This window comes from Pristiophorus japonicus, chromosome 16 (assembly GCF_044704955.1).
Source record: "Pristiophorus japonicus isolate sPriJap1 chromosome 16, sPriJap1.hap1, whole genome shotgun sequence".
Taxonomy (NCBI): Eukaryota; Metazoa; Chordata; class Chondrichthyes; family Pristiophoridae; genus Pristiophorus; species Pristiophorus japonicus.
Genome location: NC_091992.1, coordinates 32019605 through 32234949, shown reverse-complemented (window position 1 = coordinate 32234949; position 215345 = coordinate 32019605). Strand labels below are relative to the sequence as shown.

Here is a 215345-nt window from a genome sequence, read left to right as displayed (position 1 = left end):
TCAATGCCTTGTATACTTTTGTGTTAACAGAAGTTTCTGGCTGTTCTATAGGAATCCGTTGGGTTATGCTGAAAAACTTTGCAGGCGATCCCTAGTCTTTACTGAATTAGCTGATCCCAGGCAGGTTTAAGGATGAGGCATTAGAATTGACCCAAGGAATTATGGGCTAGAGAAAGGAAAATAAACTGCACCTGTTCACTATCCTGCAACGTCTGCTGAAAATGTGTGTATGTGGGTGGTAGATAAGGACAAGATCAGAGTCGGTTATAATATCCTCCGGTCAAATTGATTGCAGACACATGCTATCAAAGTTCACAGGTAATGGCCAGTTGGGTGAGATATCAGAGAGCACCCAATGTATCACAGTAAGGGGTCAATGCCTTGAATAAAGAAGAAAAAAGTTGTCAGGAGAATACTACAAGCCAGTTAACTTATATCATACTTTGAGTGTATTACTGTCTTTATTTTCATCAGAATTATTTTTTAAAGAAAGAACTTGCATTTCTGTAGCATTCCTCAGGAGAAAGCATTTCACAGCGAATAAATTACTTGTGAAGTGTAGTTGCTGTTGCATACGAAAACACAATAGTCAATTTAAACACAGCAAAGAATCACAAGCAGCAGTGTGATAATGACCAGATAAACTGGTTTTTTGATGTTGGCTGAAGGATAATGTTGGCCAGGACATTGGGAGAAGTCGGCTCTTCCTCAAATAGTGCCGTGTGATCTTTTACATCCCCCTGAAAGGCAGAGGAGACCTCATCTGAATGACGGTGTCTCTAATAATACAGAACTGAAATGTCAACTGAGGTAATATGCTCAAGTATTAGCTTGACCTTCGGACACTGAGCCAAGGGTACTACAAGCACTGAACCAATTAACACCATCCCTTATGAACAGCTGTACATTTAGCTTAAAAATAACTGTCATGGTCCTCGATCATTTTTGTGGGTGGAAGTATGTGAATGAGGTCAAAATTAGATCATAATATCCATAGTATTTTCACACATTTCAATCGGTATAATGCTGTTTCCATTATCCATCTACAGTAGAATAGCTGCACCCTTTAGCTGCTGCAGGTCTTTAAGATCCTGCAGCACCACCTGATGCCCCACTCTCCATCAGATTTGCTTCCAATGACAGGTGATTTCGCACCAGGAGCTCGTCTCATGCAAATGATGCTGACCGTGGGAATATGCATAGCGTCAGCACATTAGGGCTGGATGGGTGCTCGTCTTGCATTAGCCCCTTCTGGTCAGACATGTGACATTGTTCTCTTTGTTTGTCATCTTTAATTTAAAATATACAAACATTATTTTCTTGGTTTTCGGACAATGATTGCTTGATTTTTTTTCCATTCATTAGCCCTGAGGCACTGCATCTATTTTTAGTGCATCTATCTGCTCTTGATTGCTATCCAACAACTCTGCTGGAAGTCTACATATGTGGACATCAGGTGAAGATATAATTTGGGCTCAGCTGTGATGACATCCTGTAATAAAATAATCTATCGACAGTTAGTGTCTAGGCTTATACATGAATAATGCCTACTTGGGTAAGGTACTGGAGGGTGATCGGCTCCCATGGAACCATATGCAAGGAAGGAGTCAATGACTTCAGGAGGGATGGGAGAAAATTACCAAAGATTGGTGGCATTACTTTTAAGTAGCAAAGATACAGTAAGCAGAATAACATACTGGTGACAAAAATCCTCACAATTAACTCACTTCTGCAGCTCTTGCCAATTATAATTCTCTTAACATTTGTGAAATAAACTCAGTATCACTGGTGAAATATCTCAGTATATACAAAAAGTGCAGTATAAACTTCTAGGTCCTGCAATTTTTCCCTCTGAAAAAATTCGTCTAGACTATCTTTTGCATAAAATCTAACTGGACTACATTGTCATGCAACCATGACGTCAGTAACCAAGGCAACACTACCTCAGATCCACAAGCATAATCCTCAGCTGAAAACTACAATTTAAGCTTGTGCTATTCCTGAACATTCTACAAGGACAAACACAAAGCAATAAATGCCCATGAGTAAATAACACACACTCATCAGCATTCAAAAAAATATTCAACCAACATTCAGAATCCTCAACAAAGTGCATGCAATTCCCACAAAAAAGTACCATAAAACCATATAAATCTGACAATATTCTCAGTAACACTATTACAAATGCTTCTTTGATGGTTCAGATATTTTATCCAGTAACTAGCAATGTCATACAGACCACAAAGGTCTCAGGTTTGACCTGCAATCTATACTGAGTTTGCTCATTTTAGGCAGGGCTACAATGGGGGTACTAACATTGGTCCAAGTGCCCCAGATTTAGGGAAGGAAACATTGGTGAGAGTTCCCCCTCTATCCACCAACCTTTGCTGGAAGTGCTAATGCCAGACATCAGTTGGCAACAGGATTGGGTTTAGCTGTGATGTCTGCCACAACAAAATAGTCTGCTGACCCTCACTGTCAAACATGAATGAGGTATCAAAGGACAGCTGGCACAGAGTCAATGGAGAGGAGTGGAGGAGAGACATTTCTTAGATAACAAAGCAGTCTGTGCCCACATGCAGCAAGATCTGGACGATACTCAGACTTCAGCTGGTAAGTGACAAGTAACATTCGTGCCACACAAGTGCCAGGCAATGACTATCTCCAACAAGAGAGAGTCTAACCACTGCCCCTTGACATTAAACGGCATTACCATTGCCGAATCTCCCGCCATCAACATTCTGCGGATCACCATTGACCAAAAACTTAACTGGACCAGCCACATAAATACTGTGGCTACAAGAGCAGGTCAGAGACTGGGTATTCTGTTATGAGTGTCTCACCTCCTGCCTCCACAAAGCCTTTCCATGATCTACAAAGCACAAATCAGGAATGTGATGGAATACGTTCCACTTGCCTGGATGAGTGCAGCTCCAACAACACTCAAGATGCTCGACACCATCCAGGACAAAGCAACCCACTTGATTGGCATCCCATCCATCACCTTAAACATTCACTCCCTCCACCAGCGGCGTACTGTGGCTGCAGTGTGTACCATCTATAAGGCTTCTTTGACAGCACCTCCCAAACCCGCGACCTCTACCACTGAGAAGGACAGGGCAGTAGGCTCATGAGAACATCATCACCTCCAAGTTCCCCTCCAAGTCACACACCATCCTGACTTGAAAATATATTGCCGTTCCTTCATTGTTGCTGGGTCAAAATCCTGGAACTCCCTCCCTAATAGCACTATGGGAGTACCTTCACCACACAGACTGCAGCAGTTTAAAAAGGCGGCTCAAGGGCAATTAGGAATGGGCAATAAATTCCCTCCTTAGAATGATAGAAACTTACAGCACAGATGGAGATCATTAGGCCCATTGTGCCTGTGCTGACCAAAAAAGAGCTATCCAGCCTAATCACTTTTCAGCTCTTGGTCCGTAGCCCTGTCGGTTCTGGCACTTCAAGTGCATATCCAAGTACTTTTAAATGAGATGAGGGTTTCTGCCTCTACTATCCTTTCAGGCAGTGAGTTCCAGGCCTGCACCACCCTCTGGGTGAAAAAAGTTCTCTTCAATTCCCCTCTAATCCAATTACTTTAAATATATTCCCCCTGGTTATTGACCTCTCTGCTAAGGGAAATAGGTCATTCCTATCCACTCTATGTAGGCCCCTCATAATTTTATACATCTCAATTAAGTCTCCCCACAACCTCCTCTGTTCTAAAGAAAATAATCCCGGCCTATCCAATCTTCATAAGAACATAAAAATTAGCAGCAAGAGTAGGCCATACGGCCCTTCAAGCCTGCCCCTCCATTCAATAAGTCATGGCTGATCTTCGACCTCAACTCCACTTTCCCGGTCAATCCCCATATCCCTTGATTTCTTTAGAGCCAGAAATCTATCTATCTCAGCTTTGAATATACTCAATGACTCAGCATCCACAGCCCTTTTGGAGTAGGGAATTCACAACCCTTTGAGTGAAAAAATTCCTCCTCATCTCAGTTTTAAATGGCTAACCTTTTATCCTGAGACCCCTAGTTCTAGACTCTCCAGCCAAGGGAAACAGCCTCTCAGCATCTACTCTGTCAATCCCTTTCAGTATCTTATATATTTCAATGACATCACCTCTCATTCTTCTAAACTCCAGAAGTATAGGCCTAATCTACTCAATCTCTCTTCATTGGACAACCCTCTCATCCCTGGGATCAATCTGGGCAATCTTTGTTGCACCGCCTCTAAGGCATGATAAGGAGACCAAAACTGCTCAGTACTCCAGGTGTGGTCTCACCAAAGCTCTGTACAATTGTGGTAAGACTTTCTTATTCTTGTACTCCAACCCCTTTGCAATAAAAGCCAACATGCCATTTACCTTCCTAATTGCTGACTGCATCTGCATGCTAACTTTCTGTGGTTCCTGTACGAGGACACCTAAATCTCTCCGAACTCCAACATTTAACAGTTTCCATTTAAAAATATTCTGTTTTTCTATTCTTCCTACCAAAGTGAATAACCTCACATTTCTTCACATTATACTCCTTCTGCCACCTTATTGCCCACTCACTTAAACTGTCTATATCACTTCGCAGATTTTTTGTGTCCTCCTCACAGCTTACTTTCCCACCTAGCTTTGTATCATCAACAAACTTGGATACATTGCACTCGGTCCCTTCATCTAAGTAATTAATATAGATTGCAAATAGCTGAGGCTCAAGCACTAATCCTTGCGGCACCCCACTTGTTACAGCCTGCCAACTCTTTCCTCATAGCTAAAATTCTCCAGTCCTGGCAACATCCCCGTAAGTCTTCTCTGTACCCTTTCTAGTGCAATCACATTTCTCCTATAATGTTATGACCAGAACTGTATGCAGTACTCTTAACTGTGGCCTAATTAGTGTTTTATACAGTTCAAGCATAACATCCCAGCTCTTATATTCTATGCCTCAGCTAATAAAGGAAAGTATCCCATATGCCTTCTTAACCCCATTGACTGTCCTGCTACCTTCAGGGATGTCTACACTTCTCAGTATCCTACCATTTATTGTGTATTCCCTTGCCTTGTTAGCCTTATCCAAATGCATTACCTCATACTTGCCAGCAATGCACACATCCCATGGATGAATTTTTAAAAACTTGGAGGCTGATGGTAAAGAAATATATCATTGCTAGCCACGTAACAGAAATAAACACATACATATAGACCTGCTCCCGAAGAATGAAAGTGCATCATGATGTAATAAAGGCCAGACATAACATAATAGTGATAACAAAATTACCATAGACAATAATATAATTACAATGTAATACACAAAGGGAATTTCTGAAAAGTTTGAAAATCACACATCATAATCAACCTTCTTAGTGGCGTTGAATTGCTTTGAAGAGGCTTCAAAAACTGATTCAAAGGCATTCTGTTTACATCTAACAACTTCCCATTCCTTCCCAATTCGTTTAAAAGGACCATGCTTAGTCAATGAACAGCTAACAGGCTCTAGCTCCAGTTTGCCATTAGCCATAACACCCACCTCAAGTTTGACCTATTAGCAGTTGCACAGGCTCAGTCCCAAACTTTGTGGTTAGCAATATTCTTCTTGTGTGACTGAACATCTTGGCACAATTACTCATAGCACAGAGGCCAGCTATTCACAACTGCACGTCCAATTATTGTGTTGCTCTCAACCCCAGTTAAATGTCATATGATTGTTGAACCTTGGAGAAGAATCTTGTTGGTCTTAAACCTCGCTAAAACTGAAAAAGAGCTAACCAGATTGCTTAGAGTTTGAGTTGAGATTGAAGTTTTCATGAAACTATCTGTCTTGATCACTGATGGCTAACTGCCAGACACTACTTTTAATTACAGAATATAGGCATAACATGTTTGCTGCAGTAAGAAAGAATGAAGTTGCATTTATGTAGTCCCTTTCACAACTTAGAACATCCCAAACTCTTTTACAGACAATTAATTGTTTTTGAAGTGTAGTTACTGTTGTTTTGTAGGCAATTGTAGCAGCCAATTTGCACGCAACCAGGTTCCCAAACAGCAATGAGAGATAAATGACCATATAATCTGTTTTTTGTGGTGTTGGTTGAAGGATAAATATTGGCTTAGACACTTGGAGAACTGTACCTTGAATAGTGCCATGGGATCTTTTATGTTCACCTGAGAGGGCCTTGGTTTAATGTCTCATCTAAAAGGCGACATCTCTAACAGTGCTGGACTGAAGTGTCAGCCTAGATTATATGAGCAAGTCTCTGAAGTACACGTTTGAACCAACTTTCCCGTTTAGCTGCGTGGCCGTGCAGCAGTCTGAAGATCCCGCGCAGGCTGCTCATCGGATTTTCAATGGGAAAAACCGTGCTTGTTTGAAAATTTGAATGGATGCGCAGTCAGTTAGTGGTCCCGCGCATGGGGAAAAAAATTACAAGGAACATTGGTTTGAACCCACAACCTTCTTACTTAGAAGCAAGAGTACTACCACTGAGCTATGTCTGACACTGCCTGACACTAAATACCTATAGAACCTAGAATACAGGACTTGGGTGCAAATTTTAATACAGAATATAATATGAATACTATACAATAAGGAATCAAAGGTACTGCACTGAAATAAGGAGCTGGCGTAGAGGCAGAAGCCAGTGAATCGAGCAATAGAGGCTGCAATAACATAAATGTGCTTTCCATATTAGTTGATTGTTGAAGGCAGACAGTAGCTGAAATTATATTTTTGTTAAAGAGTTTTCCTAAGCTCCACCCAATTGGCTTTGGCAAAAAGTGATAACACGTGAAAGACAGCAATCGGGAGTTGGTCCTTTTTATTTAAAAGGTAACCAGGAGCAATTTGAAATGCATACACATTAATGCTGACATTGAAAATGTCAAAAAACTGAAATTTATATTCCTGTAAAATGGAGATCCAGGAGGCAAACAGCAGAGAGGAACTGACAGACACTGGCAGTCATGTGTTATGCTCTCTCTTGAGGAGACCATGGTGTTGAGTTACAAATCTGCACAACTCCCTGGATTTAATTGATCATCACAAGTTAGAATAGTGTTGATGTGCAGCTAACAAAACCATAATAGATACATTGTAGACAGTGTTGATTTTCGATGCTACTTCTCAAATATCATTGTAAACTAGCTTAAAATTACATTGCAGCTACTCTAAATAAATTGAGTAACTAAGAAAATAAACATGATCAGGACATGGAAAGAAACAAATAATGCTACCCTTTTAATACCATTTATTTTCTACCTAGCTCCATAGCTAGGGATGCCAGGAAAGTTGGCTACACTCGAAGTAATGTCTAGACACGCAGAAGCTGCTTACCCTTAACTTCTCTGACTGACATTCCTTCTGTTTTCCCTTACAAGCTCTCTCCAGGGTTTCCCCTGCCTAACAGCTTCTTTGATTGGATCTTGCCCACTAAAGATTTTCTTGTGTGAAATTGGATCTTGGCCTTTCCTTCGAAGAGACTTATCTTTCCATAACTTGACTCCATTCATTTTAGACACCTCTGACATGAACTCAACGCAGTCTGTTGCAATGGCTATAGCTGCCATCATCCTGCCGCTGGCTATGGATTTCTGTCCATTTTATTATTCCTAAGTATTGGGGAGCTGGGCCTGGTCTGCAAATCTGCTACCATGCACAGCTTCACCAGTCAAAACTCCAAGAAAAGGCAGAGGGCCCAACTTTATTTAATGTGGAAGTCTCTCTCCTCTACCAAAAAGGGACATTTAACATTTCTGTGCATGTACATTGTTAGTGGTGTCAGTCATGACTCAGTTGATAGCATTCTCGCCTCTGAGTCAGAAAGTTGTGGGTTCACAAATTGGCTGCTGTGTTTCCTACATTACAAAAGTGACTGCACTTCAAAAGTACGTCATTGGCTGTAAAGCACTTTGGGAAATCATGAGGTCGCAAAAGATGATTATATAAATGCAAATAATCTTGTCTCTGAGTCAGAAGGTTGTAGGTTCAAGTCCCACTCCACGGATTTGAGCACAAAATCTACGCTGACATTCCAGTACAGTACTGAGGGAGTGCTGCAATGTTGGATGTGCAGTCTTTCAGTTGAGATATTAAACTGATGCTCCTCCTGTCCTCTCAGTTGGACATAAAAGATCCCAGGGCACTATTCAGGGAAGAGATGGGAAGTTCTCTGCGGTGTCTTGGCCAATATTTATTCTTCCACCAAAACCCAATAACGGATTATCATTATCACATTGCTGTCTGTGGGACCTTGCTGTGCATAAATTGCATTTTGTACGTTACTACAGTGACTGCACTTCAAAAGTATTTAATTGGCCATAAAGTCACAAGAAGAAATAGGAGCAGGAGTAGGCTATTTGACTGCCCGAGCCTGCTCCGCCATTTAAATAAGATGACTGATCTGATCATGGACTCAGTTCCACTTCCCTGCCCTCTCCCCGTAACTCTTTATTCCCTTATCGATCAAAAATCTGTCTTATCTCCGCCTTGAATAGATTCAATGGAAATATACTCTCTGCATCCAACTTGTCCAGCTTCCTTATCGTATATGATAAGATCACCTCTCATTCTTGTGAACTCCAATGGGTACAGACCCAACCTACTCAACCTCTCTTCATAAGTCAACCCCCTCATCTCCAGAATCAACCTCGTGAACCTCTGAACAGCCTCCAATGCAAGTATATTCTTCCTTAAATACGGTGACCAAAACTGCATTAGGTACTCCAGGTGTGGCCTCACCAATACCCTGTACAGTTGTAGCAGGACTTCTCTTCTTTTATACTCTATCCCCTTTGCAATAAAGGCCAACATTCCATTTGCCTTCCTGATTACTTGCTGTACCTGCATACTAACTTTTTGTGATTCATGCACAAGGACCCACAGGTACCTCTGTACTGAAGCACTTTGCAATTTTTCTCCATTTAAATTATAATCTGCATTTCTATTTTTTCTGCCAAACTGGATAACCTCACATTTTCCTACATTAAACTCCATCTGATAAATTTTTGTCCACTCAATTAGCGTGTCTATATCCCTTTGCAGAATTTTTGTGTCCTCACAATTTGCTTTTCCCACCCATCTTTGTATCATCAGCAAGCTTGGCTACATTACACTCGGTCCCTTCATCCAAATCATTAATATAGATTGTAAATAGTTGAGGCCCCAGCACTGATCCCTGCGGCAGCCCACTAGTTACTGTTTGCCAACCGGAAAATGACCCGTTTATCCCGGCTCTCTGTTTTCTGTTAGTTAGTCAATCCTCAATCCTAATAATATATTACCCCCAACCCTGTGAACTTTTATCTTCTGCAGTAACCTTTTATATGTCACCTTATCGAATGCCTTATGGAAATCCAAATACACCACATCCGCTGGTCCCCCTTTATCCACCCTCCTCGTTACATCCTCGAAGAACTCCAGCAAATTTGTCAAACATGATTTCCCTTTCATAAAACCATGCTGACTCTGCTTGGATGAATTATGCTTTTCCAAATGTCCTGCTACAGCTTCCTTAATAATGGACTCTAGCATTTTCCCAACGACAGATGTTAGGCTAACCGGACTATAGTTTCCTGCTTTCTGTCTGCCTCCTATTTTAAATAGGAGCGTTACATTTGTGGTTTTCCAATCCGCTGGGACTTCTCCAGAATCCAGGGAATTTGGTGGATTACAACCAATTCATCCACTATCTGTGCAGCCACTTCTTTTAGGACTCAAGGATGCAAGCCATCAGGTCTAGTGGACTTGTCCACTTTTAGTCCCGTTATTTTACCGAGTACTACTTCTTTAATGATAGTGATTGTATTATGTTCCTCCCTCCCTATAGGCCCTCGATTATCCCCATTGGAATGTTTTTAATGTCTTCTACTGTGAAGACCGATACAAAATATTTGTTCAAAGTCACTACCATTTCCCTGTCCCCCATTATTAATTCCCCAGTCTCATCCTATAGGGGTCCAACATTTACTTTAGCCACTCTTAGCTTACTTTCATAATCTATCTTCTCTCTATTTATTATTTTTTTTAGTTGTTCTTTGCTGGCTTTTAAAAGTTTCCCAATCCTCTGGCCTCCCACTATTGTTGGCCACATTGTATGCCCTTGTTTTCAATTTGATACCATCCCTTGTTTCCTTAGTTAGCCACGGATGGTTACCCGTTCTCTTACAGTCTTTCCTTCTCATTGGGATATATTTTTGTTACATAGAAACATAGAAAATAGGAGTAGGCCATTCGGCCCTTCGAGCCTGCACCATCATTCAATAAGATCATGGCTGATCATTCCCTCAGTACCCCTTTCCTGCTTTCTCTCCATATCTCTTGATCCCCTTAGCCATAAGGGCCATAGCTAACTCCCTCTTGAATATATCATGTGAACTGGCATCAACAACTCTCTGCGGCAGGGAATTCTCTGAGTGAAGAAATTTCTCCTCATCTCAGTCCTAAATGGCCTACCCCTTATCCTAAGACTGTGTCCCCTGGTTCTGGATTTCCCCAACATCGGGAACATTCTTCCTGCATCTAACCTGTCCCGTCCCGTCAGAATCTTGTATGCTTCTATGAGATCCCCTCTCATCCGTCTAAACTCCAGTTGATCTAGTCTCTCCTCATATGTCAGCCCAGCCATCCCGGGAATCAGTCTGGGGAACCTTCGCTGCACTTCCTCAATAGCAAGAACGTCCTTCCTCAGATTAGGAGACCAAAACTGAACACAATATTCCAGGTGAGGCCTCACCAAGGCCCTGTACAACTGCAGTAAGACCTCCCTGCTCCTATATTCAAATCCCCTAGCTATGAAGGCCAACATACCATTTGCCTTCTTCACCGCCTGCTGTACCTGTATGCCAACTTTCAATGACTGATAAACCACGACACCCAGGTCTCGTTGCACCTCCCCTTTTCCTAATCTGCCGCCATTCAGATAATATTCTGTCTTTGCGTTTTTGCCCCCAAAGTGGATAACCTCACATTTATCCACATTATACTGCATCTGCCATGCATTTGCCCACTCACCTAACCTGTCCTAGTCACCCTGCAGCCTCTTAGCATCTCCCTCACAGCTCACACCACCATCCAGTTTAGTGTCATCTGCAAACCCAGTTATGAAATATCTCCTTAAATGTCTGCCACTGCTCAACAACCATCCCATACTTTAATCTATTTTCCCAGTTCACTTTAGCCAACTCTGCCTTCATACCTTTGTAATCTCCTTTATTTAAGCTTAGGATACTGGTTGGAGATACAACTTTCTCACCCTCCAACTGAATTTGAAATTCAACCATTGTTATGGTCACTCATTCCTAGAGGATCCTTTACTAGGAGATTGTTTATTAATCCTGTCTGATTGCACAGTGTCAGATCTAAGATAGCCTGCTCCCTGGTTGGTTCTGCAATGTACTGTTCAAGGAAACTATCCTGGATACACTCTATGAACTCTTCCTCAAGGCTACCCTGGCCGATTTGCTTTGTCTAATCAATATGAAGGTTAAAATCGCCCATGGTTATTGCTGTTCCTTTTTTACAAGCTCCACTATTTCTTGATTTATACTCGGTCGAGCAGTGTAGCTACTGTTAGGGGGCCTATAGACTACGCCAGCGACTTTTTACGCTTATTATTCCTTATCTCCACCCAAAACTGATTCAACATGTTGATCTTTTGAGCCAATATCGTTTCTCACTAACTGATCTCATCCTTCATTAACAGAGCTACCACACCTTCTTTTCCTTTCTGTCTGTCCTTCCGAATTGTCAAATACCCCTGAATATTTAGTTCCCAGCCTTGGTCGCCTTGCAGCCACATCTCTGTAATGACTATCAGATCATACCCATTTGTATTTATTTGTGCCGTCAACTCACCTATTTTGTTACACATGCTGCATGCATTCATATAAAGAGCTTTTAAATTAGTTTTTTTTTACCCTTTTTTGTGCTTTGACCCCTTTCTGATTCACTTTTATGTTTATACATTCTGTCCCTTCCTGTCACGCTCTGGTTTTAATTTTCCCCCAGTGCTACCCTGCTCTATTGCCTTCTCCTTGTTCTTTGACTTTTAAAATTTTCACTCAGCTGAAATCCTCCCTCCAAAGTCAATTGGGAGGTTCTGAAAGGCGCTGTATAAATGCAAATATTGTCTTGTCTCGGCTATGTTGTACTCTGCCAACTTTGTAAAGGGGTGGAGGGTGAGGCCATGGGGAGAGCACAACAGCTAAATTACTAATTCAAATTCTTGAGTTTAAGTCTTTCTTTTTTTAAGTATACTCCACCATGGGTTTATTACTGTAAATGCACGGGCCAGTGTGCATATTGTGGCCTCCTTCGGTAAAGATTTACATCTATATATGTATAAGCCATAAACACTGCCATGAGCATTTTTTGTTGCTGCTGCTTTGCACATTTTGAAACGAGCGCCTGAACTCCCGCGCAGTGAAGCGCATGCCCGCGCCGGCGCCGGCCCCGCCTCAGTCACGCGCAGACTGCTCGGAACTACTTTCAGCAGCGGCCGAGGGGGGGGGAGGCGAAAGGTTGCTTTTTAATCCGTCGCCACGTATCTTAGACCGGGCTGAGTGAGTGGGGAAGGTTGTGCTTGCTCAAAAAACAACATTTTTAAAATAAATTTTTAAATAAAAAAAAAATTAGTCCGATTGTAAAATTACAAAGAGTGAAATCCGACGGTGATTGAGTGCGCTGGAGGAAAGTGTCGCCGAGCACAGAGGGAGGGACTCTTTGGCCGGGGCGGATGGCGGCGGCGCTGTGGCTGTGACGCGCTCCATTTTTATTCGAATATTTTGGTGGACGGGAGTTTGCGGGAGCGAGGCTGCGCCAGTCTCCGTGCCCCGGCCACAGGCTCCAGCCCAGCGGCTCTCCGCCCCGCGCATTTCATCTCATTAATTATCAGAAGAGTTGGAGGATTTGCTGGTCGGTCGGCGATTGTTTTGTTTGTTTGTTTGTGTCGGTGGGTGGGTGGCGGTTAGTGCTGTCAGGCTCTCGGCCCTCCCTCTTCCCTCCCTCTTCCCTCCCTCTCTCTCTCTCTCTCCCTGCCCTGCCCCCCTCTCGCTGCTGTTGACATGGCGCGTCTGGTGGCCGTCTGCAGAGATGGCGAGGAAGAGTTCCCCTTCGAGAAGAGGCAGATCCCGCTCTACATCGATGACACCCTGACGGTGAGTGAAGCAAACGCCGATGGTGGTGGTGTGGTGGGGATGCCGAGTGCAGGGAACTCCAGGCTGGGGCCCCCCAAGGACGGGCCTCCATTACCGCCAGCCACTCCAGGGCCTCGGGCTTTTTTTTTTGCACTAGGCCCGGGCGTCCCGACTCCAATCGCAGTTCTCTCCTCCCCTTCCTCCTTTCCTGAGTGTGTCTCGGACATGGTGTCACAGCTCTGCAGAGAGGCGGCAGCACTTCTCACTAGGCCCACCGAGCGTCAAATCGTGTCCGCAGCACTAAAACTTGCGCTTTTCTCCTTAGGCCTCAGGCTCTGTAAGTTGCAAAGTTCTGAAGTGCGTTGATTTATCTTTACAACTGGCATATTCTTTTTTTCCAAAGGTTCAAATACAGACTGCCATACTCCGTCGAATTATTCCTCAATATTTATGTTTGTTTAGTTCAATTTTGTGTGTGATTGGATTGTTAGGATTTATTATATGTTTTACATTGCACAATTTAACTCTTACCACATAATGTTTTCAGGTATTACATTTTTGTTAATGTGTAATAACGCTTATTGCGTGGCACAGAATTGGCTTATCAAAATTTGCAAGTGCTACTTGCTTGCATCTTTAGGAAGCCATTAAATTGCAATAAACCAGAAATCAGTGTGCAATTTCCCACACGTAAAATGTTTGCTCTAGAAATACTGTATAATTGCATATAATTTATGTAGATAGTTGCATTTTCATATTTAAAATAAAATTGCTAATTGTTTGATACAACTGCTTGCGGTACTCATTTTAGCTAATCTTGTACCATTTATACACAGTGTGGCGCATATGTAAGAATCCACATGAAGTGTGCTGCATTTATTGATTATTAAAATATATCCTTTGTCTCAAGACATTGGTCTTTTCTAGCATTGTGAGCACTGTGCACATATGGTACCTTGGCTTAAATCGAAAAATGGGCTGCTTTTAAAGAGATGGTTTAGGTACAGTCGAGGTGTGTTGCCACAAGGAGTTATGGTAGGGCAACTAAAGAGAGTAAGATGAAGCAGAAAGAGAGTGTGTATGACTGATGTCAGGTTGTGAATAGAATGGTTGCCAATCTGGCTGAATATAGAAAGTTCAGAGAGGCAAAGAAAAGGAAGGAAGAGAGAGTATGAGAATAGATTGGCAGCTAACAAAATGGAATTCAAAAGTCTTCTTCTATAGGCACAAATAATCGGGTAGTAAAAGGAGGGGATGGATTCAATTGGGGACCAAATGGAGACCTATGCATGGAGGCAGAGGGTTTGGCTGAGATACTAAATGAGTACTTTGCATCTGTCTTTACCAAGGACGATGCTGTTGCTAAAGTCATAGTGAAAGAGGAAGTAGTGGAGATACTGGACGAGATGAATAATTGATAAAGAGAGGAGGTACTAGAAAGGCTGTCTGTACTTAAAGTTGCTAAGTCACCAGGACCGCTTGGGATACATCCTAATCTTCCGATCCTCCTTAGATACGGGGTTTTGTCAGAGGACTGGAGAATTGCAAATTTTACATCGATGTTCAAAGAAGGGTGTAAGGATAAACCCAGCAACTACACGCCAGTCAGTTCAACCTCCGTTGTGGGAATGTTTGTAGAAACGATAATCAGGGACAAAGTTAAGTCACTTGGACAAGTGTGGATTAATCAAGGAAAGCCAGCAGGTATTTGTTGAAGGCAAATCGTGTTTAACTGACTTGATCGAGTTTTTGATGAGGTAACAGGGTTGATGAGGGCAATGCGGTTGATGTGCTGTATATGGATTTCCAAAAGGTGTTTGGTAAAGTGCCACAATAGGCTTGCCAGCAAAGTTGAAGCACATGGAATAAAAGGGACAGTGGCAGCATGAATACAACATTGGCTAAGTGACAAGAGACAGAGTAGTGGTGAATGGTTGTTTTCCGACCTGGAGGAAGGTACAGTGCTGGCTTTCCTTATTTAATCCATACTTGGGTGTACAGGGTACAATTTCAAAATTTGCAGATGACACAAAACTTGCAAGTATAGTGAACAGTGAGGCAGCTAGGGATAGACCAAGACGACCTAGACAGGCTGGTGAAATAGGCAGATATGTGGCAGATGAAATTTAACGCAGAAAAGTGCGAAGTGATACATTTTGGTAGGAAGAATGAGAGGCAATATAAACTTAAGACAATCCCAAAGGGGGTGCATGAACAGAGACCTGGGGGTATATGTACACATCATTGAAGGTAGCAGGGCAGGTTCAGAAAGCAGTTTTTAAAAAGCATATGGGATACTGAACTTCATAAATGGAGGCATAAGTACAAAAGCAAGTAAGTTATGAACCTTTATAAAACAGTGGTTCAGCCTCAACTGGAGTGCTGTCAAATTCTGGACACTGCACTTTAGGAAGGATGTGAAGGCCTTCGAGAGGGTGCAGAAAAGATTTCCGAGAATGATTCTAGGGATGAGGGACTTCAGTTACATGGATAGACTAGAGAAGCTGAGGTTGTTCTCCTTTAGAGCAGAGGAAATTTGAGAGAAGTGTTCAAAATCATGAGGGATCTAGACAGAGTAGAGAGAGAAACTGTTCCCATTGGCAGAAGGGTCAAGAACCATTTGTGGAAGGGTTGAAATCCAGAAGAGACAGATTTAAGGTGATTGGCAAAAGAACAAAAGGCAACAACAGGAAAAACTTTTACGCAGCCAGTGGTTAGGATCTGGAATGCACTGCCTGAAAGGGTGGTGGAGGCAGGCACAGTTGTAAATTTCAAAAGGGAATTGGATAAAGTACCTGAAGGAAAAAAAATTGCAGGTCTTTGGGGAAAGGGAGGGGTTGTGGGACTAGCTGAAGTGCTCTTACAGAGAGCCGGCCATCATCATAGGCTGTCCCTCGAACGAGGATGACTTGCTTCCACGAGTTCACAGATGTTTCGATGAAGGACCTGATGTTCCAGTCCTGAACTCCAATTGAGGAGGTGGAAGATGCCTGTGCGTGAATTTTTTTAACGTGTGGTGACTGTTGCACACCAGCCACCACATGGGCTTGACAGAGGTAGGCCTTTATCCAGTAGCAAGGATTAACCAGGATGACTGGAGACCTGCTCTGCTGCATGGACCTAGTGCGCGCATGTATTGGAGTGTGGGCTGCCCCTAGCCCCTCGGCTCTTCTGGGCCCCGTACCCTCAACTGTCGCACCTCCACCACGATCTCTCTCCGCTCTTCCGCATTAAACATTCGCCGCATCTCGCCACTCATCCGCCCCGACCTTCCCAATCCCCTGTACCTGGGCCCTGCCAATGTTCCTGCCCACTCTCCAAAACGGCAACCAGGGTTTGATGACGTCGCCCATCTGGAGAGCCGGTACAAGCTGAATGGCCTCCTTCTGTGCCATTCTATGATTCTAAATGGTTCTTCATGCTTGCTTTTAGATGATGTGATGAAATGAGGCATCATGGCTGAGATCAGCCATTGCCATGTACACGCATTGTTTCCAGCCACTCGGTGGATAATGATGGGGTCGGTCCCCTGTTTTTCCTCTTGTGTGCACTCTTTCTCTCTCCTCCTCCCCCCCCCCCCCCCCCCCCCAGAGAGGTACTGGGGTCAATTGTGATCCCCCAGTGCATGCTCAACTGAATTTTGAAAGTCATTGCTGTGCTAGCTATCAAACTTATGATCTCCTGGTTTGCATGATTTGGTGCTGTGCTGGGCAATGTCTTGATCATGGGAGCTACAAACCAGTTTCTGAAGAAACAACTAAGGTTTTTTAAGTAGAACCATTTCAGTTCTATATTTAAATTACAATATTGGTGCCTAAAAGACTATTTTGTGAAGTTGCTTTATTCCACAGATGTGTTCAGTCATTTTGTGCCATCTATTCTTGGTCTTTTTTTAGTTTGCTTTGAAATTGATTTTGTGCTGTATGACTTCACACTACCATAAACCTTTCATACCTATGGAAATTTATAGATTTACATGTTAAGGTTATGCAGTAAATTTATGAAGAATACACATACAGAATGATTCAAAAGTGCAAAACCCGTGAGCTATTAATGGTACGGGTCCAGTTTTATCAGAAGAAATTTGCAGCTATATAAGGTTATTTGAAATGGGACAAAAGATGCATTTTTCCAATGTGTTTCTTAAATGTAGTGATTACCGTCCACTGACCCAGATGATCTCCATTATGTCTTCACCTGTTGGTGGGGGTGGAAAACATCAGGGTGTGTCACTTAGTTTCAGATCCCTCATCCTCTCCACCACTGAGTCCACTTGACACCCATTCATCTACATAACATTGGACGCCTCAATCCCGACTACTTTTTCCTGCTAAAACCGTTATAAATACATTTATCAGCTTCAACTATATTTTTGTGTTCTCTGCCTGTGTCTTTCTCCAAACTCTGGTCTAACCTGCACCAGGTCCTACTTGCCCATCACCCATCTCCTAACCTATATTGGCTGTGCAGCTCTCCATATGCATGAAATTTGAAATCCTATCTACACAATCTCCTCCAACCAGATATTCCCATCTTATTCCCCCACCTCCCTCTGGAACACTCAATTTTCCCACACCGCTTCATCTTATTACTTGTGGCAGAATCTTTAGGTGACTGGGCCTAATTCTGTTAAATTGCCTTCATAAACCTTTCTACTTTTTAAAAAAAAACATTTCTTCAACCATACTTTAGGCCACCCCTGCCTCACTTGGTCTTGCACCTGTGAAGCACCATGTAATGCTCTTTGTACTGTAAGCTCTACATTAATGAAAGTTATTGTTTAACTTGATGTGTTGATTATTCTGAATTTTGAAGGAAGGATAGTAGTCAGATATGGGAACGAGAACCTTTTTTCAAATAAACTTTGCTGTCCCAAATTGAGGCCAGTTATGCTCCTACTGCTCTGATTTGGGATCTTCTAGCTCTGGAAAAGTCTTCTGATGTCTGGGGCATGGCCGTTTAAATTTGACTACTCTATCAAAACCTTTCATAATTTTAAAGATTTCTATTAGGTCACTGCTCAGTCTTCTAGAGACCCAGTCTGTTCATCCTTTCCTGACCAGTATAACCTTGCATTTCTGGTATCATTCTTGTAAATCTTTTTTGTAGCCTCAGCAGTGCCTCTATATCCCTTTTTGTAATATGGCAACCAGAATTACACAGTCCTCCAAGTATGGTCTAACCAAGGTTTAATACAAGTTTAGCATAACTTCTCCACTTTTCAATTGTATCCTTCTAGAAATAAACCCAAGTGCTTGGTTTGCTTTTTTTTTTGTCCGAAGGCACTTCACAGGACCGTTACCAAACACAATTTCACACCGAGCCACAAAAGGAGATATTGGGGCAGATGACCAAAAGTTTGGTCAGAGGTATTTTTTAAGGAATAACTTGAAGGAGAAAGTGGTAGAGGGGGAGGGAGTTCCAGAGCTTGGGGCCTAGGCAGCTGAAGACATGGCCATTAATGGTGGAACAATTAACATAGTGGATGCTCGAGGACAGAAATTGGAGGAGCCAGATTTCTCAGAGGGTTGTAGGACTGGAGGAGATTAGAGTTTGGGATGGATGAGGCCATGGAGGGATTTAAAAATCAAGGTGTTGCTTAACCTGGAGCCAATCTAGGTCTGAGAGCACAGGGGCGGTGGTGAACGGGACTTGCTCTGAGCTAGGACATGGGCAGCAGATTTTTAGATGAACTCAAGTTTATAGAAAATAAAATGGGAGGCTGGTCAGGAGTGCGTTGGAAGTGTCAAATTTGGAGGTAACAGGCACGGATGAGCTGAGGCAGGGAAAGTGTTGGGTAATATTACGTAGGTGGTCTAAGTGGTTGGAAGCGCTACTCAGTAAAATATGACACCAAACTTGCGAACAGTCTGGTTCAGCCTCGGAGAGAGATGGAGCTTGGGGAGTTTGTGGCGGGGACTGAAGGCAATGGCTATGGTCTTCCGAATATTTAGTTGGAGGAAATCTCTGCTCATCCAGTACTGGATGTTGGACAAGCAGTGTGACCATTGAGACAGTGGAGGTGGTGGTAAGGTAGAGCTGGGTGTCATGAGCATGCACGTGAAAACTGACAGTTCTGAAGGGCCGCATGTAGATGAGAAATAGGAGGGGGCCAAGGATAAATCCTTGGCAGATGCCAGAGTTTACAGTGCTGGAGCGATAAAATAAGTCATTGCAAGCGATTCTCTGGCTACGACTGGATAGATAAGAATGGAACCTAGGAAAACGTCCCAATGTGCTTGACAGAAACTTAATCCGACACACATTCACTGAGCCAAAGAAGGAGATAATAGATGGGGTGATTAGTAGTTGGTCAGAACTTTGAGCTTGGGCATTGCCACCAATAGTGGAGAGAAGGGAGTGGGGGGAGGCACAAGAGGCTAGAGTTTGAGGAACGTAGCATTCTGAGGGTTGTAGGGCTGGTGGAAGTTAGCAATATGGAGGTAATTGCACACTGGAATGAAAATTTTACATTTGAGGCATTGGTGAACCAGGTGCCAATGTAGGTCAGTAAGCACAGAAATTATATACTAGCAGGATGTGGTGCGGTTTAAGAAAGACTTGCATTTATATAGCGCCTTGCACGACCACGGGACATCTGAGTGCTTTACTGCCAATAACATTTTGGAATGTAGTCACTGTCGGATTGTGGGAAATTTACGCACAGCAAACTCCCACAAACAGCAATGTGATAATGACCAGAAAATCTGTTAATTTGAAGGATAAATATTGGCCAGGACATTGGGGATAATTCCCTTGCTCTTTGAAATAATGCCATGGGATCTTTTATGTCCACGAGAGAGCGGACGAGTCCTCGGTTTAATGTCTCATCTGAAAAACAGCACCTCTGACAGTGCAGCACTCCTCAGCACTGCACTGGAGTGTCAGACTAGATTTATGTGCTCAATTCCCTGCAGTGGGACTTGGATCCACAACCTTCTGACTCAGAGGCAAGTGTGCTACCCACTGAGAAACATCTGACACTGTTAAGTTATAGGCAGCAGAGTTTTGGATGAGTTTAAGATAATGGGTGACCGGCCAAGAGTGCATTGGAATAGTCAAGTCTAGATTGTTTGTAATGGAGAGGATTGTGTAATATTGGGTGAATGCTACATTGTCAGATCTTTTGGATGAGATATTAATCTAATGTCCTGTCTACCTGTTCTGGTGGATTTAAAGGAGCCCATGGTGCTGTTTGGGAAGGAGCCGGGCAGTTCTTAGTGTCCTGGCCAACATTTAAAGTTCACCCATCGCCACCAAAGCAGGTTAACTGGTTCATTAGCCACTTTGTGAAGCAAGAGAAGCTACTGTATTTACCTACAACACAATTGACTACACTTCCAAAATATTTAATTGGGTAGTTTGGAACCTCCTGATGACAAAGGGCAAAATGAATGTTTGTCTAGGTTGTGTTGTGCATGATCCCAGAGCAAGTAAGTGACACATTATAGCGAAGGTGGCTCCCTTCCCTGATAGGCAGATTAAATGGGAAATCCAGGTACAAATGACTTCATAGTTCAGTAGTTTTGTAAATGCACACTGGGTTCATCTCCAAGCTGTGCTGTTTTGTTCCTGTTTTTATGATTTAAAGATATACAGGTAGTAGATGACTGGTACTGATCACAAGTTTATGTATTAACTTTGTGATTTCTAATATTTTAAACTATGGAAGTTGAGCTTGAGTTTTGATTTCAATGAATGCTGCTAAATTATACTGCCCTCTCCAAAGTATCCACTTTTTAATATCCAAATGTTTTTATTCGGTTGCATTTGCCTTTTGTGATTACTACAGCTACCAATGTGCTTTGTGTTGATTGATCTGATTGGATTAATTATTGTGATGTCATTACTGTATGAGTGAGGGAAACATTGTGGCTTGTAAATTATTTGTATGACTCTAGGTCATGGATCTTGACTTGCTATTTGATCATGGACATTGTAACCAATTCTGTTTCTGCCCAATACCCCAGTACTTGCATTATTCACTAGAAAGTCATTGCATCATTATCAGTTCTGGAAACTGTTTACTCTTTCTCCCCGTCCCCAAGTACAGGGGCAATGAGGCCATTTCTGCTCCAGCTGCTGTAATGCTTGGTTCAGCATTCTAAACAATAAAAATGGAAATTTGCTTATTTAATTGGCATAAATCAGTGACACTCCAAAAGACAGATTAGATTTGGGCAATGTCAGAGTTTCCTCATATTGCGGACAGTAAGTGTCACCCAGTGCAGCAGTAACCTGTACTGACCAGAGATTCTCGGATTCAATTCCAGGTCCAAGTTAGCTGATCCAAGCACTTCAGCTTGGAGGTATAGAATCGTTAGTTTACAGCACGGAAGGAGACCATTTCGACCCGTGTCCATGCCGGCCAACAAGCGGCTATCCAACCTAATCCTGCTTTTCAGTTCTAGATCTGTAACTCTGCAGGTTACAGCACTTCAGGTGCATATCCAAGTACTTTTTAAATGTGGTGAGGGTTTCTGCCTCTATCACCCTTTCAGGCAGTGAGAAATTTCCCTTCAAATCCCCTCTAAACCTTCTACCAATTACTTTAAATTTATGCCCCCTAGTTGTTGACCACTCTAAGAGAAATAGGCCCTTTCTATCCACTATCAAGACCCCTCATAATTTTATACACCAATGAGGTCTCCCCTCAGCCGCCTTTGTTCCAATGAAAACATGTCCAGCCTCATCTGTCGTCTTAGGTTAGATTCTCCACTCCCGGCAACGTCCTGTAAATCTCCTCTGTGCCCTCTCCAGTGCAATCATGTCCTTCCTGTAATGCGGTGACCAGAACTGTATGCAGTACTCCAGCTGTGGCCTAACCAGTGTTTTATACAGTTCAAGCATGGCCCCCTGCTCTTGTATTCTATTACTCTAGGTGCAAAGTAGTAGTATAAAAAATTTAGTGAGTGGAGTTAAAGACCTTGATGTGACAACTGCCATTCCTGTTGATGTCTGGACTACAAGAGATGGTATAGTGAGTCACAAGTTTATTGTAAAGAACAGCATTGAGTACATACAGGCTACTTGCATTCTACTAGTTGCTGCCTAGTTTGACTGACGACTTTTTCATTGAATTTTGCAGTCAAACTAAATGTAACTTTTTTGACCATGGGAATTGTATGCAAATTGCTAAATGTGCTGCTGGTATAAAATGCCAGCAGCTTTATTTATACTTCTGAAGGAAGAGACCAGACCATCCTTTAGGTTTGTTTTTTTTCTGAAATCTTGGAATAAAATGTTTCTGTTGCCTTGGTTTATCTTTGTACAATAAGTGTTTCTGCACTTCTCAATAGAACTGCAGAAACCCCACATCGTGGCTTGCCAAAAAAAATAGCTTATCTTAACACTGGCAATCCAGCTCCGTGCTTAAATGAAATGTCTGATGCAGCGCTGAGCCATACATGTTTCTGTAATTATAAATTTGTAAGATGGTTGATCAGGTTGATATTTGTGTTTTTGATTTTAAACTAAAACTACATGGTGGGCTGCTGTGTAAGATTTTGCAATAAAAGTGTAATTGTTAATCCCGTGCATTTTGCTTCCATTCACATTATACATAAGGATGTAAGTTTAAGATCACAGGAAATGTGGTTCTGCTTATGTAAATAGGACTGTGAAATAGAACAGTATGTGACTATTCTAGTTTTACAAGATTTTTTTCCTTGCCAGTTTTCTCCTCTCCTCCACTCCCTTCATTAACTCTAATGGCCAAATGGTCATGCAAGAATGAGCTGTTACTGAGAGTATCAGCAAGCTATTTGACTGCACTCCGTATTGAGGCTGAGCTTGATTCTGCCTTGTTTACTGTATTGTGCCAGCAGAGGTTACTAGATAACAATCAAAACGATGATTACTTTTGGCCCAAATTTCCTCAGGAGTTGCTCCGATTTTTTTTTTTTTTGGAGCAACTTGATTTTTCTGGAGTATCTTTTTAGTTGCAATTCTGACCATTTAATTTGCGCCAGTGTAAGTGAGTTAGGTTTTGTTTTTTTTTCCAAAAGGGGATGTTATCAGCCACTTGTGCCGGTTTTGACCATTTAAGCAAGTTTAGCCAGCTAAAAGTTACTCCAAATTAACTTAGGCCAGTGTAAGTGGGCACTCTTGTATGTTAGGGATGCATGCAATAAAGGTACAGCAGTTATCATGGGTGACTTTAATCTACATATTGATTGGGCTAACCAAACTGGTAGCAATGCAGTGGAGGAGGATTTCCTGAAGTGTATTAGGGATGGTTTTCTAGACCAATATGTCGAGGAACCAACTCGGGAGCTGGGTGATGTGTAATGAGAAAGGACTACTTTGCAATCTTGTTGTGCGAGGCCCCTTGGGGAAGAGTGACCATAACATGGTAGAACTCTAAGATGAAGAGTGACAGTTAATTCAGAAACTAGGGTCCTGAACTTAAGGAAAGGTAACTTCGATGGTTTGAGATGTGAATTGGCTAGAATAGACTGGCAAATGATACTTAAAGGGTTGATGGTGGATAGGCAATGGCAAACATTTAAGGATCACATGGATGAACTTCAGCAATTGTACATCCCTGTCTGGAGTAAAAATAAAACGGGGAAGGTGGCTCAACCGTGGCTAACAAGGGAAATTAAGGATAGTGTTAAATCCAAGGAGGAGACATATAAATTGGTCAGAAAAAGCAGCAAACCTGAGGACTGGGAGAAATTTAAAATTCAGCAGAGGAGGACAAAGGGTTTAATTAAGAGGGGAAAAACAGAGTACGAGAAGAAGCTTGCCGGGAACACAAACTGACTGCAAAAGCTTCAAATAGATACGTGAAGAGAAAAAGATTAGTGAAGACAAACGTAGGTTCCTTGCAGTCGGATTCGGGTGAATTTATAATGGGGAACAAAGAAATGGCAGACCAGTTGAACAAATACTTTGGTTCTGTCTTCACGAAGAAAGACACAAATAACCACCTGGAAGTATTAGGGGACCAAGTGTCAAGTGAGAATGAGGAACTGCAAGATATCCTTATTAGGCGGGAAATTGATGGGATTGAAGGCCGATAAATCCCCAGGGCCTGATGGGCTTCATCCCAGAGTACTTAAGTGGCCCTAGAAATAGTGGATGCACTGGTGATCATTTTCCAACAGCCTATCGACTGGATCAATTCCTATGAACTGGAGGGTAGCTAATGTAACACCACTTTTTAAAAAGGGAGGGGGGGAGAAAGCGGGTAATTATAGACTGGTTAGCCTGACATCAGTAGTGGGGAAAACGTTGGAATCAATTATTAAGGATGAAATAGCGCATCTGGAAAGCAGTAACAGGATCGGTCCAAGTCAGCATGGATTTATGAAGGGGAAATCATGCTTGACAAATCTTCTGGAATTTTTTGAGGATGTAACTGGTAGAGTGGACAAGGGAGAACCATGGCTGTGGTGTATTTGGACTTTCAAAAGGCTTTTGACAAGGTCCCACACAAGTGATTAGTGTGCAAAATCAAAGCACATGGTATTGGGGGTATATACTGACGTGGATCGAGAACTAGTTGGCAGACAAGAAGCAGTCGGGATAAACGGGTCCTTTTCAAAATGGCAGGCAGTGACTAGTGGAGTGCCGCAGGGCTCAGGGCTGGGACCCCAGCTATTTACAATATACATCAATGATTTGGATGAAGAAACTGCGTGTAATATCTCCCAAGTTTGCAGATGACACTAAACTGGGTGGTGGTGTGAACTGTGAGGGGGATGCTTGAAGGCTGCAGGGTGACTTGGACAGAGTAGGTGAGTGGGCAAACGCATGACACATGCAGTATAATGTGGATAAATGTGAGGTTATCCACTTTGGGGGCAAAAACACGAAGACAGAATATTATCTGAATGGCGACAGATTATGAAAAGGGGAGGTGCACCGAGACCCGAATGTCATGGTTCATCAGTCATTGAAAGTTGGCATACAGGCGCAGCAGGTGGTGAAGAAGGCAAATGGTATGTTGGCCTTCATAGCTAGGGGATTTGAGTAGAAGAAACATAGAAACATAGAAAATAGGTGCAGGAGTAGGCCATTCGGCCCTTCTAGCCTGCACCGCCATTCAATGAGTTCATGGCTGAACATTCAACTTCAGTACCCCATTCCTGCTTTCTCGCCATACCCCTTGATCCCCCTAGTAGTAAGGACCTCATCTAACTCCTTTTTGAATATATTTAGTGAATTGGCCTCAACAACTTTCTGTGGTAGAGAATTCCACAGGTTCACCACTCTCTGGGTGAAGAAGTTCCTCCGCATCTCGGTCCTAAATGGCTTACCCCTTATCTTTAGACTGTGACCTCTGGTTCTGGACTTCCCCAACATTGGGAACATTCTTCCTGCATCTAACCTGTCTAACCCCGTCAGAATTTTAAACGTTTCTATGAGGTCCCCTCTCATTCTTCTGAACTCCAGTGAATACAAGCCCAGTTGATCCAGTCTTTCTTGATAGGTCAGTCCCGCCATCCCGGGAATCAGTCTGGTGAACCTTCGCTGCACTCCCTCAATAGCAAGAATGTCCTTCCTCAGGTTAGGAGACCAAAACTGTACACAATACTCCAGGTGTGGCCTCACCAATGCCCTGTACAACTGTAGCAACACCTCCCTGCCCCTGTACTCAAATCCCCTCGCTATGAAGGCCAACATGCCATTTGCTTTCTTAACCGCCTGCTGCACCTGCATGCCAACCTTCAATGACTGATGTACCATGACACCCAGGTCTCTTTGCACCTCCCCTTTTCCTAATCTGTCACCATTCAGATAATAGTCTGTCTCTCTGTTTTTACCACCAAAGTGGATAACCTCACATTTATCCACATTATACTTCATCTGCCATGCATTTGCCCACTCACCTAACCTATCCAAGTCGCTCTGCAGCCTCACAGCATCCTCCTAGCAGCTCACACTGCCACCCAACTTAGTGTCATCCGCAAATTTGGAGATACTACATTTAATCCCCCTCATCTAAATCATTAATGTACAGTGTAAACAGCTGAGGCCCCAGCACAGAACCTTGCGGTACCCCACTAGTCACTGCCTGCCATTCTGAAAAGTACCCATTTACTCCTACTCTTTGCTTCCTGTCTGACAACCAGTTCTCAATCCATGTCAGTACACTACCCCCAATCCCATGTGCTCTAACTTTGCACATTAATCTCTTGTGTGGGACCTTGTCGAACGCCTTCTGAAAGTCCAAATATGCCACATCAACTGGTTCTCCCTTATCCACTCTACTGGAAACATCCTCAAAAAATTCCAGAAGATTTGTCAAGCATGATTTCCCTTTCACAAATCCATGCTGACTTGGACCTATCATGTCACCTCTTTCCAAATGCACTGCTATGACATCCTTAATAATTGATTCCATCATTTTACCCACTACCGATGTCAGGCTGACCGGTCTATAATTCCCTGTTTTCTCTCTCCCTCCTTTTTTAAAAAGTGGGGTTACATTGGCTACCCTCCACTCCATAGGAACTGATCCAGAGTCAATGGAATGTTGGAAAATGACTCAACGCATCCACTATTTCCAAGGCCACCTCCTTAAGTACTCTGGGATGCAGTCCATCAGGCCCTGGGGATTTATCGGCCTTCAATCCCATCAATTTCCCCAACACAATTTCCCGGCTAATAAGGATTTCCCTCAGTTCCTCCTCCTTACTAGACCCCCCGACCCCTTTTATAACCGGAAGGTTGTTCGTGTCCTCATTCGTGAATACCGAACCAAAGTACTTGTTCCAATTGGTCCGCCATTTCTTTGTTCCCCGTTATGACGTCCCCTGATTCTGACTGCAGGGGACCTACGTTTGTCTTTACTAACCTTTTTCTCTTTACGTATCTATAGAAACTTTTGCAATCCGTCTTAATGTTCCCTGCAAGCTTCTTCTCATACTCCATTTTCCCTGCCCTAATCAAACCCTTTGTCCTCCTCTGCTGAGTTCTAAATTTCTCCCAGTCCCCAGGTTCGCTGCTATTTCTGGCCAATTTGTATGCCACTTCCTTGGCTTTAATACTATCCCTGATTTCCCTTGATAGCCACGGTTGAGCCACCTTCCCTTTTTTATTTTTATGCCAGACAGGAATGTACAATTGTTGTAGTTCATCCATGCGGTCTCTAAATGTCTGCCATTGCCCATCCACAGTCAACCCCTTAAGTATCATTTGCCAATCCATCCCAGCCAATTCACGCCTCATACCTTCAAAGTTAGCCTTCTTTAAGTTCTGGACCATGGTCTCTGAATTAACTGTTTCATTCTCCATCCCAATGCAGAATTCCACCATATTATGGTCACTCTTCCCCAAGGGGCCTCGCACAACGAGATTGTTAATTAATCCTCTCTCATTACATAACACCCAGTCTAAGATGGCCTCCCCCCTAGTTGGTTCCTCGACATATTGGTCTAAAAAACCATCCCTTATGCACTCCAGAAAATCCTCCTCCACTGTATTGCTTCCAGTTTGGTTAGCCCAATCTATGTGCATATTAAAGTCACCCATTATAACTGCTGCACCTTTATTGCACGCACCCCTAATTTCATGTTTGATGCCCTCCCCAACATCACTACTACTGTTTGGAGGTCTGTACACAACTCCCACTAACGTTTTTTGCCCTTTGGTGTTCTGCAGCTCTACCCATATAGATTCCACATCATCCAAGCTAATGTCCTTCCTAACTATTGCCTTAATCTCCTCCTTAACCAGCAATGCTACCCCACCTCCTTTTCCTTTTATTCTATCCTTCCTGAATGTTGAATACCCCTGGATGTTGAGTTCCCAGCCCTGATCATCCTGGAGCCACGTCTCCGTAATCCCAATCACATCATATTTGTTAACATCTATTTGCACAGTTAATTCATCCACCTTATTGCGGATACTCCTTGCATTAAGACACAAAGCCTTTAGGCTTGTTTTTTTAACACCCTCTGTCCTTTTAGAATTTTGCTGTACAATGGCCCTTTTTGTTCTTTGCCTTGGGTTTCTCTGCCCTCCACTTTTCCTCATCTCCTTTCTGTCTTTTTGTTTTTGCCTCCTTTTTGTTTCCCTCTATCTCCCTGCATTGGTTCCCATCCCCCTGCCATATTAGTTTAACTCCTCCCCAACAGCACTAGCAAACACTCCCCCGAGGACATTGGTTCCGATTCTGCCCAGGTGCAGACCGTCCGGATTGTACTGGTCCCACCTCCCCCAGAACCGGTTCCAATGCCCCAGGAATTTGAATCCCTCCCTGCTGCACCATTGCTCAAGCCACGTATTCATCTGAACAGGGAGGTCTTAGTGCAGTTGTACAGGGCCTTGGTGAGGCCTCAGCTGGAATATTAGTTTTGGTCTCCTAATCTGAGGAAGGACGTTCATGCTATTGAGGGAGTGCAATGAAGGTTCGCCAGACTGATTCCTGGGATGGTAGGACTGACATATGAGGAGAGACTGGATCAACTGGGCCTTTATACATTGGAGTTTAGAAGGATGAGAGAGGATCTCATAGAAACATACAAGATTCTGACTGGACAGGACAGGTTAGCTGTGGGTGGAATGTTCCCGATGTTGGGGAAGTCCAGAACTAGGGGACACAGTCTTGGGGTAAGCCATTTAGGACTGAGATGAGGAGAAACTTCTTCACTCAGGGAATTCCATAGGTTAACTACTATCGCAGAGAGCTGTTGATGTCAGTTCATTGGATATATTCAAGAGGGAGTTAGATATGGCCCTTACGGCTAAGGGGATCAAGGGGTATGGAGAGAAAGCAGGAAAGGGGTACTGAGGGAATGATCAGCCATGATCTTATTGAATGGTGGTGCAGGCTCGAAGGGCTGAATGGCCTACTCCTGAACCTATTTTCTATGTTCAGAAAAACCTTGTGGTGACTTAAGAAATCGATGCAGACAGCCAGAAATGGGGGTGGAAGGGGACCTTGCAAAGCACTAAATGCCTTCACAACAACATTAAAGAAGCATAAATACATTTAAAGCACCAAGCACTAAATAAAGTGCAAAGTCATAAGCAATTAATTAACAATTTAAAAAATAGAAGGAACCCTGCACCTAAAGCACCAGAACCAAAGTAATAAGCAATCAATCAAGCAGTAAATAACAACAAAAAAAAATTGAAGTCCTAGGGGAACAGGCTGCCAATGAGGGAGCCCATTTGGCCAGGGCTAGGGGTGGTGTGCTTCTGGCCCCTCCCACACAGCCTGCAGAACGCACTCTGATTCAGCCTGCCAGGAACTACTGCACATGTGCACAGACTCTAGTGTGCATGTACAGAGGTCCCGGTTCTGCTCCCAATCCACTCGGCCACCACCGAGGCTGGGGAGTGGCCAGAATTGGGAGGAAGATTTTCGGCGTGCTTGGAGACGGACAAAAGCGGCGCACCTCGGGTGAGGGCGCCAAAAAAAGGGGTTAGGGAAATTTGAGCCTAAACTCCCTTAACTTGGCATATAGCATTGATTCAGGCAGGTACTTTAGTGAATTATGTAGCTCGGCTACTTGTGAAATATATTTGCTAAGTATTTTAAGGGACATGGAAAAGTAGGGGACTACTAAGCTTAAACTCAAACATAATAAAACTGTACCTGCACTTTTTTTTCCCTTATCAAGAACTTGTATGCTTATGTGTCGCTGTCTAGTACCTTATCAAAGATTCATGTTGAGTCTAAAGTGGGGGAGGGTTGGGGTTGCCAACCTGGGGAAGCTGCAGCACAGGACTACATGCATGATTAAAAAAACAGAAGCAGCATGCCATAGACAGGGCTAAGTGATCGTACAATCAACAGATCAGAACAAAGCTCTGCAGTCCTGCCACATCCAGTCGTGAATGATGCTGGATCATTTAAACAACTAACTGGAGGAGGAGGCTCCATGAATATCCCCATCCTCAATAATGGCAGAGCCCAGCACGTGAGTTCAAAAGACAAGGCTGAAGCGTTTGCAACCATCTTCAACCAGAAGTGCTGAGTGGATGATCCAGATTGGCTGCCTCCTGAGGTCCCACACAATCACAGAAGCCAGTTTTCAGCCAATTTGACTCCACGTGATAGCAAGAAATGGCCGAGTGCATTGGATACAGCAAAAGGCTCTAGGCCCTGACAACATCCCGACCATCGTGCTGAAGACTTGTGCTCCAGAATTAGCCGCACCTCTAGACAAGCTGTTCCAGTACAGCTACAACACTGACCTCTATATGACATTGTGCAAAACTGCCCAGGTATGTCCTATCCATAAAAGGCAGTCCAATCTGGCCAATTACTGCCCCATCATTCTACTCTCAATCATCAGCAAAGTGATGGAAGGTGTTGTTGACAATGCTATCAAGTGGCACTTTCTCACCAATAACCAGTTTGAGTTGTCCATGTTTGGAAAAGAGCTGAATTCCAGAGGTGAGGTGAGTGTGACTGCCCTGACATCAAGGCAGCATTTGACACTGGCATCAAGATGCCCTAGAGAAACCTGAAGTCAATGTGAATCCAGTAGCAAACTCTCCACTAGCTGGAGTCATACCTAGCACAAAGGAAGTTGGTTGTGCTGGTTAGAAGTCAATCATCACAGCCCTAGAACATCACTGCAGGAGTTCCTTGGCAGTGTCCTAGGCCCAATCATCGTCAGCTGCTTCATCAATGACCCTCCCACAGTGTTCAGTGCCATTTGTAACTCCTCAGATAATGAAGCTGTCCATGCCTACATCAGCAAGACCTGGACGACTTTCAGGCTTGGGCTGATGTGGCGTGAATGTTAGTTGCCACCCAAGTGCTAGGCAATGACTGTCATCAACAAGCAAGAGTCTAATTACTGTCCCATGACATTCAATGGCATTGCCATCACTGAATCCCCCCTCCCCATCAACATCATGGAGGTCACCATTGACCAGAAACTTAACTGGACCAGCCACACACACTGTGGCAATAAGAGCAGGTCAGAGGCTGGGTATTCTGCAGTATGTTTGTCTCCACCTGACTCGAGCCTTTCCACCATCTACAAAGTGCAAGTCAGGAATTTGATGGAATACTCTCCACTTGCCTGGATGAGTGCAGCTCCAACAACACAAGAAGCTTGACACTATCTAGGCCAAAGCAGCCCGCTTGATTGGCACCCCATCAACTACCTTAAACATTCACTCCCTCCATCACCGGCATACCGTGGCAGTAGTGTGTACCATCTATAAGATGCACTACAAAAACTCGCCAAGGCTGCTTTGGCAGCACCTCCCAAACCTGCGACCTCTACTACCTAGAAGGCCGAGGGCAGCAAGTGCATGGCAATATCTTTTGGATGTCTTTTGTGCATTTCATCCAGTTCCCTTTTGTGATTATGGTGGTTAACTGTCTTGCATTTTCCCTACAGATGGTAATGGAATTCTCTGATAATATGTTGAACCTTGATGGTCACCAGGTCAATGGTGCACAACTAAAACAATTTGTCCAGGTAAGATGGAAATATGTTATACACTTTTTGGAGACTTTTGTACTGGATGCAAAATATTACCTATATATTTAGCATTTAATTCTGTTCCTTGTGGAAAACCTCTAATAAAACTAATATCCATTAGCCCATAAATAGTGCTTGTATGAGGTGTTGGGCAGGGAAAGAGGGTTGAGTGGAGTACTGAACAAGTTAATGAGCCCAAACTTGGCCAAGAGTTTCTCTGGTTTCTTGGAGCATCTTGGATTTTTTTCTGGAGTATCTTAAAATCCCCATTCTGCACATTTAATTTGCACCAGTGTAAGTTAGTTAGGATATTTTTAGTTTTTTTTCAAAAGGGGGCGTTACCAGCCACCTATGCCTGTTTTGGACATTTAGGCCACTTTGGACAGCTAATAGCTGCTCCAAACTAACTTAGGCCAGCGTATGTGGCCACATAGAAAACCCTTGCGGAGAGTTAAGAAATCAGCGCAGGTAAGTACATTCGAAAGCACAAAGACAAGCATTCAATAACAAAAAAAAAATACAAGGGAGTGGAGAGGACCTGACCTAGCACCAAGACTTACAAAGCACCAAATAAAGCACAAAAAGTAATGAGTAATTTATTCACAAATAAAAAAAAAATAGAAGGAACGCTGCACCTAAAGCACCAAGACCAAAGTAATAACTAAATCAAACAATCAGTAACAAATTAAAAAAAAAAGTCCTACTAAAACACGGCCCAGGAAGGCAGTGGGCCGCTAATGAGGGAGCCCATTCGGCCAGGGATAAGGGTGGCATGCTTCGGTCCCTCCCACACAGCCTGCAGCGCGCACTCAGATTCTGGGGGCGAAGAGCTACTGCGCATGCATGAACACCCTAGTGTGCATGTGCAGAGGTCCTGGCACTGTTTTCAGTGCCGGAACCTGGCTCAGCCCCCGAATCCAGTTGCCACGCTACGCCACCATCGAGGAGAGGCTGGGGAGCGGCCAAACTTGGTACGAAGATTTTTTTGCACCCTTGGAGTTTTACAAAAGCGGCGCACCTCTGGAGTGTGCCAGAAATCTGTACTGGCCAAATTTGGGCCCAATGTTGGGTCCCTTGTTTCTTATCTACATAAATGACCTAGATGCAGAAATCAAATGAGCTTGTTAAGACAACCCTAAAATAAAAACTGTTATGAATGAGGATGCTGGTAATGGTTTATTTTTTAAAAAAAAGGTAAATTAGATTAATGTAATTTATAAAATATTGTCAGTGAGAATAGTAACCTAGTTGTACAAAAAACTGGTTTGGGAAAGATCCCAGGTGTAATGTTAATCACTTTCAATGTTGAAATAATGAAAGGAAAAACAATAGAAACATAGAAAATAGGTGCAGGAGTAGGCCATTTGGCCCTTCGAGCCTGCATCGCCATTGAATGAGTTCATGGCTGAACATGCAACTTCAGTACCCCATTCCTGCTTTCTCGCCATACCCCTTGATCTCCCTAGTAATAAGGACTACATCTAACTCCTTTTTGAATATATTTAGTGAATTGGCCTCAACAACTTTGTGGCAGAGAACTCCACAGGTTCACCACTCTCTGGGTGAAGAAGTTTCTCCTCATCTCGGTCCGAAATAGCTTACCCCTTATCCTTAGACTGTGACCCCGGTTCTGGACTTCCCCAACATTAATAAGAACATAAGAATTAGGAACAGGAGTAGGCCATCTAGCCCCTCGAGCCTGCTCCGCCACCCAACAAGATCACGGCTGATCTGGCCGTGGACTCAGCTCCACTTACCCGCCCGCTCCCCATAACCCTTAATTCCCTTATTGGTTAAAAATCTATATCTGTGATTTGAATATATTCAATGAGCTAGCCTCAACTGCTTCATTGGGCAGAGAATTCCACAGATTCACAACCCTCTGGGGGAAAAAAAAATTCCTTCTCAACTCCGTTTTAAATTGGCTCCCCCCTATTTTGAGGCTGTGCCCCCTAGTTCCAGTCTCCCCGACCAGTGGAAACAACCTCTCTGTCTCTATCCTGTCTATCCCCTTCATTATTTTAAATGTTTCTATAAGATCACACCTCATCCTTCTGAACTCCAACGAGTAAAGACCCAGTCTACTCAATCTATCATAAGGTAACCCCCTCATCTCCGGGATCAGCCTAGTGAAGTGTCTCTACCCCTTCCGAAGCTAGTATATCCTTAAGTAAGGTACCAAAACTGCATGCAGCACTCCAGCTGCGGCCTCACCAATACCCTGTACAGTTGCAGCAGGACCTCCCTGCTTTTGTACTCCATCCCTCTCGCAATGAAGGCCAACATTCCATTCGCCTTCCTGATTACCTGCTGCACCTGCAAACTAACGTTTTTGGGATTCATGCACAAGACCCCAGGTCCCTCTGCTCTAAAAGAGTTTCATGCACAAGACCCCAGGTCCCTCTGTACTGCAGCATGTTGTAATTTCTCCATTCAAATAATAATCCCTTTTATTATTTTTTTTTCCCAAGGTGGATGATCTCTCATTTTCTGACATTGTATTCCATCTGCCAAACCTTAACCCATTCGCTTAACCTATCTAAATCTCTTTGCAGCCTCTGTGTCCTCTACACAACCTGCTTTCCCACTAATCTTTGTGCCATCTGCAAATTTTGTTACACTACACTCTGTCCCCTCTTCCAGGTCATCTATATATATATATATATATATATATGTATTGTAAACAGTTGTGGTCCCAGCACCGATCCCTGTGTCACACCACTAACCACAGATTTCCAACCGGAAAAGGACCCATTTATCCCGACTCTCTGCTTTCTGTTCGCCAGCCAATTCTCTATCCATGCTAATACGTTTCCTCTGACTCCGCGTACCTTTATCTTCTGCAGTAACCTTATCGAATGCCTTTTGGAAATCTAAATACACCACATCCATCGGTACACCTCTATCTACCATGCTCGTTATATCAAAGAATTCCAGTAAATTAGTTACACATGATTTCCCCTTCACGAATCCATGTTGCATCTGCTTGATTGCACTATTCCTATCTAGATGTCCCGCTATTTCTTCCTTAATGATAGCTTCAAGCATTTTCCCCACTACAGATGTTAAACTAACCGGCCTATAATTACCTGCCTTTTGTCTGCCCCTTTTTTAAACAGGGGTGTTACATTAGCTGCTTTCCAATCCGATGGCACCTCCCCAGAGTCCAGAGAATTTTGGTAGATTATAACGAATGCATCTGCTATAACTTCCGCCATCTCTTTTAATACCCTGGGATGCATTTCATCAGGACCAGGGGACTTGTCTACCTTGAGCCCCATTAGCCTGTCCAGCACTACCCCTCCCCCCTAGTGATAGTGATTGTCTCAAGGTCCTCCCTTCCCACATTCCCGTGACCAGCAATTTTTGGCATGGATTTTGTCTTCCACTGTGAAGACCGAAGCAAAATAATTGTTTCCGGTCTCAGCCATTTCCACATTTCCCATTATTAAATCCCCTTTCTCATCTTCTAAGGGACTAACATTTACTTTAGTCACACTTTTCCATTTTATATATCGGTAAAAGCTTTTACTATCTGTTTTTATGTTTTGTGCAAGTTTACATTCGTAATCTATCTTCCCCTTCTTTATTGTTTTCTTAGTCATTCTTTGCTGTCATTTAAAATTTTCCCAATCTTCTAGTTTCCCACTAACCTTGGCCACCTTATATGCATTGGTTTTTAATTTGATACTCCTTTTATTTATTAAATAAAGGAAGCAGTTAAAGCATAGAATATTAGGATACAGAGGCAGAATATTGAGCAGCAAGTGTATAGCTATTGTGTTGAAACATTTATAATGCATTACATTTGAGGTGCTCTATGCATTTTTGATTACCATGTTTTATAAAAAGTTAATTTACTCGAACACAGGAATTAGCTACCTGGAATGTTTAGAGGATCTGAAGTTCTAAATTCTGGAGCAAAGGTGGTTAGGGGGGAGGGTCAAAAAGTTGATGAGATGTATAAAGGATTACATAGTGTTGATCAAATAAGCAGAGAAAGCTACTTAATAGGACCAGAAGATGTAAAATGTTAAACTTTTTGGAGTACATTTAAACACCAAAGTAAGATTTCTACTTGAAGATTGATAAACTTTTGCAATAATCTACCAGACAAAGTAGCACTCAACAGTGGTTGCTTAGCATGCAGTTGTATGCTAGCCATTTGCATGTACTAGAGGGAGTGTGCTTTGAACTCACTGGCCTTTTCTTCATCCATTTCTAGTACAAATTTCTGGTTTGCCTTGGTATTCTCCCAGGTTCAGTGGTGCTGGTCACTCCCATAAGATGATCCTTGTGTTTAGGAGTTCACCCGTACTGCCCAATATTTAGTTACTTGATCCATGACTACAGTGGTAACATACAATGTGACCCTCTTATCTAAACTGGATAGTGTCCATTGCATGTGCACAGATGTGGGCTTCTCATCTTCTGGTAGGTGGACTGATTCTCACTAATGACACGAGGTAGACTCTGAACAGTGAAGTTTTTATTTTACAGTAAAGTGAACATGCAGAATAACAAATAATAGCAAATTTTACCAACTTGATTTCGATCTTTCAAGATAAACTAATAATAATCATGCCACCCTGACATGGTTAGCGGGCCGAATATACTTGCTTTTGGTCATGAGAATCAGACCAAGAAATGCACTGAGCCTGATCGGCTTTATTGAGGCAAACTGCCTTGGCCATATTTGTACCTCTTGGATCTTAATAGTTGACTTCAAATATGTAACTTTGTTCTCCTCTTTGTGCCCACAGGAAGTGGGAGAGGCTTGACCTCTGACTGCTTCCTGGTCCAGGAGTTGGTCACTATGGATGATAATTATTGGCCATTGCCAATAGTAGATTCTTGCCCAACTGTCCATGATGTGAATGCAAGATTGAGCACCATCTTGTGTGAATGTCACACTGGAACCCTGAAATGTGATCATTAATTAACTCTTGTCCCAGGTTGTTGATGGATAACTGTTTTGATCGCTATCTCATTAACATGTCACTTCCTTTCTTGTCCCAATAGCTCCAACATTTCCTGATATAAGCATTGGGAGCAGGCTGTATCTTTGTAAATAACTTTGTCCTGAGCCTTAGTTCATAATCAAAAACCCATTGTAGCTTAAAACAAAAATCCCTCGTGTCAAATAATAATAATTGTTAATCATGACCAATTATATTTGTATTTTATAAATGAAAGGGACTTGATTGTTTTTCTCATCTGCAGTCTAAATATCAGTGAATATTTTTTTTAACTCTAGTTTGATTATTTGTGCATAAAGGTAATCTATTATTGCTTACCAGTTCCTACTTCATACTTGTATCATTTTCAAAGTCATTCCAAATTCTAATGTGTTCATTTTCTTCAGATTACTAGTTTTGATTCTGGTTGAGAGCTGGAACAGGGGTCTAGAATTAAGTTTGGTAGCTGTAAAATTGCATTTTGAAAAGCATAGCTGCTTTGTGTTTCTAATTCAAACCAGCCTAACTGGGTTATGTAAAACTTCTGTAACTTATAAAAGTCAGTAACCAAGATGGCCTGTAGTTTTTTTTTTAAACAAGGGTTTATCTTTATCAAGATCTCGTGCATTTATAGTAACATTTTAATTGTGTATAAATACTGCAAAATTGAGGTTAAAACACAACGATTTTGTTTCAGCAACATGGCATGCTCAAACAGCAAGACCTTAACATTGCTATGATGGTAACATCCCGTGAAGTCTTCAGTGCACTTTCTCAACTTGTTCCGTGTGTTGGATGTCGACGCAGTGTGGAGCGTCTTTTCTCTCAGCTAGTAGAATCTGGCAATCCAGCCTTGGAGCCACTTTCAGTGGGGCCCACAGGAGTTCTTTCAGTAACTCGTGCCTGCATGATGGATGCAAAAAAACTGTATACGTTATTTTATGTGCACGGGTAAGTGAATTCTTAAATTGAATTTTTATATCCATAAATACGCCATTGTACGATTAAAGGATTGTAAACTATTAATGTGATGATTTCCTGTCCATGCAGCGAGCATGGAAATTAGTTAATGGGTCTTGTTTTGATGAAGCCTATTGGTAGAGAACTTGTTGATGAAGCTGTGTGGCAGTGATTTAAACATCACTGGTGCTTGTTGTCACCCTGTCTGTGAAGCAGAAGTGGTTAAACCAGTTGTGGATAATTTAAAGCATAATCAGTCTTGAATATAGTATTGGCACTAAATCTGTAGCAAACAATCTATTATTATTGGAAAGGCTGCAAACTAGTGGTTGAATTTATATTTTAAAAATGGTTTCAGCTGCCATTTTGTTTGACTTAGCTAAATATATAGCTATTCAAATAACAAATGTACATTTTTCTAATTGTGCCATGCTGTTTATTTCCAGAGGCCTACCTATGTTTTGAAGGCATGGGACTTATTTTCACTTCCCCTGACCTTGGTGCTTTTAAAAATGTTTTTTGCCTGTTTCTAATTCCCCTCCCCCCCCCCCCCCCCCCGATTTTGTATTTTCGTCACTGCATACATTGAAGCCTGATCTACATAACATAAGAATTAGGAACAGGAGTAGGCCATCTAGCCCCTCGAGCCTGCTCCGCCATTCAATAAAATCATGGCTGATCTGGCCGTGGACTCAGCTCCACTTACCCGCCCGCTCCCCGTAACCCTTAATTCCCTTCTTGGTTAAAAACCAATCTATCTGTGATTTGAATACATTCAATGAGCTAGCCTCAACTGTTTCCTTGGGCAGAGAATTCCACAGATTCACAACCCTCTGGGAGAAAAAATTCCTTCTCAACTCGGTTTTAAATTGGCTCCCCTGTATTTTGATGCTGTGCCCCCTAGTTCTAGTCTCCCCGACCAGTGGAAACAACCTCTCTGCCTCGATCTTGTCTATCCCTTTCATTATTTTAAATGTTTCTATAAGATCACCCCTCATTCTTAACTCCCAACGAGTAAAGACCCAGTCTACACAATCTATCATCATAAAGTAACCCCCTCAAGTCCGGAATCAGCCTAGTGAATCGTCTCTGTACTCCCTCCAAAGTCAGTATATCCTTAAGTAAGGTGACCAAAACTGCACGCAATACTCCAGGTGCGGCCTTACCAATACCCTATACAGTTGCAGCAGGACCTCTCTGCTTTTGTACTCCATCCCTCTCGCAATGAAGGCCAACATTCCATTCGCCTTCCTGATTACCTGCTGCACCTGCAAACTAACTTTTTGGGATTCATGCACAAGGACCTCCAGGTCCCTCTGCACCTCAGCATGTTGTAATTTCTCCCCATTCAAATAATCCCTTTTACTGTTTTTTTTCCCCCCAAGGTGGATAACCTCACACTTTCCAACATTGTATTCCATCTGCCAAACCTTAGCCCATTCGCTTAACCTATCCAAATCTCTTTGCAGCCTCTCTGAGTCCTCTACACAACCTGCTTTCCCACTAATCTTTGTGTCATCTGCAAATTTTGTTACACTACACTCTGTCCCCTCTTCCAGGTCATCGATGTATATTGTAAACAGTTGTGGTCCCAGCACCGATCCTTGTGGCACACCACTAACCACCGATTTCCAACCCGAAAAGGACCCATTTATCCCGACTCTCTGCTTTCTGTTCGCCAGCCAATTCTCTATCCATGCTAATACATTTCCTCTGACTCTGCGTACCTTTATCTTCTGCAGTAACCTTTTGTGTGGCACCTTATCTCTGTCTTGCTATTCACACATGCGGTTGCATTTTATCAAATGATAGATGATTGTAGAAAGACAGGCATGCGAAACAAAGAGCAAGTTATTTTAGATTTTATTTTCTTCCCTGATCCAATGAGTCCCAGCTGGAAAGATTTGAAATGGAGAATGGTGTACAAGATACATAATTCGATAGAGAAGTCAGGTACTATCTGTAAAGCACCACAGGAGTTTGCCTAGCATTGGAGAATATTTTTGATTTGCCAATGAATGTTCTGTACAGTAAGTTCTGACTAATTTCTTCTTAGGTCCAAACTAAATGAGACGATCGATGCAATTCCTAAAAGTAAAAAGAACAAAAGATGTCAATTACATTCGTTAGATACGCACAAGCCAAAACCTTTGGGGTAAGTAATACCTACAGTTCTGTACTAAATTACAATCTCTGGTATATTTTAAAAACAACATTTCTATGCCAGAGTAAAATCTTTTTGGGTTACATGTTCAATCTGATCTGTTTCAGCTACTGGAGACCTGGATTTTAATGGCTCTTGAATGTGGTTATTAAATCAGGAAAAACTGACCTTTGTTGGTCAGAAGTTATTGGTGTGTGTTACTTTTAGTTGGTTCATTGAGTTATTTTGGTTACAATGTGGGACATTTCGGATACGAATGGAGTTGAGGGGGAGCTGAATAGAGGGGGAAACTAAATGGGGGGGAGGAGAGGGGGAGCACTTCCGGCCGGGCACTTCGGGCCGGGCCCGCACGCAGCAGATGCTGGGCTGCCACAGACGCCGACCCTTTGGGCAGGGCCCGTCCCCAGCAAGAGGCCAGGTGGGCCCCGTCGCTGCTGAGGATTTCGGGCGCCATCGAGGACTATGGGCGGGGCCCGCACGCAGCTGACAACGACTACTCTCCGGGCGGAGCCTGCCCCCAACGAGAGGCTGGGCGGGCGGGCCCCGCCAACGACGAGGTAAGCAGTGTTGGGCCACTCGGCCCGGGATAGGGACGATGTCCCTTCGGCCAGGGATAGGGTGGTTGCCCGGAGACAGGACGCGCTGGGAATACCGTGCACGTGCGCCGCCTCCACTGCCGGCACTGTTTTTGGCGCAGGGCTGTAGCTCCGCCCCCTGGCTGTAGCAGCGCCAAGCTGGAAATGGGTCTACAGCTATCGGAGAATCGCGAGGTAAGTATTCGGTGCAATTTTTGTTCTACAAATTAGACGGGCCTCTTCGATGTGCACCATTCTAGCGGGAGTCTGAAATTTGAGCCCTGAGACTTGGGACAATGGCTACAGGACGGTATTACTGGAGGTTGGGTATGACAACACATGCTTGTTTATCCAAGAATTGATGCTTGCCATCATTCAGTACAGAGGCAAGCAGCTGTTGCTGAACAGTTGAAACTAGTGGAACAACTGTTCAGTAAGCTATATTGTGGCAGCAGGATGGTGGAAATGTACTCAACCACACTTGTTTGGCCAATGATTGATGTGGATTGGGGTGAGGAGACAGAGGGTAAGATAATCTCGAGGCTGAGTTAGCTCCAAATTGATCTACCTGCTGACAAGATTAAAACTGGGTCCACCACCTGTGGTAGATTGTACTCTACTCTAATACCTGAGGCAAATGGCTTCACAGTACTTGGGGCCACTGTTGATTGGCTCATTAATGGGACCTGGAAGGGTAAAGCTGAACTGAATGCTGGGATATTTTCCACTTGATTCCAGATAAATCTTCGTCAGTATCCTAATGCACTGGTTCTCAAAATTTACAAGGAAATCTGACTTGACATTCCAGTAGCTACTCATCATAACTTCCCAACGATACTAGCAGCTACTTAAAGGAAAATAGTGGTGATTATTTTAGAAATTGCCTTATTCAGACTTGGATATAATATGCTGATAAATCGACACATACAGAAGCGTTTAAAGATTTTGATGAGATGGGCAGAAACCTGCTCCCTGGGATCCCAGTTTGAAAACCTTGTGTCTTAAGGTAGTCCTGATTGGACAAGCAGTGGGATATTTAACGGTGCTTTGTGTTGTTAAGCTCTATGGTCTCAGCTAGTTGAACATTTGCCATACCGGTCGGTGTATAAGACTAAGTATTGCCAACATTGGCTGGAGCTCTCTAGATTTGGGTAAGTGTATGCTTTCTGGGAGGAGAAGGAAGCATGTAAATCATAACATTTTACAGCACTGAAAGGTCAGTCAGCCTGTTGTCTCTACTGTTGGTTTTATGAAAATGTACACTTGTTTCCATTCCTGGCCTTCTCCCATATCTTTTTTCAAATATTGTTCCAATTCCTTTAAGTTATTGTGGATTTTGTTCCCACTTTTTTTTGGCAAGACATTCCATGTTCTAACTGTTCTTTTTGTGATCTTGAATTTATGCCGAGTGGAATTAATTTTTCCCAATTTGCCTTGCCCTAAGCATTTTGAACATTTTAATGAGGTTTCTTAATCTTTGACAATGCAAAGCCCCTGTCTCTTCTCAACTAAAGCATCTCATCCATGGTATCCTAGTAAGTCGATTCTGCACCCTCTCAATGGACTTTATAATCTACTTGTCCTTCCACTTTTAAAGATTTGTATATCTGAACCTTTACATTTGTCTGCATCTCTACTTCAGTATATATGTCTTATTTATCCTCGCAAATATAACAACATACATGAAATGCAAGGTATGTGGGATTAAACAGCATAGCTTCCTGCTCAGTGTCCCATAGTAGATCAACATATGTAGCTAGCTATATAATAGTCTCAAAGTGTACAGTTAGTGTTAGTGACAGCACCACCAAGTGGTAAAGTTTGATCATTGAGCTCATATATACTTTATTGTGCTGAGTGGTTTGAACTACAAACTACTGAAAAGTAGATTTTATGCAAATTATAGTTTCTGTTATGGAACCACCTATTGAATAGCATAAATTGGCAGTTGAGTGCTTTTGACTCCATTTATTAAGAACATTTTCAAACCAAGTTACATTACGTTTGTACGTGCATTTAAAAAAAAACTCAAGTTGACTTTTATTTAAAAAATGATCCTGCACTTAAGGCCTACACTGCCAGCAGTGAGGGGGTGTCTGGCTGGCCTGTCTTCAGGTCGGGTGCTGATACAGCTTCAGCTGGTTACAAACAGATGTGCCCAGAGATTCTGACGAAGGGTCGTCGACCCATAACGTTAACTCTGTTTTTCTCTCCACAGATGCTGCCTGACCCGCTGAGATTTCCAGCATTCTGTTTTTATTTCAGATTCCAGCATCTGCAGTATTTTGCTTTTGTGTTTGCCCAGAGATTCAGTTGTCTTCTTTCTTTGGTATGCCTCTTCAGAAAAACAGACTCAAGATTGACAACTTAAGAGTAGGGAATTGAAACCACATTCCAACATCTTGATGTCATGGTGTATAATAGGCTGGTGTTCCAAAGCAAAATGCCATTTAACATCTTGTGTTAAGTTATTTGAAGTCTGAAATTTGTGTTTCAGAATGCAGTAAAAGTTGTAGGATTTGGTATCTTGCTTTAATACACTTGATGAACATCTTTATAGGTGAAGGGCAGAAAGATGTTTGCATGAATGATCCTGAGCCTGTTAACTCTTCTGCAAATTACAGTGAAGGGAACAGTGGCAGTGGAAACGCAGAGAGAGCACTAGGGTCAGATAAGAAAAGTAATGGAGACAGCAAGAAGGAAGTCAGATGTAGCATCCTTTTTCACTTTGGACCTTTTCAGCCACCACACAGGTAACAGGGAGATAAACATAGAGGTAGTTTATTTGAGGTGCATAGTACTCTTATGAAGATTAACTTGTCATGTCAATACCTTGCTTTCAAACAAATTTATAAAAGCATTACCGTCAAACACCATTCCTTTTACAAAGTACATTGTTGATAACTGCTATTGCTGAATGTTGATTTACTGTCTTGGCTTAATGCTTATTAAATTAACTTCAAAAATGGCTATTTTCAAAATAAACATGCAGAAACTTGCTTTTAGAAATTGGTCAGTAGCCAACATGAACTTTAGCAATGGGTTGATACTGGTTTGATAGCTAGTATACAAAATAGCATGACATAACTCCGATGCCTGTTCAACTTGTAACTTGCTCTATCTGATGGCAGAAGGACAGGTTAAAGGGGGTTTGGGGTGGGGGGGGGGGAATAGAAATGATCATTTTATTGCCAGTGGTATGGCTAAACCTTTTTCAAAAAAGTAAACCTTAAAGCTTCCCTAATCATGCACCAATAGGTTAAAATAGCAGTCAGTGCATTTGAAAGCCAGCTTTTCACACCCCAGAGACATAACCTTCCGAATGTTGGTCATCATTGTTTTGGGGACCACAGGTACCCATTAATTCTATTTATATTCTTCCAGTTAAGATATGTTCTGTCAAGACTTGATCTTCCCTATTGCCACCAACCCCAAATGAAGGTACTGTATTGATTTTGTGGGTACAGTTCCATGCATGCTGGTAGCCCTCTGATCCTTTGTGCAAATGGCTGATGTTTAAGATTAATATTGGCAGATTTTTAAGCAAGGGAAGATCACAGCTTTATCTGTCTTTTTGTCCATGCATCCATACTTGTTGGCAGGACTTACCGGGACAGCAATCGGGTGGAAACCCTGGCTGACTTTTCTTCTCCCCCTTTATTTAAAAAAACAAAAATTGTCTCCAAGCAAATTTTTATGTCATTGGAGATCAGAAAACTTGTACAGATGAGGCATCAAAGCTGTGGTTCCGTAATAGTGCATTTGGAAAGAAATAACTTGCATTTATATAACGCCATTCATAACCTCAAGCCATCTCGAATCGCTTTAGATCCAATGAAGTACTTTTGAAGTGTAGTCACTGTTGTAATGTAGGAAACTTACTTCTGTAGTTGTAATTTACTTGCGCACACAATTCAGATTGCTTGGGAAAGCTTGTAAGCTGATTGCACTTTGGCCACCAGACTTGAAGGATGATGGGGAATTGCTAGTTAAAACAACCTGAACTTGGTATTATGCTTAAGCAGTCCTGACCCAAGAAGTTATAAATGCACTAGTTAGTTTAGTATAGCTACCCCAGTGTATATAGTTCCAGTAAAGTGTATTTCTCACCACTTAAAATTGGTATTGGTGGCTAAGTTGCAAATTTATGCTGCCAGTGGTTTGCATAGCAACTGATAAGAAAATCAAGTCAGATTGGTTTCTGAACAATGCTGATTTTGGAAATGATCTGAATTAATAAAACTAGTGGCAAACAAAGTTGTATTTCTGCCCAAATTTGAACTCTGGTCTAGCATTTCTCTGCCGTAACTTGTTGAACACTCTTCTATCACATTTTGCAGTATTGAATTTTGTCATTTCATCTCTATATGTAGAAGCCTGTTTCAATATTGGTTACCTTACTACTGAGATCTTCTGGAAAGATTATTATTAGTAGTAGCAAATTGTTGGGTTTAAAAAAAAAAATACAAGGGCAAGTAATTAGATTATCTTGAACTCTGGTTTTGGAAGGGAATAAATATCCAGTGAATTTCCAAGAAATGCTGGCCAGCAAAATGACCTCTGGTGCTCCTAAAGTGGGGAAACATCCACTTTGAATTTTTTTCATATATGTAGTTAAAACAATCTATGCCTGAAAACCTATACTAATATGAACCAGAACTTTGCCCATATAGTAATGCTTCAGAATGAACTTAAAATAATAGAATCCAAGAGTAGAAGATATATTCACAATGATGAGGGTTGAGACTTGATTTGCCTTGCTGCAAGAATAGAGGAAATTAAGAATACTTTTTTAAACCTGGAATTGCAAGAAAATTTTTAGTAAGACCCATTATACTTTGCAATATATAGCCTTTGATTCCATCTAGTTTTCCTCTGTTTCCCCATACAAAAAACAATCTATTTGGTTTGTGTTCTGACTTGTGTTTTACAAAGCATACTGCATAGGTTAAAGGTCTGGTAACACCGTATGAGTGATTGTGAAGGTATTTCCTCTTCAATGGTCAAACAATGTGATTTGATCATTAGTGATTGGGATTAATTTTGGTGTAGGGAATCATAGTGCATTTATGTTGCAGCTTTGGGGTTGTGCTGTGGTGATGTGATGGGGCAATTAACTGATTTTTCTCTTGACAAGGCAACAATATGCTGCAGCCTTGACAATGTCTTGGCAAACTGTTTTCTGATGCGATGTTCAAAGATGGCCTCAGCCACAGGTTCTCATCACTTTTTTCATGCTATTTTGACATTTTATTTTGTACAAGGTGGATAACTGGAGAAATAAAACTAAATTATGTATGGGCTGCTCCTTGACCTCTGGTTCTCTTTTAAACCAAATACAATTTAACACTTCTAAAGGGATGGTGTTCTATAAATTCTCCCTCTAGATTCAAAACTGCCTATGTAGTTGAATTCCCTTAATTGGAATAGGTAGACTTCAACTTTTTTTTCGATGTTTTAAATGTCAAGTACAGCACAATGTCATTTTATTTGAACAGTATAATACCATTGTATGATATAATCCAGACGTATATTGAAAATGACTTGGGCTTGTGCAGAAAAATTAGTTGAGTATGATTTTAGTTAGCAGTCTCAAGATAAAGGAACTGATTTGAGAAAAGGCCATTTCGTCAATTCAAGTCATTTCTCCAGTATATTGGCACTCCCGTGGCATTAAATTGTGCTGTGAATAACCATTATTTTGGTAGATTATTTTAACCATTTATCATTCAGTAAGGTTTACCTGATTTGTTCTAAATTTGATCTTCAGTCCTGCTTTCTTAGCCTATTTTGAAGTAATATGGATTTATCTTGGGTCAGTGATGACATGCTCATTTGATTTAGAAGGTTGTGGGTTCAAGTGCCACTCCAGAGCCTTGAGCACATAATCCAGGCTCAACCAACACCACCGCTAAAACAAATGAGGAAATACTGTAGATGCTGGAAATCAAACAAAAACAGAAGATGTTGGAAACATTCAGCAAGTCAGATATGGCATCTGTGGAGAGAAGGAAAGTTTAACATTTCAGGTATTTGCCATTCATCAGAAGTAGCTTCTCCATAGATGCTGTGCCTGACATGCTGAGTTTCCAGCACAACCAGATTATCTGGTAATTTATCTCATTGCTGTTTGTGCGGCCTTGCTGTGTTTGCCTAAAACAAAAATGAATACTCTTCAAAATTATTAATTGACTGAAGTGCTTTGGGATGTCCTGAAGATGTTAAAAGCACTATATAAATGCAAGTTTATTTCTTATATGTTTTCCTTCTCTTACCACATCCTCCCCTAACCCATCATCTTTTCTAGACTTTAAACTTCAACTTTAATCCTTCCTCGGAGATCATCCCATTTACACTTTTTGGTGTTTTTAATACCCTTCCTAATGTAAGCATTTAATGACTTGTAAGCAAAGCCCAGTGGTTTGTAAAACTTGGCAAAAGGTCTGTAATTTTGTATTCTGTTCTGGTTTTGTATCTAGCTTTTTAAAATTGTTTCACCACAATGGACATTGGGTAATGCTCAACATCACTCCCAGGGTATTCAAGTTTTCTTTGGGATTGGAAATCTTGAGCTACCAAATGATGATTTTAATAGCAAATTACAGCTCCATGCATTATATAGCATGAATCAAATGTTTGTACAGAGTTTAAGTATTTTTCCCCTTGTTATGGGTATTCAGTATCTGATGGGTGCAAATAAAAACAGTGACACTTGCATATGACTATCAGTATTTTGTTCTGAGATTATGACCTAACTCTAGTTCTGGAAAACATCACTCCAGATTTGAGGCAAGTTTGAATAATTATTGTCCAGCACTAATTCTAGTGGTGTGTATTTTAACTGGTCCAGATGCTTTTTGTATTTGTTTGCCAAAAATCATAGATTATTTGTTTCTATTAACAGGGGTTGCTGGATGGATGTGTGGGAACTAATGTCCCAGGAATGTAGGGATGAAGTAGTATTAATTGACTCCAGTTGTCTTTTGGAAACACTAGAGACTTATCTACGGAAACACAGGTTTGTAATAAAGCATGGATGCTGCATGTTGTTTTGTGCAGAATTTACGATTGAAATGAATTAGATGTAAATTAGTCAAAAGCTGTTGAGTATTGGGGGGGGAAGTCCCAGCATTTATCTATTCAACTGTAATGAATGTTAAATTTGTCACGTTTCTTATTCTTGCAGGTTTTGCACAGATTGTAAAAATAAAGTGCTGCGAGCATACAACATTCTCATTGGGGAATTGGATTGCAGCAAGGAAAAGGGCTACTGTGCAGCTCTCTATGAGGGACTACGTTGCTGTCCCCATGAACGACATATCCATGTTTGTTGTGAGACTGACTTCATTGCGCATCTGTTGGGCCGTGCTGAGCCAGAGTTTGCAGGAGGGTATGAGTATGTAATTTGCTAGAGTGGGATATCTAGCGCTTTCTAAAAAATAATTATTTTCTCTAGGCATGATGCATGTGTGAAACAATTGACTGAATTTGTTTGTAACTTCCATGCAGTGATCTAGATCTGAACCAGGTAGACTGCTATCTTGAGGGATGAAACTGAGAACATCTGTGCCACACCAGCAACACTAAGATATGGGAGCAGGTTGCCTGTTTCCATGATCAAAAAGGAAGTTGTGAATGGCTTAAAGGTTCTTTTAGAGAGCATTCATTCTCTCTCGTAGGCATTGGTCCAGAACTCGCCACAAATTGGCAATACAGCTCAGGTTATAATAGCTGGTCTAGAAAGCGGTGAAATCATAATGCAAGATTGTGGTGTCTTGTTAGGATGTAATAAAGGAGAACTGAGGTTGAGTAGCTAAAAGGAAAAGATTCTAATTTGAAGCAAGAAATCATACAACATTGGCTTTTTAGGGGTTATTTCTGGTTCTTCTATGGTATTGAGCAGCTCACTGGGTTGGTTGGGGCTAAGAAAATAGGAAAATGTCATGGCACTTGCAGGGCAGCATGGTGGTAAAGAAATTTGTTAGCATTTTTTAGTTTCCTGGTTTCCATAGTGTCGTTGATTTCAGTAGACTCTTAAGGCCTTGGTTTTAAATCCTACCATGCTTTCTTAGCAAGTTCAAATGCCAATAATGCAACAATATTCTTGACACCTGGTGTTGCCAAAGTGTTAACGAACAAAACTGCATAGTTTATGTATTTGTCATTAACCTAATTTGAAAATGTCAGCCAAAATGAGCGGGCAGATTGAGCATCTGACAACACTTCTGATAGAAAATTTTGGAAATGGCTGGGATACAGAACGGCTCCCATAGAAAGTGCCCCAAAAATAGGTGTAGGAAAAATCCAGGCTATTAAATCGCTTCTGCAGTAGATCCTTGTAGATTGGTGTGTTGCACCAGGTCACCTGAATGCTAAATTGAATCTAATTAGTTCTTCAGTCCTGACACAGTACAACATACACATGGTGAGGTTCTTGTATAGTGAGCATTTTGACTCTTTGCTGGAGCAGTCTTTTTCATTTTGTTTATATAAATTCAAATGTCACAATGTGGTCAAGAACAGTAGCTAACATTTCTAACTGCATAACTGCACTATAACTCTCCATTCAGAAGCTATGTTGAAGCTGTTATGCTATCACTATAGTTGGGAACAACTGCTTTAAATTGTAACCTAACCAGTCTTATTGCTTCTAGGCGGAGGGAGAGGCATGCAAAAACTATAGACATTGCACAAGAAGAGGTCCTTACATGTCTTGGTATTCATCTGTATGAACGCTTGCACAGAATTTGGCAGAAGTTACGAGCTGAAGAACAGACATGGCAGATGCTCTTCTACCTTGGTATTGATGCACTGCGCAAAAGCTTTGAGGTACAGTCTTAAATTGCTAATGTAAAATGGCAATTTATAAAAGCCATTTATTAAGACTGAATATTCTAAAATTAGAAGTAATACTTTCACAAGCTCTTTTTTATATTTTCCTGCATTTTATCGAAACAAATGAAAATGGCAATGTCATTACAATGAATTGGCAGTGTCAGCAGTATTGTAATGGGGAAACCAAACCAATGCCAGGCACCTCCTTAGGGGAGAGAAAAATTAAAGAACGTACCCCAGGTCAGACATGCTTTGTTCTGACTGGAACAGTAGCGGCATTGGCACAGGTCAGGTCTTTCTCTTCCCCCAACTCCCCCCTCATTCCTCCACCCATGCCGCAACTGATGAATTACAGTTTGGGGAGAAGAAAGCACAGGAAATTTTCAAAATTTCTAATGCAATTTATTTTATTTGGATTGCATTCGAGCCAATAAATATTCAGTCGATACCCAATTAAAGTTTTATGATTTGGACATGTTAGTAACTCTTGCATTTTCACAGTGACGTAACCCATTCCTATTTAATGCGAAAGTACTTGTTGAGTTATTTCTGATTAACTGTTGCTTTTATTTTCATAGTTTACAGTTTCAGGTAATTTACATTGGGCTTTCATTTGAATTTCTTCTCCCCTTCCCCTCTCCCGAAGTCATTGACTGCTAGGGTATGGTTCCATGAGCACTGGTCATTTTCTGCTACCTTGTTTGTGTAGCTATTATTCATGTGCAGCCTTGATCAATATCCAGTTGATTGCAGGAGGGGCATTGCAACTGAACTTGATCCATCCTTATTTGACATCCACATGCACTTAGCAGGGGTGGCTGGATAGTAATTAGAAACCTTGGGCTCCCTTGTTCTGTAGTTCAGCCATTTGGTTAAATTGAATAAGCCACTAATGGTGCAGAGTTTTAAGATGTGGAGTGGTAGGGATGGTGGTCTCAGTTTGTCAATTCCTGCATGTTTAAATTCCAGAAATTTACTTTATGAAATTCTATACCAAATTCCAGCAGTCAATTACTTCAGGAGAGGGGAAGGGGAGAAGAAATTCAAATGAAAGGCCAATGTAATTTACCTGAAACTGCAAACTATGAAAATAAAACTATAAAACTATGAAGCATTTGAAGTAACTACAGCTAGTTTTGAGAAATTATAGGTATCAAATTTAACACAAGCTAGACAAATGGTAGCACTTTAATTAATGTTTTGGCCAACTACAGTAGTATTAGCAGGGAGTTGTTTTTCTAGGCGTTGACTGAAAGATTCCTGCTTCAATTCTTGCCAAGTGCTTGAAGCTTCATGACTTGGACATAGCCAAAAATATACAAATCTGCTTTTCTTGGTCTCCAACTGCAACCAAATTGACCCCCCCCCCCCACCCACAGAGATAAATGAGGGAAAAAAATATATACTAGAATTTCCCCCCGAAGTTTTTCATTGCAGAAAATGCAAGTACATTGACTCTCTGGTCCTTGTATGATTGGCCTAAAAAAGGAACCTAAAATACCAATGGGTTTTAAAAATATATGTTTGAACTTCCACACACTGTTATTGAAGGCCAAGAGATGAAAGGGATAGGCTTCTAAAATATGAGACATGTTGGCATTTGAAAGCATAGTTCCAAGTTGGAGATTTTATTGGTGACCAGAGTGATTTGAGTATACTATTACACCAAATGATGTATATCTGGTCTCTGCCACCTTGTTTCTAATCAGTGAAGGGGTTATAATGGGCTCAAAATTGTCCAGGAGTTGCTCTGGTTTTTTTTTGTTGGAGCAACTTGATTTTTCTGGAGTATCTTTAAAAATCTCCATTTTGCACATTCAATTTGCACCAGTGTAAGTGAGTTAGTTATGATTTTTTTTAAGTTCAGTTTTTCCTCAAAAGTGGGTGTAACCAACCACCTATGCCAGTTTTGGCCATTTAGACCACTGGCCAGCTAATAGTTACTCCAAATCGACTTAGGCTAGCGTATATGGCCACATCAGAAAACCCTTGCGGAGAGTTAAGAAATCAGCGCAGGTAGGTACATTGGAGGCCATTCGGCCTGGGATAGGGGTGGGAGGCCAGCAGAACTTAATGACTTGACTAAAGAATGTGAATAGGATCAAACAGCTATACAGGACATTATATGACAAACTTCGCAAAGTTAATTTACTAGACAACAGAAGCATAAATACAAAAATAAAAGATAGTTGAATTAAATTACCCTAATCTCGCAACTAATTTAAACAACTATTTGTTTGCAATGATTATACTGGGCCAAAATTGAGCCCATATCTAAAAATCTACTTCAATAAAAATGTTCCTCCATCACTTATGTTCTTTCACAATTGCACCAGGTGAAAAGGCTTGATAAATGGTCACCACTATTCAAGAGATGAAACATATTTACATAATTTTTTCAAAATATTCAAAAGTCCAGGAAAATGGCAAGCCATTAAGCAAGTTCAAAAATAGCTACAGTGCATAAAATTTCAAACCTGAGGTCGATTGCACCAGGACGCCACTCGACCAGGGCTAGGGGTGGGCATCGGGACCCACACACAGTGGCTGGGGCGGAGTAACTGCACATGTGGGAACGCTCCACTGCGCATGTGCAGACGTCCCGGCACTGTTTTCAGCGCAGGACGCTGGCTCCACCCACGCTGCGCGAAGACCAAGGAGAGGCTGGATAGTGGCCAAAGTGGGGAGCGTTTTTTTTCCCTTTGTTTTCTTTTTCTCTCCCTGGTGCATTTATCAATGGAGAAAAGCAGCACGTCTCCAGTAAATGCGCCGAAAAAAGTAGTGAGCCAAATTTGAGCCCAAAAACTCTTTTGGTGAAATGGGTGCATAAATCTTAATTTGAAATTTTGCTTTTATAGACGTAACTTTTTAATGTTTAAAAATAAACAAACTTTATTCTGCAGATGGCAATTGAAAAAGTACAAGGTATTAGTCGACTGGAACAGCTTTGTGAGGAGCTCTCTGAAGAAGAGAGAGTTCGAGAGCTAAAACAAGAAAAGAAGCGTCAAAAACGGAAGAACAGGCGTAAAAATAAATGCGCCTGTGAAATATCTACCCCGCTTCAGACTCCAGGAGAAGCTAAAGCCCAAGAGGAGGTGGGTAGAATATTAACTTTCAAATTGTTCAATTGATCAAACACTTCCTTTGCTCTGAGATATCTTGCCTCTGCTGTACATCCTTTTTCTTTCTGAAACTGGCAGTGGTCAAACTGATTCATGAACTATGTATATGGAATCACTAACCAGAATATGCCTATTACTACTGTGGTGTATTGATTGTTAAGGGACATTAAACATTATATTCTTGCATATTAGTTTTGTATTCATGGTGTCCTACCTTTCAGGTCTTGATGATAATTGTTGGAAAATATTTTCTCTCACTTGCCTAATTGGGACTGCCTGTTCACTATAATGTCCAAGGACACAATGACTGATTTGATTGGATTGTATGTTACCAAGGCACTGAACCAGTCAACGCTGCTGTTTATATTCCACACAAGCAGTAGTCCTAATCTGATGTACATGCTCTGTACCTATAATCACTAACTGTCTATCTAACCTATTCTCAAATGTTGACATGATTTCTGCTCCTTTGGTAGTGTACTCCTCAACCTCGCAACTCAAAGTTTCTCCATCTTAAATCTCTTGCACCTAATCTTTTATTCATGAACCTTGTTTTAGATCCCTCAACCACCGGAAGCAGTTTTTCCATTTACCCTGTCTCATTTCTTCAGAATTTTAAACATCTCTTTCCAAATCTCTGCATCATTATCTCTCTCCAATGAAAACAGCACCAGTTTTTCTAAGTTTGCTTTTGTATTTGTATTTCCTCATACCAGGCAGTATCCTAGTGAATTTGTGCATCAGCATCATATCCAATCAGCCATGATCTTGTAGAATGGTGGAGCAGGCTCGAGGGGCCGAATGGCCTACTCCTATTTCCTATGACGTGTCTACATTGTGGAGCCCAAAACTCCACTTGGTACTTCCATTGTGATCTTACTATGGTTTTACATAGATTCACTGCTACATCTTGCCTTTTTTATATTTTGTACCTCTTGCCATAAAACCCAGTATTCCTTGAGCTTTTGTATGGTCGTATCCACTTGAGGTGCAGCTTTTAAAGTCTTGTGAACCTGAATCCACCCCTCCAAATCTTTCTGCTCTGGCACATCACCCAACCAAAATGTATCACCTCACACTTAATGATATTTAATTCCATCTGCCAGTTTTTTGTCCATTTTTTTTCATAATATCTGCAGTTTCGTTTGGTCATATATTTACTCTGCATCCTATTTTAGTATTGTCGACAAATTTGGACACCATTCCCTCTAACTATATCCAAATCATTGATGTACACAGTGAAGTCTTCCCAGAACAGAACCCAGTGGGGCACTGCTGCCCACTTCCAGCCACTGGAAAAACTGCCTTTAACTCCGTTTCCTTCTAATCAGTTTTTAAATTCAATTTTCTACCTTCACCCTAGTGTGGTATCTTGTCAATGGCTTTTGAAAGTCATGTGCACCACATCCACTGCATTTACTCCATTTACTATATCTGTCACCCCTATAAAACTTGGGTTTGTTGAGGACGACCTTCCTTTCTGAAATCCATGTTGGCTGCTTCTAATTTTTTTTCTTCAGGTGTTAAATTTACAGACCTGTAATTATTTGGGACAAGTCTCCTTTTTAGCTGCTCTCCAGTCCTCCTGGGAGATGATTATTCTCAATGGAATTGTTTTCTAGGGCAATCTTTTTAATTGGATGCTGTATATAATGTCATTCCAGACAACATCTGAGTCCGTAGAGAGTAGCTGTAAAGATTGTGGCAGCCTGGAAGATGCTAATGGTAGAGTTGAAGTAATTGTTACAAATGAAAGTACCTCATGCACATGCCCTGGCAGTGAAAATCTCCTTGGATCACCTAAAACAAAGAAAGGTATGTACACTGTTTTTCCCACTGTTTGCAGAAGAATATCTTGGCAATTCTGAGAAGCTCTGAGAAGTAAAATTCACCAATGGTGTTAGATTCTGTGTTGGAGATGAAGGTGACTGACTGACTTTTCTAATGCCCCTTTTTTTAATGAGTGCTGAGCCTGTGAGAACATGTCTGTTTCTAGGTGTTTGCTGTACTTGCTTTGGCCTTTGTTTAGAGCAAAGGATTTGGATTATCCTGGTAGCCTATTGAACAATAATTGAATTTGTACAGTACTATTTTATCTGGAGAAATGTCCTAAAGTACTCTTAATTACAATTAATTCTTTGAAGTGTCATTGGTGATTGCAGCAGATGATTTCTGCACAGATGAATCATTGGCTAATCTATTTTTTGTCTTGATCATTGGGGAACAATGTTGGTCAGGACACAGACTCCCTGCTCTTTCACTACTGCTATAGGATCGTTAATGTCTATTGGAGCAAACAGGGCCTCTGTTTATTGCATCATCTGATTGGATGCCACCTGCTGATGTAGCACAACTTCAGCAGTGCACTGAAATGTCTGCCTAAAGTGGACCTTCTGACTCCAATTAAATTGCTACCAAGCTGACTGGGCAGATGTTGCACAAAGTTTGTTTGTAGGCCAGGCAACAACTGAAGACACAATACCTCAGGTTGCTGTTACAAATCTAGCAATGCCCCTTTGGAGCCAAAGCCATTCAGATTCCAGACTGTATTGTGGTATATTTGTACCAAACTTGATGGGCAAAGGTGAAGAAGATAACTGAAGAAATAAAATGTTTAAACTGCAAACTTACCATCACCAGCTCAGTAAATAGTGAAGATAATAAACAAGTAGTTGTACCCAATACTAAACTGACAAGACGAAAGACTGATTTTCCAACCAAGATTTAATCTTTAAAGCAGTATTGTGGATCCAAGTTGCATTAAAGTTTCTCCCTGATATGTTTGTTTTCACTCAGGTTTATCTCCACATTGTAATGGCAGTGACTGTGGTTACTCGTCAAGCATGGAGGGCAGTGAAACTGGTTCCCGAGAAGGCTCTGACGTGGCTTGCACTGAAGGTATCTGCAATCATGATGAAACAGGTTAGTGCTGTAACAAAATTCTTGAGAATATTAATGGAAACACCATCTTATTACCTTTACAATTATTTGAATGAATGGACAAAGTCCATGGGGCTGATATATTATAAATTAAGCTGTCAAGATTTCTGCTTAGCTTTAAACTAGACTTGATTTTCTTTTTTTCTAAACTTCTAAGTTGGGCAGTGAAATTACTTTAATCTGTGGTGTACAGTTGCTATTGGGTTTTAAATTATGCTAAATAAGTTGGATAGAAATCTGCCCCCCAAAACTTTTTTGTGCATATTTCAAGGACCCATGATGAAGGTGGCGTAAAGGTATATTCTGCATCATAGTGCTGCTTGCTTACAGCACCCAGTCCAATTATTTTGAGATTGGTAGAAATCAGTAAGTATATAAACATAGTTAACGTTTTTGCACTCTTGTCAGGAGACGACACTTGTGTACATCACTGTGTGGAGGACAAAGAGGAGGATGGTGTGGACAGTTGTGTAGAATGCTGGGCCAATGCTGCTGAAGAGAACACAAAAGGCAAAAACAAGAAGAAAAAGAAGAAAGGCAAAGGTGCAAAATGTGACGATGATGTAAGTATTTTGGTGGTTTTAAGCAGTTCTGTTGGTGTTTCTGGAAAATATAACTGTCTTAAATATTTTATTTTGGCCTCTTGCCCTTCCTTGTCAGAAGTAGGACAGTTGTTACTAAGGTGTTCCAGACTTTGCAACTGTTTGTGATACCTACTCCAGTCTCTTTCAGAGATTGATACGTTTTTAGATGCCTAGATTTTAACACTTGCATCTGTAATGAGCACAATCATTCCAGAATTATTTTCAAATTAGGCAAGTTATTTCCTCTCTAGGTTACTGAAACTTTCCTATCCTCGAAGGAACATGGAGAATGACTACACCGCTTCAGCACATTGTGTCCAAGGTTTTGGTTATCCTAGCCTCTTATTTGAGCCTGACATTTCCTGAGATGACTAGACATCTGTCTGATTTTAACTTCTATGTATCCAATAAGGAATTTTCAGTGAAAGGCTCTAAAATTTGTAATTTTTTCCTATTTTTTTTCTCTAGAGTGAAAATGCTGGAGATTGTAACATGGACCTAAGCAGACAAGAGAACTTGGGTAATGCTTTTCATAATGAGTTCCACCATGACAAAACCAAAGATAGCTGTAACTCATTAGAGAAAGGTGGTCAGCAGCCAGCTTGGGTGGCACAGATTCTGTCAGAAAAGAATTTTTCACAATCTTCACAAATTCCACCACCCTGTCTGCCTGATTGGGGAAGAGGCTCAAAAACCTTAAAGGAATTACTTGTAAGTATGACTGTTGTAACACTCAATGTTTAAATACTTAAATTATTTTCTTATTTAATAGTCATTTCTCATCAGTAACTTGCTTTATATTTCAGGAGAAAAATTAGAACTGTGCTTTACCTATTGTTTCTAGACTTTGTAAACTTACTACTGTAGATGTTTATACATAGTGATTCTTCTACTTTTCTTCCAATCTACACTTTGTAAAAATGAGCTTGTTGCACTCGAGTACAAATTTATATTCTTTTACAATCCTACCACTGAAGTATTATCAACAGAAGTGAACAAATTGATCCAAATGGTTGTAGGAAATGTGGATAAATTCATTGGTATTTTAAAAGTTGGGGTGGGGGAGAGCATATTTTCTACCTCCAATATGAGAATTAAAATTCTCCTGCTTAACAATACAAAATTGGCCAATTTAAAAAAAAAAAAAATTACACCAGAAACTATACTTGTCAATTAAACCTTTTAAATGAAATTTGACTTGATAGAGTAAATTTAGTTTCAGTGGCTACATACTCAATGTAAGAATTGGGGAAATGTGCGTAATTCCAATGTAACTTGCCTTTTTGCAAAATCACACTACTGATTTAAGGCAGTAGAATAATGCAATTTTTCCTTTTTTGATAAGCGAGTATAACCCCAAAATGTATAAATCAATTTAAATAAGACAAGAACATGGCAATTGCATTTGTTGTTCCTATATATTGTCCTCCAACACATTCATATGTGTGTGTGTGTGTGTATATATATATATATATATATGTGCTGTTAGATTGTGATTATAAATCTGTGATTTTAATTGTGGGGAGTGGGGTGGACAGGAGTCTGTCAGCTCTGTTGTGCTCGTGCCAAATATCAGGTTGCAAAATACATATCCTGGCTGACTACCACCATTCTTGGGTTTCTTGAAAGAAGCCCATTGCACCATTTGTTCATTTTAATTGTTTAGTCCAACAGTCCTTCCAAATAGTCACTGTTCAAGAGGAAAAATAAAATACAAAATCCATGGTGCTTTTGTTTCCATACTAACTTTGATCAAGTTAATCTACAGTAATTGGAAAGATTAGCTATAATTGTTTGTTTTTGATACAAGTTGATAATTTTTGGTGGATTCCCTTTGTTGGATGGCCTGTCTTTTGACTTGTAATTTAACACAGGAAATCTTGGAAATCAAATCAACCAGCGATTGTAGTGAAAAGTTAGATTAGCCCTTTTGCATATAGACCAGTTGTCAGAATTGAAGTGTTAAACACAAGTGGAAAAAATGATATTGCAAAAAGAGGATGTTTATGGTTTGATCTCTTTTCAAATCATCAGCAAAGCTTGGAACCTTTTTTTCCCTCTTGGGATTTTGGAAATCCACACTTTTTTTTATTGCCCATCCCTAGTTTCCCCGAAGGTGGTGGTGGTGGGCTATCTCCTTGAACCTCTGCTGTCCTTGTGCTAATGGTGCTCCCATATGTTGGGTAGTAAAGTCCAGTATTTTGACCTAGTGACTATTAAGGAACGGCAGCATATGTCCATTGGATTGTTGTGACTTTGAAGGAAACTTTGTAGTAGCGTTCCTATGATATTGATTCTTTTGTCCTTGTTAGTGGTAGTGGTTGCAGGACTGAGTGATGCAATTGAAGTAAGCTTGGTGAGGTGTTGCAGAGCAGCCTGTAAATAGTATATAATACAGCCACAGTGCACCAACAGTAAAGGGGCTGGATATTGCCCAGTGACAGGAGTGCTGATCAAGCAAACTGGTGTGGAACTTGGGATTGTTACATATTTCATCACACTCCTGACTTGAAATTTTGAGGGGTCAGGAAGTAAACCACTCAAGGGTCTAATCCTCTAACCCCACTCTTGTAGCCACATTGTTGGTATGGCTGTTCCGGTTAAACTTCTGGTCAGTGGTGAGCCTCACTGTTGGTGAGGCAGTGGTCATAACATAACAGGAGCAGGAGTAGGCCATTTGGCCCCTCGAGCCTGCTCCGCCATTCAATAAGATCATGGCTGATCTGGCCGTTCGGCCTCTTGTTGGATTTTGTCTTTACCTGCCACATATGGTGATGTTGACTGCCACTTGTCAGTCCAAGCTTGGATGTTGTTCGGGTCTGACTACCTCATTTATCCGAGTTGTGCATAGAGCTGAATGCTGTAGAATAGTGAGATCATTGATAAAGTAGGTCAGTGCACTCTCAGCTATATCGTGAGGGTGCATTGATCTGCTTCCAAAATCCAGGGCCACCTTTCTTTTAAATTAGTTATAATTCCAGCTACTGGATAGGTTTCCTTTTGAACCCCATTGACCTTCAGATTGGGTGACACATTCTGTCAGCTTCACTCATCTCTGGCTCTTGTTTCCATGCTTGGTTTAAGGCTGTGCCTGGGTCGAGAACCAGATGGTTCTGGCAGAACCCAAACTAAACATTGGTGAGCAGATCATTTGAGTAGATGTTCCTTTGCAATGCTGTCGATGACTCCTTCCATCACTGCTAATTGGGAGAATGCTGATAGGGTGATAATTACCTAAATTATAGTTTCCTGTTTTGTGGATAGAATGTGCGTGAGAGATTTCCCACATCGTGGGGTAGATGCCAGTGTCATAGCTACACTAGAATGGGGGAGGAGCGGGGAGAAAAGGGAGGATGCTGGCTCGTTCTGATGCAAGGGTCTTCAGCACCACAGCCAGTATTTTAATATTTCCAAATCTGTTACCTGACCATTACTTTTATCTTGGGTCTAGCAGCTCACCACTAGATGGAGCTAATTATAATATGGCCAAATGAAATACTAATCTGCTAACATTGAATTAAAATACTAGATTCAGTGGCAGTTGGTTTTCTCATTCATTCTCATGAGATGTTAACTTGTTTACATGTGACTTTTACTCCTAAGCCTCGTGATTTGCAGGTTTGGGAAAAAAAATTTCGGTGCCTCTAATGCAAAATAGCTGCAAAATATTTAGCTCCGCTACATGCTTTAAGCACTACCACATTTATTTGTGGTATTTATAAAAAAAAATTAAGAACTGCATTAAGCCCAACAAGCTTGCCTGTTAAACATCAGCTTGGCTAAACATCTTGAGTCAGAAAATAGTCGGTTCCAATCCCATGATAGGATTTGACCACATCTAGGCTGACCCTTCAGTGCAGTACAAGGAGAATTGCTGTGTTGTCACAGGTGCTGTCTTTCAGATGCTGCAAAAGATCGCAGAGGTCCTGGAAGATTCTATTAAATGCAAGGTTTTTACCTATATGTCGACCTCACCGTCCCTGCCTTATCACCATACTCAAAAAAAAAAAAAACCCCCACTAACACTAAAAAAAATTTTTTAAACTCATTGCTATTTTTGGGACAATCAGAATTTTGCATTTTACATTTCAGCCAGTGAGGGCCACCCTGGACAGACTGGCAGTTTTCATGTTGAAAGTTAAAAAATTGAGGGTGATTTATAGTTTTTTTTCATAATTTTGTTGTCTCATTGAATGTTGAGATGGATAATATGTGGTGAAATGCAGGGATGGAATATAAATAATATTCAGAAAAGTTTAATAAATTAGTTAATTGAGCAGTTACATTTAACATGTCCATCCAATGAAATCTCTAATTGCATCCATAAAATATTCCTTTTTTTTTAAAAAGTGTTTCATCATAAGTAAACATTGAGCACTAAAGTACTCAAAAAAAAAAAAATATATATATAATTTTTTTATATATAAATAAATAAATAATAAATTAGAAAAAATGGGACTAAAGGCAGACAAGTCCCCTGGACCTGATGGCTTGCATCCTAGGGTCCTAAAAGAAGAGGCTGCAGAGATAGTGGATGCATTGGTTGTAATCTACCAAAATTCCCTGGATTCTGGGAAGGTCCCAGTGGATTGGAAAACTGCAAATTTGCTGCCCCTATTTTTTAAAAAAGGAGGCAGACAGAAAGCAGGAAACTACAGACTGGTTAGCCTAACATCTGTTGGGAAAATGCTGTAGTCCATTATTAAGGAAGCAGTAGCAGGACATTGGGAAAAGCATAATTGAATCAAGCAGAGTCAGCATGGTTTTATGAAAGGGAAGTCATGTTTGACAAATTTACTAGTTCTTTTGAGGATGTAATGAGCAGGGTGGATAAGGGGGAACCAGTAGATGTGTGTATTTGGATTTCCAGAAGGCATTCGATAAGGTGCCACATAAAAGGTTACTGCACAAGATAAAAGTTCACATGGTTGGAGGTAATATATTAGCATAGAGAGAGGATTGGCTAACAACAATTGGGATAAATGGGTCATATTCCAGTTGGCAAACAGTAACTAGAGGTGCCACAGGGATCGGTGCTGGGGCCTCAACTATTTACAATCTATTAATGACTTGGATGAACGGACCGTGTGTAATGTAGCTGATACAAAGGTGGGTGGGAAAGCTAATTGTGAGGAGGGGACACAAAATCTGCAAAAGGGATATAGACAGGCTAAGTGGGCAAAAATTTGGCAGATGGAGTATAATGTGGGAAAATGTGTAGGTAATGTGGGAAAAATAGAAAAGCAAATTATAATTTAAATGGAGAAAAGTTGCAAAGTGCTGTAGTAGAGTGGGATCTGGGGGTCCTTGTGCATGAAACAGAGTATGCAGGTACAACAAGTAATCAGGAAGGCAAATGGTATGTTGGCCTTTATTGCAAGGGGGATAAAAGCAGAGAAGTCCTGCTATAACTGTACAGGGTATTGGTGAGGCCACACCTAGAGTACTGTACAGTTTTGGTCTCTATTTAAGGAAGGATATACTTTCATTGGAGGCTGTTCAGAGAAGGTACTCTAGGTTGATTCTGGAGATGAGGGGGTTGACTATATTCATTGGAGTTCAGAAGAATGAGAGGTGATCGTATCGAAACATAAGATAATGAGGGGGCTCAACCAGGTGGATGCAAATTTCCACTTGTAGGGGAAACTAGAACTAGGGGGCATAGTCTCAATAAGAGGTTGCCCATTTAAAACTGAGATGAGGAGGAATTTCTTTTGAGTTGTAAATCTGGTATTCTCTGTCCCAGAGAGCTGTGGAAGTTGGGTCATTGAATATATTTAAGGTGGAGATAGACAGATTTTTGAGTGATGAGGGCTATGGGGAGCGGGAAGGTAAGTGGAGTTGAGTTCATGATCAGATCAAGCATGATCTTATTGAATGGCAAAGCAGGCTTGAGGGTCAAATGACCTACTCCTGCTCCTAATATGTTCAACAGGACCTGATTTTTTTTTTGTTACACTTCTAAACAACTATTCACCGTAGAAAAACTTTTAACTAGTAGAGGGAAACTGAGAAGTCCGATGGAACTCTATCACTTAGATTTTAGACTTGTGGTACAATCAGGAAAAGCTATTGAAGCAGGCAATGAGTTTGAGACAACTGAACATTTGTTTACACAGTACCATGTCGTTTTGAAACAGTGCTTTAAATTCCATTTATAGGGCAGTGTCTGTTGTGTAAGTTTCATTGTTTCTAGTAAACCTTGTACACTCTAAATGTAGAAAAGTGATTTTTCTATCTAATGTAATTTGTTCAGTTACTAGCAGTGTAATCTCATTGAATAAACCCCTAACTGTTGCAAATAAAGTTTGTCGAGGTCCTAAAATAAAAGATGCTGGAAATACTCTGGGTCGGGCAGCATCTGTGAAGAGAGAAAGTGTTAATGTTTCAGGTTGATGACCCAATAGTTAGTCCAGTTCCTGGTTCTTTTACTAATGTAGCTATATGCTAGTTAACAATGAGATTTATAGTACACAAGTCCTTGTGCTGTAAATCATTTTGTAATTGCTGGTTTGATTTTCAGGAAGAATCTGAATGTACTTCTGAGGAAGAGACTTTCATTACCCAAGATGAAATACAGGCATTTATGACAAATAACCAATCTTTCTACATCAACCGTGAACAATACCGGCAGCACCTAAAAGAGAAATTTAACAAGTACTGTCGCTCCAATGACTATAATGTCTGCAATGGTTGGCTGACAGCAGCTGGTGTAAACTAGCAAAGAAAGCTTGAACCAGAAGCTACCTTTTTCTACACAAACACACTCAATGACCACTGCGCCTTCTCTCTCAATCTTAAGAAATTTAGATTTTTGTTTCCTGTTACATAATTTTACCTTGAACAGTTGGTGGTGTGGTTTATTTTTCTTTTTCTTTCTACACTCTCCCAGGCTGGTGGTGGGGAGCACATTTTTGCTCATCTGCTTTCTCGAAGCTTATGCAGTATTCAGCCAGATGGCTGCAAAAGCTTACTTTATACTTTTGAACAATGCCTCTCCTCTCTCCCACTCACTAAATGTTTCTCTCTACTGTGAGAATTATACAAATGTCTAGTGACGAGAGATGTTCTACCAATAAATGTGTACAGAGAAAAATGAAACTTCTGATTTAAGGTTTTACAATAGACATCCATTTAAAATGATGTTTGGATGTAATGTACAAGCGCAATGTGCAGAATTTACAAATAAAGAATATTTATTGATATGCATATCAAAATGTGTTGTGTTTTTTTATGGTCAAATTTTCAATTCTGCAAATAAGTTTAAATATAAACATGCCTCACTAAACTTCCCACTAATTTTGAGGACAGACCAGCTAAAGGAAAATACTTGGAATTTCATTTTTTTGGATTTATTTAAACTTCAAATCCAGTTAATACTTTGAAACTGAGGGTGATGCAAATTGGGTAGAGAATTCTTCAAAGATGATCTCTTCCAGGAAGAATTTTTGAAATGTGTTTTTTGGTTGAGAAATTGCTTCCTCTGCAGCTCTGCACCAGCTCCATGTTCCTTCCTGGTGGATTATCTTGCATAACTTGTCTCATCATTGGTACTGTTAGCATGAATACATATTTAATGTAACTTAAAACAGTTGGAGTAATAAGTGTATAATTGCAAAATATTTCAACTTTGTAACTATATAGATGCTGCTAGAGATTCAAAACAAGCGTACATTCTATAAAACAGCATCTTATGCCAAAAAGATGCTACTTTTATGTATCTGTAGTCCAGCTAGTTAAATTAACTTGTTGGATCAACAACTTTATTTTTTTTCTAAATTAATGAACACTAATCCATTCCAGTGGAGTACTTTGTTCAATATGTTGTCTTGTACAGTATTGGATGATGGATTTCAATTGGAAATTATATTGCCCTTTTAAAATGCTTTGCAACTTGTTGTAAACCAGCTTCAGATTTGGTTGAACTGTAATGCTTCCTCACTATGAAATCAAATGACTATTTGTACACCGGACTGAACTCTAAGCTTAGTAGCTTCAGATGTTTTGGTGCATATGAAATAATTGCTTTTACTGCACACAAATATTATCTAGTAACAACTATGAATAAAGGAAGCTATTTTTGAACCCATAATCGTTCAAAGTAAATTGTTTGCATACGGATGAAGTATTTCAGGATGTGCTTGTTTAGAATCTCTAGGAGCATATACTGTGGTTACTAAGTTGAAATCTTTTACAATTATACACTTGTAATTGCCCCCAACGGTTAAATTATTTAAAATATGTATTCAGGCTAACACTACCAATGATGCAGCAAAGTTAGGCAGATGAGTCCCCAGGAAGGAGGGCTGAGCTGGTTCAAGGCTGCAATAAGTGTTGCTCTAAAATAGTGCATAAATCTAAATTAATTGCTAAAATTATAGATGTGTGTTGGTTAGTTTGGTTAACTGTTTTCCTCCCATCCCTGCTCCTGAAACCTTTAACTTACTGAGATAGTTGTGTAGTTATAGTATTGCAGCCCCAGTACCTTGACTAAGGGGCAAAATTAATTTGAGGTTTCACTGTCCTGTTTTTGCTCTGTCTGTGCAGGTACTTTCAGCAGGGGTCACTGGATAGTGATGAAAAGTGGGAACACTGGTTTGGCTGACCAGTTCTCTTTTTCTCTCTTTACCCCCCTCTCTTTCTCTCCTCCTTCCCCCCCCCCCCCCCCCCCCCAAAAGATGTGGTTGCTCCTTCACTCTGCACTAGTTTCACAAGTTTCAGCTTGGCTCCGTGGCAGAATTTGTCAGACAACGTGCTGCCCTAGTCCAGAACTTGTGAAAAAAATCTAACACTTAAATGCAGAACTGAGGGAATACTGCACCATTGGGTTAATTTTTTTTTCTAAAAGGTGGTACTTGCAGGGCCCTGTCTTCCTGCTCGAGTGGGTGTAAAAATTCTTGTGCCACTATTTTGAAGAGCAGGGGATTTCTCCTGGTGTCTTGACAAACATTTACTCAACCACTACCACCAAAATAAATTGACTAATCATTTATCTCATTGCTGTTTCTGGGATTCTGCTGTCTGCAAATTGGCTGTGGCACTTGCCAACATCACTGTTGTCCAATAGAAATGGTTGGCATGGCTACAGGATGTGAAAGATGCTGTGTAAAAGCAGGTTTGTTTATTATTAATTTGCCACTGACAGGATTGAATTTGGATACTGGGATCCATAGCTTGACAAGAAAATTAATTAAAGGATCCAGATTAATCCTTCACCATAACATCTTGTCAAGGAGCCATCTGAGGTTTATGCCCAGGAGTTAATGATGTCTACATTTTGCATGCTGAATTGTCTTGCATCAACCAATTTGGATCATTAGCGTTTATACTACCAACTTGCCATCGGGATCTGCACAAGATATTGCATGAATTAATCCTTGCCAGTGATCAAAGTTAAAAGTCATGAACAATTGTTTTTAATAACTTTTATTTATATAGCACCTTTAACGTGGTTAAAAACATCCCAAGGTGCTTCACAACAGTCTTACAACACAAGAATGTAATTCTTTAACCCTAGAATCAGTACTTGAACTTGAAAATAATTAGTAAATGGGTTAATTGACAATGAGGTTATGAAGTTCATTATTTTGCAATAATTCAACATTAACTGCTTGCTGATAAATTTACAGTTGCGGTGAATGTCTGAGCTTGATTCAAATTGGTGCAATTGATTTTAGGATTCGACTCCTTGGATAGCTGACAAAGTAACTGTATTTGATACCCAGACTTTTGAATCTGAGTCTGGTAGATAATGTTTCCAGAATTTACACTATCTGGTCGTTGAGTTGGGCATGGATGAACTGGTTTCTTTGTCTTCCTCTGGGTGCAGCTGCTGTTAACTTATGTGCCTAACGTAATTCTGGAAAGCCTTAAAAAAAAAAAAAACAGCTCTGTATCTAAAAGGCTTTGTATGAAGTGTTTCATTAAAAAATAGCTGCTGGAAATGCAGAGCATGTCATCCAGCATCTGTAAAAAGACAAGTAATGAAGTGTCTGGTGTTTACTTGGGTTTTGATGAAGGATACATATCTGAAGTATCTTTACAAAAGACTGACTTGCTGTGTATTTAGCATTTTCTATTTTTATTTCATATTTCTAACATTTGTTTTAATAATTCTGTTTAATCTGGTTATGGACTTTACAAAATCATCTTGCAATCCAAGACAGTTCTAATTAAAAAATACTTGTGCATCTTTCAATGTGTTAGTGTTTTGTGTACGCACTGCATCAATATTCACCTCACCATTTCCCCCAGTTGGAACAGCGGATCAATTTCCAATAATCTGCTGTGCATCAACTAGTAGGAAGTGTGTTAATTGCTCGTTCTGGTTCTTGGAGGTTTGATCGTGTGATATATTGACCACGTGATGTCTGCTCAAGTGACACCTGCAAATGTTACTGCACCTATTTCCCTATCTGGACTTGGGCTCTGAAACTGACCAATATAAACTGGGAGCCTCAGTCAAAGTTGATCTGTGCTTGGACCTCACCTCAAAACCGGTTGATGTAGACCGATCTAAACGAAACGATTGCACAAAGTGCACAGTCTGTGGGGCACGTCGTCCTAGACTCAACTCAGCATCAACGTTTCTAAGCAATTCCCTGATCAGATCCATCAAAAGAGTGTTTTCATAGAATGATAGCACAGGGGCTGGCCCCCCACTGGCAAAGTGCTGGTGCTGTCTTCTGTGACCTCATCTCTTTCTCTCTTTACCCCCCCCCCCCCCCCCCCCAATCCCCAACCCAATCCTTTTAGTATTCCTTCTTTTCAACCTTTATCCCATTCCTTTTTAAATCATCTCAGCTCTGCCTCAAGCCACAAGTGGTGAAACATCCCATCTCCCTCTTGTTCTTTCAGTTGAGAGTACTCAATCGACATCCCCTTGTTCCCCACTCGCCAGCCACAGGAAACAATCTTTCACTGTTCACCCACAGTAAAGTCCCCAGGTTACATTCACGCCTTTATTGGCTGCGCCACTCCCACTCGCCACACTTCTGGTTCTGCAGAAAATGCTGGTCTCCACGGCCAGTCCATTTCCCATTCTCTCTCCCTCCCCCAACCCCAGTCTTGCTCTCTTTTTCAAAGCCCAGTTCCCCATAACTCTTGTTTCCCTATCTCCCATCCCTGACCCCCAGTCCCTCTTTCCGTGCCCCATCCTCATTCCCCAGTCTCTCCACCTGACCCTCAATCCCCAATCTGTGTATCTCCACCTGACCCTTAGTCTGTCGCTCTCAACGACCACCATTCCCCAGTCTATTTCCCCATCCCCTAACCTCCATTGCCCAGTCTCTCTCCCCACCCTACTCCCAAGGTTCCCCTCCTCCTGAGCCTCCCACCAGCTCCTACCTGTTCTTGACCAGCCAGTCATGGCTCTGCAGCAGCAGTCGGCGACGTCACGGGATGGTGCTGTTGTGGTGGGAAATTAACATAACATAAATAGCAGGAGTCGGCCATACGGCCCCTCGAGCCTGCTCCGCCATTCAATGCGATCGTGGCTGATCCAATCATGGACTCTGGTCCATTACCCTGCCCATTCCCCATGGCCCCTTATTCCCTTATCGGTTAGGAAATTGTCTATCTCTGTCTGAAATTTATTCAATGACTCAGCTTCCACAGCTCTCTGAGGCAGTGAATTCTATAGATTTACAACCCTCCTGAGAGAAGAAATGCCTCCTCATTTCAGTTTTAAATGGGTGGCCCTTTATTCTAAGATCATGCCCCCTAGTTCTAGTCTCCCCTAGCAGTGGAAACATCCTCTCTGCATCCACCTTGTCAAGCTCCCACATAATCATACGTTTTGATAAGATAACGACCTTCTTCTGAATTCCAATGAATAGAGGCCCAACCTACTCAACCTTTTCTCATAATCTCCAGAATCAACCTGGTGAACCTTCCCTGAATTGCCTCCAAAGCAAGTATATCCTTTCTTAAATATTCACTTAGCCTGTCTATGTTCTTTTGCAGATTTTTTCTGTTCTCACACATTGCTTTTCCTCCCATCTTTGTATCATCAGCAAACTTGGCTATGTTACACTCGATCCCTTCTTCCAAGTCATTAATATAGATTGTAAATAGTTGGGGTCCCAGCACTGATTCCTGTGGTACCCCATTAGCCAACCCCAGAATGAACCATTTATCCTGACTCTGTTTTCTGTGAGTTAGCCAATCCTCTATCCATGCCAATATATTATCCCCAACCCATGAACTTTTATCTTGAACAGTAACCTTTTATGTGGCACCTTGTGAACTGCTTTCAAGCCCAAATACACTGGTTCCCCCTTATCCACCCTGTTACATCCTCAAAAGAATTCCAGTAAATTTGTCAAACGTGACTTCCCTTTCATAAATCCATGCTGACTGCTTGACTGAGTTATGTTTTTCCAAATGTCCTGTTACTGCTTCTTTAAAAACCTAAATAATCTGAACTGCTAGCAGCAGCACTCGGGAGATCCATGCACTATTCCAGAAGACTCCCAGGCAATCCGAGAGAGTTGACAACAGCTACCCGAAGAAAAAGAATCAATTGCAAAGTCTATAGAATGCAGAATTCTTCAGACACTATACTTACAGCATGGTGCATGCCTGGTGCCGGCTGGGCGTAAATCCAATGACTAGATCTCCTGAGGCTCAATGTATTCAGTTTGAAAACCTGTGAATTAACTCCAATGCTATCAAAAAATGTTGATTGTAAATGTATTTATTTTGATCTTTGCTAATAAATGATTGCCTTGCTTTATTTGGAAGATAAGATTGACTTCGCATCATGCATACTCTGTCTTTGTATAGCTTTAGCATTGATGGTTTCATCACTGCTGGAAGAACGTGCTGTAATGGGATTAGATGATCAAATGAAAAAAGCTCTATAAATTGCATTTGCAGAAAATTGTAATTTTTAATTCCATTTTGTTTTACAGTGGACATCGTCCAAAGTGTATGTTTTACTCTGCAGTAAGAGTAGTCAATTCTGCACATTTTGGGTTCCAAACTCAATTAACATATCTTTTGTAATTGGATGCTTGCAATGATTTAAAAAATACTAGTTTGATAAGGCAATTTTTAAAGTAGCAATGTCTTTTCACAAGCTCTCTTAGAAAATATGTTACCAGGCTAGTTGAATTTTTTTTCTGAATTGAGACTTTTGTTTTGAAAGGTTATTGTTTTTGAAAAAGATTGCATCACCATTTAAGACGTCATAAGTACACACAAGAGCCCATGCACATAGGAATCAGACCTCCTATGCTTAAAACCTTAGGTATAGAAGGTACAGCACCCACACTTGCCTACAGGCAATACAGGTGCATTGATTTAATTGATTTGAACCAGCATGACAGTGCAGTGGGACAATTTGTGTGTGTTCTTAGTTTCGAGTGGAAAAATCAACCAGGATTTCAACTCCTGACTTCTATACAGCAATCCCTGATGGAAAGTGGTTGTTGGGTAAGAAAAGGATTGACATCAGCTATGAACTCCCAGTCAAAATAATCTGCTGATATTCACACATGACCACTGGCCACTTGGGTAAGGTATTGGAGAATTCCTGCTGGCACCAGTGAAAATATTGTCATGTCACTGCCTTCAAGAGACGGGTGGAGAGGGAAATTGGTTAAAATAACAGAATCATGGAATTGTACAGCACAGGCTATTCATCCCATCAGGTTGGTCCCAGTGACTTTTTTTCATATGGGCTACCTAATCTAGTCCTCCATTCCTGCTTGTCCCCATATGCTTTAATAGTCCTCTTTCTCTAGCAAATATCTAGATCCATTTTAAAGCAATGGTTTGCAGGAGACATTCTAGCTATCCTCTAAAGAATTAAAAAAATATTTCAATATAACTTGAATAACATTTTGCAAGAAAAACACAAAACTAATGCTTCTTACAGAATATTTAAAAAGTAATGCCTCTCAGGCCTCAAAGAAGATACATATGAATGTGAATATTAATAAATTGCAGACGCTATACTGATTTTGATGAAAGAATATTACAAGAATTCTTCAGATGTACATGGGTTTCACTAATAGTAAAATTTTCATTTGGTTATGTCTACATTTAATCCATTGAGCTGAATTTTTGACATAGTTGTGTGTAGTTAACAGACATTACACAATTACTGAGAGCACCGTGATCATTGCTGTGATCATAGATGGGTGCATATGTGTGTGCTGAAGGGAGAAGATTTGAGAACATTGCTGTGTTTGAGGCTGCAGAAGATTTAAACAATTTATTTCCTGGTGAAGACAAAATAGATGTTGGACATCTGAAACAAGAACAGAAACGCTAGAAAGACGCAGGTCAATCAACATCGCTAGAAAGAATAGTCTACATTTCAGATGTGGACCTCAGAAAACCCACCTGGATCATAGACTATCTGTTGTCTGCACATATGTTGATTGTCTTGCTGTGTTTTTCCAGCGTATTCTGTTTTTATTTTATATTTGCCGTTGATTTTGTTTTAATCTTCAGGCTAACTATAGGTTATTTTTGTGTTTTTAAAATTATTTTAAATTTAACAACCTCCAATTCAATAATCTGGCTCTGTTAAGGAAAAACTGATAATGGACCAATGAGTTCTATGTGTCACTATGGGTGATGGAGGGGGAAGAAGCTGACTTGGCATCTACATTGAATACCTAAAACGCTGGTGCTAGTTTTTAATATTTCAGTTCTAAAGGACACAAGGCTGAAAAAGATTAAAAGGAAATTGGGAAATAGTGATTAGCAGTACCGTTCATGTGCGGAATGAACACCAGACCAGATTGGATTGGCCGAACAGCCTGTTTCCGTGTTGTGATTTATGTAACTATATATGGCACGCTCTTGTATTCATTTTAGATATTTGTTGCTCGCTCTCGATGCAATAAGTTTGTCATGGGATCGATGTTTTAAGTTATTTAACAAAGTGCATCTCTTTACAAAAGAAAAGACAAATAAAATACTATACACATTCTTTTCATGAATCATATAAAGCGAGGTAGATATCAACGCTTGACACGTGCAGCAGGCAGCTCTCCCTTGGAACCAGAGTCCTATCGCAATTCGTCTCAGCACCTGATCTCCAGAGGAGGGCGGGTGATGCGTTGATGGCGAGAAGCGCGCATGCGCCGGAAACTCGCGCTGCCCTATGGGAGTTGTGGTCCGCTGGCGCGGTGTTTCCGCCGGCGGGCCGGGCGGCGCGGAGCGGACTACAAGTCCCAGCGCACACTGCGGCGTGTCGAAGTGGTGCGGACTCGGTGGGGACTGGTGCTCGCGGGAGAGGGTTCTGGAAGTTGTTCTTTTTCACCGGGTGAAGAGAGAGATAGACCAGAATATTTCTCCCGTGTTTTATCGCTCTCATTATAAACACACACAGCTGGTGCTGAGCGAGAGAGAGCCCCGGCGGCATGGAGCGCTGGAAGGGACGCGTGGCTCTGGTAACGGGAGCCTCGGTGGGGATCGGCGCGGCCATCGCCCGGGCGCTGGTTCAGCACGGCATGAAAGTGGTGGGCTGTGCCCGGAGCGTGGACAAAATCGAGGTAAGAGTTGGGGAGAGAGAGAGAGTGTGCGGTGTGTGAGAGAAAGAAGAGCTGGCGGAGTTCCCTCAGACAGCGGCCCGGCCCCGCGGCTCAGCCGCCTGTCCCTCCCGGGCTCCTTCTCTCTCACTCAGCCAGCATTGAAGCTGGAGGAGACAATTAATTTGTGACTGAGACAAATGTCAGCTTGCAACCATCTTGAGTGAAACCATGTGCCCGGCACCGAACTCTGGGCGTAGTGGCAACCGTGTATTCAGGTGGAAAACGATTTATTTCTCCTGCACCTTTAAATGGCGAATGGAATTCAAACAGCAAACTTGGGACAGGGGCAGGTTCCCACATTGTTACGAAATGCAGCTGTCTCCAATCCAATTAAAAAAAAACATACTACTGATTTTGGTAGATTTGAGGGAGAGAAATGTCTGGAATGGTTTTCTTCACCTCGCACCGTTACTGCCATCGCCGAACCTGTTGGGTTTCGCGCTCTCCTCCATCCAAATTAAACCCGCTTTCCCCCACCTCACTTCATACCTTGAAATCTCGGCCGCACCTGCACAACTGTTACTTCCATCAGTTTATTTGGCGTTTGCCCACAGAACAACAGTCGCTGCATCTGAAAGTAATTAACTGTGTGATATGAGGCACTTTGAGACGTTTCGACCCGCTGCAAGCACTGTAGAGATGACAAGTATATATTTCGTTGTATTTGAGGTAATTCTGGTTGGCAATAATTTGTGTAGCCTCTGTGTCCGTATTTAGAAAAGTTAAGTTTAGCGGTGGAATGCCCTGGGCTATGTGGTGTAGCTCCGATTAATAATGTGCAGTTCAATTAAAACGTACCCCGAAGCTGTAAGCGCCGATCGGCAACTGTAGATAATTGTGGCATCTGTCTGTTTTCTGTTGTAATTTTTTTTAAATTTGTTGTCTGCGCCTGATTTTTTTAGGGGACACGTGGGTTGTATCATGAAGTGGACATTGATCACTCCACTGCCTTTGTAATACGTGTTTTTTTTTGTTTACTTGTTCTACTGCCCATTTGTAAATTACAGATTTATTCAGCCTGTCCAGTGTCTGATTTCCAAAATCTCAGTCGGCAACTTGCTCTTGTTCCCAGTCCCCTGGCAAAACTGCTCTGTAGCTGGGTCCTCCGAAGCATCCCAGAGTATGTAGGTTGAAGCGCCTCCTGATTTATCCCTCAGTCTTGACAGCCAGGCTGAGTTTACTGCCCAGCTACATTACAAATTGTGGGAAGAAGCAATGTCCTGCCACAGGTAGCTTTCTTCTTCATAACTGCAACGTTTCAGAATTATTGCTTAAATACATTTACACGAATGATACCAGAAATGAAAGGGTATACCTACCAGGAAAGGGTGAACAGGCTGGGTTTCTTTTCTCTTGAAAAGAGAAGACTGAGGGGTGACCTAATAGAGCTCTTTAAAATTATGACAAGCTTTGATGGAGTAGATACAATTGTGGGGAAGAGGAGAACAATATAAGATAGTCACCAAGAAATCCAAAAGGGAATTCAGAAGAAACTTTTTTATCCAGAGAGTGGTGAGAATGTGGAACTCACTACCACAGGAAGTGGCTGAAGTAAAATAGTATCTGTTAGATAAGCATATGAGGAAGAAGGGGATAGAGTTATGCTGATAGATATAGATGGGAGGAGGCTCGAGTGGAGCATAAATGTCGGCATGGACAGTTCTGGCTGAATGGCCTGTTTCTGTGTTGAATATCCTATGTAATCATATGTAAATGTCTCCTACTGTATCAATAGAAGCTAAAACAAGACTACCTTTTTCAAAAAAAACTTTCCAGTATCTATTGTAAAGATATTTAAGTTTTCACAATTGTCAGTTTTAGAGGTCAGCTCTAAAGAGCTTTACTCTTTGCCTACTGGGTTCATGCTGATGAGAACCAGGGACAAGGAACAGAGGTCAGCATCATGTGTACATAAATAAGCATTGTTGAAATTGTTTTCCATTGCTTGTATTCCACTGCTTTCATATTCGATGGAGTTAGAAGAGTGTCCTTATCTCTACCTATATACATCAGGTAGTGGATTTTTGTAATAACTAGGGAGCATTCACCTTTCATTTAAGGGGTGCAAGTTTGTGTTAAAGTTTTTAAACAATATGTGGGGTGGGTGAGGATGTGGGGAAGGGGAAGAAATGTCAGGCAAAAATGAAGTGAAAAGAAATCCTAAAGTGGAGCAAGTGACTTGAGCGCTACAGATCTCGCCTATGGCTAGCAAAGTATGTGTACTTCTTAGACCCATTTCATGCAGAAGTATTGCCCAAGATGGAATGCTGCAAAGTATGGTGGGTCAACTTGTTTGACATTTGATGCTCACCTGTGCCAAACCCCCTCAAGCTTAAGCAATTTTATTGAGCCTTGTGCACATCCATACCTCAGTCTGCACACATTCAAGATGCAACATGCAGTTGAAAATCTTATCACTTTTGCCTCTTCCAAGGCATACCTCAAGTCTTACCAGAACGTGGCTCCATGATGCATAATAATTTACTGACAAATAGATTGGTGTGTAGGTTGACTGTAAATGTACTACTTCAACTTACAACAACTCACAGCAACATTTCTGCTTGCCCATTGTAACCCCATGAAGACACTAAAAACATCCCAATAGTGGATAATCAAGAGGCTATAGGGAGGGGGGAACTTAAAACGATCACCTATCACCTAAAGAAAAAGTACTCAGTAAAATAATGGGACTAAAGGTGGACAAGTCCCTGGACCTAATGGCCTACATCCTAGGGTCTTAAAAGAGATAGTGGATGCATTGGTTGCAATCCACTAAAATTCCCTGGATTCTGGAGAGGTCTCAGCAGATTGGAAAACTGCAAATGTAATGCCCCTATTTAAAAAAAAAAAGAAGGGAGACAGAAATCAGGAAACTATAGACCAGTTAGCCTTATATCTGTAGTTGAGAAAATGCTGGATTCCATTATTAAGGAAACAGCAGCAGGACATTTTGGAAAAGCATAATGCAGTCAATGACAAATTTGCTGGAGTTCTTTGAGGATGTAACAAGCAGGGTGGAGAAGGGGTAACCAGTGGATGTGGTGTATTTGGATTTCCAGAAGGCATTTGATAAGGTGCCACATAAAAGATTCCTGCACAAGGTAAGAACTCACGGGGTTGGGGGTAATAAATTAGCGTGGATGGAGGATTGGCTAACTAACAGAGAGTTGGGATAAATGGGTCATTTTCCGGTTGGAAAATGGTAACTAGTGGGGTGCCACAGGGATTGGTGCTGGGGCCTCAACTGTTTACAATCTAAATTACTTGGATGAAGGGACCGAGTGTAATGTAGCCAAATTTGCTGCTGATACAAAGATGGGTGGGAAAGCAAGTTGTGAGGAGGACACAAAAATCTGTAAAGGGATATAGACAGGCTAAGCGAGTGGGCACACTTTTGGCAGGTGGAGTATAGGGCCCAAGTTTCCACACGATAAAAAACGGGCGCCCCTCCAAGCTGGGCGCCCGTTTTTCGCGCCTAAAAAAAAAAAAAATCGCGATTCTGGAGCGTTCTGCAGCTCCTTGTCTGCCTGGCGCGGCGCCCGGGGGGGCGGAGCCTACACTCGCGCCGATTGTGTAAGTGGGAGGGGGCGGGTACTATTTAAATTCGTTTTTTTCCTGCCGGCAACGCTGCGCGTGCGCGTTGGAGCGTTCGCGCATGCTCAGTGTGAAAAAAACATTGGCACTCGGCCATTTTTGTAGTTCTTTGTAGCTGTTTAATTTTTGAAATTTTTTTTTTAATAAAAGCACATTGCCATCAGCACATCTCGCTGCAGCCTTCTCACTGTGTCCCCCCCCCCCCCCCTGGCGGGAAGAACGGGCGCCTCCTACCCCCCCCCCCCCCCCCCCCAGGAAGAACGGGCGCCTCCCCTCTCTCCTGCCCCTCCCCGCGGGCAGAATGGGCGCCTCCTACCACCCCCCGCGGGAAAGAACGGGCGCCTCCTCTCCTCTCTTTTCTCTCCCACCCCCACCCCCCCCCCCCCCCCCCCCCCCCCCCCCCCGCGGGGAGAACGGGCGCCTCAGGCTGACTGCAGAATTCGCTGTGCCTGAAGCACTTTCACACAGGTAGGAAGATGGTTTATTTAATCTTTTCTTTGCTTATAAATGTTTATTCAGGTTGGATTTATTTGTATAATATTTGTAGAAGTATAAATAAGGATTTATTGTAGAATTTAATAAGTTCCCTCCCCCTCCCCCCACCTCGTTCTGGACGCCTAATTTGTAACCTGCGCCTGATTTTTTAATGTGTAGAACAGGTTTTTTCAGTTCTACAAAAATCTTCACGTGCTCCATTCTACTTTAGTTTGGAGTACGTTTTCACTGTGGAAACTTTGAAATCAGGCGTCAGTGGCCGGACACGCCCCCTTTTGAAGAAAAAATTCTGTTCCAAAGTAGAACTGTTCTACCTGACTACAACTGCAGAAAAAAAAAATGTGGAAAATTGCGATTTCTAAGATAGTCCGTTCTCCACCAGTTGCTCCTAAAAAATCAGGCGCAAATCATGTGGGAAAGTGTGAGGTTATCCACTTTGGCAGGAAAAATAAAAAAGCAGATTATTATTTAAATGGAGATTTCAAAGTGCTGCAGTACAGAGGGACCTGAGGGTCCTCGTGCATGAAACACAAAAAGTTAGTATGCAGATACAACAGGTAATTAGAAAGACAAATGAAATTATTGGCCTTTATTGTATGGAGGATGGAGTATAAAAGCAGGAAGTCCTACAACTGTACATGGTATTGGTGAGAGGGATATACTTGCATTGGAGGCAGTTCAGAGAAGGTTCACTAGGTTGACTCCTGAGATGAAGGGATTGACTTACGAAGAAAGGTTGAGGAGGTTGGGCCTATATTCATTGGAGTTTAGAAGAATGAGGTGTGATCTTATTCAAACATATAAGATACTGAGGGGACTCGACAAGGTAGATGCAGAGAGGATGTTTCCACTTGTGGGTGAATCTAGAACTAGGGGGCACAGTTTAAGAATAAGGGGCCGCCCATTTAGAATTGAGATGAGGAGGAACTTCTTCTGAGGGTCGTAAATCTGTGGAATTCTCTGCCCCAGGGAGCTGTGGAGGCTGAATCATCAAATATATTTAAGGTAGAGATACAGATTTTTGAACGATAAGTGAGTGAAGCATTGTGGGGAGTGGGCCCAAGATCAGATCAGCCATGATCTTATTACATGGCAGAGCAGGCTCGAGAGGCCAAATGACCTACTCCTGCTCCTATTTCTTAAGTAAAACATTTCTGGTAAACCTATATTTTGGCAAGTTACTACATATTTTTGCTGAGTGCATTTAATGAATTTAATTTTCTTGAACAGAGAAAGAAGACCAGCTCTAACTATATTTATTTCTCTACATTTAATAATGCACCCCTTCCCCCAGGAACATTTAAATCACATCCTTCGTGTGAATCTGGTTGCATTGTTTATTGGTTGGAACCAATTGAAAGGATAACTAATGCTGAATTATTTACTGTTAATCAATTCATATAATGTATTACATTAAAGATTCTACTGTCATAATGATTCATCTGGGGACATGACTTAATAATCTCTCCCTTATTTTGACATGCCCTTTGGCAGGTGCATTAATTTTTCAAACTGTCCAGTATGTGTAGTTGGGAGTGCAACACATGGATGCAGGTTGACAAAACAAACTTCAGTTGATTTATGTATTTTGGGACGCAATGGAGGCGCAGTCAGATTATATTTGTTGTATGCCAAAGATTTTGATTTCCCAAAGTGCTTCTGTGGTACTTGTTTTACAAATTTTCAAGATAATTGTAATTTTGAAATGTTCTAAATAAGATTACAGACAGACTGATCCCAAGTCCATCTTTGTGTTCCTTTATACTCCCTGACCAAAGGTGACATTTGCAAGCCATGATTTTCAGTTGTAGTTTTGCATTTCCCAAGATGCTTTCTGTTCCTCAAACTCCAGGTAAAGTTCCTTCAATCAGTGGTACAATGACATTCTGGAAGAGTGACTGTGGTATTTGAACTTATCAAGAAATTTTTTTAAAGTCTAGATTATGTGCTCCAGTCTCTGGAGTAGGTCTTGAATCCACAACCTTCTGATTCAGAGCCGGGTGTTACCGATTCATCATCATAGGCGGTCCCTTGAATGAGGATGACTTGCTTCCGCACCAAAACGAGTTCGCAGATGTTTCAATGAAGGATGCGATATTCCAGTCCTGAACTCCAGGGGTAGAAGATGCCTTTGCGTCGATTTTTTTTTTTGCACATCAGGCACCACACAGGCTTGACATAGTTAGGCCTTTATCCAGTGGCAAGGGTTAATCAGGATGACTGGAGACCTGCTCTGCTGCATGGACCTAGTGGGTGCACCCCTCGCAGTGTGGCAGCCCTGGGCCCTCTGCTCTTCTGGGCCCCATACCCACATTTGCTGCACCTCCGGCACGATCTCTCGCCGCTCCTCTGCTGTACTTGGGGCCCCGCCAATGTTCCTGCCCACGCTCCAAACGACGACCTGGGTTTTGATGACGTCACCCACCTCGAAGTCGTCACACCCTTGGAGCGGCTCATGCTGGCAGCATGCTCCGCTCTTTTATCCTCCCGACCTGCGGTGGTCTTCTCTCGCAAGTCAGGGTGGCCCACGATGTTACTGATTAAGCCACAGCTGACACGCTGAGAGAAGACATTGCTATTGTTCTTCCTCGCAACCTATAAGAAGCTGCTTTTCTGTTCAACAGTGGGCGTTGCTGTGGAAATCAACAACTGATGCACAATGTAACTACGCTGTTGAAATTTATACAAATGATAGTGATCTTGTACATCGTGTGCATTTTCATCAAAGAGGTACCTTTACAGTGACCAGATACACATGAGAATAGTACCAGACTGTTATTAAATTGTACTTTTGTATATTTTAGATGAAATAGGGAAGCAATGTTGTATTCTGTCTTCCAGATTCTCAACTTTTAATACTTTTCTAATCTAAATGTCTAAAGAGGGGACATCTGGGTGGTGCATTAGGACCTTTCACCTCTGGGACCTAGATTGAAATCCAGCCCAGACTGATGGAATGAGAGTTTCGTCCTCTCTCCATTGCTTGTAAGATTGTGTGTGAAACGAGTTTGGGGAAATCTCAATCTAGTAGCTTGTGAGCATGGATCTACTGGCCCTAATCTAACTACTGGCCTTGAGGCAGAGTAGAGAGACCATTATTCTGCATCTGGCTGTGCTCAACCTGACTGACGCTGGGAGCCTGAAATGGGAAGAGATATTTCCCCCAGCACGAACACCCCTGGCCTTGAGCACACATTTAAAAAAAAAAAGTCCAAATTATCAGAGCAAGACATCTGCAGTCGGTGGAAGTATTATTGTTTTCCCGACAGGATTTTGAAATAAGTTAAACTAAACACAATAGTATCCTTCTCCAGTAATCTCAGTTTAATATTGATCACTATATTTGTCAAGTAGAGTGCTATCAATGCACCATGTGATGTGGTATCAAACCATACTGACCAGAAGGTTTCCAGTCTGTCATCATCATCATAGGCAGTCCCTCCCTGAAGTGAGTTTATTGGTGGCTAAACAGTCCAATACGAGAGCCACAGACCCTGTTGCAGGTGGGGCAGAAGTTTGTCAAGGGAAGGGGTGGGTGGGACTGGTTGGCTGCACGCTCCTTCCGTTGCCTGCGCTTGACTTCTTTACGCTCTCGCCGTTGAGACTTGAAGAGTTCAACGCCCTCCCGGATGCACTTTTTCCACCTAGGGTGGTCTTCGGCCAGGGTCTCCCAGGTGTCAGTGGTGATGTCGCACTTTACCAAGGAGGCTTTGAGGGTGTCCTTGTAACGTTTCCACTGCTCACCTTTGGCTTGTTTACCATGAAGGAGCTCTCATAGAGCATTTGCTTAGGGAGTCTCGTGTCTGGCATGCAAACTGTGGCCTACCCAGCAAAGCTGATCGCGTGTGGTCAATGCTTCAATGCTGGGGATGTTAGTCTGGACAAGGACACTGATGTTGGTGCACCTGTCCTCCCAGGGGATTTGCAGGATCTTGCGGAAACATCGTTGGTGATGCATCTCCAGCGACTTGAGGTACCTTCTGTACGTCGCCGTGCCTTCTGTACGTCGCCATACCTCTGATCCGTACAGGAGGGCAGGTATTACTACAGCCCTGTAGACCATGATCTCGGTGGTAGATTTGAGGGCCTGGTCTTCGAACACTCTTTTCCTCAGACGGCCGAAGGCTGTACTAGCGTCTGTGCTAGTTAGATGATTACAGTTGGGTTGCTATAGTTTGTTTCTATGCATCAACACCAAGAGGGGAAAATTGCCCAGAGCTCCTGTTTTTGATTGCTGTTCTGTAACTCCTGCGAGAGAGAGAGAAAAAATAAATGTGTAGGGGCATCTGGTGAAGACGGCATCGGGCTTATTTGTAATGCTGTCGATGATCAAAAAGCCCAGCAACATTCACTGTCTGTCTGGTTTTGCAAGTGAAGAATGGCCATTTGTGAGAGGTACTTGAGGGCAACTAGCACCTGTGGTGTCTGAACACCGATAGATTCAGAACAGGGGGAAAAAACCTGCCAAGTTCATATTTTTATATCAATTCCATGTAAGAGACTCAAGTATAGAATTCTAGTCCATTTAAATCAATGTCATTCCCTCCTGCTGTGTAGATTTTCTGATCCAAATTTAAATGTTGCTCAGTGCTGCAGTTTTAATCCACAGCAAATAGTGTAGCTGCCAAATGTACACCGAGACAGCAGGATGTTTTGTGCAGAATATAGGTTTCTTTGTTTCAACTGAATTGGTTAGTTAACTGATTTAAAAAGATGTGAAAAGTGACCATTGTCTGGAGTTTATGAAAATACTGTTTCAAACACTGCTTCTTACTACTAAGCCCTTCCCACGGCACCTTTCCGTGCAAGCGTAGGAGATGCAACACCTCCCGTTTTACCTACTCCCTTCCCACTATCCAGGGCTCCAAATACTCCTTCCAGGTGAAACAGTGCTTTATTTCTTTCAATTTAGTATACTGTATTCGCTGCTCACGATGTGGTCTCCTCTACATTGGGGAGACCAAGCGTAGATTGGGTGACCGCTTTGCGGAGCACCTCTGTTCAGTGCGCGGGTGTGACCCTGAGCTTCCGGTCGCCTGTCACTTGAATTCTCCCCTCCATTCCCACTCTGACCCCTCCCTCCTCAGTTTCCTGCACTGTTCCAGTGAAGCTCAATGCAAGCTCGAGGAACAGCACCTCATTTTTTGTTTAGGCACTTTACAGCTTTCTGGACCAACATCGAGTTCGACTATTTCACAGCGTAACCGCTGCCAATCTTTGGCTCCCTTTTCCCCCGCCACCCTCTGGAGTCTGTTTGTTTTTTTCTCCTCGTCTCTAATGGCAGCTGGTCATTATCCTGCCATTCACATCCTATCTTGATTAATGTTTCTCTAACTCCAGCATTACCATTTCAATTTGGCCCATCATCCCTTTTGTCTCTCATATCTCTCCTGTCTTCCACCTATCACAGACCTTCCCTCTTGTTCTTTCTACCCCTTCTCCTTTCAGTGCTTGTTAAGAATCTGTTCTTTCCAAATGCTCTCCAGTTCTGACGAAGGGTTATCGACCCAAAACGTTAACACTGCTTTCTCAACACAGATGCTGCCTGACCCATTGAGATTTCCAGCATTTTCTGTTTTTATTACTGCTTCTTACTAAACTGCTTGGAGATTTACAATGATTTGACTACCCACCATAAGGTTTAATATAACCTTTATCCCTTTGGAGTATATCTTTAAAAATATATTTTTAATACTTGTTCAATAACTCGATTGCTTAGGGAGCAGTGCCTTCCTCACTCTCGCTCCATGTGGGATAGAATGACGAAGATAATAGGCAGCTGGGTCTGTCACAGGAACACAAGTTCCTGTGAGGTCGAATTAGCCTGCAGTTGTGTAAGAATGCATAAGCCACAATTTCTTGATGTTTACAAAGACAGCTCTTTAATCCAGTCCCTGTTGGGTGAGTGTGGAACCCAAATACAAACTGGCCACAAATTGGCAGTAAATTGACAATTTTGCCTGGAGAATCCATAACTATGGTTAGTGTGAGAAGTGCAATTCACACCAGTGCAATAGGCAGTGCTTCCTTTGCTCTGTATCACGGTGCCTCTGTACCTGATGTGGGAGTGGTTAATGTTGACCATTAATGCCAGAAGCAGATAAATATTCTTTTGCTTGCACTGACATATCTCATTTATGGGCACTATAAATGTTATTTGGTAAGTATGTCTAAAGTATACTCCTTTAATCCAGTTACACCCCTTTAAACACATAGCTGGTATAATTAATATGCATTGGTACATACCAAACAACAGAGCAGAACAAAAACGGGAATCGGATCTCTATTCGCAGTCACTAATTAGACTGCAAAATCGCTGCCAAAATGGTTTTCATTATCACTAGTTGCTGTGTTGGGTGTATGCAGTTGCTTCCTTTTCATTAAAAATTTTTTAATCCAGTTACCAGGTAAAGAAAACTTTTCAGCAATTCCCTTGTGTAAACATTCTGTCTTGACTAACTGCTCCACTGTGCAGTTGCTAACGGATTTATTTTCAATATAATGTGCCTGCAATGACCAACATCATGGTAATCAGTACCTGCTAGTGGATTCCCTTCCCTTACCAAATACCATGTGGGGCATGTCCACACCATCTTTTCTGAATGAAATGTGTCATCTAGACTAGAAGGCCCCTTCACCCTTTCGTTAAAGATTACTATTGAGCGAAAGGATGTAGAGAGGAGGAAGAATGGTGCAGCATGCTAGAGTCTATCATGGAATGCTGGAATAATGACTCTCACACCTGGTATCAAATTCCTGATCTTAGCTGTGCCGTCAAAGGCTGGTGTCTACGAAAAACAAGGAGGAAAAATCACTGGATGAGCCACCCTGACTTGTTCTAACACACCTCCCAAATGAAGGTTCAACAGAAAGAGCTCTGGTATAGGTCATTTTCTAGCTGTCTTGCCTGGCAAGTGCATGCTGCATCCGACGCTGAAGAGTAGCGAGAAAATAAGAACAATATTTAAAATGTGAAATGTCAAGTACTAGATACTTGCAATATTTTGCCATCTGATTCTTTATATTCAACATTTAAAAGGTTAACAGATGTGAATAAATTGAATGTAGGTAGAAAATATAACTCTCATATAATCTTTTGTTCTCTTAAAGCAGATGTGTAGCACTAAATTGCCCATAATCTTAAATGTTATAAAGGGAAATTTATGTTAACTGTCTAATCAGTCACCCTATACTCTTTTTTTTTTTTACAAAAGCAAAATACTGCGGATGCTGGAATCTGAAATTAAAACATAAAATGCTGGAAATCTCAGTGGGTCAGGCAGCATCTGTGGCGAGAGAAACAGTTAATGTTTCAGATCTGTGACCCTTCGCAGTTTTGATGAAAGGTCATTGACCTGAAACGTTAACTCTGTTTATCTCTCCATAGATGCTGCCTGACCCGCTGAGATTTCCAGCATTTTCTGTTTTTACCCCATACTCTTTGATACTTCAGAAAACCTGGCAAAAGGCTGCTTGTGAGCAAGCATTTTGTGTAAAATTAGAATTTAGCTAACGATTTCTCCTGAATAAGATAATGAGGCTGACAATCCATTATTCTATATTCGTGATGTCATTGGAGAGGAACTTTACAGACAAACAAGTGGAAACAAAACATCAGCTGTCAGACTGCTTCTTGTAGTTTTAAAACATAAAGCAGGCTAACGAGGTGATCGAGACACTTCAGTGAGTGTATAGGGGGCACGTTATTTGACTGTAAATACACTTTTAAGAATTGAATGCAATGGGTAAATTGACAGGATATTTAACATTGTCCATTTTTATGATTCAAAAAAATGGCTGTCAGCAAAAGTCCCTGATTAAAGGCGTTGAAGGCTGCCAGTCCATATAGTTGGTTGAATTATTATTTCTGTGACAGTTTCCCAGCAGCATGTAGTAAAATGTGTCCCACTCAAACTGGCCTAAAGGAAGCTACCCTTTACTATTTGGATTAAAGATTTTATCCCTACATTGAGGGTTAAAAAAAAAACTTTTTTATGAGAAGTATGGGTACACAACAAAAGAGGTTTATATTATTCCATTGTTCATCTGAAATTGATTTACAAAAGGGTACTCTGACAGCGTAACTGCTTGTAAAGTGTAATTCAACCTCCGTATAGGGAAAGAAAGCAGTATCTCTTTGCAAACCAAACTCAGATTATATGAAACCTCATTCTACCTGTTTTATTGTATGAGAGTAAAACATGGTGCCTGTGGGAAGAAAGGGAGATTTAAAAAAAAAAGATGGTTAGTGGCAGAAGTTGCTTACTTGAAATGTGTTCCAGACATTAGGGCCTTAGAAACAAGACTATGAAAGAAATTTGGAGCAAAGAAATGATCATGAACCAGATAAGAATTGGTTGACTTGAACTTGTGAACAGAATTAGTGACGTGAGATTGGCATAGATTTCTCTACATTCTTGTGTCGGAGAACAAAGACCAAGCAGAAAACCTGAAAGCAGTGTTTAGGGTGTATTAAAGGCGATATTGGAATGAGCCTATTTAGTTTCATGAAAGGACTACATCCAGCATTTGATGGAAAGGGGTGGTATCGTTTATTCATTTATTACCCATCCACTGATCTGTTAATGAAAACCAAGACTGATGGAAGAACTTGAAATTAACCACTCTATAAATAAGCAAAAGAACTTTCTGCATAATTGTGTTTCTGAGAGAGTAACGCGAGGAAGGACACACTGTGGAATCTCAGTTTTCCATGCCTGTGTTATCCGTAGTCTCTATTATTCACTAGAATGTTCATGGATAATGAAAGACTAGTAGGAGTTGGGACTGTTGGCATTGTTCCCTCTAAACTACGGGGCCACGCAGTAGCGGGAAACATCCCGTGCAGGCCGCTCACCGACTTTTCCATTGTAAATACCGCGCATGCAAAGAAGTTTAAAGGGGCCGCACAATTCAAGAAACAGACCGCGCAGAACAAAGCGCAGCTTACTGGAAACATTGAACATAAGAACATAAGAATTAGGAACAGGAGTAGGCCGTCTAGCCCTCGAGCCTGCTCCGCCATTCAACAAGATCGTGGCTGATCTGGCCGTGGACTCTGCTCCACTTACCCGCCCGCTCCCCATAACCCTTAATTCCCTTATTGGTTAAAAATCTTATCTCTGAATGTATTCAAATCACAATGAGCTAGCCTCAACTGCTTCCTTGGGCAGAGAATTCCACAGATTCACAACCCTCTGGGAGAAGAAATTCCTTCTCAACTCGGTTTTAAATTGGCTGTGCTCCCTAGTTCTAGTCTCCCCGACCAGTGGAAACAACCTCTCTGACTCGATCTTGTCTATCCCTTTCATTATTTTAAATGTTTCTATAAGATCACTTTTCATCCTTCGGAACTCCAATGAGTAAAGACCCAGTCTACTCAATCTATCATCATAAGGTAACCCCGTACTTTGGCTGTCCGTACTTTTTTTCTTAACTTCTCTACTGCTCTTGATGATTACCTGGCACTGAACCAGCGATTAATCTGGTGATCTTTTGGCTCAACACTCACACATAGACCTGCACATAATTCCAGCTGCTGGATCTGCCACAGGATTGAGGGAGCTGGCCAGCGGGACTCGTCTATTGCCAGCCACAGGTCCCCAGCTATAGAAGTGAATGCTAAAGGTGTTGCTTACCTTCAACGATCTGATCAGCAGCCTTCCACAGCACAGGTGCTGACTTTAAAATGTTTAAGCATGTTACTGTGAATAGAGCATGTATAGAATGCAACATTAGACATGGTCTCAATTACCGAACAGTTTTCAATATCTGCTGTGGGTGGGGGGAGACATAAGGAATGCTCGCTGTGGTGGCTAGTTGAGTCTGAGATTCTGCTGTCAATTTTCAAAATTCTGCTAGCTTTAGAACATGGACGTAGCTCTTTTTTAGGAAATATTTGGAAACATTTATGAAAAACACTTTTTTTGGTTTCATGAGCTTTCCACAATGTCTGAACATTTGATAAAATGTTAATCCACTACCTTGGACTTGTATAAGAACATAAGTAGTAGGAACAGGAGTAGGCCATACAGCCCCTCGAGCCTGCTCTGCCATTCGAAAAGATCATGGCTGATCTGATTATGGACTCCGATCCACTTCCCTGCCCACTCTCCATAACCCCCTATCATTTAAGAAGCTGTATATTTCTGTCTTAAATTTATTCAATGTCCCAACTTCCACAGCTTTCTGAGGCAGCGAATTCCACAGATTTTCAATCCTCTGAAGAAATTTCTCCGCATCTCAGTTTTAAATGGGCAGCCCCTTATTCTAAGATCATGCCCTCTAGTTCTAGTCTTCCCCCATCAGTGGAAACATCCTCTCTGCAACCACCTTGTCAAACCCCCTCATAATCTTATACGTTTTGATAAGATCACCTCTCATTCTTCTGAATTCCAATGAGTAGAGACCCAATCTGCTCAACCTTTTCTCATAAGTCAACCCCCTCATCTCCGGAATCAACCTAGTGAACCTTCTCTGCCTCCAAAGCAAGTATATCATTTCATAAATATGGAAACCAAAACTGCACGCAGTATTCCAGCTGTGACCTCACCAATACCCCGTATAACAGTAGCAAGACTTCCCTGCTTTTATACTCCATCCCTGTTGCAATAAAGACCAAGATTCCATTGGCCTTCCTGATCACTTGCTGTACCTTCATACTATCCTTTTGTGTTTCATGCACTTGTTGGGTAGAAATCTGTTTCTCCTCCTTGTGTTCTGTTATGAATATATTGTATTGAAACAGTTTTGGTGATATACAAATCTGATTTTTAGCATATACAATTAAATATATTAACTGTTAATAGAAGATCTGTGTAGACTGCTGCTGTGTTACCACTTGCTCCCATCATTTTGCAGGATGGCTAAAGGCTATAGACTTTCACAGTCTCGGAATAAATCAGCACCTAGCAAAGCTGATCAATCTGTTTAACAATTGCAGTGCAAATCATCCTTTTTATTGCTCAATTTTCTCTCCAAAGGTGGTGTTACCAAGTGTCAGCCCCTTCATTATCTGTTTCAGATAATGACCACAGTGCCAGACATTTTTCAATTTCTTTGAGGTCAGATTATTCAATACTGAAATTTCTGACTCAGGAATTTCACTGATTATCTGTTTGGAGCACTGACCTGTATGGATGTGTTCATTGTTAACCCCTTCAAACCTCTACATATACCTTTGATATATATTGTAAAGTTAGTTGGCCAATATATTTTTTGCAATAAATTAAGCTTCTATTTGATCTGTTTGTACTTGAGGATTAACTCTTTAGTTTGGTTCCCAGAAATGCCTGCTCAGTTGTTTACTGGGGTTTGGCATAATGTATATTAGAGTGCCTCACTGATGTGATAACTGATTCTCTGCTTATGTTCAGGGCTTTTCTCAAACAATTGGATGTTGACAAGAGCTAGGATGTACAAGTCTACCAATATTTGTAACAGATCAATTGAAATTGTAGCATTGGAAGATTACAGTCATTGTGTAAGATATGATGGTGATTAAAATTGGACAAAGTTTTGTTTTTCAACAGGAAGAGGGGGAATCATCCAGTTGATCGTCTGCTCCTTGGGTCATCATCATCATCATCATCATCATAGGCAGTCCCTCGGAATCGAGGAAGACTTGCTTCCACTTTTAAAATGAGTTCTTGGGTGGCTGAACAGTCCAATATGAGAACCACAGTCCCTGTCACAGATGGGACAGATAGTCGTTGAGGGTAAGGGAGGGTGGGACAGATGTGCCGCAAGCTCTTTTTGCTGCCTGCGCTTGATTTCTGCATGCTCTTGGCGATGAGACTCTTCGGTGCTCAGCGCCCTCCCGGATGCACTTCCTCCACTTTGGGCGATCTTTGGCCAGGGACTCCCAGATGTCGGTGGGGATGTTGCACTTTATCAGGGAGGCTTTGAGGGTGTCTATGTAACGTTTCCTCTGCCCACCTTTGACTCGTTTGCCGTGAAGGCGTTCCGAGTAGAGCGCTTGCTTTGGGAGTCTCGTGTCTGGCATGCGGAGAGTGTGGCCTGCCCAGCGGAGCTAGTCGAGTGTGGTCAGTGCTTCAATGCTGAGGATGTTGGCCTCGTCGAGGACGCTAATATTGGTGCACCTGTCCTCCCAGGGGATTTGTAGGATCTTGCGGAGACATTGTTGGTGGTATTTCTCCAGCGACTTGAGGTGTCTACTGTACATGGTCCATGTTTCTGAGCCATACAGGAGGGTATTACTACAGCCCTGTAGACCATGAGCTTGGTGGTAGATTTGAGGACCTGGTCTTCGAACACTCTTCCTCAGGCGGCCAAAGGCTGCACTGGCGCACTGGAGGCGGTGTTGAATCTCACCATCAATGTCTGCTCTTGTTGATGAGAGGCTCCCGAGATGTGGGAAATGGTCCACGTCATGCCACTTGGACAACAGCCTGAATGGTGGTCATGTGGATGTCCCACTAATCCACAATTAAGGCAGACTGCCTCTTGCCACGCAATGTGACTTTTTATAAATTGGCACTATTGGGAGCACAAGGGAAAACCTGGATAATTTGGTTACTAGTAATTTTTTTTAATCCCTCCCCTCAAGGAACTATGCAGCCTCTGCTCTAGACTGCCCTCAATAGTTGGCTGAGACTGCAGTCCAAGACGCAAACCCACACCCCACCATTTCAGCGCATAGCACATTGGTGTGTTTATTTAAGGATGCGTTTATTTGTACTAACTGAAAGGCAGCCGTTTCTCTGGTTCTCCATTATCACATGATCTATTGCTCATTGGTTCCCTTGGAGGATACACCACACCCTGAAGTTCCTCTGGAATGTGTAACTGGAACCGCCCAGCGCAAGTTCTGATTGACTTTCCAATTTGTAATTCAATCCATTTTTGACTTCAGAAGCCACAGAAGATAGATCTCCCAAAAGCCTCCAAGTTCCAGCCGGTCCTTTGTCACAGTGCAAGTGCATCCCTTACCCCAGTGCAAGTGCATCCCTTCCCCCAGCTGAAGACCCTTACCCAAGTGCATGACCTTGCCCCCCCCCCCCCCCGATAGATGAGGCATTGTGTGTGGATTAATAGCAGGTTTATTGGGTATGAAGTGAATAGTGACAGTGTTGTGGCTTCTGGATTTCATCCACCCCAACAATGTCCCTTGTGACACATGCACCGAGTTTGCACGCACCAGGGGCTTGGAAGAACCTGATCCGCCTTCCCTGAGTTCCCTCCGATTTCCGGCCCCCACCTGTGTCTCTACCCCCGCCCCCAATTCCCCGCTTGAGGCTTTGCGGTGCTGCGGGGAGCTCTGGGCTCGGCGCTGCAAGTGGCGTGGAGGATGCGTTCGGCTGCTTGGGGCTGCTTCTCGACGGATCAGAGGCAACATGGTGTGTTTCGGCTCTGGTATCTGGGGTGGGGGTTGGGGGGGGGGGGGGGGAGGAAAGAAAGAGAGGAGGATGCATGCGCAGAAAAGGGTTCGTGGAAATTGCGCTGGGGGTGGGGGAGGGAGGGAGACAGAGTCGGTGATATTTGTCCTAACTCTTGCATCTGCGCATGCGCAGAAGGGAGACTAGGTACAAATAGTTACTCCATTCATTTAATGCTCTATTGCACCTGCTTAATGGTCATCCTTTCTAACCTGGACATGTTTTATCTTGCCAAAGTAAATAAAAACATCAAATTGTGTAAAATAAAGATGAAAAAGAAAAGAAAGACTTGCATTTATATAGCACCTTTCACATCCACCAAACATCTCAAAGCACTTTACAGCCAATGAAGTACTTTTGGAGTGTAGTCACTGTTGTAATGTGGGAAACGCGGCAGCCTATTTGCATACAGCAAGCTCCCACAAACTAATGTGATAATGACTAGATAATCTGTTTTTGTTATGTTGATTGAGGGATAAATATTGTCCAGAACACCAGGGATAATTCTCCTGTTCTTCTTCAAAAATAGTGCCATGGGATCTTTTACGTCCACCTGAGAAAGTAGACGGGCCCTCGGTTTAACGTCTTATCCAAAAGACGGCACCTTTGACAGTGCAGCACTCCCTCAACAGTGCACTAGAGCACAACCTAGAGTTTTGTGCTCAAGTCCCTGGAGTGGGATTTGAGCCCACAACTTTCTGAACCACAGCTGAGCATAGTGTCATCAGATGTTTGAAGATTCACTGAAATTATATCATGAATGAGGTTATAATGATGGGGCTTTTCACTGGAATGGCGAAGGTAAGGAGTGCTTGGAGAGATTTACAAAATTATGACGGATATTGAGAGTGTGGTTTGTGAAAAATTGTTTCTGCTAGTCGGTCGATCTGTATCAGAATTGAGATTGGATGAATGAAAGGGGAAGTAGGAAGAAATTATTGTGGGGAATTTTTGAACATGGAATGCTTTGTTGAGGCACTGGTTATAATATAATTTAACATGAAATTGGATAATTATATGAAAGAAAGAATATGGGTAAACTGGATGGAGTAGTGTGTTGCACATTGACCTTCCACTCCTGGGACCACCCAGGCTGATGGATGATGGTCTCTTCTGTCTGCTGGCTGTGTGAAATGAAATTTGTTTTAATGGTCTCAATCTAATATCCTGTGGGCCTGGGTCTATAGCACAAACTGTTCCTAATTCAGTGGTAATTGGCAATCACACTCCGAGTGGCTACAGAATAGATACTGATACTTTATACGTATCTTCCCAAAGAGACAATAGTTTTCTTGTCCTGTGCAGATTGCACATCAGAAATATTAAAGTGGAAGCCCCATCACAAGATAGACTTTAATGTTCTAACTCTACATAATATTTTAGTTCCACAAAATAGGGATACAAAAACCCACTTGAAATAGCTTTCATTTTTGGGCATGTCTGTCCACTAGTGAAAGGGTTAAATATGTTTGTTGCAGTCAATGAGAAATACAGCATGTCTGATTGGACATGCAAATTTGATAGTGAAGGTGGGCTAGCTGCAGTGAAACTATTTCCTCTGATGGGGAATCCAGATTATGGTGGCACAATCTTAAAATTACAGGTAGGCAACTTCGTGAAATTAAGAAGCATTTTGTTTCCACACACAGGTGCGGGATCTGGAATACTCTCCCCAAAAGACTGCGGATGTTGAGCCAACTGAAATTTCTAAGACCGAGGTTGATAGATTTTGGTTAGATTTGGTTATTAAGGGGTATGGAGCAATGGCAGGTAATTGGAGTTGAAATGTAGATCAGCCATGATCTGATAGAAAGGTGGAACAGGCCTGAGGTTCCTATGTTCCCTATACTTAAAAAAAAAAAGCCATTCTAACAAGACTTCACATTTAGCTATCTAATTTTAATACATTTTGAAATGCTTAACATCCTGAATATTACTGCTACATTGAAATACTACTTTTCCTTCAGCGATACGATTCCGCTGAATAATGTCATGGGATGAACTGCGTCATGATTGTGGGTCATCATTACAATCGCCAAAGAAACCATCCATTTAGACCGGAAAATTCATTTTTATAAGTGGTCACCAATCAGATTCTTTGCGCACCGTGTCTGTGGACAGACACATCATAAGCATGTAGTCAGTTTGGCAGGAAAAGCAGTTTAAGATTGGCAAGAAAAAATTATCTTCTATTTATTTAAAAAAAAGTTGGCTTGTTGGTACGTGATTACATATAGCAAATGTAGCAAATGTCTCAAGTTTACTTTGCTTAGATTATTCCGAGGAATCATCTAGGAATGCATTGGTAGCCTGCCATTAATGCATATGCGGGGGTTGCATTGCTTTATGCTTTATCAGTATATTGAATTAAGTTAAGCCACTTCCAACCTTTGGACTTTCAAACTCCTTTGTTCAACACTAAAACGTAATTTAGTGCAGTAAACAGAGCTACATTGAAGCACACAGTATACTGCTGAGTCCTGGGAGAAAAAACAAATTCTTGTTCTGACTTCAATGGATACCAGTTCATACAAGCTCGGTATGTTGACATGTCTCAATTTGCCTTTAACTGGTCATAACTGGAATTTTTACCAAGGAAACATTCTGCCAAAAATGAAATTACATAGCGGTTAACCTTAGCTAGGAGAGACACTGATCAGTCAGCAATAATACCATAACCTCACAGAAGGGGACACAGCTAGCAAAGATCAGTGCTTGGGTCTCAGTTATTTACAATCTATATTCATGATTTAGATGAAGGGACTGAATGTAACGTATCCAAGTTTGCTGCTGATACACAGTTAGGTGGGAAAGTAAGCTGGGAGGAGGACACAGGATGCAGAAAGATATAGACATGTTGACTGAGTGGGCAAGAACATGGCAAATGGAATACTATGTGGGGAAGTGTGAAGTTAAACCACTTTGGTAGGAAAAACAAAACAGCAGAATATCTTTTGAATGGTGAGAGACTGAGAAATGTTTGCATTCAGAGGGACCTGGGTGTCCTTAACTTTGTGATCCATGTATAACATGCAGGTACAGCAAGCAATTAGGAAAGCAAATGGTATGTTAGCTTTTGTTACAAAGGGATTAGAGTATAAGAGTAAAAAAGTCTTTATTACAATTATATAGGGCATTGGTGAGGCCACATCTGGAGTACTGTGTACATGCTTTCGTACGCCTCAGTGAAGCTGTTGTCTATGGCTTGGAGTTCAGTCTCTGTGCGCAGATGCAAGCGTCGTCCACGTACTGTAGCTCGACGGCAGAGGATGGGGACGGTCTTGGATCTGGCCTGGAGACGACGAAGATTGAACAGGTTCCCACTGGTTCTGTAGTTTTAGTTCCACTCCAGTGGGAAGCTTGAATGTGAGATGGAGCATTGCAACACAGAAGATCGAGAAGAGGGTTGGCGCGATGACGCGGCGCGATGACGCAGCCCTGCTTGACCCTGGTTCAGACGTGGATTGGGTCTGTGGTGGATCTGTTGGTCAGGATCACGGCTTGCATGTCTGGGAGGATTGATGCACCAACGTTGATGTCCTCTATCAGGCCAACATCCCCAGCATTGAAGCACTGACCACACTCGACCAGCTCCGTTGGGTGGACCACATTGTTCACATGCCTAACACAAGACTCCCAACGCAAGCGCTCTACTCTGAACTCCTGCACAGCAAGCGAGCCCCAGGTGGGCAGAGGAAACGTTTCAAGGACCCCCTCAAAGCTTCCTTGATAAAATGCATCATCCCCACCGACACCTGGGAGTCCCTGGCCAAAGACCGCCCGAAGTGGAGGAAGAGCATCCGGGAGGGTGCTGAGCACCTCGAGTCTCGTCGCTGAGAGCATACAGAAAGCAAGCGCAGGCAGCGGAAGGAACGTGTGGCAAACCAGACTCCCCACCCACCCTTTCCTTCAATGACTCTCTCACCTGTGACCGACTGTAATTCCTGTATTGGACTGTTCAGTCACCTAAGAACTCACGTTTAGAATGGAAGCAAGTCTTCCTCGATTTTCGAGGGACTGCCTCTGATGATGACTATGTACAGTTCTGATCTCCTTACCTAAGGAAAGACATACCGTATATACTCGCGTATCCTGCGATCTCGCGTATCATGCGACCCCTAAATTTTCGTCCCCAAAACATGATTTTACCATATATCTCATGTATCATGCGAGTCACTTTTTTGAGATCGAATACAGACCTTAACATGAAACATCGAGTGGATTCTGCTCTCTCTCTCTCCCCCCCCCCCCCCCCCCCCCGATCTCCGCGACTCTCTCTGCCCCCCCCCCCGACCTCCGCGACTCTCTCTTTCCCCCCCCCCCCCTCCGCGACTCTCTCTTCCCCCCCCCCCCCCTCCGCGACTCTCTCTCCCCCCCCCCCCCCCCCCCGACCTCCGCGACTCTCTCTCCCCCTGAAGAGAAGAATTTCAGCAGGAGTCAAATGGATTTTTTTTTGCATTGGGAGGATGTCGTTAGTGGTGTGCTGCAGGAACTTGGCTTGTTTTCCACATAAACTAATGATTTGGTCATGAGTATCGAGGAACTAATATCAACCAGGGATATTCGATTTACAACCATCATGGAGAGTGAGAGGAGAAACCAAGAGAAATGTCTTTACATAGAGGATTGTTGGAGCATGCCGAGATTCAGCGTGGATACGGTCTGCTTAACAGCCTAACAGCCTAATCTTGGCCAGCACTTCACACCCGCAAATTTTGTATCTCGCGTATCATGCGACCCCCCAAATTTAGGTTACAATTTAGGTCTTCAAAAGTCGCATGATACGCGAGTATATACGGTACTTGCTTTAGAGGGAGTGCAACGAAGTTCACTAAACTCGTTCCTAGGATGAGGGGATTGCCCTATGAGGAGAAATTGAGCAGACTAGGCCTATATTCCCTAGAGTTTAGAAGAATGAGAGGTGATCTAATTGAAACATATACATTTCTTAAGGGGCTTGACCGGGTTAATGCTGACAATGTTTCCACTGGCTAGCGACTCTAGAATACGTTAACCTGTCGATGGGGTCACAGTCTCAGAATAAGGAGTCGGCCATTTCGGACTATGAGGAGAACTTTCTTCACTTAGAGTTGTGAATCTTTGAACGTCCACAGCTCTCTGAAGGTAGAGAATTCCAATCGTTGAATATATTCAAGACAGAGGTCGATAAATTTTTGGTAATTAAGGGATATGGGGATAGTGCGGGAAGGTGGAGTTGAGGTAGAAGATTAGCCATGCAGGCTCGAAGGGCCAAATGGCCTACTCCAGCTCCAATTTATTATGTTATGATAAATGTTCATCCTGCTATTGTAAAATATGCAATTAACAATTGTTTTTTTTGTTTACACCCTTATTTCAGATATTGGAAAGTGCAGTTACTGGGGGGGGGGGGGAAATGGTGATCATTTTAGTCGTAACATTTCTGTTTAATTCCTTGGAGTATTTTGAAATTCTTTGATTATGGAATGCTCATTTAAACTTTTTAAATACAGCACTAAAATACTGCAAAAAAACCTTTGTACATTGAGCAAGTCCTTTTTAAAGACCCCTTTGCTTGGTTATTATCTTTGTTTATTCTGACATATAAAATAGGTGCTGCATAAGTGTTGTTGGAAGGAGACATTATTATGGGTTGTGCTCCTGTAGGGACAGATGCTTCCTTATTACTTCTGCTGTGGGAGTTGTTTGAGGGATAATTGCTTTAACTGAAGAGTAATGTTCTTTGGGCGGTTTCTGCACTTTAATCTTCCTGCCAGTGTTATCTTTGATCTGGAGATATTCTGGGTTGAGTTTCTAGATAGCATTCTTGATTTGGAGTTGAAGTAAGCAAAGGTTGGTAAGGATTCTGATTTTTAAAGAGGTAACCGGTTTCTGGAGAAGGAACTTCACAAATTAGGGGACTTCTTTTTGAAGGATGACAGTCCTGGGAAATGGAAAATCTTCTTTTTGTTACCAGTGTTGGATAAAGTTCTGTATACTGTACTGATTTTGTTACTTAATTCTCCCACCCCCATTGTCACAGCAGCACCTCGCCCTGCACCAATAGCACTTGATGACTGGCCATTTTGTGGTCAGACTGAGTTTGTGAAATTTATAAGCTGTATTTTGCTGCGAACTGGATCGAGACTGGCTAATTCCACTTCAGTCCAGCTCCAATATTTGCAGAGGGTATTGCACATAAATGCTTGAGCTGGATTACAAAGGTGTTCGATTATGAAATTGAGCTGGTAAATGGATTTTGGAATTTTATTTTGGGAGCAGATTTTTAAAAAGTTAATTTCATTTAGTTGTAAAATATTTTGTCAATATACTTTGGGTGATGGTGTAAGGATGGTAGTGATTTGTAAACTGAGAATTGGTTTGTTACCTCCTTTATGTCTTGTCCTGATCTAGTCTGAATTGTGGTGTTTTTTGGTTTTAAAAAAATGTAGCACAGCCTCAAGTGGAAAATGCTTTTAGGCTTAAGTGGATTTTGTTAATTTCAGGTGAGGCTGATTGAAACCGAATACTTGTGATTGATTGTGATCATTGCTACATTTCTGTCAATAATAATCCCATTGTATTGAAAGCAGATGACTTGCAAAGTGAATAATATGAATTAGTCATCGTAAAACATTTCAGAAATATGACCTGGAGTCGAACTGAACCTGTAAATATGAATTGATGAGGGCACCTAATACCAGAATATCTAATCGTGCAGTACTTTAAGAAAATTTTTATGGCAGAATGATTTGAAGTGAATTGAATATGCATTTGGGAATTGGTATTTTGGCCTGTAATTGAGATTTCACATCAAGACCCCTGAGATCTGTAACACTTATAAATAAATTAAAATCCTTTTTTCTTTAGTAGTAGTCTGTTGGTGATTGGTGTTGCAGAAGATTATTAGATAAATAAAATGTTTAATCTGAAACTAGATATGGGAACCAATCCACATTTGATTGCTTAAAAATGTAATTTTTTTGCATATGCCAGAATTAACAAGGATGATAATGGAACAAAAGGATCTTTAAAATGGACTTGCTGTAAAAGGAGAGGCATTGGACTCCATTTTCCCCAAAGCCGTTTTTTGGCATACATGAAAAGTTGTGCTTGTTTTTGGGGCCCAACTACGGCAAAAAAAAAATCATCCGACTTTCCCCGTTGGAATTGTTCATTTTTGTGCTGCCGAGCCTGTCCTTTAGCTTTGGGGGTGGAGCCTAAGACCTGCGCCAAAAAGATCGGGTTGCCAGGTTAACGAGGGACACACTGCGGGCTGAGGCTAGAACGTGAAATGTACAATACATTCTGGCCAGCTCACAGCAACTTGCACAAGCACCTTACACATTGTAGCAGCATTCCAACATTAAATGATTAGTGTTTTTGCCAAAAGTCTTATCTCTCCCCCCCCCCTTGCCACATCCGGTGCCGCTCCTAACCCTGGCTGGGTGCTGGTTACCGCTGCTAGGCCTGGCCGTAGGGTCTCTTTCTCCTCTCTCTCTCCTTTCCCCCCCCCCCGGGCCCCCTCTTCTCTCCTGCCACTCCTCCCTCTCTCTCCCTCTCTGCTGCTGCTGTCCGGGTCGTGCAACCGCATCTGCTGCACTGATTTTCTTATCGTCGCTGATTTTCTTAACTGCCCAAAAGATTTTTCCAGAACGGTCACGTGCAGTCTTAAATAAAATTGGAGTAAATCGGAGTTGGCCAAACTTGCTTAAATGGCCAGAATTGACGCGGGTGGCAGGTTTACGCCCCCAATGACGCAAAAAAAAAACCTAAAATAATCGTAACTAACTGAGTTATGCTGGCGCACAATCTTTGGGGAAGCTTGGATATTTTAATTTAGGCCAAAAAAATGGCGCAGAAAACTGGGGAAAATTGAGCCCAGAGTTTTGGGGATTTACTGTACCAAAACCTCATTAATCTCAATGTACAAAGATTTTTTTGGACTATTTTAGTGCTATATTTAAAAAATTTAAATGAGCATTCCATAATCATGAAAAGAATCTGAAGTTGCATTGTGTGCAGAGTGTAAAACCTTACTGGTGTGATTGAAACGGTGTTTTTTGATGCACCTCATTTCCAGTGGCCAGATAAATGTGCAGAGGTTTTACACTGGCAATGCATGGACTCAATACCATTTTCTTTTAGTATAAATTAAGCTGTTTCTATTTAGAGGAAAAGATATCCTCTCGCAATAGTTTTACTCCGTTAAAGGCACGATATAAATGCACGTTGTTGTTGAGTTTGTCAAGACCACGAGTAGCTGAGTAAATCAAGCCAAGCTCATAGATCCCTTATCTGTGCTGAGTTCACTGACTGGCACTAAAGTTAACCTCAATGCTTATGAGTTAGGGAGGCGGTAAGTGGCTAGGGTTCCTGCTCCTGACTTTTTAATCTACTAGCCCCTGCTGGAAATACTAATTTGTGAATGTCAGGTAAGAACAGGAGCAGGCTCTGCTGTAATGCCCCTTTAGAAGAAATACCTGAAGAACTGCTTTAATGTGTCCTCAAAATGGAGTCAGTCATCGGACTGAATGCAAAAAATGGGATAATGCTAACGAAGGCTTATACATTCATTACAAACAAAACAAAACAGTCCTTAAAGGGGATAAAAGACAAGCCTTCAAGACCACATGCCCACAGACTTTGTATTACGGGTGACATAAAGATGTCCTGCCTTAACTGGTCCTGTGCATGACCTCTTTGTCAGCATAGACCTAACCAACTAAGGAGTAAACAAATAACTTGGTGTGTCTAGGTACTGCTGTCTCATTGATTTGGAGGTCATCAAGTGCATCAACGGGTTGTCGGAGGTGATGTTTGTTTGAAGTTATCCCTTCTGGAGTCACTCGGATTGGTCAATTCGGCACAAGTGCCATGGGCCAAATGGTTGTCTCCTGCGCTGTATCATTCTATGATTCTGATAGAATTGAGGAGGTTTCTTTGGAAATTAAGGCTAAATGATAGTGACACTAAAGTTCAGTCTTCATGACTCAAAACCTCCAAACTTAGTAAAGTGAGTAGACTTCATCATCATCATAGGCAGTCCCTCGGAATCGAGGAGGACTTGTTTCCACTCCCAAAGTGAGTTCTTTGATGGCTGAACAGTCCGATACAAGAGCCACAGGCTTTGTTACAGGTGGGACAGACATTCGTCGAGGGGAGGGGTCGGTGGGGCTGGTTTGCTGCGCGTTCCTTCCGCTGCCTGCGCTTGGCCTCTTCATGCTCTTTGTGTTGACTCGAAGAGCTCAACACCCTCCCGGATGTACTTTCTCCACCTCTGGTGGTCTTCGGCCAGGGTCTCCCAGGTGTCAATGGTGGTGTTGCACTTTACCAGAGAGGCTTTGAGGGTGTCCTTATAACGTTTCCACTGTCCTTTGGTTCGTTTATCATGAAGGAGCTCTACATAAAGCATTTGCTTAGGGAATCTCGTATCTGGCATGTGAACTATGTGGCCTGCCCACCGAAGCTGATAGAGTGTGGTCAGTGCTTCAATATTGGGGATGTTAGCCTGGACGAGGACACTGATGTTGGTGCGCCTGTCCTCCCAGGGGATTTGCAGGATCTTGTGAAGACATAATTGGTGATATATCTCCAGCGACTTGAGGTGCCTTCTATACATTGTCCATGCCTCAGATCCATACAGGAGGGCGGGTATTACTACAGCCCTGTAGACCATGAGCTTGATGGTAGATTTTAGGGCCTGGTCTTCAAACACTCTTTTCCTCAGACGGCCGAAGGCTGCACTGGCACACCGGAGGCGATGCTGACTCTCCGCATCAATGTCTGCCTTTAAGAGGCTCCCGAGATATGGGAAATGGTCCATGTTGTCCAGGGCCACGCCGTGGATCTTGATGATTGGTGGGCAGTGCTGTGCGGCGGTGACAGGCTGGTGAAGGACCTTTGTCTTACAGATGTTAAGCGTAAGGCCCATGCTTTCATATGCCTCAGTGAATACATTGACTATATCCTGTAGTTCAGCCTTTGAATGTGCACAGATGCAGGCGTCGTCCGCATACTGCAGCTTAATGTCAGAGGTTGGGGTGAACTTGGACCTGGCCTGGAGGCGGCATAGGTTAAACAGCTTCCCGCTGGTTCTGTAGTTTAGTTCCATTCCAGCGGGGAGCTTGTTGATTGTAAGGTGGAGCATGGTGGCGAGGAAGATTGACAAGAGGGTTGGAGCGATGACGCAGCCCTGTTTGACCCCGGTCCGGACGTGGATTGGGTTTGTAATGGATCCGTTGGTAAAGATCACGGCCTGCATGTCATCGTGAAGCAGGCGAAGGATGTTGACAAAAGTTTGGTGGCATCCAAAACGGCGGAGGATGCTCCATAGACCCTCATGGTTGACAGTGTAAGATTGAAAAAGGCCATATGTAAGGGCTGGTGCTTTTCCATGCATTTTTTCTGCAACCGTCGCGCCGCAAAGATCATGTCTGTTGTGCTCCGTAGGGGACGAAATCCACATTGTGATTCCGGGAGGAGCTCCGCGGCCACCGGGAGAAGACGATTGAGGAGAACTCGAGTGACAACTTTCCTAATGGCTGATAGCAGGGAGATTCCCCTGTAGCTGTCGCAGTCAGACTTATCCCCTTTTTTAAAAAATGGTCACAATCACTGCATCTCTCAGATCTCCCGGCATGTTCTCCTCCCTCCAGATGAGAGAGATGAGGTCATGTATTCACGCCAACAGCACCTCTCCACCGTACTTTAGCGCCTCAGCAGGGATTCCATCTGCACCCGCAGCCTTGTTATTCTTGCACGAGGTAGGCAAAGCCATAAAACAGCTCAACGTTGGAGTTTCACTGAGTTGGTGGCGGGTTGCATGCTGCGGGATGGAGTCGAGAACACTCGAGTCAAAGGCAGTGTCTCGATTGAGGAGATCTTCAAAGTGCTCCTTCCATCGGGCCCTGACAGCCTCTGTGTCCTTGATGAGTGTTTCCCCAGGAGTAGGTTGAGGCCTTGGGAGTTTGGACCGTAGATGGCCTTGACTGCAGCGAAGTATCCTCGCATATCCTGGCTGTGGGCCAGTTGTTGTATCTCCTGTGTTTTCTCCATCCACCACCTGTTCTTTAGGTCCTGGGTTTTTTGTTGGACCTGAGCCTTGAGCCGTCTGTAATGTTGTTTTGCAGCTCCCAAGTTGGGTTGTTGCTTGAGGCTCAAATGTCCAGCAGTCGTCAGCTCCTGTCATGACGTGGGTGATGCGCACATCCTTGCGATCGCTGGCTCGGATGCTGACATAGTCAAGCAGGTGCCAGTGTTTGGAGCGAGGGTGTTGCCACGATGCTTTGTATTTGTCCCTCTGGCGGAACAGGGTGTTGAGTTAATGTTCTAGACATTTTGTCAGGAGTAGGGTACCGTTGGTGTTGTCTTTCCCTACCCCCCTCTCTGCCAATCACACCCCCCCAGAGGGCTGTGTCTTTGCTGACCCTGGCATTAAAATCACCCAGGAGGATCAATTTGTCACCCGTGGGGACACAGGACAAGGATGTCTCGGTTGGAATAAAAACCCTCTTTAGCCTCATCCGTTGCATCGAGTTTAGGGGCGTATGCACTGATGACTGTGGTGCATTGGTTTCGAGATCGGGTGATACGAAGAGTCATGAGGCATTCGTTAACCCCACAGGGGGAGTCTTTGAGGTGGGCGACCAGCTCATTCTTGACTCCCATGTTCTGCCTCTGGTTTCCTTTTCCAGAAGAAGGTGTAACCTCCACCATGTTTCTTCAACTGGCCGCCTGCCTGCCTGCCGGGGCTCGCTTAGGGCGGTGATGTCAATGTCAAAACATCGGGCAGCTATGGCGGTGCAGCGTTCCGACCTGTTGTTGTGATTGTCCATGAGAGTCCTGATGTTCCAGGTCCCGAACTTCATGCTGACTAAGTGGAAGATGCCTGTGCTTGAGTTCTTTTAGCGTGGGGTGGCTGCTGCACACCGGCAACCACACGGGCTTAGCTGAACAAGGTCTTGGTCCAGTGGCAAGGGGGTCCAAGACAACTGGAGACCAGACACAGCTCTATAAGCCTAATTGTCTATGGCGAAGTGTTGGCCGTAAGCTCTGCGCCGGGTAGCGCGATTGATGGTAGATGGCCCGAGGCTTGGTCGGGGGGGCAGGCATTAGGAAGGTGACTTCCAAAGTTATTTTAAAAGTTAAAAGTTGATAAAGATTCCCAATTTATTTCAAAAGTTTCTGAGTTGGTAAGTCTTAAGATGTAAATCAATAATAGGTTATAAAAGTTTCCCCAGTTTAAAAAGCTTCTAAAGATTGTTAAAAAGTCAAGGATGTAGATCAATAATAGATGTTTAAAAGTATTTTGATTAAAAGTCTGAAATGTAAGCTTTAAAAGTTCTCCCAAATTGTTTAAAAAGTTTAAAAATTAATTAAAAGTTGGTTAGGAGTTTAAGATGTTGGGTTGAACGCCGCCGCCGCAGTCCCTTCGGCTGGTTCCACGTTCCCCCAATCTGTCAGCACAATGAACACCTGGTGTGCGACCACAGGGGCAGGTGTGGACAGGTGTGGAGTCCTTTCGGCCGGCATGGGGTCCCTTCGGCCCGTGACAGAAGCGGCCGGCACGGGGTCCCTTCGGCCCGGGACAGAAGCGGCCGGTGCGGTGCACGACACTGACCCTCACAGTAGACTTCAGGAGGACGTACAGACTGATGAAATGAGGAGACATATGGCAGATGAAATTTAATGTGAAGTGGTGCATTTTGGGAGGAAGAATGAGGAGAGGCAGTATAAACTAAAAGATACAATTTTAAAGGGAGTGGAGGAACAGAAAGACCTGGGAGTTCACATACGCAAGTCTTTTGAAGGTGGCAGGAACAGTTGATAAAGGTGTCAAAAAACCTAAGAGATCCTTAGCTTTAAAAATAGAGGACAAAAGCAAGGAAGTTATGCAAAACCTTTATAAATCACAGGTTAGGCCCCATCTGGAGTATTGTGTTCGGAATCGGAATAAGGTGGACGAATTAACTGTGCAGATAGCAGTTAACGGATACGATGTGGTTGGCATCACGGAGACATGGCTCCAGAGTGACCAAGGCTGGGAACTCAACATCCAAGGGTATTCAACATTTAGGAAGGATAGACAGAAAGGAAAAGGAGGTGGGGTGGTGTTGCTGGTGAAAGAGAAAATTAATGCAATTGTAAGGAAAGACATTAGCTTGGATGATGTGGAATCGGTATGGGTGGAGCTACGGAATACCAAGAGGCAGAAAACGCTAGTGGGAGTTGTGTACAGACCTCCAAACGGTAGTAGTGATGTTTGGGAGGGCATCAAACAGGAAATTAGGGGTGCATGCAATAAAGGTGCAGCAGTTATCATGGGTGACTTTAATATGCATATAGATTGGGCTAACCAAACTGGAAGCAATACGGTGTAGGAGGATTTTCTGGAGTGCCGAAGGGATGGTTTTCTAGACCAATATGTCGAGGAACCAACTAGGGGGGAGGCCATCTTAGACTGGGTGTTGTGTAATGAGCGAGGATTAACAATCTTGTTGTGCGAGGCCCCTTGGGGAAGAGTGACCATAATATGGTGGAATTCTACATTAGGATGGAGAATGAAACGGTTAATTCAGAGATCATGGTCCAGAACTTAAAGAAGGGTAACTTTGAAGGTATGAGGCGTGAATTGGCTAGGATAGATTGGCGAATGATACTTAAGGGGTTGACAGTGGATGGGTAATGGCAGACATTTAGAGACTGCATGGATTAACTACAATAATTGCACATCCTTGTCTGGTGTAAAAATTAAAAAACGAAGGTGGCTATCGGGGTTAGTATTAAAGCCAAGGAAGTGGCATACAAATTGGCCAGAAATAGCAGTGAACCCGGGGACTGGGAGAAATTTAGAACTCCGCAAAGGAGGACAAAGGGTTTGATTGGGCAGGGAAAATAGAGTAAGAGAGGAAGCTTGCAGGGAACATTAAAATGGACTGCAAAAGCTTCTATAGATATGTAAAGAGAAAAAGGTTAGTAAAGACAAACTTAGGTCCCCTGCAGTCAGAATCAGGGGAAGTCATAAACTGGGAAAAAAGAAATGGCAGACCAATTGATCAAGTACTTTGGTTTGGGATTCACTAAGGAGGACACAAACAACCTTCCGGATATAAAAGGGGTCAGAGGGTCTAGTAAGAAGGAGGAACTGAGGGAAATCCTTATTAGACGGGAAATTGTGTTGGGGAAATTGATGGGATTGAAGGCCGATAAATCCCCAAGGCCTGATGGTCTGCATCCCAGAGTACTTAAGGAGGTGGCCTTGGAAATAGCGGATGCATTGACAGTCATTTTCCAACATTCCATAGACTCTGGCTACCCTCCACTCCATAGGAATTGATCCAATGTAACCCCACTTTTTTTTTAAAAAAGAGGGAGAGAGAAAACAGAATTATAGACTGGTCAGCATGACATTGGTATTGGGTAAAATGATGGAATCAATTATTAAAGATGTTATAGCAGCGCATTTGGAAAGAGGTGACATGATGGGTCCAAGTCAGCATGGATTTGTGAAAGGGAAATCATGCTTGGCAAATCTTATGTAATTTTTTGAGGATGTTTCCAGTAGAGTGGACAAGGGAGAACCAGTTGATGTGGTGTATCTGGACTTTCAGAAGGCTTTCAACAAGGTCCCACACAAGAGATTAGTGTGCAAAGTTAAAGCACATGGGATTGGGGGTAGTGTGCTCACGTGGATTGAGAACTGGTTGGCAGACAAGAAGCAAAGAGTAGGAGTAAATGGGTACTTTTCAGAATGGCAGGCAGTGACTAGTGGGGTACCGCAAGGTTCTGTGCTGGGGCCCCAGCTGTTTACATTGTACATTAATGATTTAGACGAGGGGATTAAATGTAGTATCCCCAAATTTGCGGATGACACTAAGTTGGGTGGCAGTGTGAGCTGCGAGGAGGATGCTATGAGGCTGCAGAGTGACTTGGATAGGTTAGGTGAGTGGGCAAATGCATGGCAGATGAAATACAATGTGGATAAATGTGAGGTTATCCACTTTGGTGGTAAAAAGAGAGAGACAGACTATTAGCTGAATGGTGACAGATTAGGTAAAGGGGAGGTGCAACGAGACCTGGGTGTCATGGTACATCAGTCATTGAAGGTTGGCATGCAGGTGCAGCAGGCGGTTAAGAAAGCAAATGGCATGTTGGCCTTCATAGCGAGGGGATTTAAGTACAGGGGCAGGGAGGTGTTACTACAGTTGTACAGGGCCTTGGTGAGGCCACACCTGGAGTATTGTGTACAGTTTTGATCTCCTAACTTGAGGAAGGACGTTCTTGCTATTGAGGGAGTGCAGCGAAGGTTCACCAGACTGTTTCCCGGGATGGCGGGACTGACTGATCAAAAAGGCTTGTATTCACTGGAGTTCAGAAGAATGAGAGGGGACCTCATAAAAACATTTAAAATTCTGACGGCGTTAGACAGGTTAGATGCAGGAAGAATGTTCCCAATGTTGGAAGTCCAGAACCAGGGGTCACAGTCTAAGGATAAGGGGCAAGCCATTTTGGACCGAGATGAGGAGAAACTTCTTCACCTAGAGAGTGGTGAATCTGTGGAATTCTCTACCACAAAGTTGTTGAGGCCAATTCACTAAATATATTCAAAAAGGAGTTGGATGTAGTCCTTACTACTAGGGGGATCAAGGGGTATGGCGAGAAAGCAAGAATGGGGTACTGAAGTTGCATGTTCCGCCATGAACTCATTGAATGGCGGTGCAGGCTCGAAGGGCCGAATGGCCTACTCCTGCACCTATTTTCTATGTTTCTATGTCTGTTTCTAATTCTGGACAGTACTCATTAGGAAGGATGTGAGGCCTTGGAGAGGGTGCAGAGGAGATTTACTAGAATGATTCCAGGGGTGAGAGACTGGAGGAGCTGGGATTGTTATCTTTAGAGCAGAGTTGGTTATGAGGAAATTTAATAGGGGTGTTCAGAATTATGAGGGGTTTTGATCAGAGTAAATAAGGAGGAATTGTTTCACTAGCTTGGAGGGTCGTTAACCAGAGGACACAGATTTAAGATAAATGGCAAAAAGAACCAGAGGAGAGATGATGAAAAAACCCCATTTAAAAGTAAGTTATGATCTGGAATGCAGTCTGGAAGCAAATTCAGTAGTAACTTTCAAAACTGAATTGGATATATACTTGAAAAGGAAAAATTTGCAGGGGTTATGGAGGAAAAAGCAGGGGATTGGGAATAATTGGATAGTTCTTTACAGAAGATTATGCAGCTATACCAGACTATAAGTAGATGAAGGGAGGAGAGATTTGAGCCAGCTCGTCCAGATACAGCTACCATTTGGAAGACGAACTTAACCAGGAACAGAGGATTCAGGAGGAATGGAAAAATTCACTCTGCCAGCTCATAATAATGAGGTTGTTTAAATTCTGGGGACATTGCTGACTACAAGAATGTAGACTTTAATCTATTCAACAGCCTGGCTATCTAATGCTGTTCATTTGTCAGCTATCTAAGGGGACCAATCTTAAATTAGTCCCGCCAATTTAGACTAATCTCAGACATTGATCTCCACTGTAAATTTATAATCAAGCTGTTAATGCTGAATTGCGGTGACATAACTGAACTGCCAATATAACTTCTTTGTCGTCAATTAACCTCATCTACTAATTATTTACATACTTGAGAATTTAACTGCTGCTAACTATGATTCTATGGTTAATAAACAATTGTTAGTTCATTACTTTGTTGTCTGGCTTCTTCTTTGACAATGGGCAAGACTGGTTCATTCACTCCGTAGCTTGTGTGGATCCTTATAGGAGGGTATAGTGTAAATGCTAATTTAATCCGAATTGGTTGATGTAACTTCAGAGTCAAATTCAACCATCATTAACTCTTAGTACTTCATTGGCTGTAAAGTACTTTGAGACGTCCGGTAATAGTGAAAGGCGCTATAAACATCCAAATCTTTCTTTAGGCATAAACAGGCTGATAAACTCCAGACTGTTCCTTGTTGAGGACTTCTGGTGAAGGGGTTAAGATTTTGACACTTGATAACATCACCATTGGAGAGAAAATTGAGGAATAAAAAGGTCCATGATGAATGTTCTTGTCAGGGTATTAATCCCTGCATTCTTATGCCCCCATAATTGAATAACTCACCAATACCTAGGCTTGTACATTGTCTGACTGCGCATCGTTAATGAAAAGCATACATCATTTTGAACTATCTAAAGATGGGATAAAATAATCAAAACTAGGTGCGTACTGGAGGATGACCGGTACCTGTGGAATTATATTCCAGTAAAGAGTCAATACCTCAAGACAGGAGAGGAGGAGGAAAGAAAACTGGCAGAAAAATGAGCATTAAAGAGTGAACAACAAATACACCTCTTTCCATTTACAGTGAGCAATGTTGGTGGTATGAGGGTTGGTGGGTGTAGAAATTAGACCGGAGGTCCTGAGAATATGCAATATCATGTCTCTCCCAGCATAATGCATAATATGGAGAGTTACATGGTCCTGGTACAATTACAATGCTTTTCACACCTAATTAGATATTTGAGCAAAGTCTGTATATAATTGAATTGGCCGCCAAATACATTGAATTGGACACCAAATACAGAGGTGTATATGTAAACTGAGCAATTGAATAGGGATGAATAATGGAAAAGTCAAAATTGCAAAAGAAATGTGCAAACAAAGCTTTTCTGAAATTTGCATGCAAGTGAATGAAAAGGTGTTTTGCCACATAGTTCGCATGCCAGACACTAGACTCCCAAAGCAAGCGCTGTACTCTGAACTCCTTCATGGCAAATGAGCCAAAGGTGTTCAGCGGAAATGTTACAAGAACACCCTCAAAGCATCCCTGATAAAGGGCAACATCCCCACTGACACCTGGGAGTCCCTGGCCAAAGACCACCCTAAGTGGAGGAAGTGCATCCGGGAGGGCGTTGAGCACCTCGCGTCTCGTTGCCGAGAGCATGTAGAAATCAAGCGCAGGCAGCAGAAAGAGCGTGCGGCATATCTGTCCCACCTGTGACAGACTGTGGTTCTTGTATTGGACTATTGAGCCACCTAAAAACTCATGTTAAGAGTGGAAGCAAGTCTTTCTCGATTCCGAGGGACTGCCTATTATGATGAGGTTTGGTTTACCCTAATACTGATTTCATATTGACACGAGCTCAAAAATATCAGTAACTAACAAAAAAACCGTGATGAAAGACCACCTAGATGTCTGTTTGGATATAGTGGTTTTTCTCTCTAACCCTAGCTGAGCACTGGACTAATTTACCAGCTTGGCTCAGTGGCTTGAGGTTCAAGCCATACAGTTGAAACTCCCAAGACTGATGAAAATAACTGGAGTGCGACACTGAAACATGTTGGCAGCAATGTTTGATTTATATTGTAACCTACCTTTAAGCTGTCCGACTAGATTTGTTCTCCTCTTACAATAACAACTTGCATTTATATAGCGCATTTAACATAGTAAAGAACATAAATAGGAGCAGGCGAAGGCCATTTGACTCCTCAAGCCTGCTCGGCCATTCAGTAAGATCATGGCTGATCTGATCTTGGCCTCAACTGCACTTCCCTGCCTGCTCGCTATAACCCTTGACTAAGTAGGTTTTAAGGAGCATTTTACAAGGAGGAAAGAGAGTAGAGAGGCAGAGGGGTTCAGGGAGGGAATTCCAGAGCTTAAGGCCTTGGAGTGATTAAAATCAGGGATACGCAAGAGGCCAGAATTAGAATTCAAGAGAATATGGGTTAGCTGATTCAACACTGGCCCTAATTTTCTGACTCACAAGCCCTTTGACTGCAGCTCAATACCAGGATCACTGAATTTACTCTCTGGTGCTTTCCTAGTGTGCCGGGCTCAGCAATACAGCACAATATTCTGCTATCTTAAATCACAAGACTAATAAAGTTTAATGAGATACACGTCAACTCATAGTATCAAGTTTTCCTTTCACTGAAGAGCGTAATTTGTAAACAGAGAGAATTATTGAAAATTTGTTTGAGAAATACAGATGTGGAGTGCTGCTTACATAATTATTGACAGAAAAAATACACAACCTAGACTCAAAACAAAATCCTGAGACACCGAACAAATCGGAGTCTTCCCCCCCCCCAAAAAAAATCCCTTCCTCACGGCTCCAAAGCAGCATAACATTAAAAGGATAAATCAATTTTAAAATACCAGCATTTCCAGATTTTTGCTTTTTATTTAAAAAAAAATCACACCAAATATTGAGTACTTTCACCTGCGTAATATGGCCCGTTTCCACTCCTGCTGAAACCCTCATCCATGCCGTTGAAATCCCTCCAGGGCCTCACCACTCCTTTTATCTGTAACCTCCCACAAGCCCTGCAACCTTATGATCTCTGCACTCCTCCAATTCTGGCCTCTTGTGCATCCCCGATTTTCATCGCTCTGCCATTGGTGACTGTGTCTTCAGCTGCCTAGGCCCAAAGCTCTGGAACTCGCTCCCTAAACATCTCCGCTTCTCTTCTTTTAAGTCGTTCCTTAAAGCTTTTGGTCGCCAGCCCAAATATCTCTGGCTTGGTTTTAAATTTTGTCTGCTAATGCTCCTGTGAAGTGTCTTGGGCTGCTTGATCGCAGGGGGATAGGCATCACAAACAAATTCAAATCTGTCCTTGCCCAATGCCCAACCAAGCATATTGTCCAGCAAAGGATATAGGTTAGTAATTGGGAGTAGGAGCCTCAGTTCTTTTTCCCATCCTTTAATACTGGGAGCATAGACCAATCGTAATACCCAATCTGGATACTTCTTGAATAAATTCAGTGAGCCCCAAAATTTACTCTTGTGCAAAAAATTTAGTTGTTTAATTTTTGGTGTTCACGAAGTAGTCGCCACCATTTTACCTACGCCACCATAGCCTATTCCTGTTTAAAACTCGTCCCCAATATAGGGTGCAAATGTAGGGTGAAGATGGGAACAGATGGTCACTTTATGTAACTGTATCCCAGTCAGCACGTTCAACTGGGAAGGAAATTGGATGGATGACAGATTGTCGTACAGGTATAGATGTATATTTTATAAAATGAATGCCTGAGACCATGCTTATTCTAAATTCCCATTTCTATAGAAAGATAGCAATTGTAACCTAAAATCTGTTTATAGAATATGCTCATATGAGTTACTAGATTAGACTTTAGAAACTGAGCTTTGATCCTTGGGTTATAACATCTGTACCTCTTGATTGTCTCACCCACATCTGCTTGTGTGGTATCAGTTTTTTTTTGTAAATCTCCATTTTGAAGAGGTGATGCAAAAGGTAATGAGATACAGGTTATAAATGGTATTCTATACCCAGAGGACTGAAGTGCTTTGAACAGCTGTAGCCTGGTGACTTGTTCCATGTAAATTACTCAGCGAGCACCGCATATGTTTGTTGAAACGTCTTCTGATTTAGATTTGCTTTCAGTTCAGAGTGAGGGCAGTTATCAGTATAAGTGTGCGTATTAACTGATTATAGATTGTGTGTGTGTGTACACGCGCACTGAACATGCAACAACAACTTTTATTTATATTGCGTCTTTATTATAGTAAAAGATCCCATGACGCTTCACAGGAGTGTTATAAGACAACAAATATGACACCGAGCCACATAAATTAGGGCAGATGACCAAAAGCTTGGTCAAAGAGGTAGGTTTTAAGGAGTGTCTTAAAGGAGGAAAGAGAAGCGGGGAGGTTTAGGCAGGAAATTCCAGAGCTTAGGGCCTAGGCAACAGAAGGCAGGGCTACCAATGGTTGAGTGATTATAATTGGTTGTGCAAGAGGGCAGAAATAGAGGAGCGCAGATATCACTGGGTGGTGGGGGTGTTGTGGGGCTAAAGGAGATTAGAGATAAGGAAGGGCAAGGCCATGGAGGGGTTTGAAAATAAGGATGAGAATTTTGAAATCCAGGTATTGCTTAACTGGGGTGATGGGTGAACGGGGGAGGGGGGGGAAACTTGCGAGTTAGGACACAGGCAGCCGAGCTTTGGATGACCAAGTTTACATAGGCCAGCTGTAATGCGTTGGAGTAGTCAAATCTAAAAAGAAAGACTTGCATTTATATAGCGCCTTTCATGACCGCCAGATGTCTAAAGGACTTTACAGCTAATGAAGTACTTTTGAAGTGCAGTCACTGTTGTAATGTGGGAAACGCGGCAGCCAATTTGCACACAGCAAGCTCCCACAAACAACAATGTGATAATGACCAGATAATCTGTTTTTGTTATGTTGTTTGAGGGATAAATATTGGCCAGGACACCGGGGATAACTCCCCTGCTCCTCTTCAAAACAGTGCGATGGGATCTTTCAAGTCCACCTGAAAGGGAAGATGGGGCCTCGGTTTAATGTCTCATCCGAAATATGGCACCTCCGACAGTGCAGCGCTCCCTCAGCACTGCACTGGAGTGTCAGCCTAGATTTGTGAGCTCAAGTCCTTGGAGTTGGACTTGAACACACAACCTTCTGACTCAGAGGCGAGAGTTCTACCCACTGAGCCACAGCTGGAGGTAACAAATGTATGGATGGGAATTTCAGCAGCGTATGAGCTGAGGCAGGGGCTGAGACATGCGATGTTACGGAGGTGGAAATAGACAGTCTTTGTTATGTCGCGGATATGTGCCCAGAAGCTCATTTCAGGGTCAAATATGACACCAAGGTTGCGAACAGTCTGGTTTCAACCCCAGACAGAGGCTAGGTAGAGGGGTGGAGTCAGTGGCTCGGGAACGGAGTTTGTGGCAAGGCCCGAAGACAATGGCTTCTGTCTTCCCAATATTCAATTGGAGAAAATTTCTGCTCATCCAATACTGGATGTTGGACAAGCAGTAAGTAACTTGTTCACATTTTTAGTGGGATCACTGACTCTAGCCTTTCAATTTAAGGAGTTCGGCCTGAATAATTGTCTTGAGGGCTCACTAGCTTTAAAGATGTGATTAGCTTGTAGTACAGGTTGGACCTTTCTGGTCCGGTATTCTCTGGTCTGGAAACATCTGTGGTTTGGCATCAGGTTTCCCGCGCTTCCTGGCTCTCATTGATCAGTGCGCAACTGCCGCTTTGCGTGCGTGGCGTCCTGGTTTCCCGCGCTTCACTGAGGTGGCTGGGCAAGGGAAGGGTAGATGGCTGACTGAGGCGCCGAAGTTGGGCCTAAGGGAGAGGAGGGTTTATTTTTTTTTTTAAAAAGAACCAAACCAGCATGTTAATTAACACATGTGGCTGGGAGATTTCTTCACTGGGGGGAGAGAGAGAGTGAGTGAGGCCCGAGTTTCGGAGCCAGAGCGTGGCGGAAATGTTCAGGAGCACGGGCGGTGGCTTCAGGTACCAGTAAGCCTAGTGACCTCCCGTGATTCGGAAAATTCCCTGTTCTGGCACCAGTCAGGTCTCGAGGGTGCCGGACCAGAGGTCCAACCTGTACAACTAACTCTCTCATTCTTGCAATGCATTTCTTTTACTGTATATGTAGTATTGATCCATTTGGAAAGCTGTTCGGCAATATAGCAGAGAGGGCTCTGTTGCAGCATTATCATTCAGGGGCATTGATTAGCTGCTGAGCTCTCAACACAAAGAAAAGAGTCAACTGTGTATGACAATAACTAGGACTGTTTTATTCATTTGATGGTTTTTCCCGCTGCTGTTATTTTTAAATATTTCCTGTTTATAACTGCTGAACCCCAGGAGATAAGATAAGTGACTCAGCCATTGACACCAGCATAAGGCAAATACAGAGTCCGGCGTAACCCGTGGTGAGATGCAGCTGAGTGAGACTAACAAATACAGTTACACACTGTACACGGTCGACTCGATGGAGTGTTAGTAATGTTTGGCTGAAATCCATAGCTGTTGCAATTTTTGGTAACCCATTAAATTCCTGTATTACTGACTGACAGACTGTGTCACAATATTTGCCACACTTGGGCATGTTGCCTGCCAAATCCCTGCCCGTTTTTACTACAACTCCCCCTTTTGATCCCTTCCAATTCAGTTTCTCTTATGAAACGTCCCTAATCCAAGTCATAAATTACTACTTATGTGATTGTGACTGTGGTGCATTATCCATCATTAATGTCTTTGCAGCATTTGACATGGTCGACCACATCATCCTCCTCCACTGCCTCTCCTGTGTTTCCAGCTCAGTGGGACTACCCTCTTTTGGTTTCACTTTTGTCTATCTGATTGTAGCCTGAGCATCTCCAGCAATGGCTTCTCTTCCCAACCCTGCACCATTTCTGCCGGAAATCCCCGAGGAACTATCCTGGCGCCCCCCCCCCCCCCCCAATCCTTTTCTTCATCTGCATACTTATCCTTGGCGACAAGTTCTGCAGACATGAAGTCTGCTTCACATGTCGCTGATGACGCCCAGCTCTACCACTCCACAGCCCCTCTTGACCACTGCTTGTCTGTATTCCAGTCTTCAGTGAACTACAATTTCATACAGTTAAACATTGGGAAGATGGAAGTCATTGTCTTCCGCTACCACCACAAAATCCGTACCATTGGCACAGATTCCATTTGAGTACAGGGGCAGGGAGGTGTTGCTACAGTTGTACAGGGCCTTGGTGAGGCCACACCTGGAGTATTGTGTACAGTTTTGGTCTCCTAACCTGAGGAAGGACATTCTTGCTATTGAGGGAGTGCAGCGAAGGTTCACCAGACTGATTCCCGGGATGGCGGGACTGACCTATCAAGAAAGACTGGATCAACTGGGCTTGTATTCACTGGAGTTCAGAAGAATGAGAGGGGACCTCATAGAAACGTTTAAAATTCTGACGGGGTTAGACAGGTTAGATGCAGGAAGAATGTTCCAAATGTTGGGGAAGTCCAGAACCAGGGGACACAGTCTAAGGATAAGGGGTAAGCCATTTAGGACCGAGATGAGGAGGAATTTCTTCACCCAGAGAGTGGTGAACCTGTGGAATTCTCGACCACAGAAAGTTGTTGAGGCCAATTCACTAAATATATTCAAAAAGGAGTTAGACGAAGTCCTTACTACTCGGGGGATCAAGGGGTATGGTGAGAAAGCAGGAATGGGGTACTGAATGTTCAGCCATGAACTCATTGAATGGCGGTGCAGGCTAGAAGGGCCGAATGGCCTACTACTGCACCTATTTTCTATGTTTCTATTCCCCTCTCTGACCACTGTTTGCAACTTCAGCGTCCTATTTGACCCCAAGCTAAACTTCCAACCTCATATCCTTGCCATCAGAAGGATTGCCGACCTTCACTTCCATAACATTGCCTACCTCTCCCCCTACTTCAGCCAATCTGCTGCTAAAATCCTCCTCCATGCCTCGTCACCTTCAGACTTGACTAATCCAATGCTGTCCTGGCCAGCGCCTCATCCTCCATTCTCCATAATCTTCAGCTCATCTAAAACTCTGCTGCCTATATCCTATCCTTCAAGTCCAGCTCATGCATAACTCCTGTCCTCGCTGACCTATGTTGGCTCCCAATGCCTCCAGATTAAAATTCTCATCCTTGTTTTTAAGTGCCTCCATGGTCTTGCCTCTCATATCCGTAGTCTCCTTCAGCCCTTTGTAAATGCTTCATTCACACTCTACTTTTCAATGATGTTGGAGGCAATGATTCAGTTGCCTTTCTATTAATATAAACATTTTATGCATGCCTTGATCTCCCAAAACACAGATTTATAAAATATATGTATTTGAGTCTAATTTTAGTTTGTGGTTTTCATTTTAATCCAGCCACTGTACGTAAGCAGTTCAGATCGTTGTACCAAGCTTATTTTGATGCATATGCTGAAAGATTGGTTCAAACTGCTAATCACATTGTGGGCTCGAGGGGAGGGACTAAACCGAATTTGAACAAATGCAGATCGGTGTGATTTGTGCAGTTACATGCATGTCATCCAATTATTTTGAATTCGCCATTCAGTTATGGAAAAATTCAAATGTGCACAGCTGGTGAAAGGGCTAGACCTGTATGTTCTGTTGGGTGATGATGTAGTCCATCTGATAGGGAACTTCACAGTGAAAGATAAGACTGGCATATAATGAGACCAAGATTAGATCAGTCATGATCTTTTTGAATGACAAAGCAGGCTCGAGGGGCTGTATGGCTTACTCCTGCTCCTATTTCTTATGTTATGTTCCTGTAACGATAATATCACTTAAACAATTGAATACATTTGCTGGAGTGAGAGGGGGCAGATGAGGTTCATAATATGCATAAGTTGCACCATGAAAGTGTGGGACAAGCTTGATGGACTAGCTGATCTTTTCCTGCCTGTCATTTTTTGTAAGTTCATATATTTTAAACTTAAAATTGAGATCTGATCTGTGATCATCTACCTTTTTTAGATTGAGTGGTAACTGATGCTGAGGATAGTTCAGTACCGAAAAAGCAATGAACAAACTGGGTTTGCTGTTGTTTCCCCAGGCACGTTACCGAAAGCTTACTGAAGGCAAAGGTAGACACTCTCGAAGGCATGGGGAGTTGGGGCTCTAGGGTAAGAAGGTATATAAAGACCCAATAATGTAACACTGCCTTTCCAGAAAAAATAATCCAAACAGGTATCCATTGGAGAGCTACATTTCTTGCAGTTTATGTCTTGCAGCCAGTTTAAATGGCTGATTCTAGCACTTGCCTAATAATCGGGAGAATCTGCTGGAGGCCGGTGCTTAATTAAAGAGTATGCTAAATGAAGCTTTTGCTGATAATCTGCAAGAACAAACAATTGCAAAATCACATGGAGGGCGATTCTGGTGGTGATTGGGTGAGATTATAGGCCTGAGTCGCATCAGTGGGATTGACTCCATCAGTTGCAAAATATCTGCCTTAATCCTAAATGTTATTAAAGGAAGAAGTGTCTTGGTCTCCTTTTCCTCCCAACTCCCTATTAGTCATTTATTTTACAATTTTCTCCATCCCTTCCTCCTCCTGAGGAGCTGAGTCCACGGCCAGATCAGCCATGATCTTATTGAATGGCGGAGCAGGCTCGAGGGGCTAGATGGCCTATTCCTGTTCCTAATTCTTTATGTTCTTATGTTCTGAAGGTGTGGATTTTTGCTGGAAACCTCATTGCATTAGTCATTCTTTATCTGTGCACTTAGTCCTTGAATGTCAGCATTCTATTTGACCATGGAGGGCATTACAGCCAAGCCCAATCTTGACCATGGCTGATGTCCACATTACCTTTTTGTTTTTTTATGCAAAGAGTGGAGTCAGTGTAGAGATAGTCAAAGTTTCCCTTAATTGATTTTGTGCTACATAAACTTTATAATTGAGATATTACTTTGCTATATCATAAGTGTTTAGAAAGTTTATAAACACTTCAAATTAAATTATCTCTGCCACCCATAAAAGAGGATGAAATTTCTCACATTGATAATTGTACCAAAAGTTAGAGCATGATATATGCCAACTGTTACATTTCTTGGTCTTTTCTACCATTGTTCTTCTAGATTTTCAGCTCTCGTATCTTGGATTACTCTCGTGGGCATGCACCAGCATACCTTTGGGAGTATGATTGCTAGCCTTGAGATCCAGGTAAGCTTTCAGTAACGTGCCTGAGATGGGAGCAGTAAACCCTATCTGGTAATTATTTTGTCCTATTCCTCCATAGGATCTCTCTTCAGTCTTTGAAAGTGATAGAGCATCGCATCAGACCTGGTAAGTTTAAAATATTAAACAAAAGCTAAATACTAAACAAGCGAATAATCTAAAAACAAAAGCAAAAGACTGCGGATGCTGGAAATCTGAAATAAAAACAAAATACTGGAAACACTCGACAGGTCAGGCAGCATCTGTGGAGAGAGGAACAGAGTTAACGTTTTAGGTCGATGACCTTTCATCAGAACGAAAGCTCGCAGTGATAAAATTAAATTACATATTTACAATAAAACTTATTTTATCTAACTTCCTGATTTGGGGGAGGGGGGGAACGATAAAAGAACTGAAATCTAATTCTAGATATTTTCTGACTATAGGAACTAGCTAATTTAGATTCTAATTGGTTTGACTATCTTTGATAAATTCAGCTTGAGACAAATCAAGCCACTTGTATACCCCCTCACTGGTTTCTGTGGCTTGATTGGATTTTCATAACTGACATTCAAATTTAAAAACAAATTGGTTGCACTATAGTTAACTGAACAAATCATCAAAGACTAGGTTACTTCCTTAAGCCTGCAGTTTGCAAATCAAATTGAACCATCATTGGTTCATGCAACATTGTATTCAAATTATGCTGGGACTAGCTAAAACTCCTTCTGTATTGTAACTGGATTTAAAGATCCAGACAAACATAAATAATACATTTTTGTCATACTGACTTTTTTTTTTGCTAAATTGATAGGTAGGAGCAAGTTGAAGCCCAAAGTAATAAAAAAAAAAGCAGGCTGGCTTCCATAATACTTGAAAATTTATTGCTCTTTGCTACAAATCTCAAATTGTGCTAGGAGAAAATCCTAAACCTTCACAATTGTGTGTTGGGGTCATGTGCATCTGTACAGTGCGTTTTGAAGTTAGTTATTTTCAGTGCTTTGTTGAGAATGTGGATAAGATATTTAGCGAGTTCAGTTTCCTCTGGTAGCACACCGGTTGATGTTTCTGTGTAAAATCTGCCCGAGTGTACCTTTAATGCATTCGCTAAAATCTTCAAAGCAGAAAGAAATGTTACACGTGTTAACCAGTGTGCTGCATCTTGTAGCTCTCTGTTTGCATGATATATTGACCATAATGTACTTTATGGTAAATGCCTTAATAGTCTGATATTGAGGCTTCTCTCCCCTCCACTCGGTTTAAATCATTTTTAAGATTAATATCCTTTACAATTTGGTTCCCATCTGTTTTTTCAGGGAATTGTACAAAAATAATCAACAAACTGAGTAATTCAAAGTCTGAGCCACAGCTTCTGCCTCTTGCTTGGTTCCATATTCCATATCTGTAACAGGAAATAATATGTAATGTGCCATTAGGGGTGTATAAAATGCATGGGAGTAAAGGATAGATTAAAGCTGTCACTAGTTGTTTGTGTCTGAACAGGATGTAACCTCCAGCATCAAGACCAAATTACTGACTATTTCACGTGAATTTGTCATTTTAAAACTGTTTTAATGCTCCAGTTATAATTACTCCAAAGAATGGGGATATCACAATACAAGTAAATACTACAGTCTAATGTCTGGAGAAATTACTGCAATACAGTTGTAATATTTACAGCGTAAATATTGGAACTAAAGTGTTAACCTTCATTAATTCTTCACTATTATCAAAAAGAGTAACATTGCCCTCAATAATGTATCGGCCATTGCCACTCTTCATTATTATGAGCTGCTTGAAATCTCCCCAGCCATGCCTTGTGTTCTTGGCAGAAATTTGAGCTGGAGGACAGCCTTCCAGAGCTCAACATCCGTCCCGTATTTCAAAGTGGGCAGCAAGATAAAAACAAATACAATTGCGGCGGTGGTGGGGGCGGGGGAAGGAGAACCAGTTTTTGGTATTTTTCTGGCTCGTCTCCTAAATCATCCACTTTGCCACAGGACTGTACATCTGTGCATTCAACAATGTTCACAGAAATCACTGCTTTGTGCTGGCTGGTTTTCAGGGCCAACTATAAAGTTATCCTACTCATCTGGCTGTCTTAAATAACTTCCTATCCGTGATCCTTTGTACCTTTTTGACCCACAGGATTGAGCTGCTCCAAAATATCAAGAGATTTAAAAAAAACATTAACTGAGATAACTCCAGATTAAAAACCCTGTTTTACACGAGGGAATTGTTGGTTTATTGAAAGCTACATAGTCCTGTTTTTTCTCTCTTCTCAATTAGATGATCAGATGCTGGAATTTTTAATTTTTTGGAATATTCCCCATTTCCAATTAACTAAAATAGCATGGATTTGGGAGGGGTGGAGTGAATAGAGGGGGAAGAAATAAAGTCTGATTTTTAAAGAATAATTTATAATATGGGGAGGGAAAGTGCCTGAAGAACCATGTTCATGAGGCAACATGAATTACGTTTGTGTTATGAGTTAGATTTTATTGATCAAAATTAATTTACAGAATGTGGATCAGCATTAAGAAATTTATCCCCTCACAGCTTTCTTTCTTTAAAAAAAAACAGTCCAAATATGATTTGATCTATAAAGTTGCAGTGATGTGTTGGTAAATCACTGCACTGCACAGTTGTAATTTTATTTTAGGATTATTTAAGAAAAATACATTTGCTGTACATAAAATATATTTGGAATAAATGTCTAAGATTCAGGATTTCACAATCCAATTTGAAGGGCTCGCTAAGCTGAATATTATCCTGCCAAATTGTTGAGGAATATTGCAGCTGGTCCAAGAGAGCTGCTGTAATGTTGGATCACTCGGGGGATTCTGGGAGCGCTGCTCACGAGCCTGCTATTGTTGATGGCCTCAGACTACCTGCTTCACAAGCGCGACATCATGTGATCATCACCCCATGTCTGAAGCTGTCGTACTGAGTGTTGCAGATCATAGATGAGCTGGTGTATTTCATTACCAATGGGTCCCCAAGGCTTTCAAAGTGGGAACGATCCTGCCCTGTAGTGTGATGCAAATTGCAGCACCAGAATGATTAATAAATGCTGTCGTAAAACAGCCATGAAATGCACTTTCACAGCTATTGCCTCATCAACCTATTTCAGGCTGCGTCAATCTAGATTTTATTAGAAATTGTCCAATGTATGTAATGCTCCTCCTAGCATGTGCCACTAGGACTAACTCCTTTTTAAAAGAGATGTGTATTTTTGCAATGTATATTTATGGGTACGTGTACATATATCTTTATTGCATTCTGACAATTTTAAGATGAACATTACTTGTGGTATAAAGGAGAACCTGGAAATGAAATTTCCTGGGACTGGTGGTAGATTTATAGCTATTTTCCACTTTTGCCCTTTATTAGCAATATTCACAAAAAGCCCCCATTCAAAAATTCCATCATTGGGACTTAGTTCCATGGGTATAGGCAACCTTCTTGTCTCTTACCCATTCCCATTGTGTGAGCCTAGATAATGAATATAGGTAGCCTGCTTGATCATGGAAGGCATCACAATTGACATTTGCATGTGCACATTTTCCAGATTGTATCACAATAGCGATAAAGAATGTAAATTCTGGCTGTCCCCCGTTTCCCTCCCCCCCCCCCCCCCCCCCTTTTCCCCCATCCCAGGACACCGAGTCCAATTGTCATCGTTAACTGTTGCCTTGATTGAGAAGCTAGTTCAGCACAGACTCTGGATCGAAGCAGAGACCTTCAGATCTAAGTGGTTCAGTACCACACCATATATTCAGTTTACACATTAAGGCATTGGGAGGACATGGGTTTACACTAATACCTATGAAAGAGGGAGTGGATGAGACTTCTACATTATTTTGCTTAAAGGTATGTAGAAATGTCAAAATGGCTCAGTTAGTAGCATTCCCCTTGGAGTCAGAATGTTATAGGTTCAAGCCTTGAACAAGGATAATCTAACCTGACACTCCAATATATTATTGAAGGAGCGCTGTATTTTTGGAGGTGGTGCCCTTCTCATTAAACTAAGGCCCTTGCTGCCTGGTTTGATGATTTGAGGTGAATTGCTGAAAATTTCGTGCACTATTTGAAGAACAGGGACTTTTATTTGTCTCAACTAACAGCATCAAAATTAGATTAACTGATCATTCATCCTATTTGTGGGATCCTGCTGTAAGAAATATATCTGCCATGTCTGACTACATAGTCACTATACTTCATAGTAAATTGTATTTGATACACTTTCAGATGTTTGAGAGATGTGGTACAGTGCTACATAAATGTAAGTGTTATTTTTGAATAATGGAGTTATAAAAGGAAAAGGGATAAAACCTTCAGCTATAAGAAAATGTAATTGTAGCCTAAGAAGCTACTAAAATAAGGGGAACCACTGAGTGCTGTGTTATGTGCATTTTGTGTGTGTGTTAAAATTACATAAACTAAATGGAACATCTTACTGTGACTAACATTTAGGACTGCGATGAGATATCGCTTCACTTGGAAGGTTGTGAATCTTTGAAATTTTCTACCCCAGAGGGGTGTGGATGCTCAGTCATTGAGTATGTTCGAGACTGAGATTTTTGGATACTTAGAGAACCAAGGGATATAGGGATAGGGCAGAAAGGTGGAATTGCAGTAGATCATCGACCAGGATCTTACTGAATGGTGGAGCAGGCTTGAAGGGCTAAATGGCCTACTCCTGCTCCTATTATTTTTATGCTCCTTTGCATTGCAATCATAGAACCTAATTAGCTCTATAAACATGGGTGGCTTTATTGTATAATTTTAAAATTCAATATTTTCCATCATCTCATCTTGTGATTTTTAAGCAACTATTCTGATATCAGGTCAAGTTTGACTTAAGAATCGTATTATAAGTCACCAACCAAAAGTGTGAAGTAATGCATTTTGGTCGAACGAATGAGGAGAGAAAATATAAACTAAAGGGTACAATCCTAAAAGGGGTGCATGAACAGACAGACCGAGGGGTATATGTACACAAATCGTTGAAGGTGGCAGGGCAGGTTGAAAAAAGCTTGTGGGATCCTGGGCTTCATGAATAGAGGTATAAGAACACAAAGGTGTGGAAATTATGATGAACCTGTAAAACACTAGTTTGGCCTCAACTGGAGTATTGTGCCCAATTCTGGGCACCTCACTTTAGGAAGGATCTGAAGGCCTTTGAGAAGGTGCAGAAAAGATTTACTAGAATGATTCCAGGGAAGAGGAAATTCTGTTACGTGGATAGACTGGAGAAGCTGGGGTTGTTCTCCTTAGAACAGAGAAGAGTGAGAGGAGGTTTGATAGAGGTGTTCAAAATCAAAAGGGGTTTGGACAGAGTAAATTGAGAAACTGTTCCCATTGCTAGAAGGGTAGAGAACCAGAGGAGATTTAAGGTGATTAGCGAAAGAACCAAAGGCGACACAAAAAACTTTTTTACACAGCGAGTGGTTAGGATCTGGAATGCACTGCCTGAAAGGGTGGTGGAGGCAGACTCAATCACAGCTTTCAAAAAGGAGTTGGATAAGTACCAAGAAAAAAAAAATTGCAGGGCTTACGGGGAAAGGGCGGGTGAATGGGACTAGCTGAAGTGCTCTTGCAGAAAGCCGGCACGGGCCAAATGGCCGCCTTCCATGCCGTAACCATTCTATGATTCTCTGATTCTAACTGCTTGTGGTGTTCCAGTGATAAAGTAACAGAGATCCTGTATTACAAAATCCTTTCTGATGTGTGCTGGAGCTGCCATTTATACTGATGTACAGTGACAATCAGTACACAGAGGCTGTAGTATCTTCTGAAATTTGGGAACACCACTGTGCATGCAGGTGATGCAGAAGGCACACTAAACTCATTGCCTACACAATGGCAAGGATGCACTGAGTTTCAGTGCAAGTGGCATTGCTTGAAGTCCGTATAACTCGATGCTATGGCGCGGTATAGGAGAAAATAGCACTTTCAACTTGTATGTCATCTTGGGTTCACTGTCATGATTTTTGATCCCAACACTGCAATAAAGTGGGTCCACTTTTGCATTTCATACTGATGTACAGTATATTGCAAGAGATGCACAGTGGAATTGTAACTGGAGCTTGTGAGTTAGATTATGGCATATAGAACTTGATCCACGAACAAGTGAGCAGGGTTATAAATAAAATCCTTTCAATACTGGCTGTGGCAATTTGTGTGATGTAATTCTCTGTGAACTGTCGGGACAGACCTGTGCTTGCTGATTGGAGAAACACGTAACATGCCCAAACAAAATTAAGTTAGAAATTTAATCATGACCATCAGAGAATTTTTTGAAAAATGTTGTCTGTCTGCCAGAGATTCAAGTCCAAGTCTGCAGTGAAAGTATAACATTCCAAAATGTGGCACCATTCAATTCCTCTAAAAGAAAACAACAAACGTTGGACTTTTTTTTTTAATTTTTAGTTTTGAAATATTCTTGCTTAGCAAGTGACGAAATTCTGCTTCATGCTTGCAAAGCCATCCTATTTGTTTTTGCTTTGATACAGAAATGTATCTACTGCATCTCTGCCTGTGCGCCTAATTTCAATGGAAGCAAGAGCATTTACGTATACAAATGATATCTACCCACTGACTCGGACTCCACTGGTAGATTGGTGCAAATAGCAGCTCCAGTAAATGCAGTATCGTGTGGATTATGGGGTGCTAAGGGTCTCCGTTGGTAAACTGCAGTTGACACTGGACCACACCCGTGGGTGGATGTTGATGTACGCTAACATAGTTGGCATACAAATATGATGGATCAACTTGGATTTTCAATGTCTGATTCCACATATGACTCAAAAATCTAATGTAGCAAGGGTATATCACGTATCTGAAAGATTGGCCAGAACCCACAGCCAATGGTTTAAAATACTGTATTTATAACTTTTGTCTCTTTTCCCTTATACTCTTATCTCGTAGCCAGGTTCTTGTACCTCGTGTATCCTGGTTGAGTATGAAGACTATAGCATGATTCTTCGGTCCTTCATTGGTGACGTACCTCACTGCCTTCCAAAATCTGCACACTAGTCTCAAACTGTGTCCTTAGATAATTATATTTTAACAAGGCCACTGATTTGTGGATTTCACAGAAAAATAGATGGAATTACAGGATTTCATCCCAAAGCACAGTAAAACTCCTAGAATCTCATACATTTTAAAACAGGATTTGACATTAAATGCATAGACCCAAGCTATGAATGCCTCCCCTAGATGGTGTAAAGAGAAGGGAGAGTGGGTGGTGGGGTCAGGATATGTCACTTCGTGGAGTTTAGATGACCTTGAGATATTACTAAATTGTTTAATGAACCCTTTTTGATGCCTTTTTACATACCCTAGCATAGTTGATATCCTATATGTAATCTGCACTTAAATCTAATCTTTTTCCATTATTAAGTTCCTTCCCCTTTGTGCTGTACCTGATTTCCAGTCTTTCCTTTTTTCCTGCCTCCAGCAGAGTGTGTTGTCTCCTATGCTTTACCCAGATGTCACACCGGTAAGAATCTGAACTTATGGGAAGTCTCGAGCTGTGCAATCTTATAGTGGTGCTCCGTGGCACAGCATGCTGAAGAAATGGCCTGCTTGGTGCAAATGACCTGCTGTGCTCCAATGAATATTTCTGTAGTTGCCTTAACAGTAAATCTGCTTTATTATTGCTGGCTGATTCATGGGAGAATGACCCAAATGCACCATTCTTTGGCTGCGCTGTCCAAATGGAAACACAATGTCAGTGCAAGCCTGTTACAAACTTGATGTGTGGCATTCAGTGCATACAGAGGTTCGCTGTGACTGGCGAGTGCACAGATGTGAAGTACTGGTGTCACAATGCCAGCTTGCCTTGTGGTGGCTGGTAGGCCAAGAAACATTGTGTCATGACATCAGTCTGTGCACTCTGCTGGCTATGTTGCATGACAATGTCATGGTGAGATACTGGCACTGCATCTAAAAAAGTGTGTATATATAGTGGAGCTATGCAGATTGCTGGCAATCTGGAAGACTCGGTTGGGTCTTTACTGATCTTATCTGCTAGGGTTTGGGTTGTGTTTGCCACCAGCTGCCGAGACCTTTGTGTTGAAAACCAGTGACAAAATCAATGTAAAAACAGCTTTAAACTATGCAGACTATACGAGCACTACATCACCAAAAAGTTAATTTTTACCCTGAGTGAGCTTTATAAAATGAAGGACTTCCATCAGAGACAGTTTGTGGAGACAAGTAGAAACTGGTTTTGTAAAGGAATGAATGCAAATGTAAATTTTATCGCTAGTTCAAGAACAAGTTTTAAGATGCCCACAGTGTAGAATACAGGAAACGACTGGTTTGAAGGCAGCATCGTGTTACTGGTTGAAATCATAAACAGTTGTATTTATATAGATCTTTAACATGTCGAACTGTCACAAAGTGTTTCATGCAATGAATTAGTTTTTGGAGTGCAGTCACGAAAGGTTACAGTATGGTGCCTTGTAGCTAGGGGCCCCTGACATTCTCCTGCCTCATTGTTTTTAACTACAACTTCCATTCCTGCTGAGTTTCAGGATTCCAGCAATGTTCCTCATGTATACTGGGCTGAACTATCTGTACTAGTAATGTCGCCTTTTAATTATAACCACGTAATACAAATAATACAGGCCTTTAAAACTGATACAAACTGTTGCAGGTCAGATGAGTAAACACAATTTTCCATGAATGAGAATAGTATAAAATTTCAAATATCCTGATATTTTGAAGTTTAATATAGTTTGCTTAATTCTGCTGAAGGGAAGCTAAGCGTGAGGAATTGTGAGTGACTTTTCCCCGAGTTGCCCCAGCTGGAGACATTCGAGTTGCAAACAACATTGTGTCTCCACTTTGTTCCTGTGTACTGTGTATAGCTTATCTGCCTGTTATCATTCTTTTCCAGGTCCATGTGTAACATTTAGTATTTTGTTTAAATAATGGTGGTTAATGGAGTTTAATGTGGTGCAGCTGTACAAAGCAGATTATAAAAGAGACAATTGTTTTTAGTGCAGCTATACTTGCAGCTTCATCACAGGCCAGAGTTACAATAGGACGAGTAATTCTCGATTCTGAAGGTTCTAATGGGCTAGGAAAATCTGTGAAAACAGGTATTTTCAGCCTCTAGACAGTTTCAGATTGCCTCCAAGCTGCTGCTGCTGTATATTTTGGAGCATTACAGACAGTAGCAGAAAATGAATGCTGACGTGCTTTTAGACTTCATATTCTGCGCAATGGGCCTTGACTCTTCAGCTTGTTTTCTGAATATGAACAAATCTAAAGACAGTAATGAGCATGAATTTGTATGGATTTTAACATGAAGGACAAGCTTATGCCAGTTCAAACTGTCGCAGGACAGTGTGTCGGTTCAAACTGTCGCAGGAGAGAGCGCCGGTTCAAACTGAAATGCTTTATAATCTATCATTTAATCATGCCTTTGTAACTTAACTGCCCATGATCATCCGGATACGCTTTTTGGCTGCTGCTTCGGACCGGAATTCCATCACTTCTATATCTCCATTTTTCATCTTTCTTCATTACTATCCCCCAGCCTTCATGCCTCCTTTTCTTTCGTTACTGTTATGTACTCTATGCTTTCTAACCCCTATTCCCCTCTACTCATCATCCCTCCTACTCTCCTGGTGCTGCTCAAGGCTTGACTCCCTCCTAAATAATGCCACAGCTTCCCCCTCTGACTCTCTTGGCATCCTTCGAAAGGCTGATTGAGGCACTTTTCGCTGCCTCCTAACTAGCAGCAGTCCAAATTGCCTGATCTTGCTCTCTCCCTGCCCTAAGTGCCTGCTGCAAGCTAATCTTGCCAACCTCCTCCCTGCTCTGCCGCTCTGGACTGCGCCAGTAAATTAGGTATCATCGCTCCCCTCTGCATTTCCCATCAAAATGTACATTCACTTGTAGATAAGGGCCTTGTTATCCATGACCTTATTGTGGACGCCCAAATTGACATTGTGGCATTGACGGAGACATGGTTGAGGGGTGATAATGTCTTTCCCCTTAAATAAGCTTCCCCACCTGACTATACTTTCCACCATATTCCATGCCTAAATCGCCCTGGTAGTGGTGTGGCCCTTGTATCTAAATCACACCTTGGTCTGTTTATCTCTCTCCTCATCATCATCATCATAGGCGGTCCCTCGAAATCGAGGAAGACTTGCTTCCACTCTAAAAGTGAGTTCTCAGGTGACTGTACAGTTCAATGTGGGAATTACAGTCTCTGTCACAGGTGGGGCTGACAGCGGTTGAATGAAAGGGTGGGTGGGGAGTCTGGTTTGCCGCATGCACCTTCCGCTATCTGCGCTTGATTTCCGCATGCTCTTGGCGACGAGGCTCGAGGTTCTCAGTGCCCTCCTGGATGCTCTTCCTCCACTTTGAGTGGTCTTGGGCCAGGGATTCTCGGGTGCCGGTAGGGATGTTGCACTTTATCAAGGAGGCTTTGAGGGTGTCTTTGAAAAGTTTCCTCTGCACACCTGGGGCTCGCTTGCTGTGTAGGAGTTCTGAGTAGAGCGCTTGCTTTGGGAGTCTCGTGTCGGGCATGCGGACGACATGGTCCGCCCAACGGCGATGGTAGAGTGTAGACAGTGCTGGGGATGTTGGCCTGAGCGAGAACACTGACATTGGTGCGTCTATCCTCCCAGTGGATTTGCAGGATCTTGTGGAGGCAGCGCTTGATGGTACTTCTCCAGCCCTTTGTCTACTGTACATGGTCCACGTCTCTGAGCCATATAGGAGGGCGGGTATCACTACTGCCCTGTAGATCATAAGCTTGATGCCAGATTTGAGGTCCTGGTCTTCAAACACTCTTCAGGTGACCAAAGGCTGCGCTGGCGCACTGGAGGCAGTGTTGGACCTAGTCATCGATGTCTGCCCTTGCTGATTGTAGGCTCCTGAGGTATGGAAAATGGTCCACGTTGTCCAAGGTCGTGGATTTTGATGGATTGGGTGGATTATCTGCTGCTGGAACCCTCATCCATATCTTTATCACCTCTAGACTTGACTATTCCAATGCACTTCTGGCTGGCGTCCCTCGTTCTCCCCTTCATAAACTTGAGGTCATTAAAGTCTGCCGCACGTGTGCTAACTCGCACCAAGTCCCGCTCACCTATCTCCCCTGTGCTTTCAGACCTACATTGGCTCCCAGTTAAGCAATGATTTTAAAACTTTGATCCTTGTTTTCAAATCCTTCCATTGCCTCGCCCCTGCTTATCTCTCTAATCTCCTCCAGCCCTATAATCCCCCTAGACCTCTGTGTGCTCCGCCTATTCTGGCTTTTTGAACATCCCCCAATTTTAAATGCTCCACTGTTGACGGTTGTGCCTTCAGCTGCCTAAGTCTTAAGCTCTGGAAATCTCTCCCTAAATCTCTCTACCTCTGGTCTTCTCTTTCCCCATTAAGACACTCCTTAAAACTTACCTGTAATCTGCCCTAACATCATCTCATATGACTTGGTGTCAAATGTTTATTTTGATGATGCAGTACTCCTGTGAAGCGCCTTGGGACATTCTTTTATTACGTTAAAGGTGCTATATAAATACAAGTTGTTGTAGGATCAGGTTTGGATCTTTCTTTCCCTATCATTGATTTTTGCTGGGTAAAGATACCATTTTCATTAAAAGGTACACTGGAGCTAGATGAACTAAGTCGTTGGGTCTGCCTTGTTCAATTGATCATGTGCAAAATGGCCATCTGATTATCTGTCACCTTTTTGTTTCTTTTCTTTCCCAATCTTCGCTCCCCTTCTCTCTTGAGGATGTTTATTCCTTACCGAGGGATATTTCCACAGGTTCTGATGAATTCCCATCCTTTACAAAACAAGGGTCATTTCAACTTTCCTGAACCAAACTACAGGTATTAATTGTTTTGTTTTGTGGTCAGTGTACCCTCATTGTGAGGGATGTTCGTGGTGGAGAATGGAACATTTTTCAATTTTGGGCATTCGGTGGCAGATTTAAGTACCTGCTCAAATCTAGCAAAATTGGATGCAGAATAAAGCTCCGAGTGTCCCAGACCATCTTTAGAAGAGCTCCTGCACCACTGTTTCCTATTTACACTCCAGCCACTCTATAGCCTCTGAGTGAGATTGCTAAATTAGGAACTAATTCATTCTGTGGGCTCTTGCTCACTAAGAACTAGATTCTGACTGCCCAAACTCACCTTGTGTATGGCCCCAAAAAGCCAGCAGATGGTATAGATTTGCACGTCATCAGTCTACAGTTGATTTGAGTCAAGGTCTTAGAGGTGAAAACATCATTTTTTATATTGTAAATTTATTGAATCTGTATTGTGTGCTAATCCCTGTCTGAGGAAAGCAGTCAGTCGAGTTGCATTTGCCCTCTCCTGGCAATTGTTCTTTCCACAATTTTCAGTTATCTTAAGAGCATTTCCTTCTTGCGCACAAGAGAAGTTACCAACTAGGAAATCAGATTTGAATACACTCGTATCTGTGGCAGCTTTCATGACGATTTATAGCACAAAGTCGGGGGGCAGGGGAGACTTGATTTCCTACATTACAGCAGTGACTACACTTCAAAAGTAAAGTGCTTTGGGGCACCCTGAGGTCATGAGGTGCTATATAAATTTTTCTCTTAACCATTTCCTCTTTTTCTTCTTGCAGAAACTAGCAGCTGAATGTGAAAGCGCTGGCTATGCAGGTACCTTGGTCCCATACAAGTGTGACCTGACCAGCGAGGAGGAGATCCTCTCTATGTTTTCTGCCATCAAGACACTGCACCAGGGTGTGGATGTGTGCATCAACAATGCAGGGCTTGCCCATCCTGAGCCGCTGTTGTCGGGGAGGACAGAATTTTGGAGGAACATGATAGATGTGAGTGTTAATAAATAAGGGTTGTAAAGGGACTTCATTTGTGGAGAATAATGCTTCTGTGGAAAAGAACATCTCTGTTGTGCTATGCTCGTAAAATTCTCCTTATCTATCGTGATCCCTGTTTATCATGGTCTTGTCACATTCAATGGCACCCTTATGGCAGAATCCTTAGTTTAATATAGTCATGGGTATGATTTGGTGAAATTGGGAATCCGCTGTGCTAGAGATGTATATGGCAGAGGGCTTCTTATTAAGTCAGCATTTCAAGTTCTGTAGTAATTTTTATAGGTTTTTACAGCTTAGGGGTGTGTTAATGGATCACTTCTGGGATGGGAAGCAACCTTTGGGATCCCTCAGCTTAAATATTATCCAGCAAGAAACCAGAAAGCTACACTTTGTGACCAAAGTCTAACCTATTCAAGGTGAAGGACAGTATAATTTACAGAAACCTAAAAACTCAACGGTTTTGTGATTGAATTCACTCCCTTATCTGGTCAACTATTTGGTCTGACACGTTTTTAGCATCTATGGATGGGAATGAGAAAACTCCAGATTCTAGTACTGTATACCCATATACACTAGCTAAATTGGACAATTCATCAGAGGTAGCTGTTGGTGTTGAGACTCATAAGAGAGCACGTTTCATATAGGGTGGCATTGTCCTAAAATCTCTGCCTTATATGAAAAAACAAAAATGGTGGACTGTTGACGACCAGGTGGTCCATCAAGCCTATCCCAAAATGTCATGGTGTAACTGTGTCATGACTCTCTAATTTCCCCACACATTCTCCCACACAACCTCCCTGGGAGAGGCAAAACCCAGAGGAAAAATTCCTAGGTCAATTGAGAGGGGAGAAAAATCTGTGAAATTCCTCTCTGACCTCCAAAGGTAAATAAAACAAGTTCCATGAGACATGCATGCTTAATACTACCTACCTTTTGTAAGCTGCAGTATTAGCCATAATTAGGAACTTAACCAGCTCCCTTTTGAACACTTGCAGTAATCCATACTCACTTGTACTAGCTTGTAATTTATTCTAGAGGTTAATGACCCTCTGCAAAAAGAAAAACGTCCTGACATCGAACCTAGTTTTATGTGTAAATAACTTGTATGCATGTCCTTGGGTCCCCCCCTAATCTATCTCACTCAAATGGCCTATCCACATGAACAGAGCTCTAATCCCTTCATTATTTTAAAGATCTTAATCAAATCTCCTTTTTGTCCATGCATTTCTAAGCCTATCGTGGCACAACTGGCCCAGGCATTAATTGTCCGATCCACTTCACCACTTATAACATTGCTGTGCTTCCTTCTCCCCGTCAAAATTGACTATTCAAGATCATCCTGGAGGGCCTTTTTTCAATCCTTGGAATAAAAACAGCCCTGATAACGTGCATTTTTATTTTGGACAGACTGAACGCGCTGTGCATTTTATGTTCTTGAATGTGTGCCACAAAATGGCAGAATAGCACTTGAGACCTGACTTTAGGAGTCACTTTTCCAAGGTTCCATTAGCAGTGTAGAACTTCACTTAGTGGTGTGTGATTGTACAGCCTTGACCAATTTTCAGGTTGCTATTTTTCCTCTGCTAAAAAGTAAACCATATAAAATGGATGTGTCTGTTTGAAATGGGCCTGTCCACTTTAAAGCTGGATGAACATTCTTATGTAACAACATTAAACATCTTGCACATTTGTATTAAGGTTCCAGATCTGGGCATGTTTATTAAAATGAGAATTTTTTTGTAGGTCACAATCTTGGCTGAAACTGCCAATGTCCCAAGTACAGCCAAGCATAGTGGGAGGATGGGATTTTCAGGGGATTCCCATTGGAGGCTGTTCAGAGAAGGTTCACTCGGTTAATTCTGGAGATGAGGGGGTTGAAGATAGGTTGAGTAGGTTGGGCCTATACTCATTGGCGTTCAGGAGAATGAGAGGTGATTGTATCGAAACGTATAAGATAGTGAGAGGGCTGGGCAAGATAGATGCAGAGAGGATATTTCCACTCATAGGGGAAACTAAAACTAGGGGACATAGTCTCAGAATAAGGGGTCGCCCATTTAAAACTGAGATGAGGAGGAATTTCTTCTGAGGTTTGTAAATCTGTGGAATTCTCTGCCCCAGAGAGCTGTGGAGGCTGGGTCATTGAATATATTTAAGGCGGCGATAGACAGATTTTTGAGCAGTATGGGAATAAAGGGTTATGGGGAGCGGACAGGGAAGTGGAGCTGAGTCCATGATCAGATCAGCCATGATCTTATTAAATGGCAGAGCAGGCGAGAGGGGTCAAATGACCTACTCCTGCTCCTATTTCTTATGTTCTTATTACATTGCATTACTTGGAGGAGGAGGAGAAATTCTTGAATAAAGATGGTGTGCCATTTTTAAATTGAAAGGCACCTCAGAAACTTTGTACACCGTAACAGACACCCCAGAACCCAAGTATATTGACTGCGTCAACTGTACCTAAAATATCTGGAGACCTATTTTTGGCACCTCCGCTTCAGCAGAGAGGCAGTGACTGAGATGTACCTTGGTGTCATTTGACCCTGAAATAAGCTGCTGACCACATATTCACGGCATAACGAAGCCTGCCTACGCTCCGTAACGTCGCCCTTGCCTAAGCTCATCTGCTGCTGAAACCCTCATCCATGCCATTGTTACCTCTGGACTTGACTATTCCAACGCATTCCTGGCTGGCCTCTCATGTTCTACCCTGCGTAAACTTGAGGTCATCTAAAACTCGGCTGCCTGTGCCCTAACTCGCACCAAGTCCTGTTCACCCATCACCCCTGTGCTCGCTGACCCACATTGGCTCCCGGTTAAGCAATGCCTTGATTTCAAAATTCTTATTCTTGTTTTCAAATCCCTCCATGGCCTCGCCCCTCCCTATCTCTGTAATCTCCTTCAGCCTCACAACCCCCCCGAGATATCTGTGCTCTTTGAGCAAGCTTTTGATCGTCTACCCTAATTTCCCTTATGGCTCGGTGTCATTTTTTGTCTTACAATACTCCTGTTAAAGGCTCTATAATAAATACAAGTTGTTACCATCTGCTGCGTGCTGACCTGCAGGCCACCTTCAAGAATGCAATGGTGCTACCCATATCTGTGAAGGTTATAACGGCCATAATGTTTTTATACCACAGGCTCTTTCCAGGCCAGCATACCAGACAACAGCCTATCCGCTGTACACTGATGCATAAAGCAAGTGACACATGCTAGGTTTGCCAGGGGCAATATCTTTATAACTTTTCTATTTGCTCAACGTTCTAACTGGCTGCCAACCAGCATCTTGCTTCCTGCACATATTTTCCATATGCAGGGAGTCCATTCAAATGAGTGGTCAGGTGCTAAATTGGAAAATCCAGCCAGGCCATTCCCCCCTTACACCTGACGCGCACATACCATGGGCAGCGCAGCCTTGACTTTCAAATGTGGAAAATTCAGACTTTATTCCCATCTCTAGTTTGCTGCTTTGCACAGAGATAGGACCAACCAGTTGAAAAGAACAGTTGATAAGCTAGGGAGCAGTTGCATGCTTGGGTAGGAATAGGAGTGCCTGTGCACCAGAGCCATTAGCTTTTTCAATCTCTGGCTTTTAATGAGGATTTTCATTAATGCCTGATCTTAATTCAAATAGTTTCACTCCTCGAAGTAAATGCTACCCTAGCCCTTAAACCTAACATTTCTCTGCATTGCAGGTTACTTCAAAAATCAAGTGCACTAAAATCAAGGTAGCAGTTCGTGAATCAATTAATGTTAGGGGAAAGATGAACTGATGCTGAGCAGCTGTAGTTAGGGGTAGCCTTTCTATGGCACTGTTCCCTATGTTGTGTAGAACTCTACTACAAATGCTGTGCTCCATATGTTGGCCGTGACTTTTTAATAATTATCTTTTCTTGTGTCACACCAAGCAGTGCCAAAAAATAATCTTAATACTGCTACAGATATTGTGATTGTCAGTGGCTTTTATTCCATTACAATACTGTAATGGAATAATGTGCAGGGCTTCAGAATCCACTGCTAATACAGATCAGCTGTTACCATGGATTCTACAACTAAAAAGCACTAAATCACATATTCTTGGCATTACTGATCCGCACTTTGACCTTTCTGTTCATATCCAATTTCTCCAATTCAGTTTCTTCCAAGAGTCAGCATTTTGCACACAGCAGTCCCAGTGTTGCAATTGTATAGCAAAGTATCGAGTTTTCTCCAATTTGGGGTCAGATGCCAGATTGATGTACCAAGTGCATTTACTTTAACCAATGGAAGCTTTTGAAAAGTGACTGATTTGGGAATTTGGGAGTGGGGGAGGGGGGAATGTGGAGAGAATTTTTTTAAATTGTGCTTTTTGTTTCCCTGTCTTGGTTTATAAGTCGCCATTAACCAGAGAAATGTTTTTGTACGCAACAACACTTTTTAAATGAATGAGCGGGGGTTGCTTGATCTCGGCTGTGGAGGTACTGTAAAAAAGCAAATTGATTGTCCTGAGGAAGGGAATATCGTCTTCTGTTCATAAAGTTCTTGCTATCTTAGCTTAGGTTGTTCACACTAGTTTGGAATGTGTACAGCAATCTATGAATGAAAATCCTTACATGAGACGTGCTGTACAAACAAATTAGACCAAAAAATTACACTCCTTATTCGTTGCACTCAACTTCACAACAAAACTTTCTGGATTTATGTACGAACCTGGGGGAAAATTCAAAGAAATTGGCCCGGACTTTGTGGTTGTAATGATGGCAAAACTGTCTGTGTTTGCCATCATTACTCTGTGAAACTGACTAACTCCTTGGGTCTTCACATGCGCAGTTAAATGCGTAAATTCAGAAGTTGCTGTCAATGATATCCGGCTCCTCCACAGGGTGTGCTGTTGAAGTCCTTGCAGATGGAAATCTTAGAAATCACTTGAATTGTCACTAATGTCCATTTTTTACACTCCTCTCTCTAGAAACCTTCCCCCCCCGCACCAAAGTTAAGCCTTGTTGAATAAAGTGTAACTGGGTTTTTAATGGCGTACTAAGTCATAATTACTGCTGTACAACTTTTGTGGCCCTGAAAAACTAATTTTATATTTGTGGGATATGATTAAAAATTCCCATAGATTTAAAAAGACATTTTAAAAGTTTGTTTGATATTATACCTTCTACTGTAATCCCATGTGTATGTCAGAATCTTTATTTCGCTCTGATTTTTAAAAAGTGAAAGATAATCAGTACTTTTTACTTCCTGGTTTGCTGGCTGAGCGAATTCTTTGATATGATTGGCTGCTTAGCCACCTTGATAACATAATTGTTGCTAGATGCCAGAGATCCTCTATAGGTGATGCCAGAATGAAATTAACATTGGGATAGGTAAAATCCACGGCGCAGAGATTGCTAGATCTTTCGGTAGCTTTCTTCAAGGTCAGTGGTGAGTGCTGTCACTTTGCCGCTGACTGCAAAATCTGGGTTAGTGATGCACCAAGACCAAAGCAAAGGAAGCCAATTTTCCATTCTGTTACGATATTTAAAACTTTGTTCCTATTGGGCGTTCGGAATCCCCGCGATACAGTTTTTCCTACCATTTTTATTCCATCTCTCTATCGGAAGTGTTGTTTACAGTCTGAATGGACTTTGGTACCTCATTAGTTGAGTCTGAAGGAACTGAAAACCTATTCTAGAAAAAAATTTTTTATTCTGGTCTGAACTCTTGATCTGTCATCTCCCACTAACTAGAAGGCAGTGCAACTTGGAGACAGGGTGAAATCTCTGTCCACAATAATACGTTTAAAGATAAATGCACTAAATGAAAGCAGTTCAGTAAATTGTGCAAGAATGGAGAGTGCTTATTGTAATGACGTACCAAGATTCTTTGTGCTTAAAAACTAGTAGCTTCAACATAATACTTTATTTTTCACCTTAAGTTCTCATGTTAAATTGTGTTTTCTAGTGCCATAAAATGAAAGCCTTTTAAATGACTTTGTAAAGTTTTAAACCATACTAGCCAATGTCCCGTTGCACAAGGAGTCGAGACGAAGTATAGTCTTCGGTATATATCAGTTTGTTTTTTTGTTAAATGCGATCCTGTACAATGGCCCAAGCCATTGCAATGACCGGGGTAAATGATTGGATAATGCGCTACTTCACACTCTGCCAGAGACCTCTGAGAATCCCCATGACTAATTTGACCCATAACCAATATTCATTGAGGTAGATGCTTGCTACACAGATGAGGCTAAGTAGATGGCTGTCAGACATGTTCTTGTTGCAAGGTTCAAAGAGTTTTAAGTTTCTATCTTCTATTTTGATGTGCGGAGTCTTTGACACGGTTGATTACACCATCCTCCTCCAACCTTTGTCCAGCTAGGTAGGACTGCACTCACCTGGTTCCATTCTAGTATATGCAGTCATAGCCAGAGAATTGCCTACAATGGATTCTCTTCCCGCTCCTGTAACATTACCTCTGGTGTCCACCAAGAATCTATCCTTAGCCCCCTCCTATTTCTCATCTACATATTCTGAAAACACGACATCAGGTTCCACATGATGGCGCCCAGCTATAACTCATCACCACTTCTCTCGACCGCTCCATGGTCTCAAAATTGTCAGGAAGCTTGTCTGATATCCAGTATGGGATGAGCAGAAATTTCCTCCAACTAAATATTGGAAAGACTGAAGCCATTGTTTTCAGTCCCTGCCACAAACTCCGTTCCCTAGCCACTGACTCCATCCCTCTCCCTGACAACTGTGAGGCTGACCTCAGCCTGTTCGCAACCTTGATGTTGTCCTATTTGACCCTAAGCCGAGCTTCCGACCACATATCTGCACCAAGACTGCCTATTTTGACCTCCGTAATGTCGCCCCACACCACCTCTGCCTCAGCTCATCTGCTGCTGAAACCCTCATCCATGGTTTTGTAACCTCTAATGAGAGAGGATCTCATAGAAACATATAAAATTCTGACGGGGTTGGAGGCAGGAAGAATATTCCCGTTGCTGGGGAGTTCCAGAACCAGGGCTCTCAGTCTAAGAATAAGGGGTAAGCCATTTAGGACTGAGATGAGGAGAAACTTCTTCACTGAGTGGTTAACCAGTGGAATTCTCTACCGCAGAAAGTTGTTGAGGTCAATTCGTTCGATATATTCAAAAGGGAGTTGGATATGGCCCTTGTGGCCAAAGGGGTTTGGAGAGAAAGCAGGAAAGGGGTACTGAGTTTGAATGATCAGCTATGATCTTTTTGAATGGCAGTGCAGGCTCGAAGGGCCGAATGGCCTGCACCTAATTTCTATGTTTCTATGACTATTCCAATGCACTTCTGACTGGCCACCCACATTTTACCCTTCGTAAACTTGATGTCATCCAAAACTCCGCTGTGCGTGTCATAACTTGCACCAAATCCCGTTCACCCAGCACCCCTTTGCTCGCTGAACTACATTGGCTCCTGGTTAAGCGATGTTTCACTTTTTAAAATTCTCATTCTTGTTTTCAAATCCCTCCATGGCCTTGCCCCTCTATCTCTCATCTCCTCCAGCCCTACAACCCTCAGATATCTGTGCTCCTCCAATTCTGGGCTCTTGAACATCCTCGATTTCAATTGCTCCACCAGGTCCTATTCTCTGGAATTCTCTCTCTAAGCCCCTCCGCCTCTCTTGCCTCTCTTTTCCCCCTATAAAATGCTCCTTAATAGCTACCTCTTTCACCAAGCTTTTGCCCTGATATCCCCTCGTGGCTCGTTGTCAAATTTTAACATTCCTGTGAAGTACTTTGGGAAGTTTTACTACGTTAAAGGCACAATATAAATACTTGTTATAAGATGAATAGTCAGCACATGAAATGAACTTCCCTTATCCGGCACCACCCCTTGTCCAGCATGATGCTGGGGGCGCATGCGCAGAACGTGGCCGACCTGCACCCCGACTTTCGAGCCCGCTGGCACTCGACCCGCAGGGGGGCCGTACCGACATTTGGCCCACCGATATTTCGGGCCCGCCCAGGGCACCGATCTCATCCCTGCTCCCTGACCTCGGGCCGCCTCCCCTCTCCTCGGCGTGACCTCTCTTTATCAGGCCAAATCCCTTATTCGGCACAGGTCAGGTCCCGAGGGTGTAGAAGCATTAGGCTGCAGTACCATGCTGACAGAAACCATGGATCCATAATACATAATGGAAACTAGAAAATGTACTGCCTATAGCTTGTTCGCGCTCACCCTCTCGTGCTTGCTCACCCTCTCGTGCGCGCCACTCTCTCTCTTTCCATCTTGCACGCACACTCACATGCATATACTGAGTAAAATACACTCCATGTAATGTTATTTGTTTGGAAGCAAAGGGAATTGAACATGCATTTGCAATGGAATTCTTTCCCTGGTCCACTGAACCTTTTGCACCCTCACTGACCTACTGCTAATGTGCTAGTTTCTTCCCAATGAAGCCACTAAGTTACAAGCTATAATGGAGCCAAATTTTTTTACATCCTCTTGGCAACAATTGGGGACAGTATTAACACACACAGGTCCATTATTGCATTGTTTTGTCTAGCAATCAACTGAACAGCAACACCAGGGAGAAATTATTCGAAGAGAAATCAAGGGTAGAGAATATTCCCGTTATGGCTTAAAAAGAAAAGGCTAGAATTGAAAGCGACGCAACTCCATATTAGAGGTTTCATGAAAGCTGGAAGCCTCATCCAATTCCTGGATGCTGGCTGTGGGCAGCACTCCCAATTCACAGTATCACTGGAGTGGAATTTTCAGACATTGCAGCAGGCAGAGTTCCACACACAATTTGCTTTTATGCTGCTCATATCCATAAGTCTTAATGAATAAAACATGGTACCCCAGGAGTGACTGAGCTATTGTTACATGTATAGATATTACACCATGAAATCCTGGAATATATGACAGTTCAATAAGAATATATTTCCCCTTTATTAGCTTTATACCTACTTGTTTGTTAACCTTTCGGCATTCTACAACACTGTGTTTGTCTAGAGCCAAAATCCAGGGGCATGAAACCCTTAAAACGGAAATTGAATAGGGAGAAATAAGATTTGAATCATATAAACAATTATATTATGAGATTTGAGCAGAGAATATTCATTGAACAGGAAGCTGGAGTTTGAATTTTTCAACTGGGATTAATACAGTGTGAACAGATCACAATTCTATCTTGGCTAATTCCTGTTCAGTGCACAGTGACTCTGTGCTTATGCAAAATTGTCCTGAATTTCTACAGCAGGTGCTCATTGCCATGGTTTCTGCATATACTAAAATTGCATCAGTTGTAAGGAACAATATTATGCAATTCTGTTATGGTGCCGGAATATTGCAGAGCAAAATGACTTTCACTTGAAACACTTAAATAAACTCAAGTCAGGCATTTTCGTGAAAAGTTACGAAAATTGTGCCAGGTTTGACTCCAGCTACTGGAGTTTTCCTCTCGTCACCATTGACCAGTTGTACTAGGGCTCCTTGGTACCACACTCGGTCGAATACTGCCTTGGTAGCGAGGGCCATCATTCTTGCCTCTACTCTGGAATTCAGATTTTTTTGTTTGGACCATAGCTTTAAGTCTGGAACTGGGTGGCCTTGACCAAAATAAAGCTGGAAAGTGGGATAGCTCTCTTCGGCTGGCACAGACACAAAGGGCTAGATGGCCTTCTCCGATTCTATAAACCCAAACTGAGCATTGGTGAGTTAAATGCCACTTGATAGCACTGTTGACTCCTTTCTTCACTTTGCTGATGATTGTGAATAGGGTGATGGGGCGGTAATTGGTCGGGTTGCATTTGACCTGCTTTTTGTAAATAGGACATAACTGGGCAATTTTCCACACTGTCTGGTAGATTCCAGTGTTGTAGCTGAACTGGAACAGCTTAGCTAGGTGCATGGCTAGTTCTGGAGCACAGGTCCTCAACACTACAGTCGGGCCCCATAGCCGTAGCCAGTGCACTCGGCTGTTTCTTGATGCTGTGGAATGAATTGAATTGACTGAAGACTAGCATCTGTGATGGTGGGTATTAATTGTATTCAAGGGGTGTGTGTGTGTGTGTTTGTCCATTCACCAGTAGATGTGGGACACACAATTCTGCTGCTGCTACTCATGAAACCACAGCATCTCATGGATGCCTAGTATTGAGCTGCTGGGTCTGTTCTGCATCTGTCCCACTTAGCACATTGGTAATGCCACACAACATGATGGAGAGTGTGCTATGTGTGAAGATGGGACTTGGCCTCCATGAGGACTGTGTGATGGTCACTTCTACCTATACCGTTATAAGTAGATTTACAAGTAGATTGGGGAGAAGGTCAAGTAGGTTATTCCCTTGTGTTCTCTCTCCACCTGGCACAAGCCCAGTCTGGCAGCAAATGTCTTTTTAGCTTGGTCAGTGATGGTACTATCAAGCCACTCTTGATTGACTTTGAAGTCATTCACCCAGAAAATATTCTGTAACCTTAGTGTTACATGGTATTTACAGCACAGAACAGGACATTTGGCACAAGAAGTTCATGCTGTTGTTTATGCTCCACATGTGCCTTCTCTCACCCTTCATCTAACTCTATTAACATATCCTTCTATTCTTTCCTCCCTCTTGTGTTTATCTAGCTTCCCTTTAAATGTATCTATGCTAGTCGCAGCAGTTATTAGTTGTGGTAGCAAGTTCCACATTCTTACCCCTCTTTGGGTGAACAAGTTGCTCCTGAATTCCCTACTGGATTTATTAGTGAATATCTTATATTTATGGCCCCTAGTTCTGGTCTCTTTCTACCCCCTCCCCCAACCCCAGAAGTAGAGAAATCTTTTCTAAGTCAATCCTATCCAACCTTTTCATCAGGTCACCCCACTGTCTATTCTTTTTCTGAGAAAAGAGCCCCAGACAGTTCAACCTGTTGTCCTTGCACACTACAGCAAATCAACACGAGGCACATACTGGAGACGAGGTCACTCTGTGACCTGTACCTTTATTCACAGGACCAAGAAGTGATGACCCTGAGTGGGACTTCCCTTTATGTACTTGGATGACCAGGTGAGGAGTGTCTCCCACAAGTTCACCCCCTGTGGTCAAGGTGTGCATTTCTCAGGTGTATACAGTGTACAGTGTTGTTACATAAAGGTTACAGTTATGTGAAGATTACAAACATGACATCACCTCATGAGCGCGTCAATGCAATTTTCGGTGCTTGGCCGGTGCCGTACGGTGTAGTCATACGCAGCCAGCGTGAGAGCCCATCGCTGTATGCGAGCTGACGCATTGGCATTGACCGCTTTGCTGTCGGACAACAGGGTTGTTAACGGCTTGTGGTTCGTTTCTAACTCGAACCTTCTGCCAAAAAGGTACTGGTGCATCTTTTTCACCCTGTAGACACATGCGAGTGCTTCCTTTTCAACCATCCCATACCCCCTTTCTGCTTGGGAGAGCGACCTGGAGGCATAAGCCACAGGTTGGAGTTGGCCCTCATTACTCTGCTGCAACATGCATCCAACCCCATAGGATGATGCATCTCATGTCAAAACCAATTTCGTACAGGGTCAATAACTTATTAGAACAAAGCAGGTTCCGCGCCCGATTGAAAGCCTGTTCCTGACAGTCCCCCCAAAACCAATCGCAACCCTTACGCAGGAGCACGTGTAGCGGCTCCAGCAATGTACTTAAGTTTGGTAGAAAGTTCCCAAAATAGTTCAATAGTCCCAGAAATGAACGCATCTCTGATGTGTTGCCCGGCCTGGGCATGCGACGGATCACCTCCATTTTGGATTCAGTGGGCCGGATCCAGTCTGCGGCAACCCTCCTGCCCAAAAACTCGACCTCTGGGGGCCAAAAACACACACTTGGACTTCTTTCGTCGCAGGCCTACCCGGTCCAGTCGGCGTAGCACCTCCTCCAGGTTGTGGAGGTGTTCCTCGGTGTCTCGATCAGTGATAAGGATGTCATCCTGAAATACGATTGTTCCGGGGATGGATTTAAGCAGGCTTTCCGTGTTCCTCTGAAAGATAGCGGCTGCTGAACGAATGCCAAACGGACACCTGTTGTAGACAAACAGCCTCTTGTGCGTGGTGATGGTGGTCAGTAACTTGGATTCTTCGGCCAGTTGCTGGGTCATGTAGGCAGAAGTGAGGTCCAACTTGGTGAACAGCTTGCCACCTGCCAGCGTGGGACACTCGGTTGATGGTGGCCTTGTAGTCGCCACAGATCCTGACCGAGCCATCCGTTTTTAGAACAGGGACGATGGGACTTGCCCAGTCGCTGAATTCAACGGGCGAAATTATGCCCTCTTAGCAACCTGTCCAACTCGCTCTCAATTTTCTCCTGCATCACATAGGGCACAGCTCTGGCTTTGTGGTGCACTGGTGTGGTGTCCGGGGTGATGCGTATCCTTACTTTGGTGCCTTTGAAAGTCCCGACACCAGGTTGACATAATGACTCGAACTTTTGTAGGACCTGTGAGCATGAACTTCGCTCCACAGATGAAATGGCGTGCACATCCCCCCCCCCCCCCCCCCCCCCATTTCCAGTTCATCTCGGCTAGCCAGCTCCTCCCCAAAAGCGCGGGACCATTTCCCGGGACAATCCAGAGTGGCAGCCGGTTCTGAGATCCATTATGTGTGACCACCAACATTGCACTGCCTAGTACCGGGATGATCTCTTTGGTGTACGTCCGTAGTTGCGTGTCAATGTGTTCTAGTTTGGGTCCGTTAGCTCTGAGTGGCCACAGTTTCTCGAATTGTTGGACACTCATAAGTGACTCCTGTGTCCAGCTCCATGCGTACTGGGATGCCGTTTAACAGTACTCTCATCATCATAGGTGGCGTTTTTGTGTATGAGCTGTGGATGTTTGCCACCTGGACCCGCTGAACTTCAGCGTCCATTGCTGTATCCCAGGCATACCCCTGCCTTGCAGATCCCTCTTGTGGTTCATCCACTTCGTAAACCAGCCTCACTGCGGGCTTCCTGCACATCCTGGCTAAATGTCCACTCAAGTTACAATTTCTGCAGATGAATTGTTGAAACCGGCAGGTCTTCGCAGCATGTTTGCCCCCGCACCTCCAGCATGAGCTGAGATTGTTGTGAACAAAAGAGCTGTTACCAGGCATTCCTCTCTCATTGTCTCTTTGATTACTCTTGAGCACTCTTTTTGTGGATGTCAATGGTCCCATCCTGGATCTATTGTCCCTTGTAATGGTGTAAATGTCCGTTCAACCTGCCATTGTCTCTGTTACAGGCCCACCCTAGAGTCTATTACTGCCTGGTTGGTGTCGAATTGTCTTTGCCTGCCTGCGGGGTTCTGAGTCGCGCTTACCATGTTAACTCCCTGCTCCATCGCCACGTTGGGAGCAGAGTTGCGCGCGTATATGATCTTGGCTTCCTCCTCCCCCGCCATGAAGGTTTGAGCCATCAACGCCATTGCTTCCAAGGTTAAGTCCTTGGTCTCAATTAGCTTCCTAAAAATCCCGGCAAGACCAATGCCCTCAATGAAGAAATCCCGTAACATCTCGCCCCTGCAGGCGTCTGTGAACTTAGAGGCTGGCCAAGTGCCGAAGGTCCACAACGAAGTCCGGTATGCACTGCCCTTCTCAACGTTGGTGCGTATAGAATCGGTGTCGGGCCATGTGTATACTACTCGCCAGTTTGAGGTGCTCACCGATCAGTTTGCCGAGCTCCTCGAAGGTCTTGTCTGCCGGCTTCTCGGGTGCGATCAGGTCTTTCATCAGCGCGTACGTCTTGGGTCCACAGCTGGTCAGTAGACGCGCCCTTCACTTGTGAGCCGCTGCCGCTCCCAGCCAATCCTTCGTGACACAACTCTGCTGGAGCCTCAACGAAATCGTCCCAACACAGTACCGTTCCTCTGTGTTACCGATGGCCATTCTCTTGTCGTTGATTTCCGTTTCTCGTCGCCAAATGTTGTGTCCTTGCACATTACAGCAAATCAACACGAGGCACATACTGGAGACAAGGTCACTCTGTGACCTGTACCTTTATTCACAGGACCAAGAAGTGACGACCCTGCGTGGGACCTCCCTTTTTATATACCTCGAAGACCAGGTGAGGAATGTCCTCCCACAAGTTCACCCCCTGTGGTCAAGGTGTGCATTACTCAGGTGTATACAGTGTTGTTACATAAAGGTTACAGTTATGTGAAGATTACAAACATGACGCAACCTTTCCTCATGGGTATAACCTCTGCCTTCTGGTACAATTATAGTAAATCTTCTCCAGTGCCTCTAGCCTTTTTATAATATGGAGACTAGAACTGTGCACAGTATTGCAAGTGTGGTCTAACCAAGGTTCTATACAAGTTTAATATAACTTCTCTGATTTTCAATTCTATCTAGAAATAAACCATAGTGTGTTGTTTGCTTTTTTTATGGCATTATTAACTTGTCACTATTTTTAGTGATTTGTACTCTTGATGCCCTCAGTGCTTTTTCCAAATGGTAGTCAACATGGAGAAGTACCGATTCATTAGCTGAGGGAGGGCGGTAGGTAGTAATCAGCAGGGGGTTTCCTCACCCATGCTGGACCTAAAGCCATGAGACTTCCTGTGTCCAGAGTTAATGTTAAGGACTTCCAGGGCCACTATCCCCTGCCTGTATACCACTCTACCCCACCTCTGGTGGGTCTATCCTGTCAGTGGAACAGGGATGGTGATGGAGGAGTCTTGGGGCATTGGCTGAAGAGTATGATTCTATGAATATGACCCAGAAATTCCGGCCTCCTTGGGTCCGTACGGAGTGAAAACCAGCTTTTCCGATCTGTCAAGCTTGACAGATCATCCACATATCGGGAGCGAGGACATTTGCATGGGCAAGATTGCAGTATTTACCCATCTCTTGCCCAGCAAATGTCCTCAAAACTCTTGCGCATAGCCTACTTTACAGGCATAAGAGTTTTAAAATACACTTAAAATGTACAATTTTTTTAAAATTATTTTTAAAAATCCTGTCCACTGCGTTAAATTTATTTGAAACCATAAAAAACTTAGAGAAATTTTTTTTTTTAAGATATTAACTTTAATTTCAGTTCATTTTAATTGTGCGGTGTTATTTTTTTAATTGGTGTTATTGTGTTTGCTTTTTTTTCCACAACTAATGGCAATGAGAACTCGTAGATATGGAGTTCCCATTGCTATTAATTGAGAATACTTTACCTGATTGGCTGAGCAGTCACACGTGACTGCATCTTCTGCATGGGAGCCTGGAGGACGGGAGCGCGCTTCGCAGCGCGGGAAAAGAAGGCCTCCTCACCGAATGTATTCAGCTTTAAAAATAATCAGCTGTTACTCCATGAAAAAGCTTTGGGATCTATCAAAGTTTTATTGGATGATGTGTAAAATCTACCACCGATGTCATAATTTACAAAGAATCTTCAAATGTGAAACTGTAGAGGGCTATCTAAAGTGTTGAACTCGTGTCTACAATCTTTGTTTCAGGTTAATGTGATAGCAATGTCTATCTGTACCCGAGAGTCCTACCAATCAATGAAAGAGCGGCATATTGATGATGGACACATTATTAACATTAATAGGTAAGAGAATTAAATTGTTCGCTTGCGTGGGAAATCATCTTTCTTCATTTCCCTTTTATTCCATAACAATCTCTCATTTATGGTGCTTGTTTTAAAGATGAAATATATCTTCAGCTTGGTGTGTGCAGTCTCCGTGGTAAGCAGCCCAAAAATCAAACCTTCAGCATTAGAGCAGTGCTGGGCAAAATTCCACTTTCTAGAATATGAAGTCTTTTTTTCCGAATATAATGTCAGTGGATGTGATAATCAGATGAAACAGAGTGTCGATAAATTTAATGTTGGTCCAACTGAATCCTGATTAAATCCCAAATTACAATCCTGGAATTCATCCATGCGTCTCTCTAGGTAAGTTCGAGCAGACTGTGAACAGGCAAGTACGACATTCAGAACTTTATTTTTATTGCAATCTGCTGGAGGATTTCAGAACTGTCTTTTCATATTCACGAAGACAAAGGCATAGTGCTGTCAGACTTTGCCATGTTAAATCTGTATGTTCTCTCATTGCAAGTTTTGTAAAATGTGTTTGCTGAGCTTCGACAGGCAAATGTTACCTGATACACAGCAGGCTGAGTACTGTTTACTTAATAGGTGGTTTTATCGGTGAACATTTATATAAAAGTTAAAAAGAAACAAGAATGCCAAGTGTTGCATTATATATACTGCTGAGAATGCACTCTATAGCTCTCTAAGTTGAAGTGAGAATGATTTAAGTAAGGAAGGGTCACTGTGTCTAATCAGCTCAGAAGGAGACAATGGAATGTAGCTTAAGAGCCTCGATTAAATGTTGCTCCAATTCATGACTAATTCTTTTGACTCATTCATTTCAGCCTTTTCTAGCACTACCTCACTGTGCTGGTCAGCAACTTTCCAATAGATGTTGAAGTAGGAATAACACCTCACAGCTTCTTTAATAGTGACTATGTTAAGTGGAAGCTGCTAATGAGAATTGTCTTTAATTATTTTTAGCCTTGTACCCTGGTCAACTTGCTTCTCAACAAACTTCCATTTCAGAGTGACGTATTTATCAAAATGAGAAGAGACAAAAACTGTAATTCTTTTATTAAAAAAAAAAAAAAATCCTGACCCCCCTCATCATTGTTAAGGCAAAGATGAATAATAATCAATGTGAGTAGGTGACTTGGTATTCCTGTGGGTAAAATACACTGGGGTGGATTTTAACCTTACCTGCCGGGCAGAAACTAGGCAGATCAACAGTTAAAAAACACCAGTTAGCATACACCCCCAGATCTTGCTGTTTCCAGTTTTTACTGGGTCTTCTGGACAAGCAGCTATACCACCTGCCCAAAGTCGACAGGGTCCTTCTTTAACATATGCAGGTCGGGGTCCAATGACATCATTGGACTGCTCTTCCCCCCCCCACCCCCGATTGTAATTTTAGCTCCAGCCGAAGTACGGAGACTGCACCAACTTGCCCAATCAGATTGAACCAGGTCAGAAGAGAATGGCGATGTGAAGAGGTCCTGACTGGCAGAACCCCCTTTCAGCTCTACAACCCAGTCCACCCTGCAACTATATACATTTTTTAAATGCCTCCTTAATCTGGGTTTGTGACTGATAATCAGAGGTCGCCTTGACCATAGACTCAAATAATTCACTGAGTTGTCGTTGGTTTATTATTAATTAGACTGCAGGTTTGTCTCTATGCTCAAAGACAAAAAACGAATAATAATGTGGCAATGGAACAGTGCAAGAGTTGCTTTCTTTGACCTTCAAATATGTGTGTGTGTGTGCCTAATGTGCCTGGCTTGCCACTGAGGGTGATTTACTGCTGAAGATATTTCCAAGACCTGTGGCTATGAGCAGTAAAATAAAGTGGTTTTGTCTAATGGGGAAGGTCAGCTGCCGTGGAAGTCTCAAAGTGCTATTTTGTTTTAAAGTCTGACATTGTACAATAACAAGGAGCACAAGTCCATGGTTGTCATTGCTGTGAATTATTACTTTGAATGATCCATTTCATAACCGATTTTCAGAGGTTTTGTTACTTTATACCTGAACTAATGGACTCCTTCTGAAATTTCATTTTCCTTTTTCTTGATGTATTGTGAGCTGCCTCACCCCTTTGCCCCCAAGAAAAAAGTCTCGTTTTTTTGCATTGTTCTTGTATGAAACTGTCCTGATATAATGAGGTGTGTTCCAGCTGTCGGTGTATGGGCTGAACCCTCTCTTCTCCTTGTTTGATGTAGTAATTACATGAAAAATTCAGGAATAACCAGAGGCTATTCATGTACAAACTTGTGACCTGAAACCTGTCATTCCAATTATGGGCCCTGGCAAGAGGAGCTGGACCTGTGAGTCAAAGTGGGACTGTTCATTTGTTTTTTTTGGAAAGAATTCTGTCCTCTACTGATAACTGAGGCATCATGCAGTTTAAATATTTACATTGCACAACCGCTTGAACGACAATAAAACTCCCACTTCTAAAGTTTTTTATTTAAGCTGTACTTTCTTTGAGGAAATAACCCACTGAGACGTTTCTATGGAATAGTGCTATCATTTAGTGACCAAATTAATAGTCTTGTATTTAAAAAGAGCTTATGAAAATAGTGGGCAAGCAGCCAAAGGTCTGCAATTTAAAGGTCAATCCAGAGATCCAATTCTCTATGGAAATACCGAACACATGTTGGCCAAACTTGCTGTCTCAAAAACGCAACCATCTTTTATCAATCTCTGGAGACAGTCCAGCCGGACTGAGGAAGCTCCAAACGAATCTCTAATCAAATCTGCACAAACTTTCTTTGCTGCGGCTCTTGTGGTGCTCCCAATTCCACATCGTTCTCGCTGGCTATCCTGCAAGGTGTTGCTGCAGCACAGTTTAATTCTTTTGCTACTGTTGGTGATAAAACTTTAACCATCCGCAAAAGCAAGAATTTTGGACTCCGCTCCTTCAAAGACACATGTCTATTGTGTAGCAAATAGCTTTTTTCTTTTTTTTTCCTCCCTTTTAAAACCTTTTAGAAAGACAGTCGAATATTACAGGAAAATAGGCCATCTGAAGATGCTCGTGGACCAGCTGGTTTTGTTTTAAAATGTAATCGCGCCAATTCCCATTTACACACCTTGCATTCCATGGATTAAAGCCATATTTATACAACTGACTTGTTTAGGTATGTATATTCCTCTAGGTCCTGTCTATTTGGTAAGCTTTATTTAGCACTTTACGTGCTGCAGTAGACCTGACACCATCTCTTCTCCCCTCATTTCAGTATGAGTGGCCACCGAGTGGTGCCTAGCTCAGCCACCCATTTCTACTCTGCTACAAAGTATGCAGTAACCGCCCTGACCGAGGGGTTAAGGCAAGAGCTCCAAGAAGCCAAGACGCACATAAGGGCCACGGTAAGAATTGTGCAAGTTGTCATGAAATGAAACATCCTTGTACGGGCCATTGAGAGTGGGGAAGTATTGCATCGCAATAAAAACAAAATGCTGGAAATACTCAGCGGGTCAGGCAGCAACTGTGGAGAGAGAATCAGTCAATGTTTCAGGTCGGTGACCTTTCGTCAGAACTGGGAAAAGTTAGAGATGTAACAGATTTTAAGTAAAATATTTTAAGCAAGGGAAGGAGTAGGGAGGAAAGAATAAAAAGGTTTGTGATAGGGTGGAAGGCAGGAGTGATTAAATAACAAAAGTTATGATTGTACAAAGTAAAAGGAGACGGTAATGGAACAGGCAAAGAAACAAAAGATGTGTCTAGAAGAGGTATAAATGGGGAATGGCAAAATCATCCGCTGTGGAGGTTATGGTCTGAAATTGTTGAACTCTATGTTGAGTCCAGAAGGCTGTAAAGTGTCTGATCGAAAGATGAGGTACTGTTCCTCGAGCTTGCGTTGAACTTTGATAGAAGAGTGTAAGAGGCCGAGGATGGAGGGGTCAGAATGGGAGTGGAGGGGAGAATTAAAGTGACAGGTGACCGAAAGCTCGGGGTCATGCTTACTGACTGAACAGAGGTGTTCCGCAAAGCAGTCACCCAATCTGAGTTTGGTCTCCCCAATGTAGAGGATACCATATCCTGAGCAGTGAATACAGTATACTAAATTGAAAGAAATACAAGTAAATCGCTGTTAACCTGGAAAGGGTGTTTGGGACCTGGACAACGTGAGGGAGGAGGTAAAACGGCAGGTGTTGCATCTCTTGCGCTTCCATGGGGAGATGCTGTGGAAAGGAGAGGAGGTGTTGGGAGTGATTGAGGAGTGGACCAGGGTGTTGCGGAGGTAGTGGTCCCTTCGGAATGTTGAGAGGGGAGGGGAAGATGTGTTTGGTGGTAGGATCACGCTGGAGGATGATCCGTTGAATCTGGAGGCTGCTGGGATGAAAGGTGAGGGCAAGGGGATCCCTATCATAGTTCTCGGAGGGAGGGGAAGTAGTGAGAGGGCCTTGCCAATCACGATAGAGGGGAATCTTGGTTGAGGAAAAAGGAAGTCATATCGAAAGCACTAATATGGAACGTGGCATCGACAGAACAGATGCGACAGAGACGGAGAAACTGGGAGAATCGAATAGTCCTTACAAAAGTGGGGTGGGAGGAAGTGTAGTCCAAGTAGCTGTGGGAGACAGTGGGCTGATGGTGGATGTTTGTCGATAGCCTATCCCCAGAAATGGAGACACACAAGTTGAGGAAGGGAAGGGAAGAGTCGGAGATGGACCATGCGAAGGTGAGGGAAGTGTGAAAATTGGAAGTAAAGTGAAAATGTTCTAGTTTGTGGCGAGAGCAGGAAATGGCACCGATACGATCATCAGTGTATCTGAAACTATTGCACTGCAACTGCTTTCAAAAAATAATGTCGCCACACAATTGTAGAGCAGGCTGGTTGCAAGGGTACTAAAGTTGGCCTCGGCACCTCTAAGCTGGGAAGAGGAAAACCAGCCACGGTTCTACTTGTTGCTGGAAGTGGTGGGGTGAGGATGTCAGGTGGTGAATGAATTGACCTCTGCTATAATGCTCCCCGTAATCAAGTAGTCTGCTGACATGCAGTGTCAAGGTTCATATTTGAAGAGTCGTCACTTGGATGAGGTACAAGAGGGCTGTCGTCATCCATGAAACTGACCCGGCAATCAGTTAAGTAAATATCAAAATGAACCTGGGACCTTCCTGGTCTGCATAACAAACTACTACATGATTCAGTGCATTGAACCACTCGGCCATCAGCTTCCCAGTCATTGAATGAGTATAGTGTTCATATATGATGGTGCTGGTCATTTATTTATCCACAAACATTCAAATTATCCTCTCGTATTGTAAATTTAACATGTTCTTCACCACAATTATTGAGATACTCGTAATAAAAGTTATTAAATTCTAAATGTGATTTAATAGGCATTAAAAGAAAATATCAATTCTAATGTGCTTTTCAAGTCCTGAAATGTGACGAGTTGTGTTTAACTCCCAAGAATGGGTGAGTTGGGTATAAGTGAGAAGTTAAAATATAAAAAATTTCCAGCCTCTGGGTTTTAATGGAGACAGATCGGGAGACAGGTGACCAAACTGTTCGCAAGAGGCGGGTCAGCTAATAAAAGCTTTTAAGAAGGCAGCGTGCCTCCATTTTTACAGGATAATTTGTTTGTTTTACCCATTTCAAGTCAGCCTGGCAGTCGGGTGCAAAACCTATTGCAAACATTTAAACTGCTTCCTGTTGTTAATTTCAGCAGGTCATCTAGGAAACCCATGTTTCCAAGATGCCCATCGAGACCTCCTCCCACCTGCTCCCTCTCTGCCTCCCCGTAAATATCTAGTCTCCATGAGTATCTGTGTACTAGATGTACAGGTGATGAGTCCTCCAGCTGTATGACCTACCAATGTCCTGTGAACAGTTACAGAAAATAATCAAAAACGCTATTGGAATGCTGGCCTTTATATCTTGAGGACGAGTGTACAAGGGGGTAGAAGTTATGCTGCAGCTATACAAAACCCTGGAGTACTGTGAGCAGTTCTGGGCACCACACCTCAGGAAGAATATATTGGCCCTGGAGCGTAGGTTTACCAGAATGATACCTGGACTTCAAGGGTTAAGTTACGAGGAGCGATTACACAAATTAGGGTTGAATTCCCTAGAATTTAGAAGGTTAAGGGGTGATCTGATCGAAGTTTTCAAGATATTAAGGGGAACAGATAGGATAGATGGAGAGAAACTATTTCTGCTGGTTGGGGATGCTAAGACTAGGGGGCATAGTCTAATAATTAGAGCCAGACCTTTCAGGGGTGAAATTCAGAAACTCTTCTACACACCAAGGGTTTGGAACACTCTTCCGCAAACGGCAATTGATGCTAGATCAATTCATTTTAAGTCTGAGATTGATTGCTTTTTGTTAACCAAAGGTATTAAAGGAGACAGGCCAAAGGTGGGCATATGGAGTTAGGCTGCAGATCAGCTATGATCTCACTGAATGGCGGAACAGGCTCGAGGGGGTCTTTGACCTACTCCTGTTCCTATGTTCCTATGTCCTATGTTAATGGGCAAGTGTGGAGGAGGACTTCTGGTTGTCAACTCTATTTGCTGAAGGGGAAAGGAAAGTTCAGGGGGGAAACCTTTTGTACAGCGTTGCCCTTTTTACAGAAGATTGTTTTTAAACTTTTCTCTGTCAATATTCTTGTTGACATGGAGGCCCTGGAATAGGGTTCCATCCCTGCTAAGCCACTCTGTCACCATCACTTACAAGGAGAACCCCAGTTTTCCAACTTTGGGTAATAGTTTGCAGTAAGAGAACAAAGTAATAAATACATGCTGGAGTATTCTTTTTGTCTGGCTGTTGTCAATGTTTCTGTCTAATTATGTTCCTGTGAAGCGCCTGGGGAAGTTTTACTACATTAAAAGCGCTATATAAATGCAAGCTGATGTTTTTGTAGTAATTTTACTTCATGTCCTTTTATAGTCGGTATCTCCAGGATTGGTGGAAACAGAGTTTGCATTCAGGCTTCATAACAATGACCCAGAAAAAGCTGCAGCAACATACGAGAGCCTTAAGGTATGGAAGCCAAACTGCTGTGTAAGTAGATTTTTGTATGCCTTTGTTACTAACTCCCTGGTGACCATTGTAAGTGTCTGAGGCCTAAAAGGGGGAGGTTTAGACACTGATGCATGAGGTGACCTGAAAACATGGAAAGGAGAAGAGAAACCAAGCATAACCTTGACGCAAATACCGCATGTAGCTCAATGAGCCCTTCACCCCCATCAATATGATATCTGAAATAGTGAAGAGAAATTTATTTACACTGGTGAGAATGTGGAACTTGCTGCCACTTGGAGTGGCTGAAACCAATAGCATTGATACACTTAAGGGGAGGCTTGATACATGAAGGACAAAGGAATAGAGGGATATGGGAGCAGGTTAGGAAGAGGTAATTAAAGTGTGGAGCATTACCACTGCCATATAGACCAGTTGGACCAAATAATCTGTTTCTTTGCAGTAGATTCTCTGTAAATTAATTAGCATGTGATGATGCACTTGGATTTAAATCAAAAATTCAGGTTTACAAAATGGATGACAATCTTTGTTATATAATATATGCGGTCCACATGATCAGCTCCATGCTATCTATCATTATACAGTATAATCTGAAGACAAAAGTGTTTCCAATGCTCCTGGGAGAATGTCCTTTCGGGAAAGTTTTGAATTTTTAAATCGGTTCAAGTTGGTGTGGCATTGAAGGGAGGCGAGTCCAGTCCATGCCAGTTTTTGTCGGCAAACGCTGACACAAGGATTCGGCCCCCAAATTGCTGACTATTAACCTGTCTCCAGCTCTCCGACTGTAATCCCTTAATATTATTGGAACAAGCTACAAAATTGTAATCTATTGACATTATTGATTTTGGTGCTTAAATCCAACTAGAGTCCCCAATGTATTCAAATATTATCCTCGTGCTATATTACACCAAAAATAATTTCCCATCTGTGAATCCTGAACATTATTGAAAATACTGGTGCTACATTTTAGATGGCAGATTATTAATTGCATAAATATTAACCCACAGTGATGCCAACAAAGTTGGATGCATTTTCTGTTTTAAAGAGCGATTACTTTGTAAAATACCTATTTCTTGGATTGTTTTACACAAAAAAACAGGTTCCTAGCATAGTTTCTGTTCTTGCTTAGTCCACAAATGTCATGCAGTATAATATCTGTGGGATTATACCATTGAGAAATATCTCATTAATTATAATTTTAATTATGGTTGCTGATTAGCACTTACTACCAAAGACATAAAGTGTGTGTTACTGTTCTCCTAGAAATTGCAATTGTGAAGCATGAGCAAAATGGAACTTTTGCCAATACGTAAAAATGTTCTTGATTCCCAATTGGAATTTTAAATATCCGGCATGCAACATGAGACATTTTCCAAAATCCATGGTGAATAATTGTGAAACCTTCCTGTGTTCTTCTTTAAACATTGCTTTTTTAACGTAAGTGATTCCACTTCAAAGTAAATAATTCTATGTGAAATGCTTTGAGATGTTTGAGAATAATAAAGCACTATATAAAGGCATGGTCTTTTTTTCTGCACAATATTTCAGTTCTTTACAGGAGTTTCTCATCATTTTTCACCCCTCTTCTAATTAATTCCTTGCTTGGGTATGGATTCATGGAACTGCAGACTGAGATTGTTTCTAGATTTATAGATAGATATTCGCATGCAGACTTTCAGTCTATGTATCCCGAATCTGCACTTAAGCATATAGCGCATGACCTGTAAAACAATATAAAAAGATAAAACAAAGAGAAAGAAAACCAATCATTTCATGCTGAGGTCAATTGGTTTGGTGAGGTGAAGTTTGCAGATTGACATGCATGTGGAAATTTGCCTGACAATCTGAAAACTTAACCTCATCTACAAGCAAAGAGACTTTGCAGCCTTAGTGGAACAGGCCAGATTCCTCCCCTTTAGAAGCAGAATAATTTGTGTGGTATAATGCTCTCATAATAAAACAGTACATCATCTGACTTATCGTGAGCAGCACCATGGGAGATCCACTCAGCGCTGTATGGTTATATTCTGTCGAGCTACTTTATCATAATTGAAGTGTAGCCCTCAAATTTATGTGTCTTCAAAGAAAAGTATAAAGAAGCAAAGACTGTAATTTGCACAGGAAATCTTTTGCTTGCACAAACAAAATGAAAACCAAGTGTCAATTCATTAGCCAAAGATAGACTGAAATCATTTCTTGATTGATTTTTTTTTTGGTTGTTTTGAAACATCGGGGTTATTTCTGTTTGTACAGCATTTGGAAGGTGGGTCAGTAATTTTATTTGCAATGCAAGTAGCTGAAATCGGTGTTTCATCAATAGCAAGAAGGGGATGGCAAGAGTCATCTGATTGTTCAGCCATTGATTTAGGCATGCAGTGATTTTACTTGTAATTTATACTGCATTGCAAATTGTACAATTTGAGCTTTAGTGAAATTAGACCTGCCAACTAATTATGAAGTGTCAAACAAGAATGTTTATTATAGAGCACAATCTTCACTTCAGTGTCCAGCAGCAATATTTAGACTAAAAGTGTGATTTTGGCAATGTTCGGACTCCAAATGTATCTGTGAATTTGTTTATAAGTTGTTTGTTATGGTTTGATTCAAGTTGTTTGTAGGCCCCAATCAGTAATTGTAATGTAGGGCAAAGTATAAATCAGGAAATTAGAGATGCGTGTAACAAGGGTAATACGATATTCATGGGCAAACCAAATTTGCACATAGTATGGAGGGCGAGTTCATGGAATGTATACAAGATCGTTTTCTGGATCAGCGTGTTGAGGAACCAACTAGAGACAGGCAATTTTAGATCGCGTATTGTGCAATGAAAAAGGGTTAATAAATAAACAACCGAGAATGAACCATTTATCTCTGCACTCTATCTTCTGTTCGTTAGCCAATCCTGCTAAGACTTCCTGCCACACTCAAAGTGAATTCTTGGATGACTGTACAGTCCAATACGGGAATTACAGTCTCTCTCACTGGTGGGACAGACAGTCGTTGAAGGAAAGAGTGGGTGGGCAGACTGATTTGCCGCATGCTCCTTCCGCTGCCTGCGCTTGCTTTCTGCATGTAAATAGGAAGAAATTAGTGAATGTAAATGTGGACCCATTAGAGGCAGAGACATAGAAATTATAATGGGCAATAAGGAAATGGTAGAGACATTAAACAAATACTTTGCATCTGTCTTCACGATGGAAGACACAAAAATCATTTCGGAAATAATGAACGAAGGATCCAGAGAGAATGAGGAAGTTGAAGAAATCAGTACAAGTAAAGACATAGGGCCCAAGTTTCCACAAGAAAAAAAACGGGCGCCCCTCCGAGCTGGGCGCCCGTTTTTCACGCCTAAAAAATCCTCTGTATTCTCCACCTACTTGCAGGTCCTCTGGCCCTCGGCGCAGCCAGCACGAGCTGTGGGGGGGCGGAGCCAGGTCCCTGCGCTGAAAACCGTGCCGGGACCTCTGCACATGTGCGCTCCAGGCGCCGAACTGTGTGGGAGGGGCCCGAAGCACGCAGCCCCTAGCCCTGGCTGAATGGCCTCACTGGGGCTGTGTGAATAAGGCTCCTCCCACGGCCAGCTCCTGCTTCCCCCCCCCCCCCGCCCCCGACCGGACCCGACACCACCCCCGCCGACCCGACCCGACACCCGCTTCCCCCTCTCTCTCTCTCTCCCTCCCTCCCCCTCTCTCTCTCTCCCTCCCTCCCCCTCTCTCTCTCTCCCTCCCTCCCCCTCTCTCTCTCTCTCCCCCTCCCCCTCCCTCCCGCTCAGCGGCACGAACGGCTTCCCCCCCCCCCCCCTCCCGCTCAGCGGCACGAATGGCTGCAGAATTCTCCCTGGCTGAAGCACTTTCACACAGGTAGGAAGATGGTTTATTTAATCTTTTCTTTGCTTATAAATGTTTATTCAGGTTGGATTTATTTGTATAAGTATAAATAAGGATTTATTGTAGAATTTAATGACTTCCCTTCCCCCCCCCCCCCCACCTCGTTCTGGACGCCTAATTTGTAACCTGCGCCTGATTTTTTAATGAGTAGAACAGGTTTTTTCAGTTCTACAAAAATCTTCACTTGCTCCATTCTACTTTAGTTTGGAGTACGTTTTCACTGTGGAAACTTTGAAATCAGGCGTCAGTGGCCGGACACGCCCCCTTTTGAAGAAAAAATTCTGTTCCAAAGTAGAACTGTTCTACCTGACGAGAACTGCAGAAATAAAAATGTGGAGAATTGCGATTTCCAAGATAGTCCGTTCTCCACCAGTTGCTCCTAAAAAATCAGGCGCAAATCATGTGGAAACTTGGGCCCATAGTACTGGAGAAATTCATGGGACTAAGCGGAGGCAAATCCCCTGGACCTGATTACGTGCTCCTAGGGTTTTAAAAGAGGTAGCTGCAGAGATAGTGGATGCACTAGCATTAATCTTCCAAAATTTCCTAGATTCTAGAACAGTCCTCAAGGATGGGAAGGTAGCAAACATAACCCTACTATTTAAGAAAGGAGGAAGAGAAAAAATGGGGAATTATAGATCAGTTAGCCTGACATCAGTAGTAGGCAAAATGCTTGAATCTATTATAGAAACATAAAAATTTACAGTGCAAAAGGAGGCCATTTCGACCCACCGTGTCTGTGCCGGTTGACAAAGAGCCACACGGCCTTGGTCAGCAGCTCTAAAGGTTACATATAAACCTATGAACAATGATGGAAAGGCAAAGAGCAACAAGTCCGCCTCGCACAACTGCGACACCCCTTATAATGAAACATTCTTCACTGCACCCCAACTGCAGCCATGTGATCTCCTGGCAGAGGCAAAAACCCAGGCCAATTTTGGGAGAAAAAAAATCTGGGAAAATTCCTCTCCGACCCATCCAGGCGATCGAAACTAGTCCAGGAGATCACCCTGGCCGTATTCTATTCCCTGCAGTACTTGCATTATATCTGCTCCATCCAACAAAAGGTCATCCAGTCTAATCCCAATTGCCAGCTCTAGGTTCCTGCACTTTAAGTGCCTATCCAACCATCTCTTAAAAGTGGTGAGAGTTTCTGCATCCACCACTCTTCCAGGCAGCGAGTTCCAGATCCCCACAACCCTCTGCGTAAAGAAGCCCTCCTAAAATCCCCTCTAAACCTTCCACCAACCAGCTTAAAACTATACCCCCTCGTAATAGACCCCTCCACCAATGGAAATAGATCCTTATTATCCACTATGCCCAGGCCCCTCAATATTTTGTACCCCTCAATGAGGTCTCCTTTCAACCTCCTCTGTTCCAATGAGAACAAACCCAGCCTATCCAATCTGTCCTCATAGCTAAGATTCTCCATTCCAGGCAGCATCCTAGTAAATCTCCTCTGCACCCTCTCTAGTGCAGTCAAGTCCTTTCTATAATACGGCGATCAGAACTGCACGCAATACTCCAGCTGTGGTCTAACCCAAGTATTATACAATTTATGCATAACCTCCCTGCTCTTGTATTCTATGCCTCGGCCAATAAAGGCAAGCATTCCGTATGCCGCCTTAACCACCTTATCCACCTTATCCACCTGACCTACTTTCAGGGATCTGTGGACAAGCACTCCAAGGTCCCTTTGTACATCTACACTATTAAGTGGCCTACTGCTTAATGTGTATACCCTTTCCTTATTAGCCCTCCCAAAGTGCATCACCTCACACTTCTCTGAATTAAATTCCATTTGCCACTGCTCTGCCCACCTGACCATTAGATTGATATCTTCCTGAAGCCCATGACGTTCCTCTTCATTATCAACCTCACAGCCAATTTTAGTGTCGTCTGCAAATTTCTTAATCATACTCCCTATATTCAAATCTAAATTGTTGATATATACCTCAAAAAGCAAGGGTCCCAGTACTGAGCCCTGCAGAACCCCACTGGAAACATCCTTCCAGTCACAAAAACATCCATCAATCATGACCCTTTGTTTCTTACCTCCAAGCCAATTTTGGATGCAACTTGACACTTTGCCCTGTATCCTATGGGCTTTAACCAGTCTACCATGTGGGACCTTATCAAAAGCTTTGCTAAAGTCCATATATACTACATCGACCCTCATCGACCCTCTTGGTTACCTCCTCAAAAAATTCAGTCAGGTTAGTCAGACACTATCTTCCCTTAACAAATTCGTGCTGACTGTCCTTAATTAATCCTTGCCTTTCCAACTGTAGATTTATCCTGCTTTTTCAGGATTTTTCCAATAATTTTCCCACCACTGAGGTTAGGCTGACAGGCCTGTAATTACTCGGCCTATCCCTTTCTTCCCTTCTTAAACAAGGGTACTACATTAGCAGTCCTCCAATCCTCCAGCACCATGCCCATATCCAAAGAGGACTGGAAATGATGGTCAAGGCCTCTGCTATTTCCTCTTACTTCGCTTAACAGCCTGGGATACATTTCATCCGGGCCTGGGGACTTATCTACTTTCAAAGCTGCTAAATCCCTTAATACTTCCCCTCTATCTATCTATCTATCTATATTATATATATATATATATATATTTTATACATTTATATGTGTGTGTATATATATATATATATATATATATATATATATTTATATTTATTTCATCCAGAATATCACACTCCTCCTCGATAACAGTATATGCATTGCCCCTTTCCTTTGTGAAAATAGATGCAAAATGTTCGTCAAGAACCCTCCCAACATCTTCCGCCTCCACACAAAGGTTACCTTCATGGTCTCTAATAGGCCCTGCCCTTTCTTTAGTTGCCCTCTTGCTCTTAATATATTTATAGAACATCTTAGGGTTTCCCTTAATTTTACTGGCCAAGAATTTCTCGTGCTCTCTTAGCATTCCTAATCTCAATATTGTTAGGGATGTGGTAACAGGGCACTTAGAAAATCGTAATATGATCAGGCAGAGTCAACATGGTTTTATGGAAGGGAAATTGGGTTTGACAAATTTGTTGAGTTTTTTGAAGATGTAATTAGTAGGATGGATATGGGGAGAACCAGCTTGTGTAATGTATTTGGATTTTCAAAAAACATTTGATAAGGTGCCACACGAGGTCATTACACAAAATTAGGACTCATGAGATTGGGGGTAATACATTGGCATGGATTGAAGATTGGATAATGGACAGAAAACCGTAGGAATAAACAGGACTTTTTCAGGTTGACAGACTGTAACTTACGGGGTACCGTAAGAATCGGTATATTAATGACTTGGATGAAGGGTTTGAGTGTAACGTATTCAAGTTTGCTGATGAAACAAAGTTAGGTGGGAAAGTAAGCTGTGTGGAGGACACAGGCTGCAGAGAGATATAGATAGGTTGAGTGAGTGAGCAAGAACATGGCAAATGGAATACAATGTGGGGAAGTGTGAAGTTATCCACTTTTTGGTAGGGGGAAAAAAAAATATTTTTTGAATGGCGAGAGACTGGGAAATGTTTGCATTCAGAGGGACCTGGGTGTCCTTGTACATGAATCACAAAGTTAACATGCAGGTACAGCAAGCAATTACGAAAGCAAATGGTATGTTAGATTTTGTTGCAAAGGGATTAGAGTACAAGAGTAAAGTGTTACTACAATTATACAGGGCATTGGTGAGGCCACACCTGGAGTACTGTATACTCCACCTACGGCCCAAGCACTCAAGGTCCTATCTCAGTGAAAGCTAAGAAGGAGGGATGCTCATCAAGGACAGAGGCAGTCAGTGGCCACTGGAAGGAGCACTTCGAAGATCTCTTTAACCAAGACTTTGTCCTTGACTCCATCCCACAGCATGCTACCCGTCACCACCTCTTCACAATCCCAACCCAGCATGAGGTTGAAAGAGCCATTCGACAACTGAAAAACAAGGCCTCGGGAGCAGATGGAATGCCTGCCGAAGTATTAAAGCATGGCGGAGAAATACTCTTGGCGCAAATCCATGACCTCATCTCCCTTACTTGGAAGGAGGAGAACATGTCAGGCGATCTCAGACGCCGTAATCGTGACCAAATTCAAGAAAAGTGACCAGTCCGATTGTGGTAAGTACAGAAGAGTTTCCCTGCTGTCTGCCACAGGGAATATTATCGCAAGAATTGTCCAATTGTCTGCTCCCAGTGGCTGAAGAGCTCCTCCCAGAGTCACAATGTGGATTCCGCCCACTAAGGGGCACAACAGACATGATCTTAACCATGTGACAAATCCAAGAAAAATGTAGCGAGCAGCAGAAACCTCTGTACATGGCCACCTTTGACTTCACAAAGGCCTTCGGCACTGTCAACTGTGAGGGATTATGGAGTGTCCTTCTCAACTTAGGCCGTCCTCAAAAATTTGTCACCATCCTCCAAAATTTGTCATCATTCTCCGTCTGCTTCACGATGACATGCAAGCTGTGATCCTTACCAACGGACCCACCACAGACCCAATATAAGTGCAGACCGGCGCCTTCAGTGTGTCAGTGCAGCCTTCGGAAAAGAGTGTTCAAAGACCAGGATCTCAAACCTGGCACCAAGCACATGGTCTACAGAACAGTAGTGATACCTGCCTTTCTATATGCTTCAGAGACATAGACTGTGTACAGTAGGCACCTCAAAGCACTGGAGAAGTACCACAGTGTTGCCTCTGCAAAATTCTGCAAATCCACTGGCAGGATAGGCGCACCAACATCAGTGTTCTGTCTCAGGTCAACATCCCCAGCATTGAAGCATTGACCATGCTCGATCAGCTCTGATGGACGGGCCACATTGTCAGCATGCCTGGTGCTAGACTCCCGAAACAAGCACTCTACTCCGAGCTCCCTCACGGCAAGTGAGTCCCAGGAGGGCAGATAAAACGGTTCAAGGACACGCTCAAAGTCTCATTGGAAAAAAATGTAACCTCCTCACCGACTTTGGGAATCCTTGGCCCAAGACCGCTCAAAGTGGAGGAGAATCATCCAAGAAGGCGGCGAACACCTAGAGTCTGTTCGTCGGGAGCACAGGGAAGCCAAGTACAAACAGCGGAAGGAGCGTGCGACAAGGTGCTCAGGTTCATAGTGGGGCTCGAACTCTTGATCTTCTGATTTAGAGGCGAGAGTGCTACCAGTGAGCCACCTTGACACTTGCAATGAATAGCATTGTCTGTTTGTCCATCTCCCCCCTCCCCAGTGCTGAGGTTGGCTAAAATCAGCTACTTAACACAGACCAGAAATTGAAACTGACGTTTCTGATCTGTAGAGTTCAATTCCACACTGGCTAGATACTTTTAGCAACTGAGCTATCCAGGAAACTCCTGGAACCAGGAATCAAGTGTAAACATGTATTTCTTGTGCTGAGCTGGGCTATGGTAAAACAGAAGCAGATACACAACAGAAAATAGGAATATTTTCAGTTTCAAATTGAAAGGGGAGCACAAGGGAGACAGAGAAATTAAGCAACAAGAAGCCATAGGCCTGCTTTAGCTTGGGCAATAGCTTGTGTGACAAGAAATCAGTAATAGCTTGGCAACAGCTTGTGTGGCGGAACAAGGCTAAAACAAGTTAAAGCGAAATGTGTTATTGCTAGAGATGCTGACCTCAACTGCCAGTATCGTATATAGATTAAGGCAACAATGGTTGCAACCGCATGTGGGCCAGCGATCAGGCCAACTGTCCTGACCACAACTGTCTTTTGATACTGACTGCAACTGCCCACTGTCTTAACTGTTGGTGGACACCTGGTAGCTCAATTAAGATTAAGGATGTAATATGGAATGTTCTAGAAGGTAGGCGGAGACCTGGTACAACGCATCATTTGAATGTATACAAATCATGTGCATGCTATATCAATTTGGAGATGCTTAGCTAAAGACACAAAGCAGGCTGTCTCCCTGTGCATGCGAATAAAAGACTGTACCCTCAATATCAGACTTGTGTTGAGTATTGTAAAATATTCCACAACACTAATCAAGTGAATGAGTTGAGTAGACCTGCCTCTTGAGGGCAATGAACATTCCATCTTTGTGCTGCTTTGAAGGACAAAGGTGGACTTAATTTTGTATTCTTGGTACTGTATGGGAACACCTATGGTGTGGGAGTTGAGTGAGAATTTATTGATTCTTTGAGGGTTGATTCATGAAGTTCTGTACTTTTGAGAGTCTTTTGTAAGAGCTGAGGGGTTCATCTTTATTGACTGGAGGCTAATGTGCATGTGATGTGATTTGGTGTTAGATATAGCCATATTCTCTTGTTTCTGCCTCTGACAATACAATACTCCCTCAGTACGGACAGTAAAGTTTCAGCCCAGATTCTAAGTATCATCTGAAGTCAGTATAACTGAGTTTGTTTAGATCTTCATGCAGTTTGATAACCGCTCTCCCTGGGGGTAGGGGGTGCAGGGGGCAGGAAATCACGGCAGTTGTGCCATTAACAGCATCCAGCTTGTCTCTAAATCTTTAGGGATCGAAATAATTTTATTAGTGAGGCAGGAGTCTCTTGCAGTTTTAGCACTGTGAACTACATTTTAGCAGAGCTACAGTTAGAGGGTCAAACTATTCATTTGAATATATTTTAAAATCCATCAGCGCTATTAGTGTTGAGACAGCAGGAGCTGTTGGCACTGAGTGTCTTGTCCTTGTGTGTGGACACCTCGTGATAACCTCTCTGTGAATAATTATGCAAATGAGCTTGCAACAGAAAATTGAATGTTGGCAGGATTTGCATTGCATCACTTCTTAAACATTTAGAACTGACACATAGATAGAAACTGGCCCTCTTAGCTCAATGAACTGTATTTTTGCAACATTTAGTGCTAAACTAGAAATTTAGAATAGCTGTTTTCTATATTATAAAAAAAATAGTTGTGGGAGCTTTACCAATCCATCATTTCTGCCTTTTATTCCCGCTAAGGAGATTTTTAAAAGAATAGATAAAATCAAATGGAGAGGTGAAAGATGCTTTACGTAAAGACGGGAGAGGAATTAAAAGTGACTGAAACATGATCTGATCAGAGTTTAGACCTCGAGTGTTAGAAAAGGCACCTTGGTGAACTACATATCTACAGGTGCCACAAGTGCAACAAGTTATCCTGTTCACCCATAGGATACACTTCAATTTGAACAATTCGTAACATTGGGGGAAGAATTCTACTATTTGCCGTTTATAGTGAAATAATAAACGTTCTTGATATTATAAATGATGAACTGTGGATTCTTCCTGCTATTTCTAAATGTCTCTAGCAAAGGCAAGTAAGTCCACACTAGTCCTGTAGAAAGGTATGCTTCGTGCTAGGAGTGCCAGTTTCCTCAAGTTTGGAAAAATATCTTTGCATCTAGCAAATAGCAGTGTATCTGAGAGCCAAGATGATTGGGTGATTCAAGAGCCCAGCAGTGTTTGGACCTGAAACCAATATTTGTGGCAGTGAGGCCCACATAGAGGGATTGTGCCTTCCTCTAGTTTTGTAACTTGAGAGAACTTTTATTTGTTCACCTGAAACCATTTGTAAAATAAGTCACAATGTCCTGTCAATCAGTGGGATTGGACAGCTGTCCTTCACGTTGGACAAAATGATCAGAGTCGGACAGATAAATCTAAGCATCATTAAAGTTTACAGCACATGGGAATTAGGGGGGGGGGGGGAAACTTTCCATTGGCTGGAGACATACTAGCACAAAGAAAGATAGTTGCGGTTGTTAGAGGCTAATTATCACACCCCCAGGAGTTCTTTAGGGCAGTGTCCTAGGCCCAACCATCTTCAGCTGCTTCATCAATGACGTTCCCTCCATCATAAGGTCAGAAGTGGGAATGTTTGCTGATGACTGCAGAGTGTTCAGTTCCATTTGCAACCCTGCAGATAATTAAGCAGTCCATGCCTACATGCAGCAAAACTTAAACAACATTCAGGCTTGGGCTGATGAATAATATTCATGCCACACAAATGCCAGGCAATGATTATCTTCAACAAGAGAGAGTCTAACCATCTCCCCTTAACATTCAACGGCATTACCATCGCTGAATCTCCTACCATCAACATCTTGGGGGTCACCATTGACCAGAAACTTAACTGGACCAACCACATAAATATTGTGGCTACAGGAGCAGGTCAGAGGCTGGGTCTTCTACAGCGAGTGTGTCTCCTCCTAACTCCCCAAAGCTATTCCACCATCTATAAAGCACAAGTGAGGAGTGTGATGGAATACTCTCCACTTGCCTGGATGAGAGCAGCTCCAATACACTCAAGAAGCTCAACACTATCCAGGACAAAACGTCCTGGTTGATTGGCACCCCATCCGCCACCTTTAACATTCACTCTCTCCTCCACCAGCATACCATGGCTGCAGTGTGTACCATGTACAAGATGCACTGCAGCAGCACGCCAAGGCTTCTTCGACAGCACCTCCCACGACTTCTACCATCTATAAGGACAAAGGCAGCAGGCGCATGGGAACACGATCACCTTCAAGTCTCCCTCCCCCCAACTTCACCCCCACTATTGCCGTTGTTTCATCGTCACTAGGTCAAAATCCTGGAACTCCCTGCCTAACAATACTATGGGAGTACCTTCACCATGCGGCTTGTAACGGTTGAAAAAACTCCTCCTCTAGGGCACTTAGGGATGGGCTAGAAATGCTGTCCTTGCCAGCAACACTCACCTCCCAGGAATTAATATTTAAAAAAACAAAGCGGCTGTTCAGTCCAGCTTTGCTTGAGCAATCCAAAACTAACTTCGTTGTCTCCCCGTAGCCTTGTACCACCTTCTGCTTCTAATGTTTGTCCACTTTTCCCTTAAAAGGTACTTTGCTCTTTTAGCACAGTATAGACTCAATACTCAATATTAAATGCATGTTTGCCTTCTACCGGTTGGCTATCTCTGGCTATATTTGACGACTGGTTTCCTTTTTCTTAGTGTCTGAAGGCAGAGGATTTGGCCAGTGCTGTTGTTTACATCTTGAGTGCACCTCCTCATGTTCAGGCAAGTAGCAATCCGTCTTCAAGTAATTTTGGATATTTCATTGCACAGCATGAGTTTGAGAATCCCTCCAGTCACTCTATCTCAATCTCTCCCTCTATCTTTTCAACAGCAATTGCACTTGTATAGCACTGTTAATGTAGAAAATCTCCCAAGATGTAGAAAATCTCTCAGGAGGAACTTCATGCTGGACAGCAGTAGAAGTTGGTCAAGATGACTGAAAACATACTTGAAAGTATAGGTTTTGAGCAGGCTTTTAAATCTGCTTTTAAAGGAAAGGATGAGCCAACTGGGTCTGGAGAGGGTACAGATAAGATTTACAAGGATGATACCATAAATGCGAGGGTACACCTAATAGGAAAGGATGAACAGGCTGGATCTCTTTTTTTTTTAATTAAAAAAAAAAAGGCGGCTGAGGGTTGACCTTATAGAGGTCTTTAAAATTATAAAAGGTTTTGATAGAGTTGACGAGAGAGTCCTTCCACTTGTGGGGAAGAGCAAAACTAGAAGCTACCAATATAAGATAGTCACCAAGAAATCAAATAGAAATTCAGGAGAATCTTCTTTACCCAGAAAGTGCTGATAATATGGAAATCGCTACCACTGGGCATTATAGATGCATTTAAGAGGAAGGAAGATAAGTATATGAGGGAGATGGGAGTAGAAGGTTATGCTGATAGACAATTAAGGATGTGAGGAGGCTCGAGTGGAGCATATGTGCTGGCATGGACTGATTGGGCCAAATGGCCTGTTTCTGTGCTACATATTCTGTGTAAAAAAAAAAACATTTATTTTTAAAGTTCAGTGTGGAAGAATAAATTTATTAGCAGCACTAAAGGTTCAATCTACCCCCTTCACTATCTCCAAAAAAAGCAAATCAATGGATTAGTGCTGGCTCTCCTCGATCCTCATGGTCACTTGCTGTAGCTATTGGCAATTCAAGCATGTATTTCATTTAGGTTATTTATATCTGCATTTTCTTCAGGTTTAAAAATAGAATTGTTAATACAAATTCTGAAATCCAATGTTTTAAAATAAGATTGTCACCTTGAAGCAGTTGCTTTGATCGAGGGTTTTATTTAGAATGTTTTTCAGTTGTATTTTGAGTTGTCACCATTATTGGTGGCTCTTTCAGCTTTTTTGATGCTTTTCCAAGTTTTGTAGGTGCCAAACTGAAGTGGTGAGACACAACCTCAATGGGGGTCTCGTTCTGGAGTAGGCCGGGCTGAAATCGGGGGCAGATTTTGACTTTGTCCGATAGTTCCAAAGCGGTGATGGCGAATCAGTAGCCCCTTTTACAACTCTCTCTCCATCTGTTTTCATCGAAGTCACCATTAATTCCCATCTCCTAAATGAGAATTTGAAGAAAATAATCGACACAATGTTGATAAAACTGCTTTGTGGGCTATGCTTGGCACACAACAGCTTGTATTCATAGCGCACCTTTAACGTAGTGAAATGTCCCAAGGCGTTTCACAGGAGTATTGAGACAAATAATTTGACACCGAGACACCAGGAGAAATTAGGGCAGGTGACCAAAAGCTTAGTACAAGAGGTAGGTTTTAAGGAGGGTAGAGAGACGGAGAGGTTTAGTCAGGGAATTCCAGAGCTTGGGGCCTAGGCAACAAAATGCATGGCCACCAATGGGCAAGCGATTATAACCAGGGATGCTCAAGAGGGCAGAATTAGAGGAGTGCAGACATCTTTGGAGGTTGTGGGGCTGAAGGAGATTAGAGATGGGGAGGGGCGAGACCCTGGAGGGATCTGAAAACGAGGATGAGAATTTTGAAGCCTTGCCTAACTGATAGAATTCACCTTCCCATTCTCTCAAAGGAAATGTTTGCCAGTATTGAGAGAATCTGCTGTAGGAGCAGAACATGTTCTAATGTCCACACACAAATGTTACACTCAATGTGAGTCTAATTATTATTTTGAGAGTGCCACAATGATGACATTTTTAAGTTTAATTTCATATAGGACAAAGTATTATAAATGATTGGTAATAATGGTCTTGCATCTGCTATGGATCTCATTGTATTTTGTCCTGGCACCCTATTATATATTAGCATCAAAGTGCAATGCAGTTTAGTATTACTTGAGCTTTCTGAATGCTTCCAGCATCTACAGTTGTCACTTTTTGAATACTTTAAAAGTATGTAATGGCTTTATTTAACTGACCATTGATTCTGGTTTGACTTCAGATTGGAGACATTCAGATGAGACCTACAGAGCAGCGGTCATAGCAACCAAGAAAGGAGCAGTCAACCAGCAACATGGGTTACGGCACGGAGACCTCTGCTGGACAGTTTAAAAAAAAATGATGCTAAGGATTATATTTGGGATTGACGTCCCATTTCATTTGGCCCTGCCTAACTGGTAGAATTCACCTTCCCATTCTCTCCAAGGAAATGTTGTTTGCCAGTACTGAGCAAATCTGCTGTAGGAGCAGAACATTTTCTAATTATTTTATTTTAAGGCAAACCATTTAACATTATTTTATGTCTCTCGCTTCTGACTGCTGCAGATCATTTTAGTGCCAACTGTAGCAGTAAAGGTGCAAAAAATATATGAAGGATGATTGTGCTACATATATATGTGTGGAGAAAATGATTCTTGACCTCCTGGCTTTCCATCTTGTGCATTTGTTTTATGTTTAAACCAAGCTAACAGTATGTGACTTCTTGTAAGTGTGCATATCTGTTGATCGCCACTCTGGTTTGCACTGAGAATCCATTTAGTACAGTCGGGTGAAAATGTTAACTGTTTTTGAAGGGATTATTTTAAGGGGTATAATTGATTGTAATAAGTAACCAGTCTCATTGCTATATAGTGATTACATTAATTACTTTTAATAAATTTTCATTGCTGCTTCATTATGGATTAGAATAATATTATGGACCAGGAAACAGTAGGTTTATTTAGTTTTTATATATAATTTTTTTTAAAGGAAAAACCTAGATCACAGAATAATAATGGGACACTCAATGATCCACAACATATGAAAGCTCTTCTCTTAGGTTCTCTTGACTTTTAAAAAATCTTAACTTTTACTATTTCACTATTTTCTTTTTCTAACTAAATTGTACAGAATGAGGCCTATGAATAATTGCATCTGGAGGGTTACAGAAGGAAATTCTCTCACTGCCTTCCATGGCCCTCTTCACCTTTGTCCATAACTAAAAGGCTTTGCTCGGAGTTTAATGCTATTGGAATACAGACCTACTGATCTTGAGTACTGTTGGTTGTCACCTATTTGTAATTCTTGGGTTTCACTGCTGAGAATTCCTGACACTAGGTTTTCTTTTTAACTTCAACAATGTTGTTAGAGTAGGATATACACAACTAAAGCCATAAAGATATTGGCTTTTGGGGAATATGCATTCTGTAATTTATAGTAATATTTCCACTCTAAGCAACTGAACAATGTTTTGTTTCCCCCTGGAATCCCTATCTTGTTGACGGCACGGTAATGTTCAAGCTTTGATGTCAGACTGCAGTAAGTTGGCCTCTTTGAAGGTGATGTCACCTCGGACTATACCACAACAGACAAATAAAGCCACATTCCTGGTAACTAAACACTATAGATAAGTGCTGAACTAACCCAGATCAATGTATATTGGTTAGTTCAGCACACACCTGCAATGTTTAGGTACTCTTATTTGCAGCCTTGTCTGTGGGGATTTATTTCTAGGTGACATTACCTTTATTTCAAAGAGGCTAACATCTGGCAGTGTGGCAGTAAAACTTGAAAGGTGTATGGGACATCAGTGAGCTGATTTCCAGAAATGTGCCCTCTCCACATGTTTGTTTAGTTTACAGTTCACTTATCCCTAATCAAAAATGATTAAAAAGAGAAAAGGGAGATTTTTTTTAATCTTGGGGGGGGGGGGGGGCTGGGCTGCGGGGAACCTGAACCTGATTGAGCAACTTGTACTGATCACAGCTACCCACATGTGATTTAAGATTTTACTGTGTGGCCTTGCCACCTTAACAAGTAAAAGCTAACCAATAGGGATCAAGCAGCTCAGATGAACCTATAAAGGTGACATCTAATCTGTTTCTTGGCTCTGATTAGTGCCAAATTGGCCTCAAAGTCACTACCAGACTACTTGTAGAAGCTATCCTGAAACTTTGTGAACCTTCTGTGCTTTGAGGTGCTTAGCTCCACATGTAATTCATGTACAATGTTTAGAGTTTTGCCTTATTCTGCACCATTGGCAATTTTCTTTTAACTTTTTAAATGATCAAGATTTAAAGTAAGGTGATGTGTGTGTGAAATCTTTGACCGGTCCTCTCTTGACTGAAGTATGCTACAGATTGTCCAGTTCAAACTTCTTACATTCTTAAGCTGCTTTTTTTTTCCTGCAACCTTGCTGGGTATTTCTATCTTTTCGTTCCTCATCTCTTAAAAGTGCTGACTGTTGCGAGGAAGAGACGGTCAAACAGGAAAGGAAAATTCTGCCCAAGCTCCTGGTACAGATCATTATCCAATTGCCCATGCTGGAAAATACATGTGCGTGAAAGCCAGGTGCAGATCGGATTGGGTAGTGATTGAATAGCCTACTATCACTTGAGTGAATAGTGTTGCTGGGAGTTCTCTGGTACCTATTCAAATGAGCGTTCTTCACATGCGAATGTTGGTCGTTATTCAATCCCCATCCAATTCTATCCTCAATTGGCTTCACACACCTGTATTTTACAGCAGGGGCGATCGGATGATGATCAGTACCAAGAGCCTGGGAAGAATTTTCCTTTTCTGTCTGACCAGCCCATCCCAAACGCAGGGGCACTGGTGCAAGCTTTGGCACCCCAATTGGAATTTATATCTTTCACACATTAATATAATACTCTAGGAAAACTGCTGAATTCTATATAATTGTTGGTAGTCATTCTTATATTGGCACACTCATTCAGCGTGGTATTCCTGAATAATTCAGATATGTTAATGTTGAATAAGTAAAAATTGAATAACAATATGAAGATTGGGCTCCTAAAGCCACACAAAGGACAATGACCTGAACCTGCTAGACCCCCTCCCCAAATAAGCAGAGCCATCTATGTCCTTCTCAACTACCTAAACGTCAGGCATGTGTTCAGATTATCAAGAGCCCAAAAAATGTGTTCCTCCATGTGCTCAACTATATTAACAACCCCTGTATTATTCAAGTGCCCTGTGATACAAAAAATCTGTATGTATTCTTCTCTGAATAATAAAATAAAGAATAATTAAGTTGTTAATATGAAGAATAATTTCTGCCATGCTGTCTCCTTGGAAAGTAATCTTTGTAAAATTCAGCACAGATTTTCAGAATTTACTTTGATCCTTTTGTTTTTGTGGTCTTTGCAATCTTAACACTAAATCTGCACTTTGAGATTGATTTGTAAACAACATTACTAAAGTCTTTTTGTTACCATCAACAGAACCAATGCAACCTGAGACACAGTGTGAATATCTTTTCAAATGATATAGTCATACAACTTGATGTTGAGTTAATTTGTGTTTAAGATATTTTGATTTGCTAATTGCTGGAACCTATTGCATAAGGTGAAAAAAAAGCTTGAAGGGCTCTGGGGTGTAAAGTGGTATTGTTATTGAAAGCAGTACTCAGTGGTTCAATGTTCTCTCCTACCATTACCTATGTAACTACTGATTTTTGATGATGGGACACTTGAAGTTCATTAATATGGGGATTGGGACTAATGCCAGACATTAGAACTGGAAATTATTAACCGGTTTTTGGGCTTCCTCCAGATTAAGTTTGGTATCCCAAGTCATGTCATCATGAGCAAGTGAACTAATTACTTTTGTTTATCATGGCTACTGTATTTACAAAGTAAGTTGACATAACGTCACCTATTCGGCATTTTTTTTACATAGAGATTAGAGAAGACAGTTTGGTGTTACAAGGACTATTTCTGTATATTGAGTAAATGGGTAAAAAGGTTAATAATAGGCAAAGTTTGAAGTCATTCCTACTTTACAGACGCTGTACAGGCCAAACCTTTATCCAGTGCTATTCTGACATGCACAACAATTGTTAGGTTTTTAAAATTTCCCGTGTTCACAGATAAAAGTACTTAATTTAATAAATTCTCTACCTTCTGCACCTTTTTAAAAATAATTTTCAAATAAAATACTGTGCCACAAAGCCATGGGCCTCATAAGTGACCTCATAAACCACACAACAGGACATTTTTTGTATCTCCTAAGACCCTTTAAGCAAAATATATTGTTTAAAACTGGATATCATTTTTTGTTTTGTTACATATATGCATTTTTGGTAATTTGTTGGGCATTGTGATTTTACGACTATTTAGAAGCATAATTGGAATCCTGTATAATGACATTTTAACATGGTAGTGAAAGATTGTCAAGATTCAAAGACCCACCTCCCTCAAATAGATGCACAAAAAACTGTTAATACTAGAAATCTCCAGCAGGTCTGTCCACATTTGTCAAAATAGTTCAACCTCCTGTGTATTCCCTGCACTTTGTTTTATTCCTCAAGACTATGATGTTTCTCCACAAGTATCTGCCATCCATATTAAATAGTGGTGCCCAATGAATCTGGCTAAACTCAGTTAATTTCTATTGGAACCTGCCTGCAGTGTCTCTGATCAGATCACTTTTTGTCATCAGATTGATATCTAAAACTTCCATTTTATTATTTTAATACTATATTGCCCCTTTGTAAAATTAGCCTTTCTTATGACAAAATCAAATTCGCTCTGTGCTTCTGTTACAAAGCCCATTTTCATTGGCTTTTGTAGTTCAGAGGACAAACCTGGAGTAGATGATGTGAAATTAGTACTCAAGCCTGTGTATGGACAGAAGACAACAATAGTGACACGCCCTATATCCACCTAGTTACATCCTGATGAATGAATGTGTTGCTACTGACAAACTATTCAAGCAACAGACTTTTAATTTAAGTTGTTGAGCTGTATACATTTATTGGCTTGGACTGTTGGACAATACTATTTCTTTCAAATTTGGAGCTGGTTTCAAGTAGGCTGGAGTTTTCGAACTATTTTTTAATCAACACTACTATTATACTGTTTCTGTGAAAGTTAACTAATGCTGCTAAATTAACAAAAAATATTAAGTATTACTTGAGTCGTGATATAAGTAACCTCCTTCACTATGAAACTGGAACTTGCTGAATATTTTGAACCCATACAATAATGTACCCTCAGTGATCAGTGGATGGGGACAGTAACAGTGCCGTTGGAAGATGATGCTGTCTTTGCAGTGCAATGATTGCAAGTATGTTTTTTTTTAAATGCTTAGTAAAACTACCAGATCTTCACATGAAACAGTTCAAATTGCTTCTGTCTAAATCTGATAAGATGTTACTTTTGCATCATGCACATTAAAGTACCCGATATAAATATTTAAAATGTTCATTGGTATGTTTTGTTATTAAGTTGGAACACTTGGGGAGAAATTTCCACACCTTGAAAAGGACTTTCCTCTCCAGTCATGCAAAGTGAACGATTCTCACCACTTTCCTTCTTTCTCCCCTTCAACGAAATCGTGTTTTATAGCCCTTGTCCTGTTGGTTTTAGGGATACTTACACTCTTTTTGGGCAGGGCACACATTGAGAATGACACCATTGTCATGGTATTAACTGAGATTTGACCAATTTGTCCAACTCCCTCCATTGCAATACAATGTCCAAATCCTTTCTTGTGGCCTAGGAAGGAGCGGTGACTTTTTAAATCTAATCACAAGTGGGTTACATTCTGCAAAAATTATACAGACCCAAAAATCCATGAACATTCAGTGTACTTTGAATTTGAAGTGTTTTTTTGTTGCATGTCTGTTTTAAGTACAACTTATGGAATAGAAGTCTTCCTTTTATATTAAAGAAACTATTATTTTGAAACATACAATATTGTTGAAACCTAGTGTTATTGATGGAAAAATCTGCATTGATTTAATGTTACTGACCTGCCACCTTCAGAGATCTGGAGTGGTCCTTGCAACCAAAAGGATACTGGGCAATTTTGAAAATGCACATCTCCCCATTGGATTACGTGAGGCCCCGGGTTTAGAAAATTGGGCCTAATGTTATCTTGATTTGGCTTATTGAGGTTTTCAAATATATTGTAATTATTACACTCGACTACATGTGTAGGGAAGGATGGTGTGTGCTTTAAGAGTACGCCAATATTGTATGTAAAGTTCTACTTGCTATATTAAGGATCACTTAACCAAAAAGAAAATTTGGCGGTCGCAGTTTGTTGCACTTGAATAGCTTACAGCGTGGTGAATATAGTTACAATAAATGTTACAACTTCTCCACAATCATTGTTATATGCTCCTACTATACCAGTCAATGTGGCAGAAAAGCATCCTATACCAATGGCACTTCATAACCAGCTGCTGAGAACTATTCAGGAATGTCAGTGACTCAGCTTTTTCTTATGTTGGGAAATGCCTTGTCTCCACTCAGTGCCTTTTGTATGTGTAAATTTGAGAACTGCCCATGGGAGCAATCTGCAAGCATGAACATAATTCCTAACCTTTGTTGTTAAAACCTTCCTGCTTTTCTAAAACAATAGGTAAATCTGCAGAAACTCAGCTTGTGACTTATTTTAAAAGATTTATGGAAAACCTCTCAATCAGGTACTGTCCAACTCATTTCTCGGAAGCCTAGGATTTCTGTGAAAACAACTGACGCAATCTTACAACAATTTTTATCTTTTGCATCATTTTAACTTTTATTGTGCAGCTCTTGTCACAAAAACTAAAATGACTTTATTGTGATATTGTTGGTGCTGTGTTTCCTTTGGTGTATAGCTAAAATATATCTGTGTAAATTGTCCCTCATCAATTTTTCTTCTCTTATTTAAGATTTCTTTAAATCCAGCCTGATGATCGTGAACTTTATAATGAAAGGATACCTACCAAGGTGATACTGCTTCCACATTTTCTTTTGAAAACAAGCTCCATTTGGATCTTTTGTACATCTGAAAGGAAAGTAACAGCATTCCTGGTCCACCTTTTTATGTGACCGTATTTGAAGGGGAGCTGTAATGCTGACAATGCAGGCACAGGTTAAGAGAGATGGGGATGTACTTGTTCCTCCAGTGCCAATATTGGAGGTACAATGCACCCCGACTCTGAGATGACTTCTACCTGGCCAGCAGTCAGTGAGATAATGAGGCAGATTTTGCGGTGGGTATGATGGCGTAAATTGACCGCAAGTTTGGGATGCGCACGAGCTAAATCCTGAACTTGTGATCTGTCAAGGTACGCACCGACGGGTAAATACTCAATGCTGACGCAGAGTTGGGCTAATTGCCCAGCACTTACGCCTGAAAATTTTACGGTTAGTGAAAGCGGGCGCAAGAACCTGTTTCATTGTAAAATGAACCCATTTGTATTGACCATTAAGACCAAGCAGCAGATATAGTTGTAAGCAATAAGTTTACCCTAAAACGTGCAAAATCTGCAAATTATTCAGTAAGTTTAAATATAATTGAAATGATACTGTTACCAGAAAACCACCCACAAACAAACTAATAAACACACACCACTTTTATTAGTATTATGCACCAAGTCTTACCATATGCCAGCATAACTCATACTGCTTATAAATGATGCAAAGGCTTTTTAATGTACATATGAAATATTTAATTACGTTTATTGCACATGTATCAAATATCCGCACTTTATAGAACTATATATAAATATCTCTGCAAGAAAGCAGACATTGTGACAAGTACATTATACATAGCTGCACATGAAATTCATAGAGTAGGTGGGAAAACACAACTATTTTTTGGTTTAATTGGCAAATTACATAGTCCCCTTTTCTGCACCCACTCTTACCAAAGCATGTTTTGTTTCCGAAAACCTAGCGGGAGTTTTTTTGGCTATGACCTGATACAGATACTGCTTTTCAAAAATGTTGGTATTTTGCCACATAATTTTAACAAAATGCTGATATATGAAGTAAGTCCAAGTCCCAGTTTAATTTAAAGTTTTTAAACGGTAATTTCAATGCAAGAGACTGAAAGAGGTTTCTGCAGGCGCAGCTTAGTTTTAATAGATTTTGTGGGCATGTCTTCCTTACGCTGTACTTCTGGCCTCCCTGATGTAATACACTGTGCACAACTCTGCAGCGCCGAACAGCAAGTCTGCATGTGGGGCCTCAAATTCCCAAATTCTTTTTGGAGGCACTCTGTAGCTACACTGCCGACCACAATTTTGGGGGCATTGCTTTGGAGTGGTATTTGTGGATAGTGACCAGAGTTCATTTAATGATTCATAGATTCTGTCTGAAGTTATGGTGAAGTAATTAAGAGACTCTACTTGTATTAGATTTACAATTCTAATGTATTGTAAACAAATCTTCAACTCTGACGATTAATCCCTAAAAAGGAGGTTCTTTTCTGCCATAATATGCTGTAAAGGGGAAACGAGATGTTTAAAAAAATATTTCCTTTTTAGATTTTTTGCAACAAAATGATCACTGTTTTTCATATGAACTATCAATTTATTTTTTTTGAGTGCTCTAGGCAAGAATGGAGAAGTTCAAGACAGATTCTTTGTAGTGCTGTCTGTCTATAGGAATAATGTTGGAAAACCATTCCAAATTGTAAAAAAAGTTTCCTATAATAGATGATGAATTTCCACCAAAAGCTGGAGGCTGTATGATTACAGCTTTGTAAACAGCTCTGTGATGTATGGGCCTGGAATAAGTCTGTGTTGGGCTGTTTGTTAACACTTGCTGTCCCTGTTGGTGATTTCTTATAAATGGAATCCCACCATTTTTACACCTTTTTAATGTTTATTAAATGCTGCAGTTTGTTGACATGTCATTACTGATAAGATTCCATTCCAATATTTGAAGAAGAGCAGGGGAGTTCTTGTGTCTTGGCCAATATGTATCCCTCAACCAATGCCACTTAAACATTATCTGGTTATTTGTCTCAATGCTGTTTGTAGTACCTTGTATGTAAATTGGCTGCCACGTTTCCCTGCATTTAAACGCTGACTACCCTTCAAAAATAGTACTTCATGGCTGTGGAATGCTTTGGAGTGGTATTTGTGGACATATATAGTTGCTATATATAGGTCAGTCATCTCAGTCCCAGGAAATTGCTGCAGGAGTTCCTCAGGGCAGTGTCCTAGGCCAACCATCTTCAGCGGCTTCAGCAATTACCTTCCCTGCATCATAAGGTCAGAAGTGGGGGTGCACAGTGCTCCGTTCCATTCGCAACTCCTCAGAAAATAAAGCAGAGGAGGCTGAGGGGAGATTTAATTGAGGTGTATAAAATTATGAGGAGTCCAGATAGAATGGATAGGAAAGATGTATTTCCCTTAGCAGAGGGGTCAATAACCAGGGGGCATAGATTTAAAGTAATTGCTGGAAGGATTAGAGGGGAGATGATGAAACAAAATTTCACCCAGAGGTTGGTGGGGTTTTGTAACTCACTGCCTGAAAGGGTGGTAAAGGCAGAAACCCGCATCACATTTAAAAAGTACTTGGATGTGCTCTTAAAGAGCCATAACCAACAGGGCGACTACAGACTTAGTACTGGAAGGTGAGATTAGGCTGGATAGCTCTTTTTCGACCAACTTGGACACGATGGGCCAAATGGCCTCCTGTGTCGTAATATTCTATGATTAAAGGGAAGTGTTATTTCAGCATTGAGTTAAAAATTACTCACTCATGTTTGCTGACGTCATCTGTGTATCTTGATGAGCTGACGGTTTGGTGTATTTATTTATTCTCTGCTTAATGATTTTATGTCTTGTGTCTGGTAATGATCCCCCCGCCCCCCGCCCCCAAATCCAGAATTACATTATAGTTCTTGTCTGCCAGTAATTTGCTTCCACTTGTCCAGTTGTTTTACACTATCCTTTGTCTAGTGATTGTGACTTCATTCATCTAGTGATTTTATTTTCAATGATTTTTGCCTTCACTCCTTCCAGTATTTCTTTCAATGACTTTGCTGTCATTCATCCAGTGAGTTAATATTTCTCTCTTCAGTAATTTTGCCATTTAGTTTTTTGAGGATTTATTGAGTTCATCTAATTTCTCAATGAATTTTGCATTGTGAATTATCTAATACTTTCTTTAACTGAATTTATCTTTATATATCAGTTGTGCTATTGAATTTTCATTTTGATTGCTGCACTAATCTTTTTAACAACACTGCATGATCATATGGCTTGTACAGTGTCTTGACTAAAGATTCACTCGCTATATTGTCTCTCAGACAGTGGTCCTCTTGTACCTAAATGCGTATACCTAACCATATTACATTCTGGTTGTCAGTATGAGTGGATATTTAGCTCTGTTCAATGTTGACGCGCATTTTTTGTGCAGTAATAAAAGTTGCTGCAACCACCGTTACAGAAGGAACACAGCAATTGATGATGAGACCTCGCATTGGTGCCCTGGTAAGCGGTCAACTGACTTTGTAAATGACGTTAATAGATTGTGAAGACATATTAAGTGATCTTAGAGGTGCAAGATTAAAGAAGGATTATTGGAGCAATGACTTTCAATATTGCAGCCCAACATTATGAACTTGTAAATCGTCATGAGTAGCATGTTAATTTTCGCATCTTTTGTTTTCTGTTGTTTTACTTTTCCTCCTCCTATCTGAGATTGCCAGAAAATGGGCTGTAGCTCCAGCACCTGTGTCTCTGTACCTCAGCCAATGTGAGGTGTGTTTACTGTTGCTAAAATAGACTAAGGAGTCATTCTTAATCCAGAGGTGTATTACCTCACCTGGGATTCCCACTATAAATTGCTCACTCGTGTAGTATATGAATGGCAGATTTGTGATAACCTCAGCCATTGCCTGAGCATGTAACCATAGGAGAGGTTAAGACCTGAGATAGGGAGAGTCAGTAGATACCCACAGCCCACAAATCCTTTTCATTACAGAATGATTTTCTAACAAGAGTAACTTCTAACCTCATGTAGAGCTTTAAATTTAGCAGTAAGTCTCAAGTTGCTTCACAGTTGAAACACTGACCCTAAAAGAATAGGAGGGAGATTAGGCAAGTCAAAGTGGTAGATTTTGAGGAGGCTTTTGAAGGTTGGATAAATGTAGCAAACTGTGTAGATTAGGTAGAGTTTGTGGGGGCAAGATAACTGAAGGCAGTGCCACTGATGGTAGAGTAAAGGGAGGAGAATATGCACATTAGGCCAGAGTTTGGCAGAGTAAAGAATGTAAGCAGGCATATAAGCAAAAGTTGTGTGGATGGAGGGACTTGTAGATTATATATCCATGTGCTGAGACAAGGGAGCCAATGGCGGTCATCAAAGACCGATAATATGTGAGTGAGACTTTGTACAGGACAGGATGCAGGTGGCAGAGTTTGAGATGAGTTGCAGAATATGTAAGATGCAGGTGTAACCCGTCAGCAATTCTGAGTCTCTTAGAAAACTCGTGCTACAAGGAAGCTTGCTGAGTTTCTTGAACTTAAAAGTGCAGAGTTATTTCAGTCGTGCGAGAGAGATCGAGTAGCTATTCACTGAGACGACATTTGTCAACAAAATATTATTGGACTGGAATACTAATGAGAGATTTTGAAATGTAAATGGATATTGTGTCAGTGATACCAGTCAGTACAATGCCTGCCTGTATTAAGAAAATAGTTGGAAAACAGGAGCTGCTACTTAACAGACAAAGCAAATAACCAATAATTAACTCCGCGCAGGCCTTCCTGGTATAAAAGTACACAATTTAATCAGTCTGCGGTTGCCTTCACTGTGGAGAAAATAGAATAATTGGATGATAAGCTCTTGAATGAGAGATTAATAAGCATTTCACTTGCATAAATAAGTGGATATTAACAGTTGTGTGTGAGGTATATATTAACTGCCTTCATTGTCTGTGCCCACCCCGAGGCCAATATTAGCATTTCAATAAAGGAGCATTAATGGTTGCCTAGCCACAAGTAAATGAGTATTAATTGTCAGACACATGAGCTTACTGAGTTTATTGTATTGTAGAAAAGAAAGGGGCGTTTTTTTTAAGTTTTGCTTTGGCTGTGTTCAGATGTGAATATAAAATTGTCTGAGTTAAATAATTTGGAAAATTGAACAAAAACTGCAAATTGCAGCCAGTCTGAGACTTTAGCTGGGGGACTGGAAAAGATTAAGATTAGTTTGTGCATTATCCTGTATATAAAATGGGTGACAGATAGCAAGGTTTGGCCCTTACTGGGACTGGGGAGACAGATTTGATGAAACTTATGAATAGATTGCTGCTGTGTTCGTATAAAAAGCTAGATGTCAGTCCTACACTTTGATCAAAATGACAGTGCCTGAGATGAAATAAGGCTTGAAGAATAATCAAGTTTCTATAGTTTTAAGAAAGTTCGTCCAATGAGGCAAATTTATTTGATATTCTGTAAATTACAAGAATCTACATCACAAATACAGGCCATTTGGCTCAAGTGGTGTACAATGGTGATTATACATAGAAACATAGAAAATAGGTGCAGGAGCAGGCCATTCAGCCCTTCTAGCCTGCACCGCCATTCAATGAGTTCATGGCTGAACATGAAACTTCAGTACCCCCTTCCTGCTTTCTCGCCATACCCCTTGATCCCCCGAGTCGTAAGGACTTCATCTAACTCCCTTTTGAATATATTTAGTGAATTGGCCTCAACTACTTTCTGTGGTAGAGAATTCCACAGGTTCACCACTCTCTGGGTGAAGAAGTTTCTCCTCGTCTCGGTCCTAAATGGCTTACCCCTTATCCTCAGACTGTGACCCCTGGTTCTGGACTTCCCCAACATTGGGAGCATTCTTCCTGCATCCAACCTGTCCAAACCCGTCAGAATTTTAAATGTTTCTATGAGGTCCCCTCTCACTCTTCTGAACTCCAGTGAATACAAGCCCAGTTGATCCAGTCTTTCTTGATAGGTCAGTCCCACCATCCCGGGAATCAGTCTGGTGAATCTTCGCTGCACTCCCTCAATAGCAAGAATGTCCTTCCTCAAGTTAGGAGACCAAAACTGTACACAATATTCCAGGTGTGACCTCACCAAGGCCCTGTACAACTGTAGCAACACCTCCCTGCCCCTGTACTCAAATCCCCTCGCTATGAAGGCCAACATGCCATTTGCTTTCTTAACCGCCTGCTGTACCTGCATGCCAACCTTCAGTGACTGATGTACCATGATACCCAGGTCTCGTTGCACCTCCCCTTTTCCTAATCTGTCACCATTCAGATAATAGTCTGTCTTGCTGTTTTTACCACCAAAGTGGATAACCTCACATTTATCCACATTATACTTCATCTGCCACCCATTTGCCCACTCACCTAACCTATCCAAGTCACTCTGCAACCTCATAGCATCCTCCTCGCAGCTCACACTGCCCCCCAACTTAGTGTCATCCGCAAATTTGGAGATACTACATTTAATCCCCCTCGTCTAAATCATTAATGTACAATGTAAACAGCTGGGGCCCCAGCACAGAACCTTGCGGTACCCCACTAGTCACTGCCTGCCATTCTGAAAAGTACCCATTTACTCCTACTCTTTGCTTCCTGTCTGACAACCAGTTCTCAATCCATGTCAGCACACTACCCCCAATCCCATGTGCTCTAACTTTGCACATTAATCTCCTGTGTGGGACCTTGTCGAAAGCCTTCTGAAAGTCCAAATATACCACATCAACTGGTTCTCCCTTATCCACTCTACTGGAAACATCCTCAAAAAATTCCAGAAGATTTGTCAAGCATGATTTCCCTTTCACAAATCCATGCTGACTTGGACCTATCATGTCACCATTTTCCAAATGCGCTGCTATGACATCCTTAATAATTGATTCCATCATTTTACCCACTACTGAGGTCAGGCTGACCGGTCTATAATTCCCTGCTTTCTCTCCCTCCTTTTTTAAAAAGTGGGGTTACATTGGCTACCCTCCACTCGATAGGAACTGATCCAGACTCAATGGAATGTTGGAAAATGACTGTCAATGCATCCGCTATTTCCAAGGCCACCTCCTTAAGTACTCTGGGATGCAGTCCATCAGGCCCTGGGGATTTATCGGCCTTCAATCCCATTAATTTCCCCAACACAATTTCCCGACTAATAAAGATTTCCCTCAGTTCCTCCTCCTTACTAGACCCTCTGACCCCTTTTATATCCGGAAGGTTGTTTGTGTCCTCCTTAGTGAATACTGAACCAAAGTACTTGTTCAATTGGTCTGCCATTTCTTTGTTCCCCGTTATGACTTCCCCTGATTCTGACTGCAGGGGACCTAAGTTTGTCTTTACTAACCTTTTTCTCTTTACATACCTATAGAAACTTTTGCAATCCGCCTTAATGTTCCCTGCAAGCTTCTTCTCGTACTCCATTTTCTCTGCCCTAATCAAACCCTTTGTCCTCCTCTGCTGAGTTCTAAATTTCTCCCAGTCCCCAGGTTCGCTGCTATTTCTGGCCAATTTGTATGCCACTTCCTTGGCTTTAATACTATCCCTGATTTTCCTAGATAATCACGGTTGAGCCACCTTCCCTTTTTTATTTTTACGCCAGACAGGAATGTACAATTGTTGTAATTCATCCATGCGGTCTCTAAATGTCTGCCATTGCCCATCCACAGTCAACCCCTTAAGTACCATTCGCCAATCTATCTTAGCCAATTCACGCCTCATACCTTCAAAGTTACCCTTCAAGTTCTGGACCATGGTCTCTGAATTAACTGTTTCATTCTCCATCCTAATGCAGAATTCCACCATATTATGGTCACTCTTCCCCAAGGTGCCTCGCACAATACGCCACCAAATCATTTATGTATATGGTGAACAACATTGGTCCCAGCAAGGACCTCTGTGGAATACTTCTTCCCACTTTCTGCTAGTCCAAGAAACATTCCTGTCAACTTCTTAAATTGTAATTTTCTATGCCCGCATTTATAATGGAAACAACCTTGATTTTTTAAAAATCTCATCCATTTGCCTCGTCCCCTCACTATCTCTGTAATCACCTCCAGCCCGACAGTCCATTTCTGGCCTCTTGTGCACCCCTAATTTCCATCGCTCCACCATTGGCGGCCATGCCTTCAGCTGCCAAGGCCCTGGTTCTGGATTCCCCTCCCTAGACCCCTCTGCCCCTCTACCCTCCTTTTAAGTCACTCAAAACTTGCTTGAGCAAGATTTTGTTCACCTGTCCTAATTTCTCTGTTTGCTCGGTGTCAGATTTTGTCTGATAATGCTTCCGTGAAGCATCTTGGGATGTTTTACTTTGTTCAAGGTGATATCTAAAAGTAAGTTGTTATAATTTTCCAGAATTAACAATAACTGCAATTTGCATGTGCAAGAAAGCATCTCAAACTGCTTTAATAAGGAAAGTAAGTATACGAAGGACACAGCATGAAGAAAGGAGAAGAGGAATGGAGAGGCTAGGATTGGGAACCAAAGGTATGATTATTAGTCAGTGTTGGGGAGATTTTTGAAAGCAGGGAGGAACATGGGTAGGTGCAGGGAACTTGGGATATTTTCCTAAGTTAAATGCAATTATCTATCTAATCGTAGCCAGAAAATTACCTGCAATGGCGTCTCTTCCCACTCCCACATAGTTACCACTGGTGTCCCCCAAGGATCTATCCTTGGAGGGCCCCCCTCCCCCCTTCTGATTTCTCATCTACATGTTGCCCCTTGGCGACATAATCTGAAAACATGACATCAGTTTCCACATGTATGCTGACGACACCCAGCTCTACCTCATCACCACTTCTCTCGACGACTTCATGGTCTCTAAATTGTCAGACTGCTTGTCCGACATCCAGTACTAGATGAGCAGAAATGTTCTCCAATTAAACATTGGGAAGACTGAAGCCATTGTCTTTGGTCCCCGCCACAAACTGCGTACCCTAGCCACCGACTCCATCCCTCTCCCTAACATCTGTCTGAGGCTGAACCAGGCTGTTCGCAACCTAGTTGTCCTATTTGACCCTGAAATGTGCTTCTGGCCACATATCTGCGGCATAACCAAAATGGCCTATTTCCACCTTCGTAACATCACCCACATCCGCCCCTGTCTCGGCTCATCTGTTGCTGAAACCCTCATCCATGCATTTACCTCTAGACTTGACTACTCCAATGCACTCCTGGCTGGCCTCCCACACTCTGCCCTACGTAAACTTGAGGGTCATCCAAAACTCGGCAGCCCGTGTGCTAACTCGCACCAAGTCCCACTCACCCATCACTTCTGTGCTCGCTGACCTACATTGGCTCCCGGTTAAGCAATGCCTCAATTTCCAAATTCTCATCCTTGTTTTCAAATCCCTCCATAGTCTCGCCCCCTCCTTAACTCATAATCTCCTTCAGCCTCACAACCCCCTGAGATGTCTGCGCTCCTCATTCAGCCCTCTTGAGCATCCCTCATTATAACTGCTCAACCATTGGTGGCCGTACCTTCAGCTGCCTGGGCCCTAAGCTCTGGAATTCCCTCCCTAAACCCCTCTGTCTCTCTACCACGCTCTCCTTTAAAATGCTCCTTAAAACCAACCTCTTTCACCAAGCTTTTAGTCATCTGCTGTAATTTCTTATGTGGCTCGGTGTCAAATTTATTTGTTTTATCTTATAACACTCCTGTGAAGCGCCTTGGGATGTCTTACTACATTAAAGGTGCTACATAAATACAAGTTGTTGTTGTAAGTAAATGCAAATTGTTGTAGCTTGTATCCCCTCCCTTTCAGTGGTGGCCATAGGGAACTGCTGAATGGAAGGCCATTACCAATGGATTTCAAGATCGGTGGGCAGGCCATTCTGATGGATGGTTTCCAGATACTGATATTAATGTGATTGTCTGTTAATCTGTTTTTGATAATTTTGGGATGATTGTGGCCAGGACACTGGGAGAAAACTCTTTGAATAGTGCCATGGGATCTTTTTCATCCATTTGTACAGGTAGGTGGGGCATGTTTAAAGGCATCTCCAACAATGCAGTCAGCTTAGATTATGTGCTCAAGTACTAGAAGTGGGTATTGAACACACAGCCTTGAGACTCGGTGTAAGACCATGAAATTGTTTCTATATCAATATTTAAAAAATGACTGACTTTTATTTCAGACTGGAGACATCCAGATTTGTCCAATAGAGTAACTATATTAAATACTCCCAGAATATCTGACATTGTTTTCAAAAATGTTACGATTTAACAAACACTGATTATTTTTCCTCCCCAATCTTGTGCCACTGATGTGAAAAATGTGAAGCTCTTTAGTATTTGTATGTTTTGTGCTTATGATTGTTTCAACTTTTCTCAATCTCAGACATTTTAGTTAAATTTTCTGGGCTTCAGTGAAATATATTTGATGAATGCTGGCACTCTCCCTGTACACTCAATATCAAACATGTCAATTGTCTTGGCTTGTAGTTAACATTAACTTAATCCACTGATCAGACTTTCAGTGCAAGTACAAAAACTGGAGAAGACTAACGTCAGTCCTGTGCAAGAATGATGCAAACATCCTGTCATGTTCTATAAAAATGTAACTTTTTTTTTTACTGAATGTTTTTCTAAAAAAAAATCTAAGTACCGAATGAACTTCTACTGTATTAGCTCTTTCATTATTTTCGATCAATTTACACTATTTTTGATCTTAATCTGGAGCTGCTGTCATTGCATAACCATGTGAATATCATTGTACATGTTACCTACTCCCAGGACATATGGAATGGAGAGGTCTGTCTATAAGTGAAGCAGCTGCAGTAACTTGCTACCTGTGCGCACCAGTGCATAGCCCAAGTGAGTCTTGGCCTCTATCTAAATAAGCTGAGTGTGAAATAGAAGATGCTGAAGTAAAGTTTAATCTCATTAAATTAAAAGTTGGATTCCCATTTAAATTCAACACACCTTGTTTAATAATCATTCACATGCACAATCTCACTTGATAATAGACTGATTCAGAGTTTGTGCAGTGCCATCGTAACGCTGTATAACTTTCAGGTCTGAAATTGTATTAGTGTTGGATACTTGGCCTCAGCTGACAGAAACTGAAGTTTTCTGTGTTAGTTTATACTTGTATGTGTAACTCAGTGATATGTTTTAAAAAATGACACAATCTATATGTATAATATCAACATTCATTTGTACCACACAGCATAATAAATATACACCTGTAACCTGTAAAGGTTTGTTTTAACTTAAAATATGTTTCCAGATTATTTTGATGTCTGTGTACATTAGCTAAAGGAGAATGTTGGTCCAAACTACAGAATTTCTAGAGTCTCCAACTCTTTATTTCTCCCTTTTCTCTTGGCAACTGGTTTGCAAAAAGTTCTTGCCTCTCCTTAAAAATAGCTTTCGATTTTTGATACATAGAAAGGGTTAGTTTATGCACGTGTTTTACTCTGTCTATTGGTTGAGCATGTTATGTTTTCCTACATTACAACAGTAACTACACTTTATTGGCTGTAAAGCACATTGGGACGTGAGGTTGTGAAAGACACTGTATAAATGCCAGCCTTTTTTTATGTAATCTGTATGGAGCTGATCAAGTGACAGGTAATACTTTCAAATTAATTGATTCTGTTATTTAGACTCATTAGCTAATCTTTCCATTCTCATTTTCAAAGTACAAGAAGTGCTAAATCAAGGCCACTGTTTTTCTGCTTTCAGTGGAAAATCTGCCAGAATTGTGCAATATGATTGCTGTCTGGGTTTTCAATTTTGTGCCAGATTTCCTGTAGGTTTCCGCTGCCGGCCAAAGCTCAATCTGCTTGCTGTGTGTGCTCTCTGCTTCCCATGTGTTCTCTCTGCCAGCCCCAATTCTCTTTCCTTGCTGTGTGTTCTCTCTGCCAGCCTGAGTTCTGTTTGACTGCTGTCCTTTTGGATTGAGCCCATCTGCTGGAGTGTGTTCTACTTGCCGCCACCTTGAGTTTTGCTCGGTTACCTCGAGTCGAACCTGCCTGCTGTCATGCTCTGCCTAGTGCCTGAAGTGAGCCTGTCAACCACTTCATTATGGGTAAAGATATTTTACTATTAAAAGTTCTGTTGTACTATCCTTTTGATAGAATCATAGAATGGTTACAGCACAGAATGAGGCCATTCAGCCCGTCGAGCCCCTGCTGGCTCTCTGCAAGAGTACCTCAGCTAGTCCCACACCGCCAACAGAAAAGTATTAGTCTGTTCCTGCCCCTCCCCAAACTTAGAATCCACCAGTTCCTGCCCTAAAGCTCATCTGGTAACCGCTAAATAGCCATTCTTCACGTATGAGCCTAAATAGCAATTATCAACACATTGGGGGAATCACAGAGATGCCAGGTTTTGCCCTTGCCCACTAAGAGAAAGACTTGCATTTATTTCGCATCTTTCATGACTTCAGGATGCTTGAAAGTGCTTCACAACCAATTAAGTACTTTTTGAAGTGTAGTCATGTTGTAATGTAGCAAATGGCCTTACATTTGTGCTATCCAGTCACTGGATAACAATCAGGATCAGGGTGTCCCTGGCCGTTCATTCCCTTCCCATCCTAGGGGCACTGAGGCCAATTATAATGTTCTTCCACTGCCCCAACTGGGATCAATACCCCAGCACAAGACTTGTATCAAATTCCTAGTCTGTAATGGCTCAGTAACACATCAGGCAATGCATTTACTCAACCTAGCCTTGTTCTTAAGGCCGCTCCTCATGGTGAGTAGATTTCACAAATGAAACATGGAAAAATGTTAACAGAAAATGCCATCTTAATGTCCATTAAAGTGATTATTAAACATTGTTTCGCTCATCGCTTTGCTTTCTTCCAGGTGGATTTTCCATCATAGCTCTCAGTCTGGGCTAGGAACATAACAGAATAAATTGCATTCTGTTAAACAATATTTTAATATAATGCATGATTATATCCATCAATGAGACAGCTATCACTGCTGAAGAAAGATATACTTTCCTGCTTTTGATCTCCATTTCCAGCATGCACATGTTAGCTGCAGGATGACACTCTTCCAAAACTGGACAAACAATGAAACTTAACCCAAACCACAGATCACCTGCTATTCTCTAGCTTAATGTTACATTTCCATTTCCTTTTGGCTATTCTGAGTGAAATGTCAACTATTGTTGAATTGTGGCCATATCTGTGGGGTGGACTTCTTTCCATGAGGCATGTGATTTCACTTGGGTTCTTTACAACTGGCGGAAAGAAGCACTCACCCCATCGGCTGGGGCAACATATGAACTCAGGCTCCAAATAAGATGGCGTGTCACAGTTGATATTGCATTAATGAAAAGTTTCATAAACCTAAACTAGGATGCTTCTCCTATTCCCTGATCTATAATTGAAAGACATGGTTGGCTGGGATTAGAACCTAATTACATTGAATTAAATTTAGTAAACTTTCCATTTTAATGCCAGAGGATAAAATGGACTTTAAATTATTTTTCAAAGTAATTTGATAAGATTTTACAGATTTCGGCAAACAAATCTGAGGGAAGGCAGCTCTCTAACAGCAGACAGTATTCACTGGTTGTGCTGTAACTTTATTCCAATGTCAACATTTAGGTGTCTCTTTTATAACCGCCTTCATTCTCTTTATCCTCCAGCCTGCTGGGTCATATTTCACATCCTTTGGCCATTTCCCACTTTTACGGTGCGACAAAGTATGCTGTGACTGCGCTGACAGACGGTATTCGATATGAATTGCGTGACCAGAAGAGCCACATTCGTGTCACAGTAAGTCGACACTCAATTTAAACAATTAAAGATCGGACCTTAAAGGGGAATAAAGTTGATGCCCTTCTTGGACAAAAGTCATTAAAAAAGAAGGGAGAGAGAAAACAGGGAATTATAGACCGGTCAGCCTGACATTGGTAGTGGGTAAAATGATGGAATCAATTATTAAGGATGCCAAAGCAGCACATTTGGAAAGAGGTGACATGATAGGTCCAAGTCAACATCGATTTGTGAAAGGGAAATCATGCTTGACAAATCTTTTGGAATTTTTTGAGGATGTTTCCAGTAGAGTGGACAAGGGCGAACCAGTTGATGTGGTGTATTTGGACTTTCAGAAGGCTTTCAACAAGGTCCCACACAAGAGATTAGTGTGCAAAGTTAAAGCACATGGGATTGGGAGTAGTGTGCTGACGTGGATTGAGAACTGGTTGTCAGACAGGAAGCAAAGAGTAGGAGTAAATGGGTACTTTTCAGAATGGCAGGCAGTGACTAGTGGGGTACCGCAAGGTTCTGTGCTGGGGCCCCAGCTGTTTACATTGTACATTAATGATTTAGACGAGGGGATTAAATGTAGTATCTCCAAATTTGCGGATGACACTAAGTTGGGTGACAGTGTGAGCTGCGAGGAGGATGCTATGAGGCTGCAGAGTGACTTGGATAGGTTAGGTGAGTGGGCAAATGCATGGCCGATGAAGTATAATGTGGATAAATGTGAGGTTGTCCACTTTGGTTGTAAAAAGAGAGAGACAGACTATTATCTGAATGGTGACAGATTAGGAAAAGGGGAGATGCAACGAGACCTGGGTGTCATAGCACATCAGTCATTGAAGGTTGGCATGCAGGTACAGCAGGTGGTTAAGAAGGCAAATGGCATGTTGGCCTTCATAGCGAGGGGATTTGAGTACAGGTGTAGGGAGGTGTTATTACAGTTGTACAGGACCTTAGTGAGGCCACACCTGGAGTATTGTGTACAGTTTTGGTCTCCTAACTTGAGGAAGGACATTCTTGCTATTGAGGGAGTGCAGCGAAGGTTCACCAGACTGATTCCCGGGATGGCGGGACTGACTATCAAGAAAGACTGGATCAACTGGGCTTGTATTCACTGGAGTTCAGAAGAATGAGAGGGGATCTCATAGAAACGTTTAAAATTCTGACGGGTTTAGACAGGTTAGATGCAGGAACAATGTTGGGGAAGTCCAGAACCAGGGGTCACAGTCTAAGAATAAGGGGTAAGCCATTTAGGACCGAGATGAGGAGAAACTTCTTCACCCAGAGAGTGGTGAACCTGTGGAATTCTCTACCGCAGAAAGTTGTTGAGGCCAATTCACTAAATATATTCAAAAAGGAGTTAGATGTAGTCCTTACTACTCGGGGGATAAAGGGGTATGGTGAGAAAGCAGGAATGGGGTACTGAAGTTGCATGTTCAGCCATGAACCGATTGAATGGCGGTGCAGGCTCGAAGGACCGAATGGCCTACTCCTGCACCTATTTTCTATGTTTCTATGTTTATATTCTAACAATAAGAAAACATTGTCTGTATTTAGTAGTCTTTTTGATTTCTCGAGGCCAACTTTCATGGTAATTTAACATTATACCCTCTTTTCCCCCCCCCCCCCCCCGCTCCATCTTGACATGTATTTTTCCTCATCTTTGTTGCTTCTCATGCCACATACAGGCTTGTTGGACATGCCCCTGGGTCTCTTCTGGTGTCATTCATGAGATGACCACTAGAAAGTACCAAGAGCAGTTTAGGGTGACTTGTCCTTTGATTTTTTTTAAATCTCCCTTGTGAGGAAGTGCCTAGATTCCTCCAGGCCCTTCCTATTGCTAGCATGATTCAGATATAAAAACACTTTCCTTATGAGCTTTTGTGAAGTGAAGAATCCAGTCTTGGCACCTAGCGGTGGCATAATGTCTTGAAGCAATTTGTGCCATCATCTAACTGTACAAATTAAATGTGGTGACAAAAGCATTTGTTTGTGATAGGTTACATTATATTGCATGTTTACACATGTCAAAAAAGGCATTAGGCCATTTGCATGACCTCATCCTACGACATATTTCTTTACCCAGAGGGATGTTGAAGTGCATGAGGCAGAGACCATTGCAACTTTTAAGGGAAACCTGGCTAAACATTTTAAGCAGAGGAAGATATAGGGCTATCTGGGGAGAACAGGGCATTAGAATTAATTTTGCATTGTTCTGGCAAAAAGACAGCACAGGCATGGTGGGCCGAATGACCTCCTCTGTGTTGTAAACTGCTATGGCATCACGGAGACATGGCTCCAGGGTGACCAAGGCTGGAAACTCAACATCCAGGAGTATTCAACATTCAGGAAGGATCGACAGAAAGGAAAAGGAGGTGGGGTGGTGCTGCTGGTTAAAGAGGAAATTAACACAATAGTAAGGAAGGACATTAGCTTGGATGATGTGGAATCTGTATGGGTGGAGCTACAGGATACCAAAGGGCAGAAAACGCTAGTGGGAGTGTGTACAGACCACCAAACAGTAGTAGTGAGGTTGGGGACAGCATCAACCAAGAAATTAGGGATGCATGCAATAAAAAAGTACAGCAGTTATCATGGGCAACTTTAATCTACATATTGATTCGGCTAACTAAACTGGTAGCAATGCAGTGGAGGAGGATTTCCTGGAGTGTATTAGGGATGGTTTTCTAGACCAATATGTCGAGGAACCAACTAGAGGGCTGGCCATCCTAGACTGGGTGATGTGTAATGAGAAAGGACTAATTAGCAATCTTGTGCGAGGCCCCTTGGGGAAGAGTGACCATAATATGGTAGAATTCTTTATTAAGATGGAGAGTGACACAGTTAATTCAGAGACTAGGGTCCTGAACTTGGGGAAAGGTAACTTCGATGGTATGAGACGTGAATTGGCTAGAAAAGACTGGCGAATGATACTTAAAGGATTGACGGTGGATAGGCAATGGCAAACATTTAAAGATCACATGGATGAACTTCAACAATTGTACCTCACTGTCTGGAGTAAAAATAAAACAGGGAAGGTAGCTCAACCGTGGCTAACAAGGGAAATTAAGGATAGTACTAAATCCAAGGAAGAGGCATACAAACTGGCCAGAAAAAGCAGCAAACCTGAGGACTGGGAGAATTTTATGATTTCAGCAGAGGAGGACAAAGGGTTTAATTAGGAGGGGGGAAATAGAGTGAGAGGAAGCTTGCTGGGAACATAAAAACTGACTGCAAAACCTTCGATAGATATGTGAAGAGAAAAAAATTAGTGAAGACAAACTTGGGTCCCTTGCAGTCGGATTCAGGTGAATTTATAATGGGGAACAAAAATGGCAGACTAGTTGAACAAATACTTTGATACTGTCTTCAGGAAGGAAGACAAAAATAACCTTCCGGAAATACTAGGGGACCGAGGGTCTAGTGAGAAGGAGGAACTGAAGGAAATCCTTATTTGTCAGGAAATTGTGTTAGGGAAATTGATGGGATTGAAGGCCAATAAATCCCCGGGGCTTGATAGTCTGCATCCCAGAGTACTTAAGGAAGTGGCCCTAGATATAGTGAATGCATTGGTGATCATTTTCCAACAGTCTATCGACTCTGGATCAGTTCCTATGGACTGGAGGGTAGCTAATGTAACACCACTTTTTAAAAAGGGAGGGAGAGAGAAAACGGGTAATTATAGACTGGTTAGCTTGATATCAGTAGTGGGGAAAAAGTTGGAATCAATTATTAAAGATGAAATAGCAGCGCATTTGGAAAACAGTCACAGGATCGGTCCAAATCAGCCTGGATTTATGAAAGGGAAATCATGCTTGACAAATCTTCTAGAATTTTTTGAGGATGTAACTGGTAGAGTGGACAAGGGAGAACCTGTGGAGGTAGTGTATTTGGACTTTCAAAAGGCTTTTGACAAGGTCCCACACGAGATTGGTGTGCAAAATTAAAGCACATGGTATTGGGGGTAATGTACTGACGTGGATAGAGAACTGGTTGGCAGACAGGAAGCAGAAAGTCGGGATAAACGGGTCCTTTTCAGAATGGCAGGCAGTGACTAGTGGAGTGCCGCAGGGCTCAGTGCTGGGACCCCGGCTATTTACGATATACATTAATGTTTTAGATGAAGGAATTGAGTGTAATATCTCCAAGTTTGCAGATGACACTAAGCTGGGCAGCTGAATGAGCTGTGAGGAGGATGCTAAGAGGCTGCAGGGTGACTTGGATAGGTTAGATGAGTGGGCAGATGCAGTATAATGTGGGTAAATGTGAGGTTATCCACTTTGGTGGCAAAAACACACAGGCAGAATATTATCTGAATGGCGGCAGATTAGGAAATGGGGAGGTGCAACAAGACCTGGGTGTCATGGTACATCAGTCATTGAAAGTTGGCATGCTGGTACAGCAGGTGGTGAAGAAGGCAAATGGTATGTTGGCCTTCATAGCTAGGGAATTTGAGTATGGGAGCAGGGAGGTCTTACTGCAGTTGTACAGGGCCTTAGTGAGGCTACACCTGGAATATTGTGTTTAGTTTTGGTCTCCTAATCTGAGGCAGGACGCTCTTGCTATTGAGGGAGTACAGCGAAGGTTTACCAGACTGATTCCCGGGATTGCAGGACTGACATATGAGGAGAGACTGGATCAACTGGGCCTGTATTCACTGGAGTTTAAAAGGATGAGAGGGGATCTCATAGAAACATAAAATTCTTGACGAGACTGGACAGATTAGATGCAGGAAGAATGTTCCCGATGTTGGGGAAGTCCAGATCCAGGGTACATAGTCTTAAGGATAAGGGGTAAGCCATTTAGGACTGAGATGAGGAGAAACCTCTTCACTGAGTTGATAACCTGTGGAATTCCCTACCGTAGAGTGTTGTTGCCAGTTCATTGGATATATTCAAGAGGGAGTTAGATATGGCCCTTACAGCTAAAGGGATCAAGGGGTATGGAGAGAAAACAGGAAAGAGGTCTGAGTGAATGATCAGTCATGATCTTATTGAATGATGGTGCAGGCTCAAAGGACGGAATGGCCTACTCCTCCACCTATTTTCTATGTTTCTATGGTCTGTCACACAAAGGGGGAATTAACTGACACCACTCCTGAGATGTTCCCAGTTATCATTCCTATAAATGCCAGCTTACTTCGGTGGTAGCACTCACCTCTGAGTCAGAAGGTTTTGTGTTTCAAATCCACCCCTTGGACTTAAGAATAGAATCTAGGCTGACACTGCATTGTCAGAGGTGTGCTGCCTTTAAGATGACGCTGCATCATCCTGTTCAAGTGGATGGAATAAATCCGATGGCACTATTCAAAGAACTGGCTTTTCTCTCTCTTTTGGCCACTTAAATCTCACAACGAACATCATCAAACACATTTTAACTGGTCTTTCATTCATTTGCTTTGTATGGAATTTTGCTATGTGCAAATGTACATTGCCTGCTGTGTTTGTCTACACAGTGACTTCAAACGTAATGACAACTCCACCATTCAACCCAGCTTGTGAGCTGGGTGCTGGTGAAAATCCCACCAGCCCCTGCAAAGTTATTCATACCATGAAACTCTTTGTTGGGATGGTTAGAAATTCACAGTGCCCCCTCTGCTGTGTGCTCAATCCATTACCGGCCTCTCTTCATTTTTATCTGATGTTTTCATTTCCTGCTCCCACAAATTTCTGAGATCCCACCTTCTCCTTTCTGCCTCTGAAAGTGCTGCTGATCCTTTTAGTTGTGATGCTGTTATTTCCATAATCTGTGTACATTCTTTCCTCCTCACTTTCAGAGCATATCACCTGGATTTGTGAAGACTGAGTTTGCTTATCGCATGCTTGAAAATGTTTCAATATCTGCTGAACAATTATACTCGCAAATCAAGGTATGTCACACACATACTAAAAACACATTTTAACAGGTGGGGAACAAGCAGTGAAGAAAAAAGTGAGGATTATATAGTGACAGTGGTTTCATTTACGATACCTCAGTCTCTTATTTGCAGTGTTTATTCCGCTGATGGGACTTGGACTACTTTCCTATGTGTCTGCTTATATACCAGTATACAATGCTTTCTGATTTTCAAATTGTGGCTTTAGTTTATTCAAAGCTTGCTGAGTGGAGTTAACGCATTCAGTTTTTACTTATACAATTGAAGAAAGAAAATGGGAATATGCAGCATACATTATCCACATAATAACAGACTAACATCAGTATTTATATAGTACGAGCCAATCTCACTTAACATTGCACACGTGGAGTGAAGTTCAGATGTAGTTTTCATGGTTGGAGGATGAGGTATAATTGGACCAGGGCATGCAGATGTAATTCATTCCTGAGTTTAAAGTCATGTACTCTGTCATTTTTATACAGTACGTACTTTTATTTGATATTGATAGTTAACTTCAAGCAATTTGGGAAGCGTTGGTTGGAGCACAGAGGTTTCTCTGCAGTACACAACAGGAGATGCCAAATTGAGGTCATACAGCACCATCACTGGCAGGAGGATTTAATTACAGTGTGACAACTTTACATAGACAGTTTCCAATATAAATGTGAAAGTAATTTATAACTGAGCAGATGTGAGATTTTTAACATAGATTGTGTATCAGAATAAGACACATGTATAGACATAGCATGGTACTATCAACGCAGTGTCATATACACAAGGTGAGAAAGGTGGGATGCGAATGTATGAAACACCTGAATGTTTGTTGTGCAAGGTAGAGACAGGACCGATGTCTGATAGATATGTCTCAACATCCTGGGGGTTACCATGGACCAGCCACATAAATGCTGTGACAACAAGAGCAGCTCAGGGGCTTGGTATTCTGCAGTGCATCTCTCTCCTCCTGATACCCCAAAGTCTTTCCACTATCTAAAAGGCACAAGTCAGGAGTATGTTGGAATTCTCTCCACTTGCCTGTATGAGTACAGTTCCAACAACATTCAAGCTCGACACCATCCTGGACAAAGCAGCCTGCTTGATTGGCATCCCATCCACCACATTAAACATTCACTCCCTCCACCACCAGAGTACCGTGGCTGCAGTATGTACCATCTACTAGATGCACTGTAGCAACTTGCTAAGGCTTCTTCAGCAGCACCTCTCAAACCTGGGACCTCTACCACTTAGAAGGACAAAGGCAGCAGGCGCATGGGAATACCACCACCTCCATGTTCCCCTTCAAGTCACGTACCATTCTGACTTGGAAGTATATTGCCATTCCTTCATCGTCACTGGGTCAAAATCTTGCAACTCTCTCCCTAACAGCACTGTGGGCGTACCTTCACTATGTGGACTGCAGCGGTTCAAGAAGGTGGCTCACCACTATCTTCTCCAATTGGGGAAGGGCAATAAATGCTGACCTTGCCCACAACACCAACATCCCAGGAACGAATATTTTTTTTTTAAATACCACTGTCCTGGCTGAAGTTTCACACATCTGTCAATCAGTTCACAAAGAGGAACCTTTGAGAGATGGATTGAGGACAATGGGAGGGGGTCTGGATTCACCAAACACGGCAGGTCTTTTAACATTTATTTTCTTTTATATAAAGAAGTACCTCATCCTAGTTGCAGTTGTTGGAGGTGTGCCAAAGAATGGGCAAGAGATTAATCCTGTGTCAGAGGGCAGAGTGATGAGAAATAGCAAGGGAAGCTCAGACGTCTTCAGCTTTCAAAGGTAGTGAAGAGAGGAAGCCTTATTGAGCTCTAAGATACTAAGTAAAATAGAAAAGGCTAACTCAGATGAGCAATATTTCAAGTTAAACCATGACTACAGGACAAGGGACATGGGTACAAATTGATAAAAGGCAAGTTTAGAACTGATGTCAGGAAGAATGTATTCAAAGAATGATTTATACCTGGAGTGGTCATCCTGGTAGGCTGGTGGAGGTAAAGCGTTTAGTCGATGAAGAGGCAGTTTAAATTTCTGTGGAAGGATAGAGTAAATGGGCTGAATGGCTCTAATCATATACACATCTTTGTGAGGCAGATATTGCTAATAATGATGAGCAATGAGTAGTTTTAGCTTGGCCCAGTGATAACACTCTGGCCTCTGAGTCAGAAGTCTATGAATTCAAGACCCAATTCAGGTGTTGAGAACACAATCTAGGCTGACAATTCAATGCAGTATGAGGGAGTGCTGCTTTGTTGGAGGTGCTGTCTTTCAGATGCGACATTAAACAGAGGCTCTGTGTACTGTTGAAGTAAATGCAAAAGATGCCAAGACATGATACGAAGAACAGGGGCATTCTCCCATTGTGCTGAGTAACTGTTATCCCTTAACCAACATCACCAAAACAGATCAATGATTTAATTTGCTGTTTGTGGGATCTTGCAGTGTGTAAATGTGTTTGCCAACACAATTGCATTTCCTTAGCAATTCATTGGCTATATCCTGAGGATGTGAAAGCACTATATAAATGGAAGTTATTTCTTTGTAGAGTACTGTGTATGTTCTAATTGGCAGGTGACATATTCAGAAAGAAGAAAGGTTCTTTAATGTTATTTTTCTTCCTTAACTGAGAATATTTGTTGTTACAGGACAACTGGGTTGGGTCACCAATTTGCCAATAGGTTGAATGGTATTTGGATGCCACTTGTGACTGATACATAAACCCAGTTCAACCATAGGGAGAGTCCAGCAATTGACACAGAGCAAACTAAGCATTTTGTGTGTAAATAAACGTTGCTAAATTTTCTCCCTTGTAAACACTCGCTGTTGTCTTGTAGGTTCTGGAAGCGGAGGACATTTCGAGTGCTGTGGTATATGCTCTCGGTGCACCACCTCATGTCAACGTAAGCCAAACTTGCCATGAAATGACTGTTTGCAATATTAGCATGCAAATGCCTAATGCATTGTGTGACCTTTCCACTGACTGCTATTTTAGCAAAGGCATAGACCTATTTAATAAAAACATAGTAAACAGGTTCTTCTTTCTCTTTCTCTCTCTCTCTCTCTCTCTCTCTCCTTTTTCTCTTTCTCTCTTCCTCCCTCTCTCTCTCTTCCTCCCTCTCTCTCTCTCTCTTCCTCCCTCTCTTTCTCTTCCTCTTCCTCTCCCTCCCTCCCCCCCATATCACTGCTGCTAAAATCCGCATTTGACTCGAGGGGGTAAATTGTGCCAAATCACCTTGTTGAGTCACTCCCACATGACATTGTGACAGTGAAATGATGCTGGGTTCCACTGGGTCTCAATGGACCACACAGGTCACAGTCTGGCTTCTGGGTGTATGTTTTTGCTCTGTGTATAAAGTTAGAGAAAATATTTGACTAAACTGGGAAGTTTATAATGACAGTTTAGTAAAAGGTTTTTCTTTAACTTTGCATGCAGAGGAATATTATTACTCAATCGATGTTCTCTTCAGGTGGCTGCCTGTTGATTCAGATCCATGAGTTGCACAATTTGGAACCCTTTGTAAGCACTACAAAAATCAAGGTTTTAGTTCAGCTAGTTCCTGTTTGGCCATTGTATTTATCTGCACTATCTGCCATTATAATGTGATTGGGAACTAACATTGCACTTTTACAATAAAGTATTGAGAACTTTTTTGCTCTTTACTTTAGGTTGGAGAAATCATCATTAGACCAGTGGAGCAGGCAATGTGATCGTACTCATTCCATTAAGGGAAGACACAGATCTATCGCTGCCAAGTGCCTGCGGCCAAATGCGATGCTTTCTAATGCTTGAGCTTTTGTTTTGACTAATACTTCGTGATATACTCAATATTATACTTTTAAGTGCTGTACAATGATTTACCTGTTGTACACTAGACAGGCAACAATTGTACATCCCTGTCTGGAATAAAAAATAAAACGGGGAAGGTGGCTCAACCATGGCTAATAAGGGAAATTAGGGATAGTGTTAAATCCAAAGAAGAGGCCATATAAATTGGCCAGAAAAAGCAGCAAACCCGAGGACTGGGAGAAATTTAGAGTTCAGCAGAGGAGGACAAAGGATTTAATTAGGAGGGGGAAAATAGAATATGAGAGTAAGTTTGCTGGGAACATAAAAACCGACTGCAAAAGCTTCTATAGATATGTGAAGAGAAAAAGATTAGTGAAGACAAATGTAGGTCCCCTGCAGTCAGAATCAGATCAATTTATAATAGGGAACAAAAAAATGGCAGACCAATTGAACAAATACTGTGGTTGGAATCAATTATCAAAGATGAAATAGCGCATTTGTAAAGCAGTGACAGGATTGGTCCAAGTCAGCATAAATTTATGAAAGGGAAATCATGTTTGACAAATCTTGAATTTTTTGAGGATGTAACTAGTAGAGTGGACAAGGGAGAACCAGTGGATGTGGTGTATTTGGACTTTCAAAAGACTTTTGACAAGGTCCCACACAAGAGATTGGTGTACAAAATTAAAGCACGTGGTATTGGTGGTAATGTATTGACGTGGATAGAGAACTGGTTGGCAGACAGGAAGCAGAGAGTCGGGATAAATGGGTCCTTTTCAGAATGGCAGGCAGTGACTAGTGGGGTGCCACAGGGCTCAGTGCTGGGACCCCAGCTATTTACAATATACATCAATGATTTAGATGAAAGAATTGAGAGTAATATCTCCAAGTTTGCAGATGTCACTTAGCTGGGTGGCGGTGTGAGCTATGCGGAGGATGCTAAGAGGCTGCAGGGTGACTTGGACAGGTTCGGTGAGTGGGCAAATGCACGGCAGATGCAATATAACGTGGATAAATGAGAGGTTATCCACAAAAACATGAAGGCAGAATATTATCTGAATGGTGGCACATTAGGAAAAGGGGAGGTGCAACGAGACCTGGGTGTCAGGTACATCAGTCATTGCAGGTTGGCATGCAGGTGCAGCAGGTGGTGAAGAAGGCAAATGGCATGTTGGCTTTCATAGCTAGGGGATTTGAGTATAGGAGCAGGGAGTTCTTACTGCAGTTGTACAGGGCCTTGGTGAGGCCTCACCTGGAATATTGTGTTCAGTTTTGGTCTCCTAATCTGAGGAAGGACATTCTTGCTATTGAGGGAATGCAGCGAAGGTTCACCAAACTGATTCCTGGGATGGCAGGACTGACATATGAGGAGAGACTGGGCCTGTATTCACTGGAGTTTAGAAGAATGAGAGGGGATCTTATAGAAAGATATAAAATTCTGACGGGACTGGACAGGTTAAATGCAGGAAGAATGTTCCCGATGTTGGGGAAGTCCAGAACCAGGAGTCACAGTCTAAGGATAAGGGGTAAGACATTTAGGACCAAGATGAGGAGAAACTGCTTCACTCAGTGTTGTTAACCTGTGGAATTCTCTTCCGCAGAGAGTTGTTGACGCCAGTTCATTAGATACATTCAAGAGGGAGTTAATGTGGCCCTTACGGCTAAAGGGATCAAGGGGTATGGAGAGAAAGCAGGAAAGGGGTACTGAGGTGAATGATCAGCCTGATCTTATTGAATGGCGGTGCAGGCTCGAAGGGCCGAATGGCCTACTCCTGCACCTATTTTCAATGTTTCTATGTTCCTGTCATAAACTACAGATGATTTATTTGTAAACCTGCAGTTATTATGTCACAAATACATTTAATAGTTTTCTGGTGAGCTTACAGTTGTCATGTCATTATACTTGCCCCACAAGGGACTAAAACATACCGTCTTATGGGAAACAATAAGCCTCGACTTCTGGCAACCCAGTTATTTTCTCATCTCCAGTGAAAGGAAACAAGGGGAATTCAAAATGCTTAAAGAGAATGAATTCATTTGCCACCTGCTGACATGAAGCAGCTCTCTGGATTTGTTACTTCGCCCAGTTTCAGGCCCAGATTCAAGTTTGAAAGCCCTGCCTGTAAAGAGCCGATTTTCCAGGGTTATGCTACTACTGGAGAATCTCGCCCACTGGCCGTGCATATCTAGAAATTGCAGCCCAACTGCCCCCGATTATGGACATAAACTATGGGCCGCAGGCCTACGATTTGCTGATGTGCACAGCCGATGGATGTGGCTTCCTGCCAGTATAACAAACTCAAAAAATGGGCTCAAGTCTTTTAAGAATAAACAGGAATGTGTCTAGTTTTCTCTACAATTAACCGACAAGATCACATAGCTGTCAAGCTGGTGATTTGTCAGAATACAGTTGCGTTAGCTGGTTGTTAATTATGAAGAATAGGTGTTGTCCTGTTCCTCTTTAATAGAGCAAATTCGCCCTCTCTGTGACACAGCCTAAAACACTCTGGCATATATCACCGATAACTGAGGACATGTGAATCATTTCAAGTTGTAATCCAATCTTGGGGTTCAGGTGACGACAGGTGCATCCCTTGTTTCCCATTACTCTCTCTTGTTTTGAACTCAGTTGCACTTGAGGACTGATGCTGCTCCGCTCTGCTTCCAGATAACAGCTGAAAATGTGGTGTGGCGCTGAGGAAAAATGAACACAAATCCCTTTTCTCCCATTCTGCTTCTAAACAGCACTGGGTTTGAACTTCCTCTTTGGCTATTTTTGGTATCTGCTGCAGCCTCTTCAGGTGCAATGTGAATTGCATGCAAATGAAAATCATAGGGCTTTACACACACGCGCACGCCCGCACACTGCTCCCATTCAAAACCTATCTCAATATCTTGAGCTGCAGCTTAGTTACTGTTTGCCTTAAGAGACAGGGTTAGGCTTCATGGTTGTGGGGCTCAGGTGCTGAAGATTTCAGCACGGCAGTGCGCACTTCAGGTGCGTTCCATCCTAATTGTTCCCGGATATTGCCGCGGGCCAATCTGCCCCATGATCTTTAGCAATGATACCACCGTTGGATCCCATTTAGAGTCCGCAGCTTACTGTAACAATGAAAGCTGGAAATGCATTAAAGGCTGTAACTCAGTGTCAGGGTTCACAGGATTCTTAGAAATAACCACGCTTCGTTCTCATCACTGATAGTGTTGCCTGAATCCCACAATTGCCTCATGACTTGAGACATCATTATGTTTTAATTCTTGGGTACAGTACTTTCTATATTTGCCATCTGTTGATATATAGTTGTTAATTGGTGCCTATGGGCTATCTATATCCTTTGGAAATATCTAATACTTTACTGGCTACACCTATATTATTATTATATTATAATCAACAATTCAGGTTTGGAGAATTCCTCTGCATTAACTGAGGATAGTCCAGAGATACTGGTAACTGTGGCTGCATTTTGCCACACATCATCTCCATTTTGTTGTGACATTTATGGCCTGAAAACATAGCCAACTTCTTCACTGGATGAGTTATTTGATTTAATAGTGTACCTGTCGATCAACTGTAGCTAGGGACAGGTTGGCTGATTTAAAGGACTCGACGTGTTGTTTTGAGCTTCACTGGCCAGCTATACTTACCCCCGACGCAGTACGTGCGCTTGTATATTATTAAACTTTGCTCCCAGCAGGTCAGGGTTCGATTAGCTTTCACCACCATGTAGAACAAACTAACAATCTTTGGAGAGCAGTATGATGCTTGCTAACGTGCCTGTATCAAACCGGAATGTGACTAACTACTCAATTATGTATTGTTTTCTGGAAATAAATATTTGGATGCAACTAAAGTATTTTGCTTAATTATTTGCAAAATAATAGCCTTTAAAGGATAATTTAATGCCAGTTTTATGTTGTGTTGTGAACTTTTCTAAGCTATTACACATTTTCTGGTCCCAGCACCAAGACTGTGGCGCTCATCCCCTGCAAACTTTGTGCTCGTATAAGTTGGGATTGCGTGGACCCACTAAATCATGTGGAATTGACTTTGTACATTGTGAGCAAACAGTGCAACATTGACCTGCTTGACACATCTGTGCACTGTGGATTGACTGCTGCTACTTAAGATAGCTTGGCGTGAACTGAAGCCATACAAATTCAGGGCTGTGGGGACTGTCCCTGTTGATTAGAGGTACCAACAGATGACACAACTCCATCACTGCATCCCTGATGAAGCAGAGTCTGAATGCCAGTTGTCCTCTGACCAATGTTGCATCTAACTTTTTTGGGCCTGTGTTGTCCATTTAACAAGCAGCATAGGTCATTCAAAATGCCATGCAGTGCCATGCACGTGTGGTTTTTCCTATTTAAAGGCCGGCTCACCGGCTGCATGGGACCTGCAGAGCCCTGTGTGGCCGCACAGCTTAAAAGAGACCATTGCCTCTGACATCCTTGGGAAGATGTGCAGACCTTCCTGTGGGTAAGTATAGCTGTTGTCCTTCCGTTGCTGATGCAAGCAAACCAACTTCGTGTAACTCCTGTCATTCTCTTTTTTCAGAATCCTCAAATAGTGCGCAGAACTCAATCCAATATTAATTTTAAGCATTTGGGTTACAGCTTTAAGAGTTCACTTCTCAAACAGCCTAAAATGTGTCCTTGCCCATTTTATATGGGCGAGCATATTGTACAGCTATTTCCTCTGAGAACATGAAGTTGTGCCCAGCCTCAATTAACTTGCACATATTCTAATAGTCAAATGAAGCTCTCGCACAAGCTGCTGGCCAAAAGATTCAGCGCTTTGTGATTCGTGGGAGATATGTGTTTATGGATCGTCGTCTGATTTCTCTCTTCCTGTTCTGTGCCAGTGACGACCATCCCACTTGCTGGAATACTTGCCCCAGCTATTGGTTGATCGACTCAACCAGGCTGAAAACCCCATAACAATTTACATTTACCTGGAACTGAACAAAACAAAACCAGGAGGCGTTGAGCATGTTTCCCCTTCAGATCAATTACCACAGAATTTATTCTTGAGCTGCTGTTTGGATTTCCAGAATAGCTCCCAGCGTGAGCAATGTGTTTATAGAATTTCCAGGTGATCCCATCAACAGTCAGAGATTACTGGCTTTCCCCATTTGCCTTGTCATGAAATGGCAGGCCGTACTTCCATGGGAGTACTTGCCATACGCTTTGTTTTCTTGGTGTTTACAATCAAGATGAAAAACGTTTTACTGCATTTTTGGGTCAGAGAAAGATAAGGAGGGAGGGAGAGCGATTGACCAGCTACAAGGTTAAGGAAGAATTATCCTGTGAAATTGGCATTCCTGGCCTGCCAGTGTAATAGTTAGTCTCTCTTGCCACTAACTTCCTGTGCTTGGGAGGCAGAAACTTGTACAATATTTAATTTTGCAGAGGTGTTATGGGGACAGACAGGTGAACCGATCCCTCCCCTCTCAGGAGCCGCAGCGACAACAAAATACATAATGGCTTTTTGGCTGGAATGGAGAATGGTTGTCAATACTTAGAATGCCTCATGAGCAAATGTACACAGTACCATTACTCAGAGTATCACTCCAACATTTCCAGCTGAGAGCTGCATTTTCATATCTCCAGTTAGCAGGATCCACTAGGTACCACCACTTTGGTCCCACATGTACGTCAATACTGTACCTTCAGGAAATCTATTCCATTAAATATATGTTCTATAAGCTATAGTATGAATTGAACAGAGAATGAAGAAACTGTGCTAAGTAACATGTGGAACAAATTATTTACATGACCAGCGGAGATGTAAGATTTTTCTATATTCTAAGGGGATGCGGTTTAAAAGCTATATGAGTCGTATAAATATTGTACACTACGAACACTGCACATTCAGCAGACTGCACAGGCCCAAATGGGTCACATAATGGGGTGCTGTGATATAGGCCTCATTGCATAACTAATCTTCATAGAGGATTTACAACATGGTAACCAGAGCTGCTTGATCAGCCAGAGTAGGTACATAGCACATCCTCTGAATTCCTGATCTTAGGTACGTCATTGAGAAGTACTGAGAGGAGGCCAGTTGCCTCCCCATACATAATAGAAAATGAGAGGAAAATTAAAGCCGCACAGATTCAGACTGGGTATGTTGCAGAATGGAGAGTCCGTACGGATGATGTTCGAGATGGAATGGGAATTAAGTAGAACTTTCTAAAATAGTCAGAATAAAGTATCTCGAATCAAATTTCAGGATTACCAATCAAAGCTTTAGTGTTTTCAGATTTGCTTCAGAGTTAAATGAAAGTGGTGTTCAGTATTTCAGCTTCCAGTGGTGTTGACCTATCGACCATTCGGAAATCCAGTGAAGCCTCAATCTTAGCAGCTTCCATCTGTTTGGAATCACACTCGAGGCCAAAAGGAGTGATTGATTTAGTTAACCTCTGAAATGGAGATGAATTAAAAGGTCAGTTCAGATTCAGATAGTTCTGAAAACTCTTCCTTAAAATTGAAAAATATAAGACCTGGAAATAAATTAGATACTTGTATTGATTTTGGGAAAAAAGACTTGCATTTAAATAGCATCTTTCATGACCATCGGATGTTCTAAAGCGTTTTACACCCAATTAAGTACTTTACAACAGTGACTACACTTTTTTTTTTAAAGTAGGAAATACGTCAGTCAATTTGCGCACAGCAAGCTCCCACAAACAGCAATGTGATAATGACCAGATAATCTGCTTTAGTGATGTTAGATGTGGGATAAATATTGACCAGGACACCGGGTATAACTCCCCTGCTCTTCTTAGAAATAGTGCCATGGGATCTTTTACATCCACCTGAAAGGGCAGATGGAGCCTCAACTTGTCATCTCATCCAAAAGGCACCTCCGACAGTGCAGCATTCCCTCGGGCACTGCACTGGAGCGTCAGCCTAGATTTTTGTGCTCAAGTCTCTGGAATGGGACTATGAACCCACAACCTTCTGATTCAGAGGCAAGGGTACTACTACTACTACATCAATCATTATATCAATCAATTCATCATCATCATCCCCTCGGGACTGAGGAAGACTTGCTTCCACTCTTAGCATGAGTTCTTAGGTGGCTGTACAGTACAATACGAGAACCACAGTTTCTATCACAGGTCGGACAGATAGTCGTTGAGGGAAAGGGTGGGCAGGGAGCCTGGTTTGATGCATGCTCCTTCCACTGCCTGCGCTTGATTTCTGCATGCTCTCGGCGACGAGACTCGAGGAGCTCAGCACCCTCCCGGATGCACTTTCTCCACTTAGGGCGGTTTATGGCCAAGGACTCCCAGGTGTTGGTGGGGATTTTGCACTTTATCAGGGAGGCTTTGAGGGTGTCCTTATAACGTTTCCTCTGTCTGCCTTTGGTTCGTTTGCCGTGGATGAGTTCCGAGTAGAGCGCTTGCTTTGGGAGTCTCGTGGCATGCGAACTCTGTGGCCTGCCCAGCGGAGCTGATCCAAGTGTGGTCAGTGCTTCAATGCTGGGGATGTTGGCCTGGACGAGGACGCTAATGTTTGTGCGTCTGTCCTCCCAGGGGATTTGCAGGATCTTGCGGAGACATCGCTTGGTGGTATTTCTCCAGCGACTTGAGGTGTCTACTGTACATGGTCCATGTCTCTGAGCCATACAGGAGGGCGGGTATTACTTCAGCCCTGTAGACCATGAGCTTGTTGACAGTTTTGAGGGACTGGTCTTCAAACATTCTTTTCTTCAGGCGGCTGACTCAGTACTACCCACTGAGCCACTGGTGGAAGTAGAATTTTTGTGCTTATTAAGGTAAAAGAAGGCAGTCTATAAAACAGAACACTTTTCCACTTTTTGCCCTAGTATCTATGTTGAATTATTCCCCATAAATACAGGCCTATGAAGGGCTCAGAATATTTTTTAACTGCACCCCCCATCCCCCCCGAAGAGTTCCCTTCCTCACGCCACGTAATACTTCTATTTCACACAATGATCACTATTAGTTCTCCGTGAGTCAAAGTCCCAATCCTGCGCCAATTGATACTAAATTCTGGTTGGTTTAGTGCTGTGGTGTTGAGTGCTCTGGGAAATACATTGATATAATTCATTTCAAATGGACTCTTACAGACTTTACCCTTGACGCATCAAATCGATTTGAAGAGTTTCACTCAGAGGTTAAAGGTCGGTGGGCCAACTCGTTGTGACTCAAACTTCACAAGCTGTTTTATAATTAAATGGCTTCCGTACTACAAAGAATGACATTGCTATTTTCTCAGCGCATCTATATCTTCAGGTATAAGAAACTGTCAGAGGTGGAAAATAATTGAAGCAATTTGAGCGACATTTTTTCTGATCCAATTTAAACATATTTATGACTCCACTTGCAACTAAAAGAAATATTCTCAATTGGTGTGAAGATGTTTCAACAAAGCGAGGTTTCATGAAAAGAATACTCTTGCTGTTAATGTTCATAGCTGCTGTACACAAAAATGTGAACCACAAGCTTTACATGAGTGAAATTATTGGGCTAAATTGTGTGAGTCCGAGCTGGTTGGACCTCACCGTAGTCCACAGCTCTTGGACGGCTGCAGATATGCTACCCATAATTCATCATCCATTGAAAATAGCTAAAGTAAACGTGAATCTAGGCTGGAGAGAGTAGGGTAACAAAAAGAGAGAAAATTAGACATGACTGGAAATCAGAAATCAAAATACTGGAAATACACGGCTTGTCCACCAACATCTGTGAAGAGAAAAGAGAGATTAATGTTTTAAGTGTAGACTCTTTGCCGGAACTGGGAAATGGAAGAAAAACAAATCCTCTAATATAACTGAACAAAATGAAGATGGGGAGAAGGAAGAGGACAACAGGTTAAAAGTCAAGAGTCAAGAATGTTGACCTCGGTCACAGAGAAGAGTTCAAGGGTTAAATGCTCAGCAAACAGGCTTTTTAAACGCTGTAAAGAAGTGAAATCTGCTGGATGTTACACATGCCATTAAAACACCGAGAGAAAGAAGATGAAGCTGGCTACGCAGAAAGGTGAAAGTTACAATGGGGGAAAAGATCTCCAGAGGAAGTGGAAGAGACTGGGTGGGTGGAATCAGAATAAAACGGGGGAGATAAAACTGCAAGTAAGGAAAGCTGAAATAAGAACAGAAAAAGCTGCAAACACACAATGGGTCCATCAGCATGTGGAAATAGAAAAGACAGGCAGCACTCTGTGCATAGACCCCCACCAGACCGGTGTCCTGACATAGGGTCCACTTCAACCTCCCACCCCACCCCTCTCGGATACTCATCATGCATTGATTGTCGAGGGTCGAAGCTGCTAAAGGGTGTATTTCTGCGGCTCATCCACTAACATCAGCGGAAGAGCCGCCGATAATCCACGTTCAGACCGGGGCAGAGAGGCTGCAGGGTGGGCAGGAGAAAAATGAGATACATCGGGTGGGGGGGAGGGATTTCCTGGACTGAAAATCATGGGCAGCTGTAATGTCTGTAAGCTTGTAATGTTTGTAGCGCCACACTGTGGATGTGGACGTATTGTGTACTGCAAGTGCAGGGTTAATAATAAACAGAGTCAGGCAGATTCCGGAGACTTCTGAAAGAGCTGCCTGCCATGTTAGCAGCTGTGTGTGCTGTACTCTGTAAATATATCACATTTGGCAGTGAGCTGAGATTTTTTTCGGATGATTTAAAGCTTAAAATTTTGTTGGTGAAAGATTCAGCCAGCCGACAGAGAGACTTTGGAAGTTTCTGTCTTTGGAAAAAGCTACAAAATCCGAGGTAAAATACAGCACACGGTGTGAACAGCTAGAGATTAAAATGGCAGGTATATTGGGACATTTGGGGGAATATAGACACGACTGGGAACATTTTAAAGCATATGTGGATCGGCTAGAAATGTATTTCACTGCAAATAACATAATCGAAGTTCCAGACAATACAGTCCAGAACCGGGCTGTGTTGGAACGTAAGAATGCGATCATCTTATCGGAGGCAGGTCCGGCATTATACCAAACCCTTGTAAATCTGCTAGTGCCTGCTGAGCCAAAGGACACAACACTTAGAGATTTTAACGAAGCTGGAGCAGCACTATAACCCCAAACGGTTAGAAATTGCTGAAAGCTATCGTTTTTGGATTCAGAATCAAAAGGCTAATGAATGTATCAGTGATTACATCAAAGCATTAAAAAAGCTATCGATGCACTGTAATTTTGGAAACTTTCAAAACCAAGCATTATGGGGTCGTTTTGTTTGTGGGGTGAAAAATGATGCGATCAGAAGGAAGTAATTGACAACGGATGACTTGACTTTTGAGATTGCTTGTCAGACAGCGAAGTCGATGGGCATGGCCAAACAATATTCCCGAAAATTAAATAATGATTACGGTCATCAGTCAACCGAGGTAAATCACTTGCAGGTTCAAAGTAAAAGACGGTGGGGGCCCAAAGTCTCAGAAACTGGAAATTCTAACAGAGCATCAAAGTCGTGCTATAGATGCCTGGGACAACACATTGCCCAAAGTTGTCCATACGTGAAGGCAGAGTGTTTCTTCTGCAGAAAGACTGGGCATCTTGCAAAGGCATGCCGACTGAAAGGTAAACCAGCTTTTAAAGCTATGAGTCCAGCGTTCAAAGCTATGAGTAGAAATCCAAAGAAACTAAATAGCATGGAAGAACAACAACAGAACGAGGAGATGTTAGAGTTACACGTCATCAGGAGCACGAGGTTAATGGACAGCGATTCGGAAAGCATCAAAATCCACATAGATGTTGCGGGATTCAATGGAAATTGACACGGGTGCCTCCGTGAGTGTAGTACCGGAGTCACTATATCGCGACAAATTGCGTAATTTTCAATTGGAGAAATCCTGTGGTAGGTCGTATCACCGTACCAGTGAAATATAAAGATCAATTTCAAAACTTGCCTCTAATAGTAGTGATAGGAGACAAGTCTGCCTTACTAGGAAGAAATTGGTTGAGTTCACTGAAGCTGGATTGGAGTAAGATTTTCTGTGTGGAAGCGAGATTTTCATCAATGGATGAGGTTATCAAGCAGTATCCGAAGGTGTTCTGCGAAACGGGCAGTCCGATCCAAGGCTTCAAGGCGAGTGTCAGGGTACAGAAGGACGCTAGATCGGTTTACTACAAGCCACGTTCCATACCATATGCACTCAAGGAGAAAGTTGAGCAAGAACTCAAAAGATTAGAGACTGAGAACATTATTTGTAAGATAGATCGATGTAATTGGACTACACCATTGTTGTACCTAAGTCCGATGGTAAGGTAAGATTGTGTGGTGATTATAAAGTAACCGTAAACCAGGTTCTAGAGGGTAATGTCCCCAATACATTGCCGAATATAGAAGATTTGTTCACAACACTGACAGGTGGTCAGATCTTCTGAAAACTGGATCTTACGAATGCCTACTTACAGCTTGAACTAGATGAGGAGACCAAGTCATGTTTGACTATAAATACTTATCTAGGCCTGTATCAATTTAATAGGCTATCGTTTGGAGTGTCTTCCGCCCCTGCCATATTCCAAGGGGTGATGAACCAGATTTTTCAAGGTATTGAAGGGGTAGTATGTTATTTGGATGACATACTAATTTCAGCACCAAATAGGCAAATTCATAATAACATATTGAATGAAGTCCTCAAACGGCTAGAGAAGCACAGAGTACGAGTGTCTGCTCATAAGTGTGAGTTATTTAAAAACTCAGTGGAGTATTTAGGGTATAGAGTAGACAAAGATGGTTTACATCCAACCATGGAAAAAAATTGGATGCAATTAGAAATGCACCCACTCCCACGAATGTCACTGAACTTCGTTCATTCTTGGGTCTTTTGAACTATTATGGGAAGTTCCTACCAATTTTGGCTACAGTATTACATCCACTGAATGAACTTTTGAAAAAACAGGTCCATTGGAAATGGTCAAAAGAATGCGATACAGCATTCAAGGAGTGTAAAAGCTAATTGGTAGAGAGCACCATGTTAGTTCACTATAGAAACATAGAAAATAGGTGCAGGAGTAGGCCATTCGGCCCTTCGAGCCTGCACCGCCATTCAATGAGTTCATGGCTGAACATGCAACTTCAGTACCCCATTCCTGCTTTCTCGCCATACCCCTTTATCCCCCTAGTAGTAAGGACTACATCTAACTCCTTTTTGAATATATTTAGTGAATTGGCCTCAACAACTTTCTGCAGTAGAGAATTCCACAGGTTCACCACTCTCTGGGTGAAGAAGTTTCTCCATCTCGGTCCTAAATGTCTTACCCCTTATTCTTAGACTGTGACCCCTGGTTCTGGACTTCCCCAACATTGTTCCTGCATCTAACCTGTCTAAATCTGTCAGAATTTTAAACGTTTCTATGAGATCCCCTCTCACTCTTCTGAACTCCAGTGAATACAAGCCCAGTTGATCCAGTCTTTCTTGATATGTCAGTCCCGCCAACCCGGGAATCAGTCTGGTGAACCTTCGCTGCACTCCCTCAATAGCAAGAATGTTCTTCCTCAAGTTAGGAGACCAAAACTGTACACAATGCTCCAGGTGTGGCCTCACCAAGGCCCTGTACAACTGTAGTAACACCTCCCTACCCCTGTACACAAATCCCCTCGCTATGAAGGCCAACATGCCATTTGCCTTCTTAACCACCTGCTGTACCTGCATGCCAACCTTCAATGACTGATGTACCATGACACCCAGGTGTCGTTGCACCTCCCCTTTACCTAATCTGTCACCATTCAGATAATAGTCTGTCTCTCTCTTTTTACAACCAAAGTGGACAATCTCACATTTATCCACATTATACTTCATCTGCCATGCATTTGCTCACTCACCTAACCTATTCAAGTCACTCTGCAGCCTCATAGAATCCTCCTCGCAGTTCACACTGCCACCCAACTTAGTGTCATCTGCAAATTTGGAGATACTACATTTAATCCCCTCGTCTAAATCATTAATGTCCAATGTAAACAGCAGGGGCCCCAGCACAGAACCTTGCAGTACCCCACTAGTCACTGCCTGCCATTCTGAAAAGTACCCATTTACTCCTACTCTTTGCTTCCTGTCTAACAACCAGTTCTCAATCCATGTCAGCACACTACTCCCAATCCCATGTGCTTTAACTTTGCACACTAATCTCTTGTGTGGGACCTTGTCGAAAGCCTTCTGAAAGTCCAAATACACCACATCAACTGGTTCTCCCTTGTCCACTCTACTGGAAACATCCTCAAAAAATTCCAAAAGATTTGTCAAGCATGATTTCCCTTTCACAAATCCATGCTGACTTGGACCTATCATGTCACCTCTTTCCAAATGCGCTGCTATGACATCCTTAATAATTGATTCCATCATTTTACCCACTACCGAGATTAGGCTGACCGGTCTATAATTCCCTGTTTTCTCTCTCCCTCCTTTTTTTAAAAAGTGGGGTTACATTGGCTACCCTCCACTCCAAAGGAACTGATCCAGAGTCTACGGAATGTTGGAAAATGACTGTCAATGCATCCACTATTTCCAAGGCCACCTCCTTAATACTCTGGGATGCAGACCATCAGGCCCTGGGGATTTATTGGCCTTCAATCCCATCAATTTCCCCAACACAATTTCCCGACTAATAAGGACTTCCCTCAGTTTCTCCTTCTTACTAGACCCTCTGACCCCTTTTATATCCGGAAGGTTGTTTGTGTCCTCCTTGGTGAATACCGAACCAAAGTACTTGTTCAATTGGTCTGCCATTTCTTTGTTTCCAGTTATGACTTCCCCTGATTCTGACTGCAGGGGACCTACGTTTGTCTTTACTAACCTTTTTCTCTTTACATATCTATAGAAGCTTTTGCAGTCCATTTTAATGTTCCCTGCAAGCTTCCTCTCGTACTCTATTTTCCCTGCCCTAATCAAACCCTTTGTCCTCCTCTGCTGAGTTCTAAATTTCTCCCAGTCCCCGGATTCGCTGCTATTTCTGCCAATTTGTATGCCACTTTCTTGGCTTTAATATTATCCCTGATTTCCCTTGTTAGCCACGGTTGAGCCACCTTCCCTTTTATTTTTACGCCAGACAGGATGTACAATTTTTGTAGTTCATCCATGTGGTCTCTAAATGTCTGCCATTGCCCATCCACTGTCAATCCCTTAAGTATCATTCGCCAATCTATCCTAGCCAATTCACGCCTCATACCTTCAAAGTTACCCTTCTTTAAGTTCTGGACCATGGTCTCTGAATTAACTGTTTCCTTCTCCATCCTAATGTAGAATTCCACCATATTATGGTCACTCTTCCCCAAGGGGCCTCGCACAACGAGATTGCTAATTAATCCTCTCTCATTACACAACACCCAGTCTAAGAAGGCCTTCCCCCCCTAGTTGGTTCCTCGGCATATTGGTCTAGAAAACCATCCCTTATGCACTCCAGGAAATCCTCCTCCACCGTATTGTTTGCAGTTTGGTTAGCCCAATCTATATGCATATTAAAGTCACCCATGATAACTGCTACACCTTTATTGCATGCACCCCTAATTTCCTGTTTGATGCCCTCCCCAACATCACTACTACTGTTTGGAGGTCTGTACACAACTCCCACCAGCGTTTTCTGCCCTTTGGTATTCCACAGCTCCACCCATATAGATTCCACATCATCCAAGCTAATGTCTTTCCTTACAATTGCATTAAGTTCCTCTTTAACCAGCAACACCTCCCCGCCTCCTTTTCCTTTCTGTCTATCTTTCCTAAATGTTGAATACCCTTGGATGTTGAGTTCCCAGCCTTGGTCACCCTGGAGCCATGTCTCCGTGATGCCAACCACATCTTATCCGTTAACTGCTATCTGCACAGTTAATTCGTCCACCTTATTCCGAATACTCCTCGCATTGAGCCTTCAGGCTTGCCTTTTTAATTCACTTTGACCCTTTAGAATTTTGCTGTAAAGTGGCCCTTTTTGGTTTTTGCCTTGGGTTTCTCTGCCCTCCCCTTTTACTCATCTCTTTTCTGTCTTTTGCTTCTGTCTCCCTGCATTGGTTCCCATCCCCCTGCCATTTTAGTTTAACTCCTCCCCAACAGTATTAGCAAACACTCCCCCTAGGACATTGGTTCCGCTCCTGCCTAGGTGCAGACTGTCCGGTTTGTACTGGTCCCACCTCCCCCAGAACCGGTTCCAATGCCCCAGGAATTTGAATCCCTCCCTGCTGCACCACTGCTCAAGCCATGTACTCATCTGAGCTATCCTGCAATTCCTAATCTGACTAGCACGTGGCACTGATAGCAATCCCGAGATTACTACTTTTGAGGTCCTACCTTTTAATTTAAATTCGTCTCTTCGGACCTCATCCCGTTTTTTTACCTATTATATCGTTGGTACCAATGTGCACCACGACAACTGGCTGTTCACCCTCCCTTTTCAGAATGTCCTGCACCCGCTCCGAGACATCCTTGACCCTTGCACCAGGGAGGCAACATACCATCCTGGAGTCTCGGTTGCGGCCGCAGAAATGTCTATCTATTCCCCTTACAATTGAATCCCCTATCACTATCGCTCTCCCACTCTTTTTCCTGCCCTCCTGTGCAGCAGAGCCAGCCATGGTGCCTTGAACTTGGCTGCTGCTGCCCTCCCCTGATGAGTCATCTCCTCCAACAGTACTCAAAGCGGTGTATCTGTTTTGCAGGGGGATGACCGCAGGGGATTCCTGCACTACCTTCCTTGCACTGCTCTTCCTGTTGGTCTTCCATTCCCTATCTGGCTGTGGACCCTTTACCTGCGGTAAGACCAACTCGCTACATGTGCTAATCATGCCATTCTCAGCATCGTGGATGCTCCTGAGTGAATCCACCTTCAGCTCCAATTCCACAACGGAATTCAGGAGCTGGAGGCGGATACACTTCCCGCACACGTAGTCGTCAGGGACACCGGAAGTGTCCCTGAGTCCCCACATGGTACGTGTCTGAGCTCTCCTGCCATGACTTAACCCTTAGATACACTTAATTTGGCGACAACAATGTTAGCAGGTTACTTACTGATATAAAAAAGAAAAAGAAAAGCTACTCACCAATCACCAGCCAATCACTTGCCCCTTTGGCTGTGATGTCACCTTTTGACTTCTTTCTACTTCTTTTTTGCTTTTTCTCCCGGCTGGAGCTGCACAAGCTGGGCCTTTTGTAGGCCTCACCAATGCCACGAACTCCCGCCTTCGACTGCCACCATCTCTCGCTGCCGCTGGGCCTTTTGTCGGCCTCACCAACGCCACGAACTCCCGCCTCCGACTATGACACATCTAAGGAGATTAAGCTAGCATGTGATGCCTCTCCGTATGGAGTTGAGGCAGTAATCTCTCATGTATTAAGTAGTGGGGAGGATATGTGGTCCTCGCACATATTTGGTCAAGATGTTTGATAATGGACAGGTTAGGTTTGTTCATATTGATTATATTTTACCTACAGACATAGAAGGAGTTGAAGGTGGGAATGATTCAATTATTTCTGACTCATCAGATAGTTTTGATATACCAGTAGCAAATCCTAAATCCAATGTACTGGAAACAAATCCAGGAGAGAATCAGAATGAAAGTCTGGGTCCGAGTCAGGAAAACAAAGAGCCTGAAGTTAGAATGAGTTCATGTAAAAATCAAGGAAATTCCGTGGAGGAAAACGTTCCTCAGGATGAGCCTCGAATGAGTTTAGATTCGACACCATGTTTGGAAGGTTCTGTTCGAAAGCGAAGGTATCCTCTTCGAAACAGAAAACAAGTGGTAAAGTTAAATTTGTGAATATGGGAAAAAAATAAGTTTATATCCTGTGTTATGTATGATGTTTGTAATAATAACTTCTTCATTAAGGAGGGAGAAGTGTAATGTCTGTAAGCTTGTAATGTTTGTAGCTCCACACTGTGGATGTGGATGTATTGTGTACTGCAAGTGCAGGGTTAATAATAAACAGAACCAGGCAGATTCCGAGGACTTCTGAGAGAGCTGCCTGCCATGTTAGAAGCTGTGTGTGCTGTGCTCTGTGAATATATCACAGCAGCCAACCAGTGATTCTCTAACGTGTGAAACAGATGAGTTAGACTCCTGGCCAACGGTATAAATTCAGTAAATGAACTGAACTGTACACGAAGATTGAAATGAGCTTGCTTGGAACAGTGTTGGAGGCAAAAAGAGAGAAGTCTGGGTGGGGATAGGAGGGGGAAATTGAAATGGTGAGCTGTAGGGAGATTAAGATCAGACTTGCAACAAAGTGGACATCTAATTTACATTTGATCTCCCCAGTTTGGAGGAGACTGCACCATGAGCACTGGAAGGAGTATTCTAGATCGGAGGATAAATGCATAATTTATTGTGTCATATGGAAAGAGGGGCAGAGTCATGAGAGTGCTGAAAGGAGGGAAAGAATAGAAGGTAAAAGACTAGTTCAGTGGGATAGGAGCAACTTGAAACAATGGATCTGTAGCAACAGTCCTGTTTGTGTAGCTTGGGGATGAGGTAGAAGTGGACTGTGCAGAGTTGGATAAGATTGGAAGCAGTGAGGATAGGATTTCTGGAAGAGATGAGATTGGTGACTATCTGGGGAATTGATGGTTTGGTGCTCGGCCTTGGGGTCATGATCTAGGGGCAGATAGGAGGAGGAGGATAGTTAATGTTCAGACACTGCCAGATAAACATCGCCCCTGTCATCAAGTTTGATTTTATGATGTTGGGATTGGAACTGAGGGAATCGAGAGCTGCAAGTTCGGAGGGAGACAGGTCACAGTGAGTAAGGGGGTGGAAATCAGTAGGTTTGATGATGAAGTTTAGAGACATCAGGGGGCTTTGTTGCATTATGTAATATTTAAAATGACTGCGAAGGACAAAATCTCCCTCATCGAGGGATTCCAACTCCAGCACACCAAAGAGTAAAAATTGATTGCTTTAGAATCACTCTCTCAGCCCCGGGGTAAGGGTATAGCCTCAAAATTACTGCAGGGAGCCTTATATTTTATCCTGTATATTGTATTAAACAATGAATAAGTAGTAGTTTTATTGAGCTGAGTTAGTTTATGCTGAGAGTTGTGTTGTGATTGTCACATGAAAGGATTAGTGATTAGGATGTCATTAGTGTGAACTTATCAAAAGGTAAATTGCAGTTGTTTTCTGGAGAACAAAAAAGGAAAGACAGGTAGACAGTAAGGAACTTGTATTTCACAACCTCAGGACGTCCCAAAATACTTTACAACCAATTGAAGTTTGGGTGCTGTTGTAAGGTCGGGAGACATGGCAGTCAATTGAGCACAGCAAGGCCCCACAAAGTCAATTTGCACAATGCAAAATCCCAAGAACAGCAGTGAGTTAAATGACAAGTTAATCTGTTCTAGTAATGTTAATTGAAACATTAAACACTGGGCAGGTCACTGGGAGAACTCCCTTGCTCTTCTTCAAAAAGTGCTGCAGAATCTATGACATCCACCAGATGGGGCCTCGGTTTAACATCTCCTCTGAAAGGCAGCACCTCCCTCAGTACTGCACTGAAGTGTCAGGTTGGATAATGCACTCTCATTTCTGGAGTGGGGTTTGAAATCACAACTGTCGGTGAGAGTGTTATAGTGAGCATTGGCTCTTGGCACTAAATTCACAGGCACAGAATGACTGGTGTAGGAAACAGAAAATCTCTCACTGCGGCAGTATTGGGGCTATGGCACAGTGTTGGCAAAGAGCAGAGGGAGCTGTTTCTGCATCGAACCACATTGACCTGGATTTTGCAGTCGGCATAATTATAGATTACGTCGCCGGCATCCAAATGGAATGCAAACTTGCCTGATGGGGACGGTCCTTCGAGAACTTGCTGGCAGACACCGCGTAGTCGAGGGCAGCGTAGTGGCCCCGAGATTCCAGGGGCACATCGTGTGTGGAAGCGTCCCTGGGATCACCTGGGCAGGTGCTCCTATCAGCAAACAGAAGGTCTCCCATTATTTATAACATAAGTGTTTGTGCACATTAGATCCCGGAAGGCTCTAGTAATGAGGGTTTTTTTTTCCTTTTCCTCCATTTTCTGTACGGATCTTTTTTTAGCTTATGCTCTACATAGGTGCAAAAAAAATAAATAAACCCCTCAACGTAGTAACCGCTTCCTCCAAACTTTTCATGGACAATAAATACTTTTCATGGCCGAAATCCTAAAACGCTTCCATTTCTGGCCTGATCCAGCTTTTAAAATTGCTTGGATTTGTCAGGAGGTATTCCCTTATCCTGTGGGAACAGGCCCTGTGCCTGTTTGCACCAGCTATAAAATTTTCATACATATTTGCTGGGCAGCCCGACTGCGCCAGGAATGAGAATTTCCCCGCCGGTGCGGATGGAGAAAGATTGCCAAATGCCACAGTACAGCGGGACCTGGGGGTACTTGTACATGAAACACAAAAGGAGAGTATGCAGGTACAGCAAGTGATCAGGAACGCCAATGGTATATTGGCCTTTATTGCAAAGGGGATGGAGTATAAAAGCAGGGAAGTCTTGCTACAGCTAAACAAGGTATTGGTTAGGCCATACCTGGAATACTGCGTGCAGTTTTGGTTTCCATATTTACGAAAGGATATACTTGCTTTGGAGGCAGTTCAGAGAAGGGTCACTAGGTTGATTCTAGGGATGAGGGGGTTGACTTATGAGGAAAGGTTGAGTAGGTTGGGCCTCTACTCATTGGAG

At 42.2% G+C, this 215345-nt stretch overlaps 2 protein-coding genes across 6 annotated transcripts; both read left to right on the top strand.

Annotated features, from left to right (window-relative positions):
* Positions 1-12557: 12557 nt before the first annotated feature.
* ggnbp2 (gametogenetin binding protein 2) lies at positions 12558-63318 on the top strand. 4 transcript variants are annotated; one of them, XM_070857190.1, is made up of 14 exons: positions 12558-13147; positions 31447-31527; positions 37186-37439; positions 39505-39603; positions 42812-42940; positions 47092-47205; positions 47374-47577; positions 48842-49016; positions 51926-52117; positions 53809-53959; positions 54941-55066; positions 55493-55647; positions 56137-56379; positions 62192-63318. In XM_070857190.1, exons 1-14 carry the CDS (start codon positions 13055-13057, stop codon positions 62387-62389), a joined length of 2214 nt encoding a protein of 737 aa, XP_070713291.1. In that variant the 5' UTR covers positions 12558-13054; the 3' UTR covers positions 62390-63318. The 4 variants fall into 4 exon arrangements, with proteins under 4 accessions (XP_070713291.1, XP_070713290.1, XP_070713293.1 ...); XM_070857189.1 differs by having other exon boundaries at positions 12561-13147; positions 47374-47583; positions 62192-63316; XM_070857192.1 differs by lacking the exon at positions 42812-42940 and having other exon boundaries at positions 12624-13147; positions 62192-62943.
* Positions 63319-70858: 7540 nt separating this feature from the next.
* Positions 70859-199550, top strand: dhrs11a (dehydrogenase/reductase 11a). Of its 2 annotated transcripts, none has more exons than XM_070857188.1 (7): positions 70859-71180; positions 127796-128005; positions 143416-143510; positions 185907-186036; positions 191801-191893; positions 194747-194812; positions 195579-199550. In XM_070857188.1, the coding sequence occupies exons 1-7, from the start codon at positions 71049-71051 to the stop codon at positions 195618-195620; spliced, it is 768 nt and encodes a 255-aa protein (XP_070713289.1). In that variant the 5' UTR covers positions 70859-71048; the 3' UTR covers positions 195621-199550. The 2 variants fall into 2 exon arrangements, with proteins under 2 accessions (XP_070713289.1, XP_070713288.1); XM_070857187.1 differs by lacking the exons at positions 185907-186036; positions 191801-191893; positions 194747-194812; positions 195579-199550 and adding exons at positions 146735-146864; positions 150396-150488; positions 163306-163371; positions 165570-167243.
* Positions 199551-215345: the final 15795 nt, after the last annotated feature.

What these genes read in the sequence shown, in the direction of transcription:
- dhrs11a (XM_070857188.1), top strand. Translation starts at nt 71,049, where the DNA reads ATGGAGCGCTGGAAGGGACGCGTGGCTCTGGTAACGGGAGCCTCGGTG. An exon ending in CACATTATTAACATTAATAG is followed by an intron (nt 143,511 to 185,906) that starts GTAAGAGAATTA and finishes TTTATCCTCCAG; the next exon opens with CCTGCTGGGTCATATTTCAC. An exon ending in GTGCACCACCTCATGTCAAC is followed by an intron (nt 194,813 to 195,578) that starts GTAAGCCAAACT and finishes TCTTTACTTTAG; the next exon opens with GTTGGAGAAATCATCATTAG.
- ggnbp2 (XM_070857189.1), top strand. Translation starts at nt 13,055, where the DNA reads ATGGCGCGTCTGGTGGCCGTCTGCAGAGATGGCGAGGAAGAGTTCCCC. An exon ending in ACTTATCTACGGAAACACAG is followed by an intron (nt 47,206 to 47,373) that starts GTTTGTAATAAA and finishes TTATTCTTGCAG; the next exon opens with GTTTTGCACAGATTGTAAAA. An exon ending in GTGCAAAATGTGACGATGAT is followed by an intron (nt 55,648 to 56,136) that starts GTAAGTATTTTG and finishes TTTTTTCTCTAG; the next exon opens with AGTGAAAATGCTGGAGATTG.